This window comes from Homo sapiens, chromosome 3, assembly GCF_000001405.40.
Source record: "Homo sapiens chromosome 3, GRCh38.p14 Primary Assembly".
Taxonomy (NCBI): Eukaryota; Metazoa; Chordata; class Mammalia; order Primates; family Hominidae; genus Homo; species Homo sapiens.
Window position 1 is genome coordinate 43,914,645 of NC_000003.12, and position 288,358 is coordinate 44,203,002.

General features: G+C 43.3%; 1 long non-coding RNA gene, 1 other non-coding gene and 1 pseudogene across 5 annotated transcripts, besides 13 other annotated features; all 3 read left to right on the plus strand.

Annotated features, from left to right (window-relative positions):
• Positions 35,005 to 35,064: an enhancer, noted in NCBI's record as "active region_19753". NCBI's record gives its function as "activates an Ori minimal core promoter by ATAC-STARR-seq in GM12878 lymphoblastoid cells {active_cell/tissue: GM12878}" and the evidence as "EXISTENCE:reporter gene assay evidence [ECO:0000049][PMID:35858748]".
• Positions 80,582 to 80,781: a silencer, noted in NCBI's record as "silent region_14260". NCBI's record gives its function as "represses an Ori minimal core promoter by ATAC-STARR-seq in GM12878 lymphoblastoid cells {active_cell/tissue: GM12878}" and the evidence as "EXISTENCE:reporter gene assay evidence [ECO:0000049][PMID:35858748]".
• Positions 81,912 to 82,021: an enhancer, noted in NCBI's record as "active region_19754". NCBI's record gives its function as "activates an Ori minimal core promoter by ATAC-STARR-seq in GM12878 lymphoblastoid cells {active_cell/tissue: GM12878}" and the evidence as "EXISTENCE:reporter gene assay evidence [ECO:0000049][PMID:35858748]".
• Positions 83,895 to 83,954: an enhancer, noted in NCBI's record as "active region_19755". NCBI's record gives its function as "activates an Ori minimal core promoter by ATAC-STARR-seq in GM12878 lymphoblastoid cells {active_cell/tissue: GM12878}" and the evidence as "EXISTENCE:reporter gene assay evidence [ECO:0000049][PMID:35858748]".
• Positions 84,415 to 84,944: a silencer, noted in NCBI's record as "silent region_14261". NCBI's record gives its function as "represses an Ori minimal core promoter by ATAC-STARR-seq in GM12878 lymphoblastoid cells {active_cell/tissue: GM12878}" and the evidence as "EXISTENCE:reporter gene assay evidence [ECO:0000049][PMID:35858748]".
• Positions 84,688 to 207,720, plus strand: LOC124909489 (uncharacterized). 4 transcript variants are annotated; one of them, XR_007096255.1, is made up of 5 exons: positions 84,688 to 84,883; positions 88,978 to 89,037; positions 189,413 to 189,483; positions 194,764 to 195,059; positions 196,633 to 207,720. It is a non-coding gene; the product is annotated as an uncharacterized LOC124909489 (long non-coding RNA). The 4 variants fall into 4 exon arrangements; XR_007096256.1 differs by lacking the exon at positions 194,764 to 195,059 and having other exon boundaries at positions 196,633 to 196,768; positions 199,520 to 207,720; XR_007096254.1 differs by lacking the exon at positions 194,764 to 195,059 and having other exon boundaries at positions 189,413 to 189,491.
• Positions 99,263 to 100,012: an enhancer, noted in NCBI's record as "H3K27ac-H3K4me1 hESC enhancer chr3:44055399-44056148 (GRCh37/hg19 assembly coordinates)". NCBI's record gives its function as "activates a minimal SCP1, AML or CMV promoter by ChIP-STARR-seq in naive H9 embryonic stem cells {active_cell/tissue: H9 hESC(naive)}" and the evidence as "EXISTENCE:reporter gene assay evidence [ECO:0000049][PMID:30033119]".
• Positions 114,645 to 114,734: an enhancer, noted in NCBI's record as "active region_19756". NCBI's record gives its function as "activates an Ori minimal core promoter by ATAC-STARR-seq in GM12878 lymphoblastoid cells {active_cell/tissue: GM12878}" and the evidence as "EXISTENCE:reporter gene assay evidence [ECO:0000049][PMID:35858748]".
• Positions 127,377 to 127,446: an enhancer, noted in NCBI's record as "active region_19757". NCBI's record gives its function as "activates an Ori minimal core promoter by ATAC-STARR-seq in GM12878 lymphoblastoid cells {active_cell/tissue: GM12878}" and the evidence as "EXISTENCE:reporter gene assay evidence [ECO:0000049][PMID:35858748]".
• Positions 131,339 to 131,578: an enhancer, noted in NCBI's record as "active region_19758". NCBI's record gives its function as "activates an Ori minimal core promoter by ATAC-STARR-seq in GM12878 lymphoblastoid cells {active_cell/tissue: GM12878}" and the evidence as "EXISTENCE:reporter gene assay evidence [ECO:0000049][PMID:35858748]".
• Positions 143,750 to 144,199: an enhancer, noted in NCBI's record as "active region_19759". NCBI's record gives its function as "activates an Ori minimal core promoter by ATAC-STARR-seq in GM12878 lymphoblastoid cells {active_cell/tissue: GM12878}" and the evidence as "EXISTENCE:reporter gene assay evidence [ECO:0000049][PMID:35858748]".
• On the plus strand, positions 156,443 to 156,542 carry RNU6-367P (RNA, U6 small nuclear 367, pseudogene; annotated as a pseudogene).
• Positions 190,208 to 190,367: an enhancer, noted in NCBI's record as "active region_19760". NCBI's record gives its function as "activates an Ori minimal core promoter by ATAC-STARR-seq in GM12878 lymphoblastoid cells {active_cell/tissue: GM12878}" and the evidence as "EXISTENCE:reporter gene assay evidence [ECO:0000049][PMID:35858748]".
• On the plus strand, positions 199,568 to 199,666 carry MIR138-1 (microRNA 138-1). The gene has a single exon (NR_029700.1). It is a non-coding gene; the product is annotated as a microRNA 138-1 (primary transcript).
• Positions 199,613 to 200,112: an enhancer, noted in NCBI's record as "H3K4me1 hESC enhancer chr3:44155749-44156248 (GRCh37/hg19 assembly coordinates)". NCBI's record gives its function as "activates a minimal SCP1, AML or CMV promoter by ChIP-STARR-seq in naive H9 embryonic stem cells {active_cell/tissue: H9 hESC(naive)}" and the evidence as "EXISTENCE:reporter gene assay evidence [ECO:0000049][PMID:30033119]".
• Positions 284,267 to 284,316: an enhancer, noted in NCBI's record as "active region_19761". NCBI's record gives its function as "activates an Ori minimal core promoter by ATAC-STARR-seq in GM12878 lymphoblastoid cells {active_cell/tissue: GM12878}" and the evidence as "EXISTENCE:reporter gene assay evidence [ECO:0000049][PMID:35858748]".

Genomic DNA, 288,358 nt, shown 5'->3' on the forward strand with positions numbered 1-288,358 from the left:
CCTGGGTTCAAGTGATCCTCTAGCCTTAGCATCCCAAATACCTGGGACTTCAGGCATGCAACACCACACCCAGCAATTTTTTTTTAAATAGTAGATTCAGAGTCTCACTATATTTCCCAAGCTGATCTCAAACTCCTGGCCTCAAGTGATCCTCCTGCCTTGGCCTCCCAAAGTGCTGTAATTACAGGCCTGAGCCACCACACCCAGCCAGCCCTGAATTTCTAATTTGGTTCTGTCTTCTGATCCAGATTTACTCTCCTTCTTGGCCATCTAGGCTCACCAGTTCATTGCAAAGTCTCCCGTTCGTTTTGTACTGTATATATGGGTAGCCCAGTTCTGGTCAGCAGAGTCACACATTCCAAACACAGCTCTACAGAGGTTATCAGCTCATAAAAGTAGATCCATGGCCAAAACTACTGCACTACTCTGATGTAGCTACTCCCATTACATAGCTCTTGTCCATGAGTGTCCCAGCTACCTTCAAGCCCTTGCCTAGGTGAGGCCCTCTGCTAAACCTGACTGTTCTTCTTACCACAGTCTCCACCAGATGAATCCCTTCTCATCCTTCAGTCTCCACTTAGCTATCTCTGGCTGTCTAGAAGGGGGTTGGGATCCCCTCCAAAGGACTCTCATAGTGCCCAGTTCTGTCCAAAGTCAGAGCCAGCCACACTGTGATTAGTGGATTTCTAGTATAATCATGTCATTTTTCATCCAAACTAGAACCCTAGAAAGAAATGTGCTATTTTTCATCCAAACTGGAACACATGGACAATGAGCATAAGCAAAAACATGTGCTCAACCCCACTGTTATCAGAGATGTTAAAATATGAAGAAGAAAGGATGTATCTTAGAATCAGTAAAATATGGCATTTAACTTTTCAATATTCTGTTTGGACAAGTGAAACCATGCTTTTACATGGCCTTTGCAAGTATTCTGTTGTTATTGTTTGTTTATTTTGTTTTTTGTTAAATGACAGGACCTAGAATCAGTGAGATTTGGAGAAGCAACCACTTTGGTGCACTGCCTTGTAGGAGTAGAAATTGGTTCAGTGCATCTGGATGATATTGGACACTGTGCATCAAAAGCCTTAAAGTCATTCATGTCCTTTGACTCACTTTGACTCAACAATTCTCTCTGGACTATTCCACAATCCTATGGAAATAATCAAAGTCCTGCAAAAATAATTCTTCATGTTCATCATAGCATTAGTAGAAAACCAGGAAGTACTTTAAATATTCAACCTATAAAGCCGATTACATTACTCTCTCTCTCTTTTTTTTTTTCCAGACAGAGTCTTGCTCCGTTGCCCAGGCTAGAGTGCAGTGGTACGATCTTGGCTCAGTGCAACCTCTCAAGTTTAAGTGATTCTCAAGCCTCAGCCTCCTGCTAGCTGGGACTACAGGCATGCACCAGCATGCCTGGCTAATTTTTGTATTTTTAGTAGAGATGGGGTTTTGCCATGTTGGCCAGGCTGCTCTTGAACTCCTGACCTCAACTGATCCTCCAGCCTCAGCCTCCCAAAGTGCTGACATTACAAGCATAAGCCACTGTGCTCGGCCCAGTGCAACTCTTTTGATACAAGGAACTATTCAAAAATTATGTCATGAAAGTTGGTTTAATGGCATGTTGTCAAGTAGGAAAAGATTTTAAAAATAATTTATACATAATTCACTTTGATTTTTAAACTGTAAAAGTAAAACTATAGATTTTTTTCTCTATATGTCAGAAAAGACTAGAGGGATATATACACCAAAATGTTTATAATAATTTTTTCCTTTATGCTTTTCAACATTTCCCAGTGGTAAACATAAATAACTTAAAATGACAAAACAACTCTAATATGTACTTTTAAGTTAAAAAAAAAAACATTTTGGATGGTGTTTCTGTGTTTCTATAATTCATCTGACTCTCAGAAAAGAGAGGTATTTTTGAAACAATCCCTTATAGGCTGGGCACTGATGTGGGGTAACAAAGCCTATAGTGTCTTGTCTTGCCAAATATTCTCTTTCTGTCATACAAAGAGCCAATGTTTTATATAAGATCATATTTTTATAGTTTTCTAAAGAAATTTTTAAGAGAAAGAATATGTTTTCATTTTGTCTTTTTTTAATGGAGCTGTACAAAATTGGCTTCAGAGCCACCTTTCATAAACATGTAGTGTTATGGGCCGAATATTTGCGTGTACCCAAACTTCCTGTGTTGAAATCCTAACCCCAAAGTTGATGGTATTAGGAGACAGGGCCTTTGGGAGGTAATTAGTCATAAGGGTGGAGCCCTCCTGAATGGGATTAGTGCCCTTATGAAAAAGACCCGGAAGAGCTCTCACACTTCTTTCCACCATGTGAAGATACAAGAAGTCGCAGTCTGCAACCCAGAAGAAGGCCTTCACCAGAACTGGCCATGCTGGCATCCTGATCTCAGATTCCAGCCTCCAGGACTGTGAGAAATAAATTCCTGTTGTTTATAAACCACTCAGCTTTAGTATTCTATTATAGCAGCCCAATTGACTAAGGCACACAGAAAACTTGTATGTGTCTTCCAGCAGAAAAGCTGAGTCCCTCCAGGCCTTAGGGCCTAAGATTCCAACTGCCCTGAAGGATGATGCTGTCATATCATGGTTAGTTGCAGCAATGAGAGGAGCTTTTCCAGTGCAGACCCCAATGCCTTAGCATCAAGCTTCCTGGACATCAGAGGATCTGTGCTAAGCAACAGATCAAAATTTAGGATGGGTGTTTCCCTGTGCAGGTTATTTCTGTTGTCTTTCACCCCCACCCTTCTATATGCTGTTCTGTAAGTTCAGGGCTGGAAGACCGTAAACTATATTCCCAGAATCCCTGCTGGCAGGCTGTCTGTTAGGCTCGGCCAATGGAGACATTGGCTGAAGATCAATGGGAGGAGAAGAGAAGCCATCTGCTTCTGGCTCCCATATTGTGACAGTAGCTGGTGGTGCTATGGTGGCAGTAGGATTCCAGATTCAGCAGTGGAGTCAAGGCAGCCCTTTTCCACAGTTCCAGGCTTGGTCTAAGAATAATCTTCTGCGTCAGCATCTTCCCAGCACAGTGGCAGGTGTGGGCTCATGGGCAGAGCCCATACTGATCTTTGGGTAGCACTCCTTCTCCTTATTGCTCTTCCAGCCCTTCCAGGGCCGTTGTATTCAATTTTCTGTACTAAATTCTCTCTGTTTAATATACCTAGATGGTTTTCTATTTTCCTGATTGGACCATGAGTGATATACCGTTAATAGCTTGGATGACCAAATTCAAGGTATTTATATTTTAACATTCTGGAAATTGATACTTTACCTCCAATACCCTTCCAAGAAATTGGAAACCCCAGTTGGAGAATCTTCAACCTCCTCCATGTTTCAAATGCTCGTTGCCTTTGGGATGGGAGCAAAGTAATGCCATGGCAACTGCTGGGTGCATAAGGGCCTGGGGGCCATAAAGGGTCTGAGTGGTTGTGTCCAGGTTATAGTCATCCATAGTGAGGATTCCCCCTCCCCATACCCGAGACCCAGAAAAAGGACTGGACAGAAGAAACACCATTGATAACCAATAGAAATATGCCTGAGCGATAGCTGGCAGCTGCCACTGGAACTTTCTTTGTATTGGGCTTGGGAGAATGGCATATGCTGGAGGAGGGGGAGAGGAAGGGCTTACAGAGAAAAACATAGAAACTGAGAGGGTTTGAGTAGTTCGGGGGAACAGCTACATGGAATACTCTGAAAGCCTGGTCCCCCTAACAAGGAAAGTTAGCTAAACAAATCCTCTGTGTATGTATGATTTGGGGTCTCAGAGTGGAATTCTTTCTAAAGGCATTGTTTAAAATACCATCAAAGGCCATTTTGTATCTAGGATACAGAAAACTAGCAAAGTAGTATTTAAAAGGGATAAATACCCATTTCACACACACACACACACACACACACACACACACACACACACACACACACACACTCCACTGGCTTCTGCTGGACTCTATCCTCCCTTCTCTCAGATTAACAGAAGAAACCCCAAGCTGGAGAGACCGGCCCATTCCCTTCGTTTTTCCTCCTGCCCAGAAGACAGTGTGGGGCTCCCCCAGTATGTGGGGCAGAAAAGAGGAGACTGGGAAAAGAGTTATGATCCAATATTGGGATAACTGAGGGCCAGTTTCAGGTCCCAGTCACTTCTATAACCCAGCAGAATAGCATGTAGTCAGCACCCAATAAATGTTTATTGAATCAAATTTGGTCTGTGCTTCTGTGCATCTTCTCTGCAAGTCTACCAACTGGAAAGCACTTTGCAATTTTGTTTCTGAGCCAATATACACACCATCATTTCTTTTAGCAACCTTCTGGGACTTGGATTAGCTTTGAAAAATCCACTAGCATTAGGAAGTCCTATGAAAGGGTGTGAGGATAAAGAAAGACAGTGATCGATATATTTTTGCTGACTGATGTGCAGCTCGAATGTTGATGAACAGTACCAAGTGGGCAGGTCTCATCAGACATACAACGGCAACGAAGTGGCTCACTTCTTGGGCGAGACTAACTTGAAATTGCTCTAGAAGAAAGAGGGTAGGAGATGAGCTTCCCCTTCCGAGAAGTAAATTGGCAGGGCTGACTAATTAAAGTTAAAAGCAAATGTCTGAGTCACACTTCCTGGCTTTCTGGCTCCCTCCTTTTGGTCTCCCACTTATTTCTGAAACATGTGCTACTCCACTGGAAAACACTGCGGATAACACATTTGACACTAATGTAGACACTAATGATTTTAAGTTTCTCCAACCAAATCTGAGGATTTGTCTGTGATACAAATAAATATGTGCTTTGGGCTGTGATTTTGGATTTCCACACATTTGTTTTCTCCTTTTTTCTCTAAAGCACAAAGGTTTTCATAAATGCAGGGTGTGTGTATTGGGAGAGAGGACAATGTGGGAACTTACTGAGCCCTGAGTTATTAACATCCTGTGGGAATATGAATGTCACTGTCACTTTCCTCACAGGTAAATGGAATGGAAACTTTCAATTCTTGGTCTCACAGCACACATTTCAGAAGGAGCCTCCTTATGGTTTTGTAATTGATTTTCAAATTGTTTTTTAAGTAAAATAATGCTCCAAGTCTGGCAGTAAAAATCATCGGTTTTTTCCCTCCACATTCCCAACCCCCATGTCCACTCCCCAGAGACAAACACTTAGTTCAGTGTTTATCCTGAGTACTCACCCTGTTATTTCTAACTAACATGCTTATGCTTCAATTTCTTGGTTTATAAGTGTTAGAAATGATCTATTGACTTTCTATTAGGTTACATGAGAATTTAGCCCTCTTACTGATCACTGCCCCCCTCCGCCCCACCACCACCTTGCCATTTTACCTGTTCTTCTAATATGTTATTTCAGAAATTAAATAAGTAGCCAGTGGTTATATTATTTATGACTATGTAAATATCAATCACTGCTGAGGCAGGGAGGTACTTTCATCTTTTCATTGCTTGTACAAGTTTTTATTTTTCCTGGAGTTAATCATTGCCTTGGTCTTTTCCATTTACTTCATTTTTTATGTACTTATTTTTTTTCTCTATATCGTTCAGTGGATCTGTAAAGCCTATGAACAACATTTTCTAAATGGCCAAGCATGTCAGATGCTCTATCAATTCTGTTGACTTCCTAGCAACCTCTCTTCTATAGCTCTACATCCTTCTCCTTTATTCTGGACTGGGTATGGACTACATTCCTGATTTCCCACTATGATTCTTTTGACTATTTCTCTGGCTTGTTGGATCTATTATCTTCCTCCTCTTCTTTTTTCCCCCTGTTTTCTCTCCTCTTTTGCTTAAGCACATCCTCCAGTAGCTTCCCAATAATCACTTGCTTGAGAAGCAAATTTTTTCAGCTTGTACCCATCTAAAAATATTTGCTTTCAAATTTGATTGATAGGTTAGAAATATTAGTTCCTTGATTCAAAATTATTTCTCCTCATTCTTTAAAATGCATTGTTCCATTGTCATAGGCTCCCATTGTGCTCTTGAGAAGTTTAATGGCATTATGCATCCCAATCCTTCATGTGGAACCATTTTTTGTCCCTCCCTGGAGGCTTTTAGAATCTTTTTTAAAATCCCTGATGTGCCTTGATGTGGATCTTTTTCCCATTTCCTGAATTGGATGATTATTGTGCCTAAAGTCTGGAAATTTTTAATGTAATATTTCTTTAATAGTTCCTTTCCTGCTCTTGTCTCTCATTTCCCTTTATGGAATTCTGGATTAATTATCTCATTTTCTTATCTCATCTGCCCTTTCATCCCTATTTTTGACTTTTTGTTCTGTTCTCTAGGAGAGTTCTTATACTTTATCTTCTAATTCTGCTATGTAATTTTTGAAAATTTTAGTTATATTTTTAATTTTCAAGGCTGCTTTTCTATTTTCTGTTGCTCCTTTTCAGTGACATTCTGTCCTTGTGTTTTTTGGCTGAAATACATCTTCTTTTCTCTCTGTGGCGATTAAACTAATGCATATGCACATTTGTGCGGTGGGGGGCTGGGTCTAGGGGTATGTCTCTCCACTCTGAGTATGCGGAGAGCTTTCGAACTAGTCAGCCTCAGCAGGGGTGATCAGACTGCATGCAAGCCTAGTCTCCAGCCCAGCGCCAGGATCAGAAGACTTTCTTCTGAGGTTATGCAGTTTCTTCAGAGGAACCATCCCGTTTCCTAGCTTTCTGCCTGGAGTAGAGGTGTCCAGATCCCCATACTTAGGAACAAAATAAGGAAACAGCAGAGGGCCCTGCTCAGGGCGCAGACTTTCTTGTCACCTGTCTGCTGTACACTCTACACCTCTGAATCAGAAATGTCTGAAGGGAAAGAAATCTCTCATTTCCTGTGGATGGTGGGTGGGACCTAGGGTTCATCCACTGTCTATATAAATAAAGCTAATGTTTTACCCTTTGTTTTCCCTACAACTTCTGCAGTTTTGGTGTTTTAAGGCCCTAGACTTTTCCAGAATTCTTTAGGGTGAGCTGTCGCATTCTTTCTGGACACTTGAGCTGAGACTATCCCTATGTGCAAAGTCAGAGATCACACCCGCAAATGCTATTTCAAAAGATTTTTAGAAATCTCTCATCTGTGTCTTTTTGCTTCTTGTCCTTGATGTTAGAATGAGTCAAATTTTATTATTTTGCTGTCATTTTAGGAGAGTTTCAAGAGGGAGCAAAGATAAAGATTTCTTTAAACTATTTGCAAAACATATCCGATAAAGGTCTAGTATCCAGAATACGTAAAAACTCTTACAGCTCAGCAGTAAAAAGACAACCCAATTAAGAAGTTGGCAAAGGATTTGAATAGGTATTTATTCAGAGAAGATATACAAATGGTCTATAAATACATAAGAAGATGCACTATTATCATTAGTCACCAGGGAAATGCAAATCAAAGCCACAATGGGATACTACTTCACACCCATTAGGATGGAAATAAGTATATGTATATACGTACACACACACACACACACACACACACACACACATATATATATATATTTGAATAACAAGTGTTAACAAGGATGTAGAAAAATTGGAACCCTCATATATCACTGCTGGAAATGTAAAATGGTGCAGCATTTCCCCCAGCAGAAAAAAAGAATCTAGGCTATTAACCACCCATCCATCTACCCAGTCATGCCTTCACTTTTCAAAAGGTGTTTATTGAGCACCTACTATTTGCCTTACTACTACAAGGGATTCAGTTAGAAACAAAAACAGACCCAGTCCCTGTCCTCATATGGTTTTCAGCTAAGATGGGGAGATGAACACTAATCAAATAGGTGCAGAAATATAGAATTATAGCCATGATAAGTGCTGCAAAGGAAAAGCTCTGGGCTTCTACAGGAGAGTGTAATAGCAGGGCTCGACTGGGCTTTGTGGGAACTGGGAAGGCTTCCCTGAGAAAATGACCTTTGAACTAAATTGTGAAATGCAAGTAAGACCTCATAGAGGTAATGAGAGAGTGGGAGGTAGAGGAGAACATTCTAGACAGGAACAAAGACCTCAAGAAAAGAGTGCACGTATCAGCCTGGGCAACATGGCAAAACCCTGTCTCTACAAAAAACACAAAAAACTAGCTGGGCGTGGTGGCACAGGCTTTTAGTCCCAGCTACCCAGGAGGCTAAAGTGGGAGGATTGTCTGAGTTTGAAAAGTTGAGGCTGCAGTGAGCTGTGATTGTGCCAGTGCACTCCAGCCTGGGCGACAGAAGGAGATCCTATCTTAAAAAAAAAGAAAAAAGAAAGAGAGAGAGAGAAAGAAAAGAGTGCATGTGGCGTGTTTGAGGAACTCACAGCAGACATGGTAGCTGGCACAGCTCAGGAAAGAGTGAGCTGAGGCTGAACCAGTGACCCAGGGACAGAAGGGTCCTCGAGGCCACAGCCGCGAGTTTGGTCTTTTTCTGGAAGGTAATAACAGATCATGGAATTGTTTTAAGCAAAGGAGAGAGAGGATCCAATTTTTTGTTTAGAAAACTACTTGGGCTTCTGAAAGATTGTAGGGAGAAAGCATCAATGAGAAGCAACTGTTAGAGTGGCCCACGTGAGCAAAGCTAGGGCTGGGCAGAAGCCTGGGTGGAGTTGCAGAGAAGTGATATTTAGGACGTAAGTGTTAATAGGTTTTGGCAGTGGCTCCGACGTGAGCGGGGAGGGCGAGGGAGGTGTCCAGAGTAAGTGTTGGTGCCATTTGGGCAATCTGTGGAGGGAGGTTTGTGGAGGAGGGTGGGGAGAGCATGCCAACAGTTGGCATTTGCTTCCTGTGCAGCTGTCACATGTCTTAACAAGGGCCAGGTAATGCTGGTTTAAACAAGAAATTAAAAGACAGGCAGAGACCTCAACCAAAATCTACTCTCCACAAATGAAGTCAGTAAACAGGCTGACAGCTCACCGCGTGCCAGGCTCCATGCTGGAGGCTGAGAGGGAGTTAAGGAGTGGGGCTGGACACTCCAGCTGAACCAACAAGAGGAAACCAGAATAAGAACAGGAGAGCAGACCGCCATGAGCTGCCATAAATCAGCACAGGAGACTCCCCAGCGAGGAGTAGGAAGTACCAGCCTCCCGGGTTTCTGACTGGCTGTGGAAATGAGAATATCTCAGCAGGTGTGCACCTTCCTGCCTCATCCAGAGTCCTGTGGGCACACTGCCATCACTGCCCCTCGGCTGTACAAAGCAGCCAAGGCCAGTCTTTCTCTTATCCCCACACCCCACAGACAGCCGGCCCCTCCCCCTCCTGCGGGCCTCTCTCCCTTCCCCCCTTCCCCTTTCATTCTCTCTTTCCTCATCATCAGCCATCTAGAAGCAGAGGTCTTCATTCCTGTGTCCAAGGGGGCACGAGGACTCAGCAAATGTGAAACTCAAAGCACATCTGAAGAGCAACTATTCCAGCGGCTGTTTACAGAGGAGAAGAGACCCAGGGTGGGTAAAGAAGCCCTCCCTCAGCATGCCCAGACAACCCAACCCCCACATCCACCCCGGGGCCTTCGCTCTAAGGTCACCAAAGACCTCATTACCACCTCACAGTTCCCACTGGCTTCCTGACCGTCCTAACTCCCTGTCTACTCCTCTGTTACATGAAAGACAAACCCTCAGGCCAATACCCAACTTCTGCCGTCCTTGGCCTCTTCTCTCTTCCCTCATGCACTTTCCTTGGGCAATGTGCTACAGAGAACAGAGCTCAACCCTTCTAGTCCAGTGACCCTCTCCTCAGGCATAGTCTCCATTCCTTACCTGAGCTCATTGGGTTGGACTGAGGATTAAATAAGATAGCATGTGTTAAAGCACATGGCAAGTACTCAAAAAAGTGATGACAATTTTAACATCTCTTAAACTAAACTAGTTATCTTTTCTCCACCTCCAGATATAAATGGAACTAACAAACTTCAGTGATTTCAGACTTCGTTTCCCTTGGAAATAACTCCCAAAGTTATGCCTCTATCTGTTCCGAATGCTTTCAGACTATGTAATAGAAAACCCAATTTACAGGGGATTTATTAGATACTGAGCTGTTTTTACTCACAGCACTTCTGACACCAAATGTGTGGGTTTTTCCCTACACCAAACAATTCTCCAGCTCTCTGGGCATCAGCTGGCTGTTCCTACAATTCAACTCTGACTCTACCCAGAGTTAGCATCCGACTCTGCAGGTTTAAGTGCTCAGTCCCACAAGGCTACCCTCATTTCAGATACCATTCACAAGTATTGGGTCCTCAGGGTACCCACACTCTCTCCAACGTGGCTACAAGCTGAGGATTGGCGAACCACCCCCTCAGGTTTGATAATTTGTTAGAATGACTCACAAAATTCAGGCAAACACCTTGTTTACCATTACTGGTTTATTATGAAGGCTACAACCCAAGAACAGCCAAATGGAAGCAATGCATGGGCAAGATGTGGGAGGAACACAGAGCTTCCATGCTCTTTCTGGGAGTGCCACCCTCCTAGCACCCCAATGTGTTCACCAACCTGGAAGCTTCCCAAACCCCACTGTTTGGGTTTTTTTAATGGAAGTTTCATTACATAGGCATGATTGATTAAATCATTGACCATTAGTGATTAACTCAATCTCCAGCCCTCCCTGGAGGTGGCAGTTGGGGGATGGAGGGAGCAGAAAGTCCCAACCCTCTAATGATGTCTTGGTCTTTCTGGTGACCAGCTTCATCCTGAAGTTATCTAAGAGCCCCCAGCCACCAGTTCTCTCATTAGCATACTAAAGACTTATCACTCCAGAGAGTCCAGTGGTTTCAGGAGCTATGTGCCAGGAAGCAGGGCAAAGACAAAATATATGTTATTTAGGATGCCACAAATACAATTAATTTTTTCCCAGTATAACAAGATCTGAGAGAAGTGATTGTAATAATCAGTTCAGTTACTTAACAAGGTCATAGTTCAATTACTTAACAAGGGCCCAGATTCTGTCCTTCTCTTCTGCTATTCTTAGCAGGTTGGCCTTTCTCCCTTGGTTGGAAAATGGTTCCCCTCATGGGCACAGTATGGCTGCCACAGCTCCAAGCCTCATATCTGTATCCAAAGAAAGGTAAACAAAGGAAAGGATAGTGCAAATGGCATCTGTCCTTTCAGTAGGAAAATCAATATCCTCCCCCAATATCTTCCTATGTCTCTATAATACACAGAAAGGGTCAGGCGATCATACCTATAAGTAAGCAATAGATCAATCAATTGATAGGTAGATGTACACATATCATGTATATAAAATATATATGTATTTATCTTTACATGAATATATATGTATATACACACAGTCAAGGTCAGATGAGTTGACACTTCCACTTCATTTTTTAAGAAAAAAGAAAATTTTATTTTAAGAAAAAAGAAACAAATACTTTTATTTTTAAGAAAAAAAGAAATAATATTTTTTCATTTTGCTGAGAGCCTGTCTGTTCCAAGATTTTATGAGCACTACCTTGAATCCTGACAAACTACCAATATAAACTTTATTGTCTCATTTCAGAGCTAGGGACTAAACCCACCATTGGTTGGTTGTCCTGGTAGAGCAGGGCTGGGCCGTATATCTTGCTGATTTCAAAGGCAGAGGAATGCAGACCGAGGACAAGGATTCCCCATTGCAGAATATGTAACCCTGGGAGAGCCCCTGAAACTCCACCGAGAACTCACGCCACCCAGGGGTAGGAAAATGCAAATTGTAGGGCTGCTGATGGGGACCCAGAGTAAGAATCTTCCTTCCCAGTGTTTCTGGGTTGGCCTCTCTAAGGCTTCTCCAGAGTCAGCCAAAACTCGTGGAGTATTTTAAGTTCTCCATCATAGAGTATGTCTCATCTCAGGCACATCGGAAGCCTTTTTCTCTGGCAGGAGCTAACTGCTCCCCTGCCAACCAGAACCATTAAGCTAAGACCTGAGTCCACTCTAAGTACCACATAACCCATGTACTGAGAGAGAAGCTCTAAGCTTGACATCAGAGTGCCGGGTGGGATGCCGAGTTGGATACTGGACTGGGGAAAATAAATGTTGCTGTAAAGGATGATATTGAGGCAATTAGCAAAATCTCAATATGGGTTATATGTGAAATAAGAGAGTTGGAGAAATGTTAAATTTCTCAAATTTTATCCTTGAATTGTGGTTAAGAGAATATCCTTTTTCCTAGGAGATACACATAAAGTATTAGAGACTTGGGATCTTGGTCTCTACAATTTACTCTCAAATGTTCAGCAAAAATAAAAATAGGAATAAGTGTGAATAATAATGATAAATATGAAAAAATGAATAAGTATGCATAGTAAAAATATATCAATATGAAACATAAAAATAAGAATAATAATGTTCATATTTTATATGGCTCAACCTTATATTACTGAAAGACAGACAGAAAGAGCATGCATGCATGCGTGCACGCATGCACTCACCCCCCGCCACACACACACACACACACACACACACACACACAGCAAAATGTAAGCAATAGGTGGCTCCATGTGAAAGATATGTTGGAGTCCAGTGAAATATTCTTGCAACTTTTCAGTAGGTCTAAGTTTTTTTTCTAAATACAACAAAAGAGTTAATTTATTTTAAAAGGCCGTAGGTAGAATATACATGCTGTTTTGATGTAGTAGGCATACTGAAATATGCAGTACAAATAGGATAAAGTGGTAGCAACGCTTTTCAAGCTCTGCAATGGTGTTGCCTCCCCTTCTCCACAAAGTATATCTCCAAACAGATGCTTGGATCCTGCCCAGATAACTTCAAAATCACTCACAAACTTCCTAAAACCTGCAAGTCTCAGTAGTATTGCTAATGGGCTCATCTGCTAGAAGCTACATGTCTAGGTTCTTGACATTTAACTTATGACTTTGCCTCTTTCTCGGTTTGCTTTGAAAGACTCTAAATGGTTTTCCAAATTTGGCAGAGCCCAATTGGCCTTTCAAGGCAGATTCTAACATAAAGCTCCATGGGCACTTTGCGTCTGCAAGTTCCATTATGTTTGCCCAAACTTCACTCCTAAGGGTTGCTCCACCTACTACTACCATTAATATTAAATGGATTGGCAAAGGACCTCGGAGTAAGTGCTTCTAGAAATTGGCACATCAGGTAGATCTTCCCTTAGGTCCTCCTCAAGAGTGCATCCTCTTGAGCCTGCTGAACCCATGACACCCAGAAGGGGTTCACTTCTGAAAGACATATTGGAGTCCAGTGAAATATTCTTGCAACTTTTCAGTAGTTCTGAGTCTTTTTTCTAAATACAGCAAAAGAGTTAATTTTTGAAAGGCCCTAAGGTGGAGTGTGCATGCTGTTTTGATGCAGTAGGTAAACTGAAATATGCAGTACAAATAAGATAAAGTGGTAGCAATAATTTTAGAGCTCTAAGACCCATCATCCCACTTGAAACGGAAGCCACGGTTCCCAGGAGCTGTGGCCACCTCTCTGCATGGAACGGCCCAAGGCGGGTGCGGTCACCAGAACCCAAAAAGAAAGAGTCATTTAGAGCAAGCTGCTTTGAGAGAAGTCGTGACCTTCTGGAAGGGTCAAAGCCAGCCAGGGGCACCCTCACTGAGAGATGGCCAGGGAATAAAAACCCCGACCTCACACACCTCCCACTCTCTCATCTCCAGCAAAGTCTCTCTCTTCTGCCCAACCCGACTAGAAGCCAGAGGGTCTAGAACTCATGGGGGCAATGATACACTGGCCAGCCCCAATAGCAGAGTATGTGGGCAAGGCTGGAGTGTGAGTCTGGAAGAGCAACTGGAACATATTGGGCATATTCCATTTCCTTATCTGCAAAACAGAAATAAAAAAAATAATACCTACCTCACAGGGTTGTTAGGATTAAATGAGACAAACTTAAGTGGGCTGGCCTATTTCAGTGACTGTTGTTTTTATTATATTCCAGGAAGGAAACCTTTAGGGGAGGGCTCTGCCGGGAGGGATCTCGGTGCCTTTGCTTGGCTTCTCCAGTAAGGAGAGAGTGAAGAGCCCACTCACGTTGCCAGTTGGAAGACTCCTAGTTCTTCATTTCAAAACTTTCTACAAAGCTACAGTAATCAAGACAGTGTAGTATTGGCAGAAGGGCAGACACAGCTCAGTGAAATAGAATTAAGAGTTGAGAAATAAACCCTTACATTTTGGTCAATTGATTTTAGACAAAGATGTCAAGATAATTCAAAGGGGAAAAGAATAGTCTTTCAACAAATGGTGCTGGGATAACTTGACGTCCGCATGCAAGTCATGAATTTGGGCTCTTATGTCACAGACAAAAGTTAATCCCAAATGAATCTAAGAGCTAAAATTTTAAATTCTAAGCAGAAAACTTGAGTGTAAATCTTCATGACCTTGGATTAGGCAAAGATTTATTAGATATAACACCAAAACACAAATTAACTCGAGAAAAAATAGACTAATTTGACTCTATCAAAATTAAAAGCTTTTGTGCTTCAAAGGACACCATCAAGAACCTGAGAAGACAACTCCAGAATGAGAGGATATTTTCACAAATTATATATCAAATAGGAGACTTGTATCCAGAATTTACAAAGAATTATTATAACTCAACAATCAAACGACAAATAATCCACTTTAAAAGTGGGCAAAAGATTTGAACAGACATTTCTCCAAAGAAGGTATACACATAGCCAATTTTAAAAGCACATGAAAATATGCTCAACATCTTTCAGTTATCAAGGAAATGCAAATCAAAACCACAATGAGATACCACTTCATGTCTTATAGGATGGCCATAACAAACAAGATGGACTATGTCAAGTGTTGGCAATGATGCAGAGAAGTTGGAACCCTTGTACACTGCTGGAGGGGATGTAAAATGGTGCAACCTCTGTGGAAAACAGTTTGACAATTCCTCACAAAGTTTAATAAAGAGTTCACCCATCAATTCCACTCCTGGATATATACCCAAGAGAACTGAAAATATATGTTCACACAAAGACTTCTACACAAATGTTCATGGCATCATTATTCATAATAGCCAAAAAGTATAAACAACCCAAATGTCCATCAACTGACAAGTTAATAAACAAAATGTGATCTGTTCATACAGTGGAATATTATTTGGCCATAAAAAGGAACAAAGTATTAACACATGGTACAACATGGATGAACCCTGAAAACATGATGCTAAGTGAAAGAGGTCAGATACAAAAGGCCACATATTGTATTATTTCCTTCATATGAAATGTCAAGAAAAGGGAAATTTATAGAAATGGAAAGTAGACTAATGGTTGCCACAGGATGGAGGAGGAGCAAATGGGGAGTGACTACTAATGGGTACAGGGTTTCTTTTTGGGGGTGATGAAGATGTTCTACAATTCACCAACATTTTGGTGAATTTTATGATATGTAAATGATATCTCAATGAAAATATATTTCAAAAATTCAATGGACAAGTTGATCTAGGGGAAGAAATAATTAATAGATAGAAAGATAAAGCTGACATAATCAGCCAGAAATTGCACAGAGAGATAAAGAGGTGAAAAATATGAAAGAAAATTAAGAGATATGAACAAAAGAGTGAGAAGAACCAATATATTTTCCAGAAGGAGAATGCAAGAGAGACTCGGGAAGAATTATATTCAAAGAGATAAGAAATTAGAGGGCCAGGCGCGGTGGCTCACCCCTGTAATCCCAGCACTTTGGGAGGCCGAGGCGGGCGGATCACAAAGTCAGGAGATCGAGACCATCCTGGCTAACATGGTGAAACCCCGTCTCTACTAAAAATACAAAAAAATTAGGGCATGGCAGCGTGCGCCTGTAGTCCCAGCTACTCGGGAGGCTGAGGCAGGAGAATGGCGTGAACCTGGGAAGCGGAGCTTGCAGTGAGCCGAGATCACACCACTGCACTCCAGCCTAGGCGACAGAGCGAGATTCCCTCTCAAAAAAAAGAAAAAGAAATTAGAGAACATGAGTTCTTAGATTGAAGAACTTTAAATCTCAAATAGATTAAATAAAAACAAATGCACATCTTGTTACAATGTGATGAAACAGAGTACATTAAATACAAATAGAGTATCTTAAAAGCTACCAGAGTTAAAAGGAAGATTATATCAATGTGATGGCTATTCTTTTGGAAGTAGGCTTCTTAGGAGCAACTACAGATGCCCAAAGACACAGAAATACTTTCCAAATGCTGATGGAAAATAACTCTCCAACTACAATTCTATTCCAGCTAAACTATTACTCAAGTGCCAGCAAAGCCACAGATGCATGCTGACAGGACAATGAAAGCATATACTTTCAGCAGGAAAAAAAAATGAATCTGAAATAGTGGAATAGAAGAACAATTGAGGAGCAAAGAAATTGACTAAATGTTGGTAAATGTAGACAAGTGTTTCTAAACTTGACCTGTTTATGATCCCTTTGGGGTAATAGGCTGCTCCACTCAACTCACACTTGCAGTAAAAATTTGGGTGTCATTTTCATTGTTTTTATTTGTGGCCCATATCTGTTATGAGACCTAAATTTTTGCAAAGGACATTAGTTTCTTTCTTCCTCATTTCTGGGCAGAGCATCTTCCCAGGACCTGGAACTTGGTACCTGCTCCACACATTTTTGTTGAATGAACAAATGAACTCGATCAATATGTGAAACCCTGAGTTTATCTGTTTGTTTTTTAGATCAACTGTTGTCTTCTTCACGTTTCTTGTTCTGCCATTGAATGCACACTCTCTTCACTTTAGATGGGCTCTGACATCTCACACCAGGCTGCCCTTCTGGGGGAATGCCTTTCTCACTTTGCCCAAGCACTGACTCCCCAAGCCTGGCTGCCCCTCTCTGTGGGCATCATCCCAACCCAGGTCTCCCCACCTGCCTGGGGTTTGATGCTTCTCTTTGGACTGTCATGACCTCCCCTGGAATGAATGTTTACTTTGCTCTGCCTCAGCTAATGGTTTAGGACTGAACTGTTTAGGAAGGGAAGGAAAAAATAGGAAAAGAAGGGAATAAATGGGGAAAGTAAAAGAAGAAGAGGACAGGCTGGGTTTTCTTTTTCTAGTCAATCTTGTTTCCTTCACCAAACCTTTTTCTTTTTTGCTTGAATCACAGTGTATTGTATTCATGCAGTTCCCTCTATTTGGAATGGCCCCTGCCTTTGCTTTTTGAAATTCTACTCATTCTTCAACACAGAGGACAAGTGTCTCTCTGTGGAGCCTTCTCTGATCTCTCTCTCTCTCACACACACACACACACACACACACACACACACTCACATATACATTCATGCACATACATGCACTCATATACACATGCACCCAAACAAAACCATTCACTAGTTCTCCTGGGTTCCTACATCACTATGGACAAGTTTGTCTTACAACGCTTAAGAAATTGCATTATGGGGCTGGGCACGGTGGCTCACGCCTGTAATCCCAGCACTTTGAGGGGCCGAGGCGGGAGGATCACGAGGTCAGGAGATCGAGACCATCCTGGCTATCACGGTGAAACCCTGTCTCTACTAAAAAATACAAAAAATTAGCCAGGCGTGGTGGCGGGCGCCTGTAGTCCCAACTACTTGGGGGGCTGAGGCAGGAGAATGGCGTGAACCCGGGAGGCAGAGCTTGCAGTGAGCCGAGATAGAGCCACTGCACTCCAGCCTGGGCAACAGCGCGAGACTCTGTCTCAAAAAAAAAAAAAAGTTGCGATATGGTTGATTATTTATAGTCTGCTGGCCCTCATTAGACTGTGAGTTTTTAAAGGATGGAGTCTTCCTTTGCTAACACCTAGCACAAAGAGAGCATATAGTGAACACTCAAAAAATGTGTGCCAAATAAACTACCCAGTTGATTTGGCATTTATGGTCAATCTTAGTGTTGGAGAGTTGATGGGTTTTCTGTACTCCTTGGGGGTAGTATTCTGTGTCTTACAATTTAAACTTATCTTAGTGGTTTATTTCTGGACTTGTTCTATAGGACAGTGGGGGGCTGATTTAGCCCCATCTCATGGCAACTACTGACACCACCAGAAACTCACCCACAGCATTCTCAATGTGAACTCCTGCACTCAGCAGCAAGCTAATTACTGTGCTCATCACTTAAAACAAAACAAAACAAAAAAAAAAAACACTGCATTTTCGGCCTCTGTTAGCTTATAAATAAATTAACATGACAAGATTTTCAATTCAGAAAACAATGCCAAAATATAAAGAAAAGAGGTTTTGAAAAAACAACTCAAGTGTAATTAAAGAGGAAGAATCCAATACATCCTACGGGAATCTTTCTAACCCTGAATTCCCATGGTAGGAAAGACCCCCCAGTATTCAACACTGGAGCTAATTTAAACCTCTATCCTGTAATTTTAAATTCAGAAACTTGGGTTGCCCTGGCATTCATCATTTACCAGGCACAGTGAACTTGGTGTCTACCAACATGTGTATTTAGTTTCACAGTTAAATGTACACAACAGAAGCAACCCCCCACCCCTTGCATTCCCATTTCTCTCTCCTTTCTTTTCCTTTGCCTCTCCCTTTCTCAGACTGCGCTGAGCTGGGTGGATCTGGCTCTGTCCCAAGTTCCACTGAACATCTGGAACAATTTTTCTATTGTTCTTGATCTGAGTTTGAAAAACCACAAATAACTTTGCTAAGCACCATTTCTCCTTCATTTTTAATACCTAGATTTTAGGCCAGGCATAGTGGCTCATGTCTGTAATCCCAGCACTTTGGGAAGCCGAGGCTGGTGGATCGCTTGAGGTCAGGAGTTTGAGACCGGCCTGACCAACATGGTGAAACCCCATCTCTACTAAAAATACAAAAATTACCCAGGCATGGTAGCACATGCCTGTAATCCCAGCTACTCGGGAGGCTGCGGCCCAAGAATGGCTTGAACCCGGAAGGGGGAGGCTGCAGTGAGCCAAGATTGTGCCACTGCACTCCAGCCTGGGTGACAGAGCAGGACTCCGTCTCAAAAAAAAACAACAACAAAAAAAAAAAACACAAAAACAAAAAAACCACCTACTTAGATTTCAGATGTATTTATTTCTCATGCTTCTGACTCGTCTATACCTTGCTCATCAAAGTTGGTTTTCTTTTTCTTTTTCAATTTTTTAATGAGCCATTTGCTACCTGAAATTACTAGGCAATCTTTGCAGTCATTGTCAGCATCTTCCAATCTTTTTTTCTTCCAGGAAGGCAGATCATGGACAGAATAAAGGACTAGGCATCAGGAACCAACAGCACCCCCACCTCCCCAAAATGCACACCCAAGAAAAGTTGATTGTCAGTTCAAAATTCAGAAGCCACCTGGTCACTAAACCTTCGGCTTAGCAGAGTGGCCCTCCTGGACATGAAGCAGAGGACTATTAATATTTTGTAGCAATGTATGCAGAGAAACTAGCAGATTAAAGAAAAGGATTTTTGTAAATGAAATGAAAGCAGACATCACAAACATTCTCACAGAATCACTTTTTAAAAAAATGTTTTTTGTTGTGCAAAATATTCATAAAACAAAACTTCCATTTTAAACATTTTTGAGTGTACAACTCAGTGGCATTAAAAGCATTCACATTGCTGTGCAGCCATCACCACCATCCATCTCTCCAGAACTTTTTCATCGTTCCAAACTGGAACTCTATACCCATTAAAAAATAACTCCCTATTACCTCCTCCTGACCCACGGTAACCACCATTCTACTTTCTCTCTCTGTGAATTTGACTATTCTAAGTACTTCATATGAGTGGAATCATACCATATTTGTCTTTTTGTGTCTGGCTTATTTCACTTAGCAAAATACTTTCAAGATTCATCCATGTTTTAGATCAGAACTTTATTCCTTTTTAAGGCTGAATAATATTCCACTGTATATAGGTATCACTTTATTATTATTATTATTATACTTTAAGTTCTAGGGTACATGTGTAGAACGTGCAGATTTGTTACATAGATATACACATGCCATGGTAGTTTGCTGCACCCATCAACCAGTCATCTACATTAGATATTTCTCCTAATGCTGTCCCTCTCCTAGCCCCCGACCTTGCAACAGGCCCCAGTGTATGACGTTCCCCTCCCTGTGTCCATGTGTTCTCACTGTTCAGCTCCCACTTATGAGTGAGAACATGTGGTGTTTGGTTTTCTGATCCCGTGTTAGTTTGCTGAGAATGATGCTTTCCAGGTTCATCTATGTCCCTGCAAAGGACATGAACTCATCCTTTTTACAGCTACATAGTATTCCATGGTGTATATGTGCCACATTTTCTTTATCCAGTCTACCATTGATGGACATTTGGGTTGGTTCCAAGTCTTTGCTATTGTGAATAGTGCTGCAATAAATATATGTGTGCATGTGTCTTTACAGTAGAATGATTTATAATCCTTTGGGTATATACCCAGTAATGGGATTGCTGGGTCAAATGGTATTTCTAGTTCTAGATCCTTGAGGAATCGCCACACTGTCTTCCACAATGGTTGAACTAATTTACACCCCCACCAACAGTGTAAAAGCCTTCCTATTTCTCCATATCCTCTCCAGCATCTGTTGTTTCCTGACTTTTTAATAATCGCCATTCTAACTGGTGTGAGATGGTATCTCATTGTGGTTTTGATTTGCATTTCTCTAATGACCAGTGATTATGAGCTTTTTTTCATATGTTTGTTGGCTGCATAAATGTCTTCTTTTGAGAAGCGTCTGTTCATATCCTTCACCCACTTTTTGATGGGGTTGTTTGTTTTTTTCTTGTAAATTTGTTTAAGTTCTTTGTAGATTCTGGATATTAGTCCTTGGTCAGATGGATAGATTGCAAAAAATTTACTCCCATTCTGTAGGTTGCCTGTTCACACTGATGATAGTTTCTTTTGCTGTGCAGAAGCTCTTTAGTTTAATTAGATCCCATATGTCAATTTTGGCTTTTGTTGCAATTGCTTTTGGTGTTTTAGCCATGAAGTCTTTGCCCAAGCCTATGTCCTGAATAGTACTGCCTAAGTTTTCTTCTAGGGTTGTTATGGTTTTAGGTCTTACATTTAACTCTTTAATCCATCTTGAGTTAATTTTTGTATAAGGTGTAAGGAGAGGGTCCAGTTTCAGTTTTCTGCATATGGCTAGCCAGTTTTCCCAACACCATTTATGAAATAGGGAATCCTTTCCCCATTTCTTGTTTTTGTCAAGTTTGTCAAAGATCAGATGCTTGTAGATGTGTGGCGTTATTTCTGAGGCCTCTGTTCTGTTCCATTGGTCTTATATCTGTTTTGGTACCAGTACCATGCTATTTTGGTTACTGTAGCCTTGTCGTATAGTTTGAAGTCAGGTAGCATGATGCCTCCAGCTTTGTTCTTTTTGCTTAGGATTGTCTTGGCTATATAGGCTCTTTCTTGGTTCCATATGAAATTTATAGTTTTTTCTAATTCTGTGAAGAAAGTCAGTGGTAGCTTGATGGGGATGGCATTGAATCTATAAATTACTTTGAGCATTATGGCCATTTTCACAATATTGATTCTTCCTATCCATGAGCATGGAGTGTTTTTCCATTTGTTTGTGTCCTCTCTTATTTCCTTGGGCAGTGGTTTGTAGTTCTCCTTGAGGAGGTCCTTCACATCGCTTGTAAGTTGTATTCGTAGGTATTTTATTCTCTTTGTAGCAATTGTGAGTGGGAGTTCACTAATGATTTGGCTCTCTGTATGTCTATTACTGGTGTATAGGAAGGCTTGTGAATTTTGCACATTGATTTTGTATCCTGAGACTTTGCTGAAGTTGCTTATCAGCTTGTGGAGATTTGGGGCTGAGACAATGGGATTTTCTAAATATACAATCATGTCATCTGCAAACAGAGACAATTTGACTTCCTCTCTTCCTATTTGAATACGCTTTATTTCTTTCTCTTGCCTGATTGCCCTGGCTAGAACTTCCAATACTATGTTGAATAGGAGTGGTGAGAGAGGGCATCCTTGTCTTGTGCCAGTTTTCAAAGGGAATGCTTCCAGCTTTTGGCCATTCAGTATGATATTGACTTTGGGTTTGTCATAAATAACTCTTATTATTTTGAGATATGTTCCATCAATACCTAGTTTATTGAGAGTTTTCAGCATGAAGCGGTATTGAATTTTGTCAAAGGTCTTTTCTGCATCTATTGAGATAATCATGTGGTTTTTGTCATTGGTTCTGTTTATGTGATGGATTAAATTTATTGATTTGCATATGTTGAACCAGCCCTGCATCCCAGGGATGAAGCCGACTTAATCGTGGTGGATAAGCTTTTTGATGTGCTGCTGGATTTGGTTTGCCAGTATTTTATTGAAGATTTTTGCATCGATGTTCATCAGGGATATTGGCCTGAAATTTTATTTTTTTCTTGTGTCTCTGCCAGGTTTTGGTATCAGGATGATGCTGGCCTCATAAAATGAGTTAGGGAGGATTCCCTCTTTTTCTGTTGTTTTGAATAGTTTCAGAAGGAAAGGTACCAGCTCCTCTTTGTACCTCTGGTAGAATTTGGCTGTGAATTAGTCTGGTCCTGGGCTTTTTTTGATTATTGGGGTATAAATTACTGCCTCAATTTCAGAACTTGTTACTGTTCTATTCAGGGATTCTTCTTCCTGGTTTAGTCTTGGTGGGCAGGACGGGGGGGTGTATATGTTCAGGAATTTATCCATTTATTCTAGATTTTCTAGTTTATTTGCATAAAGGTGTTTATAGTATTATTTGATGGTAGTTTGTACTTTTTTCGGATCAGTGGTGATATCCCTTTTATCATTTTTTATTGTGTCTATTTGATTCTGCTCTCTTTTCTTCTTTATTAATCTGGCTAGCAGTCTACCTAATCTTTTCAAAAAATCAGCTCCTGGATACCTTGATTTTTTAAAGGGCTTTTCATGTCTCTATCTCCTTCAGTTCTGCTCTGATCTTAGTTATTTCTTGTCTTCTGCTAGCTTTTGAATTTGCTTGCTTTCGCTTCTCTAGCTCTTTTAATTGTGATGTTAGGGTGTCAATTTCAGATCTTTCCCACTTTCTCCTGTGGGCATTTAGTACTATAAATTTCCCTCTAAACACTGCTTTAGCTGTGTCCCAGAGATTCTGGTATGTTGTGTCTTTATTCTCATTGGTTTCAAAGAACTTATTTATTTATGCCATGATTTCATTATTTACCCAGTAGTCATTCAGGAGCAGGTTGTTCAGTTTCCATGTAGTTGTGCTGTTTTGAGTGAGTTTCTTAATCCTGAGTTCTAATTTGATTGCACTGTGGTCTGAGAGACGGTTTTTTATTATTTCCATTCTTTTCCATTTGCTGAGGAGTGTTTTACTTCCAATTACATGGGCAATTTTAGAATAAGTGCGACGTGGTGCTGAGAAGAATGTGTATTCCGTTGATCTGGGGTGGAGAGTTCTGTAGATGTCTATTAGGTCTGCTTGGTCCAGAGCTGAGTTCAAGTCCTTGATATCCTTGTTAATTTTCTGTCTTGTTCATCTAACATTGACAGTGGGGTGTTAAAGTCTCCCACTATTATTGTGTGGGAGTCTAAGTCTCCTTGTAGGTCTCTAAGAACTTGCTTTATGAATCTGGGTGCTCCTGTATTGGGTGCATATATATTTAAGATGGTTAGTTCTTCTTGTTGCATTGATCCCTTTACCATTATGTAATGTCCTTCTTTGTCTTTTTTGATTTTTGTTGATTTAAAGTCTGTTTTATCAGAAACTAAGATTGCAATCCCTGCTTTTTTATTTTTTCTTTCCATTTGCAAGGTAAATATTCCTCCATCCCTTTATTTTGAGTCTATGTGTGTCTTTGCATATGAGACGGGTATCCTGAATACAGCACACCAATGGGTCTTGATGCTTTATCCAATTTGCCAGTCTGTGTCTTTTAATTGGGACATTTAGCCCGTTTACATTTAAGGTTAATATTATTATGTGTGAATTTGGTCCTGTCATTATGATGCTAGCTGGTTATTTTGCCTATTAGTTGATGCAGTTTCTTCATAATGTCGATGGTCTTCACAATTTGGTATGTTTTTGCAGTGGCTGGTACTGGTTGTTCCTTTCCATGTTTAGTGCTTCCTTCAGGAGCTCCTGTAAGGCAGGCCTGGTTGTGACAAAATCTCTCAGCATTTGCTTGTCTATAAAGGATTTTATTTCTCCTTTGCTTATGAAGCTTAGTTTGGCTGGATATGAAATTCTGGGTTGAAAATTGTTTTCTTTAAGAAAGTTGAATATTGGCCCCCATCCTCTTCTGGCTTATAGGGTTTCTGCAGACAGATCCACTGTTAGTCTGATGGGCTTCCCTTTGTGGGTAACTCAACCTTTTTCTCTGGCTGCCCTTAACATTTTTCTGTCATTTCAACCTTGGTGAATATGACAATTATGTTTCTTGGGGCTGCTCTTCTCGAGGAGTATCTTTGTGGTGTTCTCTGTATTTCCTGAATTTGAATGTTGGCCTGTCTTGCTAGGTTGGGGAATTTCTCCTGGATAATACCCTGAAGAGTGTTTTCCAACTTGGTTCCATTCTCCCTGCCACTTTCAGGTACAACAGTCAAACATAGGTTGGTCTTTTCACATAGTCCTATATTTCTTGGAGGCTTTGTTCATTTCTTTTCATTCTTTTTTCTCTAATCTTGTCTTCATGCTTTATTTCATTAAGTTGATCTTCAATCTCTGGTATTCTTTCTTCTGCTTGATCAATTTGGCTATTGATACTTGTATATGGTTCACAAAGTTCTCATGCTGTCTTTTTCAGCTCCATCAGGTCATTTATGTTCTTCTCTAAACTGGTCATTCTAGTTAGCAATTTCTCTAACCTTTTTTCAAGGTTTTTAGCTTCCTTGCATTGGGTTAGAACATGCCCCTTTAGCTCGGAGGAGTTTGTTATTAACACACCTTCTGAAGCCTACTTCTGTCAATTCATCAAACTCATTCTCTGTCCAGTTTTGTTCCTTTGCTGGTGAGAAGTTGTGATCCTTTGGAGGAAAAGAAGCGTTCTTGTTTGTGGAATTTTCAGCCTTTTTGCACTGGTTTTTCCTCATCTTCGTGGATTTACCTACCTTTGGTCTTTGACATTGGTGTCCTTTGGATGGGGTTTTTGTGTGGATATCCTTTTTGTTGATGTTGATGTTATTCCTTTCAGTTTGTTAGTTTTCCTTCTAACAGTCAGGACCCTCTGCTGCAGGTCTGCTGGAGTTTGCTGGAGGTCCACTCCAGACCCTGTTTGCCTGGGTATCACCAGTGGAGGCTGCAGAACAGCAAAAATTGCTGCCTATTCCTTCCTCTGAATGCTTCATCCCAGAGGGGCACCCACCAGATGCCAGCTGGAGCTCTCCTCCATGAGGTGTCTGTTGACCCCTGCTGGGAGGTATCTCTCAGTCAGGAGGCACGGGGGTCAGAGACCCACTTGAGGAGGCAGTTTGTCCCTTAGCAGAGCTCGAGCGTTGTGCTGGGAGATCCACTGTTCTCTTCAGAGCTGGCAGGTGGGAATTTTTTTTTTTTTATACTTTAAGTTTTAGGGTACATGTGCACAATGTGCAGGTTAGTTACATATGTATACATGTGCCATGCTGGTGTGCTGCACCCATTAACTCTTCATTTAGCATTAGGTATATCTCCTGATGCTATCCCTCCCCCCTCCCCCCAACCCACAACAGTCCCCAGAGTGTGATGTTCCCTTTCCTGTGTCCATGTGTTCTCATTGTTCAATTCCCACCTATGAGTGAGAACATGCAGTGTTTGGTTTTTTGTCCTTGCGATAGTTTACTGAGAATGATGATTTCCAGTTTCATCCATGTCCCTACAAAGGACATGAACTCATCATTTTTTATGGCTGCATAGTATTCCATGGTGTATATGTGCCACATTTTCTTAATCCAGTCTATCATTGATGGACATTTGGGTTGGTTCCAAGTCTTTGCTATTGTGAATAGTGCCACAATAAACATACGTGTGCATGTATCTTTATAGCAGCATGATTTATAATCCTTTGGGTACATACCCAGTAATGGGATGGCTGGGTCAAATGGTATTTCTAGTTCTAGATCCTTGAGGAATCACCACACTGTCTTCCACAATGGTTGAACTAGTTGACAGTCCCACCAACAGTGTAAAAGTGTTCCTATTTCTCCACATCCTCTCCAGCACCTGTTGTTTCCTGACTTTTTAATGATCACCATTCTAACTGGTGTGAGATGGCATCTCATTGTGGTTTTGATTTGCATTTCTCTGATGGCCAGTGATGATGAGCATTTTTTCATGTGTCTGTTGGCTGCATAAATGTCTTTTGAGAAGCATCTGTTCATATCCTTCACCCACTTTTTGATGGGGTTATTTGATTTTTTTCTTGTAAATTTGTTTAAGCTCTTTGTAGATTCTGGATATTAGCCCTTTGTCAGATGGGTAGATTGCAAAAATTTTCTCCCATGCTGTAGGTTGCCTGTTCACTCTGATGGTAGTTTCTTTTGCTGTGCAGAAGCTCTTTAGTTTAATTAGATCCCATTTCTCAATTTTGGCTTTTGTTGCCATTGCTTTTTGTGTTTTAGACATGAAGTTCTTGCCCATGCCTATGTCCTGAATGGTAATGTCTTGGTTTTCTTCCAGGGTTTTTATGGTTTTAGGTCTAACGTTTAAGTCTTTAATCCATCTTGAATTAATTTTTGTATAAGGTGTAAGGAAGGGATCCAGTTTCAGCTTTCTACATATGGCTAGCCAGTTTTCCCAGCACCATTTATTAAATAGGGAATCCTTTCCCCATTGCTTGTTTTTCTCAGGTTTGTCAAAGATCAGATAGTTGTAGATATGCGGCATTATTTCTGAGGGCTCTGTTCTGTTCCATTGATCTATAACTCTGCTTTGGTACCAGTACCATGCTGTTTTGGCTACTGTAGCCTTGTAGTATAGTTTGAAGTCAGGTAGCGTGATGCCTCCTGCTTTGTTCTTTTGGCTTAGGACTGACTTGGTGATGCAGGCTCTTTTTTGGTTCCATATGAACTTTAAAGTAGTTTTTTCCAATTCTGTGAAGAAAGTCATTGGTAGCTTGATGGGGATGGCATTGAATCTATAAATTACCTTGGGCAGTATGGCCATTTTCACAATATTGATTCTTCCTACCCATGAGCATGGAATGTTCTTCCATTTGTTTCTATCCTCTTTTATTTCCTTGAGCAATGGTTTGTAGTTCTCCTTGAAGAGGTCCTTCACATCCCTTGTAAGCTGGATTCCTACGTATTTTATTCTCTTTGAAGCAGTTGTGAATGGGAGTTCACTCACGATTTGGCTCTCTGTTTGTCTGTTATTGGTGTATAAGAATGCTTGTGATTTTTGTACATTGATTTTGTATCCTGAGACTTTGCTGAAGTTGCTTATCAGCTTAAGGAGATTTTGGGCTGAGACAATGGGGTTTTCTAGATATACAATCATGTCATCTGCAAACGGACAATTTGACTTCCTCTTTTCCTAATTGAATACCCTTTATTTCCTTCTCCTGTCTAATTGCCCTGGCCAGAACTTCCAACACTATGTTGAATAGGAGTGATGAGAGAGGGCATCCCTGTCTTGTGCCAGTTTTCAAAGGGAATGCTTCCAGTTTTTGCCCATTCAGTATGATATTGGCTGTGGGTTTGTCATAGATAGCTCTTATTATTTTGAGATACGTCCCATCAATACCTAATTTATTGAGAGTTTTTAGTATGAAGTGTTGTTGAATTTTGTCAAAGGCCTTTTCTGCATCTATTGAGATAATCATGTGGTTTTTGTCTTTGGTTCTGCTTATATGCTGGATTACATTTATTGATTTGCGTATATTGAACCAGCCTTGCATCCCAGGGATGAAGCCCACTTGATCATGGTGGACAAGCTTTTTGATGTGCTGCTGGATTTGGTTTGCCAGTATTTTATTGAGGATTTTTGCATCAATGTTCATCAAGGATATTGGTCTAAAATTCTCTTTTTTTGTTGTGTCTCTGCCCGGCTTTGGTATCAGGATGATGCTGGCCTCATAAAATGAGTTAGGGAGGATTCTGTCTTTTTCTATAGATTGGAATAGTTTCAGAAGGAATGGTACCAGTTCCTCCTTGTACCTCTGGTAGAATTCGGTTGTGAATCCATCTGGTCCTGGACTCTTTTTGGTTGGTAAGCTATTGATTATTGCCACAATTTCAGAGCCTCTTATTGATCTATTCAGAGATTCAACTTCTTCCTGGTTTAGTCTTGGGAGGGTGTATGTGTCGAGGAATTTATCCATTTCTTCTAGATTTTCTAGTTTATTTGCGTAGAGGTGTTTGTAGTATTCTCTGATGGTAGTTTGTATTTCTGTGGGATCGGTGGTGATATCCCCTTTATCATTTTTTATTGCGTCTATTTGATTCTTCTCTCTTTTTTTCTTTATTTGTCTTGCTAGCAGTCTATCAATTTTGTTGATCCTTTCAAAAAACCAACTCCTGGATTCATTAATTTTTTGAAGCGTTTTTTTGGTCTCTATTTCCTTCAGTTCTGCTCTGATTTTAGTTATTTCTTGCCTTCTGCTAGCTTTTGAATGTGTTTGCTCTTGCTTTTCTAGTTCTTTTAATTGTGATGTTAGGGTGTCCATTTTAGATCTTTCCTGCTTTCTCTTGTGGGCATTTAGTGCTATAAATTTCCCTCTACACACTGCTTTGAATGCATCCCAGAGATTCTGGTATGTTGTGTCTTTGTTCTCGTTGGTTTCAAAGAACATCTTTATTTCTGCCTTCATTTCGTTATGTACCCAGTAGTCATTCAGGAGCAGGTTGTTCAGTTTCCATGTAGTTGAGTGGTTTTGAGTGAATTTCTTAATCCTGAGTTCTAGTTTGATTGCACTGTGGTCTGAGAGACAGTTTGTTATAATTTCTGTTCTTTTACATTTGCTGAGGAGTGCTTTACTTCCAACTATGTGGTCAATTTTGGAATAGGTGTGGTGTGGTGCTGAAAAAATGTAATTATGTTGATTTGGGGTGGAGAGTTCTGTAGATGTCTATTAGGTTCGCTTGGTGCAGAGCTGAGTTCAATTCCTGGATATCCTTGTTAACTTTCTGTCTCATTGATCTGTCTAATGTTGACAGTGGGTTGTTAAAGTCTCCCATTATTATTGTGTGGGAGTCTAAGTCTCTTTGTAAGTCACTTAGGACTTGCTTTATGAATCTGGGTGCTCCTGTATTGGGTGCATATATATTTAGGATAGTTAGCTCTTCTTGTTGAATTGATCCCTTTACCATTATGTAATGGCCTTCTTTGTCTCTTCTGATCTTTGTTGGTTTAAAGTCTGTTTTATCAGAGACTAGGATTGCAGCCCCGGCCTTTTTTTGTTTTCCATTTGCTTGGTAGATCTTCCTCCATCCCTTTATTTTGAGCCTATGTGTGTCTCTGCATGTGAGATGGGTTTCCCGAATACAATACACTGATGGGTCTTGAGTCTTTATCCAGTTTGCCAGTCTGTGTCTTTTAATTGGAGCATTTAGCCCATTTACATTTAAGGTTAATATTGTTATGTGTGAATTTGATCCTGTCATTATGATGTTAGCTGGTTATTTTGCTCATTAGTTGGTGTAGCTTCTTCCTAGTCTCGATGGTCTTTACATTTTGGCATGATTTTGCAGCGGCTGGTACCGGTTTTTCCTTTCCATGTTTAATGCTTCCTTCAGGAGGTCTTTTAGGGCAGGCCTGGTGGTGACAAAATCTCTCAGCATTTGCTTGTCTGTAGAGTATTTTATTTCTTCAATTATGAAGCTTAGTTTGGCTGGATATGAAATTCTGGGTTGAAAATTCTTTTCTTTAAGAATGTTGAATATTGGCCCCCACTCTCTTCTGGCTTGTAGAGTTTCTGCCGAGAGATCCGCTGTTAGTCTGATGGGCTTCCCTTTGTGGGTAACCTGACCTTTCTCTCTGGCTGCCCTTAACGTTTTTTCCTTCATTTCAACTTTGGTGAATCTGACAATTACGTGTCTTGGAGTTGCTCTTCTCAAGGAGTATCTTTGTGGCGTTCTCTGTATTTCCTGAATCTGAATGTTGGCCTGCCTTGCTAGATTGGGGAAGTTCTCCTGGATAATATCCTGCAGAGTGTTTTCCAACTTGGTTCCATTCTCCCCGTCACTTTCAGGTACACCAATCAGATGCAGATTTGATCTTTTCACATAGTCCCATATTTCTTGGAGGCTTTGTTCATTTCTTTTTATTCTTTTTTCTCTAAACTTCCCTTCTTGCTTCATTTCATTCATTTCATCTTCCATCACTGATACCCTTTCTTCCAGTCAATCGCATCAGCTCCTGAGGCTTCTGCATTCTTCATGTAGTTCTTGAGCCTTGGCTTTCAGCTCCATCAGCTCCTTTAAGCACTTCTCTGTATTGGTTATTCTAGTTATATATTCGTCTAAATTTTCTTCAAAGTTTTCAACTTCTTTACCTTTGGTTTGAATTTCCTCCTGTGGCTTGGAGTAGTTTGATCAACTGAAGCCTTCTTCTCCTCTCAACTTGTCAAAGTCATTCTCCGTCCAGCTTTGTTCCATTGCTGGTGAGGAACTGCATTCCTTTGAAGGAGGAGAGGTGCTCTGCTTTTTCGAGTTACCAGTTTTTCTGCTCTGTTTTTTCCTCATCTTTGTGGTTTTATCTACTTTTGGTCTTTGATGATGGTGATGTACAGATGGGTTTTCAGTGTGGATGTCCTTTCTGTTTGTTAGTTTTCCTTTTAACAGACAGGACCCTCAGCTGCAGGTCTGTTGGAGTTTACTAAAGGTCCACTCTAGACCCTGTTTGCCTGGGTATCAGCAGCGGTGTCTGCAGAACCGCGGATTTTCGTGAACTGCGAATGCTGCTGTCTGATTGTTCCTCTGGAAGTTTTGTCTCAGAGGAGTACCCGGCCGTGTGAGGTGTCAGTCGGCCCCTACTAGGGGGTGCCTCCCAGTTAGGCTGCTCGGGGGTCAGGGGTCAGGGACCCACTTGAGGAAGCAGTCTGCCCGTTCTCAGATCTCCAGCTGTGTGCTGGGAGAACCACTGCTCTCTTCAAAGCTCACATGGAAATGCAGAAATCACCTGTCTTCTGCGTCGCTCACGCTGGGAGCTGTAGACTGGAGCTGTTCCTATTTGGCCATCTTGGCTCCTCCCCTACAAGGGAATGTTTAAGTTTGCTGAGGCTGCACCCACAGCTGCCCCTTCCACCAGGTGCTCTGTCCCAGGGAGATGGGAGTTTTATCTATAAGCTCCTGACTGGGGCTGCTGCCCTTCTTTCAGAGATGCCCTGCCCAAAGAGGAGCAATCTAGACAGGCAGTCTGGCTACCACGGCTTTGTGGAGCTGAACATCCCAGTGGCTTTGTTTACACTGTGAGGGGAAAACTGCCTACACAAGCCACAGTAATGACAGGCACCCCTCCCCCCGCCAAGCTCAAGCATCCCAGGTCAACTTCAGACTGCTGTGCTGTCAGTGAGAATTTCAAGCCAGTGGATCTTAGCTTGCTGGGCTGTGTGGAGGTGGGTCTGCTGAGCTAGACCCCTTGGCTCCCTGGCTTCAGCCCCTTTTCCAGGGGAGTGAATGGTTCTATCTCACTGGTGTTCCAGGTGCCACTGGGGTATGAAAAAAAAAACTGCAGCTAGCTCAGTATCTGCCCAAACGGCTGCCCAGTTTTGTGCTTGAAACTCAGGGCCCTGGTGGTGTAGGCACCTGAGGGAATCTCCTGGTCTGCGGGTTGCCAAGACCATGGGAAAAGTGTAATATCTGGGCCAGAGTGTACTGTTCCTCATGGCACAATCCCTCACGGCTTCCATTGGCTAGGGGAGGGAATTCCCTGACCCCTAGTGCTTCCCAGGTGAGGTGACACCCCACCCTGCTTCTGCTCACCCTCCATGGGCTGCACCCACTGTCTAACCAGTCTCAGTGAGATGAGCCGGGTACCTCATTTGGAAATGGAGAAATTTCCCAACTTCCGGGTTGATGTCTCTGGGAGCTGTGGACTGGAGCTCTTCCTATTCGGCCACCTTGCCAGCCACCTCTATGTATCATGTTTTGTTAATCATTCATCTGTGGACATTTGATTTGTTTCTACCTTTTGAATATTATCAATAATGCTGCTATGAAAATTAGTGTACAAATATCTGATCAAGTCCTTGCTTTCAATTATTTGGGGTATATATACCTGGGAGTGGAATTGTTGGGTCATATGACAATTCTATGCTTAACTTTTTGAGGAACCACAAAAGTGGTTTCCACTTTTTGAGGAACCACAAAATTGATGGTGTAATCATGAAGGAGTTGGTCCCTGGAGCCTGTGTCTGAGAGGTCTTGGAGGTGAAGTTGTGAGAAGGTATCAGGGGTGGTGAGAGAGAGACCCAAATGGCTGGACACAGGATGACCTTATAAAGTGCAGCCTTTATGTGGCTTTATTTACAATTTACAATTTAATATTTACACTTTTCCTCCTTTCTGATTTCCACAAAATGCAGCTGTACCTTTTTACATTCCCACCAGCCATGCTGACTGATGTTCTTTTTAATAGTCTAGATTATTAACACCATTGTAACACACCCAACAGGAATCTAAGAGGATGATCTATTTGAACAGGAGAAGAGACCAGGGCCAGGTAGCTACTGCATATCCTTTGTATGCAGAACATCCATCAATCATTAAAGAAACAGCCCTAGAAGTGAATTTAGGATTTGATGTTTCAGAACACTTTAGAAAAACTAAGGAACTCATTATATTCTCAGCAAGTATGAATTCATGGGGATCCAGAACCCTCTTTCTAATGTAGTCTCTTGTTAGACCGTCACTCATGGCCAAACACACAGATGTTCCAGCCAAACTATATTGCATTTTTAATACATTTATATATTCAGTAATCATGTCCCAGCTAAAGTCCCCAGTTAGTGCACTCTGCTCCCGGTGAACTAAGTCACCTGGTGGTTTTTTGCATTGAGTTAGGAAGCATCTCATTATTCAAACTGCAAGTAGCCCTTGGCCTCACTTAGAGGCTTAACTCCAAGTTTCCACATTACTCTTCACTGTGGAAGGGGCAATATTAAGGCTGTGTCCTCCAGGAGTCTGGGCAAGGCCCACATGATCTCTGATCTCTGACAGGGACCCTCCTCTGTGAGACCAGTTGACAAGTGGGAGGAGCTTAATGAACTTCCTGGTAAAGCTTCACTTGGGTTTGCTAGGCCACCTCCACACAAAGGCTGTGCTTTACAAGGTCGTCCTGTGTCCAGCCCTTTAGGTCTCTCCCGCAACACCACTGATACCTTCTCACACCTTCACCTCCAAGATCCCCTAGACACAGACCCCAGGAACTAACCCCTTTCTGATTAGGGACAGAAAGTGTCTAAGAACTGTCCTGTGACACAGACAGCCCCGGGAGGGATCCCACACAGCCAAACAGTATATGAATCTGGAATAAGCTCCAGCCACCACACATGGTGTCAGGTGTCCCTTATTTGTATACCCTTTGGCTGTGCTGGTCACCCTTACAGGGCCTGCCAAAAAAATGATCGACGCCCCTCCTCAGGAATGCTCTAGTTTTGAATCATTTTTATTGTGGGAGAGGTGGGCAGGTTGTATAACTGCAGACAGATGAGCCTTCCAAGAGTGGCCCATTTCGAAGGCATTGGGTAGAGGGCCAAGAAAACAAAGAGGCAATTTCCTATAGCCACATCAGAGAAATGTTGGGCAGGTTGCATCTAAACAGTTGCAAAGAGCTTGGGAAACACCAGGCCACAGGCAAACCACAGCCATGAATAATTACACCCCCACAGTCTCAGTGTGAGGAGGGTTCCCACCGTCTCAGGACAGAGCTCCTAGCTCAGCATGCGGTCTCCAAGCCAGGCCAGAATGTTGGGAAAGGGAGGGTGACTGGAAGCTAGATAGAACCCTGGGGAAGGGGCACTGTCTAGTCAGGAACAGAAGAGCATTGCAAGTACCAGGAGGCACTGGCAACCAGACAACAGGCAGAAATGCCCAAGAGATGCTGCAGGGCACATGTGGTATATTGGAAAGGGCATTGTTTGGGGGTTGGCCAAACATGGTTTCAAATTCCAGCTCCGCTACTGCCTTATTTTGAGATTCCCCCAGACACAGACTGTGAAACAAGGAGTTGGAGGCTGACTTGGTAGAAGACCCCAAGAAACATCAGTCAGGAGTGGAAAGTGAGGGGAGGCATAAGTTAGAGTGAATTATGAAACAGTTACCACTCCAGGAAGTGAGGCTCAGAGATGTTCCCACTCCCAGCCAGAGGCAACAACTGGGATATGTGTCCTCCAACACCCTTCCATCATCGGTTGAGGACATTCACTCTCTGGCACTTCAACTCGTCCTGTGTCCCTTGGAAAGGCAGGGGAACCCTGAGGCAGAAAGTTCGGGGGATTTCCCTTAGCATTTTTCAGTGTGGAAAGGTGAATGTTGAGGGGATACCCACGGGCCCTGACAGAGTCTGCCGTACCCACTTACTAGCCCTGTGACCTTGGGCAGCCCAATATCACGCCTGTAAGCCCTGCTCTCCTGATGGGTGAAGTACAGATAAAAACCCACATTCTTCTGAGGAAAGTGGGTCCTGTTCAATGGAGGGTCCCCGGTTCTGCCAACAACCTATGGGCTTGGTTTGGCTCCTTGGGTCTAAAGGCAGCAGCTCTGTAGGGTGAAGGAGAATTGAGAGCTTCTGGAGCAATCCAGAGGGATGGGGTGTAGAAACAGAGACAATGGGAAGAGAAGAGAGGGAAGGGGAGGTCACAGAGACCGCAAGGACATGTGATTCCCAGAACCCAGAGGTCTGCAAAACTTGAGATGTTGGTGGGAGTGGCTCTCTTTGGACACCTGTGAAAGGGCTGTGTTCTGAGACCAGGCTGATTCAAGTACAAATAAGAACAGTATGTCTGGATGGATGAGCCAAGAACACAGAAACCTAAAGGTCCCTAGGAATTAGTGGAGATTCTGGGGAGGTCTTTGGACCTCTCTAGGCTGCAGAGTTCATGGAAGTCCAATTGCCCCAAAAGCAGCCTCTGAGATGAGAACTTGGGTGTACATGTGTTTTTTGTGGAGGGGAATCCAGGGAAGGGAGTGTGTTAGTGAGTGGGTCTCCACGGTGGGCAACTAGGGCTCCACCCTTAGAGGGATCCTCTGAGGAACTGTGCAGAATGCACCTCAGAACTGTCCCACAGGGACAGAAGGTCGGATGTCTAACTGCAGAGCCCCCGGTTGACAGCTGTCCCTGGAGGTGCAAACACGCAGGCTGAGCAAACTCCTGTGGTGCAAGATGAAGCCTCCTGTGAAGAGAAAGAGGATGCAGGCACTGGAGGAGGCAGCTGTCAGCATGTAGGGAGTGTCCCCGGGCAGCATGGGACACCAAGATGGGCCTGGGGAACCGCAGCATCTGCTCCACCCACCTAGAGCACTGGGACAAGATTGTCTCAGCAGCACATGGGGCACAAAAATAATGACTCCTCCAAACAGCAAAGGTGCTTGGGGGCTGGTGGCTTTTGTGACAGTGGAGCTGCAGCCCCAGGTGAAGCCCAAGGAGTTCAAATATTTTAGAAGGCAGGCTGGCTGGGACTGCATGGAAGCTCATCCGTGCATGGGAAGGTGCTGTAGCTGCCATTCCCCAGCCACCACCCCCTACCCCCCACCAAAGAGGGGCAGGGGAGGCCAGCAAGGATTTCTAGTCCTTTCCTCCAGTTATTTCAAAAGAAAACAAACAGCCGGCTGCAGTGGCTCATGCCTGTAATCCCAGTGTTTTGGGAGGCCAAGGCAGGTGGATCACGAGGTCAAGAGATCCAGACCATCCTGGCCAACATGGTGAAACCCCATCTCTACTAAATATACAAAAAATTAGCCAGGCATGGTAGCGGGCGCCTGTAGTCCCAGCTACTCGGGAGGCTGAGGCAGGAGAATGGCGTGAACCCGGGTGGCGGAGCTTGCAGTGAGCCGAGATCGCGCTACTGCACTCCAGCCTGGGCGACAGAGCAAGACTCCACCTCAAAAAAAAAAAAAAAAAAAAAGAGAGAAAACAAACATTGAATTCAGGGGAAAGTATTAGAACTGTGAAGGACTATATCCTTTAGGATTAAGTTAGTCTGTTAGTAACAAGAGACTCAAAGCCTCGTGGCTCAGACAAGATAAAAGATTATTCCTCTCTCTCTCTAGTAAAAGGCTGGAGCTTCTAGTTGGGGGCTAAGGAACAAAGTCTTCAGGGACCCAGGCTCCTTCTGGCTCCCTGCAGTGCCACCAGGTGTGGTCTTCCCCTCGCGGTCCAAGCTGATGGCTCTCACACCCCATCCCAGCCATAAGAGCCATAAGAAGGGATCAAGAGAAAGGAAGGAAGGGCAAAGCGCAGCACCCACTGTTTTACAGGACGATTCCCAGAAGTCACCATGCTGTAATTCCAGTTACACCCCGTTAGCCTGATCTGAATGCATGGCCACACCCATCTTCAGAAGTGGTTGAGAAGCGTAGTCTGTTTCCTGTGTGACTGTGTGCCCAGCTAGAAATTCTGTTACTGAGGGAGAAGGGGAAAGTGGATATCAGGTTCTATCAGCCACCTCTGCAGCAGCAACCTTGCTAATCACCTTACAGGTCAGGATGCTGAGCCAAAGGCCATCAAGTTTATATTGGGAACATAGATTATATCCTACATACAGCATGTTCTAAGCAATACAATACAATTCAGCCCGCTCCAGTATGTCCCACCCCACACAATGGGCTAACCCTTGCAGCAGACACTATGCCCCACCCCATATCCCCTCAGCCACCTGAGTTAATCTGCAGCTGTGGGAGACAGTTCCTGCATGACAGCTGCCACCTTCTCTACCTGAAACTTTCTCCAGTGCCATGAGAGCTTGCTGTGTCACAAGCAGGCACAACTGAAGTTTGGAGGCATTGATATTCCTGGAGCAACCCTCAAATGGGGATGCTGAGAGTCGATGGGTGTATGTTCCAGCCACCCCAGCCTGCACTGGGACAATTCTAAGTGTGTTCAGCATGGTTTCTCAGACAGGCCCCAGCAGAACTGAGCCCCAGTTCTCCAGTTACCACATCCATTCTTGTATTTTCTCCTTCCCTGTCCCACTCACCCTACTCCCTTACCCCTCCCAATAAACTCCCTGAACACAGGTGCTTATTTCAGGGTCTGCCTTGAGAAAAAACCCAAACAAAGATACCTTTGGATGCCTTCCCTGTAATCATCCACATAGTTAGTGGCTAAATTAGAATTGGAACTTAGATCCCTAGACTTTTAGAACAGATGTTCTTTCCATAGTCCTGGAACAAGAATACGGGGGAATTTTTAAGAACCAGTACCTTGTCAACAAATTACAGTCCTGAAATTGTTGCTCTGGTTTCTGAATCAAATCATTGGCCCACAAAGAATGAATGGAGCAGATTAAAACGCAATAAAGATTCAGTCCACGTATTAAAGATAATAGCCAGGACTGGTTTTGTTAATGAATGGAGCCTGCGCCTCCTCCTGCCCCAGCAATTCTGGGAATGGTTGTTTGATTTGGTTTATTGGTTTCTTTCTTTATGAGAATGCTGTGCACATTGGTAGGAGCTGCTACTCTCAGAGGGCAAAAGCTCCACCCATAAACACAAAAGACTATGCTCTCTGACAAAAGGCCACGGCAGTGAGAAACCCTTTGGGGAACTGCCAAAGTCATCTATAACCTAAAGATCATCTGTTGACCCTGTGGCATAGGAGGGGACCCCACAGCCCTCCACAGTAAAACCCTGCCATCCATTTCCTGTCAAATACGTGTGCAAGTAAACTGAGGCAAATGACTGAGAGGTTGCCAGGAATCCAGGGATGGGATTACTGCCTGGGAAAGGAGCAGAAGGGGGTAACACTCAGGCTGGGCCAGATGGAAAGCCCGGTAGAGTATGGCCTTGAGATCTGGCCCTGCCCCATCCCAAGCCACTGCCCCTGAGCCCCTGTAGCCCTGGCTCTAGGTTGCTGCCTGTGAGCACAGGCTCACACACTGTCCCCATTCAGAATTGGTGTCTCCAGCATTAATAATAATAGTAATAGTTTTATTATAAGCACAGTAATAACAACAGTATCAACTGTTTCTGCTCTTTTTGGCTCAGTGTGTACATAACAACAGCTTTCCAGTTAATATTCCCTTTAAGCCTGATAACAATCCTTATTTTACAGATGTAAAAACTGAGCATCAGCAAGGCCAAGTGACTTGGTCAAAGCCATGTAGCTAATCGAACCAGCCCATCTGCACCCCAGGCCATGTTTCTGACACCATGCCACGCTGTCCCCTGGTTGGCTTTATGTGGCCATCAGCTATTATAGTGTCCAGGCCCCAACACAATCGTCATTTTGACTCTTGCCAGTGAAGACCTGGTTACCCGATCCCCTGCCCACCGCCTCACCACCACTCCTCTCCAGCAATGTAAGGTACTCTGAGAGATGGTTCAGAACGGTCTCGCCTATCACGAGACTGAGCTGTACAGGTGAAACAAGGCAAGGCCCTTCATTCCTTGGAATGCAGAGGTTCTGAAGATGTGGCATACCTGGGCTGAGGCAGTGGGGTGAGATCGGAACTGGGGTCCTCTCATTCCTTGCCTCTTCCAGGAAAGCCTGCTTGCTGCTCCAAAAGGACATTGGGCAAAACAGTGGGAAACCAGGTCCAGGATTGCAAAGTGGCTTTGAAGGGCCCAAGACCCTTCAAGCAAGCAGCCGTCCACACTCATCAAATGGGCAGGGAGGGCTTCTACACTGGGTGGTTCCAGCTGTCCTTTTTCGGGGGCACACTGAGCAATACTTTAACCCTGCATTAAGATTTCTCAGAACACCCAAAGGAAGCCCCCTTGGTGAAATTAGGGCTGATGAATGAGAAGAAAGAAATAATAAAAATGGGGGAGGAAAGATTCTAAAATGATCTGGGATTCATTTCTTGGAGACAGCAGACTCCTTAAATTTTTATACATGGCAATGTGGTGATTAAGTGCTGCTGCCACCAGTAGCTTACAGGAATGAGCAGAGAGACGGAGCTGGGGACAGCGGGTGGCGCATCTGACCGGGTGTGAGTGATGGAGGCCGTACCTGGTGAGCGGCCTTGCACCACGATGGGACCGACTTCCACTGGTCTGAACTCCAAGGACATCTCCGTGCTCCTTTGTGCTCTCTCCTGCATTCCAAATCATGGGTCATAAATCTTCTGGCTCCTGCCTATTTTCTATTTAAAGTGTGTGTGGCGGTGGGAGGGTGGATAGCATACTGCATCTTGGCTGTTTCTTAATAAAATGGGCAGGTTGGTGAATGTTCATGCATATGAAGGACCAGAGGAGTGACTGGAGCCAGGGTTTTCCTAATGCTATTAAAAGACCAGTGAACAGAGGGCTGTCTGCCGGCAGTGTCCAGAAAACGGACACAGTAGCTAATGAGCCTGTGATGGATAGGGGCTGACTCACTGGCAGCTGAGTGCAGTCCCAGAGGGGCCAGTGGCCGGAAGATGTGACTTTCCTGCAAAAGCAACAGGTATGAGCTTCCCAGACCACAATGCAGAACATGCAGAAGTAAAGGTTTCTTGGTTTCTTTGTAGCAGAACTAAGCATGGCCCTACACAGGGATGACATTCAGATTTTATGTACCAGTAACAAGAGGCCAAGCTCCAATGCACAAGCACTTTGCAAGTCCTGCTTGCGGAACATTTGCTGATGACTCATTGGTCAGTGTCATGTGGTCAAGCCCATATTCCAGGGGTGGAGAAATAAATGCCACTTCTTTATTGACGAGAAGTGGTAAAGTCACATTGCAAAGGGGCACAGTACAGGGTAGAATTATTTTTAGCCATGTTTGCAAACAATCTACCACATAGCAGTTCTTGCCTCCAAGATTTTGAAGTATTCTCAGATTATTTTTGTCTCACTACAGTTCATCACTCACTTTGGTTCAGATTTATGTTTTGAAAGTCACTCTAAGTGAAATTAATGGCAGCAATGTTACAAGGGAGGGGAGTGAGGACTTACGAATACTCTGTGGTAAGGCACCTGCACTACCTGTGAAGCGGTATAGTGTTATCTGAATGTGGACTTTGATTAGTTGTAAGTACATATTGTAAACTCTGGGGCAAACAATAAGAACTTTAAAAAAATAAGTATAATTGATATGCTAAGAGATAAAATAGAATCACATAAAATGCTCAGTTAACATCAGAGAAGGCAGAAAAAGAGGGGAAGATTTTTTTAAAGCACCAAAGAACAAGAACAACACATAGAAAACAGTTACAAATGCAATAGTTATTAATCCAGCTATGTCAATAACCACTTTAAATAGAAGTGGTGTAAATATAACAATTAAAGGGCAGGCTGACAAAGTGGATTAAAAAAAAACAAGACACAACTATATGGTGTTTATAAGAAATCCACTATAAGTGTTTCGGAAGATCACTCTAGAGTCTTCACTCCTGTGCTCAACAACCTCTGATATCTTCCATAACCCCACAGGTCCAAGCTTGCTAGCATGACACTTAGTGTGTCTCACAACCTGGCCTTCACCTGCCTTCTCAGCTCCACTCACCTACACCCCAGAACCCTAACTAATCGCCACACGTGTCTTCACGCCTCCATGCATTTTCGTCTTCTCTTTCCACCTGGAAAGTATCCATGGACTCATGACATGTAAGAATTTAATTGACAAAAAATGTCTTGCTGAAAGAGAGAGAAAAAGAGAAAATTTTAGGCACTGTCAGTGATACTAAGCTGAATGGGATTCTAGTATCAAAAGTGTACTTTCTGTCATATGTAAGTTTTCACCTTTTGTGCCAGCTTTGGACCCTCCCTCTTCCAGTTATGCATCATTCTGTTGTGCCACACATCCTTCAAGCCCAGCAGACACATGCCTCCCTCCCCCTGAAGACTTTCTGTATGCCCAGGCTGAGTTTGTTCTTCTCTCCTCTGTGTTCTTATGACAATTTGTGTCTCCAGCTGTTCTAGCACTGCCCCATCCGATGGTAATCATCTTTTTCAAGTAGACTGAGAGATCTCTGGAAAGAGAAAGGATATATTTTCAGCTCGGGATTCTCTTGATTTCCCTTCCCCTCTCCGTGTCCAGTAGCTGGAACCTAGTAGGGGATCATGGCAGGATGGAGGGATGGATGGAGGGATCTTATTTAGATGACCCAAAAGCAGACCCAACATAAGGACTTGGGTGCAGGCAGTTTCTCTAAGAGGTGATTTCAGGAAGCAGAAATGAGTGGGGAAAGTAAGAGAAGGAAGGGAGAAAAGTGAATAAAGACTATATTAATAAATGGGTTGTCATGGAGAAAACAGAAGGGCTCAGGCCCACTGGGGACTCCCTGAGGATGGACCATATGGAATGGTCTCAGAGAGGTCTCCGAGCAGAATAAGGAGTTGGGACATTTCTGTACCTCTTCCCATCTCTCATTGGTTGGTGTAACTGCCCTACTATCATTCACTTCAGATCTCTCCTGCTTGCAGCCAAGACCCTTCCTGTGGCATGGAAGCCCTCAGGCAGGGAATCAACAGCATCTGCTGCAGATGTAAGTGTGCCAGAAGAGTGGGCCATCGGTAATACTGAACTGTAGAGTTAAAAGATTTCCCCAAGCTCTTTCCAACCCAGACATATTGCTTTCATTGCAGATGGTCAGCACTTATTTACTTACTTGCGATCTGAAGTTCCATACTCTGCCTATGTCACAGTTAGTGTAGACATCAAGTCAACAGAATGAGGTATACAACACAGAATCACGTCCTCAAGCACCATCATACAGATGCAAAAGAGCTCAAACACGGGTGTCCAGGAAGGAAGTGCCATTTTGTTGCAACAAAGCTGTATGGTTTTGCTGATTTTCCTCTTAGATTCAATGGTCTTTCCAGCTGTGTGGAAGATATATAAGAGGGAGAGAAAGAGCAATTTGGGGTGGCGGGGGAAGAGTGGAGAAAGAGCTGTCTGAGAGCTGATAATAGAATTGCTGGGTTGAGGCATTTTCTATTGTTTTGTTTTTCTTTTGCATTTTAGGATACAAGAGAATGGGGACTGAAGTGTTACTTGGAATGGATTCTTTTAGCTCAGAAAGAAATTCAGAGTCACTTTGACTTAATATTTTTCTTGTTAGTAACTGGAAATCTCTACTCATCTTGGGGCCCCTGGACAAGGAAAATTTGCCTATTGTGTGTTCAAAGGCACCTATCCCAGAGAACACCACCAGTTTGCTAAGTCACAAACACTTTTCAGGTCACTGGAACATAATATTAAGATACTGGACAGGACTTCAGCAGAGCACATCTGAACCACATATGACTTCCTTCAGAAGAGAGTTGTTCTCACCTAAACAGCACTTGGAAGAAAGCAGAGCCTGAGATGGGGATTCTCAGTTGGGGGTGCCCTCAGAGAAGAATGAAAGAGCAGGGGAAGGAGCTAAACAAGGGGCCCTCAGAGAAGAATGAAGGAGCAGGGGAAGGAGCTAAACAAGGGTGTGGTCTCAGCTGGAGACCAGTCTCAGCCTGTTCCCAAGGGAGCTCTGAAGCATGAATTGTACCCCAGAGTTGTCCCACCCTGAGGCAAAGGAGTTGACTTCTGTAATTCTGTGCCAGTCACTGGTCAGGTTTGTGGATGTTACGGTGACTTGTAACCCAGGGCGGGGAGGTGGCTCCTGTTCCCTAGGCTGAGGCCAGGGCTGGGGAACAGCAGCTATGAGCTGTAAAGGAATCTGAGCAGGGTACCAACAGTGTCCACTACTGAAGGAAATACCAAAGTTCAGGCTGTCTTCATCCACGTTAATAGCTGACGTCAATATACACGTTTAAAAGCAATGTGAATTAAGATTTCTTGGGTGATTCTTTAACATGACCAATCCCCAGCTTGTTGTGAAAGAGGGGCTCCTTAACTGGCTTATCTCAATTTCCTGTGAGTAAATATAAGCTCCTCAGATATTTGCCATCCATTAGATTCTGATATTTTAATTATTTTAATCAATAACTAAACTATTTGGCTCTGGTGAGCTTTGCCATGTTGAACTGTGTATGTTTCTGAGCTAGTGCTTTTGTGTGCCTGGGTCTCAACTCAACTGAGAGCCAAACCCAAAAAAAGATGTTAGTTTGCCAAATTCGAATAGAACCAAATCCATATTCTTTCAACTGGAATGTGAATCAAAAGCCTAAAACAGAAGCAAATGTATACACTTTCTGAAACTACTGAAACAAAGAAAAGCCTGAATGTCAAAATACTCTCAAAACTGAAAGTGATGTTTTTGGTGCAATTTCATTTGGTTTGAGTCACTTGTGGACATTTGTCCCTGATCAGCAGCTGAATCAGTTCTGTCACCATGTTCTCATCTCAGTTCTATTCATTCTGCATTCACTCAAAAATCTCATCATTTACCTTTTCAACGTGCCCCTTAAAGGTGAAGGAGGGAGAGTGGGGAGGGGCTAGTTTTAGAATTGGTAGAACATATAGGGAGGAAAAGACTTGATGAGAAGAAATTACTCTTGTTTAGCTGGAAACTTGCCTGGTTGCTTTTCCTGCATATTAAAGAACAAAATTAACTCCTCGGCTTATGACTCCCTTTCCTGCCTCTCTTATCATCATCCTTTGTTCCTGTAAGAAAATCACGCTGAAGTACATTTTGGCATTGCCCTAGACACGTTAAATTTCAGGCATCGTTCTAGAAGACTGCGGCGGAACAGAGCACAGTTATCTTCTGCAACTTGGGTTGACAGTAGTTTCAGGGCCCCACTGATCATTTCCAGGCAGGTGAGATGGGAACTGAAACTGGCTTCATTTTCCTGAGAACACCCAGGCTGCCCGGAGGCTGCAACTGGCAATGAGTGTCTCCCTGGGCTACAAAGGGACATGGGGCCTGCTGTTCATTTTGGGGTCTGGCAGGATCACATTGATTATTTTCTAATGCCATTTAAAGATGAGCTTCCCCCTCTTTTTTTTTGAAATATTTGCTTACATACATTTTCTCACTTTTCTTTCCGTCTTCCCACCCTTCCCACGTACACACACAGAAATAGCTCACTTCTCCAGAGTGGGAGGCTGGGGCTCCAAGCTCTCCCCGTGTAGGGCTGCGGAAGCCTGTGGTCTCTGGCAAGCAGCCGGGCTGGGAGAGGGGGTTCTGGCCTCAAACCAAGGACGTAATTATCGACATGCTTAGTATCCAGAGACTCTTCTCCTGCGAGGGCTCTGCTAATAACATAATCCGCCACACAGGTCTTTTGCTGAATTCATCTTGCAGAGAGAGAGAGAGAGCTAGAGAGAGATAATAGGGTCCAAAGATAGCCCTTCTCAGATAATCTTTGAGAAAGTTGCTGAAAATGTAAGCCCTTGGACCCAGTGTAAAGTTTGTAAGGAGCAAGTTGATTTCTGAATCCAGACTTAAGGACCTGCACTCACAGCATCCATTTATGTCACAAAAAAAACTCACCTTGCCAAAACAGATAAAACATTTAACTCTAAAATTAAGCAAACTCAGTTAATTCTAAAGCCCTGGCCAGAGGCTTATGCTCAGAGATGAAGGATGTGCTAAATGGCATCTGAAGTCCAATAACTCCATGGGAGACATTTGGGGTTGGCAAGTGTGTTTATGACATTACTGTGAGCATCACCAGAGCAAGTGCACATGTTCACAAAATCCAGGTAAAAAGTTCACAAAGTCCATGATAAAGTGAATGACATGGGTGAGGGGTGCAGGGCATGGTGAATGCAGAACGGTGCCAGGTAAAGGAAGCGCCTGCTGTGCCATGCAGGTAAGTTTAGCTACAGGTAGAAACAAGCTGGGGTTGCCAAAAGCTGGCACTTTTTCCCCAGAAAAACCCAAAATCCAAAATTTTACATGAAATCTCTGATTTTTAAACACTGCGTCCAAATACTTTTTGAGTGTTGTATAGGCCAAATAATGTACCAGTTGTGAGCTAGATCTGACCCAAAGCCTTTTGGCAATTTCCATAGGTGAATGAAAGCTTCCTAGAGAAATTTCTGCTGTTTATGAACTTTGCAGACCTTCGTAGTTATTGTCCACATCACTCCAGGGAGAGCTGGGGAATGCATTTACATTGTCTGCCATTAGAATTCTCCAACAATACTGCTGGATTCAAAGAAACTGAGGGAAGCAAGACCTGCAGTGGGAGGCTGTTTCTCCAGCAGCCCAGCATGATGCAGAAGCCTGCTTCGGCTGAGCTAAGGATACTGCAAGCTGACTCGCTCAGGCAACTGCTCCACCTCATGGGAGGGGCTCAGGGGACAGGCCTCCACCCACACCCACCCACCACAGACAGCTGCTCAGGGAGCCCCAACTGTGTAAACCTTTGCCAGTGGATTCTGAGGAGAACCCCGATATCAAGCAGATTAACGCCGGGCTACTTTGGTTAAAGCACAAGTGGAGGATCCAGGAGAGCCCCAGAGAGCCCCTCCCTCTGCCCTGTAGACACGTTCCCTGAGCCTCAGAACCTCACCCAACAGGCAGAGAGCTGAGCAAACTTGGCCCAGCTGCCCAATCCTTTTGAAAACCCACAGTCTTCCCCTGAGGTCTCTATGAATTCCTGAAGCCCACTTTCTCAGTACCCCTCAGGGCTGCCTCTGTTTTGCTCCGCCCCTACTCATCGCTGTGTGTTTTAGTAAACTCCACTGAAGACAGGAGGGTGGTCACATAGCACAGAACACACCTTCCTCTGCCTTCCAGATGTCCTCCTTATTCCTCTGCTGTCAGGAGCAAAGCTAATCCATTCCCAGGTGGCACATAGCAGCACAGAAGCCATCTGCTGCTTGCATCCACCCTGGGGGCCTCACCTGCTCACCACAGCTACTTTTCCAAGGACTACACTCAGGGTCAACTTACGGGCCTGGTCCAGTTGCTCAGGACCTCTTGCTTTGAAGACCCCTGCACTTGGTTAATGCTCTGCTGTCAGCATCTGGAAATTCGTAACAACTTTTGAATAAGGGACTCCTTATTTTCTTTACACTGGGCCCTGCCAATTATGTAGTCAATCCTGGCTGTACTTCCTTAAACCACACAGTGCCCTAAGAGGAATTTTAGTGCATAACAAATATCTACATCTCTCCGGACCTAAATTTCTTCACCTATAAAGTGGCAATATCAATTTCAAAAGATAGTTGTGAGGCTTAGCTATGACCACAAGTGGAAGAGTGTTGGCAAGAGGCCAGGTAGACAGCAGGAGCTTGTAATCTCTAGTTCCTTGTAGCACGGGGGCAGGGGAGAAAGGAGCCATGAAGGGGAAGGACATGTGCGTGCACAGGCCACATGCAGGTGGCCTACTCTACAGTGGGAAGGGCTCTGAGCTACAGAACCCTTGATGAGATTCCCTATTAATAATAACACCATTTATTGAAAACATATCATGTGCCAGGCACTTTTCACTCCCTACAGTTCATCCTTAGAGCATCCTGAAAAACTGCAACATGGTATGTCCTCATTTTATAGGTGGGAAACTGAGTCATGGGGGGTTCCTTACTTGGCCAGAGAGCTGGTGGCAGAAGAGGAATCCAGACTCTCTTCGGCCTGGCTGCAAACCCCCTGCTCTTTCTGCTCTGCCGTGCATCGGGAATGAAAGTCTTCTCTCTGAGCCGGAGAAACCATGCCGCTGACCCTGTCATGAATAAGCCCAGAGCCCTGGCCCAGGAGGTTCACAGCAAATATTTGACAAATTAATAACAGGAAGCATCAAAGGGAGAGAAGTGAGGTGACCACACAATTTAACATCTAAATCGAGACACTTCTGAGATTGGACATGATCAGGCAACAGGGACTACACCGGGTACACGAGGGCATCTGCTCACCCTAAAGACAACTGCGTGAACTGACATTCTCGTTGCTCTCAGTATTTATTTCTATACTGCTTAAGCTCCTAAAAAGACATTCAATATGCCATTTTTGTTCAATTTTTTTTTTAGGTTCTTCTCTGCGCTTGTCTCTTTTCTGGTCAATTCCTGTGTTCTGCACATACTGCAGAAGATTTTCTGCCCACTGGGAAGGCTCTGTGTCTATGTTGGCCTTCATTCAGCCCATTCATGCAGCTCCCCATGACAAACACAAGAGCCCATACTGGGCTCTGTGGCTTGGCATTGGAATGTGTCAGTGTTGGACGGTGCCCCTTGTGTCCCTAAGCTGCATACAAGCTGGTGTGTTGCTTAGGGTAAAGCACACAGTTGGTCCTCCATAGAAGCCAAATAATCCACTTGTCTGGTATTCACCACTGCCCAGGAAAAGAAATGAGTGAAAGAGGCACCTGGTGAGGTCCATTGCAGGGAGGCAGGAAGGCACAGAACTCATCAGCTGCCCTAGGCCAGAGACGGGGATTCTCAGAGAAGTCCCAGTTTCTTTTCTGTTTCTCTCCCACAAATTTTATTTTAAAAAATTTCAAATATAGAGAAAAGTTGCAATACTAGGACAATGAACACCCATATGCTCTTCATTCAGAATCACTAATTTTTAACATTTAGAACATTTGGTCCCTTTTATTCACTCTCTCTCTCCATGTATATATGAACTGTGTGTGTGTGTGTGTGTGTGTGTGTGTGTGTGTGTGTGTGTGTGTGTGTGTGTGTGTAGGCAGAGTTAAGAAGAGTATGGGAGGTCTATTGGGAGGTAACACCTTTGATATCAATACAAGACAGAAGCAGCAGGATTGAGCAGGGAGAGCCTCAGCTTGTCGTGCAAGGGTGCCAGAGTTTTGGCCAATGCAGAGAGGAGTTCCAGAGTGGATTGCCCATTGAAGAGATCTGTGTTGGTCAAAATGGTCTGGCCCTGCTACCCTCACCATGCCCAGTCATCAGCTGGGAGTGGCCTGGAAAGCCCATGGCTTTAACTGAGGCAGAGACTTAAGGCATTCATAGCTGGGAGTCATTGCCCACCATGCTCCTTCCAGCTGACCGGCAAGTCCTTTCCTGAAGAGACACCCAATCTCTATAATCTCTTGGTTGCCACAAAAGGTACCTTTTCCCTTTTTCCCTTTGTAATTAAAAGCTTCCAGTTTCTTAAGGTACTTGATTGGGGGAGAGCTGCAGTCTTCTCATTGCCACAACTGTCACCTGAAGATGTAGCAAGAAAAAGGATGCCTTTCTCCTCTTCTGCCTTCTGAGGATGGAAGGAAAGGTAAGGGGGCTCTGCGGGTTATAGTGGCCCCATTACAGGCTTGGGGGACACATGGGCTGCTTTTCTCCCTTTGTGCTGATTCTCACAGAACTAAACACAACTATACCAGAATCTTGGCGACATCTGCAGCTTTCCCTCTTCGCATGTAGCCCCGAATGTCCCTGATGCATGCAGCAGATGTGACCAGTGCCCATCCATGCACCATGGGGCTCACCTGGACATGCCAGGTCCCTACTCACTGAAGAGTCACAGCTCTGGCTGGGCACATCCTTTTGGTCATGGCAGCATGCTCCATGCATGTGCACAGAAAGCTGGAAGTGCTGGAGAGTTAATGGCCCCAGAAGCAGCCTTCCACTAAACACAGATGGGGAGGTGGTGGATACATGTCCAGCTTCCTTGTCAGCTCGGGTGGGAAAGCTCTGAGGTTTCTTCTGCACAGATTCCCATAGGTCCCAGTCAGACTGAGCCCCAGTAGCGCTCAGTGGTGACCTGCTCATAAAAGCCTCCTGCAGCCAGGCACGGTGGCTCATACTTGTAATCCCAGCACTTTGGGATGCTGAGGTGGGAGGATGGCTTGAGCCCAGAGTTTGACACCAGCCTGGGCAACATGGGGGACCCCACCTCTACAAAAAATAAAATATTAAAAAATACGCTGGGTGTGGTGGTGCCCCCTGGTAGTCCCAGCTTCTTGGGAAGCTGAGGTGGGAGGGCACTTGAGTTCAGGAGTTCAAGGATGCAGTGCACTATGATCGCACCACCGCACTCCAGCCAACCCAGAGAGGAGTTGGGTTCTTTGAATTCCTTCTCTTCCCTGAATAACTTCTCCAACCGCTAGAGTAGCTTCCTAGGGTCTCCTCCCAAATTAGCCACTTGCACTTGAATTCTTTTCTCAGAATCAGCCTCTGGGAGAATGCAACTTAAAACAACACGTACACATTGGCCTTTTTGCTGCCCTGCAAAAGAGAATTGTTGCATTATATGTTAAGCACAAGCTAAAAGCTAGTATGTGAGTCTAGCAGGCCATGTGGCTCCTCATCTCTCCAAGGCCTTCTCACCACTATTTAATGGTTTGAAGGAGACACTTAACATTTATAAGTTTTACTCTATTACATCCTATGGGAGCTTTGCCACAGTGGGATATGCAAATTTAGGGAATCTCAAAGGTTTGGGGTCATCTTTTTCTGGAATATCATCTCTTTCATGATTGCCACCATCATTTTCCTCCATGCCATTCATTCAAAAAATCATTTAGTGAGCACCTACTAATACCAGGCACTGCCTTGAGAACTGCAAACATAATAGTTAGCAAGATCCAAGTGTTGCCCTCAAGGAGTTCCTCAGTCTAGGTCTACTTGCAGCCTGCTTGTAAACAATATCAATATTTACTTACTTTTTTTTCTTTTGAAGATGGGGGATCAGTGATTAGGATTTTAGATTGAGGCTGCAAGAGAAGAAGACACTGCCTGGCTTGATTGGCACACTGCTTTATACAATCAGATTGGCAAAACTTGCTTCAGCCCCATGGGTCCAGACAATGTCCACAGCAGCCGTGGAAAATCTGAGAGCCTGATCTTCATGCCAGGCTTATTTCAGGAGAGACAAGATCATGCGGGGGTGACAGAGCTCTTTTTTTTTTTTTTTTTTTTTTTGGCGTTGTTGTTGTTGTTGTTGTTGAGACGGAGTTTCACTCTTTTTGCCCAGGCTGGAGGGCAATGGCACAATCTCGGCTCACCGCAACGTCCGTCTCCTGGGTTCAAGTGATTCTCCTTCCTCAGCTTCCCGAGTAGCTGGGATTATAGTCATGTGCCATCACGCCCAGCTAATTTTGTATTTTTAGTAGAGATGGGGTTTCTCCATGTTGGTCAGGCTGGTCTCGAACTCCTGGCCTCAGGTGATCCACCTGCCTTGGTCTGGACCAACACAGCTCTTTAGACAGTGCCAAGGCCAGTGGATGACCACAGGGATGTTGTTAGGTATACCCAGTTCTGTTTAATGTAGGTCTGAAAGGTTCAGCAGCTGGAGACACAGTTATTTAGGGGAGAGTGTCTTTGTCTTGGCTGGGTTCCCCTTCTATGTGGGCTCAGGGCTCTGCCAGAGAGAAAGGGGTCCCCAGGCCCTTGGCCACCCCCATCCCCATCAATTTCATATCATACATCTGCCTAACAGGGATGTGGTACAGTTTGCACACATAGTCTCTCCAAATCTGTCTCTAAATGACTGTGCTTTGGGGAGCACACATGCAGGAAATTGATCTGTGAGCAGCAGAACCGCACAGTCACTGAGAGCATAGGCTCTGGAGTTGGGCAGATGCTGACTGGAATCCTTGTTACTTACCAGTGGGGTGACCTCAGACAAGTTACTTAGCATCTCTGGGTCTTGCTTCCTTCAGCTCTAAAAGAGTAATAACTATCACTGTTGCCATCATCATACTATGTCATGGAGGAGGAGTAGATGGATTAAACATCACAAAGGTAGAACCAATAGAATTTGCTGGCATGTTGCACGTAGAGTGAAAGAGAAAAGGAGGACAAAAGGATGATAACAAAGATGAACTGAGCTATTTCTACTGATGTGCCAGGCATCGTTACAAGCACTTTTGCATGCATTACCTCATTTAATCTTCACATCATCACTAGGAGGTAAATACTTAGATTATTCCTATGGCAGGCTCCATCAGAGCCCAACCATGTCCCTGCAGCCCATCGGAAGGCCACCTGCAGACAGTCCTCCAACATGTAGACCAATGCCTGAGGATTTCTGGTCCCAGGTCAGGCCCATGCACAAGACAGGTCAGAGTGACCCTAAACTAAGAAAGGCAAGGAGTCTGTAGAATATAACTGATATTCATCCTACTCATGGGCCAGTCATAGTAATAAATCCTGGGGTAATTATCCCCATCCTCTCTCACAGAGTCCCCAGTGGAATTTACCACTGTTGACAATCAGGATCTATTCTGAGCTGTTTCCCTGTTTTACTCTCCCTACCCTCTCTTCCTGAGATCAGCTCCCAAATAAAATACTTTTGCCCAAATCTTTGTCTCCAGGTTTGTTATAGGGGGAACCCAAACTATGACCTCCCCATTTTTAAGATGCGGGCACAGAGGCACTGAAGAACCTCAAGACTGCACAGCTATGATTGTAGTCCAGGTAGTTTGGCTGTAGAGCCTGAGTTCTTAATGTCTAGTACAGAGGTTCTCAAACTTCACTGCAGGCATGTTAAAACCCAGATGGCTGGACCCCACCCCCAGAGTTCCTATAATAATTCAGCAGGGTGAGATGGGGCACTAGAATTTGCATTTCTACTGGTTTCCAGTAATGCTGCTGCTGGTCCAGGCACCACACTTTGAGAACCACTATTCTAGTGCTGTTGAAGATGTTTGTTAGAATGGATCCATCTCATCAGAAGGATAGTGCCTGTTCCCATTCAGGTCTCATATCCCAGGGGAACTGGGCCTTGGTGTGGCTACTATACTTTGTAGTATGCTCACATATACTATCTACGCACTCCAACCTGTATTTTCTGAGTACCCACTGTTTCCGGCATTGTGCAAGATGCTGTAGGGACACATAAACGCATGAGACCAAATGTCTGCCTTGGAAAATGTGGGTTCCGTCTAGGGTGGAGCTTTCAAGTTCAGGCCCAAACTGTGACACCAGGCAGATGATTTTAAAAAGAGTAGAGTGTTTGATGCTTGAATTAGTCTCAGAATGGAGAGGCCAAGACCGAAAAACTCACTAAATCAATCATCAGAGGAAGTGGGAAGTCAAGCCTTGACAAGGCGACCACAGGGCAGAGGTGAGCTGAGGATGTGTCTTTTGATTATGTGATCCCTATTTTATCTGCAGTTAATTAATACAGCTCTTGGGGCTGCATTGGAATGAGACTGCCATCAGAAAGCCTGAACCTACTGCAGTTTTGATTCCTGACATCGGAACTTGTTACTCTACAGTCTTTATTGTGCTGGCAAAAGGAGATTAATTCACAGGATGAAAAGAAACCATATTAATGAAAGGGACAATATAAATTTGTATTCAGCAAGGCAAATCAGCAGTGCTCTGCAACTACAGGAGCAGGAGGCAAAGAATGGCATGTTAAATTACTCCTGTCTTGGGCTGTCAATTTAAAACACCTTTTGTGCATTCTTTTCTTTGACCGAATACATGTGCATTTCACACACAGTGTGAAGGCAATACATGCTAACCTGCAGCACCAGCCCCTCCCCCAATATAAAGAGTTCAGTAGCAAAGGCTTGTAAGTTTAACTAGAGAAATCGCTTTTATTGGAAGCATTTTTCATGTATAAATGTAAGGTAGCTATTAATGTATGTGTTGTGCGTGTGTGTGTTTATGTGCACGACTTAGTTGCAATTAAAAAAATAAAGACTGCAGTGGTTTGAATCATAATGATTTGCAACTAAAAATCCATTAGCCCTGTCTATGGATGATGCTAAATATACCAAATGTCAGGATGTGGCAGGCTGGAAGGGCAGCCTTAAAATAGTCTCTTTGAAAATAGCCCCTCCGGGTGGCTTTTCTCCACAGATCTATCTCCTTGACACACATTCCTGGGGAGGTAAATCTAAGAAGCAGGGTGCAGGGCAGATTCCATGGAGGGAGGAACAAACCTGATTGTTTCACAGTGTAAATAAAATGTCAGGGGTGCCAGGCCAGGGGTCCCCACACCCCATTTGGGGTTGCTCTCCAACCTCTCAGGCTTTGGATGCTGGTCTGGCCAACGCTGACACCCTCAATCCCTGGAACTATTTGAAATGGTTAGAGGCGGGGGGCAGGACTTCTAGTTCCCATAGACACAGTTTTCTGGGGGGTCTAGCTCTTGCTGCCACTTTGCTGCCTGTGCAGCAGACCTTGAGTGCCAGGGCAATCGCTCCACCTAGGAGCAACCCATATCCAAAGAGCTGTTGCATGAATACCCCGGCTCCCTCGCCCTCGGGCAGGACAGATCTAAGGTATGTATTTCACACTTATTCTTAGCATTGCTCAATGGGATTAAGCTCCAGGTACTCACAGAAGTAACCTGCTTTATTCCACATTCTTTACTGACTGCCTTCTCTTCCCTGTCTCACTTCACTACTCCACTCCTGATGTTTCCTGGGATCATCTCCCAAATAAACTATTTGTTCTCAATTCCTTATCTCAGGGTTGGCTTCCGAGGGAACCCAGTAAGACAAATGTATTACTTCCATTATGCTTATGCAGAGTCCTTATTTTTCCAGAATACAGATAAAAACCATAAGGGAGAGTGCCAGATATTTGCGTTTCTGATATGCTAGAATTATGTATCATGACCTCAAGGTAGAAGCTGGGAACTAAATTGATGGAGAGAAAAAAGATTGAGTGGATGCAGGAGAACAACAACGCAGGCCTCTAAATAGCACTTCTATGTTTTCTTTAGGTTACAAAGGGTCAGCTTGGAACTTCTGCATCTCAGGAACTCTAGTATGTCAAACTAGACCACCAGGAAGTTTTTTTGTTTTTATTTTTGTTTTGAGACAGAGTCTCACTCTCTTGTCCAGACTGGAGTGCAGTGGTATGATCTCGGCTCACTGCAACCTCCCCCTCGAGCGATTTTCCTGCCTCAGCCTCCTGAGTAGCTGAGATTACAGGTGCCCGCCACCATGCCTGGCTAATTTTTGTATTTTTAGCAGAGACAGGGTTTCACCTTGTTGACCAGGCTGGTCTCGAACTCCTGACCTCAAGTGATCCACCTGCCATGGCCTTCCAAAGTGCTGGGATTGCAGGCGTGAGCCATGGAGCCCAGCCTTCATGAAGTATTTTATATGATCTTTTGTGCAGAGTTGAGGAGAATGAAGACTGTGGGACTATGGATCAAGATGAAGATGCAGGCTTGGGAAGAACAGAGGCTGCCCAGCTCAGCCTCCCTGTAGTGCAGAGCCCTTGTGTCAGGGCCTGGGCTTTACCTCCTTGTTTAAATTCTGCCTCAAAACACGAGCCTATATGACTAGCAACCCTTTGCCACCCCGAACACATTCCTACTCTTCCTATTCAAAGTGCGATCTGTGATTCGGCAGATCTGAGAGGGAGGCATCAGTGTCACCTGGGAGCTTGTCAGAAATGCAGATTCTTAGCACAGTCTGCAGACCTACTACTCAGGATTTGCATCTCAATCGGTCCCCAGGTGCTTCACCTGCACACCTGGCATTTAAAGTGGTTGCCTCTGAAAAGAGGATTAAAGTGGGAACTCAATAATTGAAGGACTGGGCTATTGCTTTTAATCAGGTGGGCATATGGCTTTGATAAAAATGTAAACACCACTATAGAGAAAGGAATAGATACTTTAGAATATGGTTGAAAGCTATAAAGTATAAAGATAGAACTAAAAATTTAAAAAGATATGATTTGTGTAAAGGCAGGGTGAGGGCATCATTCATGTAGAGGAGCCAAAATATATAAGTCAAGAAATAGAGGTATAAGCATGTTATTTAGAAAAATGTAGAAAACCGCCAGAAAAAAAATAGAAGCAGAATCATTTTAAAGCTATTGGCTCCAGGGAGCAGCTCTAGTGGAGAGGTGGTGGGCAGGAAAGAAAGCTTTTATTTTTTATTTTAGGCTTCCTGTACTGTTTGAATTTTTATTGGCATGTACATGCATTAATTCCCTTGTTATTTATAAAATTAAGTTTTAAAAAAGAAAGAAGAGAACTAGATTAAAGCCAAACAAGGTTACAAGGGCAAGAAAGGTTTTTGTTTTTGTTTTTGTTTTTAAGAATATAAGAGTTTGGACATATTTATAGGAAGAGGATAGTAAAAAAGGGTAGAAAAATATTAAAGATAGAAGAAAAGAAATGGCAAATAGACATTGATTCTTTACTTGCATCTGTGCCTCTGCCTGACCTTGACTGGAACCTACATTTTCGGAATCCTAGAACATCACTACATAATTTCTCTGTTAAAATATATTATTATATTTTTAAATTACAAAAGCTACTCCCATTCTGCTCCCCTCCTCAGAGGTAAGCTAGGTTATCAGCTGAGTGTGTTCTATTTCTCTATGAGTTAGCTAATGCCACAGAACAAAGCTTCACTGGCACACAGCAAGGGGTATTGATTGCTTACATGTCTAGTGTGGTCTGTACTCATTTTGACCGGGTTTGCGCACAAATCTGAGGGTCACATGACTAATCTAGGGTGACAATCTAGGGTAGACTTAGCTGGGACAGCTGGGGAGACTGGACTCTCCTCCATCTCTCTCCCCCTCCAGCAGGCTAGGCTGGCATGTTCTCAGAGTAACAGCAAAGGCACAACAGCAAGCAAACCCCATTGCATCGGTGTCTTTCAAGCCTCTACTTGCATCAGCCTCACCAAATCGAATCTCTCATCCTATTGATTCAAAGCAAATTGCTTAGCTAAGCCCAGAGTCCAAAGGAGAGGGCAAAAGAAAGGTACATAGCAGAGATGAAAACAGGAAGGAGTGAAGAACTGGGGCCATCACTGCAATCAGTGACACTTCTAGATCAGGGGTTGGCAAGTTACGGATCACAGGCAGAATCTGGCCCATCGCCTGATTTTGAAAATCAAGTTTTACTGGAACGCAGCCATGTTCATTCATTTATTTGTTGCCTGTGGGTGCTTTTACACTATAATGTCAGAGTTAAGTAGTTGCAACAGAAGCGATATGGCCTGCAGGGCCTTAAAAGTTTACTATCTTGTCCTTTACAGAAAAATGCACTTTTTGTTCTAGATCTTTTCCCAAGCCTTTATATACATGTATATTTATACATATATCTTGCTAACTGTTGGCTTTTTAAATTTTTACATAAAGAATAATACGTCTTACATTTTATTCTATAATTTCATTTTCTACTTTAAAATATACCTTGGACATCTTTCTGTCTCAGTACAAATGGATCTAACTCATTCTTTTTTGTAACTTGATCCCAAGCACAAGCCCACGAAGGCGGGGGGGACCAAAACAGACCGAAATGAGACAACAACCCATTCATCATAAAAAGATGAATGGGCAGCTTCACACACAAACACACGCGCGCACACACACACACACACAGATGAAATTTTAGACAGGCAAATTTCACGTGGTCATTTCTGTTTCTTTTTAAATACAGGTTTGTGGGGTGGTATTTTTTTTTCCAGCTATAAAAAAGGCCCAAAAGTGCATGTGTGAGGGGGGGAAGGCAGAAATTAAGCAATAAAGTAGTTTTCCCTGGAGGGACATGAGTGGGAGAAAACAGGAGGCAGTGCTGGGAGAATGTACTTTGCTCACCACTAGGCTTCTTGTTATTCTTATTATTGGTCCACAAAAGTTATATTCACATTCTAGCTTTGATGCATCTTTCCTGGGATTATACGGGCTGAAAGACCTCTGTGAACTGTAGGGTAGACCAGGGGCTCAGCCCAGCACAGCACAACCCAGCCCTCGGGGCTCTGTGCTCTTCTAGGGGTGGATGGTTCTAGTAAGGAATGGATGCCCAGCAGCCCCTGGGTCCCTCAGCACCAGTGTACCGTCCCTCCCCTCTCTGGGATTGTGTAAGAAAACGGCTCCTATTTTTAGGACAGGAAGAGTAGAGGGAGGGCCTGCAGCAAGATTCCATGACTGGCTCCCCTTGTCTGGGAAGGAGAATTAAGCTGAGTGACAACAGGCTGCTTCTTGCTACTCCTCCCCACAACTCACCACTCTCCCAAACTCAGGTCCTCTAAGGGGATGTGTCCCTGACCTTTGGTCCCCAAATCCACATTGTGCTTTGAGATCAAGAGGAAACAGAATGCACCAGTGCCACTCAAGACTCCCAAGAGATTCTCTGCCTCACCCAGTCCCTAAATCACCCAATATAAGATATTCCACTTGCCTCCACCTAGGCTGGGGCCAGAAGGGAAAAGGGATGGGCCAGGCAGGGCCTCCTCACCCACAGTCTTTTCCTCTACCTCTGATTTGGGGCAAATATCCCCAAATCAATTAACAAGCAGTTGACAAAAACACCCATGATGACTGATAGTTGAACAGGCCAACACCTTCAAGTCCTGCCCCTCACATGTGGGTACAAGTGTGCAAAGGGACAAGAGGCCAATGGTGGGGCCTGGCTGGGCTCAGGGTGAAGATGGATGGGGACTCCCAGGGGGTGGCAAGAAATCAAGTGAGGCCAGGGTTGTCACAGCCACCCATGAGCAGAGAGCAGGAACTGGATATAGTACCATCTTTCCCTCCCCATCCTAGAGGCTGTGCTTCCAGTTTTGCAGCCCTGGGACCTTCTTTCTTGCTTCAAGGGAGCTTTATGTAAGTGAGGGGGAGGTCTAGGGGAAGATCCCCCAGAGTGAGACACCCACAGTGTGGGTGACACAGGGTCCTTCTGGCACCCTATTCTGCAGCCCCAGACACAGAGATGGGGAAAAATATGCCTGGAGTGACAGAGCTTTCCCCCAGCCCTTAGCCCCAGCAGGCTGCAGACCCAGCAGCAGCCCCCACCAACTCCACACCAGTCTCTTACCTTCCACCCTGCACACTGCAAAGGGCAGATTGGTGGGCTTCCTCCACTCAGAGATGGGGGAAGGAGGAACTTCATTCCAAAGAAAACCTAAGGAACTTCTCTCCCCCAGGAGCCCTCCCCTCTCACTGTGGGTTCTGAGGAAACTCTCAGGGGAAGAGTTTAAAACATATGATTTAAAAATATCATTTCAAGTTGTTTGTTGCTGGTGCACAAAAACATAACTCATTTTGGTATATTAACTTTGTATCCTGTAGCCTTACTAAATTCACTTCTTAGTTCAATAGTTACTTTATAGATTCCATAAATTTTCTACCTAAAAATCATGTTATGTGTAAATATAAACATTTTTACTTCTTTCTTTGCAATATTTACACTTTTATTTATTTTTTTTGCTTTATGGCAGTGGCTAGCATCACCAGTACAAGACTGAATAGAAGTGATGAAGGTAGGCAGCCTTGCCTTATTCCCAATCTTAGAAGGAAAAGGTTCAAAATGTTATCATTAAGCAGGATGTTAGCTATTAGTTGTTAATAGATTCATCTTACCAGATTGAGAAATATCTTTATATTCCTAGGTTGCTGTGAGTTGTTATTATTAATAGATGTTGGCTGGGCGTGGTGGCTCACGCCTGTAATCCCAGCACTTTGGGAGGCCAAGGCAGGCGGATCACCAGGTCAGGAGATTGAGACCATCCTGGCTAACCTGGTGAAACCCTGTCTCTACTAAAAATACAAAAAATTAGCCAGGCGTGGTGGTGGGCACCTGTAGTCCCAGTTGCTCTGGAGGCTGAGGCAAAAGAATGGCATGAACCCGGGAGGCGGAGCTCGCAGTGAGCCGAGATTGTGCCACTGCACTCCAGCCTGAGCGACAGAGCGAGACTCCGTCTCAAAAAGAAAAATAGATGTTAACTATTTTCAAATGCTTTATCTGTATCTACTCAGATGATTATATGGGCTTTCTCATTTATTTCCTTAATGTGGTAAATTATATTGATTGATATTTTTAAAATGTTAAACCAAACTTGCATTCCTCAGATAAACAATACGTGGTCATGATATATTATTATTTTAATACAATGTTGGACCTAATTTGCTAATATTTTATTTAGGATATTTGTATCTATATTTACGAGGGATATTGATCTATAATTTTTTGTAATGTCTATGTCAGATTTTGGTATTAGGGTTGTAATAGCCTCATAAAATAAGTTGGACGGTATCACCTCCTTCCTTATTTTGTGAAAGAGTTTGTATAAAATTGGTATTATTTCTTACATGTTTAATAGAATTTACCAACAAAACCAGCTGAGCACACAATTTTATGTGTCAGAGTTTTTTTATGATAAATTTAATTTCTCCATAGTTACAGGACTATTCAGATTTTCTGTTTCATTTTGTGTTTATTTTGGTAACTTGTATTTGTCAAATAATTTGAAGGAATTTATCTGTTTCATTTATCAAATATGTTGGCATAAAATTATTTATATTATAATATTCTTTTGTTATAGTTTCAATGTCTATAGGATCTGTAGCAATAGCCTTTCTTTCATTCCTGATATTGGAAATTTGTGTTTCTCTCTTTCTCTTTCATAGTTATAGATCTCTCTAGCTGGTTGATCTTTGTAAATAATAAACTTTTGGCCTAGTTAATTTATGCTATTCTTTGTCAATTTCTACTTCATTGATTTCTGCTCTTTTAAATTTTAAAACGTACTACTTAATAGATTTCAGGAAGAAAAAGCTACCAGTATTCACTACCAACAATATGTACAAGAGTATACAATTCTACCTTACCCTCTTCAATTGATGATATTTATCAACATGTAACACTTAAAAATGATTGAATGGTTTAAGACTGATATCTTATGGTTTTAATTTTCATTTTTCTAATTTCTGTTGAGATTAAGCATTATGTCACATGTTTACTGGCCATGTCTTTTCTGTAGACTATCTATTCACATTATTTTTCATTTTTAATTGGGCTGTGTTGAGGGGGGCTGGAGTGTTAATTAGATATTCTCAATATCAATTATTTGTTATATATGTTGCAAGTTGCTTCAGGTCAATAGCATGCGATTTAGTTTTCTTTCTCACCTCCCTTTATCATGCTGTAGTTTTTTAAGGTAGATTTTTAAAAATATTTTGTATTTTGTGTCTTGCTTAAATTACTCTTGCATAATTAACTCTTAAAGCTATAAACATTCTAATTCATAGCTCCTTACTTGTCTAACAATTGCTCCTTAATTACCTAGAATATTTTGTTTATGAACAAAACTTTATTTCTCTCCAAATGGATAGCAAATTATCTTAACCATGTTTACTAAGTAGTCCATACCTTTGTCACTGAATTAAACGTATCATCTTTTTCTTATACAAAATTCTAATTCATACGAATTTGTATCTGAAACTCCCTTTTCTGATTTGATTACTTTGTTTATTCCTGGGCTATCACGACACTTTTAATTACAAAAGCTTTACAGTATGTTTTGGCATTTGGGATGCTTCATTGTTTTTCTTCTTCAAAGATATGTCCTGACTCTTCTTACTTATTTTCCATTCCAGATTAATTTTCAAATCGTTTGTCAATTTCCAAGGCAAATCCTGTTGGGGTTTTGTTTGAATTTATATGAAGCTTATAGACTAATTCATTGAAAATAAACATCTCTATTACACTAGATCTTCCTATCCAATAACATAGTATGTCACTTTATTAATTCACATCTTTTAAATATTTCAGTGAAGTTTTATAAACTACATATAGATTTTATACAACTTTTGTTGGATTTATTTCAAATAATTTTATTGTTTATGCTGTTATTGTAACTGAGATTTTTCAAAATTTCACTCTTTATTATTGCTGGTGTAAAGGAATGCTACTGATATTTTTGCTGTTATTCTATGTGGCAAATTTGCTGGACGCTCTTATTAACTTGAATAAATTTGAAAGCAGACAGTGTAAGCAAAATAACTGAAAAAATAACTTCCAATACCCATAAATATAACCTTAACAGAAAGTAGTTTCTTGAGATGGAATCTACTCCTGCTGAAGATGCTGTGAATATTGTTGAAATGACAACAAAGGATTTAGAATATTACATTAAATTAGCTGATAAAGCAGCAGCAGGGTTTGAGAGGACTGACTCCAAGTTTGAAAGAAATTCTACAGTATCACATGCTACAGAGAAATCTTTTGTGAGAGGAAGAGTGAATTGATGTGGCAAACTTCACTGTTGTCTTATTTTAAGAAATTGCCACAGCCACCTCACCCTTCAGCAACCACCATGATCAGTCAGCAGCCATCAACACTGAGGCAAAACCTTCCACCAGCAAAAAGATGATGACTCACTGAAGGCTCAGATGGCTGTTAGCATTTTTTTTGTTTAGCAATAAAGTGTTTTTAAATTAAGGTATGCACACTGTCTTTTAGACATAATACTATTGCACACTTAATAATCTACATATAATGTAAACATAACTTTCATATGCAGTGGGAAACCAAAAAATTTGTGTGGCCCATTTTATTGCAATATTTGCTTTATTGCAGTGGTCTGGAACAAACCCACAATATCTCCAATGTATGCCTGTATTAGTTTTTCTCTGCTGTGTAACAAATTATCACAAACTTAGTGGTTTAAAACCACACAAATGTAACATCATCTCACAATTTCTGTGGGTTAGGAGTCCAAGCATTGTTCTGCTGGTTCCTTTGCTCAAGGTGTACAATCAAGATGCAGGCCAGGGCTGCAGTCCCTCTGGAGCTTGGTGTCCTCTTCCAGTATCATTCAGCTCGTTGGCAGAACTCAGTTCCTTGCAGCAGCAGAACTCATAGTGGCTTCTGTCTTTGAGGTCAGAAGGAAAGCATCTGCTTCAGCTTGAGTCAAGGAGACCTCTGCCTCTGACCTCTAGACCTAGATATGATTAGTTCAAGTTCACCCAAGAGAATCCCCTTTTTGATAAACTCAGAGTCAACTGATTAGGGACCTTAATTACATCTTTGCTATACAGTGGAACCTATAGGATTGTGGGAGTTTTATTCCATCATGTTTATAAGTCCTACTCACACTCAAGGGGAGAGAATTATATGGTGTATTATACCAGGGGGTGGAAATAATATTTGTTGTCCCTATTTTGTCTCCTCATGTCCTCATTCTGGCTCCCTCTCCCGCCCCTTCCAAAGTTTCTCTGCCAAAGGTCACTTGAACTCCTAATAACCACACATTAGCATTCCTTCAACCAGGAGGGAAATACAGCTTTTGTCCCTATTCCTTCAAGGGTAAGTTTGTTTTTTGTTTGTTTTTATTTTGAATTTCACTCTTTTTCTGCTCCCCCCACACCCCCCCTTTCTTTTAGACAGAGTCTCATTTTGTCACCCAGACTGGAGTACAGTGGTGTGATCTCAGCTCACTACAACCTCCACCTCCCTGGTTCAAACGATTCTTGTCTCAGACTCCCAAGTAGCTGGGATTACAGGTGTGCATCACCTCACCCAGCTAATTTTTGTATTTTTAGTAGAGAACGGGTTTCACCACGTTGACCAGGCTGGTCTCGAACTCCTGGGCTCAAGTGATCTGCCTGCCTCAGCCTCCTAAGGTGCTGGGATTACAGTCGTGAGCTACAGTGTGCCCGGCCTGCCCCACCTTTTTCTGTAAGTTTTGGATTGTTAATCTTATTCTAACTCTTTATTATCACCTTTCCCAAGTCATTTTGTTTTAGGTATATCTATTATAAACAATACATATCTAGTTTTGATTTTTTTAAGCCAATTAATTTTGAAATGGGTGACTTTCAGGTGAATTTAAGCCATTCACAATTGTTTTGATTACTGATACGTTTGGAGTTCATCTTGTTTTCTCTTTACCATACATTTTTATTCTTTCTGTTTTCCTATTCTTTTATTGACTTGATTGCATTTTCTTTGATCCATCTTTTCTCCTGTAATAATCTGGAAGAAAAAAACCCTGTTTTTCTAGTGAGCGTTCTTAAATCATAATACACAATTAAATTTGTATTTGTCTACTAATTGTTAGAAAGATTCACTGTCTATATCCTCACTCTAAGAAGACAATAATGTTGCCATGGTTTCACTTTCTGACTCTCATTCTCATCCTCTGGTTTACCTCCTCTATTGATACCACCCAGGAGACTAGCACTAGCTAATTTATTTTATTTTATTTTATTTTTGAAATGGAGTCTTGCTGTGTCACCCAGGCTGGAGAGCAGTGGCACAATCCTGGCTGACTGCAATCTCTGCCTTCTGGGTTCAAGTTACTCTCCTGCCTCAGCCTCCCGAGTAGCTGGGATTACAGGCACCCACCACGACGCCCGGCATTTTTAGTAGAGACGGGTTTTCATCATGTTGGCCAGGCTGGTCTCCAACTCCTGACATCAGAAAATCCATCTGCCTCAGCCTCCCAAAGTGTTGGGATTACAGGTGTGAGTCACCGTGCCCAGCCGCCCCAGATAATTATTAATGTCTTTCTCTCCCTGGCTTTTTTTTTCAACCAGTTGTTATTTACACCCAGCAATAAATTTTACTAGGGAATTTTAGTCACCACTGCTTTTTGGATCCTATTTCTTTTTCTTTGATTTTTTTTTCTTCATGTAAGAAAACAGCTTTCAGGACTTTTTTTCACAGAGCACCTGAGGCTGGTAAACTGCATCTCCAAAAATGTCATCATTTCAATCACACACTTACTTGAGAGTTTGGCAATCTATGTTTAGAACCTTCCAAACCACACCACCTCACCCTGCTGACTAAAATTCTGTGAGTTTAATTGATGTTACTCTTCACAGTGTGTTTCCTGAAAAGTGCTCCCATTCTCACATCAGTGTTGATCCCTTCAAAGGCTCTCAGAAAACACTTTTCATTTGAGTAGGAAATGGATTTTGAACATATGCAAAGAATGCTGACATCCTCCCACCTTTACTACCGCTACTTCCACCTGCACATCTTCAGGGCTGAAAAGGAAAAGGAGGAGCCATTTTTCAGTCTAAATGGGCTCCCATTTTTACAGCCACATAACTCTACATGCTTAAGGCCAAGTTTTCACATCAAGCAAATTAGGGGTAATTTTTTGCTTTATAAAAGTTATTCTTTGTTGTGCAAAAGGATTCAATGCAATTTTCTTTTTAATAAGCAAGTTCTCTAGTACATTTCAAATACGATTCCATTTCCAACAATTCATCTGGCTTTTTTTTAAAAAAAGGAATACATCATTGTATAAAACCTGTAAAACAGGTATGCCTAAAATTTGCTATTTATAGGTTTTTATGTCTTTGAAGCTCAAGGATGAAATCCTATAAATTCATACAAGATATTAGAGGACCTGCTTATGGTTTCTGGACAGGGAATCTCCCACTGAGTTGTTCAGATGAAAGAAAGCAAAATAGAGGAAAATCAGAAGCTACGCTGAGACTTTATAATCTATATTCATTCTCTATTTTTGATAATGTCATTTTTGGGGACAGATATTGTCGTCATTACAGTTTTGCAAAACAATAGCTATAACAGATAATTTAACTTGAACTTCTGGAGCCATCTTCCTTCCTAAAGATTTTCAGGTGAGAAATCCTTTTGTGCCCACTTAACAACCCAGGAAATCAAGGTCTCAAAGACTGAGGAGCCGCCCAGGGTGACAGATTTATCTAAGTGACCACTGTGGAACACATAGCCAAGGACCTGACATCTATTTGGTGCTCAATAAATAATTGTTAACCAAAGAAGCTGAGTCTTTTTTCCAGCCAGTTTTGTAGACTTTTCACTTTGTTATGCTGCCTCCCAGCTCATCAGGAAGTACTCATTAGCACAAACTACTAGTGAGGGACTAACTGCATGGCAGGTCGGAAGGTTGGCCTCCTGTTGATGTTATTTGTGCATAAAAATGCAACCCACACACACAACTTCTCAATGTGCTCAGGCTGGTCAGTTAAGTTAAATGTCTTTCCCGGGAGTGGTATGGGGGTGACTTTTCACATATGACCAGACAGTGCTGGCTTCATGACAGCATGCAACCTGTTTTGTTGTGCTCAGAGGGGCTTTGTGCTTGGTTTGATGCTCTGCTTTCTCTGCTTTAAAATTCTTAATAAGTTTTAAACAAAGGGCTCTGCCTTTTGGTTTTGCCCTGGACCCCATACATGATGTAGCCAACCCTGTGGACAGAGACCGATCTTGGAAAAAAGAAGTTAAGCCATTTTATATGAGTGATACTTACATGGGTAAGATTTTCAAATGTCATATGAAGAAAACTTTTATTGCAAAATACGGAATATTCTCTGTAGTAAGAGAAGAGGGTGAATATTTGTCACAGGGCAACACTCCAGAACCTTTTATCGTCCCACTTTGAATGTGAAAGATTCTTTGGAATTCTCTAGTCCACCTGCTCTGATTACGGACAGCAGACCTCCCGAAGTGGCCCAAGAAGTCCATGCCCATGCAACTGGCTAGGGGCGAATCCCAGGGCTCCTGTGTTCTCATGCTGCCCATATTGCATCACGGTCTCAGTATCAGAAAGCAGTAGGTCAAAGAATACAGTTTCTGTCCTTTTGATGGGGTAGGCATAGAGATTTTAAAAAATGATTTTAATAATTGTACTTTATCTTTGCAATAGTACAGCAATATTAGTGAAAGCTAAAACTATCCAAACAGCCAAAGAAATTTGAAGAAAAAAAAAGAAGTCAGTTTTCACTTGGCCCACATATTTGTGTTTGAGAAGGCAAGTCAATGAGACTGGCAAGGCCCACACAACCTTGCTAAGGGCAGATCCCAGGGCTCCTGGGTCTTAATGCTGCCCATATTGTATCACGGTCTCAGTAACAGAAAGCGGTAGGTCAAAGCATATATCAGAATTTCATTGCTTTTTAAGACTGAATAATATTCAATTTATGTACATACTACATTTTGTTTATGCACTTTTCCGTTGATGGACATTTGAGTTGTGAATAATGCTGCTATGAACACCCATGTACAGGTATGTGATTGTTTTAGTCCTTGCTTTCAATTCTTTTGAATATATGCTTAAAGGTGGAATTGCTGCTATTCACTGAGGGCAATATTGTCTTCAGTGACCACAAGTGGCCAGATGAAGAGACGACACTTCCTGAGCAAAGCATTGATATTCCTTGGCTATTTTTGTTCCTATCATCATATGGTGGCAAAAAAATATATACCTTCTAATTGATGCAGCAGGAAACCTGGGTGAAATAGATTCAAGTTGCCCAAAGTAAACAAAACAAAATTGGGATCGGGTAGGGATGAGGAAGGAACTCTTGACAGTGAGCCATCATAAGCTGCATGGAAACAAACACTTTAGTCATACAGGATAAATACTTCTAAAAAATCAAACCATAAGCTTTTTTTTGCATAAATTTTATTGTGATAAAATATACATAACTTTTTTTTTTTTTACCATTTTAACCATTGTTAAGTTTACAGTTCAGTGGCATCACAACATTCACAGTGTTGTACAGCTATCACCACTAACCATTTCTGGAACTATTTTTTATCATCCCAAACTGAAACTCTGTACACGTTAAAAAATAACCTCCATACCCTCCTCTCTCCAGTTAGTGGGCATTTGTTTATTCTAGGTATTTTATATATGTGGAATCATACAATATTTGTCCTTTTGTGTCTGGCTTAATTCACTTAGCATAATGTTTTTAAGGTTCATCCACGTTGTAGCATATGTTAGAATTTCATTGCTTTTTAAAAACTGAATAATGTTCAATTTATATACATACTACATTTTGTTTATCCATTCTTCTGTTGATGGACATTTGAGTTGTGAATAATCCTGCTATGAACACAGAAATACAAGTATCTAATTGTTTGAGTCCTTGCTTTCAATTATTTTGAGCATATGCCTAGAGGTGGAATTGCTGCATCATCTGGTAGTTCTCTGTTTAATTTTTCTGAGGAACCACCACAGAGTATTGTTTTCCACGGCAGCTGCACCATTTTACATTTCCACCAGCGATGCACAAGGGTTCCAGTTTCTCTACATCCTTGCCACCTCTTATTATTTTTCTGTTTTTGGTTGTTATTGTTTTTTTTGATAATAGCCATTTTAATGGGTGTGAAGTGGTATCTCATGGTGATTTTGATTTGTATTTCCCTAATGACTAGTGCTGTTGAGCACCTTTTTGTTTGTTTATTGGCCACGTGTATAACTTCTTTAGTAAAATGTCCATCCAAGTCCTTTGCCTATTTTTTAATTGTATACATTTATGGAGTACAAAGTGTTGTTATGATATAGGTATACAATATGGAATGATTAAATCAAGCAAATTAACATGTCTATCACCTCAAATACTTAATTTTTTGTGGTGTGAACATTTGAAATTTACTGTTAGCAACTTTGAAATATACATCATTATTAACTATAGTCACCATGTTATGCAATGGATCTCAAACAACTTATTCCCCCTGTCTAACTGAAACTTTGTAACCCTTTGACCAACATCTCCCAATTCCCCTCACCCTTCACCCTCTGGTAACCTCCATTCTACTCTCTGCTTCTATGAGTCTGATTAATTTAGATTCCACATATAAGTGAGAAAATGTGGTTTTGTCCTTCTGTGCCTGGCTTACTTCACTTAGCATAATGCCTTTCAGGTTCATCCATGTTGTCATAAAAGACAGAATTTTCTTTTCTTTAAAGGGTGAATATTATTCCATTGTGAATATACATCACATTTTCTTTATCCATTCATCGATTGATAGATACTTAGATTTATTCCATATCTTAGCTATTGTGAATATTGTGGCTGAAATGAACATGAGAGTGCAGATATCTCTTTGACATACTAATTTCAAATCCTTTGGATACATACCCAGAAGTGGGACTGCTGGATCATATGGTAATTCTATTTTTAGATTTTCAAGAAAACTCCATACAGTTTTTCATAACAGCTGTACTAATTTACATTCCCACCAACAGTGTACAAGGGTACCTTTTCTCCACCTTCTCAACAATTATCTTCAGTTTTTTTTATAATAACTGTTCCGACAGGTTTGCGATGATATCTCGTTGTGGTTTTAATTTGCATTTTCCTAATGACTGGTGATATTAAACATTTTTTCATATATATGATGACCATTTGTATATCTTCTTTTGAGAAATGTCTATTCAGATCCTTTGCCTATTTTTAAAATCAAGTTATTTGTTTTCTTGCTGTTGAGTTCCTGATTTATTTTGAATATTAACCTCTTAATAGACATATGGCTTGCAAATATTTTCTCCCAATCCATAGGTGTCTCCTCATACTGTTGTTTCTGTTGCTATGCAGAAGCTTTTTGGTTTGATGTAATCCTATTTGTTTATTTTTGCTTGTGTTGCCTGTTCTATGTCAAACCTAAAAAATCATTGCCCAGACTAATGTTGTGTAGCTTTCCCACTATGTACTCTTGTAGTAATTTTATAGTTTCAGGTCTTAAGTTTTTAATCAATTTTGAGTTAACTTGTGTCTATGGTATGAGATAGGAGTCCTGCTTTATTCTTTTGCATGTGGATATACAGTTTCCTCAACACCATTATTGAAGAGACGTCCTTGTCCCATTGTGTATTCTTGGCACCTTTGTTGAAAACCAATTGACCATATTGACTATAGTCACTCTGTTGTGCTATCAAATAGTAGTCTTATTGGTTCTTTCTATTTGTTTGTACCCATTAACCATACCCACCTCCCCTCCAGCACCCCCACTACCATTCCCAGCCTCTGGTAACCATCTTTCTACTCTCTATGTCCATGAGTTCACCTGTTTTGATTTTTAGATCCCACAAACAAGTAAGAACATGTGATGTTTGTCTTTCTCTGCCTGGTATATTTCACTTAATATAATGATCTCTAGTTCCATCCATGCTGTTGCAAATGACTGGATCTCATTCTTTTTATGGCTGAATAGTACTCCATTGTTTATATGTACCACATTTTCTTTATCCATTCATCTGTTGATGAACCCTTAGGTTGCTTCCAAACCTTAGCTATTGTAAGCAGTGCTGCAACAAACATAGGAGTGTAGATATCTCTTAGATATACTGATTTCCTTTGTTTTGGGTATATACTCAGCAGTGGGGTTCTGTGATCATATGGTAGCTCTACCATACATGCATGAGTTCATTTCTGACTTTCTATTTTATTCCATTGGTCAGTGTGTCTATTTTTATGCCAGTATCTTTTTATTTTAATTACTATAGCTTTGTAATACAGTTTAAAACCAGGCAGTACGATGCCTCCGGTTTCATTCTTTTTGTTCAAGATTGTTTTGGCTATTCGGGGATTTTTTTGTATGGTTCTATATTAATTTTAGGATTTTTTTCCTATTCTTGTGAAAAAATGACATTGGAATTTTGATACAGATTGCCTTGAATCTGTAGATTGCTTTGGGTAGTATGGACATTTTAACAATATTAATTCTCCCAATCCATGAACATGGAATTTATTTCCATTTATTTGTGTCTTATTCCATTTATTTCATCAGAGTTTAATAGTTTTCAGTGTATAGATCTTTCACCTTCTTAGTTAGAATTCTTCCTAAGTATTTTTTGCAGCTATTATAAATGAAGTATTTTCTTAATTTCTTTTTCAGATAATTCATTGTTAATATATAGAAGCACTACTGATTTTGTGTATTGATTTTGTATCCTGTGACTATTCATTTATTAGTTCTAACAGTTGTTTAGTTGAGTCTTTAGAGGTTTCTATATATGAGATAATGTTGTCAGTAAACAGAGACAGTTTGACTTCATCCTTTCCTATTTGGATGCCTTTTATTTCTTTTTTTTTCCTTTTTTTTAATTTTTATTTTTATTTTAAGTTCCAGGATACATGTGCAGGATGTCCAGGTTTGTTACAATTGTAAATATGTGCCATAGTGGTTTGTTGCACCTATCAACCCATCACCTAGGTATTAAGCCCAGCATACATTAGCTGTTTTTCCTGATGCTCTCACACTTCCCACTCCACCCTCTGACAGGCCCCAGTGTGTGTTGTTCCCCTCCCTGTGTCAATGTGTTCTCATTGTTCAACTCCCACTTACAAGTGAGAACATGCTGTGTTTGGTTTTCTGTTCCTGTGTTAGTTTGCTGAGGATAATGACTTCCAGTTCCATCCATGTCCCTGCAAAGGACATGATGTCATTCCTTTTTATGGCTGCATAGTATTCCATGGTGTATCTGTACCACATTTTCTTTATCCAGTCTATCACTGATGGGCATTTGGGTTAATTACATGTCTTTGCTATTGTGAATAGTACTGCAATGAACATACACATGCATGTATCTTTGTAATAGAATGATTTATATTCCTGTGGGTATATACCCAGTAATGAGATTGCTGGGTCAAAGAGTACTTCTGGTTCTAGATCTTTGAGGAATTGCCACACCATCTTCCACAATGGTTGAACTAATTTACATTCTCACCAACAGTGTAAAAGTGTTCCTTTTTCTCCACAACCTTGCCAGCATCTGTTGTTTCTTGACTTTTTAATAATTACCATTCCGACTGGCACTAGAGGGTATCTCATTGTGGTTTTCATTTGCATTTTTCTAATGATCACTGATGTTGAGATTTTTTTCATATGTTTGTTGGCTGCATGAATGTCTTCTTTTGAGAAGCGTCTATTCATGTCCTTTGCCCATTTTTTGATGGAGTTTTTTTTTCTTATAAATTTAAGTTCCTTGTAGATTCTGGATATTAGACCTTTGTCAGATGGATAGATTGCAAAAATTTTCCCCCACTCTGTAGGTTGCCTGTCTGCTCTGATGATAGTTTCTTTTGCTGTGCAGAAGCTCTTTAGTTTAATGAGATCCCATTTGTCAACTTTGGTTTTGCTGCAATTGCTTTTGGCAATTTTGTCATGAAATCTTTGCCTGTGCCTACGTCCTGAATGGTACTGCCTAGATTTTCTTCTAGGGTTTTTATATTCTTGGGTTTTACATTTAAGTCTTTGATCCATCTTGAGTTATTTTTCATATAATGTGTAAGAAAGGGGTCCAGTCTCAATTTTCTGCATATTGAATACCTTTTCTTTCTCTTGCCTAATTGCTCTGCCTAGGACTTCCAATACTATTTTGAATAGAAGTGCTGAGAGTGGGTGCTACAGTTTGGATATGGTTTGTCCCTTCCAAAACTCATGTTGAAATCTGGTCCCCAGTATTGCAGTATTGGGAGGTAGGGCCTAGTGGGAGGTGTTTGAGTCATGAGAATGAATCCCTCATGAATTGATTAATGCCCTCCTGTAGGGGTAAATGAATTCTCACTCTCTTGGGGATTGGCTAGTTTTCCATGACAGGAAGTTGTTAAAAAGGAGTCTGGATCTTGGTTTTTCTCTCTTGCTTTCTTCCTCGCCATGTGATATCTTTGCACATGTCTGCTTGCCTTCCACTTTCTGTCATGAGTGGAAGCAGCATATGGCCCTCATCAGAAGCTGAGCAGATGCTGGCACAATGCTTCTTGTACTTCCCAGCCTGCAGAACCATGAGCTAAATAAACCTGTTTTCTTCATAAATTACCCAGCCTCAGGTATTTTGTTATAGCAATACAAAACAGACTAAGCCAGTGGGAATGCTTGTGTTGTTCCTGATCTTAAAGGAAAAGCTCAACTTTTTATCATTGAGTATAATGTTAGCTGTAGGCTTGTCATATATGGACTTTATTGTGTTAAGGCACATTCCTTTTATAATCTTTTGGGTTTTTATCATAAAAGGATGTTGAAATTTTTAAGTTGTTTTTCTATATCTAATAAGATGATCACATGATTATTGTCCTTCATTCTGTTAATGTGATGTATTGCATTTATTGATTTCCATATGTCAAATTATCCTTGCATCCCAGGGAAATCTTCCACTTGATCATGGTGAATGATCCTTTCATTGAGCTGTTGAATTCAGTTTGTTTGTTTGTTTTGTTTTGGATTTTTGTTGTTGTTGTTGTTTTTGAGTTGGAGTCTCTGTCTCCAGGCTGGAGTCTCTGTCTCCAGGCTGGAGTGCAGTGGCGTGATCTCAGCTCACTGCAACCTCCGACTCCCTCATTCAAGTGATTCTCCTGCCTCAGCCTCCTGAGTAGCTGGGATTACAGGCACGTGCCACCACCCCCAGCTATATTTTGTATTTTTAGTAGAGATGGGGTTTTGCCATGTTGGCCAGGATGGTCTCGATCTCCTGACCTTGTGATCCTCCCACTTCAGCCTCCCAAAGTGCTGGGATTATAGGCGTGAGCCACTGTGCCTGGCCGCTAGTATTTTTTTAATGATGTTTGTATCTATGTTCATCAGGGATAGTGGCCTATAATTTTCTTTTCTTGCAATGCCTTTGTCCTGCTTTGTAATTAGAATCATGCTGACCTCATAAAATGAGTTTGGAGAGTTTGGAAGTACTCCCTATCCTTCAATCTTTTGGGAAGAGTTTGAGAAGGATTGGCATTAGTTCTTCTTTAAATATTTGTGAGAATTCATCTGTAAAGCCATCAGGTCCAGGGCCTTTCTTTGATGGAAGATGTTTTATTAATGATTAAATCTCCCTACTTGTATTGGTCTGTTCAGATTTTAAATTTCTTCATAATTCAGTCTTGGTATCAGTTATAATGTCTCCTCTTTCCTTTCTGATTTTGGGTCTTCTCTCTCTTTCTTTAAGTTGGTCAAATAAAGGGTTTGTTGACTTTTTAAAAATCTTTTCAAAAAATCAGTTCTCAGTTTTGTTGATTTTTTTCTGTTGTTTTTCTAGACTCTATTTTATTTATTTCTGCTCTGATCTTTATTATTTACTTCCTTCTGCTAACTTTGGGCATAGTTTTTTATTTTTTCTGTAGTTCCTTAAGGTGTAATATTAGGTCGTTTATTTTAGATCTTTCCTCTTTTCTGATATAGGTGTGTATTGCTATGAACTTCCCTCTTGGGATTGATTTGCTGCAACCCTTAAGTTTAGGTATATTGTGTTTTCATTTTTGTTTGTCTCAAGATTTTTTTGATTTCCCCTTTGATTTCTTCTATCACCTATTGGTTGCTGAAGAGCATGTGTTTATGTGAAAATTCACATATTTGTGAATTTTCCAAGATCTCTCCTATTATTGATTTCTAGTTTAATATCAATGTGATCAGAAAAGATATCTGATATGATTTCAATACTTTCAAATTTTCTCTGACTTGCTTTGTGGGTTAATATATGATCTATCCTGAAGAATGTTCCATGCCTGCTTGTGAAGAATGTGCATTCTGTTGCTGTTGGATTGAATGTTCTATATATGTCTGCTAGATACATTGGGTTTTAAATGTAGTTCAAGTCCAATGTTTTCTTATAATTTTCTGTCTGGATTATCTGCTCATTATTGAAAGTAGGGTATTAAAGTTCTCTATTATTATTGCATTACAATCTATCTCTCCCTTCAGATCCTTTAAGATTTGCTGTATGTCTTCAGATGTTGGATGCATATACACACAATTGTTATATCGTCTTGATGAATTGACCCTTTTAGCATTATATAATGCCATTTTTGTCTCTTTTTGAAGTTTTTGACTTAACATCTATTTTGAATAATAAAAGTATAGCTACTCCTGCTGTCTTTTCATCTGCATTTGTGTGGAACATCATTTTCCATCCCTTCACTTTCAGTCTGTGGGTGTCCTTAAAAGTGCAGGGAGTCTCTCGTAGGCAGCATATAGTTGAGTCTTATTTGTTTATTCATTAAGTCATGAATTCAGTCTTTTGATGGGAGACTTTAATCCTTTTGCATTCAAAGTAATTATTCATAGGTAAGGATGTACCACTACCATTTTGCAATTTTTTTTCTGGTTGCTTTGTAGATACTTTCATTCTTCCTTTCCTGCAGTGGTTTGATTGCTTCTGTGGTGGTATGCTTTGAATCCTTTTTATGTTTTGTGCATGTACTACAGATTTTTACTTTGGTTTCCATGGAGCTTTTAAAAAAAAAAATCTTTAACAGGCAATTTTTCAAGCTGATAGCAATTTAATGTTGATTTCAACAACTCTACACTTTAATTCACCCACCCATTTTGTGTTTTTCTGTTTGTTTTTTACTTTTATTTTAGGTTCAGGGGTACATGCATAGGTTTGTTATATAGGTAAACATGTATCATGGGGGTTTGATATACAGATTATTTCATCACCCAGTTACTAAACCAGTATCCAATAGTTATTTTTTCTGCTCCTTTCCCTCCTCTCACCTTCCACCCTTTTCCACTAGTAAGCCCCAGCATCTGTTGTTTCCCTCTTTGTGTCCATGTGTTCTCATCATTTAGCTCCCACTTATAATTGAGAACACGCAGTATTTGGTTTTCTATTCCTCATTTTATGTTTCTGATGTCAAAATTTACATCATTTTATAATTTGTGTCCCTTAAAAATTTATTTTAGCTATAGTTGTTTTTAATGGTTTTGTCTTAAAAGACAAAACCTTCATACTGAAAATAAAATTGCTCTATACACCATCATTGCAATATTAGAGTATTCTGAATATGGCTGAATATTAGAGTATTCTGAATATGACTCTGTACTACTTATGTCATTGAGTTTTGTGGTTTCATATGCTTTATATTATTAATTAGCAGCCTTTCCTATCAGATTAAAAAACTCCCTTCAGCAATTCCTATAAGACAGGTCTGCTGATGATAAACTCTCATAGCCTTTGTTTATCTGGGGAAGTTTTTATTTCTCCCTCATTTTTGAAGGACAGATTTGCTAGGCACAGTATTATTGGTTGACAGGTTGTTCTGTTTTCCCTTCAACACTTTGTATGTATCATCCCACTCTCTCCTACCCTGCAAGATTTCTGCTGAGAAGCCCATTGTATTGTTACTCACTTGTATGTAATAAGTTTTTAAAAATCTTTTGCTTCTCTTAGAATTTTTTCTTTGTCTTTGATTTTTGACAGTTTGATTATTATGTGTCTTGATGAATTTTTCTTTAGCTGAATTTGATTGGTGACCTCTGCACTTCTGGTACCTGGAGGCTGTCATGTTTCCCCAGATTTGGGAAGTTTTCAGGCATTATTTCTTTAAATATGCTTTCTGGCCCTTTTCCTCTCTCATTTCATTCTTTATTCCTATTATGTAAATGTTATTTCTCTGGATGGTGTCTCAGAATTTCCATAGGCTTTCTTTATTCCCTTTCATTTTTTTCCTTTTTCTCCTTTGATGTATAATTTCAAATGTTCTCTCTCCAAGCTCACCAATTCTTTCTTCTGCTTGATTGAGTCTGCTGCTGAAACTCTCTACTTATTTCTTTGGTTCAGTCACTGTATTCTTCATCCCTAGGATTTCTATTTGTTTAATGTTTCTATTTCTTTGTCAAATTTCTCAATTTGTTCACATATTGCTGTCAAAATTTCATGTAATTTCCTATCTATATATTCTTACAGTTTGCTGAACTTCCTTAAAAATGATTATTCTGAATTCTTTGTCAGTCATTTCATAGATCTTCATTAGTTCAGGGTCCATTATTGGAACTTTATTAATTTCTTTTGACAGTGGCATGATTCTCTGATTCTTTGTAATTCTGTGTCCTTGCACTGGTGTATGTGCGTTTGAGGAAACAGCCACCTCTTTTGGCCTTTATAGGTATTCTCTGGCAAGCATAGACTTTTGTTATTTAGTCTAGCCTGGAATTCTGGAAGGGCTAGCTGATAACAACCCAGGCAGGCAAAATTTATTGCCAAGTTCTCTAGTTGGCTGGGCTACTACGTTTGCTCTGAGGTGGAGTGGAGCTGGCTCTGCTGCCCAGCAAGACCACTGCCTTGGCCCTGCAAGCAGGCAGAGTTGCTTGCTGAGCTCTGTGATGACTTCTGATTGGGCACAGTCACAGGGTGTATTTCCTGGCTGGGTGGTGCCACTGTTGGAGTTCCATAGTTAGACAAGGGTATAGGCTGAGCTCAAAGATTAGGTGAAGTCACAGCTCCAGATAGATGGGTCCAGAGGCTATGCTCCATAGAAATGGATAGTGGCAGGTGTCTCCCCGCCTGGGAAGTACCTTGGGGTGAGGTTGAGCAGAGCTGCTGTTTGTACTAGCAGGTTAAACAGGACTAGCCCTTTTGCTCTGCAGAAATCCACGGTGCGTGGCATCTTTCTGCTTGGGCCAGGCTTTGGGGTGTCTGCCTATTTTAAATTATATTGTTTTTGTTGCTGTTGTTATTGTTGAATTTTAAGAGCTATTTTTATAGTCTGGCTATTAATTCCTTATCTCATATATGATTGACAAATGTATTCTCCTATTCTTTGGATTGTCTTTTTATTCTCTTAATAGCGTCCTATGATGCACAGAAGTTTTTAATTTCAATACAGTCCAATTCTTTTGTTACCTATACTTTCAGTATTATAGTCAAGAAATCATTGCCAAATCCAACATCACGGAACCATAAACTTTTTATTGAACAAAATGAATTTTGGAATTTCATCAATTACCAGCAAAAAACACCTTAAAATATTCATGAATGTCCAAATTCTACATTATAGTTAGACTGAAATTGAAGGAATGGGAAAAGACATACCATTCAAATATTAATTTTAAAAAGCAGAAGTGCTTTTTAAAGTACTTTTTAAAGCTAATGCTAGATAAAATAGACTTCAGAGCAAAAAAATTTATTAGAGACAAGGATGGACATTATAAATGGTAAAAAGATCAACCTACTAAAAAGATGTAACAATCTGAAATGTGTAAGCACCAAACCACAGAGCCTCCAAATATACAAAGGAAAACGTGTAGAACTGAAAGGAGAAATAGACAAATCTATAATTATAGTCGGAAATTTCAATACTCCCCTCTTAGCAACTAATAGAACTACTACACAGAAAATTGTTCAGGACATAGACAAACTCAACAAAATCATTAACCAACAGGAGCTAATTGACATAGGTGGGACACTTCACCCAACAACAGCAGAATATACATTTTTCTCAAGAGCCCATGGAACACAGACCATATCTTGGGTCATTAAAAAAAAATCAGCAAACTTAACTGAAGCATACAGAGTGTATTCTCTCGCCATAATAGAATAAAACTAGAAATCAGCAGAAGAAAGATAAGAGAAAAATCTCCAAACATTTGGAATGTAAACAACACACTTCTAAATAAATCAAGGGTCCAAGAGAAAGCCTCAGAAAAAATTTTAAATATAATAAAACTGAATGAAAGTTAAAACCCATGTCAAAATTTGTGAGACACAGTTAAAGCAGTGCCAAGAGGGAAATTTATAGCACTAGATGCATACATTAGAAAAGAAGAAAAGTCTCAAACCAGTAATGTAAATTCCTATTTCAAGAAGCTAGAAATGTACAGCAAAATAAATGCAAAGCAACAAGAGGAAGAAAAAAAATAAAGAGAGCAAAAATCAATTAAATTGAAAATAAGAATATAATAGAGAAAAATCAATGAAACCAAAAGCTGGTTCTTCAACAAAATCAATAAAATGGATAAATCCCTAGCAAGACTGACAAAAGTAAGGCCAGGTGTGGTGGCTTGTGCCTATAATCTCAGCACTTTGGGAGGCAGAGGCAGGAGGATCACTTGAGCCCAGGAGTTGAAGACAGTCTGGGCAAAATAGGGAGACCCTGTCTCTATGAAAATTAGCAAGGCATGGTGGTGCATTCCTGTAGTCCCAGCTACTTGGGAGGCTGAAGTGAGCCCAGGAAGTCAAGGCTGCAATGTGCTAAGATTATGCCACTGCATTCCAGCCTGGGCAACAGAGGGAGACCCTGTCTCAAAAAACAAAAACCAAAAACAACAACAACAACAACAAAACTGATGAAAATAAGGCACAAATAACCAGTATCAGGAATGAAACTGGTGTATCACCACAGGTCCTGCAGTCGTTATAAGGGAAATCTACAGCTTCATGTTCAACTCATTAGAATAAATACAAAAGCTTAGAAAATTGAACCAATTTCTTGAAAACCATAAATTACAAAAACTCAACCAAGATGTAACAGATAATCTGAACAATCCAATAACTATTACAGAAATTAAATTTGTAATTTATAACCTCATTAAAAAATGTCCAAGGTCAAATGATTTTATTAAAGGATTCTACCAAACATTTAAATAATCGATAGCAATTTTACACAATCTCTTCCACAATATACAAGAGGAGGGAACACTTCTCAGTTCATTTTATAAGGCCCTGATACTGAAACCAAACAGAGTAAAAAAGAAACTAGTAAAGTTCATGTCAATTTCTCTTATGAACTTCAATGCAAAAATCCTTAACAAAATTGAATCCAAGTGTGTATAAGAAGAATTCTATATCATAACCAAGTGGGATTTATTCCAGGTGGGCAAGGCTGGCTCAACATTTGAAAATCAATCAGTGATATCAATTCACCATATCATAGGATCATGTCATTTCATGCAGAAAAAGCATATGACAAAATCTTACACACATTTATTATAAAAACTCAAAGCAAGTTAGGAATAGATGAAATTACCTCAATTAGATTTTTTAAAAAATCTATAAAAACCCTGCAGCTAATATATTTAAAGGTGAAAGACTGATTGCTTTTCTGCTAAGATCAGGAATAAGGCAAATATATCTGCTCTCACCACTCATCCAACATGGTATTGAAAGTTCTAGCCACTTTGTGGTAGCGGGCGCCTGTAGTCCCAGCTACTTGGGAGGCTGAGGCAGGAGAATGGCGTGAACCTGGGAGGCGGAGCTTGCAGTGAGCCGAGATCGCGCCACTGCACTCCAGCCTGGGCGACAGAGCGAGACTCCGTCTCAAAAAAAAAAAAAAAAAAAAAAAAAAAAAAAAAAAAAAAAAGAAATAAGACAAGAAAAAAATAATGAAAGACATACAGATTGGAAAGGAAGAAATAAAACTGTCACTATTTGCAGATAACATGATTGTTTACTCAGAAAATTCCTAGAAGTGAGAAGCAAATTCAGCATGGTTGAAGTATACAAGATCAACACGAAAACAGACCCACACAAATATGCCTGCTGGAATTTTAAAAAATAAATCTGCAAAAGCAATTCAATGGAGGAAAAAGAACCTTTCCAACAAATGATGCTATAACAATTGGGTATCCACAGGCAAAAACTGTACCTCAACCTAAACTTCACATCTCAGAAACAAATTAACTGAAAATGGATCACAGATACAATGTAAAATGTAAAACTAAACTCACTTTTAAAATTAAAGAAAATCTTCCAGATTTAGGGCTGGGCGAAAGTTCTTACACTTGACACCAAAAGCAAGATCCATAAAATGAAAGATTGGTAAATTGAGTCTCCTCAAAATTGGAAAGTTTTCCTCTGCAAAAGCCCATGTGAAGAGAATGAAAAGACAAGCTAGAGACTGGAACAAAATATTTGCAAACCATGTATCTCACAAAGGACTTTTCCTAGAATATATAAAGAACTCTTCAAAATGCCACAGTAAAAAATAAAAACAAACCTCTAATTAGAATATGGGCAAAACATGGGAACAGACATTCCATGAGAAAAGAAATAAAGAAAAAGAAAAGGGTATACAGATGGCAAATCAGCACATAAAAAGATGCTCACTATCATTACCTTAGCCACCAGAAAAATGCAATTTAAAACCACAATGAGATATTACTTACCTATCCGAATGACTAAAATAAAAAAACAGTGACACCACCAAATGCTGCCAAGTGTGAAGAAAAAAATTGATCACACCTACATTGCTGCTGGGATTGTAAAATGGCACAGGCAATCTGGAAAAGAGTATGGTAGTTCTTACAAAACTAAACGTGTGCTTACCACATAACCCAGCAATTGCCCTCTTGAGCGTTTATCCCAGAGAAAACTTATGTTCCCACAGAAACCTGTACATGAATGTTCACAGCAGCTTTATTTGCAACGGCCAAAATCTGGAAACAACCCTGCAATAAGTCCTTCAATGAGAGAATGGTTAAATAATCTACCGTCGTGGTACCTCCATCCCATGAATACTACCCACTAATAAAAAAGAATCATCTATTGATAATACATAATAATTGGATACATTTCAGGGGAATTATGCTGAGTCAATAAAGACAATCCGAAAATACTACATTATTGTATAATTTCATCTGTACAACATTCTTGAAACGACAAAATTGGAAAAAATTGAAAGTAGATTAGTAGTAGTCAGGGATCGCCACTCACCCTCCAGGTAGGTGTGGTTATAAAAGGCAAAAAGAGGGATCCTGTGATAAGTTCGGTTCTGCATCTTGACTGTGGTGGTAGTTGAATTTACACATGTGATAAAATTGTATAGAATTATTTACACACACACAGAGGTTGAAGGAGAGAGAAATGAGTACAAGTAAAACGGGAAATCTCAGTAAGATGGGTGGGGTTATACCAGTGCTAGTATCCTGGTTGTGATATTGCACCATAGTTTTGGGAATTTTTACCACTGGGGGAAACTGGGTAAAGGGTGGGTGCACAGGATCTCTCTGTATTATTATTATTTTTTACAACTGCACGTGAATCTATGATTATCTCGAAACATTTAAATATGTATTTTTTAATGTGTGAATACTACTGGGCTATATATTTTTAAAAAATAAAGTACAATCGTCTTAAGAACGCAAAGGCCAAGGGGCAGAAGGCTATTTCTTAAATTTTAAGAAACCACCTAGTTCACAGGTGCCACCTCCTCACTTTGCTGTCAGCGACGTGATGTGCTCTGCAGTGCTGGAATTGAGAGTTCAAGAGAGAGATACCGGTCCTGGCCTCTCGGTGTTCAGGTGTGTGTATAGGTGGGCGTTGGTGTGAGAACGAGCGAGAGAAAGCGGGAGCAAGAGCGAGAGCTATGCCTCCCTTAGTGTCAGGGAGGGTGGCCGGCTGATGAAGGTGCTGTGCAGAAAGCCGGGGAAGGGCTTAAAGAGGGTGCTGGCGCCTCGGGAACGCCCTCCCGCTGCACCCTACAGGAGGTCGTGGGCGGTGGCTTAACAGCCCCAGTGCAGAGCTTGAACCCCACCGTCCAGAAGGAAAGGTGAGTGGGGGACCCGGGCGGGAGGTGAGGCCTGCCGGCAGCGGCCCTCAGGCGTGCTGGGCAGCACGGCTAGCAGAGGCGGCGCCTGGTCTTGGATGCTGCAGCGGAGACGCCAAGGAGACTGAATGCAGGGAGCGAGGCGTAGCGGCCGCGGAGGGTGGGGCCGCCCGGAAATCCAGGCGGCGCCAGCCTTGTAGCATCTGCAGGCCGGGGGCGCGCACACGAGGGGCACGTGGGTGTGGAGGAACCGGCGCGGCGGGGCCTCCTTCCTGCAGCGCCGCGGCGGTCGAGTGCCCGTGCTGGAGGAACGGCGAGTGGGGTGCCTGCCCCGCGCAGGCGGTACCCGCCGCCCCAGCTCCGCACACAGCAGGCACGGCCAGGGACCGGGACCGTGGCCCAGCGCCTGGAGGCGCTCTCCACGCGCATCTTTCCCGATGCCGGGGCGGGAAGCCGAGTGGCTTTGTCCGGAGATGCCAGGGGATGTGGGCAGGGGACGAAGAGGTTTCCCAACTGGCCAAACCCTGGCTTGAGGAAAGACTGAGGTGGTCATTGACCCGTGGGAGCGCCCTGGGGCTTCGAGGGAACGGCAGCCGAGCCCGGGAGACTGGTGTTGGGTACCCGCGGGGGCCGGCGGGTTCCACGTGGGTGGACCCCGAGCTGAGGGCAGGGTAGGGTCGCGGATCGCTGACCTATGAGCTCCCCTACTCCCGCACAAGGACACCTGCACATGGACCCGGGCTTCCACCCGCTTCTGGCTGGGTTGGCGCCGGGAGCGCGCAGGGGAGGGACGGCGGCGGAGTGCGGGGTTTGGCGGGTGAGGTGGGTGAGGTGTGGCCGCGGGGGAGGGGGCGAAGGCACTAGAAGGCTGCGGTCGCGCTGTCGCTGCTGTTCCCACCGTCGGCGCGGGGCGCGGAGGGGGCGAAGAGGTGCCTGCCAGTCGCACTGCGGTCTAGGGGTGAAAGGAAAAGGGTCCATGTAAAGGAGAAAGGGCAGGCAGAGACTCTTGCTGGTGCCAGCAGGCACGGAAGGATGTGGCCGCGGGGACTTGGAGTTTAGAGGGCAACGCTGGGTGTCATAATGCCGGAGATGACCCCGGGTGCAGAGGCGATTCCAGTTGGGTAGAGCTACAGAGAACGTGGCCCGAGAAGGGGAGCTTCCTTAAATTAGACATATCCTGTGTTGTCCTAAACCTAGCATTTACCCTCTCCCACCCCGCTCCCACAACCTCCAGGGTCCTAGCGGAGTCATTTAAGCGCTCAGTACTACCAGCTTCATTTTAGGTAAAAATCAAGACTAATTCTGCACTTTATTAACCTCCTCGTACCCAAGTCACCACGGGGCAGCTTTTCACAGCCCTAAGGCGTGGTCACTTCAAGCCCACAGCGAGTTGCTCGTGTCCTCGGCTTCTGCTCCGCAAATCTCGGACGATGCCACCGGAGGACGCTGAAGGCAAAGGCTGGTGGGGCCAGGCGCCGGCGAGACTGCCGCGCTAGCACAGCTTCCGCGGGAGCCGAGTGCTGACGGGCCTCGCGACCCCCTCCCGAGGGCAAACGGCTCGGCCCTCCAGGGACACTTGGTCAGTGTCACTCTCTCCCTACCGGGTGTCGCGCATTTTCTCAACAGAACGTGACCCCGTAGACGGATGAACTCGGAATCGGCAAAACCCGCCTGCCCTTGTCTAGTCTCTCTGCCCCACCACACCACTGCCCTTCACTGCGGACTGCGCCGTGTGCGCTCCGGGACCGCCCCTGCACCTTTGCCCACAGCTTCCCATTACCAAGGCAGCCGGAGGAAGACCTTTCCGAGTTACCTGTCTCACGTCAGCAGCCACACCGAGGCGGTCCCCCTCGCACCACTCCCCAAGTGCAGAGCCCCTGAAAGTCCGAGGCTCCTGTGCCACGCACCCTCCCCCCTGCGGGGCGACCCCGCGTATGCGTGTGTGTGTCACGCGTTTAATCGCACAGAGTAATTCCCAGACGTGCAAGACAAAGCATTTCAAGCAAAGATGGTCCAGAGTTCAAATTGGAAAGCACATCTCGAGGCGCTGAATCTGTTCTCGCCGTCTGCCTCGGTCTCTGGGGCGTCGCATCCAGGAGAAGGGTTTTAACTCCCTGCCAGATCCGCTCGGAATTAGCTCTTCTGGCGGTGCAGCAACAAGTGGCCCCGCCGCCTCCCTTGTGCACTCGGAGGGACTACATCCTCCTCCTCTCCCAGCCCCTAGTCCAAACGGGAGTAGGTAATGGCGGGGAAAGGGGGAGGTGACGAGAGCGGGGAGAAGGAAGTACATATTTTTTAATTGTGAAATTGTCTGTCTGCGTGCTGTGCTCTGGGATTCTCTTGTCTCAATCAACTTCAATTTTAACGTGGCCGTAACGTTAAGATTAAGACCTAGAAATGAAAACGTACCCACCTTTCTTATTACAAAGGTCGTTTGTTGTTGTTGTTTTTTTAAAACACCAAGTAACCCCCCCCCCCCCCCCCCACGGACTTATACTTTGTTTATGAGATTTCTCCAACCTTGGTGGTTTGGAGAAATGAGGTGGGGGAGGGGAGGACCAAGGGCAGCAAGACGTCCACTACGAAAATAAGATACTTACTAATTTAATAGGGCCGTTCCTTTTTACATAAGATGCTCCCCCACCCCCCACCAATTTACAATAGGTAAACTTTGAGCTTCCTCAAAGTTTCGCTATCTAGCGTTTATGCCCGAAGCTTTACGAATAAACTCCCTTTCCAGGTAAACCTGCCCAACCCTTGTCCTATGCCCAGCGAAGCCCAGGTACGATGGGTCAAGGACCCCTGGCTTCCACATTGTCTGAGTCACGTTCCAGTTGGAAAGGCCATCTTGGGCGAGGGACGTGTTGCCCGACTGGTCTAAATAAGGAAAGAAAGTGGAGTACCAAAGAATCAAGGGCCTCTGTTCCTCCCCATCCCGCCACCACCACCACCGGTCCCCGGGCTCTGCTGAGCGCTGCGGCGGTCTTGGCTGAAAACTGCGTCCCCGCCCAAATCGAGCGCAAAACTCCCTTGGACAGAAGTTTGAAAGAATCCAGTGTAGAAACAGACTTCTCCGTCCAATTTGGTTTTAATCAGTAATCATATAAGTATACCCACATAACCACCTAAGTGGAGAGCAGACGCCCAGATTCACGGTCCCCACGTGTTGCTGGAGTTGGCGCAGACGCGTGTGCGGGCATAGCGGCGGACGTGACACCGCATTTTCTCCGAATTCCTGCCATCTAGGGTGGTGCCGCCCCAAGAGGGGGCCGTGGGGAGGTGGGGTAATAGGCTGCGCAATCCACTTGCTCTGGGGGAGCTTAGGGTTCAGAGCAGAGCGCAACTCCGGGGGGCTGTCGCACAGCCCCATTCTCCCACACCAGAAGAGCAATGCTCCTTATGGATGATTAATAGCCGGGCTTCTCCTGACCATGCGGCGCGTCCCTGCCGGCACCACTTAGTTGTTTTAATTTGACCTTTATTAGCAACGTGCTCCCAGAGGCTGCGAGTTGGATTCGCACCACGATAACGGCCCTCTCCCCTTCCACCCGGCCGGCTTCCTGGGAAGGATCGGGGACTGCAGCTCCCGCGACGCCTCCTCCTCCTGCGCAGGGAGCAGGCCTGAGTTCCTCCACGTAATGACCTGGGAGACCTCAGGCATCCCGGGGCCTGGTCGGAGGGTCTTCGGGCCCTGGAGCTGGGCGGTGTCTGCAGTGCACCGCCGTGAGTTTCTCTCGGGTACAATGTGCTGGTGTGCAGAGAGGAGGAAAGGAAAAAAAAAAAACCCAACACCACTCTTAAGTGGCACTGGCATCTATGAAGTGGCAGTGGTCTACACTGAGCGTGCCCTTGCCTGGAGGTGTAGGGGGCGGTTACTGCAGCCGAGGGGAGGGTACTGCGGCCAAGGGCAGGGCGAGAGGACAGTCAAGGCCGGCTGGCCGCGTGGGAGCCTTTCCTCTCCGGGTTCAGCGGCCGGAATCACCAGCACTGCGGCTAAAGGGGCTGGTAGGCTCTCCTGCACCCCGCGTGCTCCTCCGCCTTCTCTGTGTCCCCCGGCTTTTCCAGGAGGAAGATGGGGTGCCCATCGCGAATGGGGCGCGCCGGGCCGCCTGGCCGGGCGGTCACGTGTCCCCCCTCCCCCGCCACTGCGGCGGGAGTTCCAATCAGAGCGCGCCAGGGGGCTCCTCCCGGGCAGGAACCACCCGGCTCGGCGGCGGAGGGTGGGCCGCCGTCACCTGACCGCCCGCCCCCGCCCCCCGCGAGTAAGGGGCGGTGGTAGCGTCTGCTCGGTTACAAATGGCCCCTCCCGCCCGGCTCGCCCGCTCGCTCGGGCTCGGCGCGGACCCGCCTGGGCGTGCTCCTCCCGCCGGCTCCAGGCGTCCCACCGCCCTGCCCGGCGCCAGCCCGCGGTCCCAGCCACTCCTGAGGGCGCGCCGGGCACCCAGCGCGTAGGCTCGCCCACGGAGGTCGACACGGAAGTCTGGACCGCCGAGGCGTGTGGCTCGTCTACCGGCAGGTGAGCGTGCACCGCGGGCGTGGGATGCTGTGGGGACAGTGCGGGGGACGTGTGGGGTCTTCGGATGCGAACGCGAGTCCGTGCGATGCCCAGGTCAAGTTTGCAGAGAGAGTCTGCGGTGTCTGTCTCCTTGGCCTCCTCTTGATGCTCCTGCGGGTTGGGGGCTCGGACCAAAGCTTCTATTTGGGGGAAGGGCTTCAGGACATTCTTGCCTTGAGATACTTGACAAAGGTTGAAAAGACACATCAGGTGGGAGCTTGTAGCTGCTGCTGATGGGGTGAGACAGGTGCAGTCGAGTGTGCACGCATATGTGTGTGGCTCCTGGGTAAGGGTCAGCTCGAGATGGGGAGAAGCCTCTGCGACGGGTCATTCTGTCCCCAAGAGCCACTTAGATTCCGGAGAGTGAAATTGAGCCGCTCTGAGGTGGTCACTAGATGTTATGGCAGCAAACCAGTGACCCCCAGTATTTCTGATATGACCCTGTAGTAGAAGGAGTGCAGATGGTTCAGTACAGAGTGTGTGAGGTTTTAAGGCACCCAGAAAAGATTCCTTTTACCTTATAACTTCTTGACAGAAATTAGTATTAAAAGTGCTGAATCATGCAAAAAGATTAGGAAAATAATTTACTTAATGTTTTGGTAAAGTTTTCCAAAGCTAATAATATCTGCATTTTTGGATCAATGCTTTAAATTTAAGATGTAGGCACTAGGTATTTAAAATCATATTTTAAGACTGTGCCCTTGGCTTTATGACTATCAGTTGCTTTTCTTTCTTTATGATTAGTTGTATCCATTCATTACTTCTTACCACTTTCACTACCCTCAAAACAAACAAAACCCCGGAAAAAAACCCAAGACATGGGATTTTTATTTTTATTTTATTTATTTATTTATTTCTGATGTGTTCATGATTGTAAAGGGAGTGGAGGTATCAGTCCTGGGAAATAAAAAAATCCTCCTCTGATGAATGCAGTGATGGCCAATTTGATCAATTTGATTTGTCATATGCCACTGAAGGGAATGTCAAGCTGATAACATGCAGACTGGAGAGAAAATGAAACAGGAGTTGCCCATTGAGGAAGACATAAGCCCTTATCCGATTGCACTCAGTGAAGGAGCTGGAGGGTAGTCCTTCCACATTGGAACCTGAGTCCTTGGTGGAGGTGCAGTTTTTGATGCAAGTTCTGAGGTCAGACACCATGTAACATAAAGATGAATTTAAAAAAAAATCAGAGTCAGGATTAGTAAAATGGGTGTGTCCAGCGACAGCCTTTGCCCATTTACTCTTGGCTGCACTGTCTGAAATGCTCAGTGGCCTGCTGACTCATAAGGGAACAAGCATGGCTTAGCAAGATTGGATTTTACTTGTAGACTCTAAAGAACTGTACTTGTTAAAAAAAAAAAAAGATTTTTGAAAAAGCATCATCGGAGACATCCATAATAGAGAAGCTAGTCTCTCTTTCTCACATCTCTTCTTCCAGGAGGTTTCTCCCTGATTCCTTGACTTGTCACCTTTATTTCAATACCTGTCATCCATGCTTGTGCAAAACACATCTGATTTGACACAAAGGTTTTAATCTGAATCTTAACATGAGAAACGGTGGGACTCTTAGCAACATGATTATTTCAAAGGTATTTTTGAAGGATACTGAAAAACTGGAATATGAACGATTAATTGAATTTTCTTTACAGCACAGACTCCCTTAACATTGCATGCAAGACCAGGGAGCCCCACCCTGTTTCTGAGCATCTGCATGAAAGACCAGGAAAGGAATTCGACAATTGCAGTGGTGCAGGGAGAGGCAGCTTCTAGGCTTGGGCATTACCTTTATTTAAATAATTACTAACAAATTTGGAGGGTAGGCTTTAATCCATAGGCAGGTCTTAAAAAGCACAGTGTTATTTCTTTTCACCTGTCAGCTTGTTAAAATGTCCATTTAACTTTGAGAGGTTGATTTTGTTAGAAAAGGGATACAGATCGAGAGCTTCCAAATTTTAAGATCCTAGGGCTAAAAGCCATAATTGATTGGAAGGACACATATTAAAGCATACAGTGAAGCCAAAAAGAGTTATTTTTGCTTCGATATTCTTAATAAAATTTTTTTTATAAAACTAAGTTTTTTAGAAAGAGGGGGGCTCCTTTTTAGGCAGTGAATGGAATAAATCAGCTTGTGCGATAGACCAGCACCTGGCATCTCAGTTTGAACAGAGATGCATAATTGGAGCAAGAAACAGATGAATGAGCTTACCTTTTACTGCTTGGTCCTTCAAACAGAACCCAGTCATTTCACATCAGATTAGAGGAAGGCCATTTCTACAACAAGACAAGGAGATTTCAAATCTTGTTTCAAATCTATGGGAAAGAAAATGTTTTGAGCTGCTCTGAAGAAAGAGGCATTATAAATTTACAGTTCATTATTATAGTTAGGTTTATCCGCATCGTCTACTGCAGATAGCGGGTCTGACCAAGAAGAAAAGAGATACAAAGACTTTTTTTCTTTCCTTTTTTTAAGACAAAATTTTCAAAAGGATCCCTACTTGGTTACCTTCCATTTTTTAAGGTAAATATATCATTTACGGAAGAGAAAATGATACGTTTTCCCTTGATGGCTAGAGTGAATTAATGCATTTTCAGACCTGAATGTCGTGACCAGTTAGCAGTATCTCAACAGTTCTTCCAGTCTAACGTGATACTCTAGGTGAAAATTGCAGGTTCTGTTCTGAACTCATAATCTTAAGCTGCTGAAACTACCTTCTGCTTTTTTCCTGTGTTTTTTTTTTTTCTTATATTATCTTTCCCCTCTTTTAAATCCACAAACTATACCTACAAATCCTAGCACCTAGAAGGCTTTGAGAGTCACCAGGAACACACAATCAGGTAAATTGTCTGTGATTGCGGGTCATTCTAAAATCAAAATAGATTTCAGCGGCGGCTTCAAGAATCAAATTGGTCAGACGTCTCTGGTGCTTTGCTCAGATGCCGGCGCCCTAGCAGCCTGCTTTCAAAGAGGGTCTTTTCCTAAGATATGCAGTGATTATTTTATGGAAATTAGCTCTACCCACTTGCACAGTTAATTGCAGTATGAGAAGGTTCCAGAACAGTACCTCCTTGAGTTCGACAGTAAATATGCACACATCATTGTATGACGAGCATTCCAGAACACCCACCTCCCAGCAAAGTAAATTTGCTGGCTGAATAAACACCTGGGCTGCTTTAGCCCACAAATGGCAACAAGTCTCATGTTTTACCACAAATGTACACTAAGCCTTTTTAGGACACTGCAGAGCCTTGTAGCATGGAAAGGGGCATCTGATGTCTGAATTCCTGTAGAGTTGGCCTCCAAGAATCTCTCTTTTTCCACTTGAGGATATCAGGTTATGAGTTTTTTTTTTTGAAGAATTTGAAGAAAATTGTTTGCTCATCCACTTATTACAGGGAATTGTAGTTAGTAATATCTTTGGCGTTAAGTATTTAAAAATTAATGATATTTTTGGGTGTGTGAGGGTTGGATTGAGGCAATAGAGAGTATCCTTTAGAAAAACCATTTGGAAATTGCTGCTCCTTTAAAATTATGTGACATTAAACACTTGTACATGCATCTCTGCAAAATTCAAGAAATGTGCTTTGGTGTGCGCATTGTGCCACATACACATGCATCCTACACAAACTGGAATTGCTATTTAGGACTGTTAAACTCTTCATTTTGAGAAGACTTAACTTGGGTAGTGGGGAGGGTTTTTATTTGTTTCTTTCCTGGTAGAAGTGGGCTCTGAATCTGTTGTGCTTAGGATCTTACTTAGTAGGTAGGACCATCAAGAAAAGACAGTGAATGAATAGTTCTTAAAAGTAGATAAAGTACATTTTTTTTTTTTTTTTTTTTTTTTTTTTTGCAGTGTGTCATCGTTTAGGTTGCTAATTTAAAAGTATTTCAGCTCTGGATTTTAGAACTAAAAATATCATGAGAAATAGTTTTCGTTCAGATGTAGCTCAAGATGCATCTCTCCCTTGTTCAAATTACTATGTATCCTCCTTGCTTCTCATGGAATTTGGAAACTATCCCAACTGCTAATGATCTAAACATTTTGGTCTTACAGGTGTTCTTTTGATCACAATGGATAGTGACTCTTCTCTTCTGCCTGAGAGTGGTTCAAAATGTAAGTTCAGTAAACTAAATAATTAAATATTAATAATTCTGAACATCTGTGCAGAGCAGTTCTTCCTATTTTTCATTCCTTCTGCCTAAGGACTCTAGCTTCATAAATAAGAATCTAGAAGGAAGTGCTATACCCTTGAGTAGGGGGTGGGGGGAGCCTAACCTAGATGAACGTTTATTCACTACCCAGCAGCATAACTTTATATGACTGCAATCACAGCCATTGATTCCTGTGCACCCCCACTGCCCCCATGTTATTTTCATGGTAATAGAATACGAACCTTTGGTGCTTGGGTAATGCTGAATTGACACTTCCCCAGATGTCATACGTTTCTGTGTGGCCCTGCCTGTTCTAATCTTCTCTTGGTTCAAGCAGATGGCTTCTGATATGTAGAAACATCCAGGCCCAGAAACAGAGGTTTTTGTTTTGTTTTGTTTTGTTTTGTTTTTGGGGTGGGGGGTGGCCCGATGAAATCCTATGGCTACTGTCAAGCTACCTTTCTTACCGAATGTACGTTAATCAAAATGCTATAACCCAGCTGATGACGTTTAGGCTGTTAGGATCTGGTACACGTAAATTATAAAATGGAAAGTGTTAAAGTGTACGGGAAGCCATTGCTGTTTCACACAGAGTTTGAATGGTTAGGGATTTTACAGATTTCCCAGGGCTGGATCCACCTTTTCCATTTGAAGGATATCAAGTACTTCCAAGTATGGCTGTTTAAAGAGTGAACTCTCAGTCTCTGAAAGGAACCTAGTGCTGATTTGGACCCCTCCCTACCTCTTTAGAAATCTCAACATGTGATTTGAGATATTTTTGAGAACTTCTTAGGCATTCGATGCATTTCATCAGTGGTCAGGCTATAGAAAGCTGATTTTTATTAGGAAAAATATCTCTTCTACCTTCTCTTATCCCTTGTTTTTCTGCCTTCCTGTCTGTGCTCCCTTTCCCAAAACATAGATTTTCATGTAATTCAGTTCACTAAATATCACTTCCATTTTTGCTTCTCTGCAGAGTTTATTGCTAGAGCTGCTGATAGACTTTTGGCGCAGATAGTATATTGATCACTTGAAATCTCATTTGAGCTTGACTGAATATACATAATGGGGTGTCAATCGGGGAAAAATCTCATAATAAATGGCAGGTGACTTATATTCATGAGAAAAAAAAAGTCTTGGGCCGCACACAAAATACCATGTTTACTGTAGCATGACAGACTGATTTTGCTCGTCTCCATCATATTCATCTGGTGGGTGTTTAATAGCAAAGGCAAGGTTAGAATACCAAGATCCTGGAAACTTTCTTTGTTTATGTGGGAAGCATTTTTGTACACTCTATACAGTATAAGCATCTTCTAGAACTACAGCCAGCAAGAAAGAGCTTTTCTACCTGAGAAATTCAGAAATTGCAAACAAATCTGTTTAAGTTGGTGTGTATTTAAAATCAGCTACTGATTTATGCAGTCCATATTTTTTAAATTTTTACCATGTGTGTATCAGTGCATACACTCACTGTATGCAAATATCATTTTCAGTGTGTATATGGGAGAGCACAGTATATTTAGAGAAAAGTCTGCTTTACATAAATTATTTTTAAGAACAACTGAGCAGAGGAGTAGCCATGCGTTAGGAAAGCCAAATCTTTTTTTCTTTTTTTAAGTTTCCCATTGAATGATAAGGAATTTCTCTTTTAAAGTTTTATATGTAATTCTTTAAAATCAATTTTCCTGATACAGCAGTCATTATGACGGTAGATATGTCTGGGAAAGTGATATTTTGGGTTACTTTATACAGCTGACTTGATAGCCGACTTCGTTGTGGCTGATTGTTTGGAAACATGGGGGTATCTATCATATTAGCTGTAACCCTGCTTCATGCCAGGACAGTGTGGGGTACATCACGTTTTTCCCAGTCTGCTAAGTGGGGTGCAACTCAACTTCCATCAGGAATTCTTCATCTCCTGTAAATGAATGAAATCAACTGGCTCTTTGCTAACAGGGTTCTAATTTTCTTTTTTTTTATAGTCAAAAAAATTAATAATAATGGTACCCTGGACAAACATCTCCTTCAGTCCTTGTACAATATCTCAAGATTTTAAAAACTGTTTTATGTCAGAGTTTTCACTTTTTTAGCCTCAGGTCAAATATGATAGCCAGAGGAATCTGCTTACTACAGATGCAAAATAGGACAAGTGACATTATTAAGATATAAAAGACATGACATCAAGCCCTGATCATACATACTGTTTTTCCATAGCAAGATTTTTTGCCATTTTCATCTATTTTACTGAAATGCTTCCAATTTGCTTTTTAAGGTTTTTGATTAGCAGTCACAGAGAATGTAAATATGCTGAGAAATGGGATTATCTGAGAACTAACCAGTTGCGGAGGTTTAACAATATATAATTACACGAGTGTTATGTATTTTAGTAATATCTTCTAGAAGTAAAATCTTATATCCATATATTTCCTTATATATGTACCAATAGTTCTGTACCAATTAGAAACTATTTGTAGTATGTGGCTTTTTGCACGAAGAGGCAATCAAATTTGATAGCTTAAGCTTGGGAAATTATGCTTTTGAGATTTAAGCAGAAGCTAGGTGATACAAGAACTTTAAACTCAGGAATTAGCTGTTTGAATATGCTTCATTAATTTTAACCTACAGAGAAATGTATGTCTGCAAATGTTAAAACTGGGACTTATTGGATGTCACCAATAAATGGGAAAAATTAAATCCCAGGGAAAAAAAATTGGAAAGAAAAAAATTTCCAGAGAAATTTGAAACTGAAAACTGCATTTATAGGCCTTGCTGTTGTCTTAAATTTTGAATAGTTTTACTAATTTATTTTGATTAACTGAAAGGAGAAAGAGTAATATGAACTAAGAAGTTACATGAACTATTTTCTGTTGAAAAGATATTAACATCTTTTGGAAATACCATATCCAGCTTGGTAATATAAATACTCAGTTTTAATAGATTGCCTTCTCACCAGTCCTTAATATCTTAGAGTGAGAATTTTTTTTTTTTTTTTCCTGGAGACAGAGTCTCGTTCTGTCGCCCCGGCTGGAGTTCAGTGGTGTGATCTTGGCTCACTGCAACCTCCGCCTCTTGGGTTCAAGCAATTCTCGTGCCTCAGCCTCCTGAGTAGCTGGGACTACAGGCATGTGCCACCAGGCCAGCTAATTTTTGTATTTTTAGTAGAGATGGGGTTTTGCCATGTTGATCAGGCTGGGCTCAAACTTCTGGCCTCGAACTCCTGGCCTCAGGCGATCCATTCGCCTTGGCTGGGATTACAGGCATGAGCCACTATGCCCAGCCCTTACAGTGAGAATATTTAAAGACAAATAGAACAAGTTAAAGAACATATCTTTTATATATATCTTATCAGTAGAATTAAAAACAACATCCATATACTTGCCAGGTTCTTGGTAAGACTTTTAAATCACTTAAAAAATATTAAGCATAAATTTGGAAAATAGAGTTGAATTTATAGCTATTTCACAGAAATGGACATTACACTAAATAATTCCTAGGGTTTGATTTTTATATATGCCAAAGCAAGACTAGGAAATGACTGGAACTCCTGTATTTTTGGGTTTTTTGCAACTGCTGTCATTTTCAGAAACCAAAGAGTCAGAGCTCTCTTCCATTAGATACGGCGTATTTAAAGTTATGTTCATTTAATACAAGCACAGCAGTGGAACTACTTTTTCTTCCTACAGTGATTTAAATAAGAACTAGGTGATGCCATGGATTAAGGATAATAGGCTTTTAAAAAATTGTGTTGTTTTTCACTTTAATGAAAAACATCTGGGTAAAGAAAAATTGCAATGAACTAATTCAGTTATTAGCAAAGTAGTAATTTGGTATATATTACTTTTAATAGTTTAGCTTTATATTTAATATAAAGTTTATATTCAGGTTTAATTGTTGCTAAGGCAAAATCAACAAGATGATTTGCTTACGCCCTGTTATATTAAGTTAGTTTCACTAAGGGAAATATTATAACTCAGAAAAAACCTTTAGTGCACCTCCATGTGCCTTTTAAGAATATATATCCTCTAAAAGAGGAGAATAACTTAGGGGTTATGGCCAGCCAGGTTACTTATTAGGTTATGTTTATTGATTATATTAATATACATATTACATATATACATATATAAGTATAACATACTTATCCCAAGTATATTGAAATGTTATATTTAACTGTACTTAAATGTATATGCCATTTCAAATGAGCCTAAACCATTCTTGTTTCACTAGAAAAGCAATACTTAGATGTGATCTCATGCCCTATGACATTAAAGAAGACAGGCTTGACTATTTCCCCTGCTTAGTTTTTGTTTGATATACATGCTGTGGCAAAAGTTATTTTCTTAATGATAGGCAGATCCGCCATGATTGTGTAGGAATTTGGTGGAAAAGTAATGGGTGGTAGTTTTTTGTTGGTTTTAGTTTTGGGGTGTGCATGTGAGTACATTTGAAGGAGTGAAATTCTGATTTTTAAAAATCAGAAAATCCAGTGGAAACAGTTGATCCTATTTTCCAGTTCAATTTCTTTCTCCACCTTACTGTGGTCTTGGCCCACTTCAGATTGTGCTTTGGTCACACTGACATGTGACAACTGGACATGCAAACCCAGTGTCTAACGGACCTGATTTTGTTTCATCCAAGCAGAGGGGGTGCCCATTCTATGAATTCTGTCCCCGAGGATTTGAATAGCCAGTGTTATTTTCCATTAAGGTAGCTACACTCTTTTCATACTTACCATTTTGTTGGTATGTTCTTGTTATACCACTGCAGACACTTGTGCTTTTTCACAAGTTCTTCAAAACCATTTCTCTCTTATTAAAAACAAAAGATTGCAGAATTCAAAATAAAGCTTAAAAATATGACACCTACTACAGAGCCGCATTGTCAGACTCTCTCACTCTAATATAATCCCTGGAAATAATTTTTGGGAGCATGAAATTTAAGCTCAGCAGAAGCTCTAGCTACATCTTGAAAGCTCTAGCCTTCATTAAACCCCTTAGGAGATGTTCCTTAGCCCAGTATTTATAGAGCTGGGATGTTGGGCTGCTGTTTCTTTTTCTTTGGAGATATTAGTAAATGCAGGAAAATCTGTTATATTCAAGCAGCTCCTTTCTTTTTCTTTCTTTCTTTCTTTCTTTCTTTCTTTCTTTCTTTCTTCTTTCTTTTTCTTTTTTTCTTTCTTTTTCTTTCTTTTTCTTTCTTTCCTTCTTTCTTTCTGTCTTTCTTTCTTTTTCTTTTCTTCTTCCTCTTCCTCCTCTTTCTTCCTCCTCCTCCTCCTCCTTCACTTCTTTTCTTTTCTTTTTTTTGGTAATAGCCAAGGGATGCCACTAATGGTGGCCACAATTACTAAATATTCTTAATTTTTCTAGATCTAAACATGAGGCTGACAAGGTTCCTTATAGAGCCTGTATCTGGAACAGCATTGTCCAATGGAGTTTTTTGCACAATGGAATTTTCTTCGCCTTCTGCAGTGAAGAAAACATTCTATATCTCTGCTCTCCAGTGAGTGCCACTAGCCACTTTTAGCTGCTGAGCACTTGAAATGTGGCCAGTGTGACTGAGAAACTGAATTTCTTTATCTTATTTAATTTTAATTAAAATTTAAACTTAAAAAGTCACACATATCCAGTGGCTCTACTGTGTTGGATAGAGTAGCCTTAGAAAATCATGAAAATGAGTCACTTTGCTGTGAAGTCCTCTTTGTGGACAGTGTAAGCCATGGCAGCACATACTCCAGAAATTGGAGACTGGTCAGTGCTGACCATGGTGCGCTCTCAACCTGGTGGACACTGCACAGCTGCCCTGCAAATCATAGTGGTTCTTGTTGGATTTTTGCATTTACATTTTTTTTTTTGAGACTGAGTCTTGCCCTGTCACCCAGGCTGGAGTGCAATGGCACGATCTTGGCTTGCTGCAACCTCCGCCTCCTGGGTTCAAGCGATTCTCTTGCCTCAGCCTCCTGAGTAGCTGGGACTGCAGGTGCACGCCACCACACCCAGCTAATTTTTGTATTTTTAGTAGAGACGGGATTTCACCATGTTGGCCAGAATGGTCTCGATCTCTTGACCTCGTGATCCGCCCGCCTTGGCCTCCCAAAGTGCCAGCATTACAGCCATGAGCCACCACGCCCAGCCACATTTTTAAATAGAACTGAATCCTCCTAGTCTGGACACAGTGCGTTGCTGCTCTCAGACTCAGTCCCCAGCTGGACAGTCTCAGTTGTCCCAGAGCCTCTCCAGGTCTTGACTAGTTTGTCTGGCTTTGAGGGCACATCCAAAGTGCTTATAGAGTTCTGGCTTTGGGAGAAGGGGTTTAGGGACAGAAGTCTGGATTCGCCCTTCCAGAGAAGTACCCACTACTGTTTTATCTTCTCTTTGTCACCACGTACCTTGGTGTCACACACAGTAAAACTTTGCCATCTGACTTGCATTTCGACCCCTGTGTTTGAAAGAAATTTACCTTGAGTGTGTTTAAAAAGCAAGTACTACTAACCTCAGTTGAGCAAGACCAGTTAAGAAGTTGTGACAATTCATTTACCCACAGACAGATCTCTCACTCAAACTAGGTAAGTCTTTCCTCATAAATTATAGTGAGTCTTCCAACTTCAGATTGACCAGGAAGCTTTCAGAGCCCGTTGAGGAATACAAGAGTCCCCAGGTGAGTGGATTTACTCATGGGGGAGCGTTTCTTCTGCTTGCACCATTGTAGGACCTTAAAAATGGGTGTGTGGGGAGGAGAAGACAGTGAAGGATGCCTTGCAGCTGTGACCATTCCCTTTGTCCTGCCCAGGGTGACCCCATGCTGCTTGACACACACAGGAGCCTGAGACCTGTGTGGGGAGAGACAGACACTGAACTAGGGGACTGAGGGGGGTAAGGCAGGTCACTGTCCTCCAGAGGCCCACAGCCTACGCCCCACTATTTTCCCCCTAGAACCAGGATCCTCCAAACTAGTCATGCCTCGGAATCACCCAGGAGATACTTTAGGAAAAAAAAAAAAGTATTATTAAACAAATTCCTGTCCCTACCTCCATTTGTAGAATTAAAACATTAACATTTCTCTCAGTCCTCTGAAATCTGTCTTTATGGTTATGATGATCTTTGGGCTTTTCCAACATGCTGATGTCGGGGTACCACCCCAGACTGACTCAGTCTCAGGGAAGGACCTAAACACTGACAGATGTGAAGTCCCCTAGGTATCATTTTTGTTTGAATTTTTTTCTTTTTTGTTTTTTGAGACAGGGTCTCGCCCTGTCACCTGGGCTGCAATATAGTTGTGTGATCACAGATCACTGCAGCCTTGACCTCCCAGGCTCAGGCGACCCTCCCTCACCCTCCCAAGTAGCTGGGAATACAGGCATATGTCAACACGCCTGGCTGATATTTTAATATTTTGTAGAAATGGGGACCCACTATGTTGCCCAGGCTGGTCTCGAACTTCTGGGCTCAAGTGATCCTCCTTCCTTGGCCTCCCAAAGTGTTGGGATTACAGGTAGGAGCCACCATGCCCCACCCCCCAGGTACTTCTGAGGGGTTTTAGGGTATGCAATGAGCGTTAGGCTGGGATGTCCACTGCCCCACCCTCCTCACTTGTATGCATTTGCTGTGTAACCGCTATGCATCAGGCCCTCCTGGGCATGGTGCTGTGTTTCAGTCCCTAGCTGGTCCCATGCTTCTTCCTTGCCTCCTTTGCAGCCTCACCACTTCTGCTCTATCCCCTGGGCAAATGACCCTGAGGCCTGTGTCCAGCAGTGACCCCTCCAGATCCAGCTCTGCAGTTCCCAGTGGGCATTTCCGTCAGCATGGGTGAACCTGAGTCAGTCACCCTGCCATGCTTCTCCCTGCGAGTTGGGGTACAAATCTCAGTGTTCCTCTGCTGTTCTTCCTCCCACAGTCCAGTTTGGTCCTGAGTCCTGCCACCTCCACCCCCGTGGTCCCCTGCAATGCCTGGCTTCTCTGGTCACTCTGATGCTGGCCTCATTCAGGCCTGCACCGTCTCGTACATGGGCTGTTTCACAATGCTCTCAGTTGGCTTCTGCCTCCTCAGATTGTGTCTTTGTCCAGTCATCCTTCCCCAGCTGCTGAAGCATAGGTTGGCTCACAGAACGTGTGCCACTGAAAACGTGGGAGGGCTTCTTGGCGAAGACAGGACAGTGCACATCTCCCCCATCTGCCCACACCTGCCTTCCCAGCCGCCACGTCCTCCTGCCACACTGGGCCTGCTCGCTGTGCCCTCCTAGCTCTGTATCCTGGGCCTCACCGCGTGGTCTGGCTGCCCATCTGCCTTCCTCCTCTGGTTTGCTGATCTGTCTCTCCCTTCAGTTCTGGTTTATAGGTCACCCTACAAGCTTACTCTAATGGCTTTGTCCAAACCTCTCATTCCCCAGGTGTCCCCACCTTCTGCACCTCTAGTCTTTGGCCCTCTTTTCTCATCTTTCCTGGCTCATGTGCGGGTACTCACAGGGGCAGCTCCCACTCCAATTCCCCTGCAGGCCGGAATCACAGTCTGCCCCTCCCATGTGCAGGCCTTTGTACAAGCTCTCTGGGCACCACATGCTCTCGCAGAGGCTGCCTGTGGCATGTTTTTTGGGTGCTCCTGACCAGATGCCCTGGACAGTGCCAGAGGCCTTTGGATTTTCTGAGTGTGAGTGGGTGGAGCCTTCCTCTGGTGCCCCCAGCCTACTGCTGCTGCTCCTCTCACTGGCCCTGCCCAATACCCACACACGTGCAAATGCACACATGCATCGTCCTCCCCGGTGAGCTCTGTCTTTCCTGCTGTCACCTCTTCCCTCCCTCACCCACACCTGCATTCTCAGAGCAGCCTCCCAGTGCTTTGGTGATACTTTTGGAAAACAATTTCTTCCTGCACCTCCTTCTTCTATGGGGGAATGATAACTTTGAGACACGGCTGGTAAGTATCTGTACTGGAGGGGGAAAGGATGCCAGTAACTAACCCCCATCGTCTCCCCATCTCCGCCGTCTCCAGCGCAGCCAACCTGCCTGGACACCTCATGAAGCGCAATCCAGCTAGTCTAGCGTCTCCAGTTTCAGCCATCCTGGCTGTACCCTGTGAGCCCCCTTCTTGGGCTGCTGCTTTGAGGGTGGCCTCTAACAGCTAAACCACACCCTCAAAGCCATCCTCCCCTTCCCAGGAGATCCCTCAGGGAATATGGGAGGACCAGGCCCCTGCTGTAGACAAGTATGGGGAGACAGAGGCCATGGCCTTTGCTCTCCTGTTTCCTTGGGGAGAAAGGGTGGGCGCCAGTTGGCAGAGGAGCCTTTGAGGAAGTTGACCCAGAGTGCTGAGGGCCAGGATGGAGCAGCTTCCAAAGCTCGATCTTGGTGACGGAGGAGGAGGAAGGCATTAGAGGCTGAGAGACCCCTATGTGGATGTGTGCAGAGGTCTGAGGGAGGGTGCGAAGGCAGGGCTTATTCAAGGAACTGCAAGAATGTCAAGCATTTTAGTGTGGGGTAGAAATGGAGAGAAGGCAGGCAGAGACCAGAGTGCCAGTGCTTGGGCCTGCCTTGCCCTGCACAGACTCTTCAACTCTATCCTCAGCGCTGCAGTCCCCAGCTGGGCTGCCTTCATCTGCCATCCTCATTCTGCCTCTGTCTGGGAACTTTCTTCGCTTGGTGCCCCTACGCACACACTCCAGGCTGGCTGGGCCGGGGCATGGCTCCTCCATGGCTTTCATTGGCAGCTTGTGTTGCAGGTCCTGAAGTTAGGTGTGGGGACTGCTGAGGCTCATCCCTGCGGGGCTGGCACACTGACAGGCTTTCCCATCATCCATCAGCCTCAAGTGAGAAGGGAGAACTAGTCCCATAGGGAAACAACAGCAAAGCCACAATGGACTGTGACCATGAGGATGAGCAGTAGCTCGTCCGAACTTGTCCCTCGGCCAAGAGACCCTTTGGCAGCTTTGGGAGGAAGAGCATGGCCGGTCTCCCTTCCCCAGGGGCTGCTGCAGCCCCTTGCAGTGCCAGGAGCACACCGGGCCCTGGACTGAACAAACCGCCTTCCCAGGCCCTCTTTCTTGGCAGCTCCGTGGGCCCCAAAGCCTGACAGGAGGTGGGTGACTCTGGGTGGCCCCCCTGTGAGCACCTCCTCACAAACATGGCCGGCACCTCCCGGAAGAACATCTCTTCTCCGCTTTGCTCTCAGTTTCTGGGCTGACAATTAGGCTACTGAAAAAGGACAATTCACAACAGGCCCACACAGAGAAGGCCTTTCATGTGCAAGAATGGCCCCGTCGTCCACATTAGCACCATTATGTCTTTATTTATAGGAGGTACTGTACTTGAGAATGGTCAGGCAGCATTGCTTTAAGAAGGGTGTTTGGTCATTCGATTTGAAGCACACTGAGAGGATTCATTGTCCCCAGGCCGCACAGAGCCCGGCCCAGCAGCCTGGGGTTCGGTCCAAGTGTGCTGAGTGGGTGGTGGAGCTGACAGGGCCTGCAGGGTTGCTCTGGCTGGCAGAGCCTCTGTGGTTGAGTCCGTGGGTGGCAGGGTAGGGGGGAGGCGAGGAAGCTGTCTCATGGTCGTAGGCCTGTGACAGGCCCAGCCCAGCCTGAGATCCCTTTGCAGAATGACACAGCAGTCCATGCGGGCAGTGGGGAGCCATTCTCACCGACTCACGCAAATCCAAGAGAAGCCTGGGTTCATTAATGATTTAAGGTTTTACAGTATTGGAAATGGCAGCCTCACATCGGAAGGACCCTGGGTTTTTGTAACCCTGGCTGTTGGCACGAATGCTCCATCAACCCGGGAGGACTTCCCACAAACACTCTCTGAACTTCTCACACAGACACCTTGACCTGAAGAAATTGTCTTCAGAGAGACCTGGTTTGGTTTTGGAGAGAGCGCAACCTGCAGCAGGAGCCTTCGTTCATGTGGTCCCATCTGCCCCTCAACCCCACCCTGCCCCACCACCTCAGGTCACTTCTTCCGGCCTCCTTGGTCTGCAGTCCCTGCTGTGTTCCAAGGCACCAGAAGGCATGCAGAGGATGGTCAGAGTCTGGGGTCCCCTTCAGTTGAGGATCACACCCTGCAGCTGGCTCAGGCTCTAGGGATATCATTTGGATTGGGAATGCCCGGATGTGGGCTCTCCATTCCTCCTACTGGCTGATGGAGCACTCAAGCCCACATTCAGGGTTACAGAAAACCATCGTCCTTCCCATGTGGGGCTCTTGTTTCTAATACTGTAATCTTAAATCATTAATGAACCCAAGCTTTTCTTGGAATGTGTGAAGTCGGTGAGAACGGCTTCCCACTGCCCAGATGGGCTGCTGTGTCATTCTGCAAAGGGTTCTCAGTCTAGGATGGGGCTGTCACAGACCTGGTCTCTAAGCATCATGATCTAGGACATAAAGAGGATTGCTGGCCTCTCCACCCCTACTATTTGTTGTTACTGCTGCTATTAACTATCACTTTGTTGCATTTCCTGAGCTTAGCACTTGACTTGGATGTTTTCATTTTATCTTCATAACCACCTATGCATTAGGTACTGTTACCACCATTTTGTAGATTAAGAAACTGGCTCAGAGAGGGCAAGCCAATGGCTCAAGGTCATACATCTAGAAAGAGGTAGAGCCAGGCCATGTTGCCTCGGAGACCCAGACTCCAAGCTGCCTCAGCCCAGGCTTCTGGGTCCTTCTCACTGCCTCTTTCAGGTGTTTCTGAGTCATGAGCCATGGAAGAAGAAAAAGAAGGAACAAATCACAGGCTCGGGTATGCTCCAGGGGCCTCATTTTCTAGCTGCCTCCTCCCAGCTGGGCCTCCAGGCTTCCGTAATTCTGTAATATGGCTCCCTAGGGCCCACTTTCCTTTGCCTCCCTACATATCAGTAAGTCATTTCCTCAACTTTTTTTTTCCTTAGGGTTTTTATCCCTATTAGAAGAAAAAGTTTCCTTCACAGTGATTTATGTCTGCCTCTGCAGATCATTTTTAAAAGTGTTTCAGAGACTTTCAGAATTATTTTTGTTTGAATATTAGACTTCTGTCTCTGCAAAATGTATAACCATATGCTGTCAACCCTGGATATTGGCTTTGGTAGAGTAGACACCCTGAATTTTTTAACCTAGATGTTAATCAAGCATTCTGTCTCAAGACAACACAAACCTTAACTGGAGAAATGCTGAGAGAATAAGGAACAGGTTTAGGCTCAGGGATACACAATATCTGTCATCCCAGTTACCTCCATAAACCCACGTTAGTAAGAAGTGAAACTGAGGCAGATGGGCACAGGCTTCAGGGGAGGAAGAGAAGGGAGGCAGGACAAGTGGCTGAAACCTTCAACACAGGGCTGAGCCCTCAGGCCTGTTTATGAGTGGTGGAGCGCAGGCTTGGATGCAGATGGCCTGGGTTCACATCCTGGCTGTGCCACTTGCTCACTGCTGTGTACCTTTGAGCAAGTAAGTTGACCTCTCTGTGCATCAGTTTTTGAATCTGTAAAGTAACAGTACCGTCTTACAGGCTAGTTTTGAGGACTGAATGAGTGGATGTATACAGTACACTGAGAAAAGTGCCTGGCACATGTTAGGTGCTCAGTGTTGCTGGAGACAAGAGACTGATTTCAGAACAAACGGCTGGGGCTGTTTTTCATCCAGTAGTAATCCCTCTGTTTTATATAGGCAGAGAGGGTTGACAGGTCTGGTGAGGTGCCCACCTAAAATCAGAAAAGGTCCTTTCCAGCCACATCACAGGATTCAGGGAGATTATGTGATTTATTGTTTATTTAATTTATTTGTGCCACGCTGAGTTCCACGCAGGGTCTGAGCTGTCTTCCGTCTGCTTTCTCTCCATGTTCTGTGGCTTCTTGGTGAATGAGATTAGGGCAGGAATTGGCCCCAGTTCTGGAAGCTGGACTGGTCCTATCAGAGCAATCCCATTCTTTGTGTGTTTGCCTGTACTTGATGCATTGCTGTTGCCTTTGATTCCCTCTGCCTGGCAGGGGTGACAGGTGGGGGGAGGGATTTGTCCACCTGCCATTGTGTATATCTGTGTCTTTTTGAAAGGCACCTGCTAACATGACTCTTTTTTTCTTTTAAGAAAGCCTCTCTTGTGCTGAAAAACTAAGGCCTTATCCAGTGGCAAAGTCCTCTATAGGCCAGCCCAGTAGTGACAGCCGAGTCAGGTTATTACAGGCATTTCTGCCACATCTAAATTCCACAAAGAAGACATCAGATGGTGGCCTGAGGGTGCGTGTCATTATATACAACAAGGGATGTGGTTTAAGGACCTCATCCACCCCTCCCTGCCCCAGCTGCTCCCTTGTGGGACATTCTTATCCTCATGGTGGCCAGGATGTGGGTACACTTCAGGGGACTGAAAGTCTCTTCTGTAGTTGCCAGGCACCAGGAACCCCAGGCAGCCAGTGTGTAAGCCCAACCCTGCTGTCATCTCTGGCTCCTTCATCTCCCTCCCGCCCACATCCACTCTTTCTCCAGAGTTACCATCCAAGCACAAGATGATCCCATGCTGGTTATTCAGTGCTCCAGACTCCTGAGGGAGACGCCCTGAAGTCGGTAGACATCATGTTGGATTGGGACAGTAACTTGCTGGGTCACCTCCTTCCTGTCACTTTGCCTCTTCTGCAAAATAGAACTGCCACGCACCATCCTCACCGTAGTGCCACAAATGTCAAGTTTATGTAAATGCAAACTGCATTCAGGTCTATTCTGTTTTCCTTTCAAACACAGATACTTTAATGGCTTAAACCACTGTGACCCTGTAACTCTACAGGGTAGCGTTAGTTTTTTATAATTATCATCTTGTGACTGCACATGAGAGACTCACAAAGCACTTGTGGTCCAACTGGACTGCCTCCATAACATGAGGATCACACACAGTCGATAACGATTAGTGCCAAGGCCAAGAAAATGAGCATCCAATGACATCTGGACCAGGAGGAAAGCACAGGGCACTGGGCTGGAAGATGAGCTGTCCCAAGTGGCCCACTCCACCCGAGGGATGCCCTCCAGTTGACAGTCCCAGGCCTTCCCCCAGATAGTTGATTGCTCTTGCTCTCCATCCCAAAATCCCTGCCCAAGTTCATCATAAAGTGAATGGACCGACTCCTCTGCAGGATGGAGTGATTCTGTCTTAGTCTCTTTGTTTTAAGATTATGGACCAATGCTCCAGGAACTTTATATCTTGTACTGTTGGGTGAAAAATAAAGAGGGGAACTCTAGCTCAGGAGCCATTAGCCGGTACCAAGAAGGAAAATGGAGCTTGTCCTGCAGTCAGGTGAACAAGACAGTGATTTTGGTCTGAGTAGAACCACATGCAGTTGAGACAAAAAAGCTCAAAATGTTTAAACAGCTGTAAATCCTATGAGCAGTGAAAATGTCCCCAACATCCTAGGAGGTTTGTTTTTGTTGTTGTTTAAACTGTAATCACTACAATAAACATTTTTCTATAGAGGATGAAAAATCTAAATTTGAACACTGTTGTCTGTATTCTATGTAATGGCTATGAGAATGGTGAGATTTTTGTTTTCTCTTAGGAATGGGAAATTCATCTATATTCCCCTTAAATTTTAAAAAATATATTAAAGAGGAAATTGTTTGTGTTCTCCCAATGAATAGTAACCTAGTAGAAATTATTTTTCCTATTAAAAATTATTAACATGAGATGTGGTAAAGTGTTTTCTTTTTTTCCTCCCACCAAGATGAACTTTTCCATATTTAAAACGGCATCTCAAGACAGTTGGGGAGTGATTTTTATACTAGAAATAAGGGATGACTGCATAGTCCTACCTGGTTCAATTTATACCCTCTTCAAAATTCTGTTACTTCTTCTGCTAATACTTTGTTCTGTGGAACGCTTGCTGTGCTCCTATAGGGCCTAATAGGAAGCTTGATACACACTTTTAGCAAACCCATATTAGTTACTTTCTAAATGAATTTGAGCCCCTTCCCTTGAATGTAGACACTTCAATATGGATGCAAATGTTTCATGATAGAAATTTGATGATTATATTACAAATTCCAGTCGTACTTGAAGGGAAGCAGTTTGGTTGGATGTTGAACACAGGAATAAAATTCCACAGCTTCCCAAGGTCTAAGTTAGAACGTTAGTTGCCCCCAAAAGAGGGATTTATTTTTAAAGGGAAAATTCATTTTTAAAAATCAGCAAGCTAATCAACCACGGCAGATTTTGAATCCCAGTCCTGACCGGGAAGCAGGAAAAAGAATTCTCAAATGTACTATTAAGAGGTGGCTGTATATGTGGAGAATACAAATTGATTTTAACATTAGAATAAACACAGCATAATTTGAAATGCCAACCGAAAATACATATATTGTCTCCCCCAACCTATTGTGTATTTGTTGGGTGAACCTTGTCATTGCGCCTTTCGAAGGCAGTGGTGGCGTGTGTGCCTCACCCACACATTCACGACAGATCCTCGCTGGCTGCCATGTTCGTTTGTGAGAAATAAAGGAATCTGAAGGTGATTCGTCCCATCGTGGGCCTGATAAATTAAAAATTTGCATATGTCTGACAGTAGTTTTGCAGTTCTAGGAAAGCAAATAAGAAAGTGGAAAGCATTTAAATTAAGTGTTGCCTCTAACAAAGCTTTTAGAAATGGACAAATATAAATGATATTGATTGATTTCAATTGATTTTTTAAAAATGTTTTATTCTGTGGAGTTTCGGAAGTGACCCAAAGCTTTGGGGGAGCTTGTGAGCGGCCAGAGTGCTGGTGGCTTTCTGTTTTTATAAAAGCTCTAGCAAACTAGAACGTAAATGCTTCCTGAACATTCTCTGTTTTCAGGAGACCCGCATGAGAAAACAGCACCCGTAAGTGGGAACAATGAAGCAATCTGCTTTGTCTGCTTATAGGGACTTTAAATGGACGCTCCAGCTATAAAATACCAACAATCTCAGCAGGCCTCCTCTCCTCATTTCACAAAATTAATTTTTAGGACAGTGTCTTCTAGGGACTCAATCTTTGTGTGTTCTCTGCACCACAGATCTGCTCTTCTTGCCTAATTTTCTTAAGCTGACCGATACTTTCCTGGAAACGATTGAGGAAAATGGTGTGGTCCTGGGTATTCATGACACTGCCCACAAGGGCTCACTGGCCTGTAGGCTCCATGCCAGCCACCAGCCCATCATTTCTCAGTGAAAAGAACCTTTCAGCTCGGTTACCTCCTGGAGAGAGCTGATTTTCCAGCAGTCAGGCTTGATCTGGGTAAATAATTAGAGAGCTGGAGAGCGAAGACATCACCCTGGTGCTGTCTGTGATTCTGCTAATGTACCCAGACCCTGTGATTCCGTTGCTGCTGCAATCTTAAGGCAGCCTTTCTCTAAAGCGCGGAGGGAGGGCGGGAGAGAGAGAGAGAAACAGCAACAAAGCCAGTTGCTTGCATTTGTCTTGAAAGAACTAATGACATTTTTCATTCTTTTGGTAAAACCAAGAAAACAGCTGCAGCTCTTTATCTGCATATAAGAAGGTGAATTGCAATATGCCTCCCTCTCCCACCACCCTCACCTACCAAGACATGCATGCCCCAATGCAATTACTTTGGCCTATTGATTTATTTTTAAAACTGTATTGCCTCTAGTTTACTGGAATTTGCAGAGCTCTGGATTGTACAGGCAGATCACATTTCTCATAAAGCAGACCCTGAAGTGGTTAATAGCTTGTTCTTGAACTTTTGCAGCTGCTCATTAAAAGCCAATTAAAAAGAAAAAGCATACTGGCTGTTGTAAAGTATATGTGTCTCTCTATAAATATCCATTATTCTAAAACTTTATCACATTTTATCCCATCCTTCTTGCATGGTGCCCACGGACAAAGAAGAGCAAGAGTAAAGTATTGGACAAACTATTCTGAGGTTCTAGTGAAATTCCCAATTTTTCTCTCATTTGTGTTTTCAGCTGTAACACCAATAGATAATATGCCATTAATTCTTACTGATTGAGAATCATGATAAGAAGTCCCATGTGATTTATTGAAAAATAGCAATTGTACAAATGGTGTTTCATTACTTTTGAAAAGCATATATAATTTTGAATGAATAAGAAGAAATAGAAAAGGGTAATTAATTAAAATAATTAAGATTCACATCAGGCATGTTTAGCATGATTATATATTAACTACAAATTTCCATTAACAAATAATTGCTGGACCTAGAACTGGAAGACATATTGAAGAAACAAAGGCCATTAGCTTGGGGGGCCTTCCCAGATAAGTGCGGAAGACCCTGATTATCAGGAAAGGTGGAAATCAGCTCTTCCCCCACTTAGGCTGGCCTACACAGATTTATTCATCACAGACTCAAAATCAGTGAGTTCTTAAGATAGAGTTGAATGAATACACACTTTTCCAGCAAATATTAGTTGAATCTTCCATAGATGTGTGATGTGGGATGCTTCAGTCACCAACATATCAGGACTTGCTGGACGTCAGTGTAGGACAAACCTAGATGGTCTCGGCCCATCTAGGGTTAAATGACCCTTGAGCCAAGGAGTACGGCACAGTCACACTTTGTATTTCTCCCACTAAGAGTGTATTCAGACTATATGTCTAAACTCTTTTTTTCTTTTAATTTTTTTACCCATTTCATAAAACAGTTTGTCTTCAAACTAAAAGCAGTGATGATTGATGTTAAACATGAGACCTCTGAATGGACTGAAGGGAGTCCTTTCCTCCCTCTCTCCTTCCATCCTTCCTTCCCCCTCTTCCTTCCCCCCTTCCTCCTTTCTCCCTCCTTCCCTCCCTATACCCAAGGGGCTTTTAAAGGCTGTTCTGTGGCTAGGCTGAGGAAGGTCTTTGGAGACTAGCCGCCAGGAGGGTGCATGCGTCAAGAAAGATCATGGGGTGTCGTGTATTGGGGGGCCCAGGAGACTGCCAGGCACATTCTGGTCTGGCACAGAAGGATTGGGAATTTTTTTTTTTTTTTGGAGAATCATGGGGCATGACTGTCCCCCTATCATGGGACAGTGTCAGGACTGTGGTATTTTAGGTGTCATAAAAGGAACCTTTGGAGGAAAAAAACATGTAGGAACCCTTTCTCGTAATGCCACTTGCAGGTTACAGCTTTCAAAGCAAAGCCAGACTCCGGCCCTGCCCGGGGTAGGAAGTCTTTGTCTGCCTGCGCGCCCGAGCGCTCCCGGCTTGGGATTGATTTTTGGCCCCCGCTGCAGCAAGTTGGGGGCTGGTGAGGAGTGTAGCGGTGACTGGGGGCGGAGTGCGGACTCGCATCCGCTGTACCAGGAGCCCACTGCCACCTCGGGATTTTTTTTTTAACTTGGAATTTCCATATGACAAAAAAGAAAGAGGTTTCTCCTCAATCTAACGGAGCCATTAACATCTATTAATAACGCCGACAGGGTAAGTAACGGAGCCGCGCTCCTCGGGGTGGTCACCGGGCTGCGTGGTCCTCGGCCGGCCTCCTGCATCCGCTGCCCCTGTGCGCTCCGGGCCGGATGCGCAAGGGCGGCGCGGGGACCAAGCCTGGCTGCCGGCCGCCTACTCCTCCCCTTCCCTAAGGTAAGGGGTCGTTTTCACACTCACCAGAGCTCCTGCGGGCTGAGCTCGCCCCCTCCCCCGACTTCTTTGCGGGGCATTTTCTCTTGCTGGTGTATTACGTGTCATTTCTCACGGGGCATTGCCGGCCGCTTTTCTGCAACTGTCCTTTCGGATTTGGTGATCTGGTCCGGCACAGAGGCTCTCCTAGGAGGTGGTGCCCATGCATATTCATTCTGTGTAGTAACCGACTGGCCGTCTTGCCATTGCAGGCTGATTTATTGATTTATGTAGGAAGTGTGTTTTATTTTAGTAATTAGGGAACCCTGAATTCACGGGAACCGTCTGCACTTCGCAGGCATGTTCATTGCTGGGCATGAAAGACAAAGGTTGTCGTGCACCCCGCTTCATTTTCTAGCTAGTGACCATTGACTTTGTTGTTTTGTGGAAGGCTAATTAGGAATGGAATATTTTTTTTTCCCAGAGGAATCGCTGAAATAAATATTAGTGTTTATAAAGCACATAGCTTTTTTTTTTTTTTTTAAATAACATTTGACAGGTAACTACTACTGAGGTGTATTGTAAAGACTGGACAGTGTGGTGTGTTGTTTCAGTTTAGGGATGATTATGGGATTGATGTTATGTCTGTGGGACAGTCACTGGTATGCTCCCATCAAGGTACATGAAAATAAATGCTGCCTTTTCATTACAAAGGATACCACAGTGAACAGGGAGACATCCCTTCAACTGTATTTTCTATATCCTTATTTTATTCTTCAACTTTGGTTTTCTTCTTCCATATCCCTGTATCCATCCATACACAACCCCATCATTAAAAAAAAAAATCATCTCCACAGACTCTGTTATTTTTCAGGAACTCTATTATGCCTATAAACTTGACCTGGATTGTGTTACTAATTTGGTAGGTTATTTTGTCATACAGGAAATCACAGCCTATGGGTCGATATGTGCATATGAACCCCTCAGCTAAATTATCTAAATTGTTTTTAAAAGATATTTTTAGGCCAGTGAACACTTAGCAAAAATATCTTTACAGATCTCGATAAACCTATTTTTAGTGTCAGTACTTTAAAAGCTTGCTCAACCCAACCGGTTCTAATCGATGTAAAATGTGCTTCTAACAAAAGATATTTATATTGTTGTTGATTAAATTATTCTAAATTTCCTTTATGGAAATACCTGACCTAACAACAATAGAAATTTTACTGTGTAAAATATTACTCTGATTTTTAACTCTAGAAAATGTATGCATTTATTATATTTTTGGAGGAAGGAGCCATGTAAGAATGGATAACTAAAGTACAGTAACATTTGTTCTGGGTTCATGTTTTCTGTAAACTTGCATATTCTACTTGATATACTTCTATCACTTTTAACAAATCCACTTAATTTTTCATGTACTGTGAATTTATATTATATATTAAATAGATGAATATAATATGCATATATACACATATGATTTAATCTATGGATAGAAATGACAGCCGTTAGGATGAGAATAATGAAGCATCTGCCTCTATGAGAAAGAGCGCAAGAGAGAAACCACCCCAGATCGATAACTTGTAAGTAACCAGCATGAAAAAGGGCCAAAAAGCTTTTCTTTTCTTTCAGTTCTTAAATAAGCTTTTCCTGGTGGTATCATATTCATGTTGGAGTGATTAAGTAAAAACAAGAAGACAGAACATTTACTAGGCAATATGTTGTTTTTATTTTGTATATTTACTATAAAAATGTTTGAAATGCCTTTATCATCTGCTGAAAAGTAATCATAGAATTGACATTATTGCAGATGGTGTGAGAGATTTTTAAGATTAATGATAGTAGATATGAGTTGGAATGTAATTGTTAAGCTTAAGGAAAAAAATCTAGCATGTAGATAGAGTGTGTTTGGTGTCTTTGTGCCTGTTTTATAGAAGGCACGTTACCTTTGTCTTCGAACCACAGCACTGATGTATCACACGTGGAAGGAATGTGTAACGACTTAACACAGCAATAATACATTTAGCCTAGTAAGCAGTACATAGATCTTTCTGAGGTCTTGAGCATAGTAGAAACTTACCACAGAGAATATAAGGAATGAAAGAATTAAAGTGATGCTGGGCTGACTGCATCCTGAGCAAAGAGATATTATGCCTTGAAATGTGAATTTTTGAGTGAGCAGACAGTACGCACTCCCCTGCCCCACCTTTCGCGGCGCTGTGTCTACGTGGCCTTTTGTTTACTGTAGGTAAGAGTTGGCACTAAATCCCTGGGGATGATTATGGTGTATATATACAGTCTTTTACTGATGGTCTGAATTCTTTCGTGGTCCTACGAAATACATACATGCAAACACATTCATTAAATAGTAACCCAGGAGAGCATGTGTTCTTGAAGTCCATTTTAAATTCATTTAAAAGACTATAATGGAATTTTGAAAACACCACTACAAACCATTACCCTTCAGATCACTAGCTGAGACTTTTTTAACCTAGAAAGTGACCTTTTCTCTACCAGAAACTCTTGACCATTAAAAAGCATTTTTGTCTGTTTGTTTAGGCCTCTGTTCTGAGGAAAAATAGCAAAGTGAACTATCTCTCAGTATCAGAAACATTTGAGACAAACCTCCTATTTGAGGTTTGGCTTTGAGGTCAAACTATTGGTTCAAGGATTTGCTAACAAAAATACTTTCCTCATTTTGATGAATAATTAAAAGGGAGCTGTTTAATAGAAAAGCCTATACCCAAGCAATGGTATTGTTTCATGGTCTGTTGTGGTTGAATCAAGAAGCAGGAGAAAGTCCCTTCTACTTTGTAGATGCTGGTGATCATCCCTTGTTTATCAAGGGTGAGGTTGGGAATGAAATTACTGGGGAGTGTTAGAAATTATATGTGTAGGTATTTACTGATACACAAATCTATGCATTGTATTTTTAAATGTGGCCAAAAGTAAGATGGAATTCTTCTAGTGGCTGTCTGTGGGCCTGGAGCATTCTCGTTACCCCACTAGGATGTCTTGAATTTCCCTGAGAAATTAGATGGAATGAAAAGACCTGTCCACGCTGGTAGAGTGGACCTCCATTTGTAGCCAGTATTTGACGTCTAGCCATCTTTTAGTCAAAACTGTCTCTGGCCTCACTTTAACATTATTATTTTGGGATCAGGATGATTCTCTTCCCCAAAAGAACTATGTCTTCTATGTACTTGAAAAGGGCCTGATTTTGGTAGTGTTTCGCAAAACTCTGTTCCGGAGAGACCGTAAAATACCTTAGTGATTTCTTCTTTATGTAATTTACATATTTTAAGCACTTTATTTCAGGTCAGTGGCCTATTTTGCTACTCTAGATGATTGACCAATGTTAACAAACCCGACATATCTTGGAAAGAATAAATTAAGAATGGCTCCAGGAAGCCCCAAAGGCCCTCAGTAACTAGTTTCTAATAGATTCAAGGAAAAATCCTCTTACCCTTTCTTCAAATTCTATCCCAAATACAGTGCTCTACTGGTTGATAATCAATAATGACTCATGAGGGACTTGACTTGCAATGAGGTTTCATTGTCTCTCCCCTACACAGGATTTCTCCCTGACAGTCTCCAGGCGACTGAGGAGTAAAACAAATGCTTTTCCTCTGTGCTTCAAGGATTACAACATGAAAATCAAAGTGTACAATAGCATCAAGGTATTATTTAATTATTAGACAGCTTATGGTTTTTGAAATTAAGTGGTAATAGTAGCATCGTGGAATATCTAAATATGCATGGCAAACACTGGATGCTAGATGTGGTTACACAGCCCAAAGATAAACTTTTGTGATATATTCTTATGCATATATTATAGCATAACCTTCACACCATTACAGAACTGTCATATGCACCTAAGTAAAATGTGGATGGGTAGGAAAATAAGAATGTGTGCCAATCTGGTCTGAGTGCTAAATTAGGCTTGGAAATTGACCAGTCTTCCTTTTACTTAACTCCAAAATCATTAAGACAGGGACCTGACGGGGAAGCTAGTTATATGGAACAGATACACTAGTTGCACACTGTAGTCACCTCTTTTGCAGATCCCCTTCTCCTGTCCTGAAGAATTTCCCTCCTTCCAAGCAAGCTAGAGGTAGTAGGAGAAACAAGAGCAAGGGAGGCAAGCAGTGTTGCTGAGGTCCTTCCTCCACTGTATCGCGTCTGAGCATGTAACCTGGTGTTGCCAGGGGCGTAGAAGGGGAGTTCGCTGTGTGTTGGCACAGCATGAGTAACCCAGCAGCCAGGAAAGTGGTGGAAGGGAAGCAGTAACTGAGAAATCATTTCCTGTGGGCTGTGGGAGTTAAAGGGCCATGTAAGACCCCTCCTGTTATGCCTCCACCACCAGCTACCTGGAGGGTTGGATTTCTGTTCCTAGTTCAGCAGACGTGCTCCCTGGCTCCTTCCTGGAAGATACCATTATGGTTGCAGGCCCAGCATTCTTAAGATGTTGCTCTTGGTCACAATGACAGACCAGTAGAACTGGAATCAGGTTGAGCTGTATGAAATTGCCAGTGAGTTCAGCCATTTCTGACCTATAAAAATGAGAATTATTCATCTCCCTATTTCTTATCTTGCTCTATTTCTTTGCACAGCAACCAGATCATGTAATTCCCCTGCCTAAAAATTCCCCCTGGCTTCTCAGGGCACTCAGAATAAAATCCAGGCTCTTTACCTTGGCTTCCTCGGAGGTCCTCCAGGAGCTGGCCCCTGCCTGCCCTTCTTCTCCATCTCCCTGCTCTCCTTCAGGACACTGTTCCTCCCAGGCTGGTTTCCTAGTTATTCCTAGAACTCACCAGCTGTTTTCTGCCTCGAGATCTTTGCATTTGCCCTTTGCACTCCACAGCTGGCTCATTCTCACAATTTAAGCCTCAATTCAAACTTGATCTGCTCAGAGAGGTTGTTCCTGGTCCTTATATCTAAAGGAAGCCTTCCACATCACTCCATTAGCCCATTTTATTTTCTTCCAAGTACCTTATTCCTATCTAAGATACTCTGTTTTTGTTTTTGTAAAGACGAAGTCTCGCCATGTTGCTCAGGCTGGCCTGTCTCAACTCCTGGCCTCAAGCAATCCTCCCTCCTCACCTTCCCCAGTAGCTGGGATTACGGATGCAAGCCACTGTGCCCAGTTGAAATTACCTTTTTTATTGGCTTACTTCTTAATGGTTGTTCCCTTTGTGACAGTGGAGGAAGGAGCCAGCACGTTGCCTGTCTTGTTCTCTGCTGTGTCCCCGCCGACCTGGAGCACAGCAGGTGTTTAGTAAGCATTTGTTGAGTGAACATATTGGACACCTTTGTGCACCACTGCAGCCTCTCAGCTTGTAGCCATTGCAGAACCTAGTTATAAGCAGCTTCCGGCAGCTTCTGGCAGCTTCCCTCAGGCACAACCAGGGGTGCCCTCCCAGGAGCAATTCCTGCCTCTCACTTCCTGCCCTGTGCTAGCCATCACCCTGGAGTAGGACCCTCTCCAGTGAGGGCTGGCAGAGATCTACTTTCCCCATTTATCCTCTACTGATAGTTCTGAAACCCATTTGTTTAGGTTCCCCGGATTGTCCTTGTAAGATCCAGTCCAGTCACCCATAGTGGCAGCGAACCCAGTGATGCCTCCTGTACTTCCGTGACCTCCTCCCCCATCCCATTCTCCTGTCCCCAGTCCTGCTAAACTGCCTGCCTTCCAGCCACTGTTGTAGGCAGTGCTCTTTGGGGAACCCAGACTAAATTGGATGAGCACCATTGCAGAGGCAAAGAAGGTACAATAGGTTTCATGATCTTTTTCTTAAAATATCTCATTCAATAAATTGCTATACTATCCAGTCTATCTGGTAACAGCTAAAAGTTAATAAGAACTTACAGTTTTAAGTCAAAACATTTAATCCTCATGGCAACCCCATGAGGTATCGTTCCCATTGAATAGATGAGGAAACCGAGGCACAGTGACATTGAGTAACTGGCTCAAGGTCCCACAGCAGTCAGGGGCAGAGCTAAGTGCAGGCAAGCTAAGTGCAAGCAAGCTAAGTGCAGGCGAGCCATTACCACCGATTCTCTTAACCTCCTTATGTGACCACACTCTCCTGGCTCTTGTTACCCACAGCCTCAGTCCCTCCTTCTGATCCCTCTGTCTCTGCTGTTTTTCTTTGCCTGAATCCTTAAGTCTCTCAAAGTGGCATGCATACCCAAAACACTGGGAGACCATGATCTAGCGCTAATAATTCATTTTTCCCCATTGACTACAAGAGTTAATTTGTGACAGGACAAGCAGGAGCCCACACAAAGCTGACCCCAGCATTCAGACCAGCTGTGTGGTCCCTCTTTCACCCTAAGGATTCCAGTTCTGTGGTTCAGCGCAGTAGTGAGGGCTTTGGTGATGGGGTATCTGCACTGCCCTGTCCAGCCTTGGGAGCTGGGACAAGCCCCTTCACCGTTCCTTCAGCCCCATTTCCTCTTTCCTCTTCACAGTACCCACCTCGCAGCATTCTAGGGACTGAACATGACAAGGTTTGTGAAGTGCTGAAGACACCCAGCTGCTGGCAAGCACTCAGTAGACGGTGGCTGAGATTGTTCTTTTTGTAGTAGTTATGGGGTGAAGACAGGACTTGAGGTGGGCTGCATCCAAGGGAGGGGCCCGTCTTCTCTATTGTACCTTTGAAAACACTATCTGGTTTCTCCCTGCCTCTAAGCCAGAGAAGATGGAAGTGCTAGATGGCAAGGAGACACCATTATTTTTCCTTTCCTCCCCTCCCTAAACTCCCTGCTACTCTGTCTAGACCTGCCATGGGTTCTGCCTTTTGTTCTAGGCATCTGGAACCCTAAGCATGAGCCCATGTCTTCTCACAGCCTATGTCATGTCTGTGGGACAGGTGGTCTTGCAGGGGGAAGCATAGGTGCAGTCTGTCTGTGAGGTCCTGGTGCCTGCTTGGGCAGCCCCCATGGGACTAGCCCCTGTGAGGAGGCTGGTTGAGGTCTGTGCATCATCCCACACTGTTGGAGGCAGAGTCTCCAGAGGCACTTCCAGAGCAGATGCTAGGCTATCAGGCCAAAGGCAGAGGGAAGCTGGGGCCTGACTGGTACTCTCCAGGCCATCTGATTCCTCTGTAGGGACCCTGTTACCCACTGTGGGTAGGCTTCCCAGCCAGAGTCAGGCTCACCTCCCCCATCTGTGAAGGGGTGAAATCAGCACAAACTGGTGACAAATGCACTTAAACGTTTCCTTCCCAGTCCATGCACATGCAGGTAGATGCGCTTTCTGCACACTTTCTGATTAGAGGTGATGTAGTGTACTACATGTACATACTACATACATACTACATAGTATACTATACTACATGTAGCATTGTAGTTTTTGATTGGTTTTTATATTGAGGGTGTTGCCCACCCAGGGACATGGGAACTAGAGGGTGTGCCTTAGCTTTGAGCAGAACTGAAGTGGCTTCTTCTGCCACTTGGCCCCCTGAGTAGGAGGTGAGCCACCTGGAGGCCAGTGGTTATGATAGATTGGCACACATCAGACTTCCTTTCAGCGTTCATTCATGAGGACTGCCAATTTCCTTCAATGCATGGGACTCTTCACTTGACAGGTATTCACTGTCCAGACACAGGGCCCTGATGCCTCAGAGAAGGAACATTTCAGGGTAGCTTTAAATGATATCCTATTGATGCTGTTTATAAAACCAAGGAATAACACATCAGGCAAAATTGACTGATATTGAAAATAAAATATCTTTTCTTGCCAGTCCCTTCCTATGGAAAAGGTAGAATCTTTGAATAGGCAATGGATAGATTGTTTTGGTATCTCTTATTACTTTGGATTTCTAATGTAAAACCAAGTCATACTTTGAGAAACTAATTTTCCAACTTTGTGCTCAACTCTAACGGAAGGTAGCAGGGTCATTATTGAGCAAAAGTGACCAGAACAACCATTTTTCTTCTTCCATGTCTTCTATTATCATGCCCAGAAAAGAGCACTTTAAAATAACATTGTTTTTCCGTTTGAGTCTCTTTAAATCCTATTGATTCAAATAACCCATTACCCATTATTGTAGAGGACTCTGTTGACTACCTTCTCAGGGTGTTTTCTTTAATATCATCTTTAAATCTTGCTTATGATTTTGTTGTTCTCTTACTCATCAGCGTTTCAAGTCAGGTGTCCCCAAAGCAAGGCTTTTATCTTTCTCCTTCTGCGGCGGCACGTCCATCATTGTACAGGGCTGTATGTGTTTCTGCTGACAGCTAGAGGACAAAGCCAGCAACATCTTTTGAGTAAAAATCTGCATGTAGTCTAAAGATCTTTTGTAGATCGGCCTTTATAGTTCGTTTTCTAGGCTTCATAGTTCCAGTTTATTTGTAACTCCATCTTCGTCTTACTTGAGGAAATGTCACTGTGTTTTCAAGCCCACAGGAGAACTAGGTCAAGGGTTTTAGATCTTTTGCTTTGTTTGTTTTTTCTTTTAATCATATTTTCTTGTTTCTAAAAACTTAAAAGTGAAAAGGAGAAGCAAGAATATTGAAAAGTAAAACCGTTAATTGGTCATCAGATTAGAAGTGCAAAATTACCAATAACATAACATATCTGTGTAAATATACAGAACTGGGACTGCCATACATAATTTATTCAAATGCTTTCTTCATTATTCCCTGTTCACTTTCAAAAGAAGGAAGTGAATTGGCCTTGTGCACTGTTGAGAGTCACTTTGCATATGAAATGGTTGACTTTCTCACCCCTTTTCCATTTGATTCTTTGTCCATGTACAGTACCATTCTAAAATCTATCAGTTTCTCTTGGTCATCATTTAAAAATTCATATTGATATCAGTATAATGTGAATGAAATGCTTTACAAATTTGCATTACAATGGGAAGACACAAAGTAGGCTGGCTTAGGTTACCCTATGCAGACTCCATGAGTACCTCTGCTGGCTTGATTCCCAGGGTTGTGGTTTAAATCTGGACCAAGAAGAGTTACCAGATGAGGAGTTTATGGTCAATCAAGAAACACTTCACTGGGAGATGATGGATAAATGGAGAGACAGTGGAGGAGAGTGTCATATGGAGCTCCCAGTGCTGTGATCACCCAGAGATCCAGGGGTTCCTAAATGGAGGTGAGGTACATTGGAGACCACCTGGGAATGAATTTTTAAAAATTTTGAGACAGGGTCCCACTCTCTTACCCAGACTGCAGTGCAGCGGTACAATCATGGCTCACTGCAGCCTCAACCTCCCCAAGCTCAGGCGATCCTCCCACCTCAGCCTCCCAAGTAGCTGAGACTACGAGACAGGGCTTTGCCCCAGGCTGGTCTTGAACTCCTGGGCTCAAGTGAGACTCCTGCTTCAGCCTCCCAAAATGCTGGGATTATAGGCATGAGCCACTGTGTCCAGCCAGGGCTGATTATTATACATTCAGATCCCCAGGCCACCCCTTCACAAACCTGAGGTTCTCATTCAGTAGGTCTGAAGGTGGGCTTGATGTGTTCTGTATTCTAACGACTCTGGTGACTGACGAGCAGCCTGATTTGGTTTCTTAGCTTCGGTTTCCACATCCCTAAAAAGAGGGTAATAACATCTATTTCACAGAGTTGTTGGCAGGAACTGAAAGAATGTGTGGGAAAGGGCCCTGGGAACCGTGAAGTGAGACAGACTAGGACGTGCTGAATTAGTGGGTTTAATTCTCAGCCGCCTCCTAAAGGAGTCTCTACTCTCCACCCCAGACTGAGGCCCAGGCCCTGCCCATGGGTCTCAAGATGCTGAAAAATATTTTGTTCCCAGTAGGATCCCGTTTTCAATCTTCCTCTTCCCACAACAAAATGCGAGGAAAGGCCTTCTAACTCCCTAACTCTGTTCTCGTTCTTAGATCTCAGCACAAAAGGCGCTTCTCCAAGGGAACCTTCTTTGTGTTGTTGTTTAAAGCAGTCCAGTAAGAAAGACAAAGTTCCCTATGGCCAAGAGATTGTCTGTTCTCTCTTGTATCCCCCAAACCCTAGCTGTGCCTGGCGCATAAAAATATGTGCATGATCAATATAGGGAGGAGGGAGGAAGGAAGAAATCAAGGAATCAGGTACTCTAAATAGGACTCAGCTTTGTGCCTTATTTTGTAACTTGTCAATCAACCCAAAATAAGGAGCCAGGGAAGTTCATCCACGTATTCCCACAGCCACCATCTCCCTGAAGCTTTAGCCGTTCTACTGTTGAACTCATTATCTTTTCCCTAGGTCCACTCCTGTGTCCCCATCTCTGTTAACAGCACGGCCAGCCATCAGGCTGTCCAAGTCACAGATCTTGGCATCATCCTTGAGTTTTCCCTCTCCCCTACTGCCTGAGGCCCGTCTATTCTTCTTCTATCACTTCTCTGGTTCCATGCATACACTGTGCAAGTTTGGGTTCAGAACTGCATGGTGATGGGGCCATTTACACCCGGTAATTCAGACAATCACTCTCAGGCCATTCCCACAGGCCTTGCCTGTTCAGCCTTTGTCATCGCATTCCAGGTCTCAGCTTCCCATGGGGTCTCCCTGCCTGCAGCCACAGATGTGATGATCTCTACCTTGCATTCTTCTAACACAGTTCTCAAAGATGGGGTGAAGGTGGAAACCTGGTCCTTGAGAGCTGTAGGTGACCCAGGGACAGGGGCTGTGTAGTTTAATGAGGAGTTTTCAATATTGTCATTTTATATTTAGAAATGGGAAAAGAACACAGGCAAGCTGGTGGGCTTGTGCAGCATAAACCAAAGGACACTACCCCAACTCCCCTAGTGCACGCACATGTGTGTGTATGTGTGTGTGTATGTGTGTTTGTGGTGGGGGTGCATTTCAGAATCTCTCGGGGGAGGGGGTGTGACTTTTTGGGTTACTTTTTTAGTAAGGGAGCATGGATTTAAAATGGCCAAACAGTACTGCATTATTGGCCCTCAGTTGCTCCAGCAAGGGCTTGCCTTTTCTAGGGGAAAGGAAAAGGCATGCTGCACAGCCCACCTCAGCTGCACCCTACATGCAGTGCATTGCCATTGAGCATGCATCTCAGATCTGAAAGCTGAGTCTCCAGTGGGCAGTGAGAAAGAACTGGTGCACCCCCATGTTCCTGGCATGGTTGCCCAGCTCTGTAGCTGGCATTCCTAGCCCAGTCCAGGTGGTCACCCCCACTCAGCCTGCCTTTGCTGCAGAACCTCCCTCCACTCACGTGACCATTCAGCCACTCCAGAGTACTCACCTCTTTTAAAGAGGGTCTTAAGCTGGATTTTGCCAGGGGTGGGAGGCAGGCTGCCAAGGCACGAAATCTGCTGGCCTTCCCCAGTCCACACCTCTGGCCAAGATTCCCAGATCCCCATCAGTATTGTGACTTCTTCCTCTCCAATATCACCAAGACCTGTAATTCTTTATCATAGGATGTTGTAGGTCTCATGGTACAGGTGATTTCTGTTATTCATGCCTGTCTTCCTCACTCAAATCTGATCTCCTTAAGGACAGGAATCTTGGCAAATCCAGCTTTGTGTCTTTAGCACCCAGCACAGTGAGTGGTACACTAAATAAAGACTAGGTGGATTGGTGGGTGGGTGGGTGGGTGGATGGATGGATGGATGGATGGATGGATGGATGGGAAAGGAAGGAAGGAAGGAAAGAAGCATTCCTGGTAATTCATAAGATGAATAATGACAGCATTTGCAGTTTTCATGAAAGACAGGGGCCAGGGATACTTCTCTCCTGAAAAGCTCCTTTTGAATATAAATGTAACCACCACAGCCCAGATTGTAAATTGTGAAAAGATCAAAAGCTTTGAAGCCCACCTTTTGTTGTTGTTGTTGTTGTTGTTGTTGTTTGTTTTTGAGACAGTCTTGCTCTGTTGCCCAGGCTGGAGTGCAGTGGTGCAATCTCAGCTTACTGCAACCTCTGCCTCCCAGGTTCAAGCCATTCTCGTGCCTCAGCTTCCCGAGTAGCTGGGATTACAGGTATGTACCATCATGCCCAGCTAATTTTTGTTTTGTTTTGTTTTGTTTTTGAGATAGAATCTCACTCTGTCTCCCAGGCTAGAGTGCAGTGGTGCAATCTCGGCTCGCTGCAACCTCTGCCTCCCAGGTTCAAACCATTCTCGTGCCTCAGCTTCCCGAGTAGCTGGGATTACAGGTATGTACCATCATGCCCGGCTAATTTTTGTTTTGTTTTGTTTTTGAGATAGAGTCTCACTCTGTCTCCCAGGCTGGAGTGCAGTGGCACAATCTCAGCTCACTGTAGCCTCTGCCTCCTGGGTTCAAGCGATTCTCCCACCTCAGCCTCTCGAGTAGCTGGGATTATAGACGCCCACCATTATGCCCGGCTAATTTTTGTGTTTTCAGTAAAGGCCGAGTTTCACCATGTTGGCCAGGCTGGCCTTGAATGAAGACCTGCACAGTTACTGTCTGTGGGAAATCAGCTCACGTAACTGGACCTTTTCATCAGTGCGCCTTTCCTGTCCTGTCCCTGGAATTGCGAGGTGTCCCCCATGTCTGGTTGTCCTTGCTTTCCCACACTTTTCTTGAGATCGCTGCCCTTCTTCTAGGGGTGTATGAAGTAGGCTCCCCAAGCCCATGGCGGCTCCTGGGTGGGGTCGGATCTCAGCCTGACCTGATGTCTGAGCAACGGTGAGGCCAGCACAATGGACAGACACGATGTGGCTGTGGGCTGTAGGGTGCATCTTGTTTGGTGGGTATAGGAAGCTTTTAGGGTACTGGCTTTCAGCCACTCTGCCTCAATAATTAAATAGTCCCTCCTCCCCCAGTGTCTCATGGTGAGGTTGCAGGGATAAGAGGGAATTCGCTTTTTGGCCTTCTTTAATATTATCCCTTTAAGGAACATTAGACATTATGATAGAAAAACCAAAAATCAAAGATGACATTCTAGTTCAGATCTTTTTTAAAAGAGGGAAGGTATGACTATAAAATCCCACACAGTAAATGTACTCATAGCTACAGGGATTTAATATTCTTTTTATTTGAAGGTAAACTTCAATTTCTCATTATTTAAATTCGGAAATCTTAGGCTGTCGCCAACATTTCAGACAATTTACTGTTTTACAAAATAATGATAATAAGACAACAGTAAGGTGATCCTGAATGATTCTCTAACTTGTATGTTACATAAAAAAAAATTGTTTAGAGGCTGGGCGTGGTGGCTCACACCTGTAATCCCAGCACTTTGGGAGGCTAAAACAGGCTGAGCCCAGGAGTTTGAGACATGCCTGAGCAACATGGAGAAACCCCATCTCTACAAAAAATACAAAAAGACTAGCTGGGTGTAGTAGTGCACACCTGTAGTCCCAGCTACTCAGGAGGTTGAAGTGGGAGTATTGCTTGAGCCCAGGAGGTCAAGCCATGATCACGCCACTGCACTCCAACCTGAGTGACAGAGCAAGATGCTGCCTCAAATAATAATAACAATAGTAATAATAGTTTAGAAACAAGGTTTTTTTTTTTCCATGGAGAAACTTCTCTTGTAAAATTCTAAAATGATTCTGAAGGCTTTTCTCTCTTTCCATCTTGTCTTTCATTTTCCAATCAGATTGCAGAGGCCATTCCTTTTAGGCTTTTAGTCAGCAGTTTCGATATTCTTCAAATCCAGTATCCAGCTTTTGTGTCTTGGGGTTGGAGTCAAAGGCTCTGTTGTGATGTTTTTCTGTTCCACAGCAATCACCATGCCCTTTGGAGAGTGCAGTGCCTTAGTGAATGCCTCATTTCTATAACATCACCACTTTTTACAAGAGCTATGCGGCACACATTCATTTTTTACTATGTGTTTTTCTCTAATTCTAAAAGGAATATATGTTCATTTTAGACAATTTGGAAAATACAGAAAACTGTGAAGGAAAGAGAAGCACCAACCATAGTCATACCCCTTAGGGATATGACTGATAATCCCTTCACCTAATTCCCCTAGTCTTGGTCTGTACAGATATGAGCCATAAATTCGAGGTCAGCCCTACATACAGATTTATATCCTGTTTTCTTCCCACTTTTATTTTGAGCATGTTCTCACATTAAGCATCCTCTCTGAACACAAAATGTTAATAGATAAATAATATTCTACCATGTGGAGCTACCTGATACCTGAATTTATTTAATTGTTCACCTACTGCTGAATGTTTAAGTTGTTTCTGTTTATCACAAGAATGAATAGTGGTTGTTCGTTGTTAGTAAATCCTCATGCATGTCTCTAGCTATGTGCATCTGCTCCTGTAACTTTTTAAATTGAGGTCTATTGTGCGAGCAATAAAACACACAGACCGTTAGTGTACGTACTTACATATGGACACACCTATGTGATATGCCACATCAAAGGCTCCTTTTACATTTCCCTATACATTAATTTTGCATTCGTTTTTGGGTATTCAAATACAAGCAGCTGCTGGGGACTTTTTATGTATGATCTCATTTTATGCTTGTGGGCACCCTCTGATGGAGATATAGCTGTCCCACCTTTCCAGCTGAGAACTTTAAGACTCTCAGCACCTGAACAGGTTGCCCAAGGTCATATAGCAAGTCAGGGTGAAGTCAGAGTTGGATTCGAGTTTTGCCTGCACCCAGAACTTTAATTCTGCATATTTTCTCTTAGATAATTAAAAATAAAAGCTGCCAATATCCTTTGATAGGACAGAAAACCATTGGATTTCATTTTGTTTGTTTTTTCCTTTACGACTACACTTGGGGATCAGTAACTGACCACATACCTTCTCCTGTTTGTAGCTTACATTTAAAATCGGCAGAGAATTGGCATTGCTGCTTTCTGGTTTTGGTCATGCATTTTGCTCAGGGCTGGAAGGCACCGTTGGCTGTCATCGAGTTACAAGCCCTCACCTACCCACTCACACCCCTCCCACAGACTCAGGCTTTCCCCAGTTCTGTTACCAGAGAGGAACACTTCTGAGCACAGAAGCTGATGACAGCCACTTAGCAAGTTGTCTTGGGCTCTGTTGCCAAAGCACAGGGAGAGACAACCTCAGTTAAGGTGCACAATTTAGATTGGAGGCATGGGAGAAACTTCTGGTCCATTTTTCCAGCTTGCCCGATTTACAAAGATGACACTGAGCCCAGTTGTCTGCCTGGGGAGACAGGCCATTAAGAGCAGGCCTGAGACTGAAACCCAAGGATGTCTGCCTCCCAGCATCTCATCGGGTCAGTGGACACACATTTAGGGTAGAGGGTCTGGGCCTGTCAGATGTCACCACTGCCTCTTGAGGACACAACCTGATTAAAGGCAGTCAGGTTGAATGGCATCCCAAGTGCATTCCCACTGATGGGAAATTTAACAAGATGGAAAAAATTGTCTTACCCAGAACTCCTCAGTGTATGTGGTTAGGAGGACTTCTAGGGCAAGGCATTTGGGGTAGGATGCAGTGAGGGCTCGCCAGCCCCTCAAGGAGCAGGCTGGATTAGGTAATCCATGAACTGGCATCCAAGGTGTGTGAGGCCAATTAACCCAAGGGCTCTGGTTCACTGCATGGGTTGTGCAAGTTTGGGGCCAGCGTTGCATGGCGATAGGGCCGTCTGCACCCAGTAATTCAGACAGAGCAGCAGGGTTTGAGGCCTGGTTTAAGTATGAGCAAGTTGCCCTCCTTCTAAACCAGCCCCCTCATTCCAGCTCAGAGCCCGTGTGTGCCCAGGAGGATGTGTTTTCTTCGGGTCCTTTTGTCCTCTCTGGGAAGTAGAGCCAGGTGTTAGGAGGGTGGTCACCGAACCACCTGTGCCTCTCAGCTAGTTCCTGTCTTCTCGGTGGGGCTGATGGGAATGATGATAATACCACCTTGGGGAAGTGGAGAGAATTAAATGTGTTAGTGGCTACAGAGCATGTACAGTGGTGCCCAGCCCAGTAAATGGTAACTATTGGCTTTTATTTTCTTCTCAACTGTTTCTGACCCTTAATTCTTCTACATTCCATTTTTTCCTTGTTTCTCTCTCTGATGCATTTCACACTATTAGACTTCTCTGCCAGTGTTTCTGATAGAAGACTTAAACCGTGATGCTCTGTGAAATTTGTATTATTTTACTTAGAGTTAAGCTTCCTCCCATTTTTTCATGTTTTTCCATAATATTTTGCATTTTTCTGTTGTAGGACTTAAAGCCTTGGTTTAAGAGTTGCAGTCTCTCACTAGACAATGCTCCTGCAAGGCAGGAACTGCTGGATCCCCAGTGCTTAGCCAAGATTCTGGCCTAGAGCGAGTGCTAGCAAATGCTTATTGAGTCAATAATTTTCCTTACAAATAACCCTTAGAAAGACAAGGTCACTGATCGCTGGTGGATGTCCTCAGGTCATCCACGGAGACACTTCTTTGCAGCATTATGTTATCACTGTCAGTGGCCACCCCTTCCTTCTTTCCCCTGGACTGGCTTACTTCTGAAGTCCTTTTCTTTTCTTTCTTTCTTTTTTTTCTGAGACTGGGTCTCATTCTGTCACCCAGGCAGGAGTGACGTGGTGCAAACATGGCTCACTGCAGCCTCGACCTCCCCTGGCACATTTTATCCTCCCAGCTCAGCCTCCTGAGTAGCCAGGTCTGTAGGCACATTTCGCCGTTCCCTGCTAATTTTTATACTTTTGGTAGAGATGAAGTTTCACCATGTTGCCCAGGCTGGTCTCGAACTCTTGACTTCAAGCAATCCACCTGCCTTGGCCTCCCAAAGTGTTGGGATTATAGGCGTGAGCCACTGTGCCTGGCCTGAAGTCCTTTTCTTAGCATAAGTGACTTTCCTCTGCTGCAGATGAAAAAAATAATGTTTTTCTTCCATCTCTTCTATTCCTTTGCTCTAAAGGCAAAGAGAGAAGAAGATGCCAAGAGCAAAACCTGCACTAAAGACGTCTGTTTTCTCTTTCTAGCCTGGGACTTGGAGGTAGTAAGAAACCAGCCTGTGTTTTTTCCCCTTCTGGTTTGTAGCATCTCTGAGAAGTGGACAGAAAGTCAGCATTCCTTATTTGTTGAACTGGCTGCTAGAATAAAGGATATGGGGCACCATGGGGTCAGTGGAACTTGCCTACCTCAGCACCTTAGAGCTCATGCCGGCTCATCTTCTCTTGCCCTTCTGGTGTGAGTCAGTCATCTGGGAAATTCTGATTTCATAGCTGGGCTACTGGTAGAATTGACTGCTGTCACAGATTAAAGAAGAAGGTGTTTAGTCATCTCAATAAATGTATGAAGAGCTTTTGATAGAAATTTGACACCTACTCCCAATTTTTAAAAAAGTTATTTCCAATGTGATGAGAGGGCCTAATAAAGGGCATCTACCAAAAACATACAGTGTACATCCTGAATGGTGAAACACGCAGAAATACGGCAAAGGTGCCCAACTTCACCACTTCTTTCTAGCATTGTGTACTGGGAGTCCCAGCCACTACGACACAACAGGGAAAAGAAATAAGGGGCATAAAGATTAGAAAGGGAAGAAATTTCATGTTTTTCAAACCATGTGGTAGTCTACTTAGAAAACCCAATATAATCTAAATGATTAGAACTATTCTGTTAATTTAAAAAGTTTGATGGATACCAGTTTGATAGCACTAAGTACTTGCAGCTTCTTAGTAGAAAATGAAATGTAAAAGATTTTATTCTAAATACTAAGAAACTCAAAAATAAATCTAATAACAAGTAAGATGTGTATAGAGATAACTTTAAAATTTTTTGAAAGCCAAGAGAGAATGACTAAATAAATGGCAATATAAATGAATCCTGTAAAAATGGCAAGTTTCCCCAGATTAATATGTTAATTCAGTAAAATTTCAACAAAAGCGTCAAAAAAGTTTTTCACAGGATTTAACAAGGAATCCTAAGGTTCTTGTAGAAGACTAAAGGGCCAAGAAAAACCAAGACAAAGAATAAAGAAGATAGTCTTGCCCAATGAAATAGGTTTTTCTTTTTTTCATAAAGATATTTTTTAATATGGTATTTTTCAGAGATCAACATGTCATATTTGGTTTCTCTAGTCTGACCTTCTGGCCTAGGGTCACATCTGAGTTATATTTCAGAGGTGGCATTGTCAATCGTGGGAGAAGGGAGCCAAGTCAGTTTACTGTGCTAGAAAGACTGATTTTTTTATATAGGGAAACATGAAAGTAGATAGCTTTCTCATATCTCACAACAAAAATAAATTCCAGATGGATCTAAGACCTAAATGTGAAAGACAAAGTTTTAAAATGTTTACAAAAAAACAGGCAGATATTTTTATGACCTCAGGGAGGGAAAGATTTCTTACACGAGACACATACAAAAAGCACAAAGATAAAAGGAAAAAATTAATAATTTTCATAACATAAAAGTTAAAACTTACGAATGACAGTAGAAACCATTTTTAAGAGGTGGAAATACAAGACCTTCATTGGGAGAAGATATTTGCAACATGTAACAAAAAACTAATTCAGGCTACCCAAAGGCCTCCCAGGATTCAGTAAGAAAATCACTAACAAACAGTCCAGGTGCAGTGGCTCACGCCTGTAATCCCAGCACTTTGGGAGGCCGAGGCGGGCGGATCACCTGAGGTCAGGAGTTCAACACCAGCCTGGTCAACATGGTGAAACCCCGTCTATATTAAAAAACACAAAAAATTAGCTGGGCGTGGTGGCAGGTGCCTGCAATCCCAGCTACTCAGGAGGCTGAGACAGGAGAATTTATTGAACTTGAGAGGCGGAGGTTGCAGTGAGCCGAGATCGTGCCATTGCACTCCAGCCTGGGCAACAGGAGTGAAACTCCATCTCAAAAAAAAAAAAAGAAAGAAAAGAAAATCACTAACAAACCAGTAGAGAGATGGCCAAAGTATAGACAAAAGCTCTTTGCAGAAAAGGAAAACTGAATAATCCATAAACATGAAAAGATGCTCAATTAGTAATCAGGAAAATACACATTAAAGCCTCCAAAAGCAACCATTTCACAGCCAACAGATTAGTTAACATGTTGACATCTGACAAAACTGAGAGGAAGCACTGAAGTAGAACCTCATACCTGGATGGCAGGCTTTTAAATTCAGACGGAGCTGCAGCGTCTAGCAAATCTGAAGACTACCCACTACCCAGCAACTCCATTTTGGTTTTCTACTCTGGAGAAACTCCTCTATTTGCACAAGAAGATGCACCAAGATGTCAATCACAGCACCTGTGACAGGAAAAAAAAAAAAAGGAAAACAACCTGAATATCCATCTGTAGGAGATTAAGACATACTTTATGGCACCTCTAATCAATGCAATTCAGAGTGTCTGTTAAAATGATAGGGATCAATATGGGTAAACCCCAAAATTGTAGTGGTGACTGCAATGATGCCATTTATAAAAGAAACTTTTGTAGGTATATGGGGTTTAGCTATATGCAATACATATGTGTAGGTAAAATATGTAGGTAAAAAGGTGGATATTGGCCAATTCTTATCGTTCAACCTAATACATATGTAATATAAATACTAAAAAGGAAGGGAAGGTTACCTTCCAACTTCACAAAGCGATTGCTTTTGGAGAGGGAGGGAGAGGAATGAAGTCAGTTAAAACCTGCAAAGGGAGTTTCAAATGTGTCTGTAAAGTTTGATTTAGCACAGAAAACTGGAGCATGTGGCAAAACGTGAACATTTGTGGAAGCTGAGTTGTGGGTACTTGGGTATTTTTTACTTTATTCCATGTACCTTTCTCTGTATTTAAAATATTCGTAAGTCACAAAGAAAACAAAAGGGATTCATTGGCACGGAAGGTCAGTGACAAGAGTGCATGCAGATGTGGTTTCATGTAAGTTCTTGTTCTCCTTTTGTGCTTCATTCTCAGACAAAAGGCAAGGTAGGTGCGGTCACTGCTGGCCTGGCCACTGAATGCAATAACAGCCAAAGGAGGAGGGGGACTTCTGGTGTCTCCTGGAAGAATGAGGGACCATCTTTCCCAGAAGCCCCTAGAAAACTTCTGCTGTAGTCCCACTGGTCCAGGGTAGGTTATATGTCCAATCCTAAACCTAACCATGGGGCCAGGAGAATGCCAGCAGTGATGGCTGAGGCCTGTATTCCCAAGCCAATCATGCACAAGGGGATAGGATCACTCTTAGATGTGATAGGTCCTTGGGAGAAGCTGTAGGTGAAGATCGGGTGAGTTGTGTAGGGGGTAGGGATGGATACATAAGAAAGCTAGCTTTCTGTTAGAGGAGAGGGGAAATGGATGCTGAGTAGGAAACCAACCCAACAGTGTCTACCAAAGGAAAGACTGTCAGAGGTGAGATCCAAGTGTAAGGGACTGTGTGTTTTAAGTGGAAACCTATGTCATCAGATTGCTTTTTAAATAATTGAATGAATTTACATTTCCACCCGTGATGTTGAGCCATACCCAGCCTGACCCACCAGCAGTGGGATTTCTCACCTATCAGATTGGTAAAAATTAAAAAGAGTGACAGCGATAGCATATCGTTGCTGTGACTTGCGTTTCCCTGACAACCCCTAAGGTTGGGCATCCTTCCTTGTGTTTGTTGGCCATTTGAATGTGCTCTTCTGTGGACTATCAATTCATGAATCTTGCCAAAACAAGAATTCTTGTCAAGCTTTTAGACTGCATAGGATTTGAATATGTTTTAAAGGCATTCTCTGAGCTGGGAGGTGAAAAGTGATTATCCATATCTGGAAGCAGCTTGGTGTGTTGGTAAAAAGAATTATTCAACAACCAAGATACCCAAGATTCTTATCCTCGGTACTCTGCCCTGGTCACTTGTCACATTAGGGAACCGAGGCCCAAAGAAGGAAGGCATTTTACATATGCCTATATGTAAAATGAAAGGGCTGCACCGTTATTTGTAAGGGGCTTTCCAGCTGTGGTACTTCGTGCTACTGCTTTGGACAGGATTGCAGAACTCTGTCTGCCCTTGACTCTCTGGAAGTTCAAGTCTTCCCCTCCTACCTTGTAGTGATCCCTCACTGAATAAGGTGATCTCTGTGACTGGAGCCCACCATTCTGGGCAAACTGGAGTCCTTGACTCAATCTGTAGTGCTCAACTGGGTTTTTGTTCCATCTTGGATTTCTTAGTCAGGAAAAAAAGCTTTTGTCCATTTCAGCCTCCTCTCCTTGCTCCAAGTTGTTCCATGTAGGGTACAGGTGGGAGATTCTGGTTCTGGAGGTAGAAGAGAACTTTATTTATATTTTCAAAGTAGCCGTATAAAAGCAAAGCCTGACTTTAGGGCCAGTGTTTGATGTCAAAGCAGCAAGGCAACAAACTTTCATTAAGTTACCTCCAATGTTTACTTGCGAATTTTGGAAGAAGCCTGCCAGTGTTTGAGGATTGTAAAAATCCACTTGACATCATCTTCATTGACATCTGGACGGGCAAAACGCAGGTTATGAAAGTCAGCTGGCTGGCACATGCAGGGTGAGTGTTTGGGGCTGGATATGATGAGGGGATTTCGCTGGGTTAGGAAGCTAACTCTGGTGCTTCTGAGTACCTAGAAGCGGGCAGTAGAGAGCAGAGCACCAGCTGTCCTCTTCTCCCCACGTGGCTATGTGTCCAGGGCACATTAAATGATGGGCCAGTCCTACCAAGGGTAACTCCTACCTTCTTGCCTCCCACAGCCGCTAGACACAGCCCTGCTTTTGGTATAGGGACTTCATGGAGTTGAGCCCTTTCTGCAGCATGGAGAAAACCTTCCTCAGAGTTCCTACCTGTTACTTTCCTACAGACTAGAACATGCAGAGAATTCCAGTAATTTCCAACCCATAAACCTCACCACCCTGTAGCCAACATGCAAACCTCCCTTCTTAGTGTCACCGAAGCATGCCACTCAGAATGGCAGATGGCAGGTCATTCCAACCAATAGGCGTGGGTTTCTGGGCCAGAAACTCTGAGGAATATGCTGCCTTTTCCTTAATGGCTATAAGGACAGGGGAAACCAGAGAAGTCGTTTTTGTGGTATTTCATGAGCATGCACGGTGCTGTTATTTTCCTGGTTTTAACATAATAGGACTTGTTGCTTTATGTTTTCATATATTCTTCTTGAGAAATCAAAGTCATTCTTTGTATACAGTGGTTTCCATTGAAACATTATCCAGCACACATTTCTAGACATCTGTAGTCAGTTTCTCAAGGTAGTGTTCAGTTATGATACCCATAAAAAGTGAGACCCCTTTAACTTGGTTCTCTCCAAAGCTTAAACTCATATTGTTCACTATAACAGATGTCCACAGAGTGTGCACCATGTCCAGATAGCTGTGCTCAGCACTGGATTAATTCTGATCAATTAAAAGGTGATTCTGCCCCATTATTAATGATTTAGAATTTGATATCTTCATATAGAAGAACAAAGATTATATTTTAACCTATCTTAGCAGATACATTATTTTTGGGTATTTTCTTTTTTCACATTGGTAATCTTTTTTTTTCTTTTCAAATCCAGTCATGCTTTAAAAAAGTAAGGAAGGAGGCCAGGAGCAGTGGCTCACGCCTGTAATCCCAACACTTTGGGAGGCCAAGGTGGGCGGATCACCTGTTAGGTCAGGAGATTGAGACCATCCTGGCTAACACGGTGAAGCCCCGTCTCTACTGAAACCCCGTCTCTACTAAAAATACAAAAAATTAGCTGGGCGTGGTGGTGGGTACCTGTAGTCCCAGCTGCTCTGGAGGCTGAGGCAGGAGAACGGCGTGAACCCAGGAGGCGGAGCTTGCAGTGACCTGAGATCTGGCCACTGCACTCCAGCCTGGGCGACAGAGCGAGACTCCATCTCAAAAAAAAAAAAAAGTAAGGAAGGAGACTCTGTGTCCTACTTAAAACCACCTCTAGTTTCCTCACTGCCTGCAGGGTAGAATGAAAATGCCTTAGCTTGCGTGGTGCTTCCCAGGCAGGCAACCTTTTCCTTTGGGCCTAAGCACTTTGGACTTGTCACCCTTCCCAGTCACACTGTGCTTCTGTGCACCCCACGAGCTGATTGCTGTGCTGGGAATGGCCCTCCAGCCCCAGCTGCACAGGCTGACCAGTTCCCTCACCCATCACTACCTGGCCCCAAGGGCCAGGCCCCCACCGAAACCTTTCTGCACCCATGTTAAGCATTCCTCCACAACCTCCTGCAACGTGTTCAGACCCTCGTGAGAGCACCCTAGGTTGATGTTCTCTGCTCACCTTCTTTTTTTCTCACTGGTCTGTGAGCTCTTTGAAGTTAGAAGGCATCATTACTTTCATCTGTCTTTCCAGCATCTAGTAAAAATAAATAAATAAATAAAGCCTCTAAAACAAACCACTAGAACATATAGGCTTACGTCTGTACCTCAATAATGAACTCCAGGCTATCAAGTGATCATTCGTTTGCTCATTCATTCTTCAGCAGAGGGACTGTGTTCTTGCTTTCTGCTAGCACTGGATGTTAGATGAGGTGCTGGGAACCCCAGACACTCTTAGAGCTTCTACTTGGCAAAGATGGAATTGAAGGTTAACAGACATTTTATGAGACTTGGTTTTGGAGTCACATTAGTTTAGGGTTGATTATTTTTTAAACTTCTAATCTCCCCAGAATTGAACTTAATGAGCTATCCCCTGTCACTCAGAACTTGTTTGGAGGAACTAGAAAACCATGCAGATTCTCAGCATTTTTTATTCACGATTTTAAAGGCAAATCTGGATGTGGCATTACACCGAGGTGTTTTTAGCTTTCCTGAATGTCCTAATTGACATCAAATTTTTATGAAAACATTCCAAAACCTATGATTATTATTACTCTGACCACTGTTTATATTTGAGTGCTGAGCAGAAAAAGAAGAATCACCAAAGCTTTTCTATTTAGTCATCTTCTAGACAAACCATATGAAAAAATAGGGAAGTGCTTCATTCGCAGAGGTTCCTTGGCCCTCAGCCAACTGTGAAGTCCCCAGTCACAGCCACCCTGAGCCTCTCTGTGGGAAGGGACTTTCAGCCCAGGAAAGAATGAGTTCCTGCTGGTGACCTGCCAGGTGCAGATGGTTGAGTCCACTGTACACATCTGGTTGGGGGTTTCCAAGGTGCTGGCTGGTGGAGCCCTTATGCATGCGAGGGGGTGAATGGTGGAGATTTCTGGATCCCTGCCCAGGAAGCCTCCCAGGTAGCAAATTAACATCAGCCATATTATGCTGGCCACTTTTTTCTCTCTGGTGTTTAAACTCTAGATCTCCAAAGTCAGGCACACACAAGATAACCCAGTGTGGTACAGGAAAAATACAGACCATTGGACTAGAACAGTTCCATTCTCATACATTTGATAATGGACTTAACATGTAAGTATACATGCACCCACTTTATGAATAAATATGCGTAAGTCTGTGTTATGATTAGTCTCTTTTACCATTGAGGTCATGTGCTCAAACAAGTTTAGAGACTCCTTTGTTAGCCAGTCACCATTAATATAGAACAGAAAAGATTAATTTTTGGTGGAATGGATGAAAATATTAAGAGGTTTCAAACTAAGTATCAATTTTATAATCAATTGTAGAGATTCCTTTGTTAGCCAGTCACCATTAATATAGAACAGAGAAGATTAATTTTTGGTGGAATGGATGAAAATGTTAAGAGGGCTTCAAACTAAGTATCAATTTTACAATCAAGTATGATAATCTTCCTTGCAGCATTGTATGGTATGTTGGTGTGAACTTGGTAGCCCTTGGGTTATTTCCTGCAGAAGTCTAAGGGTGTGAGATGTAACATTTTCCGTATATTGTTAGCCTCTGTATGTGCATAATAGAGTGAAGAACTTCCTGAAGGGGGTACAACACAGCTAGTGTTATCATTCTATATCCAAAAATGGCAGAGGGAGAAAGTCAAAGGGACCACCATTAATATTTTGCTGTTTCAGTATTCTTTCTATAAGTATTTGCATACATTTTTGGTTTACTAAATTATGATTATGTTGAACAGTGTTTTATAATCCAGTTTTTTTCACTGTGTATTTTTCCTTGTCAAAGGGTGAGAATAAGACAATAGATTCATGATTGTGAAGGTCATTTTCGGTGGTTCGACCTCTTAGTTCTGAGACTCAGCCCCTGGAAAGTCTGCCCTTGTTGCTTGCACTTGCTTTGTAAATCCAAAAACCCAACTGCTTTGCAGGCAGAACTACAGCCTCCACATGCACCATGATTCAGGTAGACCAGGAGTGCCTTCTCCTTTCTGTACTAAAAACACCTGAGAAAACCATATTGAGAGGAGAAGGCTTTGAAAGATGCATAGACTTGACCTGAACCTGGAAGTCCTCCCAGCCAGGTGGGACCTTAGGATCCCCAGGCTGAGCTGTAACCAGCTGTGCCAAGCAATGACCTACTTCTTCCAGTTCCAAGTTCTCCATCAAAAGAATTCTGACTGCTTCAGAGAAAATTCTTGTCCCTCTACCCCCACCACAGACATAGGCACTAGGTAATATTGACATGTGAAATAAACTTCCATGGGTATCCTTTGATTCCAACAAAACTAAGAACAAACATCTTGGATATGAAAATAAAGCATGAAGGTACTTAGTAACTGCCACCAGTATTAATAGGACACGATTAATGGGAACCACTAAGGGCCATGGCATAGACAAAGTAGGCTGCCCACCATGAGCAGTTCCCTGGCAGTCACCAAAATTCACCCCCTTTCCCACTCCAGCAGGCTCGTCGGAATGCAAGGGATGTGATTATATGGGTAGACTTGGCAATGATATTTTTAGAAGCCAATCTTATTCTTAAAATTTTAACACGTTATTACCTCTTATTAGTTTCAAGTTACTGTGTGATACAGCACTGTGCCTAAAAAATCTGGCTGTGAATGATATCTTCTGATTACTGGTGTCCACTGCTGATTCTCTGTAACCAGTGAAACCTGCTCCATCTCCATAGGGGAGGGCTTAGGACCTGGAGAAACCTTGCTAGATTTCTGCAACCTAGCTGGGGTCCAAAAGTATTGTTAGCATCCACATTTTTTATATACCGTTCAGTTAACAGCATGGACATGTTTGTGGAAAGCTTCAGATGCCCATTCCTCTGTTAAGCATCAGGTTCCCCGGATCAAAGGGGTAGGAGGGTCTTATGCAGTCTTCAGAATGGTCTCTGGGTTCCACCTTTATTAACCAAGGGAGGCTTGTGGCGGGGGTCGAGGAGGTGAGCCAGCCACCACACAAGCAGTTTTAGACCCTGTGTGACTTCCTTAGTTATCTGTGGAATGCAGTTTGGCAGGAAGGTTCTGGCTTGCAAATAATTCAAGTTTTATCAGTCATCTCTAGTGGCCAGTCCCTCCATTTTAATCACTTTAGAGCAACCCAAGAGGTCTTTGGTGAATGGTCATTTCAGTTCTTTGTAAATACTTCTGAATTGGAACATTTCTGTATGAACAGCCCAGATAAACAAAGGGCCCAGTGTATTGGGTTTTGTTGGTATTTTTACCAAGTTTGTTGAGCCAGCCTTCTTCATACAAGTCCATTCTTGGAATTCTAAACATGACTAATGGCAGACTTCTGAATGCTACCTATAAGCACAAAGCTTTTGTAATTGACTTTCTTTAGCGGTGACCCTAGGCTTGTGGTCCAAAAGCTGTTGATGAGGAAATTGCTTTCTGGGTTTGGCCTGGGGGATTTTCCTTGTCACAGTAGGGTGTGCAGAAGTGAGTTGCTGCCTGAGATCAGTGTTAGGAGGTTTGAGGTTGCATCTGATTGATTAGTAATGTCTTCCATGGGCATAGGTGGGAGTGATGACCTGCTCTCAATCTGTCACCCCACAGGCAACCTACCAATATAAGGTCTTACCCCACCAACACTTGAAGCCAGCCACTGGGGACTTCACAGCACCTTGGTGAGGGGTCCTGTTAGTGAGGGACTTAACTGAGATTACCAAAAATGAACCTCTGACCTCTGAGCAATGTCTGGCCAAAGCATTTCTTCTTTCCCAAATGGAAGATGCCTTTTCTACCTTGGAGCCTGTTTGCCTGGGTTTTCAAGGTCATTTCAGTAGTGCAAAAACTCTGCAGTTCTGTGAAATGTCTTCCAGATCCAAGCACTGAGTTGATTGGTGTTCTGTAGGCAGAACTGTCGGGTTTGATCAGGGCTTCCCCCACAAACCTTTCTCCATCAAAGATAAGAACTTTAATACAGATTAAACCCCACAGCAGCAAATTCCAGGAGACTCTCTAGGTTCATCACTTGTATTAGAACATGATGGCATCAAAGTATTGACCGGGGCTTAGAGATGTTAAACAGAGATCTTCTGGTAATAGTTTTTATAAGAGGATTTGATTTGGGGATAAAATTGATGATTTTGGCCAACTTGTGTCTTTGCTCTAACTTCTTTAAAACTAGAGTAAATAAGTAGATATTTTTATTTTATTTCCTTGTAATAAATATTTTTACATATCATTATATAAAGTCCCTTTTGGCTCTTGTCAGATTTTTCCTGCTTTTAAAGGAATTTTATCTATAATTTTATTCAATGTTATTTTTCAGTCTTCACACTTTAAGGATGACTTAACTCTTACAGGTTGGAATGCTTAATCCAATTTCAAATATCAACTTTAGTCCACTCAGAAATCAACGTGTCATTCAACCACTGAGATTCACATGTGAAAATGTAAGAGCTAACGGTGGAAGGGCGTCTGTCTACATGTGCGCTCTGTGGACCACGCTAAGTGGAGATTACCGGAGTGTAGAGAAGAGAGCATTTGGTGGGGACATTGGCACCCTCTGGGCATTTTTACATTTCTGTGACATCCGCACTGCCGCATGTCACAGAGGGGCAGTCAGTCAGCACGAGGTGCTGCAGAACAGGCCATCCTGAGCAGAAAGCCAAAGTGGGCCCATTTGTTTCTTGGGACTTTCAAAGGGCACAGCCCCCACCTTTAGAAGTAAGTCGTTTGACTTGCTGGAACAATGGTGTGCAAAGAACCTCGCTGTTCAATCGGTGCAGTGCGATGCCAGGGGCTCAGCTGACTTAAGCACTGTTGAGCTGCAGCCCTGACACCACTGTCTGTCTTCTGTCCCTCTCTGCCGGCCTCTCCCCAAGCTGAGCGCAGTGTCCTGCACCTGGTGAGGCCTCAATACATTTTTGTTGAATTGAAATGGGTCCTTCATTGCTGGTCCTTATATCCCTACCCCGGGTTGGGACCATCACAAAGGGCCTTCCATGGTGCCATTGACGGCTCTGAATCAGTCATTAACACATCCTCAGACATCTCCAGTATTGATGTGGCTGCTCACTCCACCCCTCGCCAGTCAGCACATCTGCACTGTCACTGGTACAAAGGACAGAGCCAAGGAGGCCCTGGTGGGAGCCTGATATAATTCCCCAACAAACCCTTCACTGTCTGCACAACGCTGCTGATGCAACAAGCTCCACGCATCTGCGGCTGTGGAAATGTGTTTCGTCTTGAGCTTTAGGTCAGTGTTAATACATTTTTATTAATAAGCCGCTGCAGGGTGTGGGATATGAAATCAGCTTTAGAGCTGCATGGTATCTTATGGAGTTGCCTGGCTGATTCCCACCTTCATTTTACAGAGAAGCAAATGGAGGCGTGATCCAAAATGAAATTTGATTTTTTTAAAGGGGTGAAGACTGTGTCTTTTCTGAATTTCAAAGAAACCAAGTAAATGCAAACTGGACCCCGATGATAACACATTTAAAATCAATTGTTGAGCTCTTCTTTGCTCCAGGTAATAAGAGGAGGAGGGGGAAGATTCAGATTTGTGGGGGATGCCAGCCCATGTCAAGGGTCAGAGAAGCTGCGTGTCAGGTCTCAGCACAGATCGAAGAAGAAGCCGGGAGAGGAGGAGGGGCAGGAGCTGGAGAGAGGCCCATCAAGGAAAATGGCACAGCCTCCCCTTCCCCGGGACTTAGCTCTGAGTTTCACTGATGGGAACCCTTGGGTTTAATTTATCAGTGGGTTCCTAATCCCTCCCTACCCCAAGACAGCAAAGGAAATGGTGACCACAGGACACCCACAGAGGGAGAAACTGGAGACCTCTGTTTATCCAAATGAGTTTAGTCTGCAATTAAATGTTTTCAGGCCAAAACTTCTGCCTTGTGGTTCAGGGTAACTGGGGCCCTGTGGGAGCTCCCTGTTTAAGATGGGCTTCAAGCAGCCACCATTCCTCCACTATCCCTTGGACCTGCATCACACATCCAGAGCAGTATCTGCCCAGCAAGGAGCCAATTCTCTATGGCCAGGTGCTCTAGAGACAGACAAGAAGTGTAGAGAGCAACTGCCTTGCAGCCCCACCAACCTGGTGAAAAACTACGAACACATTTCCTCTTTTACCATCTACTCCATCCCACTTTAATCAGTTCCCCAGCCACAAAGCCCTCCACCATGCTGGGGGACATTTAGGCGTTTTGCAGACCCATCCTGCCTAGGTCCCATGCCAGTTCTCTACCCTCACCCCTACCTGCCTGAGGGACCCTGCTGGTCCCTGGCTCATCCCCCTGCAAGGCCAAGACCACCAGCCTCCCTGGCACTGGTGCTGCTGCCACTGTGTGGCCTGGCGGGAGGGGAGAGGCTGTGCGTTCTTTGACTTAGACCACACTCCTCTAGCACAGCCAAGATCAGCCTGGCACATTTAAACCCAGATCAGCAGTGCAGCTGTTAAAAACAAGGGACTAGTAACAGATAAATGGAGAAGGAGACACCAGATATAGATCCTGCCCCTCCACAGGCACCACCCACTGAGCACCTCTGCCCACTGCTGCCCTCCCAACAGGTGGAGGATACCTATCTTCCTTTCTTCCCCAACTGGAGGAATGACCAGCCTCTGAGACACTAGCTTTCCCCAGCCCAGAAGCCTGCCCTTCAAGTACTCACTTTCTGCACCAGCTCTGGCAGTATGAAGTTATATGCCCTCCAAGAAATACCCCACTCCTGATACGAGGGCTGGCCTTGTCTTCATTCCCTTACTAGCACAGCACCACTGGCATACAGCACGTTGCTATATGAAGGACCTTTTGGCACAAGAACTCTGCCATCAATCTCACTGGCTGTCGCTTTCCAATCTCCCCCTTCTAAGGTTGACTTAGCTCTTGGGTGGCCAGTGTATTCCCCAAGTCTGGGTCATTTGACAGAATAGCGTACGCGTGCATGCAGTATCCAGAGTCCGGGCCTCCTGGAAGGAACTTCAGCCAGTGCAGGGCTTGGTTTGCTACCCTTCCCAGGGTCCTCAGGGTTTCCACTCTTAACCGTATGGCCAGTTGCCTCAACGAGGAAATACACCTGTCCATGCACACAGCTGAATCCCTGCACTAGAGCCAGCAATAGTGGTCTACAGCATAGCCCCAGCCACGTTCCTGTAAAGGAAACAAATGCAACTCACAGCCCAGATAAGATCTTAAATTAATAAAAAGGCACCTGCTGTCATACGCTAGTTTTTTTAATCACATAGATTAAAATATTCCAAATTCCAGCAGCCTTTTCTTTAAGGGTGTTGACCTGATTCTAGAACCTGACCCCAGGCTCTTCTTCATCCTGGCCGCACTAGAGGTGAACTTTCTTCTGCCTGATGAGAAATGCTCTCAGAGAGGCCATGCCCCTTATTACACAGTGAATAGGAGGCAAAGTCAGGATTGAATGCAGGACACTGATTTTCTTTCACAGTTGGGCAGATGTTTTTCAAAATAAGGAAATTATTTGCCCCAAAGATCCTTCCACTGACATCCAACCTTGGAGCCATTTGGAAGCCGAGAGGTGACCTGATGAAGTGTCTGAAAAGAGAAGCTCGAAGTCCAGCCAAGCTTGGTTTGAAGCCTGACTCCAGGTTTTACCAGTTGTGGGACTACTGGCAAGTTTTTTAACTTTTCTAGCCCATTTTCTGCTTTGTGCCTTATCTGTACAAGTGAGACAGTAATACCTCCTCTTGGGGATCATGGCAATTAGAGATAGTAAAGATAAGGCGCCCGGCAGTGCATGGCACGTGGTAGGTGCTCTCGATGGTAGCCACCTCTCCCACCCCTGCGTTTTAATATTTGGATCTGGACTTAGACGAATATTTTGATTCAATGTAATGCTTTTGTGTGAGTGAAAGTACAAGTTAATAAGTCAAGGCTAAGGGAATCTAAGCCAAAATTGAGTGTCCGGACACAGGACTCACCTTCATATAGAAGCTGACCTGTTCTAACTCTCCTGACTGAGGGATTCAGGTCCTTGCACCACCACTACCCTCACCTGCAGAACAACCCCAGAACCCTGTTTGTTTATTTTTTTACCTCCTTGGAATAAGCTCACATTTGCTCCATGACACTCACCAGCAAGAAATTCATTGTGTTTTTTCTAAATTAAACACATGAGCATTTGTTTCTTATTAAATAATATAATAAAGAGGACCTTCGATGACAGGGCTCACAAAACATCATGACTGGGCCAAGTAAAAAAAATTAAAAATACATGTGACTTCATGCCTCTGCTGACATGTCATCTTGAGAGGATGACATCCATCTTGATGAGACCGTACAAGTCCTGGAGGGCAGACCAGAACCTCTGAGAAGGGCCCTCATGGTCACTGCAGGGTTGCATACCATCTCAAGGCGATAATCCAGTGACGTACACAGCATCTCTGGCTGCCATGCTGTCCTTCCCTGCCTGGTCAGGCCCCAGGACCTGCCCACTAGCTCCTGTGGCAACAGCCTATAGAGTTCAGTCTCCAGCTCCCCAGAGCTTCTCCAGGAGTGCCAGGGAGCAGAGCCCAAGCCTCCTCCAATTACAGATCCCTTCTCCCAGGCTCCACTTTGCCTGTTCAAGCCTTTGAGATGCCGCCTCCCTTACCTAGCTAGCTCTTTCCCTGTTGGATTGGAAAACATAACCAATAGAAACCTCTTAACCTGTCTCTGGATGCCAAAGTCCCTGGTCTTCTTGCTTCCCAGCTCGCCCCCAGGAGAGGGGAGCAAGAAACCCCTCTCATGCTTTAATAATCTTCCTGCTGGCCAAGATGAGGCAGCCGAGTTAATACTTTAATTCAGGCATCCTGCCACGTGGGTTTGCCACATCTGCCCTGTGAGAGTGTAAGTCTCCAGAGGGCAGGGACAAGGTCTTATTTTCTTTTCTTCCTATCAGCTCATCACATTTTATCAGGTTTCACACGCCTCTTTGACCGGTAGCCCCGGTGTCTTCATATGCCCATGCACAGAAACCTTCACGTTGTGTCCCTATAAGAATCACTCCCATTTTTCCAGCGAAGCTTCACGTCCCTGGGAGAAAGGTAGACAGTAGGCAGCAGAGAGCAGATTTAGACATGACAGTGGCCCAGGGTCCAGCTTGGAGCCATCTGACCCCAACCCTAGAGTAAGTGAAGGGGACCCTCAATGCTGAGGATCAAAGCTGGGGTGCTGAGAGTTTTAAGGGCAAATCCAAGATTTTGTAGATTGAAGCTGTTGAGGAGCCCAGGAAAACGATCCAGTGTTTCCCATGGTCATGTCTCCAGCTCCCTGCTGTCACGTCCCGTAGATGTGGGAGATGGTGAGCATGGGGGTGAGATCCCACATGGACGGGGGCCTGGACACCAGGCAAGAACAAAGAGCATTGGCAAGGAAAAGCAATTTGATTACCAGACAGTTCTGTTTAAACAGGATGGGGTAGGATATCAAGCGGGGGAAAAATCAGTGCCCGGAAGGAAGAAGGGATTTAAAAATAAAAGAAGTGACATTAAATCCAGAGAAGTAACCCTGCCTTCCTTTTTCAGTAAAGTGTTGCTTTTAAAAATCTGGATCTAACACAGAGAAGGCAAATGGATCCTTCTCTACATAGCACTTAGGGCAGCTACTGCGGATTGATTGAGCTTGGCATCTGAGATGAAATTTGAGGCCTAATCAACGCTCAGCAAGAGTCTTATAACTGATTATTAATGTCTGCCAAGGGCACGAAAAGGAGGAGGATTTAATCAAGTACTATGCATTTGCCATCTTTCCTAACCAGTATTTTTCAAATTCTCCCATCAGTTCCCAGTTACCCCGAAATATTTTCATTAAAAAAAAAAAAAAAAAAGGAAAGCATAGCTGGCTCTACTAAAGCTGCAGTTAATTAACCTGGCCATTCATTTAATCATTTATTCATTGATTCAAAAAGTTATTGCAGGTTTGGGCACTGTGGCTCATGTCTATAAACCCAGTACTTTGGGAGGCCCTGGCAGAAGGCTCACTTGAGCCCAGGACGTCAAGACCAGCCTGGGCAACAGAGTGAGACCCCATCTCTACAAAAAATAATTTAAAAAAATAGCCAGGCATGGTGGTGCACACCTGTATTCTCAGGTACTCGGAAGGCTAAGGCAGGAGGAACACTTGAGCTCAGGAGGTCAAGGCTGCAGTGAGCCATGATTATGCCACTGCCCTTCAGCCTGGGCGACAGAGTGAGACCCTGTCTCAAAAAAATAGTTATTGCATGTTGCCTGTACAAAAAATGCCAGGTGACTGTGTTGGAGAATGCTGAAAAGAAAATACTTGCTGCTTCAAACACCTTACCGTCTAAATCAAGAGATAGAATATGAAATATAATTGATTACAACACAAGAAACCACTAATGATAATACAAGACAATCTAAAATAAGCATGAGATTAAGTTTCTCAGTGCTGTAGATATTTTTCAGTACCTGATGGGTACTTTTAAAGTGTTGTTTGCTTTTGTTCTTTGTTTTGTAAAGTTTTGAAAGCATATAGTCCTTTTCCCTCAAATGGCACAAAAGGTAATATTTTTGATAAAGGAAGAAGGCAAGAAAAGTTTCTGACAGGTCAAGAAAATTAAGTAAATATATAGGCCTTTGACAAAGGCTGCAAATAGAACCACAGAGTGTATCATTTCTTTCTTTGAATGATACTTTATTGTCATTTTTGACATATGGATGGTTTTTCTGAAATTGAGTTGTTTTGAGACAGTATTCTGTGAACCATAACCTGGGGATAGACTCTCTACATTCTTTTGGCTAATCATCTCATTTTTTTAAACAAGTGGTCAAGTGGTATTTACCCAATTGCAGTATCCTAAGATAGAATACCCTCTGGTTGTTTAAGAATTAATGAGATGAGCTAAACATTCCATTGAAAAGCATGTGTTTATGTAAGAAAACCAAGTTACTTTATGAAGTAAATTGTGGTCTTTTATCACTTTTCCTCTCTTCGGTCTCTGGAAAAGAAGCCAAGCAGATTGATTCAGCCAAGAGTCCAGCCAGGGCTGGGAATAGCCTTTTTGGAATATATCTTGCATTTCCCCGCTTTGTACGTGCAATCTGTAGTGTGAGGTAAAAGTTTGGTGGTTTTATTTTGCATAGACCCCCTACGGTCGTGGCGGTGGGGTTCCTGTGAGATAGTTGCACACCTCAGAGTGCTCTGTGGAGACTCTATGGATAAATAGCAGGGAATGGGGGTTTCTAGGGCTCAGGACCCTGGGCTTCCACTCCCAGCCCTTATTGTGAGCCTCAGGGTCCCTGCCAGACCCTTTATGGAGCTATGGCTTGAAAATGGAGGCATCAGGACCGACTTGCAGGTAGCGAGGGGGAGGGTGTGTGGCTGAGGAGAGAACAGGCGGTGAGCATGCCTGATAGCCTCTTTCTTGCTGGGAAGCCGGGAATATTAATAGCATCATCACATTAATCTAAAAATAAGGTCTGTAAAGTCCTGACACTCCCTGAAGACAGGCCCTGCTTCCTTAATCCTCCCAGATCTTTCCAGGTCAGAGCAGCACACTACCCTTCCCCCTGGAGGCAAGAGGACCAGTTTCCCCAGGCTGCCGGCGCGGGTCTCCCATCTGTGGCTGGGAGAGGCCAGGCTTCTGAGTTGGGTTCTCAGCTTCCTTTGCTTTTAAAATGGCCTCCTGTGCTCCTGTTTCCTGTGTGGCCCCACAGGCATCCTTATTTTGAGCTCTCTTTTGGTCTGTATTCTTAAGCCCCACAGCACTTGGTGATGCCATGTTATTTTAACTGCCAGACTTTGGCCTCTTGTCTGTCACTTGACCCTCACCTCAGCGCTGGGGTGTGCAGGGCACAGGGGAGAAGCCACCTGCCTGCCACCTAGGAGGCCCAAATGGAGACATGGCTTGACCGAGGTCCTTCTGTTTCCTGTGTATTTTCTGCCCTAACCCCACCCGGCCCCCACAACCCATCATGCCATAAGTCCCAGCCACCCACCCTCAACCTGTCCCTGGTGGACACTCCTTTTGCTGCCTTGCTTTCGGGAGCCCAAGTCTTGTGAATTCTACCTTTAAAAGTCTCTCAGTGCTGACCAGTCCTTTTCACCCCCATCGCCCTCACCCTCCTCTCTCCACCCCCAGAGTCAACCTTCCACACTAGGGCCAGTCACTTCCCCCACAGAAGGCATTTTATGCCAGCCACCTCCAAAGGGGATCAGGCTGGCCACTCCACAGCTTCCAGTGTCCACCCCATTGGGTGCTGACAGTCCTCAGATATGCCCCACACGGGCCCATCGTGGGCCAGCACTGGCCATCCTGGACACCTGAAGACCCTCCCCATCCCTCTCCTATTCCCTCCCCTCTCCCCACCGAGTCGTTCTATAAGGCCCAGATACCTCCTTCACTGCTGGGCTCTCCTTAATTTCTTCTGCTTGAAAGAATTCCTCCTCTGTATTCCCTGATGTTCGGTACCTCTCTTGTGTCCATCACCATACCCTGAAGTTTCGTATACTTGCCTTCCTCCCTCTCGAGGTCATCAGCCTCTTAAGGGGAGCAGTCATTACTTGTTCTTCCCCAAGTGTTTGTGGAATGGAGTTGAATGTGTTCTGTCGGGTGGGCTTCCCACCTCTGTGCCAGGAACGTGAATGGCTTCAGGCTTCTTAGGTCAGGGTGACTTCATGGGGTATTTTTAAATGACTTGAAAATTTGGGAAGCGACCTTACATGGTCAATTATTAAAGGAGAGGTAGGAAATCGAGTTGCTTTTTCATCACATTTTGCTTTGCCATTTCTGAAGAGTTCTGTTGTGGTGTCCCTGGAAGGGCCCTGGGTCAGGCACACCCCCAATGCCAGGGGCTTCATGAAGGCTGGCCAGCATCCCCAGTGTCCCAACTCAGCCCAACCTGTCTGTTGTCCCATCCTAAGTTCTGTATGCTCCTCCTTGCTTCTGTCCCACTGCCAGCATGCCCTCTCCAGGGGCATTGTGGGTCCAGTTCTAAGGCATGGCTGTCCTTCTGAGGAGGAGGTCCTCATTCATTTAAAGGGAGTGAAATGGGAGCTCAGAAGTCAGAGGAAGCTATTCGTTCCCAGGGAAGTATTTTAAGGCAGGCAGGTGTGTTGTTTTTGTTGTTTTTAAGTGAGACAAATGTGCTTTTCAAAAGACTCCGTGTGTGTGCTTACACCCCTGAGTCTGCTTGAACATCTAACACCTACCAGCTCCCTGACAAGAACATTCGTGGCAGATAAAAGGCATTAAAAAGTCCTAAGAGTGAAGCAGGATGAGTCACAGAGAGAGTGAGCCTGCCAGAGCCTTTGAGAGCAGCGGGTTGCAAAGCTTGAGTCTCGGTTCCTCGTTTGCTCCGCCTTGTGCCAAGCTCATGGGTGGGTGTGATCCCCTCCCTTGCTCGGGCCCCTACACCTACACACCTCCCACCACCTGCAGAGCTCTCCGGCCCACGGCACGCCCTGCTGGGCTCACCTGGTGCCTGAGGGTTTTGCTTGCCAGCTGGGGCTGTGGGAACCAGCCGTGGGCTGCTTTTGCCCTACACGAGGAGACGATGAGACTGAGCTGAGAGTCACTGTTTGTCACCCTGAGGCATTCATCACAGCACAAGAAAGCAGCAGGGCGGTGTCCCCTTCTCCCCCAACACTCCCCCCCTCCCCACCCCCGACTGGAGAGATGAGAAAAGTGCTTGCAAAACGGCTGAGAAAATTTGCAACAGAGGCTCACGGGGAAGAGTGGGCTCAAAGCACCAGTGGCAGGCAGCACCTATTCTCATCTACACACAGCCCCTCCAGTCCCTAGCACCAGGCAATCACCTCACCCAGCTGCACCCTCCTTGACTTTCAGTATTGGGTGCCTCTTTACACCCAAAAGGAGGGAGGAGGACATGCCCCGTCCTTTGTGGAGCTGGGTATCGTTGTGGCAGAAGTTGGGAATTTTTGCAGAGCCTGCTGCTTTTTGAGGTCTTTCTGTAGTTCTCAGAGCAGATTTAAGAAATGTGGGTTCACCAGTGAGATTGGAAGGAGAAGGGGAATGCCATCGTTTGTGGGGGAGGTGAATGCCTAGAGATTTGGTGGGAGATGTATTTGGAGAGTAATGAGAATGAGTAACTTGATGGGGGTTGACGCAGTTGGGGAGTCTTGGAACCTGCTGACCCAAGGTGCCTGAGAGGGCTACTGACCACACCTGTTGTCTGTGTGTATCCACTCCTCATTAGAGCCCATTGCCAGTTTTGCCAGGGGTTTTAATTCAAGGGAAGTTCTGAACCACAGGCTTGTCTTTCCCTCAAGTCTAGTGGGTACACATGGCTCACAGCTGTACAGACACACCTGTGGCCATCGAGAGGACAGAAACTTCACAGACCTTCAGTTACGTGTGCCCCATTCTTACTGAAGCAAAAGCTGTTGAGGCGATGGGCCCAGCCGAGGCCTTGATCTGGAAGTGCTTTGGGGTGTACCCTACATGTGTTAAGGGGGCATACCTGGTGTACCTGGCAGCTGTGTTCCCCATGCTATTTTGTATTCTGAGGTCAGGCTCCTCTGAAGAACCACTAACTGCCTTTGGATGGGTTTTAGGACCTTTAGTCATGGGTCAGACTGTTGAGCCTCCATGGTTGTGAGAATTCCAGGGCTCTAGGCTGGGTCCTGTGTGCATCAGGCTGTGGTTCTGAAATTTAATCAAACATGGTAAGCAGCTCCCTTTACCCTTTTGAGTCACAGTGCTGACTATTGCAAAGAAATGTACAAATCAAAATGTGTTTGCATTTTATTTATGCAGAAGCAGGAGATGGCAAATTTTAAACCCTATTTTCAATCAAACCTGGAAAAAAAATGTTAAGATTTGAGTAACTAGTTGGAACCTTGCTGCCTCTCTTTTCACTTCAATATAGGTCTGTTTCTTCCTGATTACTGGACTCAATAAGAGAACGAAATGTTATGTAGTCAGCAAATAGAGTTCATGTTACCTATTAGACCGTAATAGCTCCACCGGACATGCAGAAATGGAACTTGATTTATTACAAAACTTGAAAGAAAGAATCAAAAAGGGAGGAAAAGAAAGAAAAGCAAAGAAACTAGCCACAGATCTGCCTCATCAAACAGCCAATCAGTGTGCCCAGCAGCATAAAAACAGCACATCCTGCAGCCAGCTGGCAACAGAGGGGGAAGCAGCCTCCCCTACCTGGTTGTTCATTTGACAGGAGCCTCGGGAACTGCATTCATTATTTGGGTCTCAAACAAGGGGTGTCGTTTGTAGAAAGGATTTTATTTTTTAACCGCTTTTTCAGGTATGGTGTTCTTAACACCATACTGTGGTTTACCCAGGAAGTTAATTGCTTTATTCTTTTACATTGACCTTGAGAGGATTTTATATCTGAGAAAAGTGACATTTTGGTTTTCTAATTTAGAAGCACAAAGGAAGTTGAGAGAGACAGTGTATGAGCCTGATTCACACTTTGGGGAAAATTGCTCCGGTTAAATTATACACTCTTGGAACTGGGAGCAAAGATAACATTCTTAGACTTAGGCGTTAAATATGATTAATGGGACAACAGGGATAACGTCGATGCCCCTTCGTGTGGACAGCCGGCTTGCGTTTCATCCCTGAAAACTTGTGTGGTTGAAGGGCTTGAGTACACACCAGAGAAGGTGTGCTCACTTACAATTCTGACTTCTCCGGCAGTCACGAGCAGTAATAGTAACCCTTTGCCTACAGTTTCATAACGCGCTGTTTTAGCAAAGGAGGACCCTTCCCCCAAGAAACACGCTAGTAGAAATGCCAGCCCTTGGGGGAGGAGGGTCACCGTGAGATGAATTCACAATGTATACGTATCCCAAAACATTATGTTGTGCATCATCAATATGTACAGTTTTTACTTATCAACAAAAAATAAATAATGAGGAAAAAATCATGCTGGCAGCTTTTAAAAGGATAGCCAGTTTGGCTTGGTGTGTTAAGCTGACAGGTTGCTTCCTGTTGGATCCCACTCACCCCTGGGCTGAGGCAGGGGCTGGTAGCTTATGATGCCAGCACAGGCTTCCAGGACACATTTTGACAATGCTTTTGAGTAGTCTTACATCTCAGTGGGAAGACCCGGAGTTCTTACTCAGCTGACAGAGAAAGCCACATGTAAAACTCAATCATTTTGGAATAATGATGGAAGGACAAGGGTAATCTATGGCTGTCACCTTCTACTCCTCTGGGGAATATGTGATGTCTTCGTCTCCTCAAAGAAGAATAAAAGATGGGGGCAGGACTTCCCCAGGGGTTAGTGTGGTGGCAGGTGCCACCCCATACACTTTCTATATTATTAAGGAGCTTCTGCAGCAATCCGAAAGGCAAAACAAAGTTGAAAGTAATTTATCTTCTTATCCATATCAAGATCAGGGTAATATTTGTGTGTGTTTTTATATACTTGAAGTAAAAATTAGAATAGTCAATTAACCCTATTGGGAATTTTAATACTTTCATTTAAAAAATACTTTCTTCACTCTTTTCTTTGAAAAGCACCACAAATTACTGCTTAATTTTGGATTCTTTCCTAGATTTTAATGTACCTTCTAGGCATTAAAACAGGAATATATCTGATATCCATCTGACATTTAGAAATTACATTTACTGGTGTAACTTTCATTCTTCATTATTACTGTTATTGCTCTAATTGCCAGCACCCATTGTTCATTCATTGTGGTGTGAAAAACAAAATTGATGAAAGTTTATTTTTCTCTCCATATCCAGACCTGCCCTCTCTATCTGCCAGTTCTATCAGCAAAACACTTTGGGTAGGTCTTGTTTGTTTTAATCCCTTCAAACTGCTGGTTCCTGCCCAGTAACTCCCGAGCTGGCTTTCAGGTGCTTCTCTGCCAAAATATGCTGACTGCATCCCTGAAAATTGATCGTGTGTTAAGAACTGCTGAGAGGCTCAGCCACGTCTGGGGCCAAGTCATCATAGCCAGGTCCACGGCAAGGGAGAGCCCTCCCGACAGGCAGCGCTGCCCTGGACGCAGGAGGTCTGAGACAGGGAATATGCGCATGGGAGGTGGTAAGAGAATTAGAAGGTGCAGAGATGGGGGATATGAGGAGACGGGTAGCAGTGGGGACAGAGTGAGAACAGAAGCAGGGAGATGTGTGGAAACTGGTGGAAAAAAAGAAGCAGCAAACCAGAAAAATGGCTGATAGGATGTTGATAATATCGCAGGAATGTTTTTAAAGGCCTATTTTCCAAAAATGAATATGGGGGAAACTGAGAAATGAGGATACCAGATAAGTTCCACCTGCAGAGGCCTAGAAAGGTTGGCAGATCCATGTGGGGCAGTCACAGGTGCTGAGAAAGAGGGGCGGTTTTGCAAGGTGTGGGAAGCTGAGTGGGATGCAACTCCTGGAATTGGGGGTGACAGCCCAGAGAGTGCTGGCTGAATGAATATTCGGCTGAATCTGCTTTTTTAGCTGACCTGTTGGAATGCCTAAAGCCCAACTGCCAAGCACTCGCTCTGCACATTATCTTGAGTCCCCTTTGTGATAGTAGTGCCCTCTGCCTCTGGCTCCCCAGGCACTCACTTTCCTCTAGGGAGACAGGCAGGGAGTAGGTGGGTACAGGACAGCTGTGGTATGGGAATAGGGTACCTCGGGGCTGCAGGAGCACTAAGGGAGAGGCATCACCAGCCTTCCAGGTTAGGCAGTGCTGTTCAAGCCAACACTGGAGGAGGGGGAGAGGGAGCTGCAGCACGAGCTCTTAGTTGTATAAAATTGAAAGTGGGTAGGCTGAGGAGGGGTGGAATCACAGAACCTAAGAGAATTCAAAGGAGGGTAGCAGCCTATCTTTCCCAAGTGGCATAGTCTGTTTTTTTTTAATCCAACTATTTTTTAAATTGTACTGGGCATATGGTACCTTCCAAGACCAAGAGACAGCCAGATGGAGTTGAGAGGGATCATGAAACCTGTTTTGTTCTAGCAACTCTAGGGCTGCAAATATTGTTCAGCCTCCACTCCCTAAGGCTACGGGAGCTCATAGTGGTGTGAATTCCCAAGGGTTCGTGCGGGCACCACTGTGTCCCCTCAGGCAAACCACTGGTCTCTCCATGCAGTTGCATCCTTTAACACCCAAATAGAAATTATCCATTCCTTGGTCATAGTAGAATGAAATGAAAGCACTATGGAAAGGGGAAGGCTGTCCACCATTGAGGGAATTCCTGGAAATGGCACACTCTTGGTTCATGGCTCAGAGATGAGCTCCAATGAGCATTCACCATTACTGTCACTACGGTCCCACATCAGCAATGACCCAGGGGTGCAAAGTGCCTGCACCGCAGACACTGTCTCTCCCCAACCTTATGATGCAGGTCAGTCAATAAGTTCCTTGCAGTCAGATCTGGGGCTGGGGGATGGGGGGATGCATTGTCATGGCTGCCAACGAAGAGGAACGAGAGAAAGAGGAGTAGAAGGATTCGTAGAAAGATGGATGGAGGGATGGATAAGTGTAGGGGAGGCAATCTTAGTTTCCTCATCTTAGTTTCTGCAACTGGATCCCTGTAAATTAAACTGGCAAATGACAGTTTCACAACTTATTCAAAAAATAAAGACATTTATTAACATATGTATTGTTGGTGTACACATGGGTGCACCCAGTGATGAGTAACCAGAGGGATGGTCAGAACTTGGGTTTATAAAACATCTTAGGCTAAAGGAAAAGGGGCTTATGGATTCTGGGCTGGGAACACTAGACTAAAGAGGGAAGGTAAGAATAAGCCTTTAATTACTTGAATGCCCAGCAGCAGTGGTAAGGACCCTATACATGAGCATATAAAGTAACTCCTCTCCCTTACCAGGAAGAGGAAGACATCTTTTACAAATGGAAACTTTCCTTGTGAGTGTAAATTTACTTTACAGAAGAAAACCTTGTGCCCTGTTTTTGGAGCTTTGCCTGCGTCGGCTGTTTCTCAATGGCCTTTAGCTCAAAATCATCCATGTGCCAAAGAAACATATTTTGGGGTGGCATATTCTGCTGCCCTTCAGATGGAAGGAAGGATGATCTTGTATCCATAGTCCAACTTCTAGTTGAGCTTTTGCTCTTCCTCCTCCCCGTAGCAATATAGAGAATCAGTGTAAGATTTGGCTTCTTTTTAAAAAAAAATTCAACAACAATTTGCCAAGTCCCTGTTGTATCTCTGGTACACACTCCTCCCCTCAAGGAGTTCATGACTAAAAAGGAAAAGTAAGAATAACCCTTCAATTACTTGAATGCCCAGCCACAGTGGTAAGGACCCTATATAAGGGCATATAAAGTAAACTAGAAGTCCCAAGGAAGGTGTCATGACTGCCAGCTGGGAGCTGACCTTGCAGGATGAGGAGGAACTGAGGATACAGATAGCCCTGCATGGAGATGCCTGCCCATCCCTGTGGGAAACTGCAAATGGTTCCTTTTGGTTTGTGTATAGTTTACTTCGAAGTGGGGGTGGGGTGTGGAGCTGGCAGAAATAAACTGGAAAATGTAGGTCAGGACCTTATTATGAACATCCCTAAATACCAGTCTAAGAAACATGGACTTTTTTCTGTTGAATGTGGAGTAATTGTATACATACTTTGGAACACTGTGCTGCAATTAGCATATGTACCAACATGAATCGACTTCTGAGACCTGTGGTTTAATGAAAAATGTGAGTTGCAAAAAATATGCCCAGTATAATATCATCAGCGAAAAAATACTCTACAAAACAGTTCTATGTGTTTGCGTGTTTTCTGTGGGTCTGAAAGGACCCACACCAGACTGCTAACAGCAGTTACCTTTGGGGCGAAAAGAAAGAACTAGGGTTTGGGAGTGAGGAGTATTGAAGGGGGATGTCAGCATTTTTGGAAATCTTTTAGTTTTATTTTAACAAGGAAATGTTATCTTGCCATTAAACTGTAATTTTAAAATTCAAAAGATAATGGAGTCATTGGCTTAATTCCTGTTCTAAAATTTTCAATTAGAGCTTGCACATTCTGAGAATTGGGAAGATAGTCTCAAACCAAACAAAATCCAGGGATTAAAAAAAAAAGTCCCCACCTCCCCGACTCAGAGCCTGCAGAGAGAAGGAACTCTTTGGACTGCTTTTCTCCCAGGCCTGAATGGCCTTATTTGTTTCGTTCATTGATAATCAGTTTCAGGTGATGAGGGATGCTCTTGACCCACGTTGACCTTGCAGCAGCATTCTGCATTCCTGCCCATGACTGGATTCCACCCTGTGGCGGTGGCTGGCTCCGGGCAGCGGTGGTGAGTATGTTTTTCTCTTTCCTGGCACCAGGATCATTTTCTTGGAGAGTCTCTGTGGACGTTGGCAAATAGTTTTGGCCTTCTTCCAAGAGATTGGGTTTATACCAGTCTAAATGAGGCAGGCATTTAATCAGTCACCCAGGGAACAGGCTTGAGGCCCTCTGGTGTCTTCTTTATAATTAATTTTTAACATTTGTTTTCAGTATAAAATTTGGGCCTTTATCCTCTTTGAAATAAAAACATAGCATGCATATTAGACTGTATTGGCACTAAACTTCACACACCATTCTTTTATTCCCTTCCAACTATTAACTCCTATTAAGCAAGACAGAGGGATAATAAGATCCCCCTGCACTCCCCCGCCTTGCTGGCTTGTGTGATGCTTCATCCTCTGTAATTGCCTTCGGTGGCCAGGCTCTTTCCTATCATTAGTGTGCTTCAGAGGCTCCTTGTCAGGGCCCCGGCCACCTCCCAAGCTGCCATGCACCCCTTTTGCCATGCAGCCCTTTAATGCTACGGCCTTTCCCCAGCCCAACCACTGGGAGGCCCTGGTCCACTAAAGTTCTTGTTAACAAGACACAGGGGGTATTTCTGGATTTTTAACCCTGGAACTTACACTGGAACTGCTGCAGATGATTTCCTGTTTGTTCATTTGATTGACCTGCTCTTACGTCCTGAGAGCCCAGGCCTGGGTCAAAGGAACCCGAAACATCACAGTGGTTCTCGAACCTAGATCTATATAAACAACACTGAGAATGCTGACTAGAAGCGCAGATTCTGAGGCTTCTCCTCAGACCTACTGAGTTGGAATCTTTAGGACAAATGGAAAATTAACTGGCAACTTTTTGTTAAGCTGTGTAATTATTTGCAAGTCACTAAGTAAAGTGATCATTTTTCACTTTCTTTCAGAGAAGTTTCAGCACAAACTTATCTTTAACCTTCAATACCCTGGACTTTTTCTTAGGGCTGCTATGTACCCTTTGTGCAAATTAGAAACAGGAACCCTTCTTTCTGGACAGCAGCAGGCCACACAGAAGGCAAGACTAGGCCTGTGGGGCTCAGGATGCATTTCAGCCCCATTTACCTCCTTGGCCAGGAGTCTTTGTGCAGTTAACAACCTACACGGTTGCACATGGCAACCCTGCTTACTCTGTGCTCTGATGAACAAAATAGCTACCCTTGAGTACCTACATGTGTAAGCACAGGGTCAGCTTTTTCTTACGTAGTTATTATCTGTAACACCAACAGCAACTCTTAAGGATTTATGTTGAGAAAACTGAGGCTCAGAAAATTTGAAAATTTCCCTAAGATAACACAGTCAGAAAGAAGCAGAAGATTAAGACCCATACCAGGCTCTGATGTGGCAAGCAGTTGGCTGGATAGGAAATTATTTACAGTCAGTGCCTTACTTCTTCAACAAGACCATGGATAATTCCTTGTCCTCCTTCCCTCTGAGAAAACCATTAACTCCGGAGCCTACGAGAAGGTCCCTCAGGCCAAGAGTTAGCTGCCTGTCTTTGCTGCTGAGTGAGCAGAAGCCTCAGGCCTCCTGATGATGAATGAGTAAGTGTTTAGGAAGCACCAGGAGACCCGGGTGAAGGGCATGTGACATGGTAAAGCCTTAATGATTGTGTGTTTATTATTAGCAAAAGTTTCACTTTTTCCAGCCAGCCACCATGATTAAAAGTCCAGTTTCTCTTTTCATTTTGTGTAAGAATGTGAGCAAAGGGCTGAAAGTCAGAGAAGGATCATGAAATTGGAGTCAGTAAGGACTCCTTACTAAAGTTGTCCTGTCCTCTGGATTATCAGCTGTTTTCTGGAGTAAGGAGCTGCCCTGAGCAGAGCGCCAAATTGGCTGCCGATGAGGTTCGTGCTAGTTGCCACTTCTTCTCGGCACCTGTACCATCAGCCATGGCTGCGTTAGGAACCCGCTGGAACTCAGTGGCTTCCACAGCACTCAAGTGTTATCCCAGGGCTGCAGGGCAGCTAGGGCTCAGCTGGCCCAGGGTTGGGTGGGTCAGCTGAGTGGGTCTGCTTCTCATGGCTCTCATTCCCCATGGACTGGCAGGGTAGCAAGACAAGCTCTGCTCATAACAGCGGCAGAAGAGCATGAAGGCAAGTGAAAGCACTTGAGGTCCCTTAAGACCTAGGCCCCAGACTGGTACACCATCCATCTGCTGAACTCTATTGGCCAAAGCAAGTTCCGTGGCCAACCTAACGATGGAGCACAGAAGTAGGGTCCTCTCCCCTCTTTAGCAGGAGGAAGTGCAAAGGCACGTGGCAGAAGACAGAGATGAGGGTAAGAATTAGGGCCAGCAGTTCCCCCAGCACAGCCCCTCAACCTCCGAGGCTCGTTTGGTGGAAGCTTCCCCTCCTTGCAGGCAGCTGGAGAGCCTGGGGCCCCGTCCTCTGTACGCTGTCCTTATCAGTATTTTTCACAGGGCACAGAATTCAACCACCAGGTTGCTCACATTTTCAGAGAAAATCTGTCCCACATCAAATGTTTCTCATTCAATTCTCAAAAGCTCTTCTATGCTTTTTCCAAAAATGCCTCCCTCACACTCTGAGATCACAACCTAAGTTTTGCTCCCTTTCTTCATTTCTAATAAAATCTGAACTATGCAGATTGCCTTTCTCATAACCATGGTAGCTCGTTGTTGGCCCTTCCTTGAGTGGCGTTGGTCCTTCTCAGAGACAGAGGGCGGGGATCCCTAGCTGCCCTTGTGAGCGCATCATTAACTCTGGGAAGGGGCCACTGGCTTCACCATGATGCTTCTTTACCCCCCTCACCGAGAGAGCAGCGTCATCTCCCAGACTGTACCTTCCCAGGCCAAATGGCAGTTTTTTGAGGGGTCATCTAATCTGTCAGTTCCTAAAACTAGGTGGACATTAAAATCAGCTGGGACGTTGAATACAAATTCAGATGCCTGGGCCTGGACAACAGCAGGATGGGGCTGGAGGGTAAGCTCAGTTGGGAGCTGCTATCACTTTGCCTGCCGACCTATCTCCACTTGGAGTGACAGACTACTCCAGAAGCTAAGCCTCTTACTATCTGTTACCCAAATCAGTAAGACATGGTGGCATTACCAGTGTTATGCAAATGTCTTTTTTTTTTTTTTTTTTTTTTTTGAGACAGGGTCCGATTCTGTCACCCAGGCTGGAGTGCAGTGGCTCAATCTCAGCTCACTGCAACCTCTGCCTCCCAGGTTCAAGCGATTCTTCTGCCTCAGCCTCTCGAGTGGCTGGGATTACAGGCACTCACCACCATGCCTGTCTAATTTTTATATTTTTTGTAGAGACAGGGATTTACCATGTTGGCCAGGCTGGTGTCAAACTCCTGACCTCAAGTGATCCACCCACCTCAGTCTCCCAAAGTGCTGGGATTACAGGCATGAGCCACCACTCCTGGCCCGAATGTCTTCTTATTAAAGCAGGAGGTTCACATTCCTGCAGAATCTGCAGCCTTATTGTTGTGTGACCACAGGTAATGGGAGACAGCTTGCATCCTCTGGCCCTAAGAGTCCTCTTTGATTCTTTCAAGAGGGCCAGTTGAATAAATAAGTTCAGCATAGACAGATCAGTCACTCTGAACTTTACATTACCTGCTTTAGGGTTTAGGTTCTTCAGATCACCCACTAGGGTTCGAAACTGAGCAATCTCTCCAAGTGACGTCCTACCTAAGGCAGACTGTGAGGGGAGGGTGAGTCCCTCACCTCCATCGTCTGTGTGGCTATTTAAATAATTCTTTTGAAAGGGCACTGTGACCAGCAATTACAGACCCAGCTTTTAGACTCAACTCACTTCTTACTCTGACCTTCCTTCCTCAAGTCATTTTCCCCCTCTGGACCTCGGTGTCTTCATCTGGAAAATGAGATGATTGAATTAGGTTATCTAGAATCTTGCCACTCAAAATGTAATCAATGGGGCTTGTTAAAACCACAGAATTTGAGGCTACGCCCTAGACCTGCTGAATCAGAATCTGCAGATGATTCATGTGCACATTAAATTTTGAGAAGCACTGTTCTATAAGGTACCTTCCAGGAGCTTCAAATTCTGTGCCTTTGAAACCGTCGTTACCCTCCTGTACCTTTCCTGTCATTCTCCTCATGTTCCTTTTGTGAAAGCCTGTCTTAAAAGCCATCTGGTCCCTGGGCCTTCCATCATCAGCATTGCTGCTGATTCATTGTGCCGCCTTCTAGGTAAAGAGGCCTCATATTCTTTCATGCCAAGGATGAGGGGCCAGGAAATCCAGAGCAACTTAAAAGCCCTGAAAAGTCAGGAAGAAAACGGTAGTTAAAATTCTGAGCAAGCCTCATGCAAGTCTGGGTCACTAGACACGTCAGGATCACAAAATAGATTGAATGTTCCAAGAGTAGGGAGGAGCAGAAAGCAAGTTAGAGAACCAAAACCAACAGCAAGGAAAATATTATAGAAGCATGCAGGAAACCTATTTCCCATTACTGCTTGTCAAAAACATAGGCTGATATACACCCACGAAAAAAAGATTATAAATTTCCCTTGTTCTTTTCCTTCACTGTTTTGAAGAGGAGTTTCCTATGGAGTTGGAGTTGTGTTGATTGGCAATTTATTTGTGAATTGTTTCATGAAACCAAGGCTTCTCTTAGCAGTTTTCTGTTGTTCACTACAATTAACCATGGTTTAGTGGAAACTTCCTTTTCTCCAAGCCAACCTCCCCACCCGACCCCACCCCACCGCACCTGCTTCAAAGGATATCACCACTTAAATAACAGGCTCCTAAAGCTAATGGAAGATATACTTTTCCTGTGCTCTCCCAGAGCCTTCTGGTTTTTTTCCTGCCTCTTTGTAATAGCACATCAGCAACTATTTATTCTCATATTATTCTCAGGGAACATGGACAGTTGATGCATAAAACAAAAGAGTTATTCTTCACTCACATCTCAAGGCTTAGTCTGGGAACCCAGGGCACTGCAGAACTCTGAGACATTGGATTAGGGGCAAACTAACATAGTCATGACAGAAAATAAGCAAAATGTCTACTCTGTCTGTGAACCACTGTAATAAGCAGTTTATTGAACAGGTCCTGAGTGGGCCAAGCTCTTTGTAAGGAGAATTAAATGAGATAGTCTGCAGTCACTTTTCTGCAGGTAAAGAGACAGGTGAAGTAATTGCTCAAGGTCCCAGACCCAGCAAGTAGGGGTGAGGGTCCAAACCTAGGCCTCCTGGCTCCAAAGCTCATGCTCTGAGCCCCTGTCTCTTCCATTCTGGCTGTGAAATACCCCTTCCCCATCAGCCTGTTTTCCTGCATATGTTTTTGTTTTCAAACTGCCAATTATTTCTACTTAGTGTTCAAGACCCAGGTAGCAGTCTCCTCTTCTGGGGAGCCTTCCCTGACTCCCAGTTACCCTCATTCTACTCCTGGCAGGGCCAGCAGCAGCTCCTTTTTTTAATGTAATGAGCACTCCTCTCATAGTGTCTTAAAGTGAATTCTCCAGTGGTCTTTCTTTCTCATTATTAGACTCTGAGAACCTCAAGTCAGAGTCAGCCCTGACTAGCCATCTGTGTCCATCCAAGTACGCAGCACAGTGCCTGGCTGGAATGTCCATGTCTTTTCTTCCGTAAGATGAAGAATGTGCAGGTTCTTTGTGTTAAAACAATCCAAATAAATGATACAGAAAAGATTAGCATGGCCCCGTCACAAGGATGAAACGCAAATTCGTGAAGCATTCCGTATTAAAAAATAAGAATTAAAAAAAACCCATCCAAATAGAAGGCATGTGTGCTCATGCATATGTGAATGGATATTTCTCTACACATGTGCTATGTTCTGTTGCAACCTTGCACTTTAACATGTATAACTTATAAAAGGAGGTGGGGCTAACGCTATTTTAGTGACTCATGGAAGCAAGATGGCAGGTGCTTGCCCTCTGTGGCAGGGAAAACCTCTGTCAAAACTCAGAGCCCTCTGACACCCTGATTAACATTTCACAAGATGTCCGGGGTTTGTTTCTCTCCATCAAAACCTTGACTTTAGCCATTATTCATGCAAAACTGCTCTGAACAGGGGTCAGCAGAGCATGGCATGTTCAAAAAGGTGAACAGACGTTCATTTTTCCTTGTGGCTTCCCTGTGACAGATAGCTCTGTTCTGAGGCTCAGAAAGGGAGAGAACGGACTCAGAGTTCGGTGACCATGTGAAATGCACAGATCACCCCCCAGGTTGGGCTTCTGGGCAGTGTGTATAGCATAGGTGTTAAGAATGTAAGAGCCTGGCTTGCACTGGATAGCCAAGTGTCTTTGAGTGATTGAAGCCAGTGAGGTGAGTTGTTGCCTCATTCTGTGATGTGAGAGTAATAGTACCTTCCTCAAGGGCTGCTGATAGTATTAAGGAAGTCAGTAGATGTGAGGCATTTGGACAGCAGCTGACACACTGTTAGTGCTGTGGTTGTTGGGTTCTTGCTGGTCTGCCTGTTACTAGACTGGAGGCTCCCAGAAGGCAGGTCCCTCCCCATCATCAGTTTGTTTTTGTTTTTGTTTTACTATAGACTCCAGCGTAATACATCAGGCCTTGGCCTTGGTGGGCAGGTTGGAACAAATTGTGAGCTGATGGAGAAGTAGAGGCACAGGTTGGCTGTGTGGAATTTAGTAAGCTCCATTTTGTAATCAGTGATTGTTTCTTAAAACAAAACTGTCCACAGGCCCTATAACCATGGCAGGTCCCAGCTAAGATTCTCAGCTGAACCAGTGAAAAGCAGTCATCCTCCAAACACCAGAATCAAGATGGGGGATAACATGATCCATGACCTTTTAACTACATGAAATCTACTTCTAGTAAAAATAGTGGATGCAGATGGATGTTAAGGACATCTGCTCTTTTAAAAGTCCCACTGTCTCTCTCTTGCTGTTATGTTATTACTAGAGCTGTGGCTATGTCATTGCATCTTCTGCAGTTTTTAGGAAAGGGTTAGTGTGACAGAACGGGCCTTGCAGAAGGGAGAAAGCAAGGCAGGCGGGAGAAGGCTGGGCTCTGTTGACACAGAGTTAAACTCGGGCCTCTGCACTCATCCTGTGAGCAGATCTTGTCCCTGTGGTCACAGGTACCGTACAGCTGGGCCTGGCCAACTCGGTGTTTGGCCTGGACCAATACCTCACCTTGGTTTGCTTCTCCCCTTGGCTGCCTAAACATGGGTAAGACAGTGATGTGCCCTTGCACTGGCACAAAGGGGACAACAGAGTCCTTAGAAGGAGGGTAGGGTGAGCGTCCCTGCAGGAGTGGGATTCCCTTTGGATCTGACCGCCCATCAGGTCTCTGCCAGAGGTGACAGCCTTGGAATGGTTGTGGCCTCACCCAGCACATGGAGACACCACTTGGTACATTTGGGAAGTGAAGCCAGCCATGAGCCAGAAGGGCAACTTGGTTTGTCTCAGCAGGAACCCACAGCTGCCATCACGAGCTGGGAGCCCTGAGAAACGGTCCTCCTCGCTCATTTGCAGAACTTCCTGACTGATTTGGGTCAAGATCCCCCTGCTGAGATGGCTGCCCTGCAGCTTGCTGTTGGGTGGGACAGGGAATTGTTACCACTTCGGGTGAACAACGAGATTCTCAAACCAGAGAGTCCGTATCTTGTGTCCCCTCCATCTCTGCCTCAGTGCATGCATGAGCTTGGTGCTGCCCTCAGTACCTTGGGTGGAGAGGAGGGTGTGAAGAGAGGGATAAGATATTTGGATGGTTGATTAGTGTCTTAGTTTGGATTCCCCCAGCAGTATAAGTTGCGTGTCTGGGAGGTAAGCCCAGGCAGCACTGGTTAGGGGAGGGGGGAGTGAGACAGGGAAGGAAGGAGGCCAGGACAGCAGAATTCACTGGAGAGTAGTCACTGCAGCCCCTGAGGGGTGAGGGAGCTGGGTGGGGCATTCACGCACCAGCTCCCATGGTCACTGGGTCTAGGCTACTCCTGGACTGTTAATGTACAGGCACTTCCAGCCTGCCACCCTGCAGGCCAAAGCAGCCTCAGGCCAAGAGTCCAAGTGTGCACAAAGCCCTTGGTGGACCCAGCAGGTGCCAAGAGGACGTGGGCTGGGCAGCCCCTGCTACAGTTGGCTGGGGGAAGGGGTGTTTGCTTTTGTCTTTAAAGCAGATTAAGATTTAATCCATTGTACAAGAGGGAAAACTAAAAGTGGGAAGCAGCCCAAGTGTCCACAGACAGATGAATGGATCAACAAAATGTGGCCTATTTGTACAATGGAATATTATTCACAAGGAAGGAAATTCTGACACATGCTACATGGATGAACCTTGAAGACCTTATGTTAAATGAAATAGACCAGTCGCTAAAGGACAAATATATAATTCCACTCATATGAGGCTCCTAGAGTAGTCAAATCCAGAGGCAGAAAGTAGAACAGTGGTTACTAAGAGCTGTGGGGAGGGGAGTGGGAAGCTATTGTTTACGGGGTACAGTTTGGGAAGATGAAAATGTTATGGAGTTGGATGGTGGTGATGGCTATACAACAATGTGAACGCACTCAGTGCCACGGAACTGTACATGCAGAAATGGTTACAGTAGTAATTCTTATGTAATATGTATATGTGTGTATATATATGTGTGTGTGTGTATGTATGTGTGTGTGTATATATGTATGTGTGTGTGTGTGTGTGTATATATATATATAACACTTACCACAATAAAAGTAAAGAGAAGAGAAAAAGGGAAACGAAGGCCCATCATCTGAGTAATTTCTCCAGAGCTACCCAGTGGTTCCCTGGAGAGGCCATGAAGAGCCTGTGTAGAGGTGTCTGCTGTCCCTGTAGGTGCTAGGACTCCTCACCTGGCTTTGTCACCTCCTGGCCAGCCGAGGACTCCACAGCAGGGACAGAGCAGGTGTTTCTGGGTATTATAGCTCAGATTAATTTGAGTCAAGAATGAGACTTCCTGGTGTGTCAGAGAATAGGCCCCTTTGAATGACTCACCTGGCTCTGAATTCCATCGCTAGTTTTTGTCATGAGGAAAGTGAAGCTGGCTCCTTGAGGACCCACTCTGCATAGGAATGATGCTCTGCACCAGAGGCAGAGGGATTAGATCAAAACCTCTGCCCCTTCGTTAATGTCTTACAGGCAGATGGGCATGTGGACAGATAAGTGACATTTAGGCAGAAACCCGAAGGACAGGTTACTGAGGCTGCCAGGTAGAGGGGGACTGAGGGAGAGCTGGGGAAGTGTGAGCCATCCTTATGGGAGGGATGAAAGGTTAGAGTGGTAGAGAATGACATGATCAACTTTTCTTTTTAAAAAATCCCTTGTGCTGCAATGGGGAGAGTGGATTAGACTGAGGGAGGGTAAGGAGAGGCAGCCAGTTGGGAAGTGACTACAACCTTCCAGGTAAGATGTTGACAGGGTGGCTTGCACCTGAGCACAGAAGTGATGTCGCTGGTCTCACATGAAGGTCTCCCAGGAGGGTCAGGATATAGAAACACTTCAGCATCTTTGGAGAAAAACATCTATAAATCATAATCTACATTTAAGTAGAATTTGCAATGTATTTAATCAGTTGTAATGAGGCCCGATTTATATAGAAAACTGAACAGAAATTGGAAACCTCATTTTGGGTGGTTTGGAGGCCAACAGAGGTGGGATTGCCTCTTACTGCACCTTCTCTGGTGCACAGGGCATTGAGAGACTCCAGGAGGGGCTTTGCCATCTTTTATTCATTTATGCCCCTGTTGTAAAACAGAGGTCATACTCTATCTTTGTATGCTTTCTGTTTGTATCTCATTCTGCTAGATGCTGAGAGATAAAGAGATATATGAAATAAGGAATTCTGTCTCCAGAGATCTTCAATCCGGCTGGGGGTGTCAGACAAGGGCTGGTTAAATGGGTGTCTTTTGTAGCTGTTCAAGGCAGCCAAAAGTAGGGCATGATTAATTGTTTAATGATAAATGAGACAGAAAATACAGGACTGTAGGAAATGAATGGGACAAAAAATGCAGGACTGTAGGAAGCCTCAGGGAGAGCCCCCTAGGGTTTTCCAAGCCAGATCTGGACTCTAGAAGGATGCCTAAGATTGGGACAGATCAGAGAGGCTTGGGTGGGCTCCAGTGACTCACTGGAGCTGCAGAGGAAGATTCATTCCTACAGGTGTGAGGAGGCTGCAGGCTGCCCTACAGCTGGAAAGGGACATCTCCACTGCATGCCAGGGCCAGGGGCTTGTGCAAACTGGGAAGCCAAGCAGTTTTGAGCTGGTGGATGATATGTTCAAATAGTGTTTTTAAGACAATTTATTGGCCACAGTAGGTAGAATGACTAGAATGAGAGACTGCAGTGGAGAAGCCATCAAGGAGGATGTTAAGAGAATATCACAAGAGAATCAAGAGATGGGGTGTGGATGGGGAGGACATGGAGGGGCAGATGTGCCCCACATTGTAAACCAGCCAGGTGAGCTGCAGGCTGCTCATCAGGTTTCAGTGCCTGCACTGGGTTGGACCAGCGGGTCTAAGGACTTGACCCCAGCTGCACAATTCTGAGGCTCTCTGACAAGGAGTGGGGGGTGAGTTGATGGCAGGTAGAAATTGGTGTCAGGGTGAAGGAGGGGATAAGGGGTGATGGCCCTGGAAGGGGGTCAGGGGAGCGACTTATTTCAGGCATTCTGATGTGATGTGTTGGGGGGCATGCAAGGAGAACTGTCCATCAGATCCAACAGGAAGAGGATGAAGGGGAAAGAAATGGCCATTGGATGTATCTTTTAGAAGCCCATTGGGGCCTTCAAGAGTGTGAGGTGTGTAGGGTAGCAGAGTTGTGTGTCCGTGGTCAGGGGCCCAGGAAGAGAGATGGCACACTTACCTGGGTAATTTGAGGAGGGTTTAATAAAGGGATTGTGTACAGGGGTGTAAGCATGGCAGCCAGCCTGCAGGGACCAGAGGAGGGAGCTATAACCAGAACCTGAGAGAGGCCTGTGTAGAGAGGGGCCCTGCAGAGTGAGCCTAGGGTCCCAGTGTCCTGACCCCGCTCCCCTCTTGCCAGGAGTTAAGAGGGCCATTGATGAAGTCCCTCCCTACCACGTGTCAGCCTCCTGGAGCTCAGGGCCTGGTGACAAAGGGAGGAGAGGGGATTGGGGAGGGGCAAGCAGAAGACACCGCAACCAAGCTGCAGGGTGAGGGAGACAGGGATGATGTAGCCCAGACACGGCGGCAGGTTAATGGAGATGGTGGAAGCAGAAAGGGGTGGGTCCTGGGCAGCCCAGCAGGTGATGGTTGGAGGCTAGGAGCACAGCTGTGGTGCCTGTAATGGGAGGTGGGGGGAGGGGAGTCGGGGGTGACTGGAGAGCAGCCAAGATGGGAAAGGGGTAGGTTTGAGTCACAGGATATGTCACTGGTCAGTCCTCCTTCCAGCAGAAAAAAAAAGAAAAGAAAAGAAAAAGAAAACTCATAATTGAAGAGAAAAGAAGAAATATACTTGAGATACCCATGAAGACCAAGTTATAATGATGAAGAGTACACAGTGAGCTCCCAGGAATTGATGAGCCTTTCTGTCCTATGATTTGCTTTTTTGAAATCAACAGGAATGAGAATTTGCAAACTCTCCCTCCCCTTAGTTTATTTTCTCTGAAAGTCTGCCCCAACTGGTACATGAGAATAATTTCCTTAAACAAGTAGCCTGGTGGGAATCCATTCTTCAGAATCTGCATGTTAGCAAGGTTTGCCCTGGAGCAGGGCCCCTCAAGCTTTCGTGTGCACTCGTGGGGATCTTGTTCAGTGTCTGTGCCAATTCAGCAGGTCTGGGGAGCCCAAGATCTGCATTTCTAACCAGCTCTCCAGTGAAGAGCTGTCGGCCTCTGGAGCCACTGTGAGTAGTGAGGTCCTAGGAGACTTTTTCTAATGATTAGGATAAAACAAACAAGAGCCTAGATGGTTGCAGGTATAAGAACCAGATGGTAAACATCTACATGAAAAAAACACACCGCGTAGCAATGAGCTTGCTTCTATCCTGCCGCATCGCCCTCTGCTGCCCTTCTGAATAAATAAAGCCCTGCTTCTCCAGGAGATGTTCTCTGCTGGTACACACTGGGTGTCACTTAAAAGCAGGTGCTGCTGGAGGCAAAACCTTTCATGCACATTGTAAATTACCTGAAAAGAGCAGTGGCATCATAAATAGCTTGGCCTTGTTCTTTGCTGATTTCCTTCCTCTTGAAATAGTGCTCTAGTTCACACTACATGGTTTTTTACCACCACCCCTCTCTCCCTGCCCCTCACACACTAGAAATGGTTTCCTTCAACTTATTGGAGTGATTTAAGTTCATAGATGGAGGCAGACATTTCATGAACTCCCATAAATGCCTCCTTAACACCACTAAGTTCAAGGCTGGTGTCCCCATCCTTCTGTCTGTTGCCAGTAAATTTTTTAAAAGGCAGGTCCCTAGCGTCCATTGCGCTCACTAACTGAAGAGGCCTATTACAGTTTTACTGGATTTGAAGAGTACAGCGCGTTTGAGGATAGGGATTTCTCAGACCCTCCTCGCTCTGGGCCCTCCCTAAGTAGAAGCCGATGGGAGGACAACCGGCAAGCATCTGGTTTCTCAACTCCCAAGGGTCAGAAACTGGGACCTGCCTTTCACTCACTACCTATTATTATTATTATTATTTAGTTCTAATCTTGGGGTGACAAGTTGAGAGCTAGAGGTGTAGTTATTTTCATGAGGTAGTTTATATTGCACACTAAGGTCTATGAGGTGGATAAACCTAACTGCCTCCCTCCAGCCCCAGCTCACCCCCACCCCCTTCCACTGCCTGTTCTTAAACTTCCTTTCTAAAATGCAGATTGAAGCATTTGTTACCCCACGTGGTCTAGAAATACCTGGGTTCAGCCATCATTTTCTTCTCTCTTTCCTGATTGAATTCTTCATACCCTCTCAAACCCACCAAGCAAAACAAGTTCACCTGTAATCTCTGGCTCATGCTAGATTGTGGAGACTTAATTTACTCCAAGTGGAATCACCCCTTCACTTTAGAGAGCCCAGGGGGAAGCATGCTGCAGTGTCCTAATAAGAGCAATCACCAGTGAGCAGTTACTGTGTGCTAGAGGCTATACCAAGCCCTCTATATGCCGTAGCTCATTGCCATGTCAGATGCCTCTGTGAGATGGGGGTACAGTCACTTCCCCATTTCACAGAGAAAAAGACTGGGACATGCATGGATCCATACATCTGACTCTGGGTAGTCAGTTGGGTCTAGTGGCATTAGGCCTGCCCAGCTCCAGAACCCAAACTGCTAACTCTGCTCTCCAGCGCTAGAGCCTGCTTGAGCTGTTTGCATCCTAGCCAGATATACTCGTTGAAAGCCTCAATCCTATGGGGGTTTGGAAGTTCAGGTGACCCAGATTTGAACCGCTCCTTAATTAAAACACCTTGGTCTAACATGGTCCCAATGTGGAACTAGGTATTTAGTACCCTCCTCTGAGTGTTTCACAAACATCTGTATCCAGGGCTTTTGTTAAGGCACACCCTTTTAACGAAAAGTCCCATTCCTGCCTCAGGTCCCTCTGCACCTTTCAGGGACCCTGAGGAATCTGTGTTTAGGCGCTCAGCTGGTGCCCAGCCGCAGCACTGTTCCCGGGAGTCTCGGCAGCAGTCGCTTGTCTCAGGAGGGTCTGGATCTGGTGCATTCGTTTCTGTCTGATTGAGTTAGGCACCTCATATATAAAACTGCCAGACCCTGCCTGGGGTGTCTCTGAAAGCTGGGGTATTTCATTGGGTTGAGCAAATTTACAGTTCAACCAAAGTCTGTTGTGCACCTTCTAAGAGCAAGCCACAGACAGGGTGAAGTGGAAAGGCCAGATGGATATATAAAGCACAAGCCCTGTGTCTAGGGCCTTAAGGACACTGGCAGTGACAACGTATGTCCCTAAAGCACAGCATGGTGGCTTTATAACGTGCCATGGAAAGCTGAGGAAGGAAAGAGAGATTGCTGATTGCTGGCCAGCAGGGAACTGGAGAGGCCTCTTGGAGGGTGGCATTTGAGATGAGATTGGATTGAGGCAGTAGGACTCAGGCAAATCTTTGAGGAAGTGAGGCACGGCAGGTGGAGGCAGGGAAGCCCCCCCTTACGATTTTGAAGAGTGTCTGTCGGCGTCTGAGGGCCTGAAGCAGTGTTGCCATGTGTGCTTGGGAAGAACCAGGTCTAGATCCTCTACTTTTAGCCTACATCTAGAGTCTTCCCCCACCCAGAGCTTTGGAGACATTCTCATTTAATTCTCACCCCCATCCCTCAGGGGTATAGACTTTATCATCTCCATGTCATAGGTGAAGAAACTGAGGCCTGGAGAGGCTACAGGATTCACTCAAGGCCACACAGCTAAAAAGTGGTAAAGTGAGGGGTGAAGCTCCAGCAGGCCCTCTCAAGTGGCCACGTTCTTTACCCAAGATTTCTGCCTCATTGTAGTTAACCCTTCTCATGGAGAACCAAGACTAATCTGCAAAACCACAAGGCTTGAAAAGCACTGGGAGCTGCCCCTTCACCATGAATGAATTCAGGTGTCTTCAGGCCAGATCAGCCTCTGAACCTACACCTACATGGTGTAGAAGATGGAGATGCCTCCAGAACCTTCTACACAGGCCCCTACTTGGTGGCATGAGCCTCCAGGGTGGAACAACCACACCACAGGGGCGAGTGAGTGCTGAGAACCTTCTGCCTCTGGCCAGCCAGTAGCTCACCAGCCAGCCACATGCATGCATGTGTGCAGAGCCCCACCAGAGAGTGTCATGCCAGGGAGCTCCTGTCTCTTCTGAGCACCCTGAGGCAAAGGGAAACAAGGCATAGCAAATTAAAACAATTGAAGGCACATCACTTGTGCCTCTTTAAGGTAGCCATAAATACATAATTCTCAAACCTGCTATTCTGATTCCAGGTAATATGTTTTAACCATGGTCTGTGGGCTCTGGAAAGCAGCTGTGAGGAGCAGAGCAATAAATTGGATTGTAAAAGCACAGGATAGAAAAATGATTGCAGCATTTTTACAATTACCTGGTTTTCCTCAGTCCATAGAGGAAAGAGTGCTTTCTCTTTGTACTTCTGTGATAAAAGATGTATCCAGGTTAAGTCCGTGTCACTATTGTGTCATCATAATCTAGCATGTATTGATTGTTTGCCGCTCACCAAGACACACGGCCTCCCAATTAACCCTCGTGCCCACCCGACCAGGCAGGCTCGTCCATCATGTTTTTGCTTTTCATGCAAGTCAGCTGAGACAGAGGGGCCAAGCAGGGTTCAGAGCCACAGGGCTGGTAACTGTGGCAGCCAGGACCCCAACCCAAGGCATCAGACTCCAGAGCATGCTCCTCCCAAGAGGAAAAGTTTTGCTTTTCGTTACGTTACTGTGAGGAGAAGGAAAATAGGTCAATTTTCATTCTTCAAATCACATTTTCAACGGGGATTCAGTCTCTGGGCCCTCGGAAACTCGAGCACATGGTCCCTCTAACTGGAGCAGCCAGGTCCCCTCTTTGTACTGGGGGCTGGCAGGACCAATGCTTTGTGTGCAAGCATGCTGCTGCTTTCATTATCTTCCAGCACATTATTAAGAATCCTGCACATTATAAAAGTGAACTTAGATCTGTTGTACCAAGTACAAGCCACTTTCTATTTTTTGCTCTTCTACTTAAATTTTCAAAGATTCTAAAATAGCAGTTGCCATTTTTTACCACCTTCTCTTCTGAAATATTTAATTCTTCCTTGGGAGGTTTAACATTGTGTTGCTCAAGGATTAACTTCCATTTTTTGAAGACAGTCTATTAGTCAAGGCAGGCAGAAAATGGATTTCACCAAGTGGCAGAGACGAAGGACAGCAGTGCAAGCGGAGAGAGACAGGGAAGCCTTGCTTTTGCGTTTATAAAGCCACTTGCCCATCAGCAAACCTGGGACCAACTGCCTTTATTAAACGCATACTGATTTTTAAAAAGCAAAGTTTCCCTGCAAAGACTAATTTTAAGGGGATTAATGCTCAATGAATAATGCACTGGGGAAGAACTAGTACAGTAATATGTAATTGGGAGAGGAAGAATCAAAGGTGATGAAGTACACAAGTCACCTTCCAGATGCAAAGCAAGTTGGAGACGGATGGTGGGTCTAAGGCCAATTGGAACATGTGGGCAGCTCCCAACTCACCAGCTGGAATGGGAACAGCCAGGATCATGGGCTGCTGCTGTTTCTCTAATTGTCTGTTTCTTTTTTTTTTTTCTTTTTTCCTTCAGAGACAGGGTCTTGCTCTGTTGCCCAGCCTGGAGTGCAGTGGTGCCATCATAGCTCACTACAGCCTCAAACTCCTGGGCTGAAGCGATTCTCCCACTTCAGCTTCCTGAGTAGCTAGGACTACAGGTGTACACCACTATGCTCAGCTAATACTTTTTTTTTTTTTTTGTAGAGATGGGGTCTCTGTATGTGGCCCAGACTGGACTCAAACTCCTCATCTCAAGCAGTCCTCCTGCTTCAGCCTCCCAAAGTGCTGGGATTACAGGCGTGTTTCTTAATAACTGCCAGAGAAGAGGGGAGGGAGGAAATCATGAGAAAGATGAAAGCCTTGGTGATTTTAGCCTTTTTATGTGAAGGTCCTAATCCAAGCCTTTTTTCTGTTAGATGATGAAGTCAGATGATGCTGATCATAGGTAATTCTGTAAGATCTCTTGTTTGGGTCAGTTTCTGGCCTCCATTTTCCTCTCCCCTTGGGCTAGGCCCAAAAAGCTTGAAGTTTATTCCTCTCCAGAGACAGCTTTTTCCAACAGCTTCTTGTGGATAGCCGCAATGGGTTACTGCTGTCCTCCACGTGTCTTTGCCTTCTTTCCTGCTCTGTTCAGCCAACAGGACTTCATGTAATCTGTGGGGTATGCAGTTTTTTGCTTCTTTGACCCAAAGTATCAGAATTCATTCACAGTGGTAGTGGAAGAAAGGGACAGTTACGGCCAGGCGCGGTGGCTCATGCCTTCAATCCCAGCACTTTGGGAGGCTGAGGTGGGTGGATCACGAGGTCAGGAGATCGAGACCATCCTGGCTAACACGGTGAAACCCCGTCTCTACTAAAAATACAAAAAATTAGCCAGGTGTGGTGGTGGGTGCCTGTAGTCTCAGCTACTCAGGAGGCTGAGGCAGGAGAATGGCATGAACCCGGGAGGTGGAGCTTGCAGTGAGCTGAGATCGCGCCACTGCACTCCAGCCTGGGTGACACAGTGAGACTCCGTCTCAAAAAAAAGAGAGGGACACTTTCTTCCCTTAATCCTAACTCAAAAGAAAAATTTCTAAGCCATGATGTTAGTTATGAGGTCAATGTGGGAAAATGTAATTCTTGGCCAATGAACTGCCAAGTCTGATTCCTAAATCCAGATTGGGTAGTGATGAATTGTTAACTCTTGCCAACTTTTGTTTTTTTTTTTCTTGAAAAATAAATGGGGCTCCTAAAAATTTAAAAGAAATTATTAGGATCCCATCTTTAGCACATTTCTGCCTTGCTACTGGCTCCTTGGGAGACACAGAGGACACTGCCAGTTTTCTACTTTGCTTCAGGATCCCTTTCTAACACAGAGGTACAGGAGCCCCCTGGATCTGGGGAGCTGTGAGTGCGCAGGGCTTCCTGAGATGCTTCACAACAGGTTTCACCTGTAAAGGTGGGCACCCACCCCTCCTGGGAAGGCAGGCCCTCTGGCTCCCACATTCTCAACGCTCTTTCATCCCCAGGTTTGCAGTAATTACAAGGCCAGGCACAGGGTGGAGGAAGTGTGTGGAGAATGCCTCCCAACCTATAGTGCCTAGGGCTAAGGGGCTCACACCTTGCTGCACATTAGAATTACCTGGGGCAGGGAGGGCCTTTTAGAAACCCTCTTCCAGACTCACCCTAGACTAAATAAATCAAATCTCTGGGGCAAGGGATGCAGGCATCAATACTTGGTCGAACAGCCCACATGAATCCATTGTGCAGCCACGTTCGAGAACCACTGATCTCAACAGACCTCCCGAGGCAGCATTGGGAAGAGATTGATTCAGAATGATACCTGCCTGCATCCTAGTCCCCTTGTATTTAGCAGGCTCTACAGGTCACTGTTTTCCATACTTTTCCCATTGCTTTTTACTTTGTTTTTGACACATTTATTTTGCAGCTTCAGTTTCCCTCTACAGTCAGTCAGACACAAGCTTTAATAGTCATGGTTCTCACCAAGAAGGCAGTTTAAAGCTTTAAGCAGTATATGAGCTTATACTCTTTGTCTGACTTAGTAAATCTGCTGTCTTTTAAGCAATGGTAATGAAGACTTCACGATTCCATTGTAGTTGTTTTGTTGTATTTAACCAGATTTTCTTTCTAAAAGCAAGGATGTGTTTTGGCTTTAAAAGATTATTATAATTCTTTTAAAATTAAGGATGCCATTGACTTTGGGGCCAGAAAATTCCTTTATTCTAGAATTCTTCTACCAGTGATTACAGTAGGTCTTTTAAAACATTCTACTGATTTTTTTAAAAATTTACATTTAAGGACAACAGGTATAAAGTTGAAGTACTATGTGAAGCAGGAAGAACAAAATGAAACAGCTGTCATGGCAATCAGCCACTCCTTTTTTTTTTATAAGACTGTAATAAATAATGTGTTTATGTCCCCACCAATATGCTTTCTAGAACACATAAGTATGGTATAATGGGAGGCAGAAATCTCTGCTTCAGATTCTGACTCATCCACTATCTAAACGTGAAATGTTAGGTATAATACTATTTCATTTATTAAGACTATTTCTATTCTGCCTACCTCACAGGGCTATTATGTGGTTCCAAAGAGATATAGGTGAAGGCCCCTCAAAAAGCCTAACACACTGTGTGATATGATGTAAATCTTAAAATGTTAATTAAGGTTGCACTGTCTGCAGTGGCCTTTTTGTACATGGATGGGTACAAGTCTGCCCTAAAATAGGCACCATGAAGACATGATTTAGCAGAAGAACAGAGGTTAAAAGGGAAATTAATAATATAACCGATAACTTTTCAGTGCTGTTTCCCTAATGGCAAAGGGAATTTACATTATGACTTGCAGAGGGTAATTAATTGGTTGAAACACCCCAACATTCATGACAATGCTTTAAAAATGCCTTGCACCATACATCATAGCAGAAAGGCCAGGGGAGTTGGGAAGAGCGAGGGATTCTCAAATAGGTAGATATTTACATAATATACTGAGTTTGAATTGTTCAAGTTATTTTAAAGTTAACTGAAATTGTTTAATTGTAATATGTTTTATATGTAACATATTTTCTCCACCCTGAGGTTAACATTCAATGTTTTGTCAGAGACACCTTGGAAAGCAGGGAAGTGCTGCAGCTGGGAAGTATAGTGGTGCATCAAGGCCTGGTCACTGTTGTAACTCACTCACTGTTGTGTGTTTATGCCACAAGACTTACCACTGTTTAGGATAGTAGAATGAAGACATGGGGTAGTGCCTTATATTTACTTTTTTAAGGATAAACATGTATCATACTTTTAAAAAATCATCAAGGTAGAAGGCCTTCTTTTGGAATGATGGAGGTATAAGTGAGTGAGGTACATGTTCATACTCAACAACATATGTTGAGTATGTTTATACTTACCATAATGCCCTTGAGAGCCATTCAGGTTGTTGTGTGTATCGGTACTTTGTGCCGTCTTTGTGAAGTAGTATTCCATAGTAGGGATGTATCACAGATTGTTTAATCATTTACCTATTGAGGGATATTTTAGTTGTTTCCAGTTAAGGACTATTTCAAGTAAAGCTGCTATGAACTATTATATACAAGTTTTCATGTGAACATAAATCATACTTTTTCAGGAACAAATGCCCAGAATACAATTGCTGGGTCACATAGCAAGTGTGTGTTTAGTTTCTGAAGAAATTGCCAAACTGTTTTCCAGAGTGGCTGTACCATTTTACACTCCCACAGGCAATGTATGAGAGAGGTGGTTTCTCCCCATCCTCTCCAGCATTTTGTGCTGTCACTGTTTTTTGTTATCTATACTAAGAAGTGTGTAGTGATATCTCATTGTGGTCTTAATTTGCATTTCCCTAATGGACAGTTCTGTTGAATATTTTTTCATGTGCTTATTTGCTACCTATATATCCTTTGCAGTGGAATGTCTGTTCATGTCTTTTGCCCATTTTCTAATTGAATTATTTGTTATTTTGAGTTCTTTGTATATTCTAGATAATAATCCTTTGTAGAATATGTGATTTCTGAATATTTTCTCCCAGTCTATATATTGTCTATTCATCCTCTTAATAGTCTTTTGCAGAGCAAAAGGTTTTAATTTTGTTAGAGTCGAATTATCAATTTTTTTCTTTTATAGTGTCATGTTATACCTAAGGATTCTTTGCCCAGCCCCATAATCTGAAGATTTTCTCATGCTTTTTTTCTAAGTTTTATAGTTTTATATTTAAGTCCATTACCCATTTTGAGTTAATTTTTATGTAAGAGATGAGATTTAAGTTGAGGTTCATTTTATGTCTATGAATGTTCAATTACTCCAATGCCATTGTCAAAATGCTACCCTTCCTCTAATGAGTTTCTTTTGCACCTTTGTCAGAAATCAATTGGGAAATAATTTGTGTCTTTCCCTCAACCAATACCACACAGTCCTGAGTACTATAGCTATATCATAAGTCTTGAAATCAGGCAGATTGATTCATCTCACTTGATTCTTTTTCAAAATTGAGCTATCTAGTTCTTTCGCTTTTACATATACATTTTAAAATAATCTTGTCTGTATCTATAAAATACAGGGATTTTGTTAAGAATTGCATTAAGGCGGGGCACGGTGGCTCACACCTGTAATCCCAGCACTTTGGGAGGCCGAGGTGGGTGGATCACCTGAGATCGGGAGTTTGAGACCAGCCTGAGCAACATGGAGAAACCCCATCTCTACTAAAAATGCAAAATTAGCCCAGTGTGGTGGTGCATGCCTGTAATCCCAGCTACTCAGGAGGCTGAGGCAGGAGAATCATTTGAACCTAGGAAGCGGAGGTTGTGGTGAGCCAAGATCGCACCGTTGCACTCCAGCCTGAGCAACAAGAGTGAAACTCCATCTCAAAAAAAAAAAAAAAAAAAAAAAAAAAAAAAGAATTGCATTAAATCTGTATCATTTTGGGCAGAATCGACATCTTTACTATGTTGAGTTTTCAAATCCATGAACACAATATGCCTCTCCGTTTATTTAGATTTTGTATTTCTTTCATTAGCATTTTGTGGTTTTCAGCATCCAAGTTCTATGCAAGTTTTGTTAAATTTACATGTGTAAGACGAATAAAACAGTTTTTCCCCCTACTCACACACCACTCCACATAATACTCCTGACACCAGCTGTGTAGAGGTAGTTCCCCACACTCGGTGCAGTTTTTCAGAGGACACCAGCTGGGCGTCCTATAATTCAATTCAATTGTGACAGTTATCTACCTGGAGATAACATCAGAACCCACAGTTGAAGGGCTTAGTCCCGCAAGATTCCCCCACCTTCAGATGCCAATCACAAGTAGTAAGTTGTTGTCTATACTTCTGATTGACCAGCTCTAAATCTGGGCTCCCACACCCTCTTATTGGCTCTATTAATTTGCTAGAGTGGCTCATAGAACTCAGGGAAACACTTGACTTACACTTACTGGCTTATTAATAAAGGATACAGATGGACAGCCAGATGAAGGGGTACTTAGGGCGAGGTCTGGAAGGGTCCTGAGCACAGGAACTTCTATTCCATGGAGTTGGGGTGCCCTACCCTCCTGGCACACAGATGTGTTTGCCAACCTGGAACACCTCTGAATGCCATAGTTCAGAGATTTTTATGGATGCTTCATCACATAGGCATGATGAATTCTTAACTCTCCAGCACCTCTCTGCTCTATGGAGACTGGTGGGGGTGGCTAAATGCTCCCAGCTTAAATTAGACGGGCATGGTGGCACGTGCCTGTAATTCCAGCTACTAGCGGGGCTGAGGCAGGAGGATCGCTTGAACCTGGGAGTCAGAGGTTGCAGTGAGCTGAGATCGTGCCACTGCACTCCAGTCTGGGGGACAAAGCAAGACTCTGTCTTAAAAAACAAACAAACAAACAAACAAACAAACAAACCTCCAAGCTTATCATTAAAGCTTGGTTGTGTTTATGGTTCTGGTGACCAGTCTCCATCTAGGAGCCCACCAAGAGTCACCTTATTAGAATAAAAGATGTGTCTGTTATCAGGAACTTCCAAGAGATTTAGAAGCTCTGTGTTAGGAAACTGGGTCAAAGAACAAATTTTAGAACAGAAGATTCCCCTAGTACCCCATTTGTAAGGATAGGATCTCTGTCTTAGGAACTAGGACAGAGACCAAATATTAGAACAAAAGATCCTCCTAGCACCCCTATTGCTCGGGAAATTACAAGGGTTTTTAGGAGGTCTGTGCCAGGAACTGGGAGGGCAGAGACATACATATATATATATATATATATATATTCATTGCTAGCATATAGAAATACAATTGATTTTTACATGTTTACTATGTTTATCTTGTATTCTGTAGCCTCTCTGAACTTCCTCATGAATTCTAGGAGTTTTCTGGGTTTTCTTGTTTTCCTTTTGGATTCCTTGGGACTTTCTGCATAATTTCATGTTCTCTAGATATACGGACAGCTTTATTTCTTCCCTTTTGTTCTTCATGCTTTTTATTTCTTTCTCTTGCTTTATTACACTGGCTAGAACTTCCAGTACTATGTTGAATAAAAAAGGTGAAAGCAGACATCCTTGCCTTGTCTCATTTTATGGGGTAAGCATTCAGTTTTTCACCATGAAGTATATTAATTGTAGAATATTTGGTAGGTGCTTTTTATCAAGTTGAAGAAGTTCTATATTTATATTTTTCTTAGAGTTTTTATCATGAACAGGTATTGAATTTTGTCAAATACTTTTTCTGCATAAATTGATATTTGTTGATGGAGTTTTGAATATTGAACCAGCTTGCTTCCCTGGAATAAACCCCATTTGGCCATGGTGTATAATTCACTTCCTAATACTGCTGAATTTTATTTGCTAATGTTTTGTTAAGGAGTTTTGTATCTATTTTTATGAGGCATATTTTGGTCTACAGTTTTCTTTTGTGTACTATCCCTGTCTGGTTTTGATATGAGAGTAATATTGTCTTCATAAGTTGAGAACTGTTTCTTCCTCTTCTATTTACTGGAAGGCAATGTGTTGAACTGGGGTTCATTCTTCTTTGGTGGAATTCTCCTAGGAAAACATCTGGACCAGGGGATTTTCATTTCAGGAGATTTTAAATTACAAATTCAGGCCGGGCACAGTGGCTGACACCTGTAATCCCAGCACTTTGGGAGGCCGAGGCGGGCGGATCATGAGGTCAGGAGATCGAGACCATCCTGGCTAACACAGTGAAACCCTGTCTCTACTAAAAATACAAAAAAAAAAAAAATTAGCCAGACGTGGTGATGGGCGCCTGTAGTCCCGGCTACTCGGGAGGCTGAGGCAGGAGAATGGTGTGAACCCAGGAGGCAGGGCTTGCAGTAAGCGGAGATTGCGCCACTGCACTCCAGCCTGGGCGACAGAGCGAGACTCCATCTCAAAAAAATAAAAATAAAAAATAAATTACAGATTCAATTTCCCTAATAGTTAAAGGGCTGTTCCGATTATCTATTTCATATTGGGTGAGTTTGGTGTTTTTTGAGGAATTGGTTCATTTTATCTAAGTTTATCAAATTTATGTGTGTAGAGCTTTTCATAGTAATTACTATCCTTTTGATGTCTATACAGTCCATAAAATCTTCTGTGCTTTAATTCTTGATATTGATAATTTCTGTTTTCTTTCATTTTTGCTTTGTCACTATCTAGAAATTTGTCAATTTTCTTGATTCTTTTCTAAGAACCAGATTTCTGTTTCATTCATTTTCTGTACTTTTCTATTTTCAATTTCACTGGTTTCTGCTTGTTACTATTTCCTTTCTTTGCTTGCTTTGGGTTTATTTTGCTCTTTTTCTAGGTGCTTGAGGTAGGAGTTTAGATTATTATTATTTGGAACTCTTCTTCTTTTCTAATATAAGCATTTATGATGCCCCTTTCCTAGTTCTTTGGCTACTGAGATAATTTTGAGTTTGGGGGGACCTTTAACCATTTTTTCTATGCCCTGTGGCATTTCCAGGTCGATGGCTTCTTCACCTCCAGGTCTGGAATAGATGAGGCAAAAAGAAAAGCCAGTAAAGTCATCACTGTCATTCTTTAGGGTCCAAGGTCCCCCGCTAGACTTCTTCCTTTTCTCTTTTCATATCTATATCTCTATGATGTGAAAATACAGATATAGATACAGCTATATGTAGGCATCTTACTAAACAATTTAATAATTCTAACCACTTTCAAGTGGATGAACTTGGATTTTGGAGGATAATAATCACAAACTTTGAAAAGTACTATGTTTTCTCTTTCTTTCCAATATTTGTACCTCACTTCATTTTCTGGTCACTGCCTTTCCCAAGACCACTGGTGTAATGTGGAAGTAATCACAATGATGGCCATTTATCCCTCTCTTACTTCTTGTATTTCAGTGTTAAATAGAATTGCTTTATAGGTTTCTGTAGGAATTGATGTTTTGAGTCATCAAATGTCGGTACTGAATTTATCAAGATGATTGTGTGGTTTTTCTATTAATTAGTTGAATCATAGTAATGGATTCTTCTAATGTTGAGTCATCCTTGCATTCCTAGGATCAATTCTTCTAGATCGTGTTGTGTTACTCTTTAAAAACACTACTGATTTTGAATTAGGAAATTATATTAGGATTTTTGCTTATGTATGCATTAATAAGATTGTGCTTAGAACCTCTCCTGCACACCAAACCAATAGCCTCTTTCAGAGGGGTCATATGTTCTTCCTATGGTCACTCTATTAAATTAATATCAAATTTCCTTTTAAATATTAAATTTCTTCCTATTAAATGCCTTGCCTGGCTTTTGCAGGCATTTTGAGTTGTTGAACTCTGGTCTGTACTTTGCTATTTTAGTGCCATACTATCCACTTTTGGTATCTAGGTTATGCTAGCTTTGTAGTAGAATTGAGACGTTCTATATATTTTCTATGTTCTATGCAGTCTAGCACAGGAATTAATATGTACTTTACACTTTAAAGGTTGTTAAAAGTAAAAAAAAAAAAAAAATGTAGTGAGTAGTAAAACCATCTGGGCCTGGGACCTGGCTGGTGGGGGGGTGGGATCTTTGACTATCTTTTCAACTTTTTTTCGTATAGTTTCTGATCTTTTCAGGTTTTCTGTCTCTTTTTTAATCATTTTAGTAGTTCATATACGTCTAGAAAATTTTTATTCCCACATTTATTCTTCCAAAATTCTTTTAAATATACTGGTATTTGCATATGTACTCTCTAATAATTCGAAATCAAATTCATGTCTGTAGTTATATCCTCTGTATTATTCCTAAGTTTGTTTTGTTTACTCTTTTTCATACTGGTCTTTTATTGATCTTAACATCTTTTGGGTTTTAATCATCAAACCGACTTTTTTGTTTTCTATTTCATCATCCTACTTTTTCTTTATTGAATCCCTTTCTTCTACTTTTTTTAAAGAACCTTATTATTGTTTAGCACATTTTCAATCTTTCTTATTTTGCATTTTAAACTTTGACTCTGTCTTTGATGCGTCCTGTAAATTTTGAGCTGAGTGCTCTGATTATTACTCATCGCTATATGGTCTCTAATTTCAGCTTTGATTTTCTTTTATAAATTACTCTTGGGTTAGAGCTCCAAGAGATCTGTAGTATTTCTCTTTTGAGGGTTTTATTAAGATTTTATTTCTGGCTGAATACTGAGTCAGATTTTTTAAGTGTTTAATAGAAATTTAAACATGTATTTTATGTTTGTTGAAAACTGAGTTTACATATGAAAATTATCTAGCTCAATGATTGTGTGTTCAAATCATCTATACCCTTACCTATTTTTTTGTCTGCTTGGTCTCTCAATTTCTGAGAAAGATGTGCTAAAGTTCCTCACCATGATTATGGGTTAACAGTTTCTGCTTGCATTTCTAACACTTGTGACACAGTTCCATGCTGTGTTGTTCAGTGGGGAAAGGTTTGTGGCTACTATTATCTTCTAGATTGCATCTTTAATCCATATAAAACATTCTCTTGCTTTTGGCCTTGAATTCTATTTTTGTCTGACATTGATACTGTGGTTTTTGCTTTCTTTTTGACAACATTTAGTTGGTTTATCTCCAGTCATTCTATATCATTTTAAGTCTTTTGAAAATAACAAACAGCTTGGTTCTGTACATTTCCCATCTGAAAGTCTGTTAACAGGAGACTCTAAACAGTATTTATTATAGATATTGGTATATTTGGACTTATCCCTGTCATTCATTTTCATTTTCTACTTAACACACTTCTTGTTTCTCTACCTGCCTCCTTTTTCTTTATTGCTATTCTTCATTGCTTATTCATAATGTTTTCTTTTTCATCCTTCTGTGCTTTGGAAGTTCTACATCCTATTCTTCTTATTTTTTTCATTTTTTGTTTTATTTATTTATTTATTGAGACAGGGTCTTGCTGCGTTACCCAGGCTGGAGTGCAGTGGTGCAATTATGGCTCACTGCAGCCTCAACCTCCCAAGTAGCTAGGACTACAGGTGCACACCACCATCCTTTTTTTTTTTTTTTTTTTTTAGAGACAGGGTCTCACTGTGTTGCCCAGACTGGTCTTAAACTCTTGGGCTCAAAGTGATCCTCCTGCCTCAGCCTCCCAAAGTGCTGGGATTACAAGATTGAACCACTGCACCCGGCTGACTCTTTAGTTATTTAAAGCAGAGTATTTAATCCTTATCATTGATGGGAAACTATAATTTTAATCAAAACTTGTAATCTACCCTCCCCCACCAAGACAAAATCTTTAGCACATTTTTACATGTTTTTAACTTCCAAGGATTTCTCGCCTCCTGATTGTTCTTTTTTCACAATAACCTATTGTTGTTTTACCAGTGCACTGTATCTTTGAAGAGAGAGAGAGAGTGTGTGTGTGTAGTGTATAAGTTCTGTTATCTGCATTGGAGTCTAGTTCTATTTATCCTCAACTGTCTCTATTGTGCAAATGATTTCCTCAAATATCTGATGATTCTTGCTTGTCCATTCATATTTTAAATACAGAAATGTGTGAACTGATTGTCATGTGTTTCCTCAGCAGTCATGAGCCTTGGTTTCCACTGCAGATCTCACCTCTGGAGGTAAGGGATGACTAAGAGCCACATGTCAGTAGCAGGTTTCCCTTTGGGGTGCCCGGGAAGTGAGCAGCCCACTGCTGGGACCCTCATGGGGCGTCATAGGGAAGCTTCATCCTGTGGAGCAGTTTCCCAGAGCTTACTTCTGAACAGAGTTGTGTTTCTCTTTTCCTTGCCTTATCCTTGACGCTGTCTACTGAGGTACCTTGTGCCCTCTGACTGATGTTCTAGACTCAGTATCCCGGAGAACAGTCCCTCCACATTCTAGACCAATTCCCAGCCTTAAGGGCTACACTCATGGGTCAAGCTGGGTTAAGCTTGGTCACACACACTGCCTCCAGCCTTCTACACAGCTGGGGAAGGGGCAGGAAGGATTGGTCCCTGTGTGCAGACTATCTTTTAACTTAGTCTGCCCGTCCTCCACATTTGGAGTTTTTTCAGCCTACCATTGTGAAGACTCTCTTACCTCTGCTGAGTCTACCACTGGGCCTGTGCAGGGTAGCAGTTCACTGCTGTAACTTTCCCATCAACCTGCCCCACCTGCTTTCTGCCTTCTAGAAGTTCATCAATGTACCTGGGGTGCTAATAGGGCCCACCTTTCAATGCTATTAAGAATTTATTTTCTTTCTTGGTGAAGGGAAGAAAACATTTATGCTTGGTCTGCCATCTTGAACCAAAAGTCTAGAAGGGGGTTTAGGATGTTACAAACATAGCTTTTTGAGTGAAAAAACAAATCACTAAAATATTTTTTCTATAAATAACTCTAAAAGAGACATCTCTTTTCCTTTAAATGTTAGTCACATAAATAAAATATAGGAATGTAGTAGTGTTTGTCGAAGACTAGAATGAAGTAGTGAGCACTACTGTCCCTACAGAGGCTGAGTGTTGGGGCTGAGCCTGTATTGGCAGCATTGGTCATATACACTGTCTGCCTCTATTAAAATGTAACTACTATTAGCAAATGAATTAAATACTTCAGTTGCCTAGTAACTAATCCAATCTGAGAAAGAAGCAAAAATAGAATACATAAATTTAGAAATTTTAGGCCACGTGCCAAGCAAAATATTCTTGCTATATCCTTTTGATCATCTGCGATTTGAATGGAAGAAAGAGTATTTTGGTGTCAAGGCAACATTTGTGTTGACATTTCTTGGAAAAAGTGAATATTGCTTGATAACTGAACATATATGAGAAATCATCTGGCTTCCCAGGGACCTCTGGCCACACTATCCCTCAAAATCACCAAATGGAAGAAACTCTGACTAGTAGCAATTTATTTTTCTGTCTTAATTAAAAAGCCAAAGGACATTATGTGATTTCAGCCACATTGTACTGTTAGAAGAAAAGTATAAACCATCTGCTTTACCCATTTTCATGAAAATAAAAATATCAAGCAGCTTTTCAACAAGACACAAAAAAATTAAACAATTTAATGTTTTGTGTACGTGAAGTAATTACTGGGGGGCCATATATTACAGTTCAAAGAAATACCATGATATTGACATTAAATGTGATGCCAGTTACTTCAAATATTACTTTTTTCTGTCTCCATTAAAAAAATTTAAAAAAAGTATTTACAGATGACATATTACAAAATAGTAAGTAAAAAAGAAAATGAAAAAATTATTCCCCTCCAAATAAAAAGAATGTAAAACTTAAAGAAGACTTATAAGACTAGTACAATGAATTTCATATACTCTGGACCCAGATTGATTACTTTATAACTTCTCTCCCTGTCTCCCTTTCTCTCTCTCTCTCTTACACACACACACACACACACACACACACACACACACACACACACACACACAAATGTATGCGTATACATATATACACATTCTCCCCTAAACCATTTGGGAATTAGTTTTGTCTTTAAATATTTCATTATGTATTTCCTGAGAACATAACCAAGCACAATTATACAATTCAGGAAATTTAACATTGGTATAATATTGTATCGGTTCAATTGTATTAGTATTGTATTGATACAGTATCACTATCCATATTCACATTTTGCCACTTGTCCCAATAATGTCCTTTACAGACATTTCTTTTTCCCTTGATCCAGGATTCAGTCCAGTAGCGTGCATTGCATTTGGTTATGTTTCTTTGATCTTCAGTAATGTGAAACAGTCCCTCAGCCTTTCTTGTCTTTCATGACATTGACGTTTTTGAAGAAAACCAAGAATGTCTCTTATTTTGGGTTTTTGTGATATTTCTTCATGATTAGATAGAAGACACATTTTCAGTCATTAATTGCCATCTTCTTTTGAATAATCTAAGTCCTTAAGAGGACCATCAGGTAGAAGGTGGTTAGCAAACATCAGAGCCTGTCAGTCCAAAGCGTAGCTGGGTCAGGTGTGGCTCTTGACTGGGGGTGGCTGGCAACCTTGCCAGCCCAGGCCCATGTGCTGAGGGCTATGGCCCCGGCTCTCTGGTGTATCACCACTTGGCACACAGTAGGCACTTCCTAACGAAGTATGCAGGGACTCATTCCAAAATAGGAAAGCAATCATTTGAGCATGAAACCTATTTTTTCCACTCTCTTTTAGAAATATAAAAGCTCATAAAAGAAGAGGCCACAAACATTAGCAAAAATATTTGGGCTATCTAAATGTTCTTCTATTACTAATACTTAGCAAGTTAAGTATATATGTGTGTGTGTGTATATATATACACATATATATGTGTATATATATACACACACATAAATACTTTAAGTTCTAGGGTATATGTGCACAACGTGCAGGTTTGATACATAGGTATACGTATGCCATGTTGGTTTGCTGCACCCATCAACTCATCATTTACATTAGGTATTTCTCCTAATGCTATCCCTCCCCCAGCCCCCCAACCCCTACAGGCCCCGGTGTGTGATGTTCCCCCGCCTTGTGTCCAAGTGATCTCATTGTTCACCTCCCACCTATGAGTGAGAATATGCGGTGTTTGGTTTTCTGTCCTTGTGATAGTTTGCTGAGAATGATGGTTTCCAGCTTCATCCATGTCCCTGCAAAGGACATGAACTCATCTTTTTTATGGCTGCATAGTATTCCATGGTGTATATGTGCCACATTTTCTTAATCCAGTCTACCATTGATGGACATTTGGGTTGGTTCCAAGTCTTTGCTATTGTGAAAAGGTTTTAAACTGATACCAACTTGAACTGTTTAAAGAAAGGTTGGCTGATAATTTGAAGGGTGAGAATTATGAGTAAACATCACTAGCAATGGAAATAAGTTAGTAAAATAGGCTAAAAAGGGAAGTTCACATTCAGGCCAGTGGGCTAAATGTATATAACCTGCCCATCTTAAAGTCAGGTTTTGCCCCCACATCCACGTTTTCAATGATGGATTAGGTTAGGGAAGGTTTTTGTGGGAACTGTGTGTGTATGTAAGAGCTTATGTTTACATGTGGTTGGATTTGGAAGAGGAAATATTCAAAGACCTGTTTCTTGTTCTCAGGATGTAAGAGTTTCATGTCTAAGTGCCCCAGGGCCACAGATTTTTCACTGGCATGGCCTATTATCACCCACATCCACAGGCATGTGGACATTATAAATTCTGGACAGTGTCAAACAGTTCTTCTTGGCCTCTGTATGCAACCTCTTTAGTGTCCAACTTCATTCCTTTCTGCAGCTCTTTCCTTCTCTTCCTCCATTCTCATCTTTCTGCAGTTTTTGCCAATCTCAAAAATGCAGGCTGGAAACATTATAGCAATTGCCCGAGGGCTGTGATGTCAAGTTCTTTGGACTTCTCGCCATAATGCTTTGTGCATCCTTCTGATTTGCAACTCTTATTTTATTATGGCTTGAACCTAAGTCATCGTTCTGAGCTTAAGTTCTCACCTGCTCTCTTCAGCTTCCATAGTACCTTCTCAACTGCTTCCCTTCTCCTCTGCTTTGTGCAAAGACCAAGGGAAGAGTGGGCAGCTCTTTGGAACAAAGATGTTGCTTCTCAGTCTTTTATTTATTCAAAAAGCATTTATTGAGCATCTACTAAGTGCCAGGCACTGTTCTTGGCATTAGAGGTAGAGGTGAACAGGTCAGATGAGCTCCCCACCCTCACAGAGTTTACATTCCAGTGGGAATCACTGGGTAGACTAAGATGTAAATACAGGAAGTTCATAGTTTCCGATGGAGATAAGCATTATGATGAGAATCAAATGGGTTAACATGAAAGATAGCAGGAAATGGTTAGGGCACTGACCCTGGCTTCCCAGTCTGTCCTCTCAGAGAGGATGCCCTCTCTAACTATGGGTTTTGCTCTGGTACTCCTCTGCACAAGCTGCTCATCTGTTCCCTCTTTTCCCTTAGGCTGGATCCAGGGTAAGTATGGGGGGAGATGCCAGCAAGAGCCCAGGAGCTGCTTAGGAAATGCTAACTTACTTGGAGTTTCTTGGAGACAAGACAGGGTGTGTATCTCTCACAGGCATAACCTGGGGGTCAAGGAACTGAATGATCCCATTCGATAATCTGAGAACTTACTTCCTAAAGAAAAAGACTTAGTTCGTTCAAGGGGAAGCTAATAGAGCATGATTTGTTTAACCTAATTTTTATGTGGAAAAAAATCAGAACTATGGTACAACAAATTTAGATTAGATAACGTCTTGCTTATACTTTCTAGACATGATGTGACTATACTGTACTGTAGTTAACTCAGTGATTTCTGTAACTCTTAGTAATTACCGTTTCAATTACATCTGCCCCTAAAATCGGGCCATATGCAAGTCTCTCATATATTATTTATCTTTCAAAACGAAAAGGTAACAGACTGAAATTATGACTTTAAACAGTGTAGGCATTATTTTTCCCACATCTTTTCAAAAGGTCACATCTTTGGGCTAAGGTTTGAATTTTGGAATGCATCTAGCTGGCTTGGGTTGGGCATGAGAGGAAGGAACAGCTGTATCTGTTCAGGGGTTAATTGGTAACAATTCTCTAAGCCATTGAAATGAATTCTTTTCCTCAGGCTGATGCCAGAGATTGTTGTATTATGAATTTAGCTGTGAGCAATTTTACATTGTATAGTACATAAAAGAGCATACACATTGTCCAATAAAAGACATGTGCTCTCACCAAAACTTAACCTAAGGCATTCATTTGGGGAGTAAGAGAGCAAGGTAGTTCTCATGCCTCTGGTAGGACAGAACCACTGCATCCAGCCAGGCCAAACTCACTTACATGTGGTGCTTCTCCATAGTCTGAAAAGGGCTTCCTTAGTCCTGCCATAGCACAAAGCTCAGATTCTCTTTGACCTTCACCCTGTCCTGCAATCCATGGGCTATGTGGGCAGCCCCGGGCCAGGGAAGCACTGGTTGGAGGGCTTTGATGCCCCCACCTTGCTTTGAGAGGGACACAGGGCACTGCTCTCCTTTCCTCTGCTATCTCCTGACTCCAAAACTCCTGAAAATGGCAGATGCCCAATGGTAGAGCTGAAATGAACACCTTTTTTGCATTTTCAGCTGAGGTGGCCCATGAGGGACAACAGAGGCCTCCCTGGAGAGACTGTGGCCCACATAACCCTCACCAGGGTCAACAAAGCAAGGCCAGAAGGTCAAACTTCCTGCCTTCAGGGATTTGTAGCCCTTTAACCTCTGGAGAGAGAAAGTTCAAAAAGGAGGTCCCTTGAATGGCCCCGTGCACAGATTTTATCACAGTACAACACAACACATGGACCAAGATTTCTCTACCCTTCCCACACCTAAGCAGCACCAGTCTGCAACATCATAAGGTTCCTAAGCAAAGAAAGCATAAAACTGGCAAAACCTGAGGGTCCCTGTGATTCCCTGGTGACCTTAATAGCCCTCCCACCTCTACCCCATGGGTTTGCCACCATTTTTCCTTCTTCTGAATCCTAAACACAGCCAGCTATGACCTAGAAAGTGTGGACCACTCACATGGTGCCTTTCCCCAAGAGCAGCCTCCTAATCCAGAGAGACAGACCCAAACAAGGAAGAGAAGAGAAACAATCTTTCATCTGCAAGAGCCTTTTTTTTTTTTAGCACAATGTGAAAGTAACCTAAAAGATAAAAGTAAAAACTTGAGATTCCAAAGAAAATGAACTGTAGTGGCAAGCATGATACATACACGATTGCACTCCACGACTGTCAAAATTCAGCAGGGAGAATCATTGTCCCTTGGTAATTATGCGCATCCATTAGCATGGCATCCATTCTTTGTCAGAAGCGTTTGGTGACAGTCTCTCCAGAGAAGCACACAGCTCGCGTGGCCTGCAGTTAGATGGCCAGGACGCACCTCCCCCAGGGAAATGCTGCTGCTAACACCATATTAAAGACAAAGTTTGTTGGGTTTTGTTTTTTTAATCTCAGATGCCAGTGCAGGGCACAAGATGTTTATTATAATTTTATAGACACCTCTAACAAAAGCTTCACTCAGGAAGGAAAATTAAACGTTAAGGTTTCAGGGATGGTGGGGTGGGGTGGTAAGCTGCAGAAGGTTGGAAAAGAGAGGGGAAGTGGGGCAAGCCATAGACATAGCTTCATTCCCAAGCTGGCAATTCTTACACTTAATATGTTTTGTCAGGCAAGTCTTCAATACAGATTAAAATGAAATGCCAAGTAATTTCCACCTCTCGGCCGCTCATGTCTGTGAACAATGGAGAGTGTTTTGATGAATGTCAGTTAATGGCACTTACGCTCTTGTAGATTTCATCCTCGCAGCAAGGTCTAAGAAATGGGGGGTTAGGGGGCTATCTGTGTGTGTGGAGGGGAGGGATGGGGAAGATTGGTCCATAATCCCCTTCTTACTAATTTGATTCATACTGATGGAAATTGAAAGTGAACCAAAAACAAAATCAGGATGCCCAGAGAAGATGACTCTTTGTTGTTAATTAGGCTCAAAGCAGAAAACATGATTTCTAAGAGCTGGGTCCACTAGGTGAAGGATTTCTTCACGTTTAGATTTTGCCAGGCAGCTTCTACTCCAGTGGAAGGGGCTGGCTGCATTGCTGGGGTCTAAGTCTTTGGTTCAACTGGGAAGTTTGCAGCAAGTCTCTCAATAGTCACACTTTCCAGTCAGTTCCATCCTGATACAAACCCGAGGCTGCAAAACCCACAGGCTGAGCCTTGTTATCTCATTTCCCCACACATCACTGCCTTTGCAATTTTGCATTCTGAACTCCCAGTGTGGGGTAATTTTGAAGAGTAGGATAAAAACTGAAGCGCCAGCAGAATTCTATCACCCAGGGATTTAAATCCTCACCTTCCTCACAACTGGCATGTGCAATGTACTTATTTCTCTTATCCTGTTCTTAAGCTTGATTGGGAGGATTTGGTTTTCGCTTATTCTCTTACTGCCTGGAATAGGAGCTTTAACTGGAAATTGCTGACTAATTTTATGGTTGTGTAGGTAACAGGGAACACTTCTGTCTGGTAATCATTGTGAACAACATCTCTCTGTATTCAAAGTCTAGTGAGTTACATTGGTATTCCCTTCACAGTCGCAGTGACCAGCCCATTGACTCAGCTTTGGTGCTTACGTGTTTCTTGTTGGTTTGCTTTATGGAATCACTGCTTACCAAATTTTGTAGTGTCAAACCCAGCCTTTTTAGATGTTGAATCAAAGAAATTCTTGGGAGGTGTGGAAAAATTATCTTCCAGAAATGGAAGTCCCAAGAGCAAGGAGAATAAAACTAAGGTGTCTTGGGCTCCTCTGTTCTCCTATGTAGCCCATGCTCATTCCCTTTCCCCGACCTCATCTGCAGAAAAACCCTCTGAAGGGGTTGCTGTCCCTAGCTCACCCAAAGGAAACTGAGCTCACTAGCTTGCTCAAGAACCTGCATGGCTAGGGAGGCCAGAGCAAGGCAGACTGATGGGTCTGTCTGATCCAAAGTCCAGCTCTCTCACTGAAGCCTTATCTTTCGGAAAGCTTCCAACAGTAACTCAGGAATTGAGCTTACTTGCTTTAAAAAAAAAAAAAAAAAAAAAAAGAGAGAGAAAAAAAAGGTTGATAAAACAACCTTCTGGTTATACTTGTACACTGATGCTGAATCCTGTTTTAAATGTTTTAACCTTGCACATTCCCGTCAGTGATTCGTCTCAAAGCAAAAAACATGATTTCCGAGAACTGAGTCCACTTGGCAGAGGATCACTTTGCATTAAAGGAATCATACATTTTCTCATGTACATTTCAGAGGCCGTGTGAGTTTTCACCTTCCTGGATAACCAAGAATGTCCATTTTGCTGCCAGTTCCAAGCTTTTCAAAACTAAAGTTTTAAAGAGGTGCTTCTAAAACATGAATAAAATGGAATGGCATGAATCAGTCTCCCGTCTTCATCGGGGACATTTGGAAAAGCAGTGAAGAGTAGGCAACCTGCCTGCCTGTGAGGAAAGGAAGGGCCACACTCCCTGAAGACGCCTGGGGACAGGAGGACTATGGCTCAAGCACAAGCCAAATGCTCGTGACTGACCCAGAAGCCCATGACCACTCCCCGCCATCATGATCCAGAGGCACACTGTTGTCTCGGCATCTGGGGAATGAGCACCAGCCTCCTGGGCTTGTCATCACTATCACTGGGAGAATGGTGGAGGCAGGGGAAGCACATGAGTGAGGCCGAGTCTCCATTTCCTCACCCATTAATTGGGGGCAATGATGCCCACCTTTCAGGGTTGCTGCAAGGCTTGGGGAGGGGGTTTGTGGAGCACCAGGCATGGTCAGGCTTGGTGAAAGATGGCTACTGCAACAGAGGGGTTGCAGAAGATTCCAGCTAAGCCAGCTATCTCTAGCCCTCCTCAGCCAACCTGAACTCAGTTACTGCTGCTTTTTCATAGTCTGTCTTTGATAACAATTCAAGTCTTCTTGCATTTGGAGGGAGTATATAGGTGGGAGTTTAAGGTGCCAGGGAGGTGAATATTGAGTCTTCAGCCCCCTCCTGGAAAGACTAATTCAGAAAAGCAGCTTTGTCAGGCCAGAAAGCTGCAGGGTGTCTCCTCAGGTTCTTTCCTCTGGGACCTTCTCAGGATCAGAGGGATTCTTCAATTTCTAAATCAAAGTAAAATCTCTGGCAAAACACCAAATAGAGCAGAGTGTCTCTGTCAGCAAGTTTTGCTTCCTGAAGAACCGTTTTTGCAGGCAGAAACACCAGCGGTCACTAGAGGAGCAGGAGGGTTGCAGCCCAGGAGCCTTGCCTCAGCCTAGACCCTCCACCAAGTGGAAGGCAGGGGACTGTCTGCTTCCTAGGGCAGGAGGGGCATCCCTACAAAAGGATTGCAAAATTTTGCTAATTTATGTTGGTGAAAACCTGAAGAATGTGCATAGGAATGGATTATAAGGATGTTGGACCAAAGATGGAGTTGAGAGATCCTGAATTTTATATGTCAGCTGAGCAGCTGGAAGTGGCTCCAAGAGATAGAAAAAAGTTTGGTTGGTTAGCTGAAAGTGAGACTCAATGGTTCTACATTCCATGCGGTTTCCAAAACTTCCTTGGCATCATGTAAGAGGATAGAATCAAAGGCTTAGAAGGCTGGGATGTGGGAATCAAATTATAATGTGAGCCCTGCACACCCACATTCACACTCTGTCCCTGGAGCAGGCTCAGAGGATACTCCCTTCAGTAAGGCCTTGAGCGGCCTGTCAGTGACTTTTCACATCCCCATTGGCCTGGGAGATCACTGCGGTGGCTGAGCTCCATAAGCTGGACACATTGGTGGGGGTGCTGTCATTGAGATGGGCTCTCCGATTTCAGTGGAGGTGGTAAGATCACTTTGTGTCAGAGACCAGAGATAGGCACTTAACTGCCAGGGACAAAGTGGCACAGTTACCTAATGAGCATCAAAATGTTTTTCAATATTGCCATTCAGCTCTTCTACCAACATGAGTTGTGTGAGGTTTCCTCTCTCCATTATTTTTCTTTGCTTTTACTACAACTACCTAAACACCATATACGCTATCTTGGCTATGAATTAACTGATACCTCTATTTTGATCCTTTTAAATTTTTCTTCCACATCCTGGAGAAAACCTCTTCCAAGGACACAGTGGGTGCCACAAATACATTATCCTTTGGCATAATGGACCCTAAGGCCAGGGGCGTAATTTAGAATGAATGTGCCAAGCGTGTGCCACTCCTTCAGGACAGAGCTGGCGATGGGAACTCCCCATTTTGGTATCTGGGCTTATTTCTGTGGTATTAGAGGCACCTCTTGGTGAGCTGCCAATTACTGTAACTGTTGATTGAGCCCAAGGATTATCTTTTATTCCCTCTACCAGCCAAGGAGAATGTCATCCCATTTTACAGATGGAGAAACTGTCATCTAATCATTAGGTGTGTGTTGCTGAGCTTTCTCCTTCTCTCCCACGTACCCAGAGTGTCCCTGCAAGAGCCCCTTTCAGACCTCCTCAAGTGCAGTGTGCTCATCTTAACGCCCCTGCCAACTTAGTTTGAATCAATGTTGTGGAGGAGCTGACTTGCTCATCTTCACTTTGCTGGTCTGGACCCATCATAGGAGTCAAGAAAATAAAAAGCATTAGTTTCAAAGGAAAGCTAAAGATGTTTGCTAAATATGTATGGCCCCTACCAACCTGTAGTTTCATAAAGGTTAATTGGCTGCTTTAAGCTCCACTACCTCAGTTTCCCCCATCTGCAAGATGGGGACAAAACCTTGACCTATTCCCCATCTTTTCACATCCCATTTTATTGCCTCTCAAGGACAAGGAGAACTGAAGTGCAACCATATCGTCAGCTGAGAAGATGGGCTTTGCTAAAGATTTTCTCATTTCACCCGTCTCTTCAGCTTCACGTGAAAGTCCCCCTTCTCCTGCCCCCAGGTCTGTAGCTATTGCCTTAGCCCTCAGGAGTAGGGAACAAAGGAAGGACATCAGCTAAGTTGTGGGCTTGATGCTTGTCTAAAGAGTATCCCATCCCTTTTTTTTTCTTTCTAGTGATGTAGAATGGGAGGGAGAGGGGGGTAGGGAAGGATGGTGTCACAAACACACAGTCTGAGAGCACCGAGCCCTAAAACAGAAAAATCTTCATCCTCTCACCACCTATGCTTCAAAGATTCATAAAAGCATGTCACTAGAAGCATCGCGTGAAGTGAACTAAGAGGCACTTGAGGGTGCATGATAATGTTAGCTGTGCCTTGTCACTTTGTTAAAGAATGTGCAAGTGCAGGGAGAATCCAGCAGTGAGTGCCCAGGCAGGCAGAACTCTTCACCCACCACACCCTCCCCCCCAACCTCGACCACCCACCCCCACCCACAGTTTTTTAGCCCAGGGTTAAGACGGCAGGTCCATTATATAGTGGACCATCTTTCATGGTCCCTATGAAGTTCAACTGAGTCCCAAGTTTGCTTTTTCTGAGTCTGAAAAGGTTTGCCTTGAAGTTAAGGTGACAAGAGAGTGACTGATTCCTGAAAATTTCTTGCAGAATGAAGGATGAGGTTGGACTTCTCAGTTTCTGTCCAGAACAAGGATGGAGAGGCTCAGCAGCACCAACAGGTCAGTAGGTAGGTTTTTTCTGTGCCATATGATTGGGTTCTGAGTTGCTGTAGCCATGGCGTTGGGCCAGACACATGATGGTCTGCTTTTGAGGCTCAAGGGTATTGTTATTTCCATCTTAGCAATAAGAAAACAAGCCCAGAGTGAGCACTGGACAGCGTTACAAGGCTGTAGAACATAGCAAAGTCAGGGGAGTGGTCAGCTCTGGGGCATGGAGACATGACTCATGTCCCTGCCCCTCTCCACCCTCTCCCTGGGATTCACTTCCCATGGGGAAGGGGTCTTTGCTCTTGTCTGTGCTTCAGACACTGTCTCAGAATATGGTCTTTCAGTGTCAACATTAAAATTTAATACCTAGGGTTATGGAAGTGTTTTACTTTGAGCAAAGTCTCAGGGATATTTTTCTAAGCATTCCTCATTCAGTTATGTCAGTAAATAATTGCACAAATAATTTTTTAAAAAGTGTTACCAAGAAAGCTGCATGGACCCCTTGAATTCTGTCCCCTGCCTTGGTCTCTCCCACTTTCGTGTTCTTCCTGTTTGTGCATCTGAATAAGCCCCTTCCCCAGGCATGTGAGCACATCCATTTGCAGGAAAGCTGCCCCCTAACCCCAGGACTGGAGGCTTTTTTGAGGTGTGGTACAAAGAGCCAGAGTTCCAGAATTCACCAGCTCCAGCTCACCTGTGTCTCCCTCAGGGGCGAACAGAGGTGGATCCTTGAGCTGCTCCAATAATGACATTCTGGAAGATTCATGTCAACCTCTGTGCCTCAGCCTAGAGTTTGGGGAGAGGACCCCCCCATGAGGCGACTGCTCACAGCCCTTAGAAGTTGGTTAAGAACTATAGGGTGATTTGGATTTGTAAGTTGTCCTTCAATTTTGCTAGTGATTTCTCTAAATAATGGCCAGGAGATCTGACAGGTCTGGAGGTGAGACTGAAGTGAGTCATTGCCGGTGTCAGCATGTGTGTGCCAGTGTCTCCCAGCTCAGGCTGCAGAGTGTAAGAGAGGGTGACTCATTCGTTCTCAGAAGCCTGTTCTTGGTTACCTTTCCCTGAGTATTTTGTGGTGGTGTTGAGGTAACTCATTTTGTTCAGAAGCAGAACTTCCCCTTACTGCTACTCTAGGAAATCATGTTTCATTAAAGGGTTTTCTTCCTCCAAAACTCTATTAGCTGCTGCATTTTTTAAGAGAGAGTTTCTTGGGAGAACTACTGGAGAGAAGAGAATATAAACATATTGTTTTAGTCCTGTTCTTGCTTTGCTATAAAGAACTACATGAGACTGGGTAATTTATAAAGAAAAGAGAATTAAATGGCTCACGGTCCCACAGTCTGTATAGGAAGCATGGCTGGGGAGGCCTCAGGAAACTTACAATCATGGCAGAAGGGGAAGCAGCCTAGGAAATTTCACAGGGCTGCAAGGCCAGGAATTGTGGGGAGGAAGCAGGACTTTCAAAAAGAAAAATTAGGTCTCTGCTGCTAACCAGAAATGCCCAGCCAGGCCTTTGAGGTCTCAATGCCAGTCAAGTTTTCCAACAAATATACTTTCCAAATATACATTTTGTCTGACAAGAAAGCATTTTGAGTTCCGGCAACAGAAATGCAAGAGCTGAGGCAAAAGAGGTGGGCATGCAAGAGGAAGTGAGAACGGCTTACCTGCTCCTGTGGGCAGAGCCCAAGGGCCCCCTCTGTCTGGGCGGGCAGTCTCAGGCTTGCCAGGATGGTTTGTCCCCAGGGTCCTGGGCAGGCAGCAGGATAAGCGAGGTCAGTAACCCCATGAGTACTGACCACAAGGTCAGGGCATTTGAGAGAAAATGGAGACAGGATTGTCTCGTTCACTTATTAGTAGGCATTTGTCATATACCAGGTAAGGAAATAATCCTCCCATTGTCAATATATCTTAATCCTCGTGTTGTCTATATGTCTTTCAAGGCTTGCAGGGGAGGGAAATGCTTTGTCAGAAGAAATCCCTTTTCGGAGATAAATGCAGATGCACCTCCTTTTACATAATGGGCATGGCCCTTAAAATGAAGTGTGTCTCACACATGATATTCGGGGCAGCAAGGAAACTTGCCTTTTCACACAGTCCTCCTAGAGCTTTTGAGGACGTCACTCCTTAGGTGGGTTTTGTGTAAATTGAGTTTCCGTAAAGGTTTTTCTGCAATTTGGTTTCCAAAATAGCAACAAATACTATTCAGTAAAGGCAAGGAGGTGACAATCCTTAGTGCCTCAAGTCCTAGCCATCTCTGATGATCAATACTCATGGGATCTTCACTTCCTTGTTATTACTGCCTTCCCAACTGCCCTCTACCAGCCTGGTAACTGAGATGACCACAATTTTTTAAAAAAGAAAAAAATCCAACCACCTTAAAGCATTTAAAATTCAAATAAGAATTAGAAAAGCAGAGTTCTGAGAACAAGGTCAAAAGAAGGTCTCTTTCAGTTGTATGCAAGTGTCACAGTTAAATCCTTGTGAATAGAAGAATCCAGGAACTTCCATCCCTCAGACAGGTTGAGAGAGTATGGAGCATAACTCTACAACCACCCAAAATATAGGATTTAGACAACTTCAATTTGGCCAAAAAAAAAAACGCAACTAACTAAGGCATGAAATTCACACTGTGGAAAAGAAGAAATCATAAATTCCCTCCCTGATGCTAAGTCGCGTTCAGGCAAAAGCAAATTTTCTGGCAGTGAATCAACCATTAAAAAAAGCTGCTTGCAGCACAGGGCACAGAGCAGACTTCTCAAACACTGGTGCTTATTATTCTGCTTCCAGCCTTTATTTCTCCTACCCCTCCCCTCTGAAAGCCGCGCTCAAATACAGCAATCCATCCACAGAAGAGCTACGCCTTTCCAAGATTAATTACAAGCAGGGGCCACGTGTCTGGGCTGGATGTGTGATTGATCCTGCAGGAGGAAATGCAGTGGGAAGCTAATGAGAAGCTAATGCTTGCTGCCTTTTATCCAGTAAGCAAAGTTCAAAGATGTTTACATTCTGCTAGTTAAGCAAGACCTAAGATGAATGGACTGTCTTCTCAGCATGAATTCTCGCCAAGGCAACACATGTATGTGTCTCAGAGGACCTCACCTGGGCCACAGAGGCCAGAGGGTCAGAACTCCTAATTTTGCAAATAGCTTGATTCCATCATGTTTTAATTAGCAAACTGATTATATTCAAGAGATTGGTGAATGAAAAGTAGATTAAGATCAGTGCAGCAGAATTGGGATATATAGGGTTAGAATTGGGATGTATAGACCAGTGGGAGGTATGGAGACTAGATAGGGGTCCTTGCAGCTAATTCTATAATTGGCAGGCGAGAGAGTACTCTTAGCACACCCGATGAAATGTGCTAAGATGCTGGAATTTCCTAATTTTTACAGAAAAGAAGTCTTGTTTTTTGCTACATCCTCCCCCGGGAGAAAAATTAAAAACTGAGTATGGGATTCATCAAAACAATAAAAGGAGGAGGAAAATATTCCATGTGGCATAGCTATACCTTGGAAAAAATAAATGACAAAGAGAGTTGGTAATTCAGGAGGTCCACCCTCGACTCTGATGCCTAGCAGCTGAAATGGCATCACACCAAAGATGTGTTGTGTAGCCCTGTAGCCTGGAAAGCTCCTGGTCTCTATGGCCACTTGCTAGCTATGACTTTGGGTAAGCTAATTGTCATTTCAAAGTTTCCATTTCCTTAAGTGAGAAATTGGTAAAACAGTACTATTTCAATTAAAGAAGATAATGGTCCGGGTGCTGTAGCTCACACCTGTAATCCCAGCACTTTGGGAGGCCGAGGTGGGTGGATCACAAGGTCAGGAGATCGAGACCATCCTGGCTAACATGGTGAAACCCCATCTCTACTAAAAATACAAAACATTAGCTGGATGTGGTGGTGGGCGCCTGTAGTCCCAGCTACTCTGGAGGCTGAGGCAGGAGAATGGCATGAACCCAGGAGGTGGAGCTTGCAGTGAACCGAGATCGCGCCACTGCACTCCAGCCTGGGCGACAGAGCAAGACTCCATCTCAAAAAAAAAAAAAAAAAGAAGATAATGAATGTGAAGCATCCAGGCTGGTAACAGAAACATAGTACATGCTCAACTCATGATAAGGCTATTTGTTAGACGTTCCAGTAGCACCTGGGAAAAGCAGGAGGGAAAGGGCAGTGTTCAGTGGCTGGGTTGGCAAGGGAAGCATACTGCTCTTTTGTGTAGCAAAATACTTTTCACACAGAGGGCAAAAATCCTGTCCTGACACCTCTGACACCAAATAGGTTTAATGTCCTCCCCTCACAGTTACCATAATGATGTCTAGGCACTCACATCAGGATGCATATTCAGCTCTGTCCAAACATGGGACTTTCAAATCTATACATGCACACCATCATCTAAAAACCACTCATAGGTCTTAGCAAGAATTAGTCTAGACTAACACAAAAAGGACTGTATGGAGCTGAAGGCTATTTGGAGCAAGAAATCAGCCAGGGTGAACTGTGGTTTAACAGCAGTGAGCACCGCCTCATCTCTAGAGTCTGTGTTGGAAACCAGGCCCCATGCTGGCAGCTTTCCCTCCCCAGTCCCACATAACTCTCACAACATCTACATGAAGGCTGTGAGGAGATGAGGAAGCAGATGGATGGAGAATTGGAGAGGGAAGCCCAGGTGCTTTGCAGGGGCTCCATAACCATAATGGCCATTATTTATGGGGCACTTATGGTGTTCCCAGCGGCATGCCATGCACCTCACGTGTACTTTTTTATTTAATCCTCAAAATAACCCTGCTGTGTAAAACCAAGTCTCACCATTGCTAATGTGGGGATTGTAAGAGTCTCACAGGTCAAGCAACTTGCCCAAAGTCACACAGCAGCAGGCCTAGGACTCAGGCCCCGGGGAACCTAATCACAGTCCCAGCGCTTATACCCCCAGAATGCTTCCTCACATCCACCAAAGGCTACCAAGGTAACATAGAGACCAGCGGGAGGCATGAAGACTAGATAGGCATCCTTGCAGCCAGATTTCTGTAATTCGCAGGCAAGAGAGTACAGTTAATATCTGAAGACCCTAAAAGATATGCCCTGTGGAATTTTACCATGCGCTCTGCCTATGTACTATGCAAATGGCAGTGAGTTTTGACAAATTTCCCAGTCTATGCTAATATCAGCTTACATTTACCCACTGCCTGCTATATGTGTACCAGCACTGTTCTGAGTGATTGACATGTATTAACGCAGAATCCTTACAGCAATCCTGTGTGGCCGGTGCTATGGTTATGCCTATTTTACAGATAAGCAAAATGAGGCCAGAGAGGTAAAGCAACATGCTTAGTGTCACAGAGGTAGAAGCGGTCCAGCTGGGATTTGAACCTGAGCAAATGTGGCTACAAGGCCCACCCAGGCTCTTACCTGCACGGGGACATGAACTAGAAGAGCAGCACACTGTGGGGCCTGGAGATTCGGCTCCTCCATGTGTCAGGTGAATACCTGACACTGGTGACTGCAGGAAGGGATGTGCCTCATCTAACAATTCATGTGAATGATTCCACCAAGCCTTAAAGAGGACAGCACCAAAGACAAGTGACAGGTATGCTTTCCATTCAACCATCCTCAAGCCCTTCATGTCCTTTATGGTAACTGTGAGGGTAGAACGTTAAACCTATTTGGTGTCAGGACAGGACAGGATTTTCCAGCCATGGAAAAGAGATGTTTAGCTGATCTTCCTGTTTTAACCCTTTTCACTTAGCGTATTCAGCTGACGCTGGGTGGGGCTGCCAGAAACAGTTTGGAGGCATGCTGAGTGCCGTGACATCCTTGTCTGAAAGACATGGCCGCTGGCTGGCATCCAACACTGTGGTTGACTTTCAAACCATTTAATTGAAATCATTTTTTTAAAAGGAGGGGTAGGTGCCAGAGTAGGAGAAAGATCTTGGCAAAAACCTTATACGCACTTTTTCCACCACTGGCTTGACCAGACAGGGCCACAAAGCCGATACAACAGGATTAGCAAAATTGCATTGTTGGACATAGGCACAGCGTGACAGGTGGTACAGCAAAGGCATTTGGCAGGATTAACCTGCCAAGGATAAAGATGTAGCAGACAAGGGGCTGAATTAATGGATTGGCATGACCAAAGCAGGGAAATCTATTTGCATGCAATATTAACTGTGCTAATAAACTCCAGGCTGAGCTCAGCAGGCCAGGCAGCCTCTTTGAACCAGGGGTTTTATTTTTCACCTAGAAGGCTTCTGCCAAGATAGGCTAAAACAAACAAGCTTTACAGGTTGCCTTTTGGTTTTTTTGCCATCATCTTAAAGTAGACATGCTGTCTTAAATGCCTACAATAACATGTATGCTTTACTGACCATGTAGAATGATCCTAATACCTCAGAATTTGGAAGCCAAAAGGTCCTCCATTTAGAGGGTGATTGTCTATGAAAAAGCAGTGAAGAAATATAGATACGGCACACTCTGGAAAACACCTACTTGGGATAGGTTGTTTTATCTGAGTTTTATATTCTGATTTCCTGAAAGTCGGGGGGGTCTGGAGTGAGCAGGCAAGATGTCCAAGATGCAGAATCTCAGGAAGCACCCATGGTCTAGCTCAGACGAGAGCAGGATCAGCACGGAGGGTGCCTCTCTCCTCTCGCCCTGGCCCCATCCTGGCAACAGCATAACATCCACCCATTCAAAACCATGAGTGGACTTGAATACACTTCACACTGACACTAACTGCACTGCTGAGTGTTGGGCAGTAGTCCAGGAAGCGTTGTAAGAGACTGAGGAAGGGAGCCAGTAAAGGTTATCCATCAGGTTACTGCTGCTGGCACATGCGGACCTCTGTGAGCTGGTGTAGAACACATCTCAGGGTTATCCCACCCAGGGGGCCAGAGAGCCGGGTGTTTATCCACTAACCCCCGTCCGTCACTGGTTGATGCTCCTTGGGAATGTTAACTCCTTGGCACTCAGCCAGCCCACATGCAGCCTGAAGACCCCTGCTCTGGCAGGGGTCTGGACTGGGAGTTTGGGTGGCCATGGAGATGAAGAAATGCACTTAATATGGCAAAATATTGGAACTTTCTGGACATTCTGATGATTCACAGGGGACACAAAGAACAGATTTTTACTATCATAGTGCCCTTACACCCCCTGCTTTGCAGGAACTCCTTATGGAATGGAAGCACATCCAGGCTGAAGGCCCCTGTGTTCCAGATGCTGTGTGAGTGTTGACCTGCCAGGCGACTCCACGATGGCTTCCGTCCTCAGGTTCACCATCAACTAAGACAGACTGAAGATGTAAGTAGTAATGGAAGGACACAAAAGGTACAAGAGTCAGAGGCCAGGCCAAGAGTGCAAGCTGAGCAATGGGCAAGGAAGGCCTCCTTGATGGCTAGCTCCAGAACTGGGACTGCAGAAAGAGGAATTTTCTCGATAGAAAGGGGTGTGGGCCTTCCAGTCAGGTTCAGATCCACAGAAGCATGCACATGTGGTATGCTGGGGCACCACTGCACCACCGGGGAGGGTCATGCTGGAAAAGAGGCTGCAGGATCTGGGACTCACTCTATCCTGGGGCAATGGGGAGTTTAGGAGAGGGTGAGTCAGATCAGCATGAAGTTAGCCTAGAGTCAGGAAGATGAGTTAAGAGGTCTGACAGTCTATTGAAGTAAAATTATTCATTACAGAATAGCACCATGTATGTTTCTAAAATACTTGGTGCCATATTTATTCTCCTGAGGGATTCATCTGAGCACTTAGAAAAGAATAACTGGGCCATTGAGTCTTGGTTGAAATCATTCATTCATCCAACCAGTATTCATCAAGCATCTCCCACATGGCCAACGCTGGGAACCCAGTGTTGAAGTTGGAGGAGACTTCACTCACATGCCATGAGAAGTGCAAGGAAGAGGACCAGCTACCTGTAGAGCATGTTACAGAGGAGTCAGGTCTGGTCTGAGGTTGGAGGTCCAGGAAGTGACTGGAGTTGAAGCTTGAAGGAGTTGGTATTCAACATGCAGAACTGGGAAAAAGGCATTCCAGGCAGAGGAAGCAGCTTGTGTGAGGGCACTGGGGTGAGAGGGAGCATGGTTCATTTGAGAAGTTAAGAAAGCACAGAGAGGAGGAGAATAGGGAGGGTTAGGGGAAGAGGGGGTAGGGCCTGTGCCAGGCCTGGCCCTGCCCTTTAAGGTGCCAAGTCCTTGCAAGCATTGGAAGTTAAAACATGATGGCCATTTATTGATGATTTATTGATCTCTCTGTATCCCCTTGGGCACTAGCGGATTCTCGACAGAACCACAAAGTGGAGTTGGCTGCAGATGAGTCTGTTCATGGCCCCAGTTTCTCACCTATTCCTGAGTCACCTTTTGCCCCTCAGACACAGAGATGGGATAGCGCCAGGATGTGGGTTTGTGTTGTCTAATTTCTTGGAGTTTGTACAGGTTTTACCTGGTACCAGCGTGACCTTCCCATGTACCCTCTTGGTCAGCAACTTTTTACAAGGAGTTAATCCCACTTTCTGGAACTTGCTCATTCTCAAAGTGAGTGGTTATTGGTCCTCAAGACAGTCCGCAGAAATTTCAGCCCCATGGGAAAGAAAAAATTCCAGGTCTCTACCTGATGCTTGGAAAGCCAGCCATGTTAACTTAGTCAACACCAATGCTCATCAAATACACACATTTATCTAGTGTTCCCAACCTACATTCCCAGCCTGGGATTCTGTGGGCCAGAGGCCCCAGTGTAGAGATTATAGCCTAATGTCCCAGCAGAGAATCACTGATTGCAGATAGGAAAAATCCAGACATTTCTGAACTCCAAGACCACAGTGATTTATGTGGCCTGGTGATAAGCTATGATTGATATATTACTCAAAGTTTCTGCTTCCCCCAACTCTGGCAAGAACTTTGGCAGAACTTCTATGCCATATCCAGTACTAGGAAGTTGCCAAGTTTATGTCCTTAAAATAAAGTGGGTTCCAAGATAGATGGCAGAAAGTGGGAAATGTGATTTTTCTTGATTGGGTAACTAAGAACCACACAGCATGCGGGAGCCATTTTGGGCCAAAGAGCTGTTCATTTAAAGTGTTTATTGACACCTGGAAATAGGGTTTAAACTTCAAATGCTATTTTCACATCAAGTTTATGCTATATAATTTCATAATGGTGATAAAATCCAGGCAGCTACCAAAAGGAGAGCTCCCAAGTGATCTTACTACTGGGTTTCCGTAGTACAGACATTCAGGATCCTGGACCCGCTGAAGCCAGGGGAGGAAGCACCCTGGCGGGTCACTGGCTGATGGAAGGACAGGCGCCGTGATGGTTAAGTGTGTCCATGTTGGCTACCTGATTTCTTTTCAGCCAGTCTCAGCTTTGGTTGGTTTGTTTGACTGCCTCAAATCCTCGGTGGTCACCCTTATTTTTTATCTGGAATGTGTTCCCCACTCTGTAGAGGACTGAGCAGGGAGATTGCTGTGCATCCTTGAAGGGTTCCATTTTGACCCTGATCATCCTCAGTAGACATGGAAGCTACTCCAAGCGTGGCCTTGGAGGTTTGGGGACCCTGGACAGCATACAAATGGAGGGGTGAGGGGCAGCCGAGGGAAAGAAATTACTCAGAATATGCAGTAAGAACCATGTCTGGTTTCTGGTTTCTGTGTTTGGCAACACAGTAATGGGATTCCTTGCATTTCTCCCAGAAAAGCATTGGTGGGGAAAAAACTTTGTTCTGGGAGGTATGGTGATCATCAAATGCTATGAAGGCCCACACTGGACATACTTAAGCTGTGGAGGGCTGTGTTTCCCTTTGAGCATTTATTGAAGGCAGATCCTCTTCCCAGAGAAATACCAACACACAGGTAAGTTTGTGTTCAGGACCCGGGACTCCTTGGAGCCATGGATACCCACCCATGACCCCTATGGGATGGGGAAGTTCACAAAAGGCACAACGAAAAAAAGTCTTTCAGGTGGGGCTGGGGAAGGCAGTGAAATGTTAGCATATGCTTGCTTCCCGGTTCTCACTTCTGGCTGTTCTCTGTCCTCTCTCCACCTCCGGCAGCAGCAGCACAAAGGCATCTCTACGCCCATCGGCCTGCCCCAGAGACCTCCCTGGCATGGTGTGGTGGGGCAGCTGGTGTTGTGAATCAGGCCGTTGCCAATCAGAGAACGGCTACTTCACAACACCAGGGCCACACCACACTACAGGCAGCATTCCAGCTCCAGAACCCGCAAGGGCGCCCTCTGGCGAGGCAGCTACACCCGTCACAGAGGACCCTCGGCTCCAGAACCCAGGCACGCGGCTTTCCAGTTCTGGGCTGGCTGCTGCAGCTCCCCTGCAGACACTGGCCTCCTGAGGCTGCTGTTTATCCCCCAACACAAATGCTCCACTTTTAAAGAAAAAGACACTCCTGGTAACATTAGCTTCCTACAGAGAAAATGGTGCTACCAGGTTTCCCACTGTGAAAATGAAGTTATGGGCCATCAGGAGGGTTAAGCGCCACTCAACTGAACATTTCCTCCTAGGTGCCAAAACACACAATGGTTGCGGAGTTGGGACCTTTGTTTTGATACTTGGTGATGGTAGCTTTGAATAGGGCAAAGTAGAGGGAAGGGAGGACCTAGTAATAGGACGGTGGCCTCCTGGAGAGAGGAAGGCTCTTTGTAGCCACACATGCAGGTAATGCATCCACTTCCTAGATGGTCCCAGGGTCCCTGGAAAGCAAACACCTTTCTTGGCCAGGGAGAGTTCCACAGCTCTCCATCAGTGCATGTCCCAGTGACCTGAGGGCTGGACGAGAACCAAGCATGGGATTGTTCCTAGGGCACTGATCTGCCAGACACTCCATCAAAGGTAATACTTGCCATCACCTGTGCTGACAGATGGGCTTCCTTTCCCCAGGTCCTTACAGCCATGGACCCAGCAGAGCTGGAAAACTAATGGAGGTCTCTAGAGTTGGAGTAGTATTTTGTGCCTAACTTAAATCTTATATGTGACATCACCATTTTTCAGAGCCCAAGCAAGAGTTTTCAAGATAGAGTGGCTGGGTTGGCTGGTGTCCTTTCCATAACGCTAATAAAAAGGAGGATATTCCTCTCTCTAGTTTTCTACAGGACAAAGATCCAGAGCCACTCTGATTAACTCAGGCCCAGTCTATAGTCTGTTTGTATAGGGTTCTTGCTGCTCTGAAAACCAGAGAGACGGATAAAAACAAGCACCATGCAAACCTTGCATAGCACCCAGGTTACATAGAGCCTGAGTTAACCAGAGCCACCTGCATCTGTATCACCTTAGAATTATGGAGGGTGAGTCTACTTCTGTAAAGTTCTATCCCTCACTCCATCCCTATATCGTTAAGGGCATCTCTGAAATTTGTACTAAATTATGTTTAGGGACAAATATCTTCAAAGCAAAATAGTCCCAGTTTTCAGAAAGGGCTTCTTGCTGTCTCCTAAGAATTCATCCAGTTACCAACTCCCCTACGACCAACGGAGTCCAAGCTAGAGCCACTCATGGTGTGGTCCATGGGTGGCAGCTTCAGCATGTTGGAAAAGCAGGATCCCAGGGACCACCATGCACCTGCTCCATCAGAATCTCCAGTGGCCAACTCGGGGAACATAGCCAGACCTAATCTCTATAAAGAATGTTTTTAAAAATTAGACAGGGGTGTGGTGGCACACACCTGTAGTCTCATCATCTCCTCAGGCAGCTGAGGTGGGAGGACGTTTTGAGCCCAGGAGTTTGAGGCTGCAGTGAGCAGAGATTGTGCCACTATACTCCACCTTGGGTAACAGCAAGACCCTGTTTTAAAAAAAAAAATCTCCAGTGGGGACAGCAAGCTGGGCAGGAACTATGTTACAGGCACTCCAGGGGATGCTTCAAAACCACTTCCACCCTTTTTGGGTCTCCCCACAACCTCTCCAGCTTCCATTTCAGCCTTATCTCTTCCACATGTTATAACCAGAATGATCTTTTCAAAATGCACTCCTAAATCACGCAAATGCCTCCCATTCCTGGCCTTATAACTGCTTAAAGGGTTGTCCTCACGCTAACTTCAGTGGGACCCATGAATGACATCCACTCCCTTCCCTACCCTCCTCCCTTTTTATAAGATCCCTCTGGCCCCTGCCCCAGGGCCTTCGTTCAGCTCCACCCTATCTAGAAGGCTCCCAGCTGCCTCCAGACTCCCATCATTGATGCCTGACCGTCCTCCAAGTTTCAGACAGAGCCAACTCCCACTACCCAGAAGGCCAGGTCAGGTAACAGCTCTCCCGTGCACTCAGCAAGCTGAATTCCATCCCTTCAGAGCATTCATCTCATTTTGTCATTACTCGTTCATTAGTGGGAATCTTTGCTGAATCTGTGTCTTTCCCACTGGTCATAAGCTCCTTGAGGGCAGGAATATTCAGCTTCATTCACTGCTGTACCCTCCAGCCTAGTTCAGTGTCTGGCACTGAGTAGACACTGAATAAATCTGTTCAATGAATGGATGAGCACAGCCCAAGCCCAGCGTCCTTCAAGGTCAGACACTCTTGCTATTTGTTGAAGCCCTGGGTCTTTGTTTCCTTTCAGTGGTATCATCATTAATAGCAGCAGGCAATTACAGAATAGAAACTGTGCCAGGCACTGCCCTGAGCCCTCCATTTACATTTAGCCATGTACTCGGTACCTCCATTTCCTCCTCATAAGCAGGCAGGTCATGTAACCACCCTATCAGGTAAGTACCAAGACCACACCATCCATATTGTTGGTGATTGGTGTCGCTGCTGTTTAAACCCAAGCACTCTGGCCTCAGAGTCCATGTGCTGAGCCACTGCTCCCTGCTGCTGAGGAGCCAGCATGAAGGGGACAAAGCTGATGATGGAAGTCCAGGGCCGCTCCCAGGGACTGAGCAAAGCCTTCTCCATTCTCAGAGGCTTCCACTCTGGTTTCTTAAACCAGGTAGACCAGGCAGTGTTCTCTCCCTTTGTGCATTTGTAGATTCTAACCTTGTTTAAAGCACTTCATAATGGAACCTGATTAAAAACCTAATAAAATATAAAATGGGGTCAAGTCCAGAGAGAGAATGAGAGAACCATTTAAGATCCAGAGGATGCTCTACTTAATTTTGGTATTGAGCTGCTGAATTCATTTGAAGTTTGTACAGTGACCTTCAGAGGTTGAGACTGCAAAGGCAAATTGTGCTCCCCACCCACCTCACCCCACCCCTGCCCAGAACTCTTTCCTCAAGGCTAGCCTAGGGGAGCACAACCTTGGGCTGCTTCCCCTGCATGCTTAGATCCAGCCAGAGCCCCCCTGCTGGGCCACAGACCTCCATCCCCATAGCGGCTTCTTTTCCAAAGTGCATTCACCTCATTGAGAACAGCCTCTCCCCTCCTGAACATTCCAGACATTCCACTCAGGCTGACTTAATGCCACCTGGCCAGAAAAAAACAGTGTCCATTCCCCCTTTTCTAAAACCTTGATTTTGTGATCGTTTGAACCTTTGAGTTTAGAATCACTGTATTATAACTTCCTTGGGATCCTACCTTTGCAGCTAGCCACATTCCAAATTATAAGACTCTCTCTGGAAGCCCGTTGTAGACAACCAAAAGCCCTGATGATGTAAGGGAGCTCGCCAGACACACACTTTCATACTCACCACCTTGTCTTAAGCTGCTTACCATCTGCTGGCCCCAGTCAGCTCTTCTGGGAAAAGCTGCGTTTGGAAAAGGAGTTCCCCGAATGTATTTAATATCAAATGGAGCAATGGTTCTCAAAGTGTGCTCCCTGGAGCAGCAGCAGCACCAGCATCTCCTGGGAACGCTTTAGACATGCACATCCTCCAGCCCCACCCACCCCTGCTGAGTTAGAAGCTCTGCGGTGAGGCCAGTGCACTCAAGTTTGGGAACTACCAATATAGAGTAAAAGATGGGGGAGAAAACCCCTTGAGTATCAAATTTAGAAGGCCACAATAGTGAAGCGTCTGTGCCTACTGTTTGCAGAATGTGGAAGGTTTAGGGTGTTTACTACTGTATGTTGAATAATGATTCTCTTAAAACTTTTGTGAATTGTAAAAGTAAATCCCTAGGAATGCTGGGCAGTGATAACCTGACTCTCCCATTTTCACCTGCATACACATACCCAGAACATCCTTTTCTCCTTCACAACAGGGAAGTTGGAAGGTAAAAGTTATTTTCTACCAATATAAAGTCTTAGATTTTTATTTACTAAATTCTTAACACAGTACATGGCACAGTTACCTTTTAAAGGCTTTCCATTTCTTTAATCTGAGCCCACAGCAACCCCATTTTAAGGAGAGGAACTAGAGCCAGAGAGATTTAGGAGCCAGCCTGTACCTCAGGAATGAGAGACATTACTTGCGGGAGCAGAGATTTGAGCTCGGCAATACTCCCAGACCCACACTTGCCCTTGCTTTTGATTTTCTACCTCCCTAATGAACAAGTGGGGATCATGAAAGTCAGCTGTGCCCAGCTTACTTAGAGCACCTGTTTCTGTCTGAGCAATGAAAAGCCATTTGATTGGCGGTCAACTTGGAGAAACCTTGACCCTAAAAGATAATGCCATAAAGACCAAACACACTGGGCGATCATATCATTTCAACTTGACAAAATTTGTCGTACTCTTTTCTCGAGGTGGACTTCTTTTTTTGCTAGTGGCAGGGGTAGATATCCTTGTTTTGCTGGTAATTATCACCATTTACCTTAGACTTCATAGGTGGTTTTTTATGTATTCCTCATGAAAGCCATAGCCAAAGACCTTTTCAACCCCAAGCATCTGTCTCTTGGTAGGTACTGGCTTCAGGCAAGTGGCTTCTCTCATTAAGAAAATACAGTAATTTGAGTGTCATTGCTACAAGGGAAGTGTTCCTATGTACTCCATCACACCAACTGCAGTGAGACTATCAGGAAAGCTTTGGGTACCCTCCCCAGGAAAACTGCACATCACTCTGCTGAAATTTCAGGAAAAGTTTACGGGTCTCAAGGACAGAGTTGAAGTCAAAAAATTTCACCTTCATGTTAATTTTTTATGGATTTTTTAAGGGTGGGGGGAGGCAAAAAGATTTATTTCACCATTCCCTTTGTCTTCTTAAAACTCAGAAGAAACCTCACAGACCAATGAGAGAGTTTGAAATCGCTATTTTAAGAGGCATAGCATAAAAGAATTTTGATAGAAAAGTAGAGCAAAATAAGCAGTAAAACCTCATCCCTAACATTCTCCAGCTGCCTGACATCCTGGTTCAGTTCCAGAGACTTGGACCACTGCTCCCTAGTTCCAGGGGGTGGCACAGGAGCCAAAAACGAGACCTGAGGCTGAAGCCCAACAGAAGATGAAACTTGGGAGCAGCCTCAGCTTCGGGAATCCTCACTTCCTGGCACAGCAGGTTTGGGTGCCACAGAGCCCAGGGCTAGACACCTGCCAGCAGTCCATCAGTCACAGTCTCAGATGAGTGGCATCAAGGTGGAGCCCACTGAGGTGAAGGAAGGAGCTGTGAGGGACACCTGCATCCTGCTGCAGAAATGTCTGCCCCCCGCCTTGTCCCACCGCAGCTCTATCTCACAGTTGGAGAAGCAGAAGCAAAGCAACCTGTCCTGGACCATGCAGCCTGGTCCTCTGTTTCCAGAGCCAGAGGTCTTTGTGCTCTGAAACAAAGACAGTGACCCCATTAACCCACTGGCACTTACTGTGTGCCAGGCACTCAGCCTGTGTTGTCTCATTGCAGCACAGAGCAGCCCTGGGAATGGAAGCAGTGTCATCATTCCCATTTTTCAGGTGAGGCACAGGCTCAGAAAGGTCAAGAAACTTGCTCACGGTCTCACAGCTGGTGAGTAGGTTGTCAGACTCCAAAGATGTGTGCTGCTAACCCTGCCCAAAGGGACTTCATCCTCCTCCCTCCTTCCCAGGCAGTTCTCCCAACCACCCACCAACAGGCAACGTAGGTGTGATTGCCTTCAAAGTTTTCTACTTGCCTTCAAGCTTGAAGCACTGGAGACTGAGGGAAGAGAGCACTGGAAGTGGAGGAAGAAAAAAGAGCTGTTCCCTCCAAGGTTGTTCCCTTGGGCCTGACTCGACTGGAAGAAGCAGGGTGTATATGTGTGTGTGTGTGTAATTGACTTTGTGACCATGAAACTGAGTTAATACTCTTCTGTCTTTGCCTGTTTCTTCTTGTACATCACCTAGAGGAATACCCATTAATGTTTAGAGGCAGAGAACAATAGAAAATAGCACTGTTCAAGGACCAAAAATTTAAAAAGACTGCTGACATACAGCATAGAATGTGAAAGTCCCTGATAATCTTATCCCTAGGGATAACCACTTGCCATTTTTTTACAATTTCAATTTTTTATGATTATAAAAGTCATACACATTTAAAAATACTTCAAAATAAATACAAAATAAAAATAAATGCTTCATTGCTTAGGTTACCTTGGTACATGCAAGGTCTGAGACCACATCCATCAATGCAGTTTGCTGCGTGGATTACCAGATCTCTCCAACATTGACCTCAATTTTTTACTCTGAGAGCAAACAGAATGGGCAAGGGCTGACCTGAAATCCTTTTGAAACACAAGCTGGATCCTAGGGCTTTGACCTCCACTGCTCACTGCCACATGGGATCCGTCTCTGTGCCCCACTCTGCCCCAGCCCCACTGGCCTTCCTGCTGCTGCTCACACAGGCCTACTCTTAAGGCCTTTGCATACTCTGTTCCCTGCAGAGGCCTCTGCCTCTGAACAAATGTGGGACCCATCTCTGCCAAGGCTGGGAAGCAAACAGCCCCCACTTTGCCTTGTCAGCCTGTGTTTGCACCATTCCTGTGGTGGCCTCTCCCAGCTGCTTTCACGTGGGATTTGAGCTCTGGGAAGCTGGAAGTTTGTGGAGTCCACTTCCCTCATTTTGCATATATGGATGATAAAGCCCACAGGCAAGGGCTCTGACAAAAGGAAAGATTCCTTCCATTTGGCATTGTGATGCAGAGGCTGTCACAGACAAGCCTGGGAATTTGGGATACATCTTGCTGAGCCTAGAGACAGAAAAGAGCTTCTAGGCTGCCTTCCCTGAGCCCCGGGCCAGGCCCCTCCAGGACACACTTGCATGGCACCCTGTTCTTTAAAACACTGCACACCAACGACTATGCAAAGGATTAACTGACTTCTCAATATTCTTGTTTTCTACCGAGTGATAAGCTTCAGAAGGACAAGGTATGAGTCCGTTTTGCTCTTTTGCCTTCCCCAGCACATGGCACAATGCCCAGCACATAGTGTTTTGAGAGACAGCTGACTGGCTGTCTCATACAAGGCCCTGCTCTGTTGGGCACAAGGGCTGCTTAACACATTCCTATGCTACAAAAGACAGTGCTCCTCTCCAGGAACCACCAAATAAATTCAGATACTAATGCCAAAAAGAAGGCAGCATCAGCTTGGGAAAAGAGTGCCTTTAAGGCACTGTTTCTCTCTATGAAGGCAGTGTGGAATGATAGGGATGATCTAGGACCTAGAGGAGAGACCTTAAGTCTTACTTGCAGCCAAAAGCCTTCAAACCTGAGCTAGCCAGAACTGTTACATCAGAATTCTCACCCATGACAAGAAGCCTGGAGGGAGTCCAGGGTTGATGGATTGACTTAAGGTGTCATCAAAAGCTTAGACTTTACCCTTCTGCTGCACCACCCTTATTGCCTTGTTGTCACAAGAGGACTACTGCTGTTCAAGTCATCACTTCCACATTCCAGAAGGAAGAAAGGAGAGGTAGAGGGCCAGAAGTATCCCCTCCTTTTATCAGGAGCCATTAACTTTCCCAGAAACTTCCATGTCCACCCAGCAGACCTCCACTTACATCTCACTAGGCAGAACTCCTATCACTTGGCCACCCCAGCAGTCAGGGAAGCTGGAAGGGTGAGCATTCAGCTATAGAGAGTGGAAGCACAAGCAGCAAGGGAAGAACAGGTCAGTAATTGCTGTAGAGTTTCCTGCCCAGCAGCATCTGCCAAAACTAGGTAAATTATTTTTTAACATAATAGTATTTTTGTGGATTTTCTTACAAAAGCAATGCATATATATTGTTACTTTGAAAAATAAAGATTTTAAATCTTCAACAAGCCCATTACTCAGGAGTGATGACTGTTATTCTTGGTTTATTAGCTTTCTAGATCTTTGTATTTTTTTTAACGTGGGTAGAACCACAATATGGGTTGCTCTGAAATTAGCCTTTACACTTGGCATTGTGAAAAATCTTTCCAAATCATTAAATGTTCTCTGCAGAATTACATTTTATGTATTTGTGTTTTATTGAATAAGGCACATAATTTGTTTATTCAGTCTCTTGGTGTTCGGCATGTTTATAACAGTAAAATGTGAGAAACCAAAACTAGTGATTCTCCTTGTAGCTCAATCTTTGACCCAGATGTTCCCCTTCTAGGAATGTCTTGGAGTATCTGTGGTTGTGTACATCTTTAGAGCTTTTGAAACTTCCCACCAAATCGCCTTTTTAGATGAACTGTTCCAATGTACGATCCCAAGAAATGAGAGTACCCATTTCCACCCCCTAAAATTTTCACCAACACTTAAAAAAAAGACTGGGGAACAGGAATGGTAACCTAGCCCAGCCCTCTTGTTTCCAAGATGAGAGAACAAAGGGAAGCACTTGCACAGGACATACAGCATGGCCAGCCTTGGAACCCAGGTGGCAAGATGGAAGGCCAGGCCCCTCCGGGGTTCTCAAGGAGAGACGGACAAGGTCAGAAGACTTCAGGGGCATGATGCCTTGTAGACCATGGGTGTGTGCAGTCCCTGGTCTGGCAGTCCCTGGGTGGACAGATTTGCTCATGACTCAGCATCGTATTTCAACCCAAGTTGTGTGACCCTAAGCTTCTCACTTAACTGTTTCTGGGATCAGTAAAAAGAGGAAATAGGGCCCAGAACCAGGTCCTGTTGTCAGCCATCATGTCTGTTAGGGACTGAATTGTGTCCTCCTAAACTTATGTGTTGAAGCTCTAACCTCCAATGTGATTGTATTTGGAGATGGGACCTTTAAGGAGACAATAGAGGTTAAATTAGGTCATAAGGGCGGGACCCTAATCCAATAAGACTGGTATTCTCCTAAGAGGAAGAGACTCCAAAAAGGTGAGTTACCAGAGGAAAGATCATGTGAGGACTCAGCGAGGAGGTGGCCTTCTACAACCCAAAGAGAGAGGCCTCAGGAGAAACCAAACAGTCCAAGCTACGTTGATCTTGGGCTTCTAGACTCCAGAACTGTGAGAAATACCTTCCTGTTGTTTTAGCCAACCAGTCTGTGGTATTATGGCAACGGCAGAACACTCATACAGTGCCCCAACAGGTGTAGCAATCACTGCTACTTCTCCTGAATCCCAAGCCACAAGTGTCAGATACCCTAAAACTGGAGTCAGATTCTTTCCATAATCCTTGAATATGCATGTGGCAGATGCTATGGGTGCCCCACGCAGGGCTGTGATGGACATTTCCCTGCATGCTGACTGCATCCACGCCACCCCTCTCCAGCTATATATACTTGAAGCTCTTGCTGGTGCCCTGGGAGCCGCTCAGCCTACATACAGGCCATAGGTGCTAAGTACCTGGGAGCCAACGCCCGTGAAGCTGTATTCCACCAGTGAGGAATGGAAGTCAGAATTGTCCCAACATTCTGCATAGCTCCCCAGATGGTCTCCAGCAGGATGGAACCCCAGTTGCCCATCTGGACTGGTTCATTGATGCCCTTTATTGGCTCATATTCCTCTCCTCTCTTACACCTCCCTCCCCTGCAAACTCATTCCAGGACCGCTTCGTGGAATGTCCTCTCAGGTAAACTACTTGCCACAGCATTTGCCTTTGAGGGAACCCAAACTAAAGCATGTGAAAAAGCTGTGGGAGGAGTTGTTGTTGTTGTTTTAATAGATTATATTTTTAGAGCAAAACTGAGTGGAAGGTACAGATTTCCTATGAACTCCCTCCCCCATACCTACATAGCCTCCTCTGTTATCAGTGTCCCCCACCAGAGTGGTACAGTGGTTATAATTGATGAGCCCACCTTAGCACATCATTATCACATAAAAGTCCATAGTTCACATTAGGGTTCACTCTTGATGTTGTATATTCTATAGGTTTTGACAAACTTAATGACATGTGTCTTCCACTATAGTATCATACAGAATAGTTTCACTGCCCGATTCTCTGTGCTCCACCTATTTATCTCTCCCTTTCTTCTAACCCCTGGCAACCACTGATCTTTTTACCTTTGATGTTGTATATTCTACAGGTTTTGACAAACATATAATGACATGTGTCTTCCACTATAGTATCATACAGAATTGTTTCACTGCCCTAAATATTGTCTGTGCTCCACCTATTCATCTCTCCCTTTCTCCTAACCCCTGGCAACCATTCATCTTTTTACTTAATTTTGCCTTTTCCAGAATGCCACATAGTTGGAATTATACAGCATGCAGTCTTTTCAGATTGGCTTATTTAACTTAGTAATATGCATTTAAGGTCTTTCCATGTTTTCTGTGGGTTGAGAGCTCTAAATGACCTTAGGTTTCACAGTGACTTTTTAGATATGACACCAGAGTCATGATCCTGGAAAGAAAGAATTGGTAAGCTGGGCCAGGCATGGTGGCTAACGCCTATAATCCCAGCACTCTGGGAGGCCGAGGCAGGTGGATCACCTGAGGTCAGGAGTTTGAGACCAGCCTGACCAATATAGTGAAACCCCATCTCTACTAAAAATACAAAAACTAGCTGGGCATGGTGGCGTGCATCTGTAGTCCCAGCTACTGGGGAGGCTGAGACAGGAGAATTGCTTGAACCTGGGAGGCAAAGGTTGCAGTGAGCTGAGATTGTGCTACTGCCCTCCAGCCTGGGTAACAGAGCGAGACTTTGTCTCAATAAATAAATAAATAAGGAATTGGTAAGCTAGACTTTACTAAAATTAAAATTTTCTCCTCTGTGAAAGACACTGTGAAGAAAATGAAATGACAAGCCACAGACTGGGAGGAAATATTGCAAAAGACATATCTGATAAAGGACTGTCATGCGAAATATATGAAGAACTCCTGAAACTCAACAATGATAAACAACCCGATTTAAAAATGAGCCAAAGACCTGAACAGATACCTCACCAAAGAATATATACAGGTGGCAAATAAGCATAGGGAAAGATGCCCCACATCATATGTCATGAGGGAAATGCACATTAAAACAACAGTGAAGTACCGCTACACCCCTATTAGAATAATCCAAGTCCAGAACGCTGACAACATGAAATGGTGAGGATTGGAGCAACAGGAACTCTCATTCACTGCTGGTAGGAATGCAAAATGAGACAGTCACTTTGGAAGATGTTTTGGCAGTTTCCTATAAAACTAAACACATTCTTTCCATATGACCCAGCAATAACACTTCTTGTTTTTTTACCCAAGGGAGTTGAAAACATATGTCCACACAAAAACCTGCAGATTGATGTTTATATTATAGCAGCTTTATTCTTAATGGCTAAAACTTGGAAGCAACCAAGGTGTCCTTCAGTAGGTGAACAGATAAATAAGCCATGGTAATCCAGATGATGGAATATTATTCAGAACTAAAAAGAAAGCTCTGTTTTTAACCCAAGACAGACCCAGGTGCATATACACACACACCACCCAAATAGAACATTTGCTCAGGGGGCAATGAGCAGCCCCTGAAGCTGCAGAGCCCAAGTCCTTATTATGGGGATGATGGCAGTTGAAGCAATGGCCTCTGCCACAGGACATCAAAGCAGGAGCCTTCAAGTTAGACATAGCTATGTCCCAATCCCAGCACTCACACTCACTAGCAGGAAAATCTTAGGGGATAACTAGCTACGTCTGCATTTCATCAACTGGGGGAGTGGAAATAACACCAACTTCACAGGATAAGTGAGAGGCCTGAGAACAAGATAAAACAGTGTCAAGATAAAACTCTGTGCTCAGTGGAAGGCAGCCATGGAGCTGTGCAGCTCAGATCTCCCTACCAGGAAGGAATTCCTGTTCAGCCACAAGGAACACAGTGAGCTGGCAGCCTCCTGCTGCAGAGCCTTCAAGTATGCCTCAGCTTTTGAGCAGAGGCCGTACTCTTTCCGGGCAGTCGCCAGCTAAAGACAGAGGCACAGCAGAGTACTAGGGCCTGGCCATTTCTATCCAACATAGGGCTTCTCTAAGAGGAAACCTGTGTGCAGGAGCTCTGTGTTGAACTGGCTGAGACCATCGGGTCATACTGCAGGCTGAGGTTCTCCTGCCCAAACCTGCCTCCTCTCCTTTTTCTCTCACAGGCATCCCACTCCTCCTGCCCCCATGCAAACCTCTCTCACTCCTGCTTCTCTCTCACCTGGGTTCACTGAAAGAGGATGCTAACACATCTTTCCCTTCCTCCCTTGTTTCTATACCTACTGCACAAAATAGCAGCAACAGAGACAGGTTTTCATTGGGTTTCATTTGACAATCTCTAGATATTTTATCCTGGTGGGATCCTCCAAAGGAATCAGGATCATTCAGGGCTCTTCCATGCAACCAAGAGAGAGACCCCAGTTCATTGGATAAGAAAAGGCATAAGAATTCACTGGAATACTATGGGATACTCGGAGAACTTAAGGAAAGCTAAAGAACCAGGGTAAGAACCAGATGGCTCACAATCTCTGAGAATTAGTAAGCTCTCTTTTTTCAGACCACCACTGTTGACAGCAATAAGCTCCTGTCAAATTTTTGTCCTTGTAACATCCCACTCAGGGCTCAGATTCCAAGGAGAAGGTGTCTAATTGAACCAGGAGGTGGTGGGGTGCTCTGAGAAGCAACTATTCTTCCATTGATGGACAGACCCACTGACCTTGTGTCCAAAGCAAGATCAGGGCACCTGCCATCAGAAGGTGGATGGATCTGCCAGGTGGCTAACTCTACCCACATCATCCAACAGAATCTAATGGGAGAAGAAAAAGTGTCCCCCCTTCTCCAATTACTGCCAAGAGCTCAAATGTATCTCCAATTCATTTCCACCTAACCACCATCTATTCCTACCCTAAGAGTTTAATTTGAGTTTCTTGGGTTCAGTATCATTGTGCCTAATCTTAAATTTTTCATCCTCGCAAGTATCAGGAGTCAAGGATATGTTCAAACACTCTCAAAAATACTTATTTGGGATATAACAAGCTGCTTTTCTTTCCTCCAAAAGAAAATAAGCCCTCCCTGACCCAACCCTTCCCACACTTGCCACCAGCACCATGATGGAGGACAATCAGCCTTGAGAGTACCAGTTTCATCATCAGGCCCTCAAAGGTCTCAGGATTTATTGAAATCTTTAAAGGCCATTTCATGTTCCTTTAACTTTCCAAGTTAAGCTCCTCATCCCAACACAAAAGCACTTCTGATAGCTGGGGAAATTCATTGACATCCAAGAGGTCCACAGCAGGAGATGTGGCACCCTGCCCATATCCTCTAGGCAGGTATTCACCTTTAAACCGTACAGGCTGCTGCCTGCCCACTCTCTGCCTCAGAACTTTTGTAGGGCTTTATTTTTGTTTTGACTGCTCAAAGGTCATACTGGAACTGCAGAGAGTAAATCACCCCTAGGGAGAAGCCCTCATCCAGTGACAAATGGGGACTAAATAAATGCACCAACTCCCTTGTCCTTGGGGGAATACTGTGTGCTATATGGTCTTCCAAGTTCCTCGGTGGGACTAAGCTCCACTTGCCCACAGCAGTCACTTTTGAAAATGCACCTGTACTGGCCGCCTTCCTTTCCTGTCTCACTTCTCCTCTCTACTGCTGCTTCCTTGGATCCCCTCCCAAACAAATTACTTGCACATAAATCCTTGTCTCAGTCTGTTCCCCTAGAAGTAGACTCCGAGACAAAGCCCATCTTTAACCAGTTAAAGTTTCTGTCTAGAAACACTTAGAGCACAGCAGCTTCCCTCTGCTGCTGGCAGAAGTCAGGGAAGGAAGCACCAGGCAGGGGCCTCTGGCCAGCTGAGGGGACACCTATCTGTGCAAGCCACCCACCTTCTCCCCTAAGCTACTCAAGAGCCCAGACCTTGCGTCAGAGCGGCGGGTTCTGCCCTCTAGGCCTGGGTGGTGCTAGGAGGATGCTGCTAGGAATGGAAGGGATGCAGATGCCAACAGCCTTTCACTGCCTATAGGCACATTTCACACTGACAGGCTACCGGGGGTGTAACACTATTTTTATTTAAAACACCGGTTGCCATAGTAACATCCACATGACCCAATACTTATTCTAAGTCACACAGAAAATACCCTTGGGAAGGAATGAGAGAAGCACTGTGTGAGTGCAGTGCAGCCCTGGGAATCAAATAGCAAGCAGGCAGCGCCTGGAAAAGAAAATGCCACCACAGCCCACCTGTCTGAGCTCCTCCTCCAAACACCTGCCCAAGTCTTCCTGTGGTTTGTTTCACTTTGCAATTGATGAAAATGTTCAGAGGCCTATGGAGAGTGCTGCGATCTGCCCAGGCCTTGTGGGCTGCAGCTCTTCTCTGGAGGTCAGAAGTTTCCTCCAGAGTGACCTCAGCCACAGGTCAAGATGGGTGCTAAGAACCACCTTCAGCCCTAGGCACAGGGTGGTGAAGTGTGCAGGAGGACAGGCTTCCAGCTGCAGCCAGCTTTCCACAGCAGCTAAGGAGGCAGGGAGTTTACATCCCCACCATCCTGAAATGGGAAGGCCTGGTCTGGACCATGCCACCTGGAGGGTACCCCCAGAGGAGAAAAGGAAAAATCAAAAAGGAATTAGCTTTTAAGGACCAGAAGGAAAGCTCATTCTGTAGCAGCCCCCACCCCCTGCATGCCCTCCCTGACCTGGGCCATCAGGATTTCAGTTTTTATGCACCGATAGCAGTTTCTTTACTTCCTCATTAGCAAAAGCCCTAGGCAGACAATGTTAACATCTGAGGCCCTCAGAGACACTGAGGACCCCTGAGTGTCCCTGTGAGGCCTACAGAGCTTTGGACAGAGGCTATGATGGTTCAGCTCAGGTTGGGGCCTACCAGTCTGGCTGCCAGGGGAGCTCGGCATGCCTTGCCTATGCCATGCCAGGCAAGTTACTTCCCATTTCTGAGCCAGAGTTTTCATCTATGCCCCAGGCACAACAGTACCCATTTCACAGGTTTATCATAAGGATTAGATGATGATTGTAAAGTACCTGACACATACAGCAACCACTGATTAGTAATTGTTGATATGATTCTCGGGGAGGGGTAGGTATAGATCATCCTTGAGAAGCACCAAGTGGACAAATCACACAGAGCTTCTCCCTTTCCCCGATGGTTTGGTAACAATAATTACAATATAACCATGGCAAGTATCTATTGGACACTTGGTGTATGCAAGTACCTGGCTCATTTAATATTGACAGTGATTCTGTAAAGATCTGTGTTCATACACAGTGAGAAACTCTAGTTTCCCTATCACAGAGGGTAGATAACCTACCCAAGCAGCTGGTATGCTGTGGAGCTGGGACTTGAACCTGGATCTGGCTCCTGAATATGTGCTTTTAGACATCATGCTATGAAAGTGATCACCTGGGACTGCCTTACCCAAGAAGATGGTGGCAAAAGAGCAGGTAAGAGATGTTTGTGGAAGCAGGGCGGCGCCGGCCCTGGCTTTGTGGGTAATGACAGGGCTGAAGAGAGTTCAGGGCTGGCTGCTTGTATATTAGTCTCAGATCTGTGCCTGCCATCGTTATCGTCTCTCCGCCACCCCCCACCCCCAAGCCTGATTTGGCAGCCATAAGGACTCTTCCAGATTATCAATATCTATCATTCAGTGGCCAGACCTAGAAGAGGGCAGAATGGGCCCAGAGGGACAATTGAGAAGGTGCTGCTGTATTTTGAGTCATTGAAACATTTGTCCTGGGCCACAAGTGTGGGGTCCTCCAGAGTGAGGACCCTCATGAGCACCAGGCTCTGTGGGGCAGATAGGGGCTCTTGTGGGACAGCTCCTGCCTATGGTTGCTGCCACCAGCAGTGTCACAGAGGCAAGAGGAGGTTCCAGGGCTACAGCAGGGCCCTGTCAAAGCTGCAGTCTGCTATTCCTTACTCTGGTGGCCATTGGCATTGCTTTGAAGATGGAGGCAGTTTCAATGGGCCCTGGACCCCATTAACACTTCCTCTTAGAGAATGTTCTAACAGAGAAAAACATCAAGTAGGGTCTTAGTCTGACAGATCTGGGCAAGATGATCTGTTTGACATTGGAAATTCTTTAACCTCCAGAAGTCTCTATTTTCTCATCTTTCAAGTGGAAGTAATGCTCACCTGTAGCAGACACTGTCGGGCCTCACCCACAGCAGGTTGTTAGGGGACAGTTTCAGAAAGACCACGACTTCCTGCCTGAGGCTGTCCTCTGGCTACGGAAGTGAGCTCAACTGCAGGTGGTGGGGGTAGGAGGCAAAAGTGCCACAGTACTAATGCTCCAAAAGCAGCTCTCAGCCAATCAGGGCTGGGAAGTAGTGGGTGGACACCCTGGGTGACCACTGAATACCCCACACACTAATGCGCCTGTATCAGCTTCCCTCCCATCCCTCGATCACCTCCCCACACCATTAACAGGCTTCCTGGGAGCACATCCCCAATAAGCTACCCGAGTCTTCAGCTCGGGGTCTTCTTTGGAGAGAAGCCAACTTAAGATACCACCTCATATGGCTTGGGGAGAACTGAACGAGGATGCATGTCCAGCTCTCCACACAGTGAACACTTTAATAAAGTTGGCTATCTCTTGCTATGTAGAATACTTAGGGATAGAGTAGAGTTTAGCTGTGGGTTTACTTTGCACATTTATGAGCTCATTAGTTATTCTAAATTCCCTGACCTAGAAGGCCTCTAATTTGGGCTTAAATTTGGCTGTAGATACTCCTCCAACAAATTCTTTATCCTCACATGGATCACTGAGAAATATTCTATCTTCTAGGTCAGTTTTTCTAATAAAATTTCCCTATAACCTAAAGCAGAAGTCACATGGAACACATAAGACCTTAGGCAAAATTATGCAGTCAACACCCCTTTCCACTCACCCTTCAGACTCAAACTACCTTCCTGCTGTCCAAAGAGAGACCCTCCCCTATGCAGGAGAGACCCTGCACTCCCTAAATCTAACTTAGCTTAACTATTGAAAATAAAAGTATACTGTGTACAAATCTGTACTCAGGTGTGAATGACTTCCATTGTGGTAGGGAGCTCTAATTGAGGAGTGGAGTGAGCGTTTACCTAGGTCAGGGATAGCTGGAAGCAGGTTGTTCCTTCCCCTTTACACTTCTACAAGCCTTAAAATTTCTTTTGAATGTCCTGCTTCAGCTGAAGCTCATACATGCTTTTTGAATTCGACTCCATAAGTACTCATATTTTAGAAAAAAATAGAATTAGGGTCATAAGCCTGCCAACATGTTGAATACGAGTCACATTCCCTGACCTCTCATATGAAACGCCTTGACTGTGTTCAAGCTGTTGGGTTTTTCATCCTCTAATTCCACAGGGCTGCTTTGTGTGTTTTTAGAAAAGAAAAAAGAAATCAGACACATGCAACAGAATATTTGAATCAGAAAGTTAAAGAGAGGTTTGCCTTCTCCACTCATGGCTTCCTGTCCTGTCTAGAGCAGAGATCCTCAAACTTTAGTATAGATGAGAGTCATGGGGAAAGGAGATTTTTAAAATGCAGTCCTCAGACTCACTCCAGGAGGCTGATGTTTTTGGTCAGGGGTAGGCTTTGAGATTTTTTTTTCCAAGCTGGGATGCTGGTTATTGCAATGAAAGTTATCTCTGGATTTTCACTTTGTTCCTTTAAATCAGTATTTCTCACAAAGAGGTGTCCCTAGAACACTCCTATGCCCACCTCTGCTGTGGTTCCACTAAGCTCCCAGAGATATTCAAGCGGATCAGAGAGTGCTGCTTTTTGCCTGTCAAAAGCGAACAGCTTGAAAATTGAATGCTTCACAAAGAATCATGTACCTCAAGGATTACAAGCCTACAAATGAACCAGTTTGTTCATTTCTATTCTATTGCATGAATACAATCTTCTTTCTTATCCTCTCGATTCCTACAGACCATCGCCTGTTGCAGATGATGGTAACTCGCTTCTTCTCTTTCTTTTGTCTCCAAGAGTTGCGTGGATGATTTCATGAGTCACCCCACATGATTACAGCATTTCCCATTGCTCATCTGTAAATGCTGATTGACCAGCCCATCTGAACTTTCTGCATTATGCATCCTTGAGCTTAGTTTCAGGTATTCCTCCTGGAATGGCTTTCCCTTAGCAGTAGTTTCTCACAGTGGAGCTTGTTTCTGAGGCATGGTACAATGCTGTGGAGGCAAGGCAAGGAAAGGCTATTGCAATGATTTTCACAGCATCCAGATGAGGAGTTGCCTTCACAAAGGGAAACCATTCAGGATCCATGGCTTCTCAAGGGATCTCCAAGCATCTCTGAATTTGGGGATTTCATCAGTTACCCACAGAATCAAAATGATTATAGAATCAATATCTTTAAGAAAGTTATTTATTGCCACAATTGTTGTCATCTGTGACTCACAGGCTACGAAGTGAACTTCAACCATTAGTTGTTGTCCAGGTCCTCCAAATTTTTCACAGTATTCCTATCAAGGTTTTATGACACCAGCTGTATCCCGCCATTTTTGCAACATAGGCAGAAACGTCAAGCTGTGGGTAATTGACGTGCATGTCACTGATTCCCGCAGCAGCTTTGAATGCATTAAATCTATTTTCAGCAGCCCTTACATGGGAGTTGTTTTGTGAATCTCTGTAAAGGCCAATAAGAATATGTAGCATTGCACGATATAATCCAAGCCTGTGTGCTATATTATCTAGCACTGTTGGAATCTTGCATGTGTTCATTCCATATCCCGTTGGTAACCAAGTTAAAGGACTCTCATCAGTTTGGGTTAGATGGTCATCAACAGGAAAATGTTGCTGTAATGATGGTGTGATACTGCAAGTAACGGTTGTGCACATTGCTGTATTCACAGCAGCATGCACAACCATGTGTATTGATTCATTTGATATCAATATAGTATGGACACACCACACCACACATTATCACTGTATAGTATTAACAAGGCCAGAATATGGCCCTCTGCTGTTGGGGGTGTGGTAAGTGCGACTTGCCCTGGGATGAGTGGGAGGTTTTCCCCAAGGGGTACAGAGACCGGCACATATTCCATGTCTTGAGGGAACCTGTCTTTGTTTCCTTTGGCAGGTTCCTGCATGAATATGATTTTAAAATCCATGATTATTTATAGACATTCCAGAACTATGAGCTAGCTATAATGTACACCCCCTAAAGAGAAACTTCATTATATAAAATAGTAACAGAAGAAACAGGCTGCCCCTGGAAGTATTTGGCATGGACATGGCAGGTATGCATTCTGCAGAAAGGAGCCCTTGGGGGTTTCCTGCCATCAGAAGGAGAACATTTCCACCTCCATCCAATATTCTTGCTTAATTCTGCTCCAAAATCTTCCATCTCTACACTCCCCAGGCTTCTTCTTTGGCACACACTCATCTCCATTTGGATGAAGATTCAGAAAAATAAATATCAGCATCGAAATTGCTAATCAAATTTTTCAAAAACTGATCACCTTTCAGCATGATCCAGCCCAGCAGCACCACCTAGAGAAGCTGATTTGTCAGCTCCCAATGGGTACCAAGCGAAAGTTTTCTCCTTCACAATGAATCAAGGGAGTGATTTTAGGGGATAGGAGCCTCCTGGTCTGGACACATGTTTTAGGTTAGCATTACAGACTAAACTGATAGGAAGGGAAGGGCCTGGAGTCAAACAGCCCTGGAATCCCAGTTAAAGAGAAAGATCCAATATATTCCCATCCTCATCAACCAATGCTATCATACATACAGAGGGAGCCATAGCCCCAAACATAGACATGGAGGATAGCCCTCATTAAACCTGCCTCCTCCCAAAGAAGGATTAGGTTTACTCACTTCCAAGAAGCGATCATTCTTATCGTTAGAAGATTTGAGCACATGGCGTGTTACATCACTTACTTTTCTATCATATCTCAATCAGTTCTCATCAGGTGGCATTCACAACTACCATATCAGTATATTTCCTATCAGCTTCCTTCCTCCATCTCTTGATTTCCCAAGCCCCACAGTTTTTTCTCTTCCTCCCTCCCCAAGGTCCTGGCTCTGTTTGAAGAGGCAGCATGATGTTGCTGGAGGAAGTTCTTGTTCTGTGTATTCCAAACACTTTCCCATGGGATTACTCAACTGTTCTCAGAGCAGAGCTCCAGCAGGTTATATCTTCATTTGGGTTCTCTCGGAAGCAGACCCCAAGACAAAGATTTGGGTGCAAAAAGTTTTCTGTGGGAAGTGGCCAGGAAACATGGTTAGAGGAGTGGGAAAGTGGGATGTGGAAGGGTTCAAGCTAGTTACCCATGGGGGCCGCTGGAACTTAATGTCCCCCATAGGGATACTCTGGGAGCTGGTGTAGAATAAACATCTCAAAGAACTGGGATATTCATTAGTTGAGGGCTACTCCTAGAGGCTGTTAATTCCCCAGAACTTCCTGCCATCAACAAAAATGTCTTCTGTTGCCAGAATAAACTTCAGGCAACAGAATGCATGTGCAGGTAGCTGGGAAGGTGTGAGCAGGGCACCAGCAGCAGGAACTACAAATTCTGAGGCTAATAAAATTCTCTGGCTCTTTATTATCTCATCAAAGACCACTTCCTATCAGTAGTGAAACTAAGGGAAGATGGAAGGGAAGAAGGGGAGGAAATCCACTCTCTTACATTTCTCTAATGTAGCAATCATTAAGATAAAGCAAGAAGGTTCATTTCTAGAGGAAGACAACTTGTATGAAAGCATTGTAATATAATTTCACATGTGGTTATGATGTACAATAATTTTTATAATATAAATGTAGGAAGAAGTGTTCAAGGAAGTCTCACTATTTGCCATACATAGAAGACAGAACAGTGATCCCCAAGCTGGTTAGCCTTAGGGAATAGACTCTTGGGACAGGTGCCAGATCTTGAGAAGTTTGATGATTATCCAGGAGTAGCATGGATTTTAAAAGGTTGGGATGTGCTGTCAGCAAAATGAGGCCAAGAGGCTGAATACCATGTGACCAGAGACCCTGTTGAGTAGATGAGAACCACCTTGTGATTCAAAAAGATGAGGCACTTTAAAATAGAGTGTGTTGGATAACCCAGCCTCCCTTAGGAAAACAAGCCTGGCACCATCCGAGTTTCACCTTGGTGGGGTACAGTTTCCCTGTACCGTGGAGTGTCATCCCCATCTTAGAGTTCTCTCACTCTGAGGACTGCCTGAGAACCCGAATGCTCAGTTTCTCAGTCATGTCATCCTGATCTGCCCACAAAATCAGATTCTGGGATGAAGGCTTGTGTGAGGGTAGGTAAAGTGATCCCCCCAAGCAGGAGTGAGGTAGTGGGAAATGGAGGAAATGACAATAAAGGATGCATTGATGAGACGATCACTGCTATGGGCAACTGGGCTCTATCCCGCTGGGGACCTTCTGAGGCACCATATGGAATCTGTATCAGATGGAAAGCTGCACACTCATCCACAGGTCCATCCTCCAGAGGCATGAATGGCCTTGCACTTCTAGGCCGAGTGTGTATACAAGTCCACTGGGCCTCACCAGCTTTGGAAAAAGCTTCATAGCAGAAAAGCACAGGGAAGCTATGGACCCACTCATGGCAGTCATGATGGTGTTCCATCCAGAGCTCCTTCAACAGGATCTGCTGCAGGGAGTCTCCTCTTGCTGCACCCTCAGATATGCCTCAGCACTCACCCTAAGACCACTCTTTCCCTGGCTGCTCCCAGCCAACAACTGACTGCAATGGGGTTCTGGAACAAAACCATTCCTTCCCAGTGCAACACTCCCCTAAAGAGCAATCTTTACTCAGAGACTCACCCTTGGCTTGGCTAAGACTGTCTTAGAACTACTCAGAAGGTCTGAAGCTCTCCTCTTCTTTCACGACTATCAGACCTGCACCACAGTCTGAAGCCCTGCTGACTCCTGCTTCCTCCCCTTTACCCTTCACAGGTGTTCCCCCAATAAACTTCTTGCGCCTCTAATCCTGTTTTTAAATTTTTTGTATTATACTTTAAGTTCTAGGGTACATGTGCACAATGTGCAGGTTTGTTTCATATGTATACATGTGCCATGTTGGTGTGCTGCACCCATTAACTCATCATTTACATTAGGTATATCTCCTAATGCTATCCCTCCCCCTCCCCCCACCCCACAACAGGCCCTGGTGTGTGATGTTCCCCTTCTTGTGTCCAAGTGTTCTCATTGTTCAATTCCCACCTATGAGTGAGAACATGCAGTGCTTGGTTTTTTGTCCTTGCGATAGTTTGCTGAGAATGATGGTTTCCAGCTTCATCCATGTCCCTACAAAGGACATGAACTCATCCTTTTTAACTCTAATCCTGTTTTATCCTCTTCTTCTGGGAGGACCTCAATTGACACAAAGCTTGTGGAACACCATCGCCTGGGTTGGAACTGTCCACTACTGCGGTGCTGACATGAGAAGTAGCAAAGAACACGTGATGTAGGGATAAAATATATCTGAGTTCTCCCTTTATGGTTGGGTAACCATTAGATGGTGCAGCATATTCCCTTGGTTCTCTTTAGCCCGGGAAAATAGCTGATATTTTCAAAGGATTTCTTCAAATGCCAAAGGGAAAATATGAGGAGGTTGCCACAAGACAACACAAAGAGTGGTTTCCATGGGTGCTGCTCCTGGAAACACAGATGCTGCTGAAATCTGCAGTCACCCTCAGTCATTCACAGCTCCAGAACAAGGAGCAGAGTGGCTTCCACTCCTCCTCCTTTCCAGCCTCCTGCAAGTTCCTTGTATTGGCAAAGCCTGATAGAAACCCAACTGGCAAGATTCACTAGAAGAGCAGTTCCACACTTTAATGCACACTGCAAGGGAGAGCACTAGTCTTTAGTGCACACTGCAAGGGAGAGCACTAGAGAATCGAAGAATGGAAATGAAGGTGAGGACCAACAGGCAATTCCCAGGATGGAGAACAACGTACCCTTTAGTGTCATCAGATGGCACTGTCTCATGTGGGGTCAGGTTCTTTGCCCCACAAAGGTAATAGTATGGAGAGGGGACAGCACTGAGCTTGGGTCTTGCCAACCAGGCTTAAGTCCAACTTCTGCCAGGAAACAGCTATATGGCCTTGGGCAAGTAATGTCACCTCTCTGAGCCTCAGCAGCCTCATTTGTAATGCATAGGTGAAACTAGACTACAGATTTTCAAACAGTGCTCCAAGGAACTCTCTAGGGTACCACAGCCCCTTCAGGGGTTACTCAGCAGGTTGGGGGAGTATGCCAAGTCCAGCTAACTTAGACTCACCTTTCTGATTCCCATTTTAGGGTTTTCCAGGGTTTTCTTTAAAGCTTAAAATAAAAGTTTCAAAACTTAGGCCCAGGTGATCTTTAAGGTCCTTTCTATCCTTACCTTTCAAAAGTCTATGAGACTAGAATAAAAATCTGGCTCCTGCCAATTATGTGTGACTGGAGAAAGCCACCTAACATCTCTCATTTTTATTATCTCTAAAATGATGAGCTTATTAAACACCTGTGGTACATCAGGTGATTTGCACACATCCATATTCCACATCCATCCCCCATTCAAGGTATATACCATCAGTATCCTCATTTTACAGCGGAGGAAGCTGAGGCTCAGAGAGGCTAAGCAACACATCACATGACTCAGCCAGGAAATGGCTCAATATCTGTATCCTTCAGGCGTCAATATCTGTATTTTTTCAACTTTGCTGCCTTCCCAGTTTAGAGTGGTATGAGGAATAAATGAGACTATGAATGCAAAAATATTTTTTAAAAATACAAATTATTATGTAAGCGTACAAATTGTTATTCTGTCTTAGAGTCAGAATTACTTTTACCCCAATGGACCTAACTTTCTACCAAGACCTCCACAGTTCAATATCATGATAAAATGTCTCTGGTTTAATAATCCACTTTCAACAGCACTTACAGTTCTTGCTCATCACTTGTTCTTGACCCAGTCCGTGCACCATTGCTAACCCAATAGGCTCTGCCTCCCACTTCCACCAAGGGCGTTGGCCACTTTCCTTGCTTCTTGGCCCGAGCAGCCCTAGCCATGGTTCACACTTTCTACACTTGTAAAGGATGGTTCCCTGCCTTTGCTGCCATCATGACAGACTGGGGAGAAGCCCCCATGCTGGGGCTGACTGACAAGGAGAGACTGACTGCTGTGCCTGTGCACTGGCTGCTCTGAGTGTGCAAAGCTCCAACTTCCCCATCAGCTTCCCTGGAGCGTGAGAGAGTGAATGTCCCATTGGGAAGTCTTTGGAAGGAGCCACCAGATCAATGAAAGCCACCCTTTCTCCCCCACAACAGGCTGTTCCAAGATGCAATAATTGCCGATGACCAATCTGATGCACTTAAAATTTAAATATTCTAGTATATTCACCAGCCTTGTCATAGAGCTACATTTGTATATCCTTTATATTAATTTGTTACTCTTTCAGGATCATTATGAACTCATAGCAAAACAGATTCAAGTTGTTATAGTTAACTTTTTACTATTATTCTCATTTTGATTCTCAAGTTGTCACAACATGGCCAGTGGGAGGCCCTTTAAATTGACCTCTTTGTCCTTTCAGTGCTACCACAGACATTTTTTAAAGTATTCTTGCTTTAAAAAAAGATGTTTCAGGCTCATATGGACTTTTCCTTAACAAAAAAACAAAAATGATATGAGCTGCTCTCCAAGGGCCAGGTTCCTTTTAGTGGAGACTAGTGCTGGAAACCACACCAGAGGTGCATATCAGATTATTCCACATAAATACTGGCAGAAGATGGAGTGACACTGCTGCTGGGTCACTTTAAGGTTGGAAACACATTTACATTCAGCATCATGAGTTTTGTGTTACTATTTCTAACTTAACTCTAACATGTCTAAATTATTTTAGCCTTTACCATCTAACTTCATTTTCCTACAATATCCCTACCTACATTAATACCTCATCCACTCAACACTTTGTTTTGTCTTTTTTTTTTTTAAGATGGAGTCTCACTCTGTTGCCCAGGCTGGAGTGCAATGGCATGATCTCAGCTCACTGCAACCTCTACCTCCCCAGTTCAAGCGATTCTCCTGCCTCAGCCTCCCAAGTAGCTGGGATTACAGGTGTGTGCCACCATGTCCAGCTAATTTTTGTATTTTTTAGTAGAGACAGGATTTCTCTATGTTGGCCAGGTTGGTCTCAAACTCCTGGGCTCAAGTGATCCACCTGCCTCAGCCTCCCAAAGTGCTGGGATTACAGGTGTGAGCCACAGCACTGGCTGTTTTGTCCCATTTATAATTCTTCTATAGTCCTATAGTCATTTTGACTGAAAAAGACAAACTAACAGAAAATGGGCAGAAGACATAAACAGGCAGTTCAAAAAGAGGAAATAGAGAGGGTCAATAAAAATTTTAAAGTTCAGGCCGGGCGTAGTGGGTCACACCTGTAATCCCAGCACTTTGGGAGGCCGAGGTAGGTGGATCATGAGGTCAGGAGATCGAGACCATCTGGCTAACACAGTGAAACCCTGTCTCTACTAAAAATACAAAAAAATAGCTGGGCGTGGTGGGGAGTGCCTGTAGTCCCAGCTACTCTGGAGGCTGAGGCAGGAGAATGGCGTGAACCCAGGAGGTGGAGCTTGCAGTGAGTTGAGATTGCGCTACTGCACTCTAGCCTGGGCAACAGAGGGAAACTCTGTCTCAAAAAAATTTAAAGTTCAAATTTATTATTAATGAAATATATATGAACTAAAACAATATTTTGAAGGGTAATAATGTTATCAGACATACAAAGAAAGAATAATATCCAAAGTAGGATATTATTTGGTACCTCTGATTTCTTCTGTGTTTCTGCTTCATTCTCTTCTATGGATTGATATCCTCTATTTTCTCATAGTTTCTGCTCCCATATATCTTAGGGTTTCAAACAGCCCATCCTGAACTATTTGGCCCATTTAGACATTTGTGCTTCAGTTTCCACTACCATCTGTCTCATTTTTATCTGATTTTCTTAATTCAGAGTTCCCAGGCAGATCTAATTAGTAACATTCATATGTACATGCCAGGATCAGGCTAGCTTATGGGTTGGCTGGATCTACCTACCTCAAATCCAATCAGGTTTAGCTGTGTTATCATGTGGCACAAAACATGGCTTCCTACAATCAGGCCTCATAATACCTGGCTTGTCCATATACTGTGAGAGATCAATTATGTTTTTGCTTATGTTGTTTCCCAGTTTTTTACTCTTACAATGACCATACTATGTGCATGATTCTAACAATAACATAAGGAGAAAAAGAAATTCAATCAAGAAATAGGATCATTGAGAGATGTCCCATTTACAGTTTAATATACATTCAGCAATAGAACAGTCACTTGTTTAGCTAAGCCACCTCAAAAGTATGCCCCCTCCTCCTCCTAAGTCTTAACAAGATAATTGTTACTGAGAGCCATTCACATTATACAAGTATCACACAGTGGCTAAGGACAAGTTTACTCTGCAGCTAGATGGCCTGGGTTTGAACTGGCTTCTCCATTTATAAGTCTTGTGGCCTGCAGTAAGTTATTTTATCTTCTTTGCATCTGTTTGTTCTTCTGGAAAATGTTGTTTCAGTGAGTTTAGGCAGCTATACAGTTTAAAGAACAGTCCTCTACACAAGACTACTTACTTAGAGATGGAGTCTCATTCTATCACCCAGGCTGGAGTGCAGTGGCATAATCATAGCTCACTGCAGCCTTGAACTCCTGTCTCAGCCTCCTCAGTGGATAGGACTACAGGTGTGTACCACCATGCCCTGCTAATTTTTTTTCCCAGAGACACAACCTTGCTATGTTGTCCAGTCTCGTCTCAAACTCCAGGGCTCAAGCGAGATTCCTGCTTCAGCCTCTTAAAGCACTGGGATTACCGGAATGGGCCACCTTGCCTGGCCTACTCTCACTTCTGACACCACTTGCAATTCAGGGAATTCCCAAAACCACTCTCAGTTTTGATAATTGGCTGGAAAGACTCAAGAACTTACTGAAAGCTATTATATTCATGGTTAATTACAGGAAAATGATACAAGTTAAAATTAGCCACAGGAAGAGATGCACAGGGCAGAGTCTGGGAGGGGTCCAAATGCGGAGCTTCAAGTTGTCCTCCTCCCCTGGAGTCGTGGATGGCATTACCACCTCTCAGCCATGATGTATGACTATATGCATAGAGTACTGTCAAGCAGAGATGGTCATGTGAGCCTTTGATGTCCAGGGTTGTTATTGGGGCTTGATCACATATTGCCCAGGTGGCTGACCTTTAGTCCCCATACCCATTCAGAGGTTGGGCTAAAACCTTTAGTCATCCGTTCCTCCAGAAATCAGAAGTATACTGCATGGCCCAAAGTCCCCATTATAAATCCCATTGTTAGACTGTCCAATAGTTAAACCCCCAGGCAAATAAGGACATTTCTATCCGGCAGGACTCTCTAGGGCCCTCCTAGTAGCTTAGGGCAAAAGCCAGACCTCTCTTAGGGTAAGGTTAATTCTTCATTACACAGGGAATAATAGTTCCTATTTCATGGGTCATTGTAAGGATTAAATGAGAAAATACGTCTATCATCCCGCATCTGCAATTCCAAAATCCCAAATGCTCTGAAAACCAGAAGTTTTCTCATAAATCATTTAGTGGAAAAAGCTTACATGAGATTGTTTATATCTTTTTATCTCAGTTATACATTTTCCAAAAGAAATTACTGTCTGTGATTTTGGGGATGGTACCACAAATCCCCCCCCGCTCCCCACAGGATCATAACTTGCAGTCACCATCTATCACATCTTGCCTACCTAAAACCTGAAAATTCATCTAGCCCTGAGGAATTTAGATAAAGGATCCTTGAGCCTGTAGATGTAGGTGTTAATAACAGTCCCTAGAAAAGTCACTGCTTCATAAATGCAAACTGGTATTATTTTCTACTAAGATAAACACAAATTTAGGGAAAGAAGAAAATGCCCCCCAAAGTGATCAAGGCCAATAATTTACTATCCCTTTGTCAAAATTTTACCTCAACTTAAATTTTGACAAGAAAATTTCAGGAGAATATATACTATAAATGGAAGCCAAAAAATCTTGTAGAAAATGTATTGTGTTAGATATCATAAATATTACGTATTATATATTTTGACAAAAGTAAAAATTAAATATCATCACAGGCTCAAGCCCAGTTCAGAGGGTCCTCAGAGATTGCTGAGGATGTGAGGAGCAGGGAGCATACCATGAGACTTTGGGGGTTTAGCCACAGGCTTCCAGCCTATTGTGTATAATGATAAACTCTTACTGTGTATTTAGTTCTGAACTTCTGAAACTTGTCACCTGAGGAATTTTTTCAAACTTCCTACTAATTTTTAGACAAATTGATTTATTGCTTAATGAACCCACCAATTGTTCACATATTACTTTTTTCCTCTCTAAAAAATTTTCAGTGTGTCCTTTTATTTATGTCAAAATAGTAGAGTTATACTTGAAATTAGACCCTCAGAGAAGTCAATCAGGTTTTAAAATGTCAAAGAAGAAAGGAAAATGCCCAAGAGCCCCCCCACATCACAAGCAGGGAGGAAAACAGAACTATTCCAGGAGTGAACCTTTTCACACCCATCATTGCAACAACTTCAGTCTTTCCTAGAACCAGTTGGGACATGGATGGATATACACAGAAACCATCTCATCACAGGACCTCAGTCTCTGCTTCCCAATCCCCAAACCCAAAAAGCTCTGAAAATTGAAAAATTGAAAGATTTGTAACTGAGTTACAAACCTTGCCCTCGACTGATGGGAGTCTATTTTTAGTCATTATGAGACTCAGCATGAATATTTATAAGTTTGACGGCAGAAATATTAATGTACTTGATGATAGGGTGCTCCCCCAGACTCCAGTGGGGGTGTTAATAATATATATATGTTGAATTCTGAATTCTGCAATACATCAAGGTTTTGGATGAAAGATTACAGACTTACATGGTACAAGATCCCAAGGGTAGGTGTTGCCTTCATTTTAAAGACAATAAGATAGATTTAGAAATGTTAAGTAACTTGCTCGAAGCCATACAATAAGCAGCAAAATATTCTACACTTTGAAAGGACAAATACGTCAATTGCGACTTCCAACGGCCCAGCCTTCATGCGGCTTAGTCAGGGAGCTGATTTTACCTTAAGGTGGGGCTGGTACTTCTTAATAGACTGAAAATTACAAAAAGAGGTTTTGCCACTGGCAAAGTTATGCTGTTAAGATTTCAAACCAGCTCCCAGAGAGGCCTTCCCACCTCCACTTTTAAGGAAACTGTGCCCTCTGACTTTAAGGAGATACATTTCTTTTCATCCCTTAAAAGCAGAGGAATTTGATAAAGAAGTTGCCTGGCAAAGGAAAAAAAAAACTCACTAGACCGAAATCAAAACAAATCATTTTTTGCATATTAATCAGGTGCCTGATTGAAACTGTGCTAGCTGCTTCAAGAGAGGAATATTAAAAGTAAGGCGCTGCTAATTTAAGCACAACTAATTTTAAAAGACGTACCTAGAAACAGCCACATGGGAAAATCACTTAAGCTATATCAACCATCCGCTTCGCTTGATGGGATATGCCTTGGTTGGGAGCGCCAGTGTCATGATATTTACTTCGTCCCTGTAGGTAGACAGGGAAATCTGTCACTCCTGTAATCTGCAGGGCTCTGGTTTTAATGGATCCATCCCAATTTACTCCTGCCTCCCATGTGAGCAAGAGGAACCCAGAGGGAAGACCCTGACCTGCGGTCAAAATGACTGTCCAAGGAGCTGCCACAAAGCTTGAGCCCCACCATCCCCATGGAGCTGGCAGGCCACCCCTTCTTCCAAGAAGACAGTCCCATAGAAACTGCTGCTGGGCTCATTGGTAAACCTCACCTGTAGCAGACACTATTGAGACTGTTCCCAGATCTCCTCAGATCTCTTTTATGGGTTCTGTGCACCCCTCCCCAAGTTTGTGCCCACAACTCTCTTGGGAGGATTGTGCAGGGGCTGCTGGCACAGGCTTGCCTGCAGGCATTGGGAGTGTGTCCCCGGAGGCTACCTTTAGCCAGTGCCCAATTGGTAAAAGAATATGGAAGCTCAGCTCCTTTCCTTCTAGTCTAAGTATCATTTGTGCTCCAGAGCTCCTCTGTAGAATGAGAGCAAGGCTGTGACTCTGCCTGAAATCACCCCTTTCTGAGCATCTTCTCCTTCTTTGAACTGCTTCTCCTACTCCTTTACTGATGTCTTATCCTTTAAATAAAATTACTGCTTCTGGTTACCCCACCTGAGAGCATTGTACCCAAGGCTCTGAGATCTCAGTATAGAAGGTAGGTGCTATACTTTGAGGTGAACAATAAATTTCAGTTAACTTCTCTACACTTCTGGAAGGGATCTATTTACTTAAAGATCAGCTATTCCACTGGCACATACATCATTTACCACCTGAGCCTGCAAGGGGACAAGGCCAAAGAGAATAAGCTAGAACCAGAGTGGAGAACAGGACCCAGTCAGGTGCTCCTCTTTCCTCTCTCCAGAGCTGTGGATAACAGACAAGCATACCTGTGGCAGAAGCTATGGGCTACCCCAAAGTCTGTTCTCCCTTCCAGGAAGCCCCCAGTTATAAACTGGATACATGTCTACCCAGCCAGCCTCCATTCCAGCTAGATGTGGCCACACAGCTAAGTTCTCGCCACTGGGGTGTGAACGGAAGTGCTGTGCACAGCTTCCAAAGCATGCCTCCCTTTCTCCATTGCCCTGTGCAGATATGCTGGAAAGCCATCATTGCCCATGTGGATGAAGGCCACATCTGAAGAATGGAGGAAAAACAATAAAGAAGGATCTGGGTCCTCAACATCATGGAGTTGCCTAGACTGTTTTATAAAGAGAAAGAATTGTCTGTCAATGTCAGCCAAGTTAGTCTGAGTCCTTGTTAGGGCAGCCAAACCTATATTCTAATTAATACAATTATTTAGAGCAGGGGTCCCCAACTCCCAGGCCAAGGACCACCAGTCCGTGGCCTGTTGGGAACCAAGCTGCACAGCAGGAGGTGAAAGGCAGGCAAGTGACCAAAGCCTCATCTGTATTGAAAACCGCTCCCCATTGCTCCCATTACTGCCTGAGCTCCGCCCCTTGTCAGATCAGAGGCCGCATTAGATCCTCATAGAAGTGCAAAACCTATTATTAACTGCACATGCAAGGGATCTAGGTTGTATGCTCCTTATGATAATCTAATGCCTAATGATCTGTCATTGTCTCCCATCACCTGGTCTAGTTGGGACCATCTAGTTGCAGGAAAACAAGCTCAGGGCTCCCACTGATTCTACGTTATGGTGAGTTGTATAATTATTTATATATTACAATGTAATAATAATAGAAATAAAGCGCACAATAAATGTAATGCACTTGAATCATCCTGAAACCAGCCCCCTCCGTGCTTCTGCCAGGTCTGTGAAAAAATTGTCTTCCACAAAAGGTTGGGGACCACTGCCTTAGAATGCAGTGGATTATGAATTTTCTTTTTTTTTTTTCTTTTTTTTGAGATGGAGTCTCGCTCTGTTGCCCAGGATGGAGTGCAGTGGCGCGATCTCGGCTCACTGCAAGCTCCGCCTCCCGGGTTCATGCCATTCTCCTGCCTCAGCCTCCCGAGTAGCTGGGACTATAGGCGCCTGCCACCATGCCCAGCTAACTTTTCTTTTTTTGTATTTTTAGTAGAGATGGGGTTTCACCGTGTTAGCCAGGATGGTCTCGATCTCCTGACCTCGTGATCCACCCCCCTCAGCCTCCCAAAGTGCTGGGATTACAGGCATGAGCCACCGCGCCGAGCTGGGATTATGAATATTCTAATTGAGTCATCGATAAAGAGAAAGGAGGCTGTCTTAGGTTGTATTTCCCATAAAAGCTCCTGAGGTGATCATCCATGTCAAAGTGATTTATGATTAGAAAATGTTCCCAGGAAAACCTAGGGATAGATAAGGGAAGTAAGAAGAGGAGGCAGCCAAGCAAGAATTCGGTACCAGAGAAGGTCCATGGAGGGTGACTGTGGTTCAGTCTCTCAGGGAGTTCTGGGGATGGCATCAGCAGGACCTAAGTGTGTTGCAATCACAGGCAAGGGAGCTGGAGAATTTATAGCCCTGACACCTGCCAGTCCTCAGTCAAGCAATACTCCTATAAAAACATAAATATCTGAGTACTTCTGCATATCCATGCATACAAGCAGAGCAGGGTCCAGCAGTCTGAGCAGCCCTCCAGCAAAGAGGCACAGGTGCTGGCTGTTGGGAGTGAAAGCCCACTGGGAACCTACATGTACAAAAATGGTAAATGGATGGAGTGCTGACAGTATCTGCTAACAGAGGCCCTTTAAATTTTTGCCTGGAGGTCTCAAGTGATTACTCGTGGCATGCATTCCTGCAGCCCTTTCCATAAGAAACAACCTTGCCTGTCACCTTCACCTGGTCATTTCTATTGGCTATATCTAATGTTTTCAAATGTCTAAAATTGCGTTCTTTGGGCAACCATAATAAAACACAAGGTTATGTTTCAGAGGTCTCTGCAAGTCCTGAAAGAAAGAAAAACAAATCTTATAGGAGTTCATGATAAGGTCCTTTACTCCACACTCACGACTCAAAAATTCCAGCAGGAGAAATCATCTACCTTATTCCTGAATACGGAATGACACTGTTACCAAATTTATTCCATACCTACTTAGAAACAAGCACAGGCACTTTGTCATTCTTTCTAAGTAGAAAAAGGCTCTTGACAATATGACCTAAGGTGAACACATGCAATTCAAAACAAACTGGGCTGAAGATTGATTGCTACACACACATACTCTTCTTAAAAAGCGTACATAACATTTGCACATATAAAATTGCCAAGAAAAAAAAAGCAATCAACCACAAATCCCAGTGACAGTGAGTTAGGATATTGGAGCCTAGATACTCTTAGGTGCTGCTGATGGGAATGTAAATTACTACAATCCTTCTGAAAGTCAATATGGGAATATGTTTCAAAAGACTTAATATATGCATATACTTTGACCTCCCCCAACAAAGTCCATGCTCAGGAAATTTGGGGGATGTATAGTTCAATTAATTTTAATACATATATTCCTGTAACCACAAACACAATAAGGATACACCAAAAAACTCTTATACTATTTTATACTCATCCTCTCCCCACCCCCGTAATCCCTGGCAACCACTGATTTGTTCTTCAATCTCTATAGTTTTGTCTTCTTGAGAATATCATATCAGTGAAATCACGGAGTTTGCAAACTGCTTTCACGCAGCATAATGTGTATGAAGTTTAAGTTATTGCATTTATCAATAATTTGTTTCTTTTTATTGCTGAATGGTATAATATAGACATACTACAGTTGGTTTATCCATTTACTAATTGAATGACCTTTGGGAGTGTTTCCGATTTGGGGCAATTATGAACAGATCTACTATAAGCATTCACATACAGGTTATGTGTGAACATAAGTATTCATTTCTCTGGGATAGACACCCAGAAGTGGGATTGCTGACTCATATAGTAAGTATATGTTCAACTTTATAAGAAACTATTATTTTTTTAATTTTTAAAAAAGTTTATTTCTAGTGAAACATACAATAATTTTTAAAGGTTCAAACAATACAGATAAGGCTAAAGACAAATTCCAGTCCCATAGATAACTATTATCAGTCTGGGATGCATATTTTCAAAAATATAGAAATATGGTTTAACTTGTTTTTATGTTTTAAGTTGTTTTTAAGTATATGATATATACTTTTCCGCATCTTTTTTTATTCAACAATGTCTGGATTTTTTTTTTATACTTTAAGTTCTGGGGTACATGTGCAGAACATGCAGGTTTGTTACATAGGTATACACGAGCCATGGTGGTTTGCTGCATCCATCAACCCATAATCGACATTAGGTATTTCTCCTAATGCTATCCCTCCCCTACCCCCCACCGCCCCGACAGAACCCAGTGTGTGATGTTCCCCTCCCTGTGTCCATGTGTTCTCATTGATCCACTCCCACTTATGAGTGAGAACATACAGTGTTTGGTTTTCTGTTCTTGTATTAGTTTGCTGAGAATGATGGTTTCTAGCATCATCCATGTCCCTGCAAAGGACATGAACTCATCCTTTTTTTATGGCTGCATAGTATTCCATGGTGTATATGTGCCACATTTTCTTTATCCAGTCTATAATTGATGGGCATTTTGGTTGGTTCCAAGTCTTTGCTGTTGTGAACAGTGCCACAATAAACATACATGTGCATGTGTCTTTATAGTAGATTTATAATCCTTTGGGTATAGACCCAGTAATGGGATTGCTGGGTCAAATGGTATTTCTAGTTCTAGTTCTGTTCCATTGGTCTATATATCTCTTTTGGTACCAGTACCATGCTGTTTTGGTTACTGTAGCCTTGTAGTATAGTTTGAAGTCAGGTAGCATGATACCTCCAGCTTTGTTCTTTTTGCTTAGGATTGTCTTGGCTATATAGGCTCTTTCTTGGTTCCATATGAAATTTATAGTTTTTTCTAATTCTGTGAAGAAAGTCAATGGTAGCTTGATGGGGATAGCATTGAATCTATAAATTACTTTGGGTAGTATGGCCATTTTCACAATATTGATTCTTCCTATTCATGAGCATGGAATGTTTTTCCATTTGTTTATGTCCTCATTTCCTTGAGCAGTGGTTTGTAGTTCTCCTTGAAGAGGTCCTTCACATCCCTTGTAAGTTGGATTCCTAGGTATTTTATTCTCTTTGTAGCAATTGTGAATGAGAGTTCACTCATGATTTGGCTATTATTGGTGTATAGGAATGCTTGTGATTTTTGCACATTGATTTTGTATCCGGAGACTTTGCTGAAGTTGCTTATCAGCTTAAGGATATCTGGGGCTGAGAGGATGGGGTTTTCTAAATATACAATCATGTCATCTGCAAACAGGGACAATTTGACTTCCTCTTTTCCTAAATGAATACCCTTTCTTTCTTTCTCTTGCCTGATTGCCCTGGCCAGAACTTCCAATACTATGTTGAACAGGAGTGGTGAGAGAGGGCATCCTTGTCTTGTGCTGGTTTTCAAAGGGAATGCTTCCAGTTTTTGCCCATTCAGTATGATATTGGCTGTGGGTTTGTCATAAATAGCTCTTATTATTTTGAGATACATTCCATCAATGCCTAGTTTATTGAGAGCTTTTAGCATGAAGCGGTGTTGAATTTTGTCGAATGCCTTTTCTGCATCTATTGAGATAATCATGTGGTTTTTGTCACTGGTTCTGTTTATGTGATGGATTACATTTATTGATTTGCATATGTTGAGCCAGCCTTGCATCTCAAGGATGAAGCTGACTTGATCGTGGTGGATAAGCTTTTTGATGTGCTGCTGGATTTGGTTTGCCAGTATTTTATTGAGGATTTTCACATCAATGTTCATCAGGAATATTGGCCTGAATTTTCTTTTGTTGTGTCTCTGCCAGGTTTTGGTATCAGGATGATTCTAGCCTCATAAAATGAGTTAGGGAGGTGTCTTCCTTTTTCTATTTTTGGAATAGTCTCAGAAGGATGGTACCAGCTCCACTTCATACCTCTGGTAGAATTCAGCTGCAAATCCATCTGGTCCTGGACGTTTTTTGCTTGGTAGGCTATTAATTGCTGCCTCAATTTCAGAACTTGTTATTGGTCTCTTCAGGGATTCGACTTCTTGGTTTACTCTTGGGAGGGTGTATGTATCCAGGAATTTATCCGTTTCTTCTAGATTTTCTAGTTTATTTGCGTAGAGGTGTTTATAGTATTCTCCGATGGTAGTTTGTATTTCTATGGGATCTGTGGTGATATCCCCTTTATCATTTTTTTATTGCATCTGATTCTTCTCTCTTTTCTTTTTTATTAGTCTGGCTAGTCATCTATTTTATTGGTCTTTTCAAAAAACCATCTCCTGGATTGATTTTTTGAAGAGTTTTTCGTGTCTCTATCTCTTTCAGTTCTGCTCTTAGTTATTTCTTGTCTTCTACTAGCTTTTGAATTTGTTTGCTCTTGCTTCTCTAGTTCTTTTAATTGTGATGTTAGGCTGTCGATTTTAGATCTCTCCTGCTTTCTCTTGTGGGCATTTAGTGCTAAAAATTTCCCTCTACACACGGCTTTAAGCTGTGTCCCGGAGATTCTGGTACGTTGTGTCTTTGTTCTCACTGGTTTCAAAGAACATCTTTATTTTTACCTTTATTTCGTTGTTTACCCAGTAGTCATTCAGGAGCAGGTTGTTTAGTTTCCATGTAGCTGTGTGGTTTTGAGTGAGTTTCTTAATCCTGAGTTCTAACTTGATTGCACTGTGGTCTGAGAGACTGTTATGATTTCCATTCTTTTGCATTTTGAGGAGTGTTTTACTTCCAACTATGTGGTCAATTTTAAAATAAGTGCAATGTGGTGCTGAGAACACTGTATATTCTGTTGATTTGGGGTGAAGGATTCTGTAGATGTCTATTAGGTCTGCTTGGTCCAGAGCTGAGTTCAAGTCCTGGATATCCTTGTTAATTTTCTATCTTGTTGATCTAACATTAACAGTGGGGTGTTGAAGTCTCCCATTATTATTGTGTGGGAGTCTAAGTCTCTTTGTAGGTCTCTAAGAACTTGCTTTATGAATCTGGGTGCTCCTGTATTGGGTGCATATATATTTAGGATAGTTAGCTCTTCTTGTTGCATTGATCCCTTTACCATTATGTAATGCTCTTCTTTGTCTCTTTTGATCTTTGTTGGTTGAAAGTCTGTTTTATCGGAGACTAGGATTGCAACCCCTGCTTTTTTTTTTTTTTTTTTTTTTTGCTTTCCATTTGCTTGGTAAACAGCCAAACTATTTTTCAAGATTTACATTCCAAACAGCAATGTACAAAATGCTCCACATCCTCTCCAGCACTTGATATCATATTGTTCATTATTGCCATTCTAAAAGGTATGCAGTGATATCTCATCATGTTTTTAATTTGCATTTCTCTAATTGTTAATGATGTTGGACTTTTCTCATGTGCTTATTTGCCATATATATCGTCATTGATAAAATGTTCATGTATTTTGCCCACTTTTTTAACTAGGTTGTTTGTTTTCTTATTGTTAGAGCTTGAGAGTTCTTTATGTATTTTGGATACAAGTCCTTTGTCAGATAAGTGATTTGTAAATATTTTCTGCCAGTCTATAGCTTGTTTTTTTATTCTCTTAACAGTGTTATTTGCAGGTCTTGAACTCCTGGGCTCAAGCAGTCCTCCTGCCTTGGCCTTCTCCAGTGATGGGAGATTATAGGCATGAGCCACCACACCACCCAGCCCTGGATCAAGAGTTTTAAATTTTAGTAAAGTCCAACTTATCAGTATTTTCTTTTGTGGATTGTGCTTCTGGTGTTAAGTCTAAGAACTCTTCACCTAACTTCAAGTCATGAAGCTTTTTCCTGTTTTCTCCTACACGTTTTATCGTTTAATGTTTTATATTTAGGTCTATAATTATTTTCATTAACTTTTGTATAACGTGAGGTTTAAGTGTAGATTTATTTTTTGGCCTATGGTTGTTCAATTGTGCCAACACCATTGGCTGAAAAGACCATTCTTTCTTATCGAATTGCTTTGAGACTTTATGAAAAATCGATTGAGCATATTTGTGTGGATTCATTTCTGTACTCCCTAAGCTATGTTCAATTGATGTGTCTATCTCTTTACCAATACCATACTCTCTTGGTTACTGTTGAGTCTTGAGATAAATTAGTATAATTCCTCCAACTATATTCTTCTTTTACCAAATTGTTTTAGCTATTCCAGTTCATTTACTTTCCATAAAATCAGTTTTGTCTATATCTACCAAAAGCTCAGCTGAGATTGCAATTGGTATTGCATTAAACCTACAGATAAATTTGAGCAAAATCGACATCTTCACTATGTTGAGCCTTCCAATCCATGAACACAGTATATTTCTCCATTTATTAGGTCATCTTTGATTTCTTTCATCAATGTTTTATAGTTTTCAAAACACAGACCCTGTACATATTTTGTCAGATTTATGTGTATTTTGGGAGAAGCTACTGAAAATTATTTTTTAAAATGTTGCTTTCCAATTGTACATTGCTAGTGTATAGAAATATGAAATTTTTTTTGGTATGTTGCCCTTGTATCCTGCAAACTTGCCTAACTTATGTATTAGTTCTAGGAATTTTGGAGATTTCCTGGGACCTTACATACAGAAAATCAAGTTGTCAATGAAAGGAAATTATTATTATTATTAACTGTGTAGTTTTTGTTTTGTTGGAGGGGGTGTTTATTTTTTTCCTGATTGCACTAAGACTTCCAATATAGTGCTGAACAGCAGTGGATAAATTGACATCTTGCTTTGTTTCCAATATTAGGGGGAAATCATTAAATCTTTTGCCAATATGATGTTAGCTGTATTTTTTTTGTAGGTGCTGTGTATCAAATTGAGGAGATTCCCTTCAATTTAATTTGTTGAGAGTGTTTATCAGTAATGGATGCTGGAATTTGACAAAAGCTTTTTCTACATCTATTGATATGATCATATGGGTTTTTTTAGATTGTTAATATGGTGAGCTACATGGATCAATTTCCGAATATTAAATCAGCTTGCATTCCTAGGCTAAATACCATTTGGTCACAGGGTGCTAACCTTTACACATATTGCTTTTCTATCATTGCTAATATTTTATTGGGTATTTTTTCATCTATACTCATGAACAATGTTGGTATGTATGACTGACCGTTGACCAATGGCGGGGAGGTTGGTGGGGATTAGGTGCACTGACCCCTGTGCAGTCAAGATTCACATTTAACTTTTTACTCCCCACAACCTTAAAATACTAACTACCAATAGCCTACAGTTGACTAGAAATCTTAACCACATAGTCAATTAACGCATACTTTATATGTTATACATATTATATACTATATTATTAAAGATAGAGAAAATAAAATGTTATTAAGAAAATCATAAGAAAAGCATACTTACTATTAAGTGGAAGTAGATAATAGTCTTCATCCTTATCATCTTCACATTGAGGAAGAAGAGGAGAGGTGGGTCCTACTGTCTCAGAGGTGTCAGAGGCAGAAGAAAATCTGTGTATAATGGACCTGCACAGTTCAAACCCATGTCAGGGTAATGCTGGACTCATAAAATGGGCTGGGAAATATTCCTTTCCTTATTTTCTGCAAGACAGTGTTCAGGACTGGTATTTGGTGGAATTTATCCATGAAACCATCTGGGCCTGGAGATTTCTTTTTTGGAAGGATTTTAACAACAAATTCAATTTATTTTAAAAATATAGGATTATTCAGCTTTCCCATTTTAACTAAGAGGTTTGATAATTTGTGGATTTTGAGGAATTAGTCCATTTCATCTGAATTCTCCAATTTATGTGTAGTTTGTAGTATCCCCTTATTTGCCTTTTAATGTTTGTGGAATCTGTAGTGATATCTCCTCTTTTGTTCATTTCTAATGCTGGTGATTTATGTCTTCTCTCTTTGCCTTGTCAGTCCTTATAGCATTTTATTAATTTTATTGATCTTTTCAAAATACAATCCATTGGTTTCATTGATTTGTTTTTGTGTTCAATTTTATTAATTTCTGATCTGCCAGCCCTTTTATTATTATCTCACAGGTTCCCAAGGCTCTGATCACTTTTTTCTTTTTTAGCTTACATACATTCTATTCATCTATCTTAAAGTTCACTGACTTTCCTTCATCTATCATTGAGTCCATCCACCGAGTTTATTTTGGTTGTGGTAATTTTTAGTTCTAAAATTTATATTGTCTTATGTTCTCTATTTCTTAACTGAGACTTTTAGTATTTGTTTCAAAAGTGTTCACAATTGCTTATTTGATCAATTATAGCTGCTTTGAAGTCTGACAGATAATTCTGTCATCTGTGTTCTTGCTGTGATTGTACTTTCCCATGCACATTAAAATATTTGCGATTCTTCATATCCTGAATAATTTTGGATTGTATCCTGGACATTTTAAGTATTATAAGACTTTGGGTCTTGTTTAAATACTACGGGTATGTTGATATTTTTTGTTTTCACAGGCAATGGGCCTGGTTGGGTTCAGGCTGAAACTTCCAATATGAGGACTATGTTTCCAATACCAGTTCAGTTGTCAAACTTTGGCAATGCTCTTCAGATCTGTCATATTTGTGTACCACTCAGTGTGGAACCCAGGGGATAAGCTATCCATACTTTAGTTCTTCAGATCTTGAGTATGCTAACTATGATCAGATGCACACATCGTGTCTCAGGAGTAAGACTTGAAGTTCATAAACAACTATTTGTCACAGCCCTATTCATAAACAGAATCACTTTTTGAGCTTCTCCTTCTCTGCAGTTGATACTTTATTTTCTTGGGTCTCCCCCTTTTAGGTCAGAAACACGAGGCTATACTTATCCTACTCTGCCTCACACTTCCATAATTAGGTTTACAGTTGGGCTAAGTAGTGGGAAGACAGATTTTAAAAAGCAACAAAGGTTAGTTCTACCCTGTTGGTATAAAAGATCTACCACTGCCTCTACACTATAGGATTTCCTAGGAGTTGGGCTTGGAGAGAATACAGAGAAGAGAAGATTAAATTCAGGAGGATTTCTGCTCTGTGTGTGTTAGAAGTTCCCTTTCCAATTCTTCAAGCCAGAAGGATTCTCCTGGAGCCCTTCTGTGCCTTGGTGCTCACTTTTGAGTTTCTGGCTGAATTGCATTTAACTGGGAGATACTGGAGGGGGAAAAATGGTAAATTCACTGGTAGTTTGATGGTACTTTGATTTCTGTTGTTTTTCCCCAATCTGCCTGCTGCTGTGTATCTTTCAAAGTCTTCAAATAGCTATGCCACACACTCTGCCCAGGTTTTAAAGTCATATTCAGTGGGATCAATGGAAAAAGTGCTTTCGTCATTTTACTCAGAAACTAAAAGCCAGATTTCAGAATTTATCCCAGGGCAATAATCAAAGATGTTGGCTGGGAATGCACACTCAAGGGTTTTTATCACAGCATTAAGGTAGCTATAGAACCTGTGTTACTGTTTGCAAGCAACAAAATCTGGTTGTTTTAACTTAAGTCTGGCTGATATAAGTTTTTAAAGGGATATTGAGTACCTTGAAGAATGCCAAGGAGAGTGAGAATCTAGCCTAAAAGATTATTTGGCCTGGAACAGTGCCCAAATTCATGCAACAGATACGACTTAGTGACTACCTTATAGAACCACTGTCCAGCTTTGGACATTTTAAATTGTGCTCTGATCACAGCTTATCATACTGTTGCCATTTCTGCCTCCAGAAAATTGGTCTTTCTACCTGTGGCATTCAAGAATCACCACCAAGGACCAACTGTCTACCAAGGACAATTCTGTTCTATTTCCACTTGTTTGCATCTCTGACACATTTATAGTATCTCTTCTCTATAACACTTCTACAAGTCCACTGAAGACTTTGTGTTTTTGAATTTCTTCTTACTAACACAGATATTAACTCTAAGCACTAAATTATGTAGCAAAGGGTACAAAGGCAGTAGAATTTTAGAGGAGCAGAATACTATGGAGAACACGAGCTGTAGAAGAGAAGGCTTTTGAAGAGTCAGGGCAGAGCTGGTGCGTGAATTGTCATCTCAGGAGAAGGGTTGTATTACTCAGCTATTGCTGCACAACTGAGGTGTAACAAACCACCCCTGAACAATAGTTCTCATTCATGGATTTGGAGCCAACTGAGGCAGACTTGCTTCTGATTTTAATTTTGCCCTCTCCACAGCGTCTATGAGTTCCTGTGGCTTATATTCTCTTATCTCTCGCAGCTTTCAACTAGCAGCATTAAATTGTCCTAAATTTGCATTGCATCAACCTGGCTTTACCAATTCCCACAAGAATCTACTCATGTCAAGTATTCTGTGACTTGGTCTCACAAATCCTTGGTGAGATGTAGCTATGTCAAAGGGTCACATCTTGGAACAGGTGGCCTTTAGGCCATCTTGCCGGCTATTTTCTCATTCTCTCTCCCTCTTCCATTGACCTCTACTTTCCTCTTCTCCTAAACTCAAATCAACCTGAGATTCCTTCTCTTTTTTTCACAGACAATCCTGTTCTCACCAAGGCCACTTGGGGTTTCATCTGCGTCCTAATGGCTTAACAAAGTACTTCTTTCAAATACTCCCAGTGCTCTCCCCAAGAGAATATTTGGTAAATAATATACTCTCTCAAAGAAAGTTATGTTTCTTTATTCTTATCCCTCCAGTCAGTTATCCATATCCAAGTCATTCAAGAATAACTAGACATGTGACAAGCAAATGGTCTGTGGAAGACTTAACCTACTTAAAAGGGGGAGAAATGAGATGTGGCTACCTGTGTATTATCCCTTGAAGAATCTTATAAAAGTACAGCCCCAGTAGCCAGGATGCTCTGAGGAGAACCCCATTGGGGAGAACAATGGCTAAAAATAGTACTTGACCTTGGGTATCTAAAGGAAAAATGATGAAAAATGTTGACCAAAGAGTTTAAAGTGTCTTTGAAGAAAAAAGAAAAATAAAAGCACACCCACTTTCTAAAACTGCACAGAAGTCACCTCCTGCACTTTCTGGAAGGGAAAAGGCATTCAGCCAAGGTGTGGGCTTTCAGGTATGACCTTCAGAACAGGCAAGGGGCAGACACTCTATATACCAAGCGCATGGTGGAGGCGAAAGGGTGGCAAAGGAGAATGTTAGATGCCCAAAAACATTGGAGAGATCACAAAAGTAAATGGCCAGATCAGGAAGCAGAGCTATCATCATGGGCTCAAAACCAGCCAGGGCTGCTTTCACTGTCAGCAAAAGGACACGTGTCAGATAGGCTGTAGCTTCTGGGATGGCTGGCATTCATGAGAACTGAATGTTTCCAAGAAGGAATGTGGGGTGAAGAATTCAATTCTAACATCTTACTACAGACAGGTTCATAATGCCAGCAATCTAGCTACCTTACAATAGAGGTTCTCCTCTCGTGAGAAGAAATGGAAGGCCCTTAGGGGGGCTCCTTATTCTCATAGCCTCCACATGCTGGCTGGTTCTCATCTTTCCCTTGTGTTCCTCCCCTTTCTCTTAGATAGTTAAGGACTAACCACATGCTAGGAACCATAAAGGCTCAGAAATGAATGAGACTGTTGCTATCCAGGCAGTTCATGACCCAGTAAAGGAAGCAGGCTAATAAAACATGTATCAATGGAAACCCATAATTGTCCCCTTAGAAATGAGGAGAATAACTGGTTCACACTTAGTGGAGGCTTCATATAAGAAGGGGCTTTGAACAAAGCCTTGAAGAATATGCTGCATTTATACAGTAGAGCCATCCTGGGAAGAAGGGCCTTCAGTGGGTAAAGGCAAGAGTATCTGTCCTGTGCTGGATATCAATGCTTTCCATGGGGTATCTAAGTTTGTTTCAACAATTTATTGAATGATACTAGATGCTAGACTCTAGGGACCCAACTCTGAACAGAAGGGTCACTTTCCTCCTGGAAGTTGGAGTCTAATGGTGTGGTAGAAAGAATGATGGCTTCTCAATATGTCCATGTCCTAATCCACAGAACCTATGACTGTGTTCTGTTACATGGCAAAGGGGAATTAGGCTTGTTTTTCAGCTAACCTTAAAATAGGGAGGTTATCCTAGACCAATATAATCACAAGAGCCCCTAAATGTGAAAAAGGGAGGTAGAGTCCTCTTGACACAATATGAGAAGACTTGATAGGCCATTGCTGACTTTGAAAATGGAAGGTGGCCATGAGCCAAGGATGGGTACAGCCTCTAGAAGATGGAAAAGGCAAAAAAAGATTTCTCCACTAGAATCTTGAGAAAGGAACACAACCGTGCTGACATCTTAATTTTAGCTTAGTGACACCCATTTCAGATTTCCGACTTCTACAACTATAAGATAATAAATCTATGTTGTTTTAAGCCACTAAGTTTGTGGGAACTGAATGTTGTGCTAATGTTGTGACCTGTTGAGGAGAGGCAGAGGGAACTATAGAAGAGGTGTTGCAATAGAAGATAGGAGACCAGAGTGCTCATCCACCTCTATGCATAATTCACGGATTTACTCATTCATTCAGCTGAAACCATGGGCTGGGCAGAATGTCAGATGCTGGAGTAAAATAGAACAAGACATGGACATTTCTGGCTCTTGAGCCGCTTACAATCTAGTTGGAAAGCAGACAGGAAGTCAATAAAAAGAAATAACCCAAAAAGTTATAAGCACAACAAATAAAATTATTATGGTTCCATGAGGAATAGAATGGTCAGGGAAGGGATCTCTGAGATGACATTTAAAGTGAAATCTTTAAAAAGGGGCTAGAGAAAGAAGGGCACTGGAAAGAGCTTATTGGCATGGTCCAGGATTTAACAAATGAATTGTGTCACAGGAGAATGGTAAGGGGAAGGCATAAGGGAAGGGAGAGATCACAAAGGTCTTGTAAGCCACAGTGAGAAATTACTTGAGAGCAATGGAAAAACAATGAAGCACTATAAATAGAAGAGTGACATGATCCTATCTATAGTTCATATTATTTTTTAACTTTTTATTTTGAAATACAGTCCCAGAAAGTTAAAAAATGGGAAGTCCTGTGTACCCTTTACCCAGTTTCCCCTAATGGAAACATCTGGCATATCTATAGTACAATATCACAACCAGGAAATTGACACTGGTACAGTCTGCAGGACTTATTCAGATTTCACTAGGTACAATCTCACTAGATACAAATGTACTTATTTGCTTGTATGTATATGATGTGTATATAGTTCTATTCAATTTTATCACATTAAATTCATGTAACCACTGCCACAATCAAGATACAGAACTGTTGCATCACCAAAGGGCTCTTCTGTACTACCCCTTTATAGCCACATGCATCCCTTTCCCACCTGACTCTTGGCAACCTATAACCTATTTTCCATTATTATGATGTTATATTTTAAGACTGTTATATAAATGGAACCATTTAGAATAAAACTTTTTGAGACTGGTTTCTTCCACTCAGCATAATGCCCCTGAGATCCATCCAAGTTGTTGAAGGCATCAAAAGTATATTTCTTTTTATTGCTGAATAGTATTCCATGATAAAAATGTACTTCAATTTTATTAATCATTCACCTATTGGAGGACACTTGGGTCATTCCTAGTTTTTGGCTATCACAAATAAAGTTGCGATGAACATTCATGTACAAGTTTTTATGTGAACTTAAGTTTTCTTCTGGGATAAATGCCTAAGGGTGTAACTGCTGGGCCATAAGGTGATTGCAGTTTCTGAGTTCTCTATTCTTTCCATTGATCTGTGTGTCTATCCCTCTGCAATATAGACCACACTGTCTTGTTGACTGTAGCTATGAAAGAAGTCTTGAAGTCAGGTAGACTAATCCCTCCCACTTTATTCTTCTTTGTCATAATTGTTTTAGCTATTCTAGCTTTTGTTTTTCCTTATAAATTTTTAGAATAAACTTGCATATGACTACAAAAAAGAAAGAACATCTCTCCTGATTACATCTATTGAGTACCTCTCTTGCCAAGCTCTTTGACCATTACAATAAATCCCCTCAAATCAATGCAGTCTTCATCAGTCCTAAAGCAAGACACTTTGCTGATCAGAAAGAACCAGTCCAGTTCTCTCAGTACTCTGCAGATCCAGCTATGCCTGACTCCAAATCACTGCTCAGAGGCTGGCAGATTTCCAACTACAGAAGCCTGTGTAGTTCCCCATCAGCTGCTGCAGTCTGCCCTGGATCACCCCTTTAGAAGCAAGTGAGGCTCCTGGAAACTGCAGCATAATCCTTGTGAGCCAGAGAACTACAGCGCTGGGATTTGCAATGGTCCCCACTGGAAGGGACCCAAGTCCTCAGATGACTGGGACCTTGCTGTCAAACCCTACCCGGGGCTGTTAGGCCCACAACTCTGAGGATGGTCTTACCAAGTTGCCCTTGCCCCTCCCAATGTTTCACACACTTGTACCTCTGAGCACAACACCCATATTGAGTGTATCAGTCAAGATGGGCTAGGTTTTTCTGTGATATCAAACAGTCTTTTCAACATCTCAGTAGCTTAAAAATAAAAGCTTGCTTCTTGCTTATGCTGCATATACACTGTGGGTCAGCAGAGGGTTCTAACTTAGCATAGTCATTCAGGGGCCTGGGATGATTCAAGCTCCATCTCAAGAGAGATGTTTCCATATCAAAGCAGGAAAGAGAAATGGAGGCAAATCATACCCCAGCTCTAAGGCATCACCTAGAAGAAGTTCCTTCTGCCCACACTTTCTTGGTCAAATGGTTGTTATATCAGTATGAATTAACCATTAACCTTTTCTGAAAGTTGACCTTTCTGATTAAACATCTTACCCTGAGCTCTCCCAAAGCAGAGCTTGAGACAGTCTCACATTCAATGAGCCTGTGATCCTAGGAAGCAGGAGTGAGGGAGAGGGAAATGAAACTGGAAACAAGGAAAAGCCAATATTATCGAGTGGAACACTACTATTTGCAACTGAAGTTCAATTCCACAGCACCTCTGAGGAATTGTAAAGTGCATCTCAGTTCACCCCCAAGGAGGCAAAATGGCAGGAATTCATCTATAACTCCCACCCCCATTGACTAACATGACCATGTGGGCATTAACGCTTTCACTTCCTGGTTTGTGCATGCATGAATTCCAAGTATATTCCCACAGTTGCCCCACATCTCGGCATCAGAGAAGCCCTAAGCAAGGAAACAAGAGATACACTGCATGGGGCCATGACAAGGCAGTGTTAGGTTGCCCTGGTGCAAAGCTATTGAAGCCTGCCCATGACTGGTTACTGCAACAGTGGTAGAATAAGAGGCGGGACCTAGTGGGTTTGAAGTGTTCACAGGAACAGCCCCTGCAGTCAGATCATGTCATTCTTCTGCTTAAAACCTTTCAATAGTTTCTCATTTACTCAGCACAAAGGATAATGGCTTTACAACGGCCCTTATAAGGCCTACATGATCTGACATCTTTACTGCTTTGGTCTCATATCTTACTACTCTCCTCATTTTCTTTGCTCTAGCCTCGCTGACATCCTCATATTCACCAAGCACTCTCAGACCCCAGCTCCTTTGCACTGGCTGTTCCCTCTACCTAGAAGGCTTTCCCCCAGATAGCTACATGGCTCACTCCCTCTCCTTCTCACTCTAATTTAGATTAGATCCAATCCATCTCTCCTGGAACTCTCAATCTCCTCATCCTGCCCTAATTTTGTTTTCTTTTTTCCCATACTTCCTATCATCTTTTAATGTAAAAAAAATGTGATGAATAGGTAAATCTATTAACATTTATTATCTCTAGATAGAATGGTCAACTCTTCCTTGGAGATTCCCAAAAGCTTAGACATGTGGCAGCACATGGTGCTCCCATGTTTCTTGAATAAATGAATTTATTGGAAATTTTAAAAATAATGCAAATCACCTCCAAATTTTAAGCATCTGGTAGGCTGTCAATGACATTTGTCATTAACACAGAAAAACTTCAGTATTGGTTTATGAAAAAGAAAATTGTCCTGAATTATGCAAAGCTTAAATTATGCAAGATTGTCACAAATTATATCCTTCATGTAAAATATAAAATTTTAGTCATGTAATAAATGTGCAATCATTAAGACAAAGTTTTAAAAACATATTTAATGGTATGTGGAAAATGAACTTATGTTACAGTCTTGAGTTCAAATCATAGGATATAAAACTATATAGTATGATGAGTACATTTTTGAAAGGGGAAAAATTAATTAGAAACACACAAAGCTAACATATAACCAAAATAGTTTTTGTTTTTGTTTTTTGAGACAGAGTCTTGCTCTGTCGCCCAGGCTGGAATGTAGTGGCACGATCTTGGCTCACTGCAAGCTCCACCTCCCAGGTTCATGCCATTCTCCTGCCTCAGCCTGCTGAGTAGCTGGGACTACAGGCACCTGCCACCACGCCCGGCTAATTTTTTGTATCTTTAGTAGAGACGGGGTTTCACCATGTTAGCCAGGATGGTCTCGATCTCCTAACTTTGTGATCTGCCTGCCGTGGCCTCCCAAAGTGCTGGGACTACAGGCATGAGCCACCGTGCCCGGCCAATAGTTGTCTTAATGCTAGGGTTACAAGTAATTGTTTTTGCATCCTTTGCTTCTTTCCCATTAGTGTGTAAAGTTTGTGCAATCAGAAAACATGAGCCACCAATACATGGAGAGTAATTGGAACAGTGTTTTCTAACTGAAGGCACTTTTAGGAGTATCAGAGACAGCACCACAAAACTACCTGAAAGGTTCCAAGGCCCTCCTGGCAATTAGCTGTGCAATAAGAGAGGAACAGGCTGCCATAGGAATGCACAGATTTGGTCTGGGAGAATTTCTCAGCTGAATTGAACCCTATGCATTTTAAAGTTTTAAGGTTGTCCCCAAAGCCCTTGTGAAATGCCAGGGATTCACCCTTATTCCCTTTCCCAGCTCCTGGGAAGAAAACCTAAAGAAAACTACAAGTAACATAAAACCAACCCAACTGGCCTCAACTACGAGAAATTTATCTCACATAAAAGAAATCCAAAACAATTAGGGCAGCTCCTGGATAAGCTCAGAGATGACAGGTCATGGTCTGCTTTTTCAATCACCTCCAACTCATTCAATCCAACTCCAATACTCTCACTGCAGTTGCTATGTTCATTCAGGCATCACATGCAAATGGCCAGAGGCAGAAGGGGATCTGCCTCTTTTTTGCAATTTAAAAAATGAAGATGCCTGTCAAGAAAGACCCCAGCTGCCTATTCCTCACACTCGCTATATTATATCATCTACCCTTGTCTAAGCCAATTACAGGACTACCAAGGGAATAGGAGTTTCCTCATTATAGCAATCAAACCCACCCCTTGGGACAAGGTGGGTCAGCCTCCACTGAAACTCAGGATGTACGAGCACTATAAGGTTTTGGGTACACAGGAAGAATGGGAGGTGATGGGAATGGATGTTAGTCTAGCCGCACCAGCATGTGGTATAGGTACTGGGTTTTCCCCACTGGCCAACATGCTTCCTGAATCCCAACTGAGGAAGCAACACGCAGATTCTTCTTGGATCAGCCTTGCCTCAAACACACGAGGCCTTCCCAGAAATCCATATCAATTCCTTCAAAACATACTTTGAAACAAGATTTACAATATGGAAGACTTGTATCTCTTTTCCATAATGTCTCATTAACCCTCCTTTCCTACTTTGGACAGTTCTTTTTAGTTAACTGAGCTAAGCTGTGGATTGTCAAGTTTGTTATTTGCTCAAAGTTAAACCACAGCAACATCTCCCAGGAAATCAAAACCTACATCTTCGCCTTAATGAGCGGAAGTGCTCATAGTCAGGAATCAACTATGGTGAGGCAGCACAGGTATGGAATGAAAAAAATCATGTGAGGGGTGTGTGTGTGTGTAAGACCTGGGTTCAAATCCTGTCTTCATTAATTATTGAGTGATTTTAGGCAAGATATTTAACTGCTCAGAAACTATTTTCTCATCATAAAATGGAAATAGTACCACTCACCCCAGGGGTTACTGTTCTGATTAAATGACGACCAATCTTTTTTCTCTCTCCATTTCCTTAGAGAAGGCTCCACTGTGGATAATCAGACCATGTAAGTGTCAGCCAATACACGGACTGATCTTTTCCTTTGTAGTTTTCAATATTGGGCTTAAATTCTCTTTGGAATGAACCAGAATAACACAAATCAAGTTGATTGGCTTTTAGTAATTACACAGTAGAGTGTGTGGCTTCATTGTACATGTGGCTGGGGTCAGAAGACAATCTGTAATTCAGACAAGCAATGAAGTACTTGCTTGGCATATTGGTTTTCCTCTGTACAAGAAGTGATGACTTTCTTCAGTATATCTAGAAGCATTTATGAAATGCAAAATGGCATGAGCAGTGACATTGAAAACTGTCAAGACTGAACATTGTTGGCCAGGAGCGGTGGCTCACGCCTGTAATCCCAGCACTTTGGGAGGCCGAGGCCAGGAGATCGAGGTCAGGAGATTGAGACCATCCTGGCTAACACAGTGAAACCCCGTCTCTACTAAAAATACAAAAACAAAATTAGCCAGGCGTGGTGGCAGGCACCTGTAGTCCCAGCTACTCAGGAGGCTGAGGCGGAAGAACGGCGTGAACCCAGGAGGTGGAGCTTGCAGTGAGCCGAGATCGCACCACTGCACTCCAGCCTGGGCAACAGAATGAGACTCTGTCACAAAAAAAAAAAAAAAAAAAAAAAAGACTGAACATTGTCAATATAGTAGATAATTTATGTTATTGTACTTAAATCACTGCCTACTAAAGTGTGCTGCAAACAAAATTATCTAAAATATGTAGGAAGAGAATGTTTCCATCAACATTCCGAGGATATTAGTTTCTAGCCAACTTGTCTATCTATATTGAAGTCTCAAATAGGAGTTTCTGAAAGTCTATATTTTAGAATCTTTCCTTCAACACCCCCTCCTCCAAAATAAAAAGCATTTTGTTTTCAGGAGCTTTTCAAATAGGTTTGTGTGCTTACTTTTTAATTTTTTTTTCTTTTTACAGTTCTCATTTGATATCAACTATCCCAGCCTGCCTGCGGGGGTCTAATGATTTCATCATGAGTAGTAGTGAGGGTTTCATCTGCTCTCCATCCACACAAACCTTGAGTTGTCTCACAGAAAGCAGGCAGAATTCCCTAAGTTCACCTCCTTTGCCTTACGTGGCAGCAGCTGTCTGAGAGCCAAGCATCCTGCTGCTCCATTGGCTTTACCACGTGGGCCTTGGTGCAGTTACAGCTGAAGACAAACCAGGTTGATTCCATAGGAAGGAACACATAGAACAGCTCTGAAATGACCCACGGCTAAGAATTTGAGGATGAATGAATGATGGCTCCCAACTTCTTAGAATAACAAACACTTTTCTTTTTTTCAAAAGGCAGTTTCAAGATACCCTTAAGCTCTACAATTCACCTATTGAAATGCTGGTGCCACACTCCAATCATTTAATACGTTATGACTGCAGAGAATTTTTACCCTCCCGACGGGTAAATGTGAATATCCTTTCTCATGCTTGCAGAAGGGGACCAAATGCTCTCCTTCCTGGCAGGGCACACAGAGATGGGCATGAAAGCTTTTGGGCTTCTAGCTCATGAACCCTGAGGCACATGCTGCTCACATCACTCTCCCCAATTTATTTCCATTTCCTGCGTCGATTTCTTTTCACTCATCACATAGCTATCTATCTTTGACAATGAGTACATGATCTTTCATTATGTTTAACGGCCATTGAAATGGCAAAACTGAAGGCAGTCAGAAAGGATTAGAACTGATGAGAAACCCTTAAATGGCAAAAAAGCTGCCCAAATTCAAGGGCAGAGCCTCTCCATGGTCATGTTAGTCTTATGTCCAGTCTTGCCACATGTCTGTCTCTGTGTTCACAAGGAGGAATGGACAGCTGCGAGTACCCAGTGTTCCAACATCTGCTTTAGAGACCGCAGTCTAAAAGAAGAGGTTGAGGCTCCAATAGCTAATAATAGTAGTTATCATTTATGGAGTGTGCTGTATATACTAAATACTGTGCATAAGTTTTGCATTTATTGTATCATTGCTTTCTCCAGCAGTCTTGTGAGATATTGTTCTATTTCAGAGGTGGGAAAGCAGTAGGGTAGAGAGTTTGGGCCAACATTCAAGAGTCAGGCCATGGGCTGGGCGCAGTGGCTCACGCCTGTAATCCCAGCACTTTGGGAGGCTGAGGTGGGTGGATCACGAGGTCAGGAGATCGAGACCATCCTGGCTAACACGGTGAAACCGCGTCTCTATTAAAAAATACAAAAAAATTAGCCAGGTGTGGTGGCGGGCGCCTGTAGTCCCAGCAACTTGGGAGGCTGAGGCAGGAGAATGGCATGAACCCGGGAGGCGGAGCTTGCAGTGTGCAGAGATGGCGCCACTGCACTCCAGCCTGGGCGACTGATCAAGACTCTGTCTCAAAAAAAAAAAAAAAAAAGAAAAGAAAAAAAAAAAGAAGAGTCGGGCCATGGACTTCTGTCACAGTTTCATATAGGGCAGTGGAAGAATGCCTTGTTAGAAGCTCTCCACTCAATAAACAGGCTATGGCAGGTCTGTCAGGGCCCCACCCAGACTCCAGAGGCAGCTTTCCTAGCACATGGGCCAGACTTCTAACCACCAGCACCTGAAAATATTTGCCTGAGGGCTTTCTGTGACTGCCAGAGCCCCTCTGTCCACATGTCCTGCAGGCTGGAAGTGCTGGGAAACCAATGCCCACCAGGAGCAGGTCTTCAAATAAGGCGGCCTGCTGGCACAATTCCCTCTTGCTTGGGAAGTCTTTTCTGTTAATGCCTTCAGTGGATCAGAGGAGGCCTACTCACATGTTGGAGGATAATCTGCTTTACTCAAAGTCCACCAATTTAAATGTTAATCTCATCCAAAAAAACACCTTCCCAGAAACATCTAGAATGTTTGACCAAACATCTGGGTACCATGACCCAGCTTAATGGACACAGCATTCTGCACTGTCCCCAGGCTCCCCAGCAGGAGATTAAGCTCTGGGTGCCCACAGCTGTCACTGGCTTGATCACACCTCCTGTGCTGACTTTCTCCCCTCCTCTGTTTGGTTTTCCCAGTTCCCTGCCTGTTGCCTCCTGGGCTCACCTCCCAGATAAACTACTTGAACTTGAAGCCTTGTCTTGGAGTCTGATTTGGGGAGGAGCCTGAACTGAAACAATACTCTTTATGTTTGACCCATGGGGTTGCCCGATGAGGATGAGGATGGGCCAGATGTGAATCCTGCCTCAAGGATGTGACCAAACCATCACAACCTGGGTGGCAATGTGTTAGGGTTAAGAACCAGCCCTGATAAGTGAACAGCTTTGTCACAAGATCAGCAAAGGCTTCCCCAAGGAGGTGGGATGGAGGTGGATTTTGAAGGATAAAAGATGTTCCCTGATGTAGTGGGTAGAAGAGAGGCATGGAAAGTGAAGGAGAGCATTCAACCAAACAGTGCACACAGCGACCCAGAAACACAAAAGAACTTGGTGTGGAAACGCCTAAGGGTAAGAATTCTCCCAGCTCTGTGGAGGGGACCAGGTTAGATGTGAAGGCCAGCTAGGATGCTCTCATCTCACTCAGAGAGAAACAAGGGCCTGACCTAAAGAGGGAAAGGCAAGAGAGGAAAGCCACACAAGGTTGCAGTGAATAAATGCTTTTGGAAAAACCTATAGCTGCAGTAGAAATAAAACTGTGTAGTTTTTTCAATGCTTTAGACCCAGGCTGGGAAGCCTTGATGTGCACACTTCATGGGTACATCCATGACAAACTGTCATGTGTGAGAGAGAAGGGGCCTGACTTGGAGGGACCACACCCTTGGTATATCCCAGCTCCACCCTTGGGAAGGGCGGAGCTGGAGGTTTGCCTCCCTTGGTCCAGGTTAGGTGGGGAAATGTCTCCCCTGGGAAATAACCCAGATAGAGCCTGGATGATAGAGAAACCCAAATCCAAAGTTAGGGGCATCACCAGCCCTGTTCTCTCCAGAAGCCATCTCTAGCTGGAGACATGGCCTACTACTGGACTGACCCCTCATAGAAAGCATGCAGTGAGTGCTGGTCCCTCAGAGTGGAGAGCTGGAGATACTAACATGTTTTGTTCTCAGCAAGTGAGGCAAACTTCACCACACTCAGCATTTTGTTATGTTTGCCAGGTGCCCCCTAGGAAAGGTCCAAGACAGCAGGCACCTGTCCATCTCATTCACTGATGTACAGAGCCCTGCAATGATACCTGGCACCATGGAAGCACTTGCCTTTGATGAACAAATGAATCCCTAGAGCAGCAACCTTTAGCCCCGTGATGACAGCCCACACATCATGGAGGTACTTGTCTCCCACCCTTTACTTGAAGTTGTTTTCTAAACACTTTACTTCCTCTTCTGCAATGAGGTGGCCAGGGAGAGAGGACAGAGCAGTCCAATGCCTGCTCTAAAGTACTGTAGTTGGGTACCTGGTTTGTAATAGCCAGCTCCACTATGGAGACTTCCAGCCTAGCACAGGCAAAAGAAATATGTTGAGTGGATATTTTATCACTTTGGATACTGAGGAAACAACATCCATTACACAATAGAGGAAGAGTAGGCACTTCTGCACTCCTTGTTTTAGAGATGGGAAGACACACACCACCAGGAATAAACCAACTAATTGACTGCCTTCCCTCTAGCTGTGAATACTTTAAATAGACTTCTGTGGCACAGTGTCTGGTCTAGAATGCATTCTCAATGAGCCTGGGTTGAATGCAGCACAATAGATGGCCATTGAGCACAAAGGACTTATGTGCATGAAAGTGCATGATCTGAGATAACAGGTGGGCACAAGGTGAGCATGCTCACAAAAGAAAATGGAATCCCAAAGGGCCACGTGCCTGTACTACACAGCGCTGCTACACAGGCTGGGGTGATAGTGCTTTGAGGGACTGACTTGACAATGTCTCAGCATTATGATTGGGATGTGTGTGGAACTAAGTGTATCTTATCTATATCAATATTTTAGGATGGGTTTATTAGAAACTGAAGTGGTTTTTGTTTGGGGGTATTAGTGTTTAAAATGGGATAGGTCAGAAGGACTCTAAAAGGACCTCCCACTCTTGCATGAAGATGGCATTAAAAATCAGAAAGCAAACAGTCCATGTCACCAGCACCATGCTCAATAGATAGACATCTCTCCTCTGGGGGTTCCCTGTTTTAAAATGGATAGTGCCACCTCCCAACCTTAATATGTCCCATTTGCTTGGGAGGGTTCCTTTCATACCAGTACTGATAGACTTGTCAGGGGAAAGCAAGAAAGACTTCTTCCCACTCCAGACAGGCTGTGAGACATCTGTTAGCACAGTCAGGACACTTGGTCAAATTTGGTCTGAGACTTAGGAAGCAGTGAGGCTGCCAACAGTGACACTATCATACACATACACCTAAGCATGACTGACACTTGGCTCACTGCCCTTAAACACCTCCTTTTCTCCCCCCTCATAACTGCATTGCTTTGCTAGTCATGGTGCCATTCAGTTTGCCAGCATGTTCTCTCCTCTTTCCTCCTCCTACTGTCTGCCTCCATCTCTATTAGCTAACACCACACCCTCCAAAAAGGAATCTGATTGGCTCTGCTGATCCTTTCAACCCAGGTCACTCAGGTCTTTGACTAGTATATAGTTGGATTACACTTGGGTCAGTTTACTCAAGGTCCAGACAGCTATGGCCAGAGAGGTAAGGTCAAATGGAACAGAACACGGCACATGCCCAACTGCCCCTCGGCACGTTACTGGCAAGAGCCTTCCCCTTAACAGGAAGGAGAGGCAAACAAACCCCAAAACCCAACAGGGATGCAAATCTCTATAAATAGCAGACTCCCTAGAGAAAGAATAGATTAGCCAGGGTTCATTTTCATGATCAGGTTATAAACTATGGGCTAGAAATAATGAAAATTAATCTATTAACTTGTTGCCATCAAAAAAAAGTGTTTTCATGTTTTCTATTTTTGAAGGGATGCCAATTTGATGTGAAAAATACTTGGAGCTGATACAGCCTTCAGCACTCAAGGGTGACTAAGTCACCTTTGCAAAAAATCACAGAAATTAAATCAGAGGTAGAGCCAGGACGGAGCCTTTGGACACCTGAATCTGCATTTTCAAGTATAAATCAAAATAGGCTAAATCTTGGTCGAGTAATCAAATCAGAGAAATTTTTGTCAGCTTTGTTTCTCCACCAAAGCCCTTGTTTTTAAACATTTTGCAAGTAACTGAGAATGCCTATGTCTCAAGGAATGTGAAACAAAAGAAAAGAAGTATGCAGCAACATTTTGAAAGATAAAGAGAATTCATGCCACATCACCAGCATTGAACGTATAATTAAAATGGTAGCCTGGCGTTCTCTCTGCTCAGGTCGTCCCCACACACCCTGTGCATTGGAGATCCATTCTAATTAGACACCTCCCTGGGTTTCTCAGTCAGTGAACACTTCAAGAGACTACAGCCATCTAGTGCTCTTGCGAGGTCAGAGATGGGTCCATCACACTCACTGTTGCATCATTAGTGCACAGCACTTCCTCATGCCCCATCAATGTTTAATGAATGAATTAGCAAAATGCCCTATGTCAGGCTCTGTGAAAGATGCATGGGAATGAACCTCACCCAACAGTAAGAGCAACTCAGAGATACTAATCCTTCTGTCACTATTGTGGTCCTGTCCATTTCTGTCTGTAGTTCTACCATTTAACTATCACCTCCATGGCTCTCATCCTACCCTCCCCAAGCAACTACCAATCTACTTTTTGTCTCTATAGATTTACCTATTCTGAACATTTCGCATAAATGGAATCACAGAATATGTGGTCTTTTTGTGACTAGATACTTTCACTTGGCATAACGTTTAAGGTTCATCCATGCTGTAGCATGCAGCAGTACTTAATTTCTTTAAAGTACTTTATTATATGACTAAATATTCCAGTATATATATATTTTATCCACTCATCTATCAATGGACATTTCAATTGTTTCCATCTTTTGGCTATTATGAACAACGCGGCTATGAATGTCCGTGTACAACTTTTTGTGTGGGCATGTGTTTTCATTTCTCTTGGGTAGATACCTAGGAGTGGAATTGCTGGATCAAATGGTAACTATGTTTAACATTCTATTTTTGTTGTTTTTCTTTTCTAAGCTTTTTGTTTCTTACACTAGTTCTACCACCCACACACACCTCTTTCCTGCCTGTTGAATTAGGTCTTTCCTTTCCTGTTGAATTAGATCTCCTTAGTTCCAGTTTCTTCTACAAATTAGAAAGTTCTACGTTGATTCTTTCAGTGATTTACCCTTAAGCTTTTAACCTTTAAATATTTAACCCACATATACTTTTCTAATGGGGAAGATAATACATATATCTTCCCCCCAAAACAAGAATCATACCTGCTTTTATACCTTGCTAGTCCTACCACCTGCTGCTCTACCTCCATATTGAAATCAGCTAGAATTCAAATTCCAGATCATTCTTTTAAAACATTTCTTCAATTAATACTTACCTAGTCTACTCTAGAGTTTACCCATCATTGCAGCTCTCCACATCCTCCTGAATTGTTTCCTAAATTACAGTCTCTAGTAGTCTTTTTTTAGTAAGAGTCTGTAGGCGGTATGCTTTCAATCCACCCATTTGGAAAAGGATCTGCATTTAAACCACTTATTTGAAAGTCCCTCCTTTGACTAAAATCATGCGATATCTCCTGATTTTACTCAGAAGAAAAGTCAAACTTCGATGATGCCCCCACTACCTCGCTGGCTCCCATTCTTCTCCAGCCACATCTGCTGCTGCTCACAACTCATTGGCTTTGCTCCACCCTCCCACCCACCCCACTCTTCCTCCAACATGGGCGGGTGGCACCTTTTCACCTCACCTTACACCTTTGTTCTACCTCTTCTCTCTCCAGGATACTGTGTTCTTCCCCTAGATAATCACTTGGCTACTTCCTCACCTAATTCTTTGTTCAATGTCACTTTGAGGTCTTCCCTGACCTCACTGCTCCCCTCCATTCTAACACTCCCACCTCCCTTACATTTCTCGTGTTCTTTTTTCCGTAGTACTTATCATTCTTCAGTGTACTATGTCCTTCAATGATGGTTTGTTCTCTGATGAGTTCCCATCCTTCCCCTGACCTGTGTCACAGGGAGCATCTTTCAGTCTGCCTTGCCCTCTGGCTTCTGGGAGCTTCAGCAAATGGGAGACACTTGAAGATTGAAGGGCGGGAGACAGGGAAAGGCTGAAGGCTGGGGTGCTTGCTCTCCTCTACTTCTTGTGGCACTTCCAATAGCTTCTATGTCCCCTCCCTGGCTCCATCTCCCTTCACGTATCCCCTTCCTCTGTGGTCCAGTGCCTTCCAGACTGAGCCTCGCGCCCACTCCAATGGCCTAAACTTCTTGGCTCTGGTAAACCTTCCTCTTCCTTTTGTGCTTCTGGCCCCTAGAGATAGCAGCAGTTTCCAGTTGTTGCTCACTTGGCTCTCCAGCTCCTTCAACATTTGTATTAATCCCATGTTTATAACACCTTCTTTCTGAAGATTCCAGGATGGTTTTTATTTTCTTGGCCAGACCCTGATATGCAACTGCGTCTGGAACTGGTGGATTCTCGGTCTTGCTGACTTCAAGAATGAAGCCGCGTACCCTCGCGGTGAGTGTTACAGTTCTTAAAGATGGTGTGTCCAGAGTTTCTTCCTTCAGATGTTCAGATGCGTCTGGAGTTTCTTCCTTCTGGTGGGTTCGTGGGCTCCTTGGCCTCAGGAGTGAAGCTGCAGACCTTCGCGGTGAGTGTTACAATTCATAAAGGTGGCGCATCCAGAGATGCTCGTCCCTCCCAGTGGGTTCGTGGTCTCGCTGACTTCAGTAGTGAAGCTGCAGACCTTCATGGTCAGTGTTACAATTCATAAAGGTGGTGCGTCCAGAGTTGTTCGTCCCTCCCAGTTGGTTAGTGGTCTCGCTGGCTTCAGGAGTGAAGCTGCAGACCTTCGCGGTAAGCGTTACAGCTCATAAGGGCGGGGTGGACCCAAAGAGTGAGCAGCAGCAAGATTTATTGCAAAGAGCCAAAGAACAAAGCTTCCACAGCGTGGAAGGGGCACCCGAGCATATTGCCAATCCTGGCTTGGGTGGCCTGCTTTTATTCCTTTACCTGGCCCCACCCACATCCAGCTGATTGGTCCGTTTTGACAGAGAGCTGATTGGTCCATTTACAAACCTTTAGCTGGACACAGAGTGCTGATTAGTGTGTTTACAATCCTTTAGCTAGACAGAAAAGTTCTCCAAGTCCCTACCCCATTAGCTAGATACAAAGCACTGATTGGTGCATTTATAAACCTTTAGCTAGACACAGAGTGCTGATTGGTGCATTTACGATCCTTTAGCTAGACAGAAATGTTCTCCAAGTCCCCACACGTCCCAGAAGCCCATCCAGCTTCACCATTCACTGGCACTCGCCTCCAGACTTTGTGGCACCTAGCCTAGGCACTCCGGCAGCCCAGAGGGAGCTCGTCCCAGACAACCAAGAGGAAAAGGGGGGAAGCGAGAAAGAGATGGAGACCTGCCATCGTGGCCAATGACCCCGTGAAGAAGGAACGGTGGTCCACGCATGGGACCCAGCCTTCAATCAAGCCCAGCAGGCCTCGGCTCCCACCGGCGCCTCTGCCTCTACACCTTCCCACTAGCAGAGGGAGCAGAGGGAGCCAGCCCCAGAGAGGGGCCCCCACAGCACAGCGGCAGGCTGAAGGGCTCCTCGAGCACGGCCACAGTGGATGCAGAGGCCGAGGAGGTGCCCAGAGCGAGCGAGGGCTGCTAGCACTTTGTCACCTCTCACAACTACATAATTTATTTATTACATTTATGATTTATCTGCCCAGGTAGAAAATAAGTGGATGAAGGCAGGAATATTTGTTTCTTTTGTTTACTGATACATGGCAAGTGCCTAGAATGGTTACACAGCACATAGTAGGTACTGAATAAATATTTGTTGGATAAATAAGTTTCTGTGCTAGATGCTGAGATGTGGCCCCCAGATTGCCCTCAAGACTGAAGAACTTATTCCCCTAGCATCTAGGAGTGCTGCTGGCAAATGTATCTTCCCCAGAAATTGCCCTCAGCTAGAAAATTGCCTGTAGCACCCAATGACTGGCCCATATGGGAGTATAAAGATCCAGTCCTTCACTGCAGTGTGGGACAACTCCAAAGCGCCATCCCACCTCAGAGTTCCCCTTGTGGTCCACTGAAGCCTTTTCTAGGGTTGCATTGCAGCCCAACTTGTATCTTTGCCTAATTCTGCTTCCTTCCCTTCCCCAACGTGTACTGATCCCTAATAAAACTATCATCTGCTAATCTTCATCTCAGTGTCTGCTTTCTAGTGACATCAACCTGCAACAGTTTTATTGGGGATAAATTTCTGGGTCTTCACCACTTTGAAGCAATAGCTCTATTGTCTTGTTTCTAATGATACTCAACAGAATATTTAGATCTGATTCTAGCCCTTTTATAGGTATGGCGAACATTTGATTGCCTCCTCCTTTTCCTTGCTAATAAGACCAGAGTATTGTCCCAGCTCTGGTGGCCAGTGTTCCATAAATTTCTCTCACCCTGGGGTGAACTGTGGATACCTTTCAGCCATTGCTTCCTATCCTTTTTCATAACAAGGCCCCACACATAATATACTTTCTATATGGCACCTTTTAAATGCTTCCATTATTCCATTCATGCTCCTATAGACTAGGAGGCTCCGTGCACCCCAAGTCCCACCCAGGCTAGGACCAAGAGGATCAAACTCTCATAACTGCATACAATTTCAGCACTGGCCCACCCACTGAGACTCTCTGGTCTATGCAGTCACTCAGTCATGATAATTCCGTTACCCTTGTCGCAATTGCTTCCGGTGTGGAAGACACAGTTGCCTTTTCTAGCCCTTGGTATTGCTGTTTAGATAAATGATGCTTGCAGCTATACCATCTTGTGTCCATGAGGGAATACCTAGGAACAAAAAGCAAGTACTCAATGGAAGGCAAAGCCAAAAATAGAAATAGTTGGGATAAATCTTGGCAGGGAGCCACTGAATTAACACTGGGACCTTTCTAACCTCAGGACTCTTGTGTAAAGAATTTTCCTCATTCTTTATCTTCTTTTAATTGGGTTTTCTATTGTTTGGATGAAAAGTATTCTCTGCTTAGTTCTAGATTTTTGGATAGGATGTAAACAGAAGTCACTGACTAGGGTTTCAGGCAATTCAATAATTTGACATGTGAGGTGTGTGTGTGTGTATGTATATGTATGTATGTATGTGTGTGTGTGTATATATATTTATATATACTGTTTTATACATATATTCTGATATATATATATATATATATAACAGAAGAACTCAGAGAATCTCTGAGTTCTCTTTATTTGTCAATCCCTAAGCCAATAGAAATTATTTGGTTACCTGAACCAATGCCAGCAACCTCCACCCTCTGGACCTATTACAAAAGCAAACACACCCTCAAGTCTTTAAGCCACTACAGGCACGGCTCTGTCACCAGCAGTCAAGCACAATCTCTAACTGATTTGATATCCTTTGCATATTTGTCTAGCAGGTTGTCTATTTCTTGTCAAATTTTACGAGCTCTTTATATATTGTAGAGATTTACCCTTATCTGCACTGCAAATATTTTCTCAAGCTGTCTCTTGTCTATGAACTTTTATAGTATTTTGCCATGCAAATGTTTTATTTTTCATATAATCAGTTTTTTTCTTTTATTGCTTTTGAGATTCTCTTCTTAGTGGTGCTATTGAAGAGGTACCTATGAATTCTTTGATACTCCTTCCATCAGGTGGGGCTTAATTCCCCTCCCCTGGCATGTGGGCTGGACGTAGTGATTTGTTTCTAATGAATATAACATGGCAAAAGTGGCCAAGATGTCACTTCTAAGGTTAGGTGACAAAAACACTAAAGCTTTCATCTTAGGTGCGTGCTCGCTTGTGTTCTCTATCTCTCACTGTGGGGGAAGCAAGCTGCCATAATGGGAGCAGCCTTATGGAGAGGTCCACATGGTGAGAAGTTGAGGCTTCCTGCCAACAGCCAGCGAGGAACTGAAAGCTGCCAGGAACCCCAAGGGCAAGCTTGAAAGTGGATCCTCCAGCCCCAGTTGAGTGTTCTGATGACTACAGGCCTGACCCACAGCTTGGCTGCGACCTCATGAGAGACTCTGAACCAGAGCCCCCAAGCTAAGCCACTCCCAGATTTCTGATCCTTAAAAACTTTGAGATAATAAACACTTGGTGTTTTAAGCTGCTAAAATTCTGGACTAATTTGTTACGCAGCAATAGATAAAGTAACAACACAGTTACAAACCATTCCAGCATCCCAGATTGCACCTGTACTCTCCTACATTTGCTTGTAAGATTTTTTACTTTAAAAAAACTACATTTTAAGACTTGAATCTATTTGATTTTTTATACAGAGTAAGATAAGTCTACATGCATTTTCCGGCGTAACATTTATTATATAATCTCTTACAAACCTATTAATTATTTTGACATATTAAATTTTTACATAAAGAAGGATTTCTTTCTGAATTCCCTTCTGTTCCACTGTATGTTTGTCAATCCCTAAGCCAATAAAAATTTGATTACAGTGACCATTGGATGGGGCTAAAGGCTCACTCAATGGGGAGAGCTTAGTTGCATGCAGGACCACAGAGGGAGATGGAGCCCTAGAGGAGATACAGATGTTGCTAGCGGTGCTACAGGAAACAGAGCAGAGGAGGAACATTTGGCCTTCCTTTCCCTTCCTCTTATCCTCCAATTTTTGGCCAATGTCTCCCATTGCTGAATTTCTCAGAGAGAATAAAGAAAAGAGTAGGAAGAGTAGAAGACTGCAGTGCTATTCCAAGAAACTTTCAACTCAGTCAATGGGGAGTCCTCAAGCAAAAGCTCCCAGTTAGAAAAGCCCACTAGGTTGGGAGGCCGAGGCAGGAGGATCCCGAGGTCAGGAGTTCAAGACTAGCCTGGTCAACATGGTGAAACTCCTTCTCTACTAAAAATACAAGAAATTAGCTGGACATGGTGGCGGGCGCTGGTAATCCCAGCTACTCAGGAGGCTGAGGCAGGAGAATCCCTTGAACCCGGGAGGTGGAGGTTGCAGTGAGCCGAGATTGCACCACTGCACTCCAGCCCGAGTGACAGTGCATCTAAAAAAAAAAAAAAAAAAAAAGAAAAAAAGAAAAAAGAAAGAAAAAAAAAGCCCACTAGGATCCTGTCATGTTTGGTCTTTGGCTGGGAGCATGCTTTCTTTCCAAATGCAGAGGCACGTCCAGAGAAGTAGTAGCTAGAGTTGTCAGTCAGCTACACTCCCATCAGCAGGAGATCTGAGCAAAGTGTTTCCACAGTCTTTGGTTTTAAAGTCCAGTATATGTTTAAATCAATGAAATAGAACCATAAGTAGTCTAACTGCAAAGCATAGTATGTATGATCTGACTATATAAATACTTGGTGTCATGCCATCATTTTTTAAGATACCGTGTTACAGGAAAAATGCATATCATACTCCATTTTTGTTAATTGTTACAGAATAACTACCTTTATGGGGGGATTAAGATATATTTGATATGTTCAAATTGTCATTGAATGGTTATCATGTTCCAGACAATATTCTTAGGCACTATGGGGACACAGTAGTGAAACAAGAGAGATTGCCATTGCCCACATGAAGCTCACATTATAGGAGGGGAACATGATAAGCCACAAAACAGAAGGGGGTAATGAGAAAAAGAATCCCAATATCTGGAGTGGAAGATAACCAAGGGGAAGGAGCCTGGGGAAGACACAGTCATTCAGGCTGGCCCTAGAAAGGTAACAACTGAGCTGGGACTTGAATGAAATCATTTTTGCTCTCTCAAAATGTTTCATGATGTTTCATGACTCATGTTCAGTGCTTCAAGTACTTTTGGATGATCTTTGTTAGTAAAGAATAGAAGTCCATATTAGATGTTTAGAATTATTGTGTGTTGAGATAAAATCAACTGACTTCTTTTTATAAGATTCTGGGGTATTTTTACCCACAAGCACTTCTGACACCAAATGTGTGGGCTTTTTCCTCACACTAAATTACCCAACTATCCAGACACTAACTGGGTGTCCTACCATTCAGTTTAATTCTAACACTGCCTGTAGTTAACAGACTCCACAGGTTTAAGGGCCCAGTCCCATAAAAGTGCCCTCACTTCAGGTGCCAGTTGCAAGTATTGAGTCCCCAGGTGACCCACCCTTCTGTTCAACTTAGCTACAAATCAAAATTTTCCACAAACCCTCCCCACTCTTTGTTCTATAAATTTGCTAGAACAGCTCATAGAACCCAGGAAAGCACTTTATTTACTATCACTGGTTTACCCTAAAGGACATTACAAAGGATACAGATGAACAGCCAGATGAAGAGGTATACAGAACAAGGTCAGATGGGTCCCGAGTACAGGAGCTCTGTCTCCATGGAGCTGGGGTGCACCATTCTCCCAGCATATAGATACATTCACCAACCTGGAAACTCTCTCAAACCTGTCATTAAAGAGTTTTTAATGGAGTGCCATAGGAATAATTGATTAAGTCATTGGCCCTGGAGGGCTGGGGGTGGTGCTGAAAGTTCCAGCCCTCTGATCACACAGTTGTTCTTTCCGCAACCAGCTCCATCTTAAAGCTATCCGTGAACCCTTTAGCCATGTGTCATCTCATTAGCATAGTAAAGTTACTCCTATCACTCTGGGAATTCCAAGGGTTTTTAGGAGCTGTGTGCCAGGAACCAGGGAGAAAGATCAAATATATTACTTGTTTTTAAACTTTTAAGTTCAAGGTACATGTGCAGGTTTGTTACATAGGTAAACATGTGTCATGGGGGTTTGTTGTACAGATTATTTCATTACCCAGGTATTAAGCCTAGTACCCATTAGTTATTTCTTCTGATCTTCTCCCTCCTTCCACCCTCCACCTTCCCAAGGGCCCAGCTGTGTGTTGTTTTCCTCTATGTAATACCAAATATATATTTATCACAACCTTCATGATTTTTTTTAAATGACAGGCAAGATTTGAGTGAAAGTTTTAGGCTGCTTTTTGCAAGTATTTCTCTATGAATACCATATTACAGATGTGCATAGTATTTATTCCCAATAAATAGAAAGCCAAATTGGAGTAATTTTCACCATATTTCCTTTTTAGCACTGGTTGCTTAAGCAGAGAGACATGTTGATCTGCTATATAAAGATCTTGATCAGATAAGTGCAACTTACAGTTCTAGGCAGAGCATCTTGAAGCAAATTTGAGGAATTATCATTTTTCTTTTTAAACATATATTTCAAAATCAATTTCCTCATACTTTCTACTTTCCATTAACTGTTCCTTGTGGCTATGAATACTACAACTAAGAATAAAACAATATAAAATACATAATAAAGTCACTGCAATATCTATTCTACTAGCCCCTGTAGACTTGGGTTCAGATAGACAATCTCATAAGACACAACAGGCCTCAACTAGCACCAAGTGTGTTTAGCTTTAATAAAGGATAGAGAGCATGAAATATCCTGGCATGCACAGCAATGGCAGAGCATAGGTCCTGTGACTCCTGGGCACAGCTGCTGGTGTCCCAGCCATTCTGAACTCGGAACATGTGTGGTCATAAGAGACGAGACTGAGTGACTGCTGCTGACCCCAGCTCAGGGAAGCCATGGGCTCTGAGCTCTTTCGGCTTTATGCCAGCTGGCCTTACAGCCCCTCAGGCATATGACTAGTCTTGATTCTTTAGGGCAGCTGCATCTCAATATCAATTATTCATTATTCAATAACAAATTTTGACAACATGCGACACCTGTACATAATCCTCAGATGGATTTTATGTTATCAGTAGCATATCATCCCAACAATTCTTTGAGTTAATGCTGCAAGAAGATCCTCAGCTATCCCTGAGGCTCAAGGAAATACTACAGAAGCAGCTGCTAACCTCCTTCCAGCTCACTTCCTGATCCCCATTAAAACATGTTGATACATGTTTGAGGTATTTTCTTATTCTTAATATAGTAATTTCCACCATATTTGTTGTACAACAAAATAAATATGCTAAAATACAGACAACCACTAAGATCTACATCCTCCAATGAAGAGTTGGGATTATTTCTGCAAAGCATGTTAACAACACTCTGCCCCATTCACAAATGTTCTGATATATAATATGGTACCAATTGTTCCACTCTTCCCTTCTATATTCTCCCCCCTCCCCACCCATTGTTTGCACATTTTTAATAGATATCGATAGAAGCATTCAACTCCATGGTGTCTTTTGGCAAGTTTTGATGGGAATTACATCAATTGGAGGTTTTAAGACTACTTCCCGAAACATCTTTTCATCCTGTTCATCCTGGAGATCATCTGCTACATTGGCTTGATTTTCATTTAGCTCTATACATGAAGCTAGAAATCTTTTATTATACTCTATAATGATTACAGAGATTAAAGTAATGCTTACTACATCATACATCAGTTAATATAATGGTGTCATTTCCCCAACCTTCCAAGCAAAAACATCCTTTGTCTCAAATATCACTTATTTTTCTTAATTGAGGTGGTCATTAAAGGCCACTGCTCAGTAAACTTTGAGTTCCACTGGTCCCAGGCCATGATCATACCCTTGCAACCAAGAAACAAGTTCTCACAAACCCAAGCTTCCAGGTTTCACTATACAGCACCACCCATCTGCCATCCCAAAGTTCCAGGGGAGCCAGTGGGATGGGGTGACCATATCACATAGGTATTCACCCTCGTGGACACCCTTCTGATTCCTGAATGCTTGATTGCATGGTTTTTCATCCACATCCACATCTGGTATAGTCAAAAAGCAAAGTGAATTCTGAGACACTGTGTAAGCAGTAAGATGCAACTTTTTTATATCTTTACCTAGATGCCACCCTGAATTACAACATTACAATGTATCAGCTGCCAGGTACATGCAAGTTCAAAGCTAAGGGCTACAAAAGAACCAATATCACAAACATAACCAAAACAAACAAAAGCTACCCAAATAATGATCCAGCCGGCTATCATTCAGGTTGACCAAAGGGCTATTGATTGGTATATTTTCTCTAATTAACCTAGTAAAATTCTAAACTATTCCTTGGGTCAGTCATGATCCTGTAGTTCTACCTACTTGGGAGGCTGGGGTGGGAGGACTGCTTGAGCCCAGGAGTTTGAGTCTGCAGTGAACTAACTGCGCCACTGCACTCCAGCCCGAGTAACAGAGTGAAACCCTGTCAATCGATCAAGCAAGTAATTAGCATACCTTGTATTCTAGCTTCAGTCCAAATTTTCTCAAGGGAAAGCAAATCCAGGGGCTTCTCCCAGAATCTGCCATGGTTTGGCACCACAAACACCTAACTGTATTATTCTCTTGTTCCAGGATGCAATTTTTTTTTTTTTTTTTTTTTGGAGACAGAGTCTCACTCTGTCACCCAGGCTATATACAGTGCAGTGGCACGATCCCAGCTCACTGCAACCTCTGCCTCCTGAGTTCAAGCGATTCTCCTGCCTGCCTCAACCTCCCAACTAGCTGGAATTACAGGCACCTGTCACCATGCCGGGCTAATTTTTGTATTTTTAGTAGAGATGGGGTTTCACCATGCAGGCCAGGCTGGTCTCAAACTCCTGACCTCAAGTGATCCACCCACCCCAAAGTGCTAGGATTACAGACGTGAGCCACTGCACCCAGCTCAAGATGCAGTCTTGAGAAGATAGTGACATCCTTTCCTGGCATCACCGTCTATTTGTGTGCTCTATCGCCATCTGTCACGATTTCCCCTTTTGCCCATTCATTGTCTGTCTCAAATCAGATAATGAATTTAGATCCATGGATTCAGCTACACTGCCGACCCCAGAGCAGACAGCAGGGTTAGGCTGGCCATGTCTTTGTCTATTCACAGGAAAGAGAAGGCAGGGGGTCAGACAAGCCAAGGATTATGGAACTATACATGTAGGCAGCTGGGCAGGATTTAGAGGCAGTCTTAGTTTAGACACACGAGGTAAAGTCACCAGTTCGCACTTGTCTTTGTTAAAAAGCACGATAAAATTCTAAGAAACAAATAGCACCCTGAGCAGTAATGTTTCCTGTCTGCATAATCTTTGCCCAAATTATTTCCCCAAATTGAACTGATAGGAACAAGTGAAGTAACCATCTTCAGCTGGTCATATGTGCTACTGGAGTTCTCCAGTCTTCCCTGCCTGCTTCTTTTGAAAAGGAGGTCATCATAATATCAATGTGAAAAACAACTTTTGATAGTAACCAAATCCAAATTGCTTCTCACCAGGTTGTGAGCATACATTGGAGAATTCAGAAATGCATACTGCATTTCTTCCTGTAAGAAAATGAATTGTGCCTGGCTTCCTTTTGAAATTCATACAGAAAAGCAAGCATTCGTCAAATCTGTCACATTTTCAATCTGTTGCACTTCCTAAATAGTTTTCACTGTGTCTAGTTTGGTGAAAAGCCATGATTGCCAACATTTGTCCCCAGGAGCCACCCACTTTACTCATAGGCCAAATAGGACTGCTATGAGCGTTGAGAGATAATCACTCCTGCTTCTTCCATTGATTAGAGCTGAAATTTTTAGTGCAGTATGGTTTAATAGTCAGTTGAAAGTGGGTATAGTGGGGAAGGGGATGGGGGAAGCTATAGTACTTGAGAAGTGATTTGCCAGGTCTGTTCAAAAGCAATGTGTTCAGTAAGCAGCCAGGCATATTTGACCTCCTCTGAGTTAAGGTTTCCTCCCAAGAACACTGGCATGGTGAATGTCAATAATTGTAAAGGGTCTGAGATTTTACCCTACTTGCAAGTTAACAAATTAGCCTGCCACCATTTCATGGTCAAAGTACTCCTAGATCAAAGGATTTAATTACTCGTGGAACAACAAGAAACATAAGCTTCATGTTTGCACGAGTTCCCCTTGCATTAGGTGGATGCTGCACTGCAAGTATCAAAGTCCCAAGGGGGGAAAGAAGTTAGCATACTTAAGAACGGAAAGAATACAAGTATGACTACAGCCTAGTCATCAAGTGGAGAAGTAGAATGATGAGATTAGCAAGATAAGCGGGAGCTAGATCTGCAGGGCCTGTGGATCATGACACGAAGTCGTGAATTTTATTCTAGAAGATGGAGAGCCATGAAACTCTGCAAAGTGGGAAATGCCATCATCTGATTTAGGCCTAAGGGAGATCATTGTGGTAGCAATATGAAGAAAAGATATAAGAAGGTCAAGAGTGAAAACTTTAGTCCAAATGAGAGTTGAGGGTGGCTTAGAGTAGGAGATGATAGAAGATACAAAGATGTAGATAGATTCAGGACAATGTGGAACTTGAACCAACAAGTCCTGTGCAGGGATTGATGGGGAAAGATTCTGCTGTGGGAGTTAAGGAAGAATTGAGGGTGATGTCTAGATTTCTGGTATGAAAAAAAAACAAACATACAAGAAGCAGATAGGAGATGAGGTATAGGCAGCCAGAGGAGCATCATAATAACTCCTTTTGAATAAAATATTTTTGAATTGTCTATATTTTGGCATATTAGAATTTGGAGTATATTTAAAGCTACGGGACTAGGCAAGATGACCCAGTCAATGAGCAGAGAGAAAAGATCAGAAAAATATCATGGATATGTGGGCAAAAATTTGGCAATAAGAGTAGACATCATGGTGTTTATTGTAAGAGAACAGTAGCCTAAAATCTATTAATAGGAGGCCGATTAAACAATGCTACGCCACCAATTTAGATTGTGTTCCATGTTGTATTTACTCACATAGAAAGTGACTCATAATTTTAAAAGGGTTACTAGGGTACATAGTTTGATCCCATTTTTCATTCAAGCAGCTCTGTACATGTGCATAAAAATTAGCTTAAAAGAGACATACATTAAAATATACACCAAAATATTAACTGTAGTTCTGAATGGTTATAGATTTTTCTGTTTCTGCATTTTCTAAATCTTCAATGAACATGTATCATTCATATAACAAGAGAAAAGCCAAGAAAAAATAATCCAGCTCCTCACAGCTCATCTTTGGGACTAAATCCTGCTTCTAGAGACTTGCAGGCAGGTATTAAGCTAAACCTCAATTCATCAGGACTGTCCAACTCTGTCTTACTTCTTAAGCATCATTTGTGTAGCCTGTAGTTCTGAACCTTGGCTACATATTAGAATCAGCTAAGGAACTTATATTTCTATGCCAGGGACCTACCCCTAAAGATTCTGACTTAAGTGAGCTGGAAAGTGGCCCAGGCATAACATTTGTGTGCCCTTGATAATTCTGATGGGCAGGAAGTGTTGGGAACTACTAGTAAGCCCTAGCTTGGTCTCCAAAGCACTGTTCTGAAGTTTTAGAAAGGAAAAGCAGCTAGAGAAGGAATAATTGTGGAAGAAAGCAGACCTGGAAATAATGGATGAGAGAGAAATTAATGAAGACATAAAATTCCAAGAGGAAAGGTTGAGAACTCCTCCCACCTCAAAATAGCTTTTATTTCACACCAGGCACTAGTTAGCTGCAAAAATCTGATCCCTGCACAGAAGTTGATAATAAGAGGCCGTTCACAAAGCTGCTGGAGCAGGTGTTTCCTCCCGAAAGGGGGCGGGCCAGAACTGTAAATCTCATTTTGGAAGTTTCGAGCCCTGGGGATACTATTCTGTGGCGCTGCCACTCTAGCTGCCATCTGGACTGAATCTCAGCTCCCGTTTCTGGGGCAGCCCTCGATCCAACTGGCAGCCCCACCGTTTGCATTCTTGCACAGTGTGTGAATGGAGGGGGAGAGCCTTTGGCTAGGCAGCCCTGGGGTCTCCTTCCCTCAAAAGATTCGCCAGTGATCCTTGCCCTGCTGGCTTCCTCTTTAATTGGCACACACTGTTGGGGAGCAATTGAGATTAAATGGCCGCTTGCTGGGTGGCTCTGAGAAACGGGCTGTACTTCTAGGCATGTGTGGCCCTGTTTGGAGCATTTGTTGTATCCTAGGATTGAATGAAGCAACTGCTGCTGCTGAAGCTCACTCGCAGGGTGTTCCTGCAAGCCACGTGAAAGCAGGCTCTTCATTTTGGTTTGCAAAACAGCCTCCAAAGCCAAATCTGCTCATACTGGAGCCATTCTAGACACAGGGATGTCACGAGGAGAAACTAGGAGGTACAGAAAGAACTGGGCAGAAGGAAATTTAGGGCTATGAGTCAAGAAAATGGGTTATACAATTGCCGGGTTGCCCTGAACAGCCAGAGAGAGATAGGGAAAGACTCCACTCCACGGAGAGAACTCCCAGAGGTCTTGCAATTCTCTAATGATCCTGGGCAGCTTCTGGGGCAAAGGTCATCCCTGGAGAATCCAGAAATTCTGTATTCTGGATGCCAAGGCCTAAACCTGGACTTGCTGACTATGACTTCAGGCATGCTGCTCAGCTTACTGAGTCTTCAGATCACAGGTTCTGCAAAAGGGTGACTGGGAAGCATGGGAAATCAAAGGTGGGCTTACATCTTCTCCTGCGAGTGTTCTCAAAAGTGAGCTTCAGGAGTCCCGTTCAGCCCCATAGTGCAGAATGGATTGGGAGACCTCATTTTGATGGAGCCCATGGAAATGCCAATCTCTTGGCAAACCAGAACCCGACCATTTCCTTTCACCTGCGCAGTCACACCCTAGCCTCCTGTGAACTCCCTGGTCTCATCTCCTACTACTTTCTCTCTTGTTTACTTTGCCCCCTCCTACACCCTTGCCCCAGGGCTTTTGTACTTGCTTCCCTAAATCAGATAAATATTGGAGAGTAAATTGAACTTCTAGCAGAAAATTTCTAGATGAAATTAGCTGACAGGGCCAATTGCTTTTTAATGCCCTTTCTAGTTTTTATTACGTAGATGACATGGTTTTCACTTCCTTCTCTTTGTATCCAGTTTAGCCCAATGTAAGGCAATCATTATATTGAAAGGGGCAGCATCCAGGACAATCAGCCTGTAAGAGGCAAGGTGACTACACAAGAAACTAGAGCAAGGGGCTCAGACTCAGGTCTAGCAGGTAGAAGAGCAAAGCAGGCAGGTGCAGACAGTGCCAAGCTGGAGACAGCGGGACCCACCTAAGGAAGGTGGCTGCTGCAGCACCAGCCAACTATTGTTCCATGGGAATGTGGGTCTGTTGTTCCTAGATATGACTTTTCAGTGCAAACCAGAAGCCCAAGTTTATGTGAAATGCCCGTTGTTAAATGCTGACAATGAATTCAAATTAAAAACAAGAAGTTTCATGGGTCAAACTATATCTTCAGGACAGATTCAGCAAATAGGCTGTCAATTTGTGATCTCTGAATTGATGCTGAGCAGGTTAAAGAGAATAAGCAATGAGGGAAAGGGAGTTCTATAAAATGCTGGATGAGGAATGATGATCTCTGGAGCTTGAGGTCAGGGAATAAAGGTGTCAGAAAGGAGACAAGTCTCAAGATCAAGAGAGGGACTGAAGCACATGACTCAGAGCTGCAGGCAGGTGTGTATATGCCTGCCAAACCTGGGGCCAGCACAGCAAAGGCGTGATGGTGAGACTCCAGGCAATGTGCAGTCCAGCCACCTGAAGGACAGAAAGCACACTGGCATGGCAGGATATTTCATCTTCTTTTCTTCCTGTGTTTTGGCCTTTCAAGAACGTAGGCAGTCCTGTGTTCATTGCCTCAAGACAGAAGTCACAGTAACCTAGGACTCTACAGGGCTTGTTTCTAAAGTTTAAATCCCCTGGGGTCAGGGTAGAATTCTCAAGAAAGACATTTTGGTCAGAAAAATGAAGGAAATAGCCTAAAAAGAGTTTTTCTGGGATGTGGAAGTAAAAACAAGCAAAGATGGCTGGGGGTCCCATGGTGGAGGCAACCTGTTTCCCATTTCCCAGGAAAAACCACCTGAGAAGCAGCCAGACCTCAGAAAGGAAAGGGCTGTGGAACATCCAGGCAGATGAGATACTACATGGCTGTGCTGATAAATTCCCAGCTACAGCCTGAAAGCAGAAGAAAGCCCCCAGGACACTAGATATCACAGTAGGAAAATGGGTTAACAAATGCTCATAGCCAGGGAGAGCCCTCCCAATACCTTGGCTCCCCCAAGAAAAAGGGAAGTTACAGTTTCCTAAAGCCCAGTGGCGGGAAGGCTCAAAATGAAAGCTGTTTCATTTTTATACACCTGGGTTTGTAGACTGAGATTCACACTGGCTACTTTAGAGAGCCACCAAAGATGAAGACAGGTCAACAGCAGTGTCTGAATTTGATTCTAAGCTCTTCTTCCAATGGCCACTGTGGATGGCAGTCTCTACGATGGTCCCCAACAATCCCCACCTCCTGGTATTCACACCCTTGCAAAATCCCCTCCCACACTGTACCAGGATTGGCCTGTGTCTGACAGCATATGGCAGAAGGGACTAGGTTATAAAAAGACTGGCTTCTGTCCCTCACTCTTTTTCTTGAATCAATTCCTCTGGGAGAAGCAAGCTTCCATGTAGTCAACAGCTCTGGATAGGCTCCAGTGGTAAAGAACCGAAGCCTCCAGACAACAACAAGTGAGGAGTTGAGGCCTGCAGTCCAACCGCCTGCAAGTAACTGAGGCCTAGCTAATGCCGAGGTGAGTGAACTCGGAAGCAGACTCCATTCTCACTTCAGGCTTTAGATGAGTACAGTGCCAGGTGACAGTGTGGCTGCAGGCTCATGAAAATCTCTGAGCCAGAGCCCAATGGCTAAGCCACTCCCAGATTCCTGACCCACAAAAGCTCTGTGAGATAATAAATGTTTGATGTTTTAAGCTGCTATGGGGTAATTTATAACATAGCAATAGAAAATGAATTCACCCCCACATCAACATATGAAGGCGATACTGAACCTAGTAAATTAAGAATTAGATGACTGGTCAGGAGCAAAGTACAGAAGCTTTGCCCTTTTTCTGTCAAATGATGCCACCAACCCTTTGCCGGAGGAACTGATTCAGGAGACAGGAGTCAAGTGAATAGTCAGAGGTGCTGAGCCACACTCCGTACTAGGCACTCCTAGGCATTACAGAACAAACTTTGCACAGAAATCATATGTCAGAAGAGGGAGTTCTGCCATCACAGCTTACAGCAGCTGAGAAGCTAAGAGTTCCCAGGTAATCTGGCAGCTTCAAGCCAAAGCCCTACCCACAGGCTGGGCAGCACAGGAATTTGAGTTGGGTGATGTAAGGTAAAAGCTAATCTTCAAAACTAGCAAACCTTTGCAAGCTACTTCTTTCCTCACTCTTTTTCCCCCCACAGAAGGGGAACATTTGCTGTTTTTTTTAGAGCCTAGAGCCTTAGCATCTGCCCCCTTGTCATTTAAGAATTGAGTATCTTGGTGCTGATTTTCAAAGTAGCTGTTAATCACTTAGCTCCACATTCACTATGAGGACAAGCCAGAAATCATTATAAACTGGAGTGTTGGGTTAACCCAAAGTGCTTCATCTCTACCTACCTACCATTGTTATCTGTGGTCTACAAAAGCTATGGGTGTAACCCAGAGACCCTAGAGACCAGGAGAAAAGCTAGGGTGGGAAAGCCTGGAATCCAGCCCTCTTTAGAGAGATCTCTATGGTCTTGCTTTCAGTACCTAAAGTCTTTCCCCATGCAGACACATATGTCTTGGGAGCCATCCCATGGGAAGAGTCTTCCAGAATGACCCCAGTGTCTTCCCTAAAGCATAGGTGGTAGGTACCCCCACCACTACTAAATATTTCCATTAGAAAAGTTTATAATCCTAAACAAATTCACTTTGGATCCTGAGACCTAAAAAGACTTCTCTACAATAGCACAGGGCTTTCTCTTAAGAATTCACAGCATCTTCACCCTGATGATTCATTTTAACCTGTGGCAAGGCATCCATTTACCAAAGACTGAGTTTGCTTTCTTTTGTTGTTTTGTTTTTTTGAGATGGAGTCTCGCTCTATTGCCAGGCAGGAGTGCAGTGGCGCGATCTCAGCTCACCGCAACCTGCTTCTCCTGGGTTCAAGTGAGTCTCCTGCCTCAGCCTCCTGAGTAGGTGGGACTACAGGTGCATGCCAGCATGCCCAGCTAATTTTTGTATTTTTAGTAGAGACGGGGTTTCACCATAATGATCAGGATGGTCTCAATCTCTTGACCTCGTGATCTGCCCAACTCAGCCTCCCAAAGTGCTGGGATTACAGGCGTGAGCCACCACGCAAGGCCCTGAGTTTGCTTTTAAATTATCTTATCTGGAAGTTGGAAATGTAGGAAGTACTGAATGTGAGCTTGTGGTATCAGGGAAAGGGGAGCTTGTGATGAGTTCCCTCTGTCAAGGGTTACCTAAAGTTCCATGTGAATGACAAGTAGCCCTTATCTCTTGGTGTTTGGATGGGCTGAGCTGGGCTGATGGACAAGGTCTTTCCATAACTTCAGTCTCTTTGCACCTGCTGACTTACAGGGGCTTTTGCCTCCTAACTGTAAGAAAGGGAAGATGTTTGGACAGGCAAGAAGGAGTGAAGAGAAAGTAGACCAAAATGGAGCTTGGGTCAGTGTGGAGAAAGCTTTTCTCCCAGCCCCTTGTATCAGGTTTGAGCACCTGTGCATAGGGGCATAAAAACCAACAAGAGTGGCTCATGAGAAGCTTGAGGACACTCTGGACACAAAGAGCTGCTTCAGGGCCCAGGAAACAGAGTGGGACACAGCTGTTGGAGAAGGCCATTCTCAGCAGAACAAAGTACAGCTCAGGCCCCTCAAGGAAGGGAAATTCCCAAAACCATTTGCATCCTTAACTCTATCTGCTTCCCATGGAATCCAATCTGAGACGTGTACACATTGGTCTTTTCAGATTCTTGATCCACTCAATTAGAATCATTGCAAAAGATTTGAAAAAAGTTTCTATCTCATCCTTGAAGACAAATAGAAAGGTTTCATATCACTGGAGTAAGCCTAGGATCATAAGGTTTGGGAAGTTTGATTCTCCATTTCCTTCGATCATTTTGTGTGGTATTTGTATTCTGTTTCATTAAGGTTACCATGGGGATGAGGGAGGTGGCACTAGGTTAGCATGAGGCTTGGCCATGCTGTCAGAGGTCATGGACCATCCTAAGTCTTACTTGGTGATAATATCTCAGGGGGCCTCTTCCCTCCACAGCTAACCACACATCTGAAAAGATGCTTTCAAGGGCCTCTGATATTCTTTCCAGGGCCTCTCAACACTTGAAGATGCTCATTTCCCCAGAGTGGTGGTTTCTACATTTATTCTAAAGACAAAGTTACAAGAACACTATATGTATAAAACAGGTAAAAGTTGCACATTTGATTACATAAGGGGACACGGTGCTCAGAGTCCCATTGAACCAAGTTAGAAACCATGTGGTAACGCTAAATGGTATTTTTGAAAGTGGCCAAATAAGTCCCCTTTGGATTGCTGCCCATGCTGATGTCCATTTTGGTGGAATGATAGGCAATTGCAGGGGGCTCTTCAGCTCTGCTCCGGGAAGTGGTGCCTCTGGGCCCAGCTGAAGCACCTTAGGAAACTGCCAGCAGGGACCCACAGATCTAGTCTGGTGCTCATGATGGCAGGAATGGTTGGTTTGGTGGCTACAAAATTCAGGGTCTGCCACAGAGTTTGTACATGTTGCCCCTTTTATGCCTTTCAGGAGCCTAGTTCTGTGCCTCTCAGGAGACTAGGGCTGGGGAGTGTGTATCACAGATTTAGCTAGAGTGACATGCTGTTCTCCTGCGTTCTCTTGTTCCTCGTGTAGGGAGCTCCCTCAAGGACATCCCAGAAAGATGTGGCTGAACCAAGGCACAACACAGGGTCCCTCCCTGTGTTTGCTACCTTGATAGCAGCAAAGTACCTGACTTCACCTATGACATTTACATGGGCAAAGGCATGAATGATACATTTATTCTGATAACCTGAAGCGCTTCTTTATATGTTTCAGCTCTGTATAGTTATCAGAACTATTTGCTTTATTTCCAAATAGGTTTGAAGACATCTCCCCATCCTCTCCTGGGCAATGCCCTTTAGCAAAATTGCCAGCATATGAAGTAGTAGCAAAAAGAAGCCCAGGGGAAATGCTGATTACACTTACATAACAGTACCTGAAAGTATTATCATTGACAAAGTGTGAAAATAAATTATGAATAAAAATGTTTGAGGTTTGTTTCTTTTCTTATAAATTTAAGTTGCATTAATTTTGTTATTCACTCTTACTTATCCTGTAGTGCTGACTCTAACAGTCATTAAATACTTTATTAGCATCTAAAAATTTTTCTGTAAGTCTAAAAGAAACCTTACCCAGTTAATCATTTTTTTCTGAAGTCCATTAAGTGAAGGTGAGCTATTGTAATAATTTTTTCTATAAGAATAAGGATAGTAATTCAAATAGCATTAATGGGTCTGAAGAGATTTAAGATGGTAGCTATTAAAGTGTAATATCCCTGTCACAGATGCATTGAATATGCAAAAGTTATAAGGTAGGCTAGGTGTGGTGGTTCAGATCTGTAACCCCAACACTTTGGGAGGCTGGGCAGATTGCTTGAGCCCAGGAGCTTGAGACCAGCCTAGTAAGCATGGCAAAACCCCATCTGCACAAAGAATACAAAACCTAGCCGGGTGTGGTGGCGCACACCTGTAGTCCCCACTACTTGGAAGACTGAGTACGAGGGTCACTTGAGCCCGGGAGGTGGAGGCTGCAGTGAGCCGAGATCGTGCCACCACACTCCAGTCTAGGTAACAGAGCAAGACCCTGTTAAAAAAAAAAAAAAAAAAAAGAGAGAGAGAGAAAGAAAAAAAAGTATGCAGTAGTCTCCATACCGCTGAACTGTCATTGACAAATCATGGTAATAACTCAGAATGGGCAGCCTAATCCAGTGCTAAAGTCAGAAACTGCCCATCATGGTCACCCTTTATTTCAACCAAGCACACTTTTTCCTTCCCATCATTCTTTTGCCTGAAAAGAGGTCTTCAAGTAGCCATACACATCAAAACATCTTGCATCTGACTTTAGGTTTGATATGAGTGTTAGGAAACACCCATGTTTATATCTGTTCCAGAATTTGTTGGTATTCTCCATGTTTATAACCTTGTTGTCACAGAGATTAAAATTTAATTGGGGGAAATAAACACTCTCCTGTCAGACTTTAAAGGACACAGACATACTCTATATAAGAGCCCAAACATGATGTAAAAGAATAAAACAGGAAGCATGGACAGGCCAGTTGATGTGGCAGTTGTCAGGGAGGAAACAGTGGGGGTTAGTATTTGGTCACAAGTAATCACCCCTCTCCTCTCCTTGAGAATTACTCCGTCACACTCTCCAGCCATGTAGCTCTGATCTGCCTGCCAATCATAGCAATCATTCACATATACAAATAATACACACAGCTACTGAAGATTTGAGTGCCAAGATAAAGCACTTGGTGTATATTTAATAGGCAGGAAGGAACCCGTTTAAAAAATATATATATATATATATATATATATATATATATATATATATCTCATCATTATATGCATCCTGTAGATTCTTAAAATACTGACATAGTAAGGATAGTGTTTTAAAAAGATTTGGGTATCAGAATAATTCATGCTTTTCACTGGGTGGGCTTAAAAGCAGATTTGACCACCCCACCAATAAATGACCTGTGGGAAAATATCAAAAGATCTAACACAGGTATAATTGGAGTCCCAGAAAGAGGTAAGATGGAGACAGATCACAAAATATTCAAATAATAGTCTAAATTTTCCAAACTTGATGAGAAATGTGAATTTCCACATTAAAGAAGTTTAGTCAGTCCTAAGCAGGATAAATACAAATAAACCACACCTTAGCAAACCACACTCAGGTGCTAAAAATCCAAGTTAAAGAGAAATCTTGAAAGCGGCTAGAAAAAGAAATCTTATATGTAGAACAAAATTAGGAATTGTTGTTGGCTTGTCATCAGAAACAGTGGAGGCAAAAAGTCAAGTGTAATGACATCTTTAAAGTGTTGGGGTTGGAGGTAGCAGGGAAACCCAGTCAACCCAGAATTCTATATACAGCCAAAACATCTTTCAAGAATGAAGGCAAAATAAAGACATTTTCAGATAAACAAAACCTAAGAAAATTGCCAGTAGACCTATTCTACAAGAAATGCTAAAAATTCTTCACACTGAAGGAAAAATCATATGCAAACTTGGATTTTCAAGAATGAAGAGAACCGAAAATAGAAAATATACGGGCAAACATAAAGTACATTTTTCTTAATTTAAAAATATGATTTTTAAAGCAACAATTATTACACTGAATTGTGGGGCTTATATGTGGATAATATCATATATACACACAGCTATTGTATAAAGTATGAGGTAGGTATGGAAGTAGATGGCTACAAAGTACAGTTTAGGTGAGATGGTATAATATAAACTCAAAGTAAACTGAAAAGGATATTGTAATCCCTAGAACAACCACTAAAAGAAAAAGCCAGCTAAATTAAAATGGACAGTTTTTGGGTTTTTTTTTTTTTTTTTTTTTTTTTTTTGGAGGCAGAGTCTCGCTCTGTCACCCAGACTGGAGTGCAGTGGCACCATCTCGGCTCACTGCAACCTCCGCCTCCTGGGTTCAAGTGATTCTCCTGCCTCAGCCTCCCAAGTTGCCCAGCTAATTTGTGTGTGTGTGTGTGTGTGTGTGTGTGTGTGTGTGTGTGTGTGTGTGTGTTTTAATGATCTCAGCTCACTGCAACCTCTGCCTCCTGGGTTCAAGCAATTCTCCTGCCTCAGCCTCCTGAGTAGCTAAAATTGCATATGCCCGCCACCATGCCCAGCTAATTTTTTGTATTTCTAGTAGAGATGGAGTTTCACTATGTTGGCCAGGCTGGTCTTGAACTCCTGACCTCAGATGATCCACCCACTTTGGCCTCCCAAAGTGCTGGAATTACAGGTGTGAGACACCGCACCCAGCCTAAAATGGAGTTTTAAAGAATAAACACAAAAGATAGGTAAGGAAAATCAGAGGAACAAAACATAAATAAGAAAAACAGAATACAAATGGCAAAATGGTAGGCCTAAACCTAACCATATGAATAATTACATTAAAGTAAATGGACTAAACGCTCCAGTTAAAGGCAGAGATTGTCAGACTGGTTAAGAAAAGCAAAACATATCTACATGCTATCTACAAGAGACAATGTTTTACGTATAAAGATATAGATAGGTTTAAAGTAAATCTATAGAAGAACATATACCATGCAAATAGGAAGCCTAAGAAAACTAGAGTGACTACATTAAGATTAGATAAAGGTACTCCAAAAAGATCTGCCATCAATAAAGAAGGACATTTTAGAATTATAGAAGGGTCAGTTCCTCAGGAAGACAAAGCAATGATTGATACGTATAAGCCAAATAACAGAACTTACAAGTACAAGAAGCAAACATGGATAGAAGTATAAGAAAGAAAAACAAATACATAATCATAGTTGGATTTTTTTAATGCTCCTCGCTCAGTTATTGATAGAAAACCAGATTTAAAACTTAAACAGGACTGAGATTTGAAAAATACTTTTGGCCAAGTTGACTTAAATGCCATTTATGGAACACTTCATCAACAAACTTCAGAACATACATGATACATTCATCAAGATAGATCATGTTCTGGGCTATAAATCGAGTCTCAATAAACCCGTAAGTTTGAAATCATACAGCGTATGGTCTCAGTCCACAATGGAATCAAAGATCAATAAGAGCTCTAGAAAAAAAAAATATGGAAATTAAACCATACACCTCTAACAAGACAAAAGGGAAATCAAAGGAAATTAGAAAATATTTAGAACTGATCTATAACTAAAATAAAACACTAAAATGCATGGAACGCAGCTAAACCAGGGCTTAAATGCTCAGAGGAAAATTACAGCCATAAGTGTTTATTTTAGAAAAGAATGTATTAAATCAGGGATCTGAGGTTCCATGTATTAGCTCCAAAAAGAAGTAAAGTAAACCCAAAGCAAGTAGAATATATATAAGAATTGATAAGATAGAGAAAAAAGAAAATTAAGGTCAAAAATTTGTTCTAATAAAAGATCAGCAAAACTGATCAACCCCTGGCTATACTAATCAAGAAAATAAATACAAATTACCAATATCAGGAGTAAAAAATATTAAGAGAATAAGTGAATATTATGAACTGAACAACAGTAAATGAAACAATTTAGATAAGATGGACAAGTTCCATGAATTACACAACTTATTAAAGAAATAAGAAGTCTAGAAATAAGAATGCTTACACCTATTAAAGAAATTATTGACTGTTTTTAAAATCCTTCCCACAAACAAGACTCCAATCCCAGATGGTTTTACTAATATATTCAAGAAAAAATTTACAGTAGTCTTATATAAACTTTCAGAAAATAGTTCAAGGCCAGCACTTCCCTAATACCAACACCAGACAGAGATGATACAAGAATGCTACGGAACAATATTGTTCATGAACATACATACAAAAATTCTTAGAAAAATATTAATAACACAATACATTGTGAACAAGTGGGGCTTGTGCATAGAATGTAAATTTGGTTTAAGGTTTGAAAAAAATAAATATAATTTCCTTATTAACAATATGGCAGGGGGAGGGAAATCACAGGATTCTTTCAATAGATGCAGAAAAAAGCCTTTGACAAAATTCAACACCTATTCATGATAAAACTCTCAGCATACTAGGAATAGAGAAACTCCTCGATCTGATGAAAGGTATCAACAGAACACCTATAGGTAATATCATATTTAATGATGAAATGCCGAAGGCTTTTCCCTTACAGTCAATAGCAAAGCAAGGATATCTACTGTCACAACTTCTGTTAACAGGGTATACTAGAAATTGCCACCGCAACATGATTGTTTATAAAGAAAATTTTAAATAATCTATCAGTCAATTACCATAACTAATAAATGTAGTAAGGTCACAGGATACATGGTAAACATTTAAAAACCAATTATAGGCCGGGCGCAGTGGCTCACGACTGTAATCCCAGCACTTTGGGAGGCCGAGGCGGGTGGATCACGAGGTCAGGAGATCGAGACCACAGTGAAACCCCATCTCTACTAAAAATACAAAAAATTAGCCGGGCGCGGTGGCGGGCGCCTGTAGTCCCAGCTACTCGGGAGGCTGAGGCAGGAGAATGGCATGAACCTGGGAGGCGGAGCTTGCAGTGAGCCGAGATCACGCCACTGCACTCCAGCCTGGGTGACAGAGCGAAACTCCATCTCAAAAATAAAGATGAAAATAATAAAATAATAAAATAAAAAATAAAAGAACACCAATTATAGTTCTATATGCTAGTTGAAAAATAGAAATTTTAAAAGCCATACAACAATAGCTTTCCAGCCTCCCCAGCAATGGGCATGGACCACAGCTCTGATCAATGGAATGTGAATAGAAGTGATTTGTACCCCTCTCAGCATGGCTCAGAAAATCCTCTCAGATGCAATCCTCAATTTCTGCTTCCTGATCATTATAGGAAACCCTGGTTTGAAGATGGCACAGCCACGAGATAGAAGTGCTCTGGGGACCCAGGTGCACCTATCAGGAGTGACTGGGTTGTTTGTTTTAAAAAGAAACAGGGTCGGCCGGGCACGGTGGCTCACACTGTAATCCCAGCACTTTGGGAGGCCGAGGAAGGAGGATCATCTGAAGTCGGGAGTTAGAGACCAGCCTGACCAACATAGAGAAACCCCGTCTCTACTAAAAGTGCAGGATTGGCCAGGCATGGTGGCGCATGCTTGAGGTCCCAGCTACTCGGGAGGCTGAGGCAGGACAATCACTTGAACCCAGGAGGCAGAGGTTGCAGTGAGCCGAGATCATGCCATTGCACTCCAGCCTGGGCAACAAGACCAAAACTCCGTCTCAAAAAGAAAGAAAAAGAAAAGAAAGAAAAAAACAGAGTCTCGCTCTGTTGCCCAGGCTGAAGTGGCACAATCACGGCTCACTGCAGCCTCAACTTCCTGGGCTCTAGTGATACTCCTGCCTCAGCCTCCCAAGTAGCTGGGACTACCAGTGTGCACCACCATGCCCAGCTTTTTTTTTCAATTTTTTTGTAGAGATAGGATTTCATTATGTTGCCCAGACTGGTCTCCAACTCTGGGGTCAAGCAATCCCCTCTGCCTCAGCCTCCCAAAGCACTGGGATTACATGTATGAGCTATTGCATCCAGCCAGAAATGACTGATACTCCTATTAGTAAACTCATCGTGTTTGATCCATTAGCTAACATTACCTTAATTGACACAATGACCATCACTAGTGGATCAGATAAGGGAAATTCGGATGAATACTAGAACACCATCCTGCAGTTAAATGCCATGAATAGGATGCATTCATAGTTGTACACACATCTTAAGCACTGAGTGGAAAGAAAGAATGAGATCAATAAGGTGAAACTTGGAATTGATTGAAGGGCCATAACAGAAAATAACGTAGAACTATTTATGTAAATTGGAATACATTCCACTGTACATTGAAGAAATCATACATATCCAAAGACATATTATTAAATGCATTAGAATAGCTGGGGTGGAATGGGAAGGAATTTTAGGGACAAGGGGGGAACATGTAGCCCAAATGATACTTAATCCAGCAACTGAAAGGAGACAACAGGTTGAAAGATGAGGAGTCTGAAAGTAGGTGCTGTAAGTGTGACTAGCATAGAGAGACAATGGCAAAGATTCTAGACATTGTTTAATGGGAAGTCCAACGGCAGTTTGCTTCACAGAAATAGCAAATAAAAGTGTATTTAAGGAAAGCACTTTGATACTTATTTTAGCACTAGCAAAATTGGATGGCATATATTTTCTGATAGATGCAAAAATATCATAAGTCATAATAGTGTTTATGTATTTCAAAGGAAAGATTGTTAGAAACAGCAATCTGATAATGCAGGTGCTCTTAATGGGAGCCTCAAAACAGAACATACAAATTAGTAAGAATCGAGACTATTTTCCATATAACTAAGAAATCTTTGCTATGGATCTGTTAAAGAAATTGCAAAGATCCCTGAACATACATCATATGCAAGGATTCATACCTGGCCCTTAATTCTCTTATGAAACAAACAGCTTAGGACTGTAGGACATTTTCATCAAGCACATTTGAGAAGGAAGAGGATCCCACTGCTTAATAATTCTAAGTTTTAGATTCCTATGTAAGAGAAGAGGCACAGTTCCAGTTTAGCCATTTAGTAAGTGAATTATATATGATTTTAGATGAAGGTCTTTAGACAAGAGACTCGTCTCAGTGTCTAACTGCTGGAAAGGGTGCAATAAAAATACATTTACAGCCCTACAGAATAGCAGCAGCCATTAAAGTTGTACTACTGATTAAAGAAAAACTCCTAATTGAATAAGATTACTTACTTTGGTCTCATTGTAGTACTAAAATATGGCTTCAAAAAGGCCAGCTCCTAGTGATACAAAATATATCTTTTGACTGCCTACATTTGGCAAAGAGTTATACATTTGAGAAGGTGTCTGAAAGTATTGATAACATCAGAGAATACCCAAGCAGGATTTCATTTACCAGGACAAAGTAGATGATGGGGGAAATGTAAAGGATCATAATGTTCTTGAGTCATTAATGACCTCAGCAGCAAAATGTTTCAACACGTGTTTGTGGACTTTGCACTACTGTATGTCTCAAGATTTCAAGGCATTAGAATCAGGACCATAAGGAGAACTCTGTAAAGACTTTAAGATGAAAGGCCTTATCACTGCAGAACTGTTACGACATGCTGAGAATGCAGTCATCATGCCAGTTGCAGACGCTCTGCAGATGGAAATGCAGAATTACTCCAGGGGACAGAGGCAGGTAGGATGCATTATTTAAGAGATGCACTATTTAGCCAAATATGAAACATTCGGTTTAAAGTGTTCTGGGGAAAGGTGGGGATGCGTGGGAGGGATAGATTAGGAGAGTTTCCTACCTCATTCCTACAACTCTTCTTTCAAACTCAGGCAAAAAAAAATTTTAACACCCCAGAACAAAACAGGTGCATTCCTTGGAGGTTAGCATCCTGGTAGGAAATAGCCTTTGACACACCGCCATCTAGTGACGGCAGAGGAGAACTCAAAGCTCTTTCCCCGCCCCCGCTTCAAACTCACTGGAGAGGAAGAAGGAGTCGCTTATGCAGCCTGGAACTTCTTTTGCATTCTACACCCTCTCTGAAGAGCAGAACGCCCACCGGACTTTAATAATGGCAGTGCATTCTGCTTTCATTTGATTGAATTCTGATACCTTTCATCATCGTGGATGAGGATAATACCATCTATCCCTAAGGTTATTGTGAAGATAAAAGTGACTCACACTGGCAGCACTAACCACCATGCCTGGTGTAGAGCAAGCACTCAGATCTACACCAACCAGTGTTAGAACCAATGACATTCCTACATTTAAAAACTCACTCGCCACTCCTTAGAGTTAAGCCAGTCCATCTAGGCCTGTCAGGCTGCCCGACCTCAGTGACCCACAAAGGTAGGTGGCCAAAGGCAGGGGCAGGGGCAGTGGCATTTCTACTGGACAAGGGCAAATAGTCTGTTAAGTAGAAGACTTCCATTCTTTCCTTTATTTTTAGGACCATTATTCTTTCCATGACCTCCCATCAGAATTGCTTTTTTAACAATTTTTTTGGTTTCACATAACACCTTTGGGAATCTGGTAAAACATATGAGCTCCCTAGAAAAGTGCGCATGAGCTGGGTGCAGTGGCTCATGCCAGTAATCCCAGCACTTTGGGAGGCCGAGGGGGGCAGATCGCTTGAGCCCAGTAGTTCAAGACCAGCCTAGGCAATGTGGTGAAACCCTGTCTCTACAAAAAAAATACAAAAATTAGACAGGCCTGGTGATGCGTGCCTGTAGTCTTGGGAAGATGGGTGGATCACATGAGCCCAAGAGGTTGAGGCTGCAGTGAGTCATAATCACACCACTGCACTCCAGCCTGGGCAATAGAGTGAGACCCCGTCTCAAACAAGTGTGCTCATGAAATCTTACATTTGATCTTGGGTGCTCATTAACCCCTAAAGATTATTCCTATGAACAAAAGATTAATACTGCCTCATATTGACACTGCAGGTCATCTGGAAACAGGGGCATAGGGATTTTCCCTCCAGCTCCTTTTTCAGCCCCTTCCTTCCAGCACTGGGGGAAGTGACATGTGAACACATGTCATATACATGTCAACATGCCTCCTCATATACATGTTTTCATCTTTGCCCTAGGGGAGATGGGCTTGCCACTACTTTCGTTCAAAGTAATTCAGCATGTCAAGAACAGACACAAAGAAAAGCATTTCATGCCACAAAGAGCAATTTCCAAAGATCAGAGAAGGGAAATCCAAATACAGGCCTCCCACCTCCCCCGCCACCAGCCCACCTGCTGCCCATACCCTCGTGCCTGCCGCACCCCTTCCCCCCTTACCCCCCACCCCCCCATCCCACACCCACCACCATATGAAAGTCCCGGATTCCTAGTAAGGAAAACCAGTGTCCTTGAATTTTAATAAAGTGAGTTCACATCTCACTTTATTAAAGTGACCAACTGGCCAGCTTGGTCAAAACCATTTGTTCATCTTGCTGCATGCACAGCTGATCACAATTTGCAGAGAAGAGGGCATTGCTCATTGAGGAAAGGCTGATAGAAGCCTTTCAGGTAGTTCAAGCTTGACTGTCTCCCTTCTCCAAACGGGAGAAGGTACATCAGGGCTGCCCCTGGGCAGATATAGCTACAAGCAGAAGATGACAGGCATGTAAAATACATTGACAACAGAAGACTACAGACATCTGACAGGCAACTCAGGATTTTAAACAACCACTACCACCACCACAACACAGTTGCCCAGGGTGGCCAGCAGATTTGGTTACCCTTATCTTCATAAAAAGTCACACTTTCTACTAAAGAAGTGCCTAAGTTAGGGGGTGACCTAAGCTATTGCTCACTGGAAACCACAAGGCTTTCCTTACTCCATCACCAGTCAATCTTGAACCATGGAAGCTGTTTGTTGGATTGCAGTATTCCTTCGGCAGTCTTTGACATTGTACATGGCTCACTGTGATTTTAAGGATGTCATTTAACATAGCTTTTTTATATAGTTCAATAACTTCAAAGAGACATTATCTGTTCTGGATGAGGGATATGCATAGTCAAGCATGCATACTTCCAAGGTCAAGTATATCACATACCCAGCTAGACAGTGGATGAAGCAGGAAGAAGAAAGCTGGCTTTAATAGAAGTATGTTGATTTTCCTTTTTCCTCCAAGAGGGGATTAAATTTTATTTTATAATTTTGGTCTCAATTTCTCTAAATTGAGTTCAAGCCAAACAGTGCCTCTGTGGATGACCATGTGACCCTAAGCCTGGTCACCTCTAATTAGCTAGTCTCCACCTTTCCCTTTGGTCTCCTAGACAAAGCCGTCTTTCATATCTTTTTTCCTGCTTGCTTTATACTTTTCTGTTTCCTTCATTTGATCTTCCACCTCACCGATTTATTCTGCTTTGTCTACTACTGTTTATCCTATATATACATATATATATTCTTCATTTGTATTCTTCTCATACTTGGTCTTTTGATTTCTTGTTTCATGCTGCCAACACCATTCCTCATTTCAAGTTTCTTGATCATCCCTGTAAGTCCTTGTTGCATCTGGTCCAATCCTTGTTTCAGAGGGTCTACTGTTCAGTTTGCGGCACTCTTCAAGTGTCTAGTTACTGAGCCTGTGAGCTATTCCTTGGGGCTCTGAGCTCCTCTGCCTGGTAATAGGACCTGAGAATGGCTGCAATCAGGCTCTCCTCTGTCTCAGTCCTGGTGAGCCTAAGGGGTGGGCAGGAGTTGAACCACAGGCTCCAGAGAACTGCCTTCCATCTCTCCACCAGGAAATTCCTATCTTTCAACTCTAGGATGCAGCCTTGGGATGAGCTACCGTAATGCCCTTATCCCTGGGGCTTAGGGGTGGAAGGGTAGACCCAGAACTGCCTGTGGGTAACTGGGCAGCCCCCTCCTTATTTCCTCAACTCCTCACAGCAGTAGGGCTTTTTTTTCCTATTTTGCTGCTACCTTGATGTTACCTGGCCCTCACTGGGAGCTGGGTTTTTCTTCTCCATTCTAACATGGAAGGAGCAGGCAGTGACTGTCTTAGGGCAATATGGTGGAGAGGCATGAACAGAACCAAAGAGCTTTATTCTCATAACCTCCCTCAGACACCCTACACTTGCAGCTGGGGTTGCCTCTCACCAGAGGCTTCAATTGTTTAAGTTCCCAGATGACACTCCTCCTTCTTTCTTGTCTACAGTTGATTTTTCATGAGAGGCCAATAGCTCACATTGTTCATCTGGACTTGACAGGAATCACCTAGCTTATTCATAAGCCAAGCAGTATTCCCACATTTGCTACTACTTAACTCCTATAGACTTTGCTCCAGGTGGATAAACATATCTGTTGAATGAAAGGCCTCCTCAAGAATTTAGAAGAAACAGTTCTGTTGTTTCCTAGATTAAAAGTCATTTTCACTGTCTTTAGAATAATGAGACCCGTGCTATCTCACTGTGGCCCTGGGGTTGTTTTCCTAGGATTGCAGAATTGAGGAACCAAGAAAGACGACCAGATACAAGGATGCTTATTCTAATCCATTTCTTAGTCTCGTCATATAGTGGAAGGCAAGGGCCATGGTGGTCAACAGTATACACAAAATATCCACACATGTTTTATTTGCTGAAGAGGTGATTCATATTTGTAAGAGCATTGAAAAGATCCAAAACCCCCAAAGATGAAACAATCTGATGGTATGAAATGAAATAAAATTTCAGTCATTGACAGATGCCTAAATACTTTTTTTTTTTTTTTTTTTTGGAGACGGAGTTTCACTCGTCACCCAGGCTGGAGTACAGTGGCATGAACTTGGCTCACTGCAACCTCCGCCTCCCAGGTTCAAGTAATTCTCTTGGTCAACCTCCCGAGTAGCTGGGATTACAGGTGCCCATCACCACGCCAGGCTAATTTTTGTATTTTTAGTAGAGACGGAGTTTCACCATGTTGGCCAGGCTGGTCTCAAACTCCTGACCTCAGGTGACCCACCCACCTCGGCCTCCCAAAATGCTGGGATTACAGGCGTTAGCCACCATGCCCGGCCTACCTTTTAAGTTCTCAAAATGTAGTCTCATGTTCTATAAATTCCGATAATATCTAAGGGAGTCATAGGCAAACTGCTGATAAAGTGACTAGATTGCTGACTA